Below are 283,093 nucleotides of genomic sequence, written 5' to 3'. Positions count from 1 at the left end.
TCAAGTCCAGCCACAACTTTGGAGGTTCACCTCACTTTCATCCTAAACTATCTCACAGAACTGTTGTTATAGCAAAGAAGGGTTGGCATGCCATTCTTTATCCTAGAGGAAAAACAAACTTATTAGATTTATATCTCATCTTTAAAAATAAAATCCAAGACAGCATGCATAGTACCACTTCCTCCTTACATTTTTCCACAACAATCACTGGATGAAGTGGGTAGGACTGAGAGAATGTGACTCACCCTCAGCTTTTAAGGGAAGATTAGAACTCATGGATCTAGAACCGCGAGTTTCTAGTCTTGTACTTCATCATTACACCAAACACCAAGAAAGCCAGCAAATGTATTTATGAAATTTATCTCTCTCTACTCTCCCTCAAAGCATTTGGTAACCTTTCCCCAAACCTGAAACCCATTTACCACATTCACATTCAAGTTCATAACCCATAAATGAGATGTTGGAAGACTATCAGGCAACCGATGTGTGCAGGGCAGCCCTTAGATATGAAGAGCTCACTGGATTCATTTTACCTTTTACCATTTCCAAGTTTGGAGAAGACCTAATAAAAATAAATTCCAGACATGGTAATTATCCAACATCGTCTGCATTGACTTCGGGCCCAGGAAGCAGCTGGCTGGAGCACAAACTGTGTTAATGACAAGATCAAAGCACTTGCCTGCACTTCCATGATATAAAAATTTGGGACAGCTCTTGTTTAACAGTCCAAGAGGCAGAAAGATATATGTTGGTGGCCATGAATGTGCCAGCCAGGTCATAAAATGGCACCCAGAAGTTTGACAGGCCGACGGGCCTCGTTTTCTTGCGCTATTGAACTCTGTATCAGATTTATGTCTTTTAGGAGCTCTCAGACACAAGGGGAGGTGGGGGAGGCTGTTTCGAATGTCTGTGAAATTCCAAACAATGATCAGAACCGACTACCTCTATTCAAAAAACTCCAGCTAGCTGGAAGTAGGGAAAGAGCAAGGCTGACCTCCCCATAGCAATGGATGAATGGAATCCCAGCACTTTACTACTTGCTGCAGAACAAACATGGAGGAATTCTATATAAACTTTGGCTAAGGAGAACACAGAGTATTTTTCTAATACTTCACGATCATAAAAGGATGGGGAGAAGAAACCCACACTAGAGCTGATACCTGCTGAAGGTAGTGGCGATGCCATGTTGAAGGATTACAGGATGACAATTTGCAAACATGGTGATCAGCTTTTCCCAACTGTGGTTTTTTCAGATGATTCTGGCTATAACCCATTCACAGGAAATTACCAAGCTATTAGTCTATCATGTTAGGAAAACACCAACTGTTTGTCCTTTCTTTTTCTTTCATGCCTAAAGTAGAATTTTGTGAGGTAGAGAGAAGCAGACTCCAGCAAATTTAGTTTATTGCGGCCCCATTTTTTTATGGTCTGCAAAGTGAAGAAACAGATGATAAAAAGAAGTGAGTCACCGTGGTGGCGCTGCTTCCAGTAGAGGCATGGATGTCAAATTCAAATTCAGCCACCACAACTCTTAGCCAACTTAATTTGGTTTTTGAAAGGGAGCTACGTTTGTACATCCTCATAAAACTGCAATAGCCTGTTTTATGAGGCTGTACATCTGGATTAAAAAAAACCATACAGCACCCTGCTCATTTTTTATTCAAGTTAGAAAAGGAAACATCTCATGTGAGGACGAGCAATTTATTTCTCGTTGCTTAATCCTCTGCAGTTTAAAATGTAATGGTTTCCCGGTGTAATCTGAACTAACCAAACTGGGAGTGAAAAAACAAGCTTGCTCTTCTCAACTCCTCTAAAATATGTGGGCTAAAAATCTTCATGTGATTACAAACTTGTATAAAGAAAACAGCAGTTCCATTCCTATTCAATATACTGTAAAAACACCTACAGTACATGTTAACATCAGATGAGCAGGACAACTACGCTTACAGTTTGGGTTTCAAAAGTACTATTTAGATCTCTTTCCTACTTTGCCCCAAATAAATACACATGCACCAAATATAAGCAAGGGCAGGTTTGAATTCATATCTCTAGCATCTTCACATAGGTGAACAACAAAGGTAACTGCAAACATGGGGATCAACTTAGGTATCTGTATATAAGACTGGAAGGTTTAATTTCCTGATGGATTGAAAACCCCCAAAATACACATGCCCATTTCACATTTCTAAACAGAGTAAGGCCAGTAGACATACAAATGTTAGTGGCATGGCTGGTGGACCTGTTCCTATTCTATTAGGACTGCAGAAAAAACAATTACTACCCACCTGCCTTCAATTGAGGTCCTGTATACTGCACGAGTCAAAAAGAGGGCTGTGAAAATATTTACAGACCCCTCACATCCCGGACATAAACTGTACACTCCTTCCCTCAAAACAATGCTATAGAGCACTGCACACCAGAACAACTAGACACAAGAACAGTTTTTTCCCGAAAGCCATCACTCTGCTAAACAAATAATTCCCTCAACACTGTTCAACTATTTACAAAGTATATACTACTATTACTGTTAATCTTCTCACCACTCCTTAACACCCATCCCCTCCCACTTGACTGTTTCCTAGTATGATTTGATTGTTGATTGTACCCTATGACTATCATTAAGTGTTGTACGTTATGATTCTTGATTCTTAACGAATGTACCTTTTCTTTATGTATACTGAGAGTATTTACACCAAGACAAATTCCATGTGTGTCCAATCACACTTGGCCAATAAAGTATTCTATTCTATCTATTCTATTCTATTCTTCCTGAATAGATGATGGAGCCACTATGAAAAATGCTGTAAGTAAATCCATTCCTTCCCTTTCAAATGTTTAAGCTAAATATGTTGTTCCTTATGCAGCCCAAACAACCAGCACCATTAGCTGACAAGAGGGAAACCTTGGCAGGCTTGGGGGCAAATCCCAAAACTGGAAAAATAGACCAATTGTTTTGGGAATATTGCCAAAAAGAAGTTCTCAAAAAAACATCAATCTGCATACAGTTATAGAATGATGGCAACTCTATGTGAAGCTTCAGTAATGGACTATAAACTACTATGCTGGTCGGGAGGGGGGGTGTCAAATAGATTTTTTAAAAATTTATTGTTGAGAGAGAATTGCAGGGCCAAGTCACCCCTCTGGCTTCTATGCTGAAAAAATGACTAAATCTTGGCTTTCCCTGCTCCTAGTTTCAACACCCAAATTCCTGCAGCACACTGGCTTTCAGAGAGAGAGAGAATTTTCCTTGAGTTGAACTTGACTTCTGTACATGTCCATATTATTATCTTTGCATCAAAACAGAAATGGTTTGACACTGCATTCTTCTACAAAGATTTTTTTTTCAACTTCCATGTCTAGCTTAAAGAACCGGCATTTCTTGAGATCTGTCAGGAAGGATGCAATATTTCCTATCCCAGAAGTCCATTTCTGTTTAGTTTTTTGAGATCAGCCAAGATTGGCTAGGTACTGACATCTAACTGAGCTGTCTAACATTAGTTTATTCAAATTCACACAATATTGCTTTAAATATGCACACCAGGATGAATTTTAACTGTGCAAACATCTACATATTGAGGATTGAGATTTTTTAAAAAATAAGCTTTACATGATTAAGCTCAACTATTATAAAATGTGTATAGTGTACATCTGCAATAATATAAATTGTTTACTTGTAGCTTTCTTAAAGATACACTTGTACAAAATGCTGAAAGTATTAGATGAGTTCTAATCTGTTCATATTTCAGAGAGGGTATGCCATGTAAAATATAGTATGCATAAAATAAGCAAAGCAAGGGACAAGAATGTCCCTAATAGTTAGCACTGTATGCATGCAATAAACAAAGCATTCTTAGAATCCTATGCAAAAAAACGATAAAATCTGTATAACTCTTTTAAGATTGAATCTTGGACAACAGAATTACTATTACATGAAACAGCCCCTATATGTAAGAAGCTGAAATTTCAAATGCTTAAATAAATAAAACTAAGGGATCATCTACATTGGTTCACTATTACTCACCTTTTACATATTTGCAGACATTTGACATTAAGATGTTACATATTTTCAATGCTAGTAGATAATAAACAGCCTGTATAAGACATATACCATACAAATGTAAGTACTCAAAATGCTTTATAGTTTCACTAAAATCTTTATTGTAGTATAGATGAGCACCCATTCTCCCATGTTGCAAATGGGGTTTATAAAAGTCAAGGCTGAAGGCTGCTTGCCTATGGACACTTAGCAAGTCTGTGGCTGATTTCTGTTAGGAACTTTCTAATTTATATTCTGTGGCTACATTCATTCATTGTGCTAATCCATAATATTATTTATTCACTTTGGAGCTGGAGTGTTATGTTTGCAAGGCATGTCTTTTGTCAATTGTGCTGTTATATGGTGATCTAAATCAAAGAAACTGGCACCCCAGTTCACTGCCATTCTCATCATGGCAAACATGGGTAGGCAAAAATCCCTCAATTGTTAAATGTGTTTTAAGTTAATTATTTGATTCAGCAGTGCAATTGAAGCAGGAGGCAGGAATAAATTGATTAGGCATTAGGATACCTCTGAATGATTGTGGCAGGGATCAGTAAATCACATAGCACTCCATAGCTCAGTTTTCTGTTCTACATGGAGATGAAGCAGTAAACATCAACTGGGCTAGCAGAGAGAAATAAAATACAAACTGATGACAATAGTCTACTACACTGTTAACAATGAAAATCCAATCTCCATTAAATAATCTAAAAATTAAAGACACTCCAAATTTGAGCTATACAAAGCTCAGAAGAGCTACTATACTAGAGACCGTTGCCAATTAAATGACATTTTGACCAAATGAAATGTCACCAAATGTTGATTTTCAAAAGAAAATGTATGTGTTAGGCTGCTGGGAAGTCCTTCAGTAGCAGCCAATTCCTATTCGGTTTTCCTTGCAGAAAGGGGGGAAAAACCTGTCCAGAAACATTTTTTTCAACAGTATCTATCCCATTCTAGCATTACATTTTCAGCAAGAAGCATTGTTGAACTAGGTTGATCCATTAATTTTGTTGAGAAATGAGCACTGACATTCTAATATTAGCCTTTGTTCTTTATTTTATCCATTCAGCCCTGGAGAACAATTTTCAAATCAATTTACCATTAAGTAGTGAAACACCACTGTGGCCCACAGTGTAATATACGATGTGGCAATAAATACATTAGACAGAAGTTTTACATCTTGTCCTTGTCTTTCCACACCTACAGGAAACAATGTATTTTAATGCAGATTTATAAGTTTTTCTTACAGGATCTCATAAAAGCTGCAGGTGTAACTTCTATTACTATGGTTTGCTCTTTCATGAGTCAACAGCATCTACTTAATGCAGATTCACAAACTGGATTTTCTATCCCAGATATTATTTTGACCTTCTCCATCTCCCTGTGGGATTTTTATTAGATTAACAACTTCTGATTTAAATATATTTATCCTCAAACTATATTTAAAAGTCTCAGCACACTTTAAAGACTATGAAGTAGTTATAGAAACCCTAAGCAGGGTAGAAAATGATAGCCAATAAAGACAAAGAGGAAATATCTGAAGTCATAAACTTTAAATCCATTTTAGAAAATAAAAAAAAGCTTTGGCTCTCTTAGACATATCCTGTGGGTACTAACCAAAGGACTGCATTCCATCCGAATTTAAACCCGAAGTTGCTTTCATAAGCAGAGCTTCTTAAGCAATTGCAAATAAAAAACAAATCCATCTCTATATTAATCAGTAGTCTTTCTAAACTGGTGTCTTTCCAGATGGATTGGAGGACAATGCCCATCACTCCTAAATGAGCACTGCTATCTAAAATCATGGCAGAGAAACATCTGGAAAGGAAGGACTTAAGGAAGTTATAAAACATGTATTTGTATACATGGGAGGAGAGGTGGTCTTAACTCTTTCCATGGCATTTACATCACTGTCTCTTCTATACTGACAAGATTTAGTATCACTCTGAAAAGTGTTCAGCCTGCTTTTTAAAAAAAAGACAGGGCAATTTAAAGTATGTCACATTCAAAGTTTGTCCATAGACTCTAATGCAACCTAAGTGTACTTAGCTTTAACTTAGCTTTAACAGATAGCAATTTAGATTTAAGTTTAAATACAAGTCTTCTGGGCAGAACTTTTGAACAACAGAAAACTCTGGTACTATCCAGCCCTATATGGCAAAAAGCAATCAATATAACACAAGCAAGGTTTGATGATTTCTCATGCAGCATTTCCAGTTCCCTGCTCCTAAATAATAGTGCTTTTCTACACTAAAAGATGCAATCCTACATTCATTTATCCATGAGTAAATTCTGTTTAACTCAAATAAGCTAAAACCAAGTGAGAGACATTATAATTAAACAAATTTTACATATCACACTATGTGGTGTGGTGGTTTATTGTATAGTTTATTAAATACAGCACAATTAGCTGGGTTAACATAAAATGCAAAGTAACAGACCAAATAAACCATGTTATAGCGTAACATATTATACTAAACAGAAAAAATGGCTCCGAAAGAAAATTATCAATACAAGCTAGCCAGCCATATTCATAAAGTATATGTTATTAACACAATTACAAGCTATGACATTGTTTTAGATAGTGAAATTTTGAATGCAGTTCCTTTTTAATTATTTTGTTGAATTTCTAAATTCTTGAGACAAATGAAACTGACTTACAATTATTCATCTGCTAATACAGTATTTAGATTAGCACCATAATGCATTTATGGGAAGCAAGACTTAAATGCAGTTGCAGTGAAGAGAATTGTCTGAATAAAAAAACCCTGATCTAATAAAAATTATTAGAATATTATTTTGTTATAAATGAAATATAACATTCATAAGATGCTTCATTTGGTATATTACAGACTTTCTCACATTTGAGTGCTTTTTGGTCTTTTTCTCCTTACGTTTAACTAATCTTTCATACAGACAAAAATAATGCAAAATGAGAAACATGCTGATATTAACTTAATTTGTACTCCTAGGCTTTATTACTTATATTTTTAACACAGAACAAGTGTGCTGAAGATCCAATTGGCACAAAGTCTTCTGTATAAAATGAATTTGACCTAGGTGCTTAGCTTGTCTGTTGAATTTTTCACACATATGCTCAAAGAGCCCATGGAAAATATAAAAATGCCACTTTGAAATTACCTATCACAATTTCCCATGAACACACATTTTACATGGGAATTATAATTCTGTGGTTCCAAAGACCCAAAAGGCTTCAATTTTGAGAAAAGATGTATGTGAAGGGCCATGAAAAGTAAACTTAATTCTGTAAGGGAGACATATTATTAAATCCGGATATGCTCTGTAAGCAAAAAGACAAATTATCAACTGAAAAAATAAATTATCAGGACCACAGAGGTATAAACTGTGCAAATTTCTCCTGAAAGTAAAGTTTTAAATGGGGGGGGGGACATGTCTGCACACAAATTCAATGTTATTTAATACAGACAAGTTGCAGATAAAACTGTATAAAGACAAAGAGAGTGAGGGGAGGCTCAGGAAAAAAAATCTTCCTTAATTATATTTCATCTGTTTTTAAATGGATCTAAACCACAGAATCACAGGATGAAAGAAAAGGATGAGGTTTTTAAAAAGTCAAAACATTCCTTTTTGAATACAATAGACTGCCCTGTGACTTAAAATATTATGGGGGTTTTTCCTACTATATATAGTCAAGCAAGACACTAAGGTTTCTGTGAGTAATTTTGAAATGACTACTGTTCATAACAGATCTTTTAAATAAATTGGTGGAGACTCAAATAATATGCTGCTTCTTGTGCCAATATAACAATGCCTATAACAATAGTTCATTTTGAACTATTGTAGTCCTATGAAAGTCAAGGTTGGGAAAAATATCACTACAAAAATTCCAGTACGCTTCCTATAACCTGCTGGTAGCTGAACTTCTTGCAAAGTACAATGGGCTTGACAGACGTTGGTCTTTTCCTTCAAAATATTTACTTTCTCAAACTGAGAGCACATGCTTAAGACCTCTAAATAATAAGATATCTAAGAAGAGTGCACACACGCACGCACACACACACACAAATTGGGCCTGCAGGAAGTCTAGTGAAAATTAATAGTGGTGACCATAGCTTGATTTAATCTACTTCTAGGCCTCGTAACTTTGTTCTTTGCTGGATCTGAAAATATTAGAGGCACCTGAAGAACCATTAACGGGTTTTGCCTTGCACAAAGCAAAGATCTACTATACCTTATAGAGACGAAACTTCCGATTTACCCCTTGCAAGTCAATCCTGTCCTTGTATCAACACAAGCCAGCAAAGCCTTGCCAGTTAGCCTTTTGCAAAGGTGGCTAATCCCAGCTGCTGACACTGCTCCTCCCGTGCCAGCATTAGCTTCACTGAGTTTGTCTTTGATTCAGAGCAGAGAAGGCTGTCAGCCTGACTGAGTAAGCCTCTGGAAACAGCAAGTGTTGGTCAGGTCACCCTGACACAAACATTCTTCTGTGACAGCACAACAGAGGAAGGATTCAGTTATCTCTGTTTGCAACGGAAACAAAATAAGGCCTGCGGCACAACTCAGTAATTTGGTCTCAAATAATTTTGGCGCAAGAGGGGGGTAGATAATAAAGAGCAATGTTCCCCCCACCCCCATAACCACACTTCCTTACCTCAGCTTAATTCTTATTAACACTGAAGTGTTGCACTGGGTCATCTTGTTCCTAGTCGGGTGCTTACCAGACTGTCAGTCTAAACCACAGTTAATATCAACCCCTCCCAGCTCCCTACACAGCCTTTTGGATGGAAGAAGGCTATGCTTTGCAAGCTACGGATTTTGCTAAAGGTCTCCCTTAGCTGGAAGTGTGCCTGTTTTAAACAACTCTTTTTGATGACACAGAAGGACCACAGGGGAGGCAAACCAAACAGAATGGAACAAAATGGAAGAGCCTGCTATTTGGTCCTTGAATGGCATCAGGGTTGCCAGATCGCAGTTTGGCTCTGTGGCCAAACTCAAGTCAAAATACGGCCAAATTATTTTTTGCGCATGCGCAAGGGAAGGAGAGCGCCAGAGGACGCGCTTGTCCTCCTTTTGCTCATGGTGACGCGCATGCGCGAGGGAAGGAGAGCGGCTGGGTTGCCATCTGGCCGATTTCACGGCCAAGCAACTTTCGTACGGCCAAATTTCCAGCCAAATAAATTTGGCCGGAGACATCATTTTTTCACGGCCAAGCAGATAGAAATACGGCCAGATTTCTCGAATTTGGCCGGAAAAACAGCCAGATGGCAACCCTGAATGGCATGTCTGGGGCTGTCCGCCAAAAAGCAAGCCTAGCCTTTTATGTTAATTAGTTAACATTATCATAGAATTGGGAGCCCTTAGGCCTTCAACGTCAATTTCCTGTTTAGCAGAGGAATCCATGTAAAGACTTCCCTGAGGAGAGCTATTCATCCCCTCCACAGAAAGTGACCGCACCACTTCCTTTGGGTGATGTTCCTATATATTTGTTTTATCTATCACGAAAAATTATAAAGCAGCGGAGATTTTGGAGAGCTCTGGCTGCTCCATGCAAAGACTGACTTCAGAGAATTCCCACCTATCCCTGTACAATTGAAGTTGAGATTTTGGGGCTGAAGAGGTCTTGAAATGCATCCACTGGAAGATTTAGAAATTTGAAGCATATGGTACTATAAAAATACTGAGGTAGCAGTTAGTCTATGGGTGAGGGGAGGGAGGATTAAGAAAACAACAACAAAAGGGGGGGCTGCTTGAAAGCTTTTTCTTACAGCTTTTCCCCTCCTTTTTATTTTTCTTAATCAGTATATTAAATCTCATCTTTTGAATTCTCACTTTCACCCTTGCTTTAGTGTAAATTTTATGTCACAGCAATTACAATATTAATATGGTATTTTTCAAAATCATAACAACACTTGGAAGTCAAAAAAAAAAAAAAAAGCAAGCAGATTAGACTAGAGCCTTTCTATCCATGACTGCTGAAAATGTACAGAACTGTTTTTCTCCCGTTTTGACTTGGAAATGCATGAACCTGAACAAAAATCCCTACAAAAATTATTATAAACAAAACCCTCAACTCTCGCTAAGGCTTCAGTCTACAAGTGGTCTTCCAATATTCAAGATGGCCTTTTCTCAAAGTTGTCCACCTCTGATGCTGGAAGAGACAGACTGGCTATAAAGATGAGCTTCCCTACCAGTGAATAGGTCACCAAAGCAAGAAAGAGAGAAAGTGTCAGTGTTGGAATATGGAATATGGAAGCCATATTTTACTTGGAAGCTTCCACACTGCCGCAGTCATAATTAAGACTAATTATATCCTATAACTATATATAGTTATAATTAAGATGTTGAAAAATCATTGGCCAATATATAAGGATTTAAGGCCCTATACAGCAAATTAAAAGCCTACCAGAACAGATTATACCCATACAGCTAGTCCTTGTTTAATGACCAATTCAAAGTTATAATGAACCTTCCCCCAAAGGTACTTACAACCTGGATTTAGAGTTTCAACACGCCCCCTCTCCCGTGATCATATGACCACATTTTGGTTATTCAGTAATCACCCTGTATTTCTGGCTGTTTGTATTTCTGTATTTCTGGCTGTTTCTCAGTCACATTATTGTGATTTATGACTTTTTTGTTGTTGTTGAAAACTGGTGTTTACTTCTGGCTTTCAACAAAAAAAGGCCCATTATGAACAATGGGTTTGCTTCATTACCACTACGTTTGCTTAACGTCTGTCACAAAAAAGAAATTATAAAAGCTAGTCAGTTGCAGGAGGACTCCCTTAACTATCAGCATGACTTAACAATTATAATTCCAGGTTCAATTACAGCTGTAAGTTGAGGATTACCTTTCTGGAATTCTGCTTGGTAGAAAAACAAGGCTGGTCAGCCCAGCCTGTCAAGTTCAATCCCCTTCCCCTTCCTGATCCAGGATCTATGGTTTGTATTAACAGGAAGGGCAAGAGAGAATTATAAGCATGGAAACACATATCCTGTCCAGTATAACCTCATGGGACATTGAGTGAAACAGAAGTGCCACTACTTGCTTATAGCTCTCTGCCAACCAACCACTCCATTTCAGTTAGGATAGCATCGCAGAGTAATTAAAGTACCGTATTTATCGGCGTATAACACGCACAGGCGTATAACACGCATCTTCATTTTAAGAGGGAAATTTCAGGAAAAAAAATTAAATTTCTAAATAAAAACTTTGAAGCAAAATAAGGGTAGCTCAGAACTTTTTTTTATTAATATTATTACCACTTATAAGGTAAATCAGTGGTCCCCAACCTTTTTGTACCAGGGACCGGTTTCAAGCAGAAAATTTTGCAAGGACCGGGGGAAGAGAAGAGAAGGAGGCTTCGCTCTCTCACTGCTCCACCATCCAAGGAAGAAACTGCTTCAAAGAAGCGGGGGCTTTTCCTGTCGCCGCAGCTATTCCAAGCGCCCGTTTCACCCCCACTCCCACCCGCGCGCGCTTCAATCCACAGTGTCCCATTCTGCCTGCCTGCCTGCCTGCCTTAGTTTCTGGCTGTTTGGGAGCAGCTTCGGCTGAGAATAATAACTATTCGCCTCTTTTACTCAGCCGAAGCTGTTCCGATTCAACCATTAACGAAGGCAGGCAGGCAGGCAGAACGAGCACTGCGGGCGGGCGGGCGGGCGAAACGGGGTGGGGGGGGGGAGAAACGGGCGCTTCAGGGAAGCTGCGGCGACAGGAAAAGCTCCCGCTTCTTTGAAGCAGTTTCTTCCTGTGCTGGTGGAGGAGCGAGAGAGCGACTGAGAGAGCTGACCCAGAGAGAAGGACAGGCTTCGGTTGCTTCCTCCCTCCCCTTCTTTCATTTGTGTCCTTGATCCCGATCCCAGCAGCATTCACCGAAGGTGAAGAAAGCCGCCATTTTTTAAAAAAAAATTCTTTGCGGCCCGGTAGAGAGTGCTCCACGGCCCGGTACCGGTCCGCGGCCCGGTGGTTGAGGACCCCTGAGGTAAATAATGCAAAATAATGCCCTCTGCTCGCACCGCCGGCCTCCGCTCGCACCGCCCGGCCTCCGCTCGCACCGCTCGCACCGCCCGGCCTCCGCTCGCACCGCCCGGCCTCCGCTGGCTTTAACATTATATCGGCGTATAACACGCATACATCATTTGCCCCCTATTTTCAGGGGGAAAAAGTGCGTGTTATACGCCGATAAATACGGTAACTTAAAATATCTATTAAAGCTTACTATAGAAATGCCTGGCCCTGCTGGCAACTGCAAAATCATGGAAAAAGACACCTGGAAGACAATAATGTAGGCTATGGCATACGTCTACAAAATCTAAATATTGTTTGTTTGTTAAATCCATTACTCAAACTTTCAGCAGAACATTGAATGCTAATTTTAAAAACGTATACAAGGTCACTTTGACCGAGGAACAAGAAAAAAAATTGCAATTATGGTAGCTGATCATGATGAATCATACTTAAACAAGCTCTTTCTTTTCCAATAGCATGCAATATAAATTAGGCAGATTATTTAATAAACGAAGAGGGCCTTTGCCAGGAAAACAGATCATGTCTTCCTGAGAAAACACATTGGATGCATCAGGCAAAGGTAAAGGCCTGGATTAAATTCAAACTTCTGGTGATTACAGGGACTCACCCAGGCTTTACAACAATGTGAAAGTGGTTCGCTATAGCCTTCTTCCAGAATGATTTCCCAATTTTCCCATTTAGCCTCTAACCCTAGTGGTCTCCCATCCATGTATGACCAGCTAGCCATGCTTAATTTCTGACCCTTGATAAAGTTGGGTGTTGAATGAAACTAATGGAAGTGCTGTAGATGAACTGATGCCCACACCATCACTATTAGGTGTCTAGATTGGAAAATCTAGTGGGAAAATGGAGGTCAAGAACAGAAATGGGACTTGTTCTCCCCTTCCACACCTACATTCGTTACAGAACTAATTACTTGGAAAAAAAGATCTCACTTTTAAACTGAGCAGTGTTATATACCAAAGTAAAGATGCTACTGTGAAAATCTAATGTGTAGGAATAAGACTAAGTTAGTGCTCACCACATTGTTGGACCGGTAATTTCTAGCTAGCAAAGTCAATTCCTTCTGCTTTTTTTCTACTCATCTCCTCTTTTTCTGCTTTGCTTTAGGATCTAAAACACACTCCATAGTGCTTGCCTCAAATCCAAGGGTTTTAAGACTGACAGAATTTTTCTGGTATCTGGCCTCCCCCCAGGTGTAAATTGTGTCACAGTTAATCTCAAGATAGGTCCAAATGGCTTTTGTTAATGAAAAAACTGCCCCCAAATAGCACTAAATACAGGTGGTCCTCGATGTATGACCGTATGAGCCCAAAGTTTTTGTTGCTAAGTGAGACATTTGTTAAGTGGGTTTTGCCCCATTTTATTACCTGCAGTTGTCAAGTTAGTAACATGGTGTTAAATGAATCTGGCTTTCCCATTGACTTTGCTTATCAGGTCACAAAAAGGGATTCCATGACCCTGGGACACTGCAACCGTCATAAATATGAGTCCGTTGCCAAGCATCCAAGTTTTCATCACATGACCACGGGGATGCTGCAGTGGTCATAAGTATAAAAACGGTCATAAGTCACTTTTTTCAGTGCTGTTGTAACTTCGAACTATCACTAAATCAATTGTTGTAAGTTGAGGTCTACCTTTAATGTAATTTGCAAGAAGTTCTGGATTCAGTCACAGATTTTTTAAAATTAAGAACTATCTGGAGAGATGGCTGCCAAAAAAAGGAGAGTAAAAGTAAGATCAAAACTAGAAAACCCTCAAAACTACTTTGAGGCTATCAGTATTCCAACTTGCCTTAGTACAGTATAAGATCATTTTTTAAATTTTATCAGAAGAAATGATCCTGAAAGCAATTTAGGTGCCTATATCCTTTGTCTCTTTCACCCTTTCCCTCTCTCTGGTTATTCCTTCCTTGAAAAAAAATCCTTTATTTGCTTTTCTGTTTTTGCTTCTGTGTAACATGAACTCCTTCACACATGGTAAAGTTCAGCCTAATTGATTTGTCTGCAAGACACTATCTTGAGGGGAAACAAGCCACAGAATATTGTGTTGACATTTTTCCTGTTTCTTTTTTCTTTTTGCCCATGTTTTACAGATTTTGTATATGTCATAAGCTCATCCTCATCCTTTGTAAACCTTACATACCAATAGTCTGAATAGAGATTTAGAATTTTTTTTAAAAAATGGAGTTTTTTGTGTTGTTGTGGTGAATAATAAGGCTGGAAACCAAAAGGCATTATCCTCTGTTAGATTTTATCTCTGTATTTTCCCCTTCAAACTGTCTGAGATATTTCGGCACCAGCAAAAGAAAATCCCGTAAGCAACTTAAAAATGAACATACCAATAATAAAAGAATTAACTTGATCTGTTCTTCCAAAATAGAATTTAGCAGTGACCTCTTTTTGGTTCAAGATAAAGCCTTCTCTATTTATTTATTTTTTGGGGGGTGGGGGGAAGAAAGATGGTTTTTAAAAAGTGCTGAATAAACACTGGAAAATTACCAGTGGAAAAACAGAATTATTTGAAAATTCGAGGAAACACACAGGACAATTACACAATTCGTCATCTGGAAACGTTAATAGGATTGCAGAATGAAAAGTGAGATTATTTCAATTCTACTTCTAACAGTAAAGCAGAGTAACAACATTAGTTGTTGCCAAGGGCATCTTTTATTTGTTAATCTTATTATTTTAAAATTAACCATGTATTTAAATATTTATAGATGGGATATAAGTATTTCAGTACAATCTGATGTTTCTAATAAATCCAAATAAATAAATCTATACCTCAATGTACACCAGGAACAGCAAAGATATGAAGATTTTAAAACGTACATAAAAGAAAATTAATTGAAACATAAACAAAAATTACATATTCCAAAAGTAAGCACAATTATCAAAAAATAATAGAGAGATACTGGACATAAAATTCTCTAAAAACTGTAAAGTTCATGATGGAATGTTCCTATCATCAATTTGATATACAGTACAGTTATACCATGTGCAAATTTAAATATTTATAGTAGTATGAAAGTCAGTACTCAGTTTGATCAAACTTTCATTAGCAATTTCTAAAACAATCAACACATGCAGCCCAGCCCTCTTTCCCCCTCAAAAATAAGACTCTTTCCTTTTATATAAAAAGCACACATTAAAAGAAACCAAATGTTCCCCTTTTTGTACAAATATAAGCTCTGCATTTGATGTAGGGTGCTCCCTAAAACTCTTGTGAAATTACTTTAACCTGCTTAATAAATAAAATTACTGTTCAAATTTCCAAGATAATTATTCAAGGATTAACTATGTCCAGTTGTTGTTTTTTCTTCCATTCAATCATGTCTGATTCTTAGAATTTATTTGGATAAATCCCTGCAATTATTTTTGCAATGTTTTTCAGAAGCGCTATGTCATTGCCTGCTTCCTAGGGCTAAGAGATAGTTACTAGACCACTGGCTTTATGGCTTTATATCTAAGGTGGGACTAGAAGTCACAGTCTCCTAGTTTCTAGCCTGATACCTTCAACACTACACTAAACTGGTTCTCCATTTCCAGCAGAAGTGTGATGGAATGAGAGGTGAATTCCCAGGACAGATGGGTACATTTTAAAGGAGCAAAAGGCAACTCAGTCCAAATGCGTGAGAGAAAGAGGGACACTCCCCCCCCAGAGTACAGTATACTGTATACCAGCAAAATATACTGTAGACCAGCGAAATATTGTGGACATAGTATATAATGTAATGACATAATACATAATGTATATTATACATTATATATTATGTATAATATATTTATATTGCAGCAAGGCATTCGACAAAGCAATATAATATATTTAGATTGCAGCAAGGCATTCGACAAAGTATACCACAACCTACTTCTTGGTAAGCTAGAAAAAAGTGAGATAGATAGCACCACCATCAGATGGACTCGCAACTGGCTGACAAACCATACTCAACGAGTAGTCCTTAATGGGTCTAAGTCTACATGGAGGGAAGTAAGCAGTGGGATGCCACAAGGTTCTGTATTAGGCCCAGTACTCTTCAATATCTTCATTAACAACTGAGATGATGGAATAGAAGGGGAACTTACCAAATTTGCAGATAATACTAAGCTGGCAGGAATAGCCAACACCCAAGATGATAGACTCAAGATCCAGATGGGTCTTGACAGACTGGGCAATATCTAACAAAATGAAATTCAGTGTAGAGAAAAGTAAAGTCCTACACTTAGGCAAGAAAAAACAAAAGTACACATATAGACTGGGTGAAACCAGGCTCAATAGCAGTAACTGTGAGAAGGATCTTGGAGTATTAGTGGACAACCAGCTAAATATGAGCCAACAGTGTGCAGCAGCAGCAAAAAAAGCTAATGCAATCCTAAGTTGCATTAACAGAGAGATACAATCAAGATCAAGGCAAGTACTAATACCACTCTATAAAGCCTTAGTAAAACCACACCTAGAGTACTGCATCCAGTTTTGTTCACCACATTATTAAAAAAGATGTTGAGACTCTAGAAAAAGTACAGAGAAGAGCAACCAGGATGATTAGGGGACTGGAGGCTAAAACATACAACGAACAGTTGCAGGAACTGGGCTTAGCTAGTCTGATGAAGAGAAAGACCAGGGGAGACATGATAGTGGTCTTCCAATATTTGAGGGGCTGCCACAGGGAGGAAGGGGTCAAGCTATTTTCTAAAGCGCCTGTAGGCCAGACAAGGAATAATGGATGGAAACTGAACAAGGAGAGATTTAACCTGGAAATAAGGAGAAACTTTCTGACAGTGAGAACAATCAACCAATGGAACAGCTTGCCCTCGGAAGTTGTGGGAGCGCCATCAGTTGAGACTTTCAAGGAGAGATTGGACTGCCATTTGTCAGAAATGATGTAGGGTCTCCCACTTGGGCAGGGGGGGTTGGACTAGATGACCTACAAGGTCCCTTCCAACTCTGATTATCTGTTATCTATATACTATTGTAGATGCAGATGATATCTTTACTCTGGCAAGATTTTGTGTAAAACAATAAAGAACTTAGCTTGAAAGAACTGCGATGTATCATTTTGGTTGGGAGTCTGACAATAAGTGGCTACAAGATAAACCTGACATGTACAAAATGTTCTGTATCCAACATTCTTTGTACAAAGTGCGAAATCTGAGTATCAACAAGATCATATGGTTGTTCTTCCTATAAGAATTGGAGAATCACATGGCTTGATCTCCCTAGAGTTAAGATCATCTCAGCCATGTTAGGAATGAATAACAGAATGAAGCAAAATAGTCTGACTTTGGAAGAATTCAAGGACATTTGGGAAAAACAAAGTTTTGAAAAAATGGATTTAAAAGAAGTGATAGACAAAGACAAGACTGACCCCAAGACCAATTTGAATATGGATTTAAAAGTGACAAACTACAAGAATGGTATTGAAAAAATGTTGCATTGGATTTCCAAAAGAAACCAACTGTTAATAATTACAAGGAGTATACAAATAACAGAGCAGAAAGTGATTTGGATAACTTTCTTATAGTGGATTTATAAAAGAGACATTTTAAATTTATGAAGGAGTTTCTGAGAAGAGAAAAAAGGAAAATAAAAAGAAATCAAGTTTTGGCACACTATTTAAAGATATTAAAGATCAAAATTCTTAAAAGTAAAGGGAAGGAACACAAAATTGGTTTATTTGATCAAGATTTATATGCATATGTATACGCATACGTATATCATGTATGTATGTATCTGGTAGCTCAATGAATTTTTCTGGATGAGGACTGAATGATGAGGCTTTAAAGATTTGTTTATAAAAAAAGATATGGGAAGAAGAGACATCTTGTGGGAAAGTGATAAATTACTTTATTTAAAAATGAAAGGAATACAAAGTTGATTTATTTGATTAAGGTTAAAATATATGTGTTGCTATTTCTGATAACTTTTAATGGACTTTGTTGAGTAGGACTGAATGACAAGGCTTTAACATTTCTTTATAGAGAAGACATGAGATATAAGGAGAAAAAATATTGTACTGTCAGAAAACAATGGTAAGTTATTGAAAGTGTTACACGTATCTTAATGAAAGAGGAAATAATTTCTTTATATATCTTTTTTTCTTTGTTCCTGTGTCACATTTTCTTTGTTACATTTTTACTTCTCTAAAATATTCTCTTTTTTTCTGCATTTTTTCTTTTTCCTACCATAGCTTGTGTTAGTTTTTTAATACTTGTATCTATAGATCTTAATAAAAATTAAGAAAATATTTTACAATTATGTGTATTTTAAACTAATTGAAATTTCTTCCAAATAAATGTAAGATAACAATGTAGGTAACTTTAATCAAGGCATGCATCAGCTTAGCAACTACAAATCAATTAATCTATTCATCTGTCTATTTTTCTTATTAAAAAAAAGCAAGCTAACTTTATAGCATGAAAAACTGTGTACCCATATATGCATCTAGTTACTGAAATGTGACTACTTCATACTTTTCTGCACTCGAGTGTATTTGCATTCCTAAGGTCTTTGTGGAATTATGGCTTCTAGATAAGAAATAACAGAGATGTAGATGGCTGTTGCAGACATTTACACCCAATGACTAATAAATTACACTCAAGATTAAACTAGCATATTAGATAATCAATATATGTGTTTTTACTAAATACAGTTAATTGGAAAGTAGCCTCAAACCATCAGGGATAAGGAAAATAACATTACCTCTCTCTGCCAGGATCCTATCAACATTCTTAAACCTTTGGCACCTCAAGCCTTTGGCACCATATCTGTTTTGTCTATTATAAGGGACATAGAAAAATATTTCTCCTTCCTCCTCCTCTCCCTTTTTCTTGTTGATATTTTATTTTTAAAAAATGCACAGGAACGTTTTGGGAGAAACAATTTTTAAATATAATGTTCACTGTAGTCTCAGCAGTTATATGAACTGCTATTTGTCTGCTTGTTTATTCTGATTATTGCTCCCTTACTGTGACATGAAAATGAGATTGTATTGTACCCTATGACTATCATTAAGTGTTGTACCTTATGATTCTTGACTCTAGAATGAATGTATCTTTTCTTTTATGTATACTGAGTGTATTTGCACCAAGACAAATTCCTTGTGTGTCCAACCACACTTGGCCAATAAAGAATTCTATTCTATTCTATGAGATCACAGCTAGCCAATGTCCATGGTATAATCATGCTTACAAAGACCATCTGATTATTGTGCCAAGACAATTGCATTGCTCCTGGTACTGCTGCCAGCAAGCATTACACTCTTGAGACTTTTGCACAAGCTAAGATGAATGATATATATAGTAGCATAACACAAATTCCATTCACAATATACTTGCTTTAAGGTTCACACTACAGGTAGTCCTCAACTTGCAACAGTTCGCTTAATTAATTGTTCGATGTTACAACGGCACTGAAAAAAGTGACTTATGACCATTTTTCACAGTTATGACTGTTGCAGCATCCTCATGGTCACGTGGATCAGCCCTTCCATTTTGCCCCCTTGATAAACTGAAAAACTCTTCTCTGTGACATTCCGATCAATTCTTCAACAACTTAATGCATCCAAGATTGCTGGAAACAAAAACCTGAAGTTTCCAATCCCAGCCATCTCAGCTTTACTGAAATTAGAGGACCAGTGGGGTTTTGAGGGTTTCATCTTCATTCTCCGGCAGCAACCCTGATGTAGCTAAGATCAATGGAGAGGGAAGGTGAAAGGATCTTGGGTCGGCATTCCTGTTTATCTGCTGTAGTTAAAATCTCAGTTGTGTTGAGACCAGTAGAAGAGGAAAGGTTGATTTACCCAAATATATTCAGGCCCCTATCTGGGTGCAGCCGGGGGCAGGAAGAAACATGACCATCCCTTATACAGAGAGTTCTCAACTTACGACCACAATTGAGCCAAACATTTCTGTTGCTAAATGTAACATTTAGTAAGTGGATTTTGGTCCATTTTATGACCTTTTTTGCCACGGTTCTGAAATGAATCATTGTAGTCGTTAACTCAGCAACATAGTTGTTAAGTGAATCTGGCTTCCCCATTGACTTTGCTTGTCTGAAGATTACCCCAGAATGCTGCAACCATCATAAATAAGAGTCAGTTGCCAAGCATCTGAATTTTGATGCGATGGATGTGATGGTCGTAAGTGTGAAAAATGGTCATAACTCCCTTTCTTCCGTGACGTAACTTTGGAACGGTCACTAAACGAACTATTGTAAGTTGAGGACTACCTGTATAGAAGAAGTGAGACATTCACCTAACTCTTCCTCGCCTTTTTTGAACCGCCCCTCTTAAAAGCACTGGTGATCTTTTTCAAATGACTCATTTTCATAGCACTGCCAATGTCACCCCCACAGCCCAGAGATCAGGTTGCTTTAAGTCGTTTTTAGCTGTTCCAAAGCAACATTTCCAACTCAATGTTTGCTATGGACATGATCTAGCATTCTTCAACAATGTGGTTGGTGATGCAAGGGTTTTGAAGAACCCAAAATGACTCACAGCTGGGTTGTCATGACATTGGGTCATGATGAGGGTTCTAAGTGTCCTGGTGGGCACGTACAATCGGCCCCGATGTCGTAGTAAACCCTCCTCCAGAGTCCATGGGGAGTCGGGTCCAATTTCCCCCATTCTCTGCTGCAACCAATCATCTACGCACTGCGCCTCTCGTACCCGAGCCCTCAAATCCACCAGTTCCTGGATAACAGCCAAAGATTCCAGTGGCAGCACCGTACATGAAGGAAGAGGTTCTTCAGGACACAGATATTCCGGTTTGTGGGACAGGGCACCTGCTTTTTTATTTTGACCACTAGTGATGTACGTGACCAAAAAATTGAACCTAGCAAAGAACAACGACCATCAGATCTGTTGTTGGTTCAATTTCCGAGCAGTGGTCAAGTGTTCCAGATTCCGATGATCCGTCCGAACTTCCACCTTGTGCCGAGCCCCCTCCAGGTGATGTCGCCAGATCTCAAACGCAGCCTTAATGGCCAGTAACTCTTTCTCCCAAATTGTATAATTACGCTTGGAAGTAGTAAGTTTCTGTGAATAATATGCACATGGAAAAAGAGGTGCACCATCCGCTGGGGCTTGTAACAACACCGCCCCAATGGCCATGTTGGATGCATCCGTCTCCACTACAAATGGACGATGGGGGTCGGGATGCCTCAAGATCGGTTCCGCAATGAAGGCTTTCTTGATGGCCTCAAAGGCCTGTTGCTGTGGACTGGAATGGAACCTTCTTGCGAAGGAGCTGGGTGATGGGATCCATCAGTTTAGCAAAACCCGGGATGAAGGACCTGTAATAATTAGCAAACCCCAAGAGACGTTGCACGTCTTTCACTCGACGAGGGGGTTCCCAACTACACAGAGCCTCCACCTTGCGCGGGTCCATAGCAATGCCTTCGGGAGAGATGATATGCCCCAAGAACTCTATGGAAGTCTGGAAAAAGAGACATTTCTCCAGTTTCGCATAGAGTTTATGCTCCCGAAGACGTTGTAATACCTGGCGGACTTGGCGAAGGTGGCTTTCCCTGGAATTAGAATAGATCAAAATGTCGTCCAGGTACACCACCATGAACCGATCAAGCATGTCCCTGAAAATATCATTCACGAAATGTTGAAAGACCGCGGGGGCATTGGTCAACCCAAAAGGCATTACAGTATATTCGAAGTGGCCGTATCTAGTACCAAATGTCATCTTCCACTCGTCTCCTTTGCGCATCCGCACCAGATTGTAAGCCCCTCGAAGATCGAGCTTGGTGAAAATAGTGGCCTCTCGTAATCGCTCCATCAGCTCAGGAATGAGCGGCAAAGGATAACTATTTTTCACCGTAATGGCGTTTAACCTGCGGTAGTCACAACATAAGCGCAAATCCCCTGTCTTCTTTTTCACAAAAAGGACAGGAGCAGAAAGAGGAGACGACGACAGTCTGATAAACCCCCGGGCCAAGTTCTTGTCCAGAAAATCTCAAAGAGCGGCCAATTCGGGCTCAGACATTGAATACAAATGACCTTTGGGTAGCAGAGCATTGGGCAGGAGGTCCACAGGACAGTCATAGGGTCGATGCGGGGGTAACCGATCCACCTCCTTCTCGCTAAAAACATCAGAGAAGTCAGATAATTCAGGACAGGAGCAGAAAGAGAAGACGACGACAGTCTGATAAACCCCCGGGCCAAGTTCTTGTCCAGAAAATCTCAAAGAGCGGCCAATTCGGGCTCAGACATTGAATACAAACGACCTTTGGGTAGCAGAGCATTGGGCAGGAGGTCCACAGGACAGTCATAGGGTCGATGCGGGGGTAACCGATCCACCTCCTTCTCGCTAAAAACATCAGAGAAGTCAGATAATTCAGGAGGTACGGAGACGGCGGGAGCAGCGATGTCCTGGCCAGCACAAGTGTGTCGTAGATGGTCCACACACTGGAGACTCGGGAACGAAATGGCGTTCTGTGCCCATGCCACCCAAGGATCGTGCAACCGTAGCCAAGCCATTCCGAGAACCAAAGGGAGATGGAGGTCCGAGGTGATATAAAAACTAATCGCCTCCTCATGGTCCCCAATGACCAGACATAATGGCTGAGTAGCAAAACGAATAGGCCCAGGCCTCAGTTCCCGCCCATCAAGGGTTTCCACCTTAATGGGAGGCTCCACAGCAACCAAGGGAATTTCATAATGTGTTGCAAAAGCCCGGTTCATGAAATTGGTAGTAGCCCCCGAGTCCACCAACGCCACCGCAGGAATTCCCTCCGACCGGGACTGTAAGAAAACCTGCGTGTCCAAAAGCAAATGTCGGGGAGGACCAGAGTTCACCTCCGCTACTTCGGGCGGTTGTGTGGTATGTGCCCGACCTAGGGTTTCCCCGAGGCCGGGCCTGCCCTGTTTCCTGATGGTACAGGATGAGATTTGGGCACTGGCTTTCGTGCCCCCCGTTGTTTACCAGGACAGGAACTGGCAAAATGTCCCGACCCCCCACAATACAGGCACAAGCCTCCCTGAAATCTCCATGTGCGTTCTTGTGCCGTCAACCAAGGGCGGACCGCACCCAACTCCATCAGTTCCTCAGTCCTGGTCACGGCACTATGGGATACCAGGGGCGCTGGTTGTACGGGAGGCTGCGGCCGTGAGTGGGAGGGCGGCTCCGGAACTGGGCGTCTAGTCTTGCGCCGTTGAAGCCGGGCGTCAATGCGCAAACATTCCACTACTAGCGCATCCAGGGTTAGAGCCGGCTCCACATGCACCAACTCATCTTGAATTTCTTCTGCCAAACCCTCCTGAAAAGCGTCCATGTGGGCTGCCTCATTCCAAGCAGAATCCATGCAGAGCAGACGAAACTCTGCAATAAACTCTTGCAAAGGGCATTTCCCCTGACGAATATCCTTTAAACGTCTGGCTACGGTTTGAGTTTTTATGGGGTCCTCATACATAGAACGTAAATGGTGCCAAAAGCCCTGATAGTCATTCAATAAAGGACTATTTTGCACCAGCAAAGGAGTGGCCCATCTTGCAGCCGAACCCGACAAGAGACTGATAACAAACAAATCTTCTGGCTGTAAAGACATAAACAGTTGACACTGCCCCATAAAAGCCGGGAACATTTCAGGCTGTCCAGAGAATTTATCCGGCACAGCTACCGGGCATTTCCTACGGGGAGGGGCAGAAGGATTAACAGGAGCTTGCATCAGCATAAGGTGATTAATCAGCTGGGTGACTTGTTTCTGCAATACCTGGTTATCCTGCAGAAGCTGGTTAATCTGTAGCTGTTGCTGCTCTAACTGTGTTTGGTCCATTTGGTTAGAAGATGGGATGAAGGTTCGGGTCAAAAATGTTCTGTCTCACCTGTAGCCACAAGGTGAGAGTCCAAATGTCCCAAAGGAATAAACACGAACAGACAATATCAGAAAACAACAGAGTTAACTTTCCTCTGTAGTCGTTGTTGGCAGCTTTCCCAGAAACTGTCTTCAAACCCAGATAAGGAGCCACACGATAAATCAGAACCGAAAGGCAAACAGAAGGCTTCTCCCAAACTGCGAACGTAATTAACGAAGTTTGACCCAAACAAGGATCTCTAGCTAACACGCCTCATTATATTCCTTGAAGGGGCGTGTCAGTCTCTCTAATTAGTCTCTGATTTGACGTTTCCTTTCAAATTGTGCTTGACGTCTCAGCCTACGTCTAGTCCTTGCATCAACCCAACATTCGTCCGTTTGATCATCACTCAAAGACTCTGGCACGTTCTGTGGATCAGCTGCTGACACCTGAGGCATAATTGATGTGGAAGGTTCTGGAGAGGAAGGTGATTCCGACACTTCCTCATCCTCCTGGCTCACGTCTGCATCTCCCATTAAAGCAGGTTCAAATTCCAATGCCAAACCCTCCTCATCGAACCTGTGTCTTCTGACACATCAGACTCAAAGCGCACAGCAGGCTCAAACCTCCCAGTCACTATATATATATATTGTGTGTGTGTGTGTGTGTGTGTGTGTGTGTGTGTGTGTGTGTGTGTTTTCTTAAGTTTTCACAGGTACTTACATGTATGGAATTCAGCTTTGCTCGGTATTTTCCCACGTCATTGTAGTTGTGCTTTCTAGCAACGTTTGCAGAATCTCATCTGCCATCATCAGGCTTCTGTATAGTGTTCATATGAACACTATCAAAGCCTGATGATGGCATCTGCCAAAGCACAACCAATGATGGGATACCAAGCAAAGCTGAATAATATATATATATGTATGTATGTATATATGTATGTATGTATGGCATTCAGCGAGTATTTTCCCCGTCATTGTAGTTGTGCTTTTAAAGTTGTAGCAATGTTTGGCAGAATCTCATCTGCCATCATCAGGCTTCTGTATAGTGTTCATCTGTGAGCCAGACTTTCACAGCCGTTTCTGTTTTAAATTTGGGGCTAGCCTAATGCTGTGCCAGAATGGTTTTTCTTCATCCTGATTGGTTGGTGCCAGAATTATCAGAGAATTATCAGAGAAGCCATAGAGATTCAAAAAGACCTGAAAGCATAAATAGAAGAGATGATTCCACCAGACTGTCAATTATCTAGAAGCCTGCACTCTCAAACAAAAAATCTCCACACCACAAGCCAGACACACACATATATATAAAGAGACAGACATCCTGATCTCTGGAACTAAAAATTATATTGTTCACTAAGCTTTTGTTACACTCTGCTAACATCGTCAAGAGTGTAAAAACTATCTTTAAGGAGATATGTGCCTTTATATAACATTAATCAATGGTCATTGTGTGCATGACAGCATTCTCTCTAGTTCCCTCCTCATCCCAATGGACTTCCATCTTAAAGTCCCCTTTGTTGTGTGTGTGTGTGTGTGTGTGTGTGCGCGCATGTGTATACATATACATACATACATACACACATATCTATTGTGTGTGTATGTGTATGTATGTGTGTATACATATATATATATATATTTTCTTAAGTTTTCACGGTACTTACATGTAGGGCATTCAGCTTTGTTCGGTATTTTCCCACGTCATTGTAGTTGTGCTTTTAGTGTTAGTAATAGCTGGCAGAATCCATCTGCCATCATCAGGCTTCTGCATAGTGTTCATATGAACACTATACAGAAGCCTGATGATGGCAGATGAGATTCTGCCACAAACGCTGCTACAACTTTAAAAGCACAACTACAATGACGTGGGAAAATACCCGAACAAAGCTGAATGCCATACATATATATGTATGTATGTACGTATGTATGTATGTATGTCAAGGTTGTTATAATAACACGTGAATCAGTAAGACACAAAAGCTTCACAAGGAACTTTGATCAATTTAAATCCAGATTTATGATTCTTGCCCCTATCTTTTTGTCATATATTTTCAGAATTACAATTTATCTTACTGACACTTGAATTCTCAACCTGAGAATTCAAGACCTGGGCTTTTGTTAATGAAGGAACAGTTACATCATCACTAAGGAGTAACTTGAAGAAAGCCTTCAAATTCCCCACAGCATTTATTTTAATGGAAACCTGTTGTGCCTGAGAAGCAAATTAGGAAAGAACAGTCTCTTGGATACAAGAAAACAGTGTGAGGAAAGAACAAAATTGAGTTATGGAGAGACAACATGTACAGCACAGTGTGTTGCCTTGTACACTGAAGCTTAGCACTTCATCCTGTCCATTAGAAAGAGTACGGACCACAGAGTTTCAGGTTGCAACACTAAAAAGAAGAAAATGCCGTTCTGAATGAGGGGAAACCCACAGAATGCTGAAAGAAAATCACCCCACAACCATGAGCATGAGCTGGCCATACCCCTGAGATAGGAAAGTTAAAACAAACAAAAGAAAAATTCAAAGTTAGAAGACCCAGTTTGGCCAGGTGGTTAGGGCATCAGTCTATAAACCAGGAGAATGTGAGTTCTAGTACAGCTTTGGGCACAAAAACTGGCTGGTTGACCTTGGGCCAGTCACTTTCTCTCAGGCCAACCCACCTCACAGGATTGTTGTTGTGGAGAAAATAAGAAGAGAGAAGGGTATTGGGTATATTCTTTGCTTTGAGTTATTTATACAAATAATAAAGACAGGATATAAACTAATAGCATAAAAATAAACAAACCGTTTTCTCTGTCTTCTTGTTTGATATCTCCTTGTGTTATCTGAGTTTTGATAGTCTTTCCCACCAGCGAATAAAGATCCAGTATAAAGGGAACAAATAATCTCCAGGACTCAGATGGGGTAATTATCTATCATTCTGAAATCTTCCAAAAATAACAAAAGATTCTTTTTCCCCACTGCAGAGTGTTTCCTAACTCAGAGAGATCAAGCTTTCCTCTGATCTTACAATGGCCCTCCCAGTGTTGGGACTGAAGCCCAGCACCCCACAGGCCGGAGGTAAATAGACACCCAGGGACTGATAGATGGTGTGGTCCAATTGGTTTAATATCAACATTTGGATCTGTGTAATATTTTTTTATAAGAATAAACTGGGGGAAGAGAAGAGCCACAACCAAGACAGTGATCAGATAAAAGAAATTTGAGTCGCAGACGAAAATGTAACTTGTGAAAGGTGCTTCAGACTTGACCCTCCTTAGTTCTCATAGAGAAAAGGGGGGAAGTGCATGAAGACTTGCAAAATATTCTCACTGAACTGTATAATAAATGTAGTATTGTCTTTTGTACATTTGTCTGTGGAGATTATCAGTCATCCAGGTCATGGTTATCCCAAAGGTGCTTTTTCAAGAGGCAACTGGGATTCCTGGTTTATCTTTGAAGGCATTTCACTTCTCATCCAAGAAGCTTCTTCAGCTCTGACTGGATGGTGGAGAATGGAACTTTTTATACGTTTGGTCTGTCTACCTTGAAGCGGGAGGCCATGATGGCTCATGTGGTGAGACGCTGGGCTTGCATACCACTGTTGGCAGCTTGGCAGTTCGATTCCTGTGAGCGAATAAACTGCGGAGGGACAAGAAAGGAGCCTCCGCCAAATGCCTACCAGCATTTAGGTGTCCTGTGAGTAAAGATAACACTGCCCGAAAAAAATCCTTCACAGAAGCAGGCAGCTACCTCAGTAATCCCTGGCTATACACTAAATAAATAAAATAAATACCTCAAAGGGCTAACAATATGACACAATATGATGCTGGCCTGACACTGCTAACCACGGTATCCTTTGTTTCTTCTTATTTTCAAACTGTTTTTCTAGTCATGGGAGCAGGCAATGAGTATGGATAATAAGTCCCTATTATTATTACTACTACTATTATTATTATTATTATTATTATTATTATTATTATTATTATTATTATTATTATTATTATTATTATTATTATTTATGTAAAACAATGTAAAATCTCAACTGCCAGTTCTTTAGCTAATGTTGGCCTTCATGCACATCCAAAATGTATGAGTAATAATGCCTTCCTAGACATTATTAATTAAAATATATATTGGTTTTCGTACCCACCCCTTCCAACTAAATGACTAATGCTTATTCTTGGGTAATACACATCCATCTAGAAAGAGGTGCTCATAAACCCATTTGTATTTTAAAAGTTTATCACTGTATCACTTATGGGAAGGATTAGGTTGACCTTAAATAATAAGAATATACCAAGGTAGCCAAGCAGGCAGACTGCAAAAAAGAAAACCATACACATCTTGGAAGAAGACAAGTGCTGGTCTTCATAATGACAGTGCATGCTTGTTCCAGCCAATCTGCCAGGAAAATGCCACATACCGTACACAACAAACTTTGGAGTCCTAGCTTACAGGATCTGGATTGTCTGAATACACTGAATATTTACGTGGCTGGTCACTTTCTGTTTTACAGTGCTATCCTATGAATAGCAGGTAATGCAACTTAGGAGTAGCAGGTTGTCTAATGTGGCTTTTAGAATAGCATAAAATTATTTATTGGCCAAGAGTGATTGGACACACAACAAGGAATTTGTCTCCGATGCATAAGCTCTCAGCATACATACAAACAACAAAGTGATAGGTCATAGATCATAACCATAAAATACAATTAACATAAATCATAAGATACATACAACACAGTGACAATCATAGGATACTAAATAAAAACATTCAACATAAATCATAAAATAGAAACAACAAAGTTATAATAATAAGGTGCTACAGGAATAGATAATAGAAAAGATGAGAAGGATAATAGTAATACAGCCCTACTGCCGTACGTGGTTTGACATCCCAGGGCAATAAGACAGTGTTGTGGAAATTAGTTGTTTAGCAGAGTAATGGGATGGGAGGGGAACTGTCTTTGTGTCTAGCTGTTTTGGTGTGCAATGGCAGAGGATTTCCAGGATAAACTTGTGGTCTTTATATATGAGCTGAAAGATGCTCGTGATGGGATACGAGATGTAGTCAGAGCCACCAAATCACCCTCTTGGGTCAATAAGGCTATTAAGCACAGAGAGAAGCAGACACTTAGTCCTACACTGGTGTACCAGTGCTGGAAGTAACATCTGACTGCTACTCAGTCATGGCTGAAGAAGCCAGATTAAGACCATTTCGGATGGGCAATGGGAGAGATGGCAGCTTGCCCCATACCTCAAGTAACAGGATATCATGCGACAATCATCCTTATATTTAAGGCTACCAGGTTTGGGTTGCAAAAACCATGACAAGCACCAGGCAGCAGTAAAAAAAGTTACACTTTTGTCAGTCTTCTTGGTGCCATCTAATAGACCTCTGTGTTTTGCAGTTCAGACAGGATCGTCCTGCTGTGAAGGAACACCTGTCCTGGGAGTAAGGGGGGAGGGGAGGAGGTCAGACTTCCAAATTGCAGCACGAATCTTGTGCCTTGTATGCATGACACATCACACAAAAAGGAAAAGGTTGTGCTTGCGTATGCCCTGACTCGTGGCTGTCCATTCAAGTAGAATTATTTAAAAGTATCAGACTAAATCTGAAAAGGAACTTAAATAGATAAGAAACGATTCTTAGTTCACCAGCTACTTGCCATTCAGGTGGAGCAGAAGAAATCTACCGTAAATAATTTGCAAATATAAATTTTCACCTTGTTGCAATTAGGATGTGGGTAGAATAGAATCATTATGGTGTAATGGTGAGGGTCTTGACCTAAAAACTTGGAGAACGTGAGTTCTAGTTCTGTTTTAGGCATGAAAGTCAGTTTGGGTGAGTCACTCTCTCTCAGCCCAATCCACCTCACAGGGTTGTTGTTGTTTGTGGGGAAAGTAGGAGGAAAAAGGAGTATTGTGTGTGTTTGCTGTCTTGAATTATTTGTAAACAAAGTCAAGGTGGCATAAAAGCCTAATAAATAAAGTAAATAAATGATATTGTCTATATATGTTTCTTTGCACACGGAGACTCCCTTGATTTTATGGTTTCACAAGGACGGAGACTATTTTATTGGGGAGGAGAAATGTTATTATTTGCTCCCTTATAAAAATTAAGAGGACAATATCACACTCCTAAGAAACTTTCTCAGTTTTCCCCAGGTTTTTCTTCCTCCTGAAACGAGACCAATTACATGGCAGGGGGCAAACGATGAGGATGAGATAACAGTGTTTAGCTGTTACTTTGATGTCCACAGGCACCATCCTCAGCAACTGACCAAGGAATACAAAAGAGGCTCTTGGGTTGCTGGAAATCCAGTCATTCTTCTCACCAGCTTTTGATACTCCAAAGAATCCTATACCCTGACCTCTGCTCTTAGACACAAAGATCTCATTTGAAGAACCATCAGCCATGTCAAAAATTCTTTCCAAATCTAGCTACCCAGCAAAGGATTTCTTTATTTTTCTCACACTGCTACTCTTTTTTAAGATACCATTTGATTTCAAAATGTTCTTTCTTTCTTTCCTTCCTTCCTTCTTTCTTTCTTTCCCTTCCCTCCCTTTGTCTCCCTCTTTCTCTCTCTCTCTCCTTCCTTCCTTTCTTTCTTTCCTTTCTTTCCATATGCAATCAACAACTGCATCTATTCCTTAGAGTTTTTAATCATGTGGGACTTCCTTCTTTATACATCAGTGGCACATAACACAATCAAACATTCTAGTATAAATGCATTGTGCAGAATGCACACATTTCTGGTCCATCTTTCTACTGCATAAGCACCACCCAACTTGGATTTTCTTGTTTCAATTTGGATACCAAACATTTCCCACAGGCAAGAATCAATCCTGAACTTTATTGAACTTATAATCAATAACACTTATTTAAATAATTGCCAAAGCAGTAGCAAGAGAACAGGCCGACTGGTTATGTGCCAGTTCATAAGAAGAGCTGGGAAGGATTCAGGCAAGGATTTTAATGCTTTCCTGGCTATGACAACTGACAACTCCTAGTTGTAAAAGTTGCAGCTGCAAAAGAACAAAGCTTTCTTTGGAGGAAAACTGAGGAAGGAGGAATGTTCCCAGGGGTCTCATTTAGAGCAGCCCAAGAAACAAAAGGAGAGGAAGATCAAATTAACCTTGACTTTGGGAATCAATGTGTTATAGAAAGACGAGGTAATCTTTTGATCTCTCTCCTTATCTGATGAACTCAGATGAGTTGCTACTGTTCAACATCATTCTATTTCATAAAGAGGTTGAAGAAAAAACAGATTGATCATGTATGTCAAGCTTCTTGTAGGAAGGAATAAGTATAAATGGCCTATCTTTTCAATATGTGTCAGTTGCCGAAACAACTGAGTCCCCTAGCAAAGATCATCCATGCTAGTAGTGAGATATTCAGATAACAGATAACAGATAATCAGAGTTGGAAGGGACTTTGTAGGTCATCTAGTCCAATCCCCTGCCCAAGCGGGAGACCCTACACCATTTCTGACAGATGGCAGTCCAATCTCTTCTTGAAAGTCTCAACTGATGGCGCTCCCACAACTTCCGAGGGCAAGCTGTGCCATTGGTTGATTGTTCTCCCTGTCAGAAAGTTTCTCCTTATTTCCAGGTTAAATCTCTCCTTGTTCAGTTTCCATCCATTATTCCTTGTCTGGCCTTCGGGTGCTTTAGAATTACATACCTACATACTGTATATAGATGACTATCACACTATGCTCTTTTAGGTAACGCAATTCAAAGCACAGAAAAGGAGTGGACTAAACGAATTGAAGACAAAACATGTGAAATAAGAAATTGAACTAAAATCAAGTTTTAGTTCCAAAACAGATTGGACAACCATTTAACCAGGACAGTATTAGGTCTCCTGCCTCGGGCTGTGAGATAGACTAGAAGACCATCAAGGTCCCTTTGATTCTATGTTCTTATTTTCTATCAACAGCATTCATGGTACCTCTCCATAACTTTCTATCCTTGCTGAGTCATCTTCCTTTTACCCCTCCTGTATATACAGCATATACATATACAGCATATACAGCATGTTAGTTCTCATCTTTTTTGAGGATCTCATTAACTCCATCCAGCTTCTCAAAACCAACTGTTTTTCTCAGTCTTCTGCTTCCTTTCAACACATTCATTCTGCCTTCATAAATTGGTTTTTCAGTTTGATTTTCATTTGTCTTCTCTATAATGACCATACAATATAGTGTGCAGTTAGTCCTCGGTTTACAACCACAGTTGAGCCCAAAATGTCTGTTGCTGAGCCAGACAGTTGTTTAGTGTGTTTGCCTCATTTTATGACTTTTCTTGCCCCAGTTGTTTAGTGAATCGCTACAGTTCTTAAGTTAGTAACCCAGTTGTAAAGTGGCTCTGGTTTCCCCATTGACTTTGCTTGTCAGAAGGTCACAAAATTTTACCACATGATCCCAGGACACTGCAAACGTCATAAATATAAACCAGTTGCTAAGCATCCGAATTTTGATCATGTGACTATGGGGATGCTGCAACGGTTGTAAGTGTGAAAAATGGTCATAAGTCATTTTTTTCAGTGCTGTTGTAACTTCGGTCACTAAACGAACTGTTGTAAGTTAAGGACTACCTGTATTTCTTTAGTACTGGTGAAAAAAAAATGGATTGAATCTTCATTTGTTCTTGATCCTGTCTCTTTTTGCTTCTTCCTGCAAACTCTATTTCCATTGCATTCAACTTACTTTTATGTGTCTCCTGACTTACCCAGTTCCTACTTCTGTTTAACAAAGTAGGCAGAAGCTCACTACATCGATAGCCATTTTAATTTCTTTTGACAAACATTTATCCCTTACAACAGACTACACACTACCTGCCACTTTTCTACTAGCAGTTACACATTTTTGATTCATTTTAAAGGTGAGGAGGGAATGGAGCGGATGTGCTCCAGCTCCTTTTACCACAGAAAATCCATTAAGGAGACAAAGAACAAATAGCTGCCCACTGTTCTCCTGATTCTAAGAATTATGGTCCTTTTATGTGGAAATATCCTGCGTTTGCTACTGAGCTCCTTATTTGCTTTTGATGCCTCCCTAGCTTCAACTCTATAATTCTGGAGTTTCGTCTTTACATTTCTGAATCCATTTAAAAATACAGGCATGCCCACAATTATTACTGACATGATAAAATCATGACAGTGTATCAGTCTCCTACAATACAATGACAATTTCATCAAATGCACTGCATGGTACGATTTGAAAATTATATCTGAAGATACCCAAAATTAGAGCTGGGTGAGAATAAACAGCTCCCTCCCACTTCTGTGCCTCACTGGTCTCACTTTATAAGCTTTATTTTTATAATTAGAAAATAAACATCTGGAGCTACGAAGAGGATGTTTAAAAAGTCTAAAACTCATGAAGTAATGGTAAAAGAAACACTTTGCCTGAGCTTCATTAGTCAGTGGATCTCTACCATTCAGTCATAAATTCAGGTTAAAATGCTGCTCCTGCTGTTTCTTCAAAATGATCTTGTTTTATTAAAAAAAAAAAAAAATCTCCGCTGTAATCTTCCATTAATCAATTTTGACACCATTGACCCAGCCAGTTAGAGCTTCCAATAAGTAAATCTAATAAAGAAGTATCACAGTTTCTTGGGGGGGGGGAATTATAGCTGAGCTCTTTTAAGTGCAGAGATCATGTTGTAATCCCTCAGGTAAAGCCCAGAGCATCATTTAATGCTGACTTTTCTTGGGATGACAGAGAGTAAGTGGCCTTCCATGGCCAGCTTGATCCTTCCTCGGCTTGGCTGAGGTAAAGGAGAAGGCAAGGTAGAGAAAGGCTAATAGATCCATGAGGTTTTAGGGTTGCAATGGCTACAGAGGTTGCTTTCAGATCAGCTTCCTTGAATGTCTACACTCTACAAAAAAAGATGGATTGGACTGCTAGGCATCTAATGAATCCATCTGAATTTGGAATCATATTTCATTTAATTGATATGTTCAATCGTATTTGACTTAAAAGAGATGTGAATGCTCAGCTAGACTGATTTGTTACTGATGATTTGTGACTCAGCATAACGTTCACTTGCTCATTTTAACTAGGTACACTAACCACAGTTAAGTTTTACACATGAGCCCAGCAAGGAGGCAAAGCATAGAAGCCAAGGGATAGAAAACTGAAGCTAACAATGTTTGAAGGGATACAGATTATAACCTGTTGGTTTACAGCTCATAAATGTGATGTGGAGAACAGGAGGCTCAGTTTATGAAACAAAAGTTCTCAAAGGGGTTAAAATAAAATCTCAATTCCTTTTAGTTCCTAAGGAAAAGCTCAAGGTCACGGCCTTGCAACATTTGTTGATTCATAGAGGACAAGAACTATCATGTTCATTAACAACTCCAAGAGCTGAAGTGCAGGTCTTTCTCATCCTTGAATCTGAACTCTTTTTCAGCAGGAAGAGTGAAAAGTTGAACCTATTCAATGCACGTGCATCACTTGGGCTCATTCCAAACAGAAAAGAAGACAAATTAGAAAATGATATTTATTTCTGTCACTAATGCACTACTAGATGATTAATTTCCTGAAGGCAATTGTCCATTCTAGCTGTACACACTTTCCCTGCAAGAATTAAGGCTATATTACATCACTAAATTGCTACTTCTTTTCTCACAGCGTCCCAGCTAGGACAATCCTTTGTCCCTTTGGTTTAGCTCCTCGGGCATTTTGAGTCACTGACACTGCTGCTTAGAAAGCATTTTAAAGTCTCACTTTTCAAAGATGTAAATTCTTGAAAAGTGTCTGCTTTAATCTACTGGAGCAAAAGCAACATAAAGAAGTTAAGGCATCTTGAAGACAAAACATATAAATAAAGCAACGACTTTGTTTCCACATCTTCTGCCTGCTATAATAACAGCACTCTCTTTACAAGTTTACAAGTTTCTTTATCTGAGGTTGTTTTTTTGGAGGATCTTGCAAAATGCCAAATATAAATGTAGTTCAAGACCACAATCCTAGATATAGCTACTGGGGAGTAAGCATCACTACAGTAGTTTTAACTGTGCTTAGAATTGTGATTTAGCATGTTTTGTTTTACAGTGATATGTGCTTTGACTGGAATTGCATATTATATTTGGATGCTTTTTATTTTACATTAGGAATTTGAAATTCCATAGTGGAGATCAAACATTAAGAAGCTCAAGACAGTAACTGAAAATTTATCAGTAAAATAGATATAGATATATATAGTTTGGATTCAAAAAACATATTTTCTATATAAATTAATGAGACTGCAGAAAAGCTACCCTTGGAACTAAAAGAAAGAAGACTGAAGACTAACAAAAAAGGAAAACTAAGGTTCACTATAAAGGTTATTGATAACCTTTCAAGCACCACTGAATTAAAGATTTTTCACAATTTTAAAGGTTTTTCGTGTTTTTGTTCCCCTCCTTTCATTCAAAGGGGATTATGTTGGGCAACATCCTAACAAAAGTAATAAATAAATGTATTTTTAAAAAACATCACAACTCAGATTAAGGGCACCATAATAAAACAATTGTTGTTGACTTTAAATCCCATATAATGTTCCTTGCTAATAGGGAGGATCCAGTTTCAGATGGGTCTGCCTAGAGCATATCAGTTTAACTGTTTATCAGTTAACCTTCTGGACAGCATATTTTAAGGCCAACAAGTTTTATTTACTAGTTATCTGGGCTCTGAACATTTCAAGAAGTTCTTAAATAGGCATCCTTGTTTCATGCTTCACATTTAATGGAAGTGAAATGAAATTAGCTCTGGAGGACGCTTTCTATGGTGACATCTTTAAAGGTAAACTTTTCCCCGTCAGTCACGTCTCACTGTGCTCACGTAGGTTTCTTAGCCAAGGGAGCCAGGATTGTCAGAAGATAATTTCTGTGGTCATTTGGCCAGCATGCTTATATACCAAAGGCACATGGAATGCTGTTATCTTCCCACTGAAGTGGTACCTATTAGTCTACTTTCATTTGCATTCTTTCGAGCTGCTAGGTGGGCATCTTTATTATGAAGCAAGGGAGATGTATAGATCTCTCTGAGTGCTTTTTACCATCAAGGGAAGAGTTTTCTATCCCCCAGAACTTTTAAGAACTGAAGTATGGCAAGCAAAATGGTGCTGCTACATGTTTTTATAACTTCAACTGTATTTATGATGATTTTGAATATATATTATTCTTATGTTTTTCCCCTACTGGATAGGCCCCTACATAAAAAGTCAAAGTCACATCACAAATTCTCACAGTCACTGGCATTTCAAAAATGGTATCCTACTATGTAAACGATGAGGGCAGAATCTTTTACATACATAGAAAAGACAGCCTATCATCCCTGCTCCTGCCTCTAAAGAAGGTTTTCAGTAAATTCCAAACAGAATTGCACAGGAAAAAGAACACAGCAAGAACAAATTGTGCCCATCTTCTTTCAAAGTACTAGTTGCATATTTAATCAAAGCCTGCTTGTAATAAGATTGCAGTTGAGATGAAAACAATTTTCAGGCCTAAATTCAAACAGCCAGTATGGTACAACCAACAGAGTATCAGAGTCAGGCTGAAGTGACCCAATTTTTTAATTTCAGTTTGCAATACCTCTTCACTGTAGCCACACCAACAGCTATTGGCTTAGCTTCTTCAGAGTCTTGCTATGAAGTTCATCTGGTATGTAGGAACTTTACATAGGATTGATGTCATAAATGTAATAAATCATAAGTGTACAGCATGGCTCTCTTATGCATATACTTGCACCAGAATTCAGGATTTGAATTTAGGATCTGCAATAATGAAATATTTATCAAAGCTTTCTTGGGAATAACGTTAGCCTTACAATAAAGCAGCAAGAAAGGTTATTTTTAATAGAGGGAGATGGATAGGTATCTCAGTGTTCAAATTAATAATACAAAGAAAAACCAAATGCAAATTAACTGGCACTCCTTCCCTCCTTTATTTTCACTCTATGTAAAATATTACACACACACACACACACACTTCCATGGAAAAACAATTTGAAGCAGGAAAATAAATTATCTTTGAGTTATCTGTACTTACAGAATTAAAATAAGCAAAATATGACGGAGGAGGACACATTAATGAAGGGAGGAAGTCAATATTTTATCTTGGTTTTATGACTTGTTCTTAAACAGAATGAATTCAAAACTTTCACTGGTTTCATAAAAATGAGACAATGATCTTAGCCCTGCCACAACTAATGTACAGGGGGGGGGAAACTTACAAGGAGAAGAAAAAAAGGAAATGAAAGGAAGAACGCCTCTATTTCTTTAAGGATGCTCACACATGACTGGAAAAGACTCATAATGAAATAAACCAATACAGACTCTGACACAAACTATATGCATGCATTAAATAACAGCAGCTGCTTTACAAGTTTTTCTCCTGCAAAAAGAAAAAAAAGAAAAAAGACAAGGTCTCAGGACCTAAAAGGTCCACAAAGCTTCTGAAACCCTAAACTCTAAAACCTTGCTTGTTGAACCACAATTGCCTTCGACTTGCTGAATTACGCTGGAAATTTGAAAATGCCTCCCCTACCCCATGGGAGTTTTCATCTTTTTCAAGGTTTGGTTTTTGTGTAACAACTCTCCTGAGCAACAGGATACGAATTCTGCTCACTTAAACAACAACTTTGTTCCAAAGGGAACAAAGACCATTTGAGCATGATTCATTCTGCTTGCAGACCCTACCTTCCCTGTTCACTCTACCCAAACCCCCTTAATGGTTGCTCAAGCTTTCCATCAAGTAATGTTCGAATAGTGAGAGCTGCCAAGGGCTGCCTGTAAATCGGTGTCCTTAAGAGTTTACACTTCAGTATAACAAAGTTAAGGGGAGCCAGCCAACTCCCTTACAGCCCCCACAGCCAAAGGGCTAATTCATTTTTCTTCTGGAAATGCCAAATCATTGGCTGGTGATGATACTTTCTGCTGGGAACTTATTGGAGATTGTAACGTATACTCCTTTTCTTTATTTATTTTCTCTCTCTAATCTAGAGTCCTTTCTTGCTGGTCCTGGACGGCTGGTGCCCATGCCTCAGTCCAGAGGATACTAACTACAGTTTCCACTGCTTCCTGGATAGTCTGATTTCTTTCTCCTTTGCGGCCCTAGCTTCTCCTTGGCTTCCTTGGGATTTGCAAAGGGGGGGTGGGGGGAATCGGAATTTTCCTAAGGGGAAGAGGAGGGAGAGAAATCTTACCTCGTTGCCCGAACAGATGACAATTAGTTAGGGAAGCATTCGCCTCCTTGTCCCTAAAAGCAGCGTGCTCTAAAGAAAAGGAGAAGGATGCTCACGCCTCCCTCCTCTCCGGCCCTCCTCCTCCTGCTCCTCCAACAACTCCCTCCCACCCATCCTCTGAAAGAAAGCGCAGGCTGACCTTCTGCTCTCAGTCACTACCATTGATCTCCTGCTTTCAAGCCCGCGCCACTTTGCAGGCTCTCGCGCCCTCCGCGCTACGACAGCATCCCGAGAAACCCTGACACGCGGAGACGCGCCCACACGCGCGCGCCTGCTCGACCCGTTCGCCTCTCACGCAACCGGTTGAACGCTTACCTCTGGGCGTTTGTTTGTTTGTTTGTTTATTTCCTCGCTTATCTCTCACGGCAAAACCCTCCTAGGAATTCCCACCCTCCCAGCCCCTCTCGGAAGGGCAAAAATGTCAGTCCGAGCCCCCTGGGCCATTAGGATCGAATTCCCACGAGACCTCCGGTGCCCGCTCCTGTGGGTTTAGCAACCGGCAGCGGCCTTTTCGGTCCGCTTCGAGTGGATCTCAAAAGCTCCCTTTCCCGAATGATTTCCCGCCAGTGGATTTCAGGGCTCGCGGATCTCCTCGGGCAAGAAAGAGGAGGGCTGACCGGTTGAAGAAGCGTAATGGAGATGAGAAGAAAACTTGGTTTTGTGGGGGGAGAATCATGGATTCTGAGCGAGCGGGGCAGGGTGAAACGTTTGGGGTGGGCTTGTCTTCCACCTTTCGTGATTATAATTTTCTTTGGGAATAATGCTAGATCTGATCCTTATTTTTGGACCATCTAAGTGTCATTATTCGCAATCAGCACTTTTTGTCAGCTTGGCCTTCTCAGTGGTTCTCCAGACTCCAGAAATAGGCTAGAATGGTGGTTCTCAACCTTTTCTTCACCAAGGGTCTCCTTTTTTTTTCTTTTTTCTTTTTTCTTTTGTGGCCACGAATCCTGGCCACGGACTGCCAAGATTTAACTCAAGATTTCAATCATAACATTTCTTCAAGCTTTTGCTTGAAGTGAGGACATCAGGTTGAGGGCTAGAAAAACACAATGCATTTTCCTGAAAGTTGATGGAAGAGCGGGAAGCCACAGAGGAATCAGAATCCAGTCTCTACATTTTGTCTTGCCATGGAAATATACTGTACTTTGCAACTCCTCAGCCTTAGGTGTAAATAAGTTGATTTCATATCCACTCAGGAAGCTCTATTACCCCATTCATTATTGCACAAGATTCTAACAACCTTCTGCTGTGATGGCACAAAGCCCCAGTATCACAGCAAGAAACATGGAGGTGGAAAGAGCCACTTTTTATGCCAGTTTTCCTAGAGCTAAGCAGCAAGAATTGTTTGTGAATAAACATGGATGTGAGTGCACTCTGCAGTATTTTTTAATAAACAAGAATATGAGTTCAAGAATGAAGTTATGGTATATTTCTTGTGATAATTGCGGACAAGATCAGCCTTGATTATTGTTCTTTTTTTAAAGTGCTGTATTGGCAGGTGTCAGCCCTTGGCAATGTTGGTAAGTTGAGTAGGAAGAGTTTTGGTTAGGAGTGCCTGGAAATTCCAGGGTGTTGGGAAGGGAGGAGGAACAATCTTGGAAAAGACAGTAGCAAACATCTCTAACACTGCTAAGAGAAAGAATCAACATATTGAGGGCATTTTGACCTTCTTTGAAATAATTTGCGGTGCAACGGAATCTAATCTTGCTCAGTCTCACAGTACTACAAAATGTGAAAAGCAGAGTTTGTTTTTGATTGCAAATGGGTGTAATAAATAAATAAGGTAGATGCCAAATGTCTTCAAGTTCTGGACCTTCAGGAGCTTAAATACAAGTCTTCCAAAATATACTGGTTTGTCAACCCTACTGAGGCAACTCTATGATTGTCATGGAAGCTGAAAGTCCCAAGTCCCTATACAATGCCTTCCGTGCCAATGTTAATATCTGCAATTCTCCAATAACAATGCAGAAAGCATTTCTGCCATTTCTAAAGACCTAGAATCCCTAAGATATCTGCAGAATCCTCACCTACTCAGGGATATGAATTCTTAATATACGAAGGTGATCTTCCCCAACTCTTTGATGAGACCTGGTTTGTTTTGAGTTGAACGCTGATATACAGAAGGCAAATTGTGCTAACTGTGCAATGCAAGAAGGAAGGGCTCTTAAACACCCTATGTATCTTCAGAGCAGCTAAACACATTGAAGAGTGAAAAAATAAAAGCTATCTCAATACATTGATCAGCATATGAGCACAATGTTTCCTTGGTTATTTATTTATTTAGTGTATGGTATATCATACATGGATTAGCGTTTATTAACATTTCCCCTAGATTAGTAAAACACAATAAAATATAAATGTTAAAAAGATCTGTGTTCAAATACAAATATCTTCCAGGCCAGTGATGGCTACCCTTTTCCACGTTGCGTGCCAAAAGTGCGCATGCGTGCCTGTACCCATGATACAAAGCGCACATGACTCCCCCCTGCCCCCTCCCCACATGCAACCCCTGTGTGCGTACTGCATGTGGCTCCCCCACATTGCAGGTGTCGCAACGTCCCTGCAATCACACGATTGCAATCCAGGCACTTGATGACTAGCTCACAGTTACTACATTGCAGCATCCCACAATAATATGATTGCCCTTTGCAGCAATATTGCAATATTGCGCCAATATTGGGCAAGAAAAGTCAAGGGGGATTGTAAATGGCAATTGCATCATATTGTGCTTAACAATGGCATTGGATTCACTTAATGATGGCAACCAAAAGGGCTGGAATTGCCATAGCTAAAGGGTGCAGTCATGTGACATTGCACTTTATGATTGTGTCATTTAGTGACAGAATATCTTCCAATTACTGTTGGTAATCAAAGACTACCTGTAAATCGGGTGGGATTCTACCAGTTCGCACCTATTCGCTAGAACCGGTTGTTAACATTCGAAGCAGTTCGGAGAACCGGTTGTTAGAAGAAATTACTGGCCTAATCCTGTAAGGAAGGCAGGAAGGAAACATTCTGGTGTTGCTTACAGAAACTGCCTCTCCATTAACCCTTATTACATTCTTGGCAGGACTAGACTTCCTGTCTCAGGCACCTCTCTGGAGTTTTTTCCCCCTCCTTTGCTGGTACTTTGCTTGTGTGGAGTGACCATTCAAAGTTACAATGGCACTGAAAAAAGTGACTTATGTCCATTTTTCACACTTACGGCTGTTGCAGCATCCCCCCAGTCATGAGAGGCCAGGTGAGGAGATGCGTGCCTCGATGTGAGTGATATTGAGTTGGCCACACCCAGCCAGTCACATGACCACCAAGCCATGTCCACCCAGTCACATGACCACAAGCCATGCCCACCAACTAAGCCACACCCACAGAACTGGTTGTTAAAAAAATTGAATCCCACCCCTGCTGTAAATGCCATAGAAAAGATAAAAACAATTGTGGAGGAGAAATAATTACAAGAGTCTGAGAGGAAAGCTTCTGGAATCTTCTGGAATCTTATTCAGATGAGAGGTCACAAGGAGACCAAAAGTAAAAAACAGAAGACACTGTGGATTTGAAAGCAAAGGCGCTTTGGAGTACATAGACACAAGTGAATGCCTCACCCGACTGAAACTCCTTAAACCAAGCCTGTCAGATTGATCTTGTTATTGCAAAGGGAAGCCAGATCCTCTCAGGAAAACATGCAGCTGCTTTAAAGTGTTTTTTGCCTTTTAGTTTAAAGCACTGCACAGTCCTATAAAAGACACTTGGCCTTCTAGCACTGACCACCACTGAGATTTCTGTCAGTCTGCTTCTTGTAGCACTTCTTTCATCAACTAGAGGGAAGCATCTAATCAATCTTGACTGATCTTGGAAAGCTAAAAATGGTCAAATGTGGTTAATTCTTGGATAGGAGACCACTAAGAAATGCCAAGAAGTTGAAAGCACATACCAGAAGTTAGCAGCAAGCCACTTCCATAAGATAATTACATGTATGTGCCATGAAGTCAATTCTGCTTTGTGATTTTCGTCCCCTCTTTTCCCTTCCTTAATAAACCCAATTCTTTTTTCTAAATTAACATTTTTATTGAGTTATAAAGTAATACAAAATACAAAGTACAAAGTAAATAGGAAAGCAATGGGAAGGGAAAGGGGAACGCAAGGTGAGGAAACATAAGGAAAAAAAGGGAAAAAAAGCATTAACTTCCGACTGTAAAATAAGGCTTTACCATCAAACTTTTTGCTTTTTCATAATAATATGAACAAGCCACTTCTATAATAAACCCGGTTCTTCTTTCTTACAACCTTCTATGTTCCCATATGTGCTTTTCCCCCTCTATTGTTCTTTTAGACAAAAATGCCTCTGACTATCTGGAATTCTCATGTGTTATTTTGTGGCATAGCATCTCTACCTTCAGGCATACCAATAGTCAGACTGTTTTCACTATTGTTGGAAAAAGTGAAATTATAAGAACATTGCTCAATGTGGCTTCCAACAATCCAGTAAGATACATCACTATTTTCCCCCACAGTGTGAAAATAAATGTTGAGTATAAAAAGTGCTCAATATACTGTATTACGAGCGGGAAAAGTTTATTTAGGAGGAATTTCTGGTTCATATTTTGTAATTCCAAAGGCTAAATGATGCTTTCAAATACCTGTAATTTTTTTCTTCCAGTGATAAAGTAGAGATTTCTGGGTGTACCATTATTCATATCTTAATAGCAAACAGATATTTATTTTTACTTGCTCTTTATTTTAAATAAATGTCTATTTTATTTATTGATGGTGAACCATCAATCCTGAAGCCATTTGTGGGCTTTCTAAATCATACTCAATTCTCATAAATAAAATATGTCATGGCTGGTAATAAATTAGAAGGTAAATTGTGCATCATTCATTAAAATATGCAATTGGAGAATATAGGGTATTGCTCATTCATTTTCAATGCCTATAAATAGCTCTTTTATCCTATTCTGGATGCTCAAATTGAATGAAAAAAAGGAAACCAGCAAATGTTGTTCTAATGAAACAAAACTCTGCAAAAGGCAAAGTTTATATAGTGAGCCTCTTCCCAGGGAGAAGTAGTGGGGGCAGTCTCTCCTACATTTCTTCAGTCTTCTCCTACATTTTAATTTTTAAGTTGCTTAAAATTTGTCCTCAGGAAATGTTCCCAGTTACCCCAGAGATAAACATACCACTAATTGGAGGGTCATTCCCCTCTAATTTTGTAGGTTTTCTGAAGTCCTGGTGTAAAACAAGCAATGGATAATCAGGAGGTGTCCCACCCCCCCACCCCAAACTTAGAAAACTGCACCAGACAATTGGGAAAAATGATGAGTTTCCAGCCCAAAAGAGCATCTTGCAAATGTCTGTAAACAGTCTAGCTCCAAATGCATCATTGTTATCCTTCACTGATGTGTAGTCAAAACAAGAGCCGCATTTGTATAAATATGAAACCAGAACTACCAAGAATCCTGATTTGTGAAGACCAGTAAACATAGTCAGACAGACTAATCATTCATAAGCCAATCATTCTCTTTGCCTGAACAAAGTGTTGACAAGGATGGGCAACCAGCAAATTTTGTTTACCTCTTTTTCATCTCTTTTTTATGATTTTGTTCAGACTGTGTTGCTGAAATACAGCAGCAAAACATCCGTATCAGTAATTGTGTGTGAGACAGAAAGACAGAGAGAGACAGAGACAGAGAGAGACTGACTGACTGACTTCTGGTCAAAAATAAAAATAACAGATATGTTACATTTTCCCCAGATTTAACACATCTATTTTTTTTCATCCATGGAATGCCACCTTGCTCTCAAACTGCCATGCTCAGATACCAGCTTATTTCAGTTAAAACTAATCAGATCAAATTCAATCTATATTAAAGTCATAAATCAGCATAAAAACTCACCGGAAATGTACAAGGCCAAAAACTTATATCTGAATCTGAATAATGGCTTGCTGCATCTCTTGCAACTGGATCTGATAATACTGAGCCTTGAGGTATTAAAGAAGACCAAAGCTAGGATCTTGATTCAGTCAGTGTATTAACCTGGTAAGGGGCTGAATAGCCCCTTTGGCAATGCTACCATATAGCATTGCCAAACAAGAACAATTAAGCAGAAGGCAACACACCCTTTCAGAATGCAAGCCAGAATGTGAAATTGGAATTGAATTTAGCAGCAGTTTTGGCATAACATTATGTGTGGATTCTTCCAGACAGTTGGACAAAGATAAATGGTAAATTTGTTGTGAATCATATTACTTACAAGTATTAATGTATATGCAAATTGATTTATATTTTGGACTGAAAAGTTATTTTGATATTTCCTCAACGTGGTTATAAAAGGGATTTTTAAAAACAGTATTTGTAATAGTTCATTTTTTTTCTGGGTTGTTATGGTCTACGAGAGACAAATAAAACACTCTCTCATGCCCAGAATGCTTCTAAGGAATTTTATCTACTTTTAGTGTGAGAAAAATGTTTCTGTTGGGGTCAATATGATACCTGAATAAGATTACAAATAGCATATCCCACCCTTGATTCGAATGCTATTTCTAAGTCATTCAGATGGTGTGGAAATGCTTAAATTATTGCAGCAAGTCAGTTGGGACCTACTGGGGAATAGGATCTATTGAGCTCAGTGAGACACTGATGTCAATTGACATGTTGAGATTGCAAGTGAACAGGTCTAGGATTCCCCTATAAGGAACTGAGATGTTGTTAGGAAATGTAATCACTGCCCTCTAGTGGGTAATGGAAATTAAAATTATGCCATTCCTAACAATTATGAAGTAGGTACAACCAGCAACTACCTACGTATTTAGGACAAACTGTCAGGTTGGAAATCAGATTTCAGCCTGTTACCAATTATTTCAGAATAGATACGTCATTCTTTTACTGCTAGCCTCAATTGAACATGGAAATGCAAGGTTTCTGAATATTCTAAGAAAGTGTAGTAGTATTGACCACATTCTAAAGGTGCTTCTGGCCATTTACTGAGCATTCTGTCAACATGCCAGTAGCCCCTCTTCATAACGGAAGCAGCCTAGCTGCTTCCGTTATGAAAAGCTGCTGTGCCAAGCTCAATTTTTTTTTATTCCTTCCTTACGTACCTTTGGCTCCTCATTGTCAAGGCCAGTAGTCTCTGCTTTAGCCACTATAAGTTGAAGTGTTTACCTTGCTACCGTGAAACTTGTGCAATTTCTTATGAAAGTCATGAACATGAGACCATTGAATTGATAAATTGAACGGGTACATTGAACAGGAATGGATTCTAGCATCGATTATATGTTTATTTTTATTCTTCATTTTTTTTTCATAAGTAACTATCTAATACTACTTCTTCATTTCCTCACAAACCTGTGAAGTGAGCTGAGCTGAAAGTGAGCAAATAGCCCAAAGACACCCAGCTGTTCTTTTCAATACCCATCTTAAAAGTTGTAAAAATGAATTCGCAGAAAAGATAACTTGTCCAATTGGAGATTTTGAGCATTCAAGGGTGTATCATTCAAAATTTTATTCTAACAGTTTCCCCTTTGATATTCTGCTGGTGGGTGTTGAATCAAAAGTCAAATCCAAGAAAAGAGAAGCAGTTGCAGGAAGTGGATGCGGAAGAGGAAGATGGATCCACGATTATAGCTTATTTATACTGCTATTTAAAAAGCCCGTCAATTGATTTTAGTGGTACAGGTTTTCTTTGGTATCATTTTTAACAAACTGTATTTAATAGTTTAGTGTCATTTTTAATAAACTGTATTAAATTTTTACTGCATAATGAATTTTGAAGATGTATAGAATTATGTCAACGCTCTTCAAATCCTTGAAAAGATGTCAGATGGAAAATCAAAACATGGTCCCACTAATTCCAGAGTGCCAGATCTAGAATAATGGCAAATTATGACTTATTAGGAAAACAAATGAACAAACATCTGATATACAAGAGCAGTGGAATCACAGTGGAATCATTTCCACACAGGTAATGCATTCTCCTTTACTAGATGTGTCGAGACCCAGAGTGTCTTTGGATTTCTGCACTAAGCAGGGGTTCGATTCAATAGCCTTTCTTGACTCTATAATTCTGTCACTCCAGACAGCCAAGATTTCAACAGCTGCATGGACATTCAACTTTAATGCTAATAAATAGTAAGATTGCGGCATGGATGTACTGTAAATACAAATGTTTTTACTTTAAAGTTTCATTCAATTACTGAAGATAAAAGGAGTCGATTCTTTTCATATTTACACATTTATTATTATTTGCTGTACAGATTCAGGAGTGCAACTCTGCCTTCCAAATATTCTTTAATGACCATTTAAACATGATGCATACAAGCTGGGTCCACGCAATTTCAATTTCTTCAGACTTCTTTTTTAAAACCTTAGTTCATCTACTCTAGTTTTCTTGTATAAAACATTTCCCCTTTTGCATTTTTATATTGTATTCCATGCTCAAAACAACCTTGGAGCAACTGTTGTGCAGCAATTGTAAATACATCTCTTCAGTTCCAAAGAGCTATCTTTTGAAAGAGCAGTAAAAGTAACCCAAATGCTATTATGCATTGAGCTGCAAAAGAAGCCACTTACATGAAATAAATTATGGCAGCTACTCTGTGGGCTTATGAACCTTGTATCAAAAGACAACCTAAGCCCCTTTTGTAAAACTTAAGCCTGGCTTGCTTAAGCAGTATTCCTCAGTGCATGTCTCTGCATTTGTGTTGTATTAACTGTCACTTTTCCAGCGTAAACAAACTCTGGATCTGATACAGAGGGCTAAAGGAAAGATGTTCATTTAATTCTTCTCTTTTATGTCATTGGGAATGCCTGAAACAGGAAGCAAATTCTCAGGTGAGAAACACCTGTTATCTCTGCATTGGTCCATAGTGATTTAAAACTTGGAAAATCCTTGAATCTGAAGCTTAAAAATCAAATCCTTCACTTTTTCTTCCACTCTTCATGTGATAGACTGCAAAAGTTAAAATTAAGGTACATATCATTTTAGAACAGAATAATAAATCAGAGAAGTATTTAACCACAGTAATGCAATAATCTCAATACATGCATACATACGGGATCTATCATGATACTTCTGCTTAGGTAAGTGAAGCTATGAAAGTACAAAGTCTCAACTTATGACTAGTCATTTAATGACTGTTCAGTTATGACAGACCCTCCAAAAGACATTTATGACCTAGCTCTGATTGACTGCCTTCCCTGCGGACTTGTGACCGCATTTTAGATACCCAGAAACTGGCCTGCATCTACCACTGTCATAAGTCAAGGACTATCTGTTCAAGAAGGCAAACTTTCCCACCATCCCTAAACAATGGACCTTGGGGAGACATATTGACAACCCAATGGTATCATATAAATCAGTGGTTATCAATCTTCTTTTCACCATGGACTCTCTTTAAATACCTTTTGTGTCCACAAACCATGGCCATGGACCACCAAGACTTAACTCAAGATTTAAATCATAACATTTCTTCAAGCCTTCGCAGACCCCGTGAGGATACTGCGCCCCACCCCAGAGGTCTGTGGACAACAGGTTGAGAACAGGTTGATGTAAATTATATAGTGTTATCTTATATAGGTTATATAGGTTATAAATAGCTAGTGCTAGAAAAGTTCACTCAACCTTTGTTTCCACCTTGGGTTTTTTTTATCCTGACACAATGCTATCAGACTGCAACATACAATTCTAACAATCTCAAGAAAAAAGTAAAATGCTCTGGTTATGAGTAGCTTATATAAACATTTTACTTGTTTGTAAGTCTCCCGTCAAATGTGAATACCATCTTAATCATTTAACTAAAAAAGTGGGTGGAGGTGGCCTTTGAATTGCACCTACTCTTATTTCTTGACATTAAGACTCCTTATCTTGAGCCTAGTTTTTTTCACACATCTCTACTGATCTCTTTTCAGTTCAGTACTTTTCTTCTTTCCTCTCTTTAATTATCAAATCTTTCTCCCCTATTCTATGTTAGGCATCTTCTACATTGTTTAATACAAGCCATCTTTTATTCTGCTTTCAAGTCCTTAATCTTTCTATCTCCCTGTATGATATTTACCTCCAGCAAATCAACCTATTTGCTTTCGCATGAAAGTTGATCTGTATTTTCAGAAGCTTTAATGTCTGGATTATCTAACGACACCTCACATAAGTAAACGTCAATGGGGCCTTTTGTACTTCTAACGTGTACTTCTATGCGGTCCTGAAAAATACCAATATGATTTAAAGATAAAAAAGCAAATTACAGTATGACAAATATTTTAATAGATGAAGGATGCATAGATTTCATTGTATTTCAAAACTATGCCAGAATATTCACAGGAAAAAGTTCTAATTCCCCAGAATGTAACAAGAATTTTCAAGTAAGCAGTTCAAGGTCCCAAATATCTTACGCTGTTGATTTATGTATCACTTTGAACTCTGAAACTAGCAATGGGTATGTATGCGTCTCCCAGTCTCTTCATAAACTTCTCATTAAGGGGTTTTGCTTAAGCTCAGTGGGACAAAATCATGTTCATTTCAAATCATTACAGTTTGACCCTAGTGAAACCAGCTCAAATACCTCTGAAACTTCAGAATGAGGTATTCTAGAGTGAGAAACCAAAAATGTGTGTAATTTCATTTCCATGTAGAAGAAACTACCAGCCTAAGCCGTACTTGAATTTTACACTGGTATGTTAATTAAGGGACGAGGTGGCTCAGTGGCTAAGACACTAAGCTTGTCTATCAGAAAGTTCGGCAGTTCGGTAGTTTGAATCCCTAGCATCACATAACAGAGTGAGCTCCCGTTACTTGTCCCAGCTTCTGTCAACCTAGCAATTCAAAAGCATGTAAAAATGCAAGTAGAAAAATAGGGACCACTTTGGTAGGAAGGTAACAGCGTTCTGTGCACCTTTAGTCATGCCCGCCACATGACCAGAGAGACATCTTCGGACAGTGCTGGCTCTTCAGCTTTGTAACGGAGATGAGCACCGCCCCCTAGAGCCGGAAACGACTAGCACGTATGGCGAGGGGAACCTTTATCTATGTTAATTTACAAGCGTATGTGACGAATTTCCTTCTGTGACATTTAAAATAAAAATGAAAACTTCACTGTTGGTCTTTGTAGGCAGATCTTTTGTGCAGCTATCCATCCAATCAAATACCAGTCATTTCAAATCAAGTCAAGAAGTACCTACTTCTTTAGGAGGGGGAACTTCCATCCTGGTTCCTTCTGGAGCCTTAATTGCAATAATAATCTGTTCCTGAAATGTCTGAATATTATGGATATCTTGATAGGTCACGTAAGCTAATGTATGCAACTGTTAAGAAATGTTAACAGCAGTAGTAGAAAGTATGGTTTACTTTTAATATACAAAGTATGATTATTAAAATATTATAATTACACAAAAACCTAATATTGTTCAATTCCAGCAACTCTGAATATTTGTCAATGTTAATGAAAAAGGATATTTTGCATTTTCTTTATTGTCTGTTAAGTCAAACAACTGATGAGCGCAATCTTTGATTAATTCATCCAATGCTTCTTCCATTGTTGTCAAATCACAGAGTTCATCTCTTAACTTCTGCTGCTCCGGTGTTTGTTTAGTAATATGTTTAATATCTGAACCCCTAAGATAATTTAAAAATATATAGAGAAGGTTTAAGGTTTAAGCTTAAAGATATGGGTAGCATTGCATCATTATATCAATACCAAAATCATATTTAATGAGAGCATAAAAAATATCGATATACTACTAAAACTCTTGTGTCTGCAACCTTGAACTTGGCAAAATGGTATATCAAAACTTTATCAACAAAGATACCTCAAATGGGCTAACTTATAGAATGCTAGGACTCTTTACTCCTGAGGAAATGAAATCTGGGAAAGCTGTGGCTGCTTTAGTGCTGCCGGGCAGCTGGGGGTCACATAATCCTCATTTTCAACATTCTGTGACACTCCCTTGGTCCCTTCCCCAACCAGCAGAATCTACATACGTGGCTTCTGGGAAAAGAAGTAGGAAAAGGAGGGAGGAACAATGAGGAATGAACCCCACACCTCCTTCCCGGCCCCGACTGTCCTCCCAATCACCTTTCCCAACCCATGCAGCAACTCTTGCACATCCCTGCAACCCCTCAGGCACCTTCTTGACCTATGGCTTCCCCTTGCGCACTTTCCCTGACTTGCACAGCACCTCTCATGCGCCCCCCATCATTCCCTATCCTCATCCCTGTGCATCCCCTCACTTCTCACCCACTTATCTGTCTGTTGGCCTTGGCCTTGAAACTTCCTGGTGGCTTCCCCACTTTCTCACTGCAAAATTCTCAAAAGTAAATGAGGAAGCAAGCAGAAATTCTAAGGAGAGAGGGAAGAAGGAAAGGAAGAAAACAATAGCAGGGAAGGAAAGAAGTGAGTGAGGAAAAGAAAGGAGGGGGGAGGGAAGTTTCCAGTGCTTCATGCCAACTTGAAACTTTTCACAAGGAAATCCAATGGAAAAACTAGCAAGAAGTTGGTAGTTATTCCTGCTCCACTGCTTTTTGCCTTCCCTTGGTCATTTTGCTGTTTAGGTAACAAAAATATATCTGAAACGATGACCCAACAGGGCACAGGTTGTCTAAACCTCTAAAATCAGGTATCACTTAGTCCCACACATTTCGTGGAACTAAGATACATACCAATAGTCTATTCCTCTGCACAGGGGTGGGATTCAAATGTTTTAACAACTGGTTCTGTGGGTGTAACTTAGTTGGTGGGTGTGGCTTGGTGGTCATGTGACTGGGTAGACGTGGCTTGGTGGTCATGTTATTGGCTGGGTGTGGCCAACTCAACATCACTCACATCGAGGCATGCATCTCCTCGCCTGGCCTCTCGTGACTGTGGGGAGGCTGCAACAGTCGTAAGTGTGAAAAACGGTCATGTCACTTTTTTCAATGGTCACTCCACACAAGCAAAGTACTAGCAAAGGACGGGGGAAAAAAACTCCAGAGAAGTTCCAGAGACAGGAAGTCTAGTCCTGTCAAGAATGTAATAAGGGTTAACGGAGAGGCAGTTTCTGTAAGCAACACCAGAATGTTTCCTTCCTGCCTTCCTTACAGGATTAGGCCAGTAATTTCTTCTAACAACCAGTTCTCCAAACTGCTTAGAATGTTAACAACCAGTTCTAGCGAATAGGTGCGAACTGGTAGAATCCCACCCCTGCCTCTGCAGACTTAAGTAGTGTAAACTCATTGACTTCCTTTTTTAGATCAGGTTGTGTAAGTTGTATACATACTGTAAGTTATGTATCTATTGTATTGTGTACATTTTTACACAATACAAAATCTTTACAAGTCTTACATTAATAATATTTACATATAAGAAGCTCTGCATCATTACTGGAGATTCTTTGCACTTGAGATTGTATTGCGGTAAGAGCTGAAGCAAGGAAGTTTCTCTGTCTCAATAGCTTGATACTCATTTTAGAGTTTTATGATGCTTAGAACATAGACCAAACTCAAATATTTACATGTGTAATTGTAGAAATCCTTAGGTCAATCCTGCATCCTTTTATCCATAGTAGAGGTAGTGAACAAGGCTATTAATTTAAAATAATGAATTTGTGTCCAAGAAGCCTTCTAAGTTGTATCACACTCTTTGATAATTAATAGTTTGAAATAATGTGTTTTTGCAACATCGTATTTAAATATCCAGGATCTCAAGTACAAAAGTTAGAGGGGAAAAGAGTCAACTTACACCCATTGGATATGATTCTTGGACCTTTTCTGAACAAGATGTATTCCATCCAACACATTTGTAATATCATATACTCTTCGTTTCCGTACTCCTAGCAAACGAGATACTTCATTCAAATCCAGGACTCCTTCTGGAGCAGCTTTGACAAGATCCATGAATCTTCTGGTCAGCTGAACCAGAGATCCATCATAACGGGGCTTTCTGCCTTTCATTGATTCTGCATAGGTTTAAATAAAAGTACAGATTAACCCATTGTAACAGGGTTATAACATGGAAAACTTCTCACATTTGTACCAAGGTTAGATTTGAGCTAATCACCCTAGCTAACAGGTACCAGTTCAATAATGAAACATATTTGCATTGCCTTTAAAAAGTTCATTCCTTAACAACAGGTGCTGTTTACTGACATTCCTGATCCAGTATTACCATAGTATGACATCATGACTTGTCATCCCTAAATGAGATGGCCAAATTCACCTGTTTTTGCCTCTGATACCCTATATTTACTGCTGATTGGACACCATGATGGACTTTTTGCATAAAAGAAAAAAATAAATGTATGATTTATGATTTTGATTATTAGATAGGGTAGAGTCATGAGATAACTTTAAAGAGATACATTTTATAATTGTACTTATAACTGCTATAAAGAAGATTGGAAACCACTTCTTTGTATCTTTTTTCTTTTCTATTTTTCCTTTCGCTTTTCTTTCTTGCTTGCAGTTTTAGCTTTCTTTGATTTTTTCCCCTTCCTTATTATAATTACTTTGCATTAGTTGTTACCTTTGTTTTTAAAACTTTATACATACATACGTCAGTACAAAATGTTAATGAGAAAATTAAAAAAATTAACTTTTGTAAAGGCTCCACCATTGTTTTATGGCTAGCAGAAACCAACTGTACTTCACCTTCATTTTCAATTTTTGTACTGGCCCATGGAGTGTTTAAGAGCAAAAAAGAATGATGCAGTGTGCAAATTCAGTCAACACTGCTGATCTTGTGATTGTCTGGCTGTATGAATAATCTTACAGTAAATGTGATATGTTTGGTAGATAAGAGAGATTTTAAAGAAAAACAGCACATTTTCCCTTGACATAATTCTATTAGCTCAAAATAGATTTTCCAACATCCCTTCAAAACACTATATTACTAAATATCTAATGTCCCCCAAAAAATTACCACTCCCATTCATGCATTTTGTTTCTACTTCCTAACTGAAGAACTTCCAGAAAGATATAATACAAGCAATACATTGTTGGTTTGTACACTGCCCAAAGTCATGTTCAGTAAGATGAGCAACCATATAAATGTATTATTTTTAAAAAAGGCATTGGTTTGCAGATCTCAGACTAACCTCAGCACAAAATGCTGACCTCTTCATGGCAACTCAGTAAAAATTGGATCTCATATCTCATATTGTTACAGATTTAAATGGAAATTAAAAACAAATCACCCATAATTCATTCGATTCATTAAATGGCTCCATAATAGCATTACAATAGTTACGATGGCACTGAAGAAAATTACTCAGCACCAGTCCTTGGACTTACAACTAATGCAGCATCTCTGCAGTCACAAAATTCAGGACTCTGGCAGACAGTACAGGTAGTCCTTGACTCCAAACCACAATTGAGCCTAAAACTTATGTGGCTAAGCGAAACATTTGTTCAGTTAGTTTTGCCCCTTTTACGACCTTTCTTGCCATAGTTGTTAAGTGAACCATTACAGTTGTTAAGTTAGTAAACAGAGTGGTTAAATGAATCTGGCTTTCCCATTGACTCTGCTTCGGAAGGTTGGCAAAAGGGGATCATCTGACTCCAATCAGTTGTCAAGTCCCAATTGGTGACCACCATCAAAATGCTGCAAGGGTTGTAAGTGTGAAACACAATTGTTAAGTCACTCTTTTCAGTGCCATTGTAACTTTGAACGGTCACTAAACGAACCGTTAAGTCAAAAACTACCTGTGCTGTAGCAACACGCCCAGCGTTTTTGGACCTCTAAGGAACTAAGCCTAATAACGCAAAGCGAAATTCCTCATGCGTTTTCCACCGGTTATCTTTCTGAGGCCGACCGCCAAGGGCGAGATCCCTATCCCACCCGGCCCGAGGAGGACTCCCAAGACTCGCAGCCTACGACGAACCTCGAAGCGAACTGGGGAACCCCCAGAAAACGCGAACGGGGTTCAGACGTCAGCCCGAGCCCGGGAACTCCCCCCGCCCGGTCCTAATCTCATTCTCAAGGCTCCTTTAAGAGAAGCCGAAGGAGCCGCCTTCCTCCAGCCCTTCCTCTTTACCCCCTTCTCCGATCCTCCCCACGGAGGGGGGACTCTATTCTTCAGCCCCGACACCACCGCCTGCTGGGCTCCCCCAACTCGCCGGCTTGGCAACCACCCAGCCCGGCCAAGCCGGTCCATCTCCGTCCGTCCTTTCTCCTATCCGCGCAAGGCGAGACAGAGGCCTTTGGAAACCCCACGGGCTGCTTTAGCCCACCCGTTGCCTCACTCACTGGCAGCAAATCCAAGGAAGGCGACGGGGGCCGCAGCGGCCGCTCCTACTCTCGGCCCGAGCTCCGGCCCAACGCCAGGGCGGCCATTTTGGCCCAGCCTCTCCTCGGCAGAGGCCGGGTAGACAAAAATACGCCCCTGGCCTTTCTCCGCCTCAGTTGGGAAGGTGGCGGGGGGGGGGGAGGAGGGAGAGACAGCAAAGCGCCGCCCGCTTCTCCTCCGCCTTCTCCGGGGAGCCGCCCCTGCTGCCGCTGCCGCTTTATAGCGCCTTCCTTTGCGGGATCCCGAGCGGGAGTTTTAACCCCGGACCGGAGCTTCCGTCTGTTCAGGGTAAAGCGGGAGGAGCTGAAGGCGCCTCTTCCGACCTTGGTCTTCGGTTCAGGAGGCGTCGAAGAGCCGCTCAGGGTGATCCGCGATGAGCGGGAGGGTCCGGCTCGGATCCGGGGACTCCCGCCTCACCTGTGGGACTCTCCAAGTTAGGGTTTTCAAGTTTTCTTCAGGGAGAACTGCTTATAGAATTGAATTGAATTGACTTCTTTATTGGCCAAGTGTGATTGGACACACAAGGAATTTGTCTTGGTGCAAATGCTCTGAGTGTACATAAAAGATACATTCGTCAAGGAGTCAAGAATCGTAAGGCACAACACTTAATAATAGTCATAGGGTACAATAAGCAATCAAATCATACTAGGAAACAGGATACAAGCGACAAAGTTACAGTCATACAGGGGGGAGGGGATGGGGATGGGTAATAAGGAGTGATGAGAAGGTTAGTAGTGCAGACTTTGTAAATAGTTGAACAGTGTTGAGGGAATTATTTGTTTAGCAGAGTGATGGCTTGGGGGGGGAACTGTCCTTGTGTCTATTGTTCTGGTGTGCAGTGCTCTATAGCATCGTTTTGAGGGAAGGAGTTGAAACAGTTTATGTCCGGGATGTGAGGGGTCTGTAAATATTTTCACAGCCCTCTTTTTGACTCCTGCAGTATACAGGTCCTCGACTGAAGGCAGGTTGGTAGTAATTGTTCTTTCTGCAGTCCTAATTATCCTCTGAAGTCTGTGTCTGTCTTCTTGGGTTGCAGAACCAAACCAGACAGTTATAGAGGTGCAGATGATAGACTCAATAATTCCTCTGTAGAACTGGATCAGCAGCTTCTTGGGCTCTCCTTATTATGTTTTAAAATTCATTTGTTTGTTTAGACTTTTTTTTAAAAAAGAAAGAAATACTTTAAATATGTACGTGCAAATTATTTTTTTTCCTCTTTGCTTCGCTTCCATGTCTTAACCGGTAATAAACGTGACAGCCTTTTTGACAACAAATTATGTTTTGAAATGAACTTATTTGTTATTGGGGACGCTGACGCACAGCTATGTGTTTTTTTTAACATTTGGATAAAGAACATGGACTTGGAATCAAAATATTTATGAATAAAGGAATGAATGTTTGTGGCTCAGGGTTGAAATGAGGGGACCTTGGTGCTCTCTCAAGCTTGGTTGTTTTCTTGCTAACGTTTCATTACCCTAACTAGGTAAGTGCTCACCTCCTTCCTTGCTGAGGAGAGTGAAGATATACTCTTTTTTTTTTTTTAATTATGTGGCTAGCACGACTGTATAGGATAAGCACATGGAGCCCTGTTACCTTCCCACCAAAGTGGGATTTACTATTGATTTACTCACGTTTTCATGTTATCAAACTGCTAGGTTGGCAGAAGCAGGGGCAAGTAATGGATGCTCAACCCATTGCAGGGCACTCAGCTCTTGAACCTTGTCAAAGATGTCACAGCTTAATCCCCCCCCCCCCCCCGCCAAAAAAATCCTTGGCTCCATTTGTTGAGAAAGGTATAGTTTTATTAGAGGTCAAGTGTAAAGCAGTAGTACAAAGTCAGAACTAAAAGTCGCTCCCTAAAATCACTTAAGTTCTATTCCCCCTCCCCCACCTGCCTCTCGCTGCCCATCAATCAAGTTCCTGCAAGATATTTGCATAACGGTCATTCTGAGCCCAGGTTGGTATGCGGTCCCTCTTTTTCCCAGCTGGGTGACCTTGGAGTGGGGTTTTTGAGGTGGCTACTTTTGTTTTCTCTTAAGCAACCCCTTCCCTTCATTCCCCCTCCTCACAGGTCATGGCAGACTGTCACTACATCATAGTGAGCATAAGGTGGCAGCTGACGAGCCTTTTATATTGTTGTTATTTTCTTTTCCAATTCAGTTAACAATAACTTTAAAAAAATAGTTCAGGCTATCGTAGGTCATCAACAATTCCCTAATTTGGTATGGGCTGAGTAGCATTTGTATGGTGAGGTCTCAACACAATATCAGATGCTGTCCCTCAAACTAGCTGATAGGACCCAGATTGTTGGGGGCAAAATGCTGACTCTGTAAACTGCTTAGAGAGGGCTGTAAAAGCACTGCGCAACGGTATATAAGTGCTATTAAAAAACACAAATCCAGATTATTACATAAACCCACCCTGTGTAATTAAGATTTGGTGTGTTGTGCGAATTAAATAATGGTATCATCATGACTCAGTTTATCATATGAATATAGCTTGTAATATGGACACCAAAATGTTTTCACTAAATACATATTTGATATAAAATGTATGTTATATATTTATAAATGTCCATTTTAAGTAGGGGGAATAGACTGTTGGGTCAATTGAAAGCCCCACTGGTAACAATGACCATATTTACGAAGTGCTGAACTATGTATTTGTCATGGTCTGTTGCACACATGCTGCAACCCCGCCCCAATGACTGCCAGTATCAGGAGGCAGCACCAGCCATGACCTGACATGGCAACATTTGAGTGTATCACGGAGGTCCCTAGTAAAACATTGCAGAAACTTGGGGTGAAGTTGAGAGACCAGCAGTGTCTCCCTCGATGGATCTGTAATAACAAAAGATAGCAGGCACCTGAGGATTATATTTGTTAGGCCTGAGAAATTTTGTGCATGCAACTGCACATGACAGACTTCTCTGATATTTTTTGAAAGAAAGCAGACTGATCTCCACTGGGCTACTGGTAGCAGTCCATACGGCTGCTTGACTTCAGGGATGTCATGCGGTTATGCATCATGACCCATGCCACAGTTATTCACTGATCCACAACATTGAAAGAGGACATGTATCGTCCCTTTTTGAGACTATCCTGTTTATACCTTGGCAGGGTTTATAAATGAGAGGAATTATTTTGTAGTGTTCTTTACCCCCCCCCCCCCCCCCCCCCCCCCCCCAACACCCCCCCCCCCCCCCCCCCCCCCCCCCCTCCTAAAGGAAACCCTTTTTTATAGGAGAACAGAGTTTCAAATTAATAGCATTTATTAGCCATAAGTGCATGGCTAACAAACATCCAATTAGAAAACAATACCCTAATCCAGGAACTGCCAAAAATAAAACTGCAGCTCCATCAACATTGGCAAAGTAAGCTGCTGTACATAAACAGGGAGTTAAACCCCATTCCCTTCTAGCAGTGGAGATGTTATTTAGTCGGTAAGGAACCGTCTGCAAGCAAAAAACCAACTTCAGAGAGCATCAATAACTTTGCAGCTCAACTTTGAGCTATGTACATTGTATATTGTCATTTACTGGCATCATGCCTAAGCATAACCAGACTTCATGTTCTGGAGCTACTCAAGGTAAACAACAAAAACAAGCAAAAACTGAAAAGAAACAAAAAAATGGGGTTCAGGCTTACAATATATTGTAATGAGTTCAAGAAAAGAATGTAGTGGAAAGGGAAAAGGAAAGCAAAATGTCATAACGTATGTGGTATTTCAAGTGACATTAAAAGTTATTTATTTAATTAACTTATTTAACAAATTTATACACCTGCCTATCTCACCCAAAGTGACACTAGACAGTGCACACTAGATTAAAAAAACCAAGGATATAAAAATAGCAAATACAGATAAAAGACCATAATAATAAATATACTAAAGAACTGGAAATCCCATAGTTGAAGGAAATAAAAATGTCCCCCTGCCTCAATAATGGGACCCCAGTGTCAAGCCCAAGCCCAAAAAGGACACAGTGAAATCCAATTAGTTCAAACTTTTATTTGCTATACCTAATGGATAGAATCCTGCCAAATTCGAGCTGTAATCTTCTAACTACTAGACAATCTAATCTACCCTGAGAGAGTCAAGTGAGTGATTACCCTACCCTGAACCTGTTTCATGTTCCCCCCACAGCTCTGGGCTGTACAAACTCTTGATCCGGGTCTCTTTCTGGGAGAACTGTGCTGCCCAAACTCTTCCCTCATTGTTCTTTCAAATGTGCATTCCATCATACTCTAGTCACCTAACCCATTCTTAAGGGCTTTTTCGAAAATCAAAAGGGATGGGGATGACCTAATTCTGGGAAGAATATTCTGTAAAGAGGGTGCCACAATTGAGAAGATGTGTCCTGAGATCCACCAAATGTAGATCTATAGCCATCTTGAAGTTCTTTCAAGAGAAATGGGCAAGTACTATATGGTGGAACAAAAGTTTACCTTTTTCTCTCTTTGTGTTTTTCCATAAAAATACATAAAAGGAGCGGATTGAAGAAATCAGATCCATGCAAGAAAAGGTGCCGGCAGAAAAAGATCTTGCCATAAGAGCTGTAAGTCATTCATTTCTTTTACAATGCTGTTTTGTACGCGTATTTATATTATATGACTGATGTTTGCTTCTTGTAATTTCTGTGTCTTAGTTGGAAGAGGAGAACAACTATTTAGCCAGTGAAATGTCTCACCTTATGAGGCAGAATAAAGAGCTGCAGAACAAAAAGAAAGACAATCCAGAAAGTGAGTATTATTTTAACTTAACATTTTAATAGTTTTCATTCTAAAAAGAAAAGTTATTTATTTCAACTCAACTTTGACTGTACAAGTTCTAGTTCTTTTGTTACTTTTTTGCCAGGAGATGCTGACAGAGATGAGGAAAGGGAGTATGAGGAACTAAGAAGAAAATACGAAAAGTACCAGAAAGTCATTAGCAGAGTGAAGACTGTAACTATCCTACATGATAGTAAGAAAGTAGAACAACCTTTGTAAGGGAGAGTTTATAATGCATTGAAAGTTAATTTTGATTGTATTTCATCAATTTCTTTTTACAGGAGGTCTCAAAAGAAAACGAGGGGGGGAAAAGAAATGGTAAGAGCTCGGGAGCAGACAATTGATGACGTCTGCTCCCAACTCGTATCTCTACCCATCCAGAGAAGACCAAGACAGTAACATTTGTCCTTCCCTTTCTTGGAGAGAAATAGACAACTTTCAACTGATGGCTTTCCACTTCGTTCTAAAATATTTGTTTAACACTTTTCAGTCTCTGCCAGAGAACAGTCAGAAGAGAAACCTGATTGCATACAAAAGGTAAATGATAAGAATTTTTCAGACATTACCTATTTTTATTCTGTAGAAAAGTTATCATGCAACATTTGGCAGTAAAAATAAAATCAATTTTGCAAAACAGTGTTTAATCTTTTGCAGTATCTAGTTGTCAATATTGCAGTAATCTTGGCACCAAGATTTTCATATGCCAAGTGTTTAATATTTGCTGCTATTAAAACAAGTGGACTAAAGTATGAGGCCCAATATTTCTTTGCCATTTTAAAATGGATTGATTTCAGCAGTCAAAATGAGAAGCCCTAATATTCTGCCTGCTCTGTTTTACTGAGAAACTGCACCAGCTTAAATTATTGTCTCTTTCAACTTAGCTAGTTTTCATTGGATCAAAATGTTGTTTGATATATAATTTAATGTGCTAGTTGCTGTTTTCATTGAAATGCTTACATTTTTTCAAAATAGGAAGACCTGGTTTCTTTTCAAATACAGTCCTCAAATACAGGATTGTACTAATGTGATTCTATTCTAACCTACTTTTTTGTCTATTTCAGTGAATTCAACGACATCTGTACTTCTTTTGGGGACTCCCTCTGCTTATGGCTTAATCCAACCAGGGACAGCCAGAACCGGCTGGATTGCTCTGGCTAAGCGATACAGTCAGGTGGCATCACTTTTTACGCCTCTTCACTTAATGACCACAGTGGCAATTGGTCCAAATTTGATACCACTTGAAGTTGTAACATGATGACTAACTTTAGTGTGAAAATTCTCCTTTACCACAAAATACGCTCCTGAAGAAGTTGCTTTTGGCAGAAGCTCTATACTACTTTCCATTGCTTTTCAAGTTGCATATCCATTCCTTAATCTAAGATTAATTAAGATGCAGGAATACGGCTCTGTGTCCCAAATTTTAATCAGCGACCCTTTAACCACGATGCATACAAAACACTGGTTGGTAGATGGGTGGCTACAGAAATTGAATGATTTCTTGAATGAATGAACTGGGCCCAAATAATTTTTTCAGACGTGTAAGTCATTTTGCATACTTGTAAAATTGGGGTGGGCATATGACCTGCTTAACAAATGCCCTGACTTACCTCTAGTTCTGGGGTCAGTTAAAGTCGTAAATGGAGGACTCCCTGTATTATAATAAATGTCAACATAATGCAAAGGTTTTATAGCCTTATTTCCTGCACTTGTTTTCTTGTCCAAAACATTTCCTCTCCATATGTTGAACACAAAGTAAAATAAATTTTAAAATAAAATAAATTATTTCATTCTTATTGAAGAAATATATTCAAACAGCTATCTTTTGAAAGAGCAGGAAAGGTAACCTAATGCTGAATTTACTTTTATGCAAAAGAGGCCACTTAACAGGCATGAAATGGTTTACAGCAACTACTACACAACTCATGAGCCCTACATAAGAAGACAAACCTACACCACTTTTATAAAATCTCATTTAAGCTTGACTTGAATACCGGTAGCGCTTTCTCTCTCTCCCTCCCTCCCTCCCTCTCGCTCTCCCTCTCTCTCTGTGTGTGTAACTGACACAAATATTTTCATTTATTCTTTACTTTTGTGTCACTGGAAATGCCTGAGAGAAGAAGCAAGTTCTCAGGACAAGAGTCCATGATTCCATTCTCTTTTCTCCTAAACCTAAGAGGAACGCCTGTTGACGTAGCTATTTGCATCATAGGAAATCCATAAAGCTGAAGATCAGAAATCAAATTCTTCACTTTTATGAGCCATTGTCATATGATTCACTGTAAAAGTTAAAATTAAACACATACAATATTAGAGTAGGAACATACATTGAGGAAGCATTTAGCCATAGTAATGCAATAATCTGCAATATATGCTAGTTCCATTCAGGTTAGCAGTGTTATAAAAGTACAGAACAGGGTAAGAGATTGTAAGAAAAAGGCAGGAGATTAAAAATAAATGAATAAATGGAAACTCTGCTTCTGGGATGATGATGATGATGATGATGATTTGACATCTACAACTCTCATCTGAACCTCACTAAGTAATTGATTCAGTGACCACCTGCAGATACTAAGGTAGTCCTTCCTCTGCCTTGTCACCCACCTAACCTGCACTCCCAATTCGTGTGCGGAGCCAGCCAGCTGAGCTATTTGGCAATCCTCTCTGCCTGCCTCACTGACAGCCAATGCCTGGTTGTTGCTGAAGCTCCTCTCCCTCTGGGCTCAATGCTTGGCCAGCCTCTCCCTCCAGCAGTGGCCTGGGGGAAGAAGAGCTCCAGGCCTTCCAGCATCGGTCTTTTGCTCAGGCCAGGGAAAGGAATAGGAGAGGCCGGAAGGAGCCACACTGGGTACTCTGTGATCAGGAAGAGGCTCTGCTTACAATCTCTGGTCCTGTCTGTTCCCACTTCCCTCTCTCTGAGTGGGGTTCTTCAAGGTTTCGGAGTGAAGAGTGGTTGCTTCTCCGCAGTTCAGACTCCACTGCTGGCAACTCTCAGGCACAGCCTTGGAGAAAAGGAACTTTGTCCTCAATCCAAGATGGGCAGGCAAGAATTGAAGGATGTGCAGGAATGGAAAAACAGAGGATCTCTATTCGCAGCAGAGGTTGAGCCAAAATTACAGAGGAAGGGCTGCCTTGTGAATAGCGTATCACACAGAATGCAAGCACCGAATATGAGAGTTGTTTAGAAAAAAAAGAGAAAGTCCCAACACAGGGGAACTTGTTCCATTAATAATAACAATTCAAATTAAATTATTATTATTATTATTATTATTATTATTATTATTATTATTATTATTATTATTATTATTATTATTATTATTATTATTATCATCATCATCATATGGTGTTGCTACAGTAGCCAGGAGACCACAATGCTACTGAGGAGGAGTAACTTGTCTTACCAAGGTACCAGCCCTGTTATAGGAAATGCTTGTGCGCTTCCCAAGATCCCTACAGGAGGGCAAGCTGGCTTCGCACCAGAGATGAGCAACTCTTTCTGCAGCATCACTCAAGGCCCCTTCCCTGAGCTGCCTCACAAAAAGGCACCGCAACCAGGAAAGTCATCCAGAAAATGGGTCATCCAGACTTTCCTCCTGTCAACATTTTTTTTATTGAATTGTAAAGTATTATGAAATACAAAACACAAAACAAATAGAAGAGCAGTGGGGGGGGGAGGGGAGAAGGAAAGGAGAAGTGAGCGAAGATAAGAAAAGAAAAAGAAGCATTGACTTCCGATACTGTATGTTACAGTAAAATAAGGCATTAACATGAAATCACAACTTTTTTGTTTTTTTTCATAGTAATAAGAACAAACAAATAAGAAAAGTAGGTGACTATCGCAAAAATCAATTATTTGGGTTAAGGGGAGAAAAAGTGTGTGTGTGTGTGTGTGTGTGGCTTCACCCTTGGACGAAAGCTGAATCTAATTTCTCTGCTTGACCTCTAGCTGCACCCCTGCCTGTTGCTAGCTCATTTGAGCTATGACCGACAGAACAGGGAAAGCAAGGATGGGGCATCACAGCGTGGGACCTTCTGTGTATAAGAGGGAAAAGCCGAGTGGGCTGTGATTCAGAGGTTGGTATTCAGCAGGTTCTGACCACTTCTGGAGAACCAGTAGCAGAAATTTTGAGTAGTTTGGAGAACCGGCAAATATCACCTCAGACTGCAGATTTTGCAGTATCCTTCCCCTGCCAGGCCCACCAAGCCACGCCCACAGAACCGGTAGGAAAAATAATTGAATCCCACCACTGCTGTGATTGAAGGATGGGAAGAAATATTTGTTGTTTTTTCTCTTTTCTGTAAAAGCCCAAAAGCAAAGTCTAATTCAGGAAGTGCCAGTATTTATTGCATAGGGGGCAGCAGGTCCTCTCAGATCCAGAAGGAGTCTGAAAACTATGGGCTGAAGGAGGTGCCAGTACTACCGCATAAGGCGGAGGTCCTCCTGAAAACCGTGGGCTGATAGTTCCCAAGAAAGGGGGTGCCAGTACTTCATCAGGGAACTGGAGTTCTCCTGGACACCTTTTTTTTTTTTTGGTCTGAAAACCGTGGGCTGAGCCAGGAGTTTAGCCATAGTGATGTACAAAGTCCTATTTTTGATAAGAACATTTTTCAGTCCTTGATTGGTCGTTTATCTTAGCTCAGTAATTGGTCAAGGCCAGATATTGCATACTGTGTTAATCAATTAGCGAGATTTAACACTGAGCCAACTGAAAGGCACCGGCAAGCTGCTAAACGTGTGTTAAAATATCTGAAACAAACAATGCATTATGCATTGTATTTGGAGCCTAAAGATGAGCTGAATTTGATTGCATATGCTGATGCAAGTTTTGCTACAGACATAAATACACAAAAATCTACATTGGGTACTGCTGTATTATTGGGAAAAGCATTGATTGGATGGAGATCTATTAGACAGAAACATCTAAGTTTGTCAACAATGGAGGCTGAATTCTCATGTTTGTCTTTACTATGTACAGATTTAGTTTTGTATAAACAATTACTAATTGACATGGGAATTAATGTAACAGATCCTATTGTTGTTTACGAAGACAACCAATCAGCAATACAGATGGCTTCACATATTGCTGTTAAAACAAGAACGAAACACACAGATTTAAGATATTTAAATGTGACACAATGTGTGCAAAGATGATCAAGCTGGAATACTGTATGTCAGAAAACAATATAGCAGATCATTTTACAAAGGCCCAAGGCTCTATAAAGCATAAGGCGTGCTGTGAAGATTATGGACTTAGAATGTAAGGTTGTATATATTGTCTTACCCAAAAGGGGAGAATGTTAGGAATATAAGTCACCTAACAGGTATTTGGGTTAGAAATATATAAACCAGGATAAACATTTCAAAACTGTATCTTTAAGAAAATGCAAAACTGTAATTAGGTGTGGTTACTCAAACGGCCATAAGATGGAGCCAGAAACCTGGGTTGTTTAGTCTTAGTCTGAGTCTCAGAAGAGAGTGTGAGTGTATCTCTGTTTCCTTCTGTTGGAAAGTATTGCCGTTGCTCCATTTTTCCTAATTGATTGATATTCCTGGATTTAATGTAAGTCTGATACTGAACTGTTTTTTGACACTGGACTTTGATATTTGGATTATCCCTGGATTGAAAAACTGACTGATTTACCTGTGAATGACTTTGGACTGTGTTTGGACTTTGCTTAAACCTTTCTGGAAGTAAAAACCTACATTTACTGCACAGTGTATCTGTGTTCTGTGTGTGTATTATTCAAACACTTCTCTCAAATACGTCTCCCTGTATGCGCTCATTCTCCTAACGGGAAATTACCTCAACACATACCATAAAAGCACTTAGATCTAGAATTAAGCCCAGCCAGATACCTTACTGGTATTGCTGGGTGGAATTAGCCAGTTCTAAAGACCTCATTAAGGAAAAGGAACAGACTAAGACAGAATACCCACTCATAGAAACAGCCTGGGGTGAGAATCATGCCCCCACCATTAAGTAAACTAGTCCCAGGAAGACAACTAGATATACATCAATGTATTACGACAGCTGGAACTGCTGGTACGAATGGATAGAACAAAGATTGATTAAACAATAAAGGGCAAAAGAAAACATGTTATAATTGTAGTAATATATATATATATATATATATATATATATATATATATATATATATATAGTTTTCTGAGGTTCTCAGGTATTTGTATGTGGATCTTTGGTTATTCGGTTTTCTCCCGTAAGATTCAAAGTATCTAGGCTAGATACTTTGCCCAGATACTTTGCCTAGATACTTTGAATCTTACGCGTTGCCTAGATACTTTGAATTTACGCGGAGAAAACCCGAATAACCAAAATATATATATATATATATATATATATATATATATATATATATATATATATATATATATATATATATATATATATATATATGATCTTTGGTTATTCGGGTTCTCTCCGCGTAAGATTCAAAGTATCTAGGCAACGCCGGCGAGGTCCCACTCGCCATCTTCAGGCTGGTGCTTTCGGCTTAGTGCCAGTGCAACCAAAGATCCACATACAAATACCCGAGAACCTCAGAAAACATATATATATATATATATATATATATATATATATATATATATATATATATATATATATATATATATATATATATATATATTGTGTGTGTGTGTGTGTGTGTATCTTTGGTTATTGGTTGCCGCGTAAGATTGAAGTATCTAGGCTCGATGAGTCTCATTCTCATTTCAGGCTTGTGTCTGCTCTGTGCTTCTCAGAGTCACTCTGAGAAGCACAGAGCCGAAGACACAAGCCTGAATATGATGAATGAGACTTCATCGAAACGTTGCTCTAGATACTTCCAATCTTACGCGGAGAAAACCCGAATAACCAAAGATCTACATACAAATACCCAGAGAACCTCAGAAAATATATATATATATATTCACACAAGGATTAATTGTATAGAGGGTATAAAATAAGGTTGAAAATAAGATCCCACAAACTGTCGAGGACGAAATGTTTTTTGATTGTTTTCTGAATTTTCTTTTCCACTTTTCCTTTTTTATTTTTTTTCTCTTTCACAGTTATGTATGTGTTGTTTGTCTGTTTTAATTGTAAAATTAATAAAGTTTATTTTAAAAAAAAGATATACATGTTACCACATGCACTATTTTCGGCTTTCGACCTTGTTATCTGGAAGCGAGGCACCCAACTATTTGGGTCAGACCCCCAAACTGTAATCCGGACCATAAGATCTATAGTAGACACTGGACAGCCATAATCCATCCTGGGGGGACATGACCCAATTATGACATGTCTTTTTAACAAAAGTCGAACTGTTAAACCTGTGTGAAAAAACAGAAATAGCCAGACGCCCTGTCGTTGTAGCACCGGGGCAAATAGCCCCAATACCATGTCTGGAGTCAATTGCACTCATATCTCAAAGACTAGACTAGACTAGAATACTTTATTGGCCAAGTGTGATTGGACACACAACGAATTTGTCTTGGTGTAAATACTCTCAGTATACATAAAGAAAAGACTACTTGGATTATTATGAGCCTCAACATCACACATAGTTTTTATAGCCTTATTTCCTGTACTTATTTTGTAGTAGTGCATTTCCTCTCCACGTATTGAACATGGAGTCCCTGATTCCATTCTCTTTTCTCTTAAACTTCAGACAAACACCTGTTGACGCAGCGATTCACATCTTGAAAAATCCACAAAGTTGAAGCTTAGAAATCAAGTTCTTCCCTTTTGTTAGCCCTCTTCAGATGATTGACTGTAGAAGTTAAATTAAGACACCTACCATTTTAGAGTAGGAACATATGCCGAAAAACATTTTTAGCCATAATAATGCAATAATTGGGAATGCATAGATGCCCATCCTGCTAGTTCCAATCAGGTGAGCAATATTATAAAAGCACAGAACAGGCTAGGAGATTGTAAGGAAATGCAGGAGATTAAAAATAAAGGAATAAAGTTTTTGCTGCTTTGATGATTTGATTTAGTCGTCGGTCCCCCCCCGCTCCAAACAGCCATTGGAGCGGCCACCAGGAGGCGCCAGGCCATTCCTTCCTCCTCCCCGTCGACAGCCCGAGTTGCTCTCCCAACTCGCCTGGCGTAGCCGAGCCAGCCCATCCTATCCGTGCCAGACGCCCCTTCCACCCCCACGAAGCATCTCCAAGCAAAAAGGTGAAAGGAGCCAAGCACAAGAAGATGCCTGTTTCCAGGGCAAAGCGGGAACCCCCGATGGCCTCTTCCAGCCTTGGTCTTTTGCTCTCAGGCTAGGCTGGGAAAGGAGCCGGGGAGGGGAGGGAGGGAGCCGCCCTGTAGTGCTCTGCGACCTGGAAGAGGGTCGGCTCAGTTCCGCTGGCGGCCCCCGCCTCCCTCGCCCAGCCTGCCGGACTCTCCGAGCGGGGTTTCCCAGGGTTTCTTCCTCGAGAGCAGCTGCTTTTCCACAGTTCAGGCTCGACTGCCGGCAACGCTAAGGCTCCGCTTCGGAGGAGAGGAACTCTGCCCTCCGTCCCAGATGGGGAGGCGAGAGTTGGAGGATGTGCAGAAAGGGAAAAACCCCCAGGGATCTCCATTCACAGTAGAGGTTGAGCCAATGTGGAGGCCGGAAGGGTTGCCTTACGTACAGCTTATGGCACAGCAATGCAGTGCTGAAGGGTGTGTGGGTGTGTCTGTCGTTGTTTAGAAAAAAAGATAAAGTTCCAACTCAGGGAAACACACCCTGTGTAATTAAGATTTCAGTGTGTTGTATGAATTAAATAATGGCATCATCATGATTTGGCTTATGGTACCAGTAGTACCATAAGTACCAGTAGTAGTACTTAAAAAAAAGGAAGGAGGAGAAAATTCCGAGAGGTATGAGAAGGAGAAGCATCTTTCCAATGAAAAGCTGTAGGTCCAGGAAAAATTCGAGTGGTCCTAGTGTTCATTAATAAGCTCATCTTCCCAAAACTCACATGAGCTTTGCATGGGATGCACTAACTGATTTCTGGTCAGCCCTGTATTTTGCATGAGTTCAGGGTAGGACAAAAAAAAGAATCCATATTTGACAGGAACCAGTGGCAGCTTCAAAGGTATTTAATTTACAAGGAAGTCCTTGCTAAAGAGCTCCTTCAAATACATCAATCCTGTTCACTTCAGAAAGGTGACTGAACAGCACCAACGCCAAATACATTGTAAAGGTGAACAACTCCCCTGAATATGAAAGAAAGATTAAATAGTTGTTTTCCTTTAAGGCAGTACTCACTTCATCCATCCTTTCTTCTGGGTAGAGATCAGTCCTACATTTTCCCCCCCTTTTTCTTCTTTTGTATTGGAAAAATAAGATGCTTGAGGGAAAGATCCATTGGCTTCCATGTGATTTTCCCATAGGATTTTGATGTACGTGGCAACGTATGTCATACCTCCAATTGCATTGTTTGGCTCTATTGAAGATTTAACTGTATCACTCCAGGTGGCAGACTTGTGCTATTTATTTATTTTTCTCAGACTTCTAAATGTTTCTGTTTTATGTACAAGATAATTCTTGGGGTGACACATTGTACAAAGCAGAAGTGTAGTTAAATCGAATCATAAATTCAGATCTAGAACAAATACTTGAATAAACACATTTATGTTGAATGGAGTAGAAAGTAATTCACTCCATCCCGAAAGGTAAGAATAACTATTTCCTTATATATCAATGTCCTATTATCCACAATTTTGCTATAATTGACGTGGCCTTGGTTTTGTATTCTTTTGAGCTCATCTCCTAACATATGCTCTTTGAGATTGTACTTTGATTCTTTTTCTTATAAAAGCAGACAGTTATAGCTGTGCAGGTCTTATAGACTAGCATCTCAATGTTTTTTATTTCTCCAAATATCATATGTGTCGGCTGGGAAACTGCTCAGTGGCCATAATTTTGGTTTTGTATTCCCCCAGAAATGACTGAACTACACGCATCTGCCTGTAATGCTTGTTCTTGGCATGGTGACATCAGGGTCACCCACCACAGGAAACTTGAAGTCTGGAGGCAGAATTGTTGAGAGGTTGGGAAGGCTGGGTTCTTTCCTGTCCCGCCTCCTCCTGTCTCTCCTAGAGGTGTTAATGTATATATTATACAGCATGTGGACACGTGCATCTGCATATGCTTTCTGGCTCTTAATCTCACAACATATAGACCATGGAGTCGAAAGGCCCTAGATCAGAAGTGTCCAACTTGATTTCATTGAGGACCACATCAGGGTTGTGTATGACCTCGGAGGCCGGGATGGGCCTGGCCAGGGTATGGCCAGGCCCATCCCGGGTCATCATTTGTCAGGGGCGCCTGTGATGACCTGAGTGCTCTGACAGTGAAAATGGGTTCCTGAGCTCCATTTTTGGCCACAACAGCCTCCTGCAGCTCTCTGCCAGTGAAAATGGAGGTTGGGTGGGCCACACGTGCCCCCCCAGGCCCCGTTTTCAGCTGCAACGGCCTCCTGCAGACCCTGCTAGCGAAAATGGAGCTCTGAGGGCTGCAGGAGGCCATCAAGGCTGAAAACAGGGCCTGGGAGGGCTGCACGCGGCCTTCCCGAGCTCCATTTTTGCCTTCAGAGGCACTGCGGGCCAGTCCTTTGCTGTTTCCAGGGCGGCCCTGTGGGCCATGTCTAAGCACCCTGTAGGCCGGATTCAGCTTCCGTGCCTTGAGTTTGACACCCCTGCCCTAGATGAATCAGGATGCAGTGCTCTAAGGTATATATAATGTTAGGAACCAGGCAAGTGATTTTCATGATCACGATATATGCAGTGTTCATACGTATGGATATTACTTCTTTCAGTGATAAAATTGAAGCAATCAAAATTGGAGGTTTGTTTCATTGCCACTTCCTCTCTATTACAATTAAAAATTACCCAGAATGAGGAATTACCACTGAATCTGCAAGTCCACAAAAACTGGTGTCTCACTAACTATAATTTTTAATATGAGATCAGTACATTAAAACACAGAGGAGTCACATCAATCCTTCTGAGCTTAATTTAAATTAAATCAAAATTCAATTTTCTTAGTCTTTGGCCCATCAAATAGCATGCATGCCCTTCATCTATTGCAGACTAGCATGCGATCTTTCTGTGATAGAATGGAGCTTCAAGGAAAGAATGGCATAAGTTTGTAGATGCACTGATTTTAGACCCAATACTCGTTCTTATCTGGGAATTAGTTGCCCACATGGGAACTCAGTGCAGACATATAGCGGCTGAGGTTCTTAATATGCAAATACAACTCCAGAGCATCTGATTTTGGAGACTGTTGAAATAGAAAGAATTCAATGTCTGAATCAGATTTGATTCATTTCAAATAGCTAAACAAAATTAGCATAAAGGGGTCCACGGAACTTCTGTTCCTGTTAAATCTATTTACATTGCTATCTGTAACCATTCTTTTCCATAACAGGGAAATTCTGCCCTATACGTGGCATGTTTCTTTCTGATATTTATAGCATGAGCATTCTATTAATATAACTGAATATATTTGTTTAAACCTCCAGGGAAGCATCTACCATCTGCTGAGAATAATGCAATAATTTTCCATTAAGCAAATACTTGATATTTTCTTACACTTAATTCCATGTTCGGGGCCCATGTGTGAGAAGGGAAAGTAGAATTTGCCAGGAATTGAAAGCCAGGAGGTATATTAGCAGAACATAAAAAGAATGGAAAACTCTGAACTATGACAGCCTATCTCTAACCTATCCTTTTTTCAAGTCTCCAATGGTGCACTCCTCGCCACTGTAATGAGCTTCCAACTTGCTTCCACCTTCCACCTCATCCTCTTCTTTCCTTCTAGTACAGGGATGCCAAACTCAATTTCATTGAGGGCTGCATCAGGACCGTGGTTGACCTTGGGGGAGGTGTGTCCGACTGGATAGGTGTGTCTGACTGGGTGGGTGTGGCCAGCTTGATGCCACTCCCCAAACTGCTGGCATGTTTCCTCTTTGCACTAGGTAGACCAGGCTGAAGCCACGCTAGCCTAATGTTTCCTCTTCATATTGGGTAGACCGGGCCAAAGTGACATGGGCCGGCCCCTTACACTTCCAGGACAGCTCCGCAGGCTGGATTCAACCACATTACGGGCTGGATCCGGTCTGCAGGCCTTACGTTTGACACCGTTGTTCTAGTATGTGGCTGGAGAGACCGAAAGGTTTGTATTTCTCTTTCTAGCATGCTCCTCTTACAATTCAGGGCTGCAGTGGGAAAGACACCTATGTGTGATGTTCTTAATTACAAACATTAATTATTTCTTTAAATAAGTTTGCTTAAAACATGTTTAGATTGCCATTATCCTAGGATTAGATTAGGCTAGACTTCATTATGGTCACAGTCAGAAAAAAAAGGAAATGATTAAGCAGTGCATAACCATTAACTATTAAGACACATAGTAGGTGGAGTTTACACACCTCATAACAAAACTCAGCAGCACTTACTTGTCTGTGTTGCTTAATAGATGATGTAAGGAAAATGAGTAAGAATACCCTGGGAATTTTAAGAAAAGGAGGAAAATCAATTGCAAAGGGATGTTTCTGTAGAACTGGCTGCATAACAAAACATGGGCTGTAGGTTTTCTTAAATAATAGAATCATAAAAGTTTGCTCCTGCCTCATAAAGGCACCATGGTTTGACCAGATTTTCTTGTACTTTCCTTCCAACATTGTGGTTAAAATGAACCAAGGATAAAGCTCTTCTGAATTCATGTTGCCATCTCATGGTAGAAATCTCACTGAACTAAGCAAAACTGTAAATAACTTAAGAACAGCTTGGAATGAACTGTGTATCTGTATTAAAATAAAAGATCTTCATTGCTGAGGCTGACTTCTATGCCCTTTGGGATACATAATCCTGAGGGGCATTTTGGGCTCTGGAAGCTTGTGAAACCGCCCGTAGGTATTTAAACGTTGAGACTTGTAAGGTGGTGAGCTGTTCTATTTGTCAGTTCGGTGATATGGGATGTTTGGAAAATATGAGGATCTTAAGACTTGGAATAATAGCATAGAACGGCATTGCAGTGAAGTAGAAGACCTTGCAAGGCTCTTTTACATATGTTCACTTCCCTTGGCAGTTAATCCACATTCAAAACAACAAAATAAAGCATCAATGCTAGCACGAAAGAAGAAAAGCTGTTGAAAACATTTAATGATTAAAGTAAAAAAGTGCAAAAAGATTCACGGTTAGCTGCTAACTTTGAACCTGTCTTGTTGAAGAGCTGGAAACAGAGAAAGGATTGTGCTATAATGAAATGTCTGCAAGAAAATCACCAAGCTCAGAGAGCACCAATGACTCCACAGCTATACACTATCCTACAAACATTAAATTAAGACTGACCAGGGTGACTGTGAAGGGAATTGCCCACTATGCAGGAAAATGCAAGAACTGACTCTTTTCATTTGCATTTCTAATTACAGTCTCTAAAGCAGGGATGGGCCAGTCTATTTCTAGGTCAGCTGTGAAGGAGTCAACCAACCCAGTTAAAAAGGACGAGGTGACTGCAGAAGCCAGTCTTCCTTGCCGCCAGCCCGTCTCGCAGAACAGGTGCCAAGCCCTAGAACTGGACAGAAAGGGGCAGTCCCAGAGTAGACCTTTCTGACCAACTGGAGCTAAGCCAGTTCTTGTTCCAAACTCTTTTGCCACAAGTCTTTTCCTCCCAGGGTCAAGGGATTGTCTGAACTGGAGGCCTTGACTGGGATAAGAGTGGAGTGGGAAACCTTGCAGGATAGAGCACCTGCATGTGGACAATGCAATATATGTGGTTGCATTTGTATTTGAATGGGAATCTCCAGGGAATACTAGGACTTTGGGCTGTGTTGTGGAGTTAAAAGACATCTAAAAGAAAACATTGGCCACTATCAACATGTGCTGTCACAAGAATTAATGGAAGCATGAATCCATGTAGCAATAGCATTTAGACTTATATACTACTTTACAGCCCTCTCTAAGCAGTTTACAGAGTCAGCATATTGTCCCCAACAATTTGGCTCCTCATTTTACCCACCTCAGAAGGATGGAAGGTGAGTCAACCTTGAGCCTGGTGAGATTTGAGCTGCCAAACTGCAGTCAGCCGGCAGTAAGCAGAAGTACCAGTACTGCACTCTAACCACTGTGCCACCGTCCTCTAGTCAGTAGGGTTTCTCTCCCTCCCTCCCTCTCTTTTAATTAGTGGCACTAAATTTGGGGAGCCGTATATATCTCTATCTGATTCTTTTGTGAATGGAATCTGATCAAGCACAAGAATAGATTAATTAAATTGCTACCCTTCTGGCAAATAAAACTCCACAGGAGCGCAGTTTACAATTTAACTTGCATGGTATGCCTGATAGACGTTCCAGCCAAATATTTATGCGCTTGTCTTTAATTTCCATGTTCTGTGAAGAATATATTACCACCTGACTTGCTCTGTGTCATATGGGACACCCTATAGATATAATTCCACAGCAGATAAACATTGAAAAAGCACATCTTGATGGAGAATATTAAAAAACAATGAAACAAGTACCCAAGCCTTCGAAGTTCAGCCACGTGCATCATATGTGCAGGAACAAAACTGTCCCCAGACCTGTATCTCTATTAGGAATGCCCTCCTGATTACCCTGAAGACTTTCACTCTTTCGTTTCTGCATTTTTTGCAGATGGGCCTTTCCTGATCCTATTAGGAAAATGGTATCAAATCAATCCATAACTTTAAAAAACCAAAAACCTCCTTCGAGAATCTGTAGAGATTCTCCGTCATCCAGGTCATGGTTATTTATTTATTTATTTATTATTTATTTATTTGATTTGCCAATTGTTTACAAGATAATAAGTATAAGCGTATACATAGTTGTGAATACATGAAATGGGTACATATAAGAAAAATAAAAGAATAAGAGAAACAATAGGACAGGGACGGTAGGCACGTTGGTGCGCTTTATGCATGCCCCCTACAGACCTCTTAGGAAGGGGGTGAGGTCAATAGTAGACAGTCTAAGGTTAAAGTTTTTGGGGTTTGGGGAAGAGACTACAGAGTCGGGTAGAGTATTCCAGACGTTGACCACTCTGTTGCTGAAGTCGTATTTCCTGCAATCAAGTTTGGTGCGGTTTACTTTGAGTTTGTATCTATTGTGTGCTCTTGTGTTGTTATGGTTGAAGCTGAAGTATTCATTGACAGGTAGGACATTGCAATGTATGATTTTATATACCATGCTTAAGTCAGACTGAAGACGGCGTAATTCAAGGTTTTCTAGTTCTAGAATTTCAAGTCTGGTGGCATAAGGTATTCTACAACGAGTAGAGGAGTGGAGAACTCTCCTTGTGAAATATTTCTGGACTTTCTCAATTGTGCTAATATCAGATACGTAATGAGGGTTCCAGACTGATGAACTGTATTCGAGTATTGGTCTAGCAATGTTTTGTATGCTCTGGTTAGTAGTGTGATATTACCAGAGAAAAAGCTACGTAGGATTAGGTTAACAACTCTTAATGCCTTTTTGGCTATGTAGTTGCAGTGGGCTCTAGCACTTAGATCATTAGAGATGAGTATTCCAAGGTCCTTTACAGAGCTTGGGTCATCAACAAGTTCTTGACTATTCAGCTTGTATTTTATTTTCTGATTTTTTTGCCAATATGTAAGACAGAGCATTTATTTGTTGAGATTTGAAGTTGCCATTTGTTTGACCATTCAGATACATAGTCGAGATCTTTTTGAAGGGTAGCAGTATTGTCTGTGGTATTGAACAGCTTTACATCATCAGCGCAAAAGAACGCAATTGCTCTTAATATGATCGCAGAGGTCATTTATGTAGAGTATGAAGAGTTGGTCCTAGAACACTGCCCTGGGGGACACCACTATTGACAGGTACTGGATTTGATAGGACGCTCCCGATTTTGTCCATTTGTTGTCTGTTTGACAGGAATGCTTCTATCCAGTTATTCAGTTGTCCAGAGATACCATAGGATTTTATTTTTAGGAGTAGTTTGTCGGTACCACTGAATCAAAGGCTTTACAGAAGTCTATGTAGATTGCGCCTATTGCTTTGCCCTGGTCGAGTTGTGTCGTCCATATGTTTTTGCAGTGTAAGAGTTGCAGATTACAGGATAGTTTTTCTGAAAAACTTTCTTTTTTCAGAAAGAACTTTTTTTTTTTTTTTTTTCTTTTTCTGAAAAACTTTCTTTTGGTTCTATACCAAAGGGGCTTTTTCAGGAGGCAACTGGTCTTGTTTTTCCTAGAAGACATTTTGCATCTCCTCCAAGAAGCTTCTTCAGCTGTGACAAGATAGTGGGGGAATGGAAGGATTTATATTCCTTGCAGACAGCTGGTCATTTGCATCCTTTTAGAGAGTTGTTTAAGCACTTGGAGGTTTATCTGTGTCCTCAGGGTCACCTTCCATTCCCCACTATCCTCTCAGAGCTGAAGAAGCCTCTTGGATGAGAAGCTAAACGTCTTCAAAGAAAAACGAAGTCCAGTCACCTCCTGAAAAAGCACCTTTGGGACTTCTTCAAGAATGGCAATAACAATAATAAAAAGCATAACATCTCAACTGTACATTAACTTTGGAGATGCCCTCAGAGGAGCAGCAGCAGCAGCAGACCATGTATTTAGGCCATAGGCACTTACAACCATTCATTTAACAACCATTCAAAGTTACAACAGCACGGGAAAAGGGGACTTGGGACCATTGTAGTGTTGCAGTGTCATGTGAACAAAATGTGGGCAGTTGGCAGGTACCGTATTGACAATGGTTGCAGTGTTACAAGGTCACATGATCTTCATTTGTGACCTTCCCAGGAGGCTTCCTGGTAAAATCAATGGGGGAAATTGGACTCACTTAATGAATGCCTAATTTATTTAATAACAGCAGCAGAAAGGTCATAAGATCAGGTGCTTACTTAATGATTGCATTGCTTAGTGATGGAAGTTCTAGTCCCAATTATGATCACAAGTTGAGGACTACCTGGATTTTTTTGCCTTGCCACTGCATTCTTTTCATAATGGCTCAAAACAGGCTCAATGTTCACTATCCCAAGTGAAAGAGGTGAGGAAACAATAAGGAGTTAGTTTACCAAGCCAAGATATTGTGTTGCTCGAGGGGACATTTGAAAGCAATTTTATTTATTTATATCCCATCTTTATTAAATATTTTAATTTAGAATGCTAGAGTGAGTCCCGTCTTCCTCTCACCCCCTTCCTCCAACTCTCAGAATTGCAAGTTTATGAATATTTTTCTGGGATTAAGTTCCACTCAATTCAGGGATACATCTGAGTATATCTAAATAAAATTGCTTCGTCCTCGCTCATTTTTGCTTCTAGGCTGATACAACTATTTTGCCACCTCAAGAAGTAAGAAAATCCTCAGATTTAAATAAAAACCATTTCTCCTTCTGTTTGGTGTCAGATACATCCATGTAGTTTTCATGGCAACGGTACAGAAATGGCTTGCCACTGTCTTCTGAAATGTCTTTTTTCTATTTTTATTGCTCAGTCAAGCAAATAACTTTGGTATGACATCCCTCCTCCAATTCTGCTTGGTGTTCAGTCTAGAAAAGATCAGCCAGGTGTTGCCATGTCTCTCCCCCCCAAAAAGGTGAAGATGGATAAGAAAAAAAAGATAGAAGGGAAAGTAAAGAAGACACATGGCGAGGGCAGGATGAAAAAAATGAGGAAGAACCAAAGAAATGTAGACAAATAACAAAGGAAAGAGGGAAATTGTAAATTGCCCAATGGAAAAAACAGGCAGAGCCAAAAATGGGAAGGAAAGAAAGGACAGAAAACAATGATGTCTGTGCTTTACCATACCTTTTACTCTCTGGTGAATCATTATCTGTCTCTTTCAAATGTCTATGAAAAAAATGTTAAAGTTGCATATACATAGCTTGGAAAAGATTAAGAGAAGACTTGACAGCTGTTTTCAAATATGCAGAAGGATATTAGCAGAAAAAGGAGTAGATTTCCAAAGGGCTGGATTATAGTAAATGCACTGAGACTGCAAAGCTGCTGGTTTTGGCAAATTTAGGAGAAACTTGCTAACGATAAAAATAGCATAAGCGTGGGATCCCAGAAGGTAATGAGTTTTCCTTTGGTGGAATTCTTGAGATAGGCTTGCATCTTTCATTGCAGAACTTGTATTGAGAGAATGTTAACTAGATGAATATAAATTCCTTTTGGTAGATAGGCAGGCAGGATGGCACATGATAAACTGATGATTTTGGCTCATGAAGAGTACTAGACAGTAAGTTTGACCTGTGTTCATGTTTTCATATTATGCTCATCAATACATATGCATACAAATCTACAGGGATCAGAGCTGATGTCTGAGACTGTTGTCTTTTGGGGGAAAAGGGGATCTCGTCTTGGGACAGGCCTTGTCTTGAATAAATTTGATCTAAGTTCAAGAATGAGTTTAATTCATACCAAGAACAAATGGGTAGATTTCTGCAGATCATTTTTTTAAAGGAACAAAAGCTGGCTATGTTGTTTATCTGGTCCCTTGGTTACACTGTTCCACACTCCCATGTTTGCTGCTCTCACAAAGCAGATACTCTGATTACAAAGTTTATAGTGTCCCGGGACTTCAAGCACTCCATCACAAATTGACTTTTCTCTATGTAAATATTGTGTGACATCATGCTTGCTCAATAGTTTAGGAAGGCAGATGAACTTACTTTTTATTTTTCTGTTATTGGAATTGACAACTGCCTAACAACTTGGCAAATGTTTGTCTCTCTGGTAATTTTTCTTTGCCAAATCATCAGTTTTAGAATTACTTTTTTCAGTTTTGAAAAAAGAGATCGCTATATTATTGTGAATATTGTAGGTTTCATATTCTATTTTGTTAGAAAATTCACCTATGAGGTAATACATACAACTCTGTTTTACACTATCATTATAAGTTATATCCAATTGCTCTTTTGGGGAGTAAACTTTAGAGTTGTTAGAAAGCTTTATAAAGAGCTATTCAACACTAGGAAATGTCAGGAAGAGACAAAGGCAGTTTGGTATTTCAAATTATGCCCCATAAATCTGGAAAGTAAATGTTCTTCAGAAATTATTTTGAAAGCCTAAAATGAGTTTTGAGACAGTATGGCTTGTACCTACACTGCCATTTATAATAGTTAGTGTACTCTCCTCTTCTAATTGGTTTCCCTTAGGTATTCAAAATGTCTTCTTTTAGCAGATTTGTCTCCAGAAATTAAAAGAAAAGAGAACAGTAAGTAACCACCTTCTTTGTGTGAGAATCTGGAGCAAGAGTGGGGATAGAAGAGCAATCCTTCATCTGCACCACGTTTGACCTTCCTGTTTAAAAAGTCTTGAAATTTTGAAGGAAAGGAAATGGATCAGAGAACACTGCAAGATTTGCCGCTTTAAAAAAAAAACCCTGCTTAAGAATTGCAGTCTTTGACAGTTATAAAGGCTCTGAACTCCCTTTAAGATGAGGAAAATATGCACATTGATAACAAGCTATAAATATATGAGATTTTAGATCCAGCCAACATTAGCATAGAGATAGAGAGTGGAGTTTGTAGAACATTTCTGGGCTTACCATCTCCCTGCACTGCCTAAAATGCAGTGCCATATAAGGTTTTTTTTAAATTGTTATGAGAAATTTAATTGCAGTGGCATGTAAGTTACAGAATCAACCATTCTTTTTTTTGTCTCAGATGTCCAGACATAAGCAGGACCTAGTAAAATGAATGTTCATCCCACTAAGATGAGGTAATATTGCTGTAAGTCACTATAAAACATGCATATCCATGGCAAGGAGGTATCTTCTCTGAGATGCCACAATAGCTTTGGGTAAAGCGATTCATGTTACCTTACAGCCACAGTTGAGTTTACAGTCAGAATTCAATAATGGATTACCTCCAAAACACACCAGTCCTCTAGCATGCTATAACATCTTTTCACATGCAACCACTGTGTCAGATGCAGCACTACAAGGCTTGGAAGCTCGTCCCCTTCTCCAAAAGAAATGCAGTGGGGACCAGCTTTGGAACTGCAAAATTCATTGATGGAAACTCCTTGTCTTGTTCTGCCTAACTTTTGGCATTTCCCCACTCCTATAGTCAACATGCCGTGGCATCTTGCTATCATCCTTCCACTTGATTGTTCTTCCAGCCCAACTCTAGCTCCCTGAAGAAATCAAACTGACAAAAAGAATGGGAGCAGTGGTGTAGTGATATGCGATTGTCATTTTGGGGTGCTTTTGGAGTGGTATGTGCTTGGAAGTGCTGGCCAGCTCAATAGGAAAATGAAGGGCAACAGGATGATATATTGATATAAAACTGAAAGTTTGAGAAGGAAAGCTGGTAGCTTGATAGAATGGCACCATTCAATAAGTGACTCCAATATCTTCAGGATTGGAGATATCCCCTTAGAAGAGGGCCAAGCATGACATAAGGCCTGCTATTTATTTATTATGCTGATTGTTTTGACCATGTGCCAGTAGGTCTCATGAGATTTGCTTGGTTTGACCTATTGTTTGGATACTTTCCATGCAATTTCTTTCCTGACTAAAGCAAGAACTGGGAGGTCCTCATTCAAGTTGGCCCAGTCTATAATAATAGAGAAGTATGAGATTAATTGGCCTAAGTAAATATAAGAGTGAAACTATTTTCCTACTGCACTTTCTTTTACCAGCTTGATAGCTTATAGTGCACGGGTGTCAAACTCGATCATATCGAGTGATGTATTGTGATTTTTGTGTTGCCAAGGTGGGCATGGCCTGCATGTGACGCATCCTGCCAGTGGGCAGCCAGTTTGACAGGCCTGGCTTATGGTGAAATCAATTCTATACTTTAGACAATAATTTTAATATTTAGGCCCGCTTATCCATTTAAAAGCACCATTTTAAAAGGCTGTCTGGGAAATTAGTACATGTAGTTCTTGCTTAATGCTGGTCTCATTTAATGGTAATTTGAAATCAGGATTTTTTTTTCCTCCAAAAATTTTGTACAATAAAACTAGCAATGAGATCATATCTCTCATTTGATTATTCCACATTCAATGCCTTCATGTTTTCTGTCACATTAATTTCAATAAATACAGGTTTCTGAAGAATTAAAACTTAATTTAGATTTCTCTTGGCTTCTGATATTCACATGTCTTTTTTCTCTTTCATATAAAAGGAAAGATGACATAGCTGGTACTTGAGGGGCAATGCTATTAATACTATATCAGTATTTTTCACATTTAGCAATTTTAAGATGTATGAAAATTTAACACTTCAACTATGAGAGTTTCCCAGCCAATATGCTACCTGGGGAATTCTGGAGTTGAACTTCACACAATTTGAACATGCCAGGTTTGAAAAATACCTGAGAAGCTAAGGTGAAACAGAAGTGACTTCCTTTCTCCAAGCCTCTCCCTTTGGTATCATCTGGCTTGAAAAAGGTTTGGGGGCATAAAGGGCACTCATTGGATCAGAACCTGCTTCTTGTTGTGAAGCTAATAGGTAATCTTTCATTAATCCAAAACACCCCAAGTGCCATTTTAATTTTGGAATGCCATTAATTCTAATTAGGGGAGTAGGTTTTTTTTTTTTTTAGGAGGGGGCAATAAAACATTCTGTGCATGCTCCCAACCACCCTTTGCTATGAGAAAGGAAGACGTTTTGAAATCCAAACCTAGTATATTATTACCTTCGTGGGGATGATGGACAGAGGCCAGGTTGCAATCAAAACAACAGGCATGAACTGTGAATGCTGTGCCACAAAAAGGACACTAAAAAAATAAAACAACAACCCACCACCAAACCAATCTCCACCCCAGCCAGAAGGCATAAAGGGGAATGAATATTTTTTTTGTGTAGACTAGAGAGATACTGTGGTCCTATTGATTTGGATATACAAGGCAGGTGGTTTCCGCTGCTTCTTCATAAGCGTTTATCTGCAATAACAAAGGTAATCAATATTGGCTTTCCCATCAGGATAGAAATCTGGTGGCGTCACTTCAGCTAAGGAGGGCTTCCCCTGGCGAAGCATTTCGCTTCATGGGGATGCCGCACATGCACCTCAGCTGTTGTCCTGATGAACCCAAGCCGGCTCCCCCCCCCCTTTCATGACAAAAGACAAAAAAAAAAAGCAAGCAAGCAAAAATCGGCTAGCTCATTCAAGAGATACCGCCGGGAGTTTTAAGCCCCCCCCCCTCTTTTTTTTTCAATCGCCGTTGAGAGCTTTTATATCAGGGCTCTCTAACCTTGGCAACTTTAAGCCTGGCGGACTTCAACTCCCAGAATTCCCCAGCCAGCAAACTGGCTGGGGAATTCTGGGAGTTGAAGTCCGCCAGGCTTGAAGTTGCCAAGGTTGGGGACCACTGCTTTATATGGTCTGCGTGCCATCCCGCAAAGCATCCCCGGTCGGCCCGCCCTTGGAAGTCTAATCGCTCCATCCCACGGTTGCTTATCGCGTTGTTTTCCCACCCCCGCTTTTGCTATCAGCCGATCGGGTGGCTGAGAGAGCGAGTAGGCACGCAGGGAGTCACCCGCTTATTTTGGATGGCCCGAGGGCGGCTTATATCTCGAGGAAGGCACGCACCCATCGACGTCCGCGCCGATCGTCGCGCGTGCCATTCCTGGAGCTCAGTCAACAAGCCTGAGTGGGGGAAGGCGCGAAGACGGGGGGGGAGTAAGGCGAATCGCACCCCGGCCGCCCCAATTTGCCAGCCTTTCCCGCCTGAGCTCAGGGTGGCTTATATAAACGAGCCCCGAGGAGACAGCTTCCCCCGGACTTGTCCCCTCTCTCTTTTCCCGCTGCTCCTCGCCCGCCTCTAGGTGGGGGGAATCCTTCTCCCAGCGAAGGCTTGTGGGTAACGAGGAGGAAGCCATCGCTGTAGTACCGTAGTAATCGTGTAGCAGCCGCCGCCGCCAAATAAGCTTGTAATTGCAAAGAAAGGTGGTGGGGGAGGAGGAGGAGGAGGAGGCAACAGCAGCTTCAATCCCTCATTCGGCCGACGAAGCGGCAACTGGCAGAGGTCAGCGCGGGGCAGCCCGCTCCCTTGAGAGAAACGCCTCCAGAGAGAGATATATACACACACATATACACAGAGAGAGAGAGACCCAGCGAGGCGGGCCCAGCCGCCCTCCCTCCCATCCCTCCAGCCACAGAGGAAGAGGAGGAGGGAGGAAGTCGGGCGCCGCCGCCGCTGCTGCTGCTTTCCCTCCCTTGTCTTCTCCCCGGCGGGTAGCGAGTAACCGACCTGGTGGTGCAAAATGGCCGAGGCAGCGTGGGGGGGCCGGTCGTAACTTGCCTTCCTTTCCCGCCTCGCCGCTGCAGAAGAAGAGCCCAAGGAGAAAACAGGAAGGCCGCGGCGGGGCTTCCCTTTCCCCTTCTCCTTCCAGGCGCCCACCTTCTCCCTTTCTGGGTTGTTCATGCCTGGGAAGCGGGCGGGTGGAGCAGCGGCAGCAGTGCCCGCCCCAATCGGGAGGCGAGGAGGTGGAGGAGGTCGTCCGCTTGCCCATCTCTGGCTGCTCCTCCGGAGAGAGGCCTGGCTGGGTGAGGCCGGGACTGAGCCCCGTTTTTCTCCGCCCGGCGGATCGTTTGCTTCCTTCTTCACCCCAAACTCGGCAGGCCCCGAAGTGGAGAGCAATCGGCGGGGCTGGAGACGGCAGAGAGTCTCCGCCCGCTCCTACCGCCTCCTCCTCCTCCTCCGTTTCCAATCAAGCGACGGTCTCCGGCTCTGCTTTGGCGCCCGACAACCCAGAGGGATAAAAAAGGCGGTGAGACACCCGCCGCGGACGTGAAAATGAACCACCAGCAGCCGCGACAGGCAACGAAAATGTCTGCCTCCCCGCCGCCGGTATCCGGGGAAGGGCATTTGGCGAGCCGGCAGAGGAAGTTGGAGTCCATGATCCGGGACCCCAGATCTCCGGTCAATGTGGAAAGTTTGTTGGTGAGTTCAGCTGATGGCGGCGGGATGTGTGTGTGTGTGTGTGTGTGTATGATTAGGGAAGGGTGCAGGGGAAAAAAAAAAGATCTGAGATTGAGGGCAAGCGAGGATGCGGGCAGAGCTGTATCTCCTTTGGGGTGTTTGAAAGCTACATTATACTGAGAAGAATCCACACACCCCGCGTTTCCCGTGGTTGGGGCAAAGGGGAGAGAATGGCTCGGGACTTGGGTGGGAAGGACCGGAGCCTGCTCCCACTTTTGCTTTGGAAGAAGCGCTGGGCGGGGAGAGGAAGATGTACTGTACACCAGTCCAGTTTCTCAATATGGAGAGTTTTTGAATACTTCTGACTGGAGGGCCGGAGAGACTTTTAACTGTTTCGCGGACGTTTGTGTCTAAAATACAATGCCCGTCCTGTGCTCTCCCTGCGCTCGGAAACGCTCCACGCTGAAGGAATTTTTATTTGAGAGCTTGGATTGAGTGGACGAGGCAACGATGAAGAACACTCTTTTGTTTTTCCCCTTTTTTCTTTTCTCACGGAAGTGTGTTGACATGATGATGAAAAGGGGAAGGGGTGGTCCTATTGAAGGATTCTGCCCCTCCCCATCCCCGAAATAAAGTCCCAGTGAGAGTATAGATAAGATTTCTGGAACAACAACGTTGTGTGTGGTGAAAAATAATGATTTGCACGGTGTGGAGGGGTGTCCCCTTGCCTCTTCCCAGAATGTTGTGATGTGGGAGTCGAAACCCAGCAGTCTTTTTAGGAGTTCTTACAATTTACTTTTGATGGGGGAAGTTTTTGTTCAATTATTTAGAAGTTGTCCATGTTTAAGCTGCTTGTATCTGGAGGTCCAGTCTTTGCCACTAACTTTTCAGTACAGCCTCTTGTTTTTCTTTTTCAGGGACGCTGTTTTCAACAGAAACTTGATTTCTGTTAATGGGAAACTAATATTGACTTGTTGCATGGTCTATGATGGCGCTTTAAAAAGTATGGTGATACTTCATGAAACAGTGTATCTTGGGAAGGTAGATTCAGTAGGAATGATTAACTTTACTAGCTGCACACACAAAAAATGAAGAGAAACTTTCATGACAGATGTTTGTTTACAAAGAACACTTCATTTCTGCTAGAAACCTTATTAAGAAATATCATTTGAAATTCTTCCAGTTCTGAATATGAAGTAGTAAGCTGTAGAGTCAGTATGCTATCTATATTTTGAGATAGCAGTGACCTCACACCAAGGTTGCAGAAAAATAATTCTGTTCCCCCCCCCCCCCCCCCCAAGTGTTTTATCCTGCAGGCATTTTTGGGAGGAGGGAGAAGCAGCTCAAGCCATCTGCAAAAATGACTCAGTCTATTTGGCCAAAATACAGGAACTGACTAAACAATATAGGTATCTCTGTGCTACAGCAGTATATGCTTACTACAGACTCTTCGGGATAGTATTTACCAATCTGGTTCTTTTCTGTAGTGTTAGTACTAAAAGATTTGGAATTCTCTGCCTCATTTTAAGAATAGTCCTACTGGATTAGGGTTTTTATTGATTTAGCATATTACATCTACAGAGGTCATGCAATCACTGATACAAATGTAGTTTAAATAAAATGTATGATATGTGGACAATACAATATGGGGATAAAAATATATGATAAAACCATAATAAAATAAGCATAATATGGGGCTATAGAATTGCAGCGGGATAGATGTTATAATTCAGTATCTAAGGATCTAACTGTTTCTGGTGTGGCTGTGATGAGATCATTCCAGGTGCATTGAAATTTCCCGAGGACATTCTTGAGCTATAGTTGGTTCCAGAGCATCACAGTCACACTGTGGGCTCTCAGTCATTCCCCACTTAAAGAGTTTTGTCTCAGTTCTGCCATGGCCTGTCAGTGGTCTCCTTATTTTTCAGGACAGCTGTATTCCTGGAAGTAGTTGGACTGTATGGTTTGTTTGGTTATGGTTATACTATGATTGTGGGTCAGGGTAAGACTGGGTAGTCCTGTATTTTCTTTTCCACAATGGCCACTCAGATGCCTTTGGAGTGCTTAGAAGCAGGAGAATGGAGACTTTTTTCCTCTCCTTGTTTTCTTGCATCTGGCATTTAGAGGCATATTTTCCCAACATAGAGTTGAAATTGGGTCTTTAAGATCTAAGGCTTGATTGATTTGTCCTGTATGAATTTATCCAACCTCCTCTTAAAATCATCTAAACTTACCGCCCTCACCCTGTCTTGGGGTACTGATTTACACAGGTTAATTATATGCTGTATAAAAAAAAACATTTTCTTGCCTGTTTTAATATCCTTTCATTCAGCTTTACTGGATAACACCTGGTCCTAGAATTTTAAGAGAGGAGAAAATTCTTCCGCTTTATGCATGCCAAATTTCACAGTACATACTTTGATTACTACTACCCCTGCTCAGTTGCTCTTTTTCCAAGCTAAACAGCTATAGATACTATGTGTTTATTTCAAAAGGAAGCTGTTATAAAACCCTCTATTCATTTTGTGTTTTTAAAAACTCAGTTACTTATTTTTTTCAAGGTAAGCAAGCAGAACCGCATACTAGATGCGGGTATAACATACATTTGTATAAAGATATTGCAGCGTTGGCAATTTTATTTTCAGTTGATTTGCTAATGATCCCTGGCATGGATTTTGCCTTTTTCACAGCTACCATGAAATGAGTCAACACTTCATTGAATTATCGTCTGTGACCTTAGCATCCTTTTCCTGGATAATTACAGACAGTTCAAACCACATAAGTGAATATATGGAGTTAAGAGTTTTAGACACTAGAATGCATCACATTAACTTAATTGAATTGAATTGCAATTTACTGTTCGGTTCACCATTCTGCCAGTTGAAAGAGCTCTTTCTGGAAAAATCACTTTTGGATTTTACTGCCTACCTGGAAATTTGACAGCTAATTTACTTTTATGTCAAGATTACTTGTGAATAATATGAAATTATAAAGCAAGTGTCTTCAAACTTGGCAAGTTTAAGACTTGTGGACTTGAACTCCCAGAATGCCTCCTCCAGTCATGTTAGCTCAGGAATTATGGGAGTTCAAGTCCACAAGTCTTAAAGCTGTCAAATTTGAAGACCCCTGTTATAAAGCATCATTAGAGACAAGGTACTTGAATGACTCCTTATTTTGCTTCATTGAAAAAAAATGCATTTATACTCATAATTTCTATTTTTAATCAATTATTTTGTATATTTACTTACAGGATATATTAGCAATTATATCTGCACAGTATATTCTTCCATAGATGTATTTTGTGTTTTGTTGATCATTTCTGTCTATTTGAATGAAACAGATCTTAAATGGACTGATCTATCTATAATTTCCCAAATCTCCCTTAGATCTTTTTAAAAGTTGTGTGTCATATTGGATACAATTTTGCATTAAGTCTAATTGAGAGGCAACTTGCATATTTTTGCCAGTATGTCAGCAATTTCACCTTTGAGTTTTTAAAAACTCCCAGATGGATGCGATCATGACCTGGTGATTTGTTATTGTGTCATCTCTCAAGATATTGTTGATTGTTACTCAGTTTTCTCAGTTGATACAAAGTTCTCTCTGAGAAAGTTAATACAAACTGACTTGGATATCATTCTATTATAGAACAGAGACATAGAATTCATTCAGTTTTTTGTTATCTTCATATCTTCCTTGAGCATTGTTTCTATTTAATTTTTCAATTCTGTTTCAATTTAGAATTTTATCATTTCTCTTTAATCTATTTTGGAGATATACTCCTCTAATAGCAATAGTGATGCTCGTCTTCCCTTATTATCATGTGTTTCCCCCCCCCCACAATTGGGTCTCTTTTTTCTTTATTATGGTTGGCTTTCCATTACTTGAAGGACATCATCTTGAATTACACAATTTCCCAGACAGTGAAGAGAACCATGCTGGCTTCTAGATTTGATTTACCCTTTCTTAGCCAGTTATCATCTTGGTTGGGAAATCTAATTAGGTAGATTGTAGGACTGTAACTTTGTTGCTTGTATCCGTACGATTTATATTGACTGTTTCCTAGTATGATTTGATTGTTGATTGTACCCTATAACTATCATTAAGTGTTGTATGTTATGATTCTTGATTCTTAACGAATGTATCTTTTCTTTATCTATACTGAGTGTATTTGCACCAAGACAAATTCCTTGTGTGTCCAATCACACTTGGCCAATAAAGTATTCTATTCTATTCTATTCTATTCTATTCTATTCTATTCTAGTCTAGTCTAGTCTAGTCTAGTCTAGTCTAGTCCTAGAAGACATCAGACTGGAGAATTTTGCTAGGGATAATTGTTAGAAATAGTTCAAAACATTTCAGTGCTTGTACCCAAAAGAAAATAACCCTGTTACCAGCACTATTACATTTTGCCCTTTGAAGGAAAGAGTATCTAGAATAAATACAGCAGATAACAAAAAAAAAATCAGGCAAATACTTAATTCTGATCTGATGTTTCTTTTCAGTTGTTCTGTAGTAAAAATTGTAGCTTTGAATGACCTCATTAACATAACAAGTCTTTTCTGTTTTTTAAAGCAGTTTGATTTTATTCAGGCCTCTGCATAAGTCTCTAAAAAGTTGTAGCTGCTTTAAGAGAAGCATTAATGAGTTGGATCTTTAAAGCAGAGGTATTGTTTTTGGACTGATTTGAGATTATAAAAAAAGCTTTTTTAATGATTAGCAGAAATGCCATGTTCGCACAAGTCTGAAGTACTTATTTTGAACCATTTTTGAACTGTGCACAATTGTGCTATAATTTATATTAGTACTGTACAATTGATTTAAAGTCATTTTACCAAGAAAAGCTGATAGTGTGTCAGATTTTTTTTTTGCTTTTGTGAAAAATATATTTTGTTTGCTGTTTACTACATGGTTTTATAGCAGATGGCATGATTGCACAACTCTTGTTTAAGAGAGGCACAGTTGTGGATAGATTAATTTTTTAGTGACTGAGTTCTTTTTCAGTTCTTATTCAGTTTTTCTGTAAACTTTAGTTAAGTGGAGTTATATAATACGCTGTTTCCCTCAAAATAAGCCCTACCATGTTTTGCTGCATGTGTCCAATATAAACCCTGCCCCCCAAAATAAGACCTATTTAAGTGCCGGTGTAGCCGCCCATCCACCTATTCCATCTGGTTGCTCGTGGTGCCACCGACACAAGGTCAGGCAAGGGGGGGCTGCCCCACCCACACACCAGCTTACCTCAGGGCCTCCAGGCCCTGGGGGCCCCAGGCCATCCACGCCCTGACAACTGCCTCACAGTGACAGCACCAGCAGCCATGTGTAGCAGGAGCCCATGTGGCAGCTGGCCCACTTCTTCCAGCACCGGAGCAGGAGACTGAGCGATGCACTAGTGCTGCAGCCATGAGGTGGGGGGAGCTGCCTCATGCACACGCACCGGCTTACCTCAGGGCCCCTTCAGCCAGGCCATCTATGCCCCAACAACTGCCTCACCTCGTGGCCACGGCACCAACACATCACTCAACCTCCTCTTCCAGTGACACGCCAGTGTCGGAAGAAGTGGGCCATCGCCATGAAGCAAGGGAGGTGTCGGGGTGTGGATGGCCTGGCTGTGGGGGCCCTAAGGTAAGCTGGTGCAGGGTGCATGGAGAGTCCCCATAGTCTATATAAAGTAAATTGATTAAGTATGGATATTTTGACTCAATTAAATGTATCTTTTTAATCAGACTCCAGAAAGTAAACAGCCTTCATTGTTGTTACTTGACAATTCAATGTGTGAAGGATTTGTAAAAGTTGATGGATTTCAAATTTCATTGAGATTAGCAGTTTTTACAACAAAGCAGGTAGTGATAACAGTCATGATTAATAAATAGCTTGGCATGTTTAATAATTGTAAATTATATACAATTTAGTTCTTGTTAACATTAAAACAGCAAATAGGATTTTGTTTAAAGAGAAACAGGGTTTTTCCTATATATGTATTTATCCACATTTGTTGAGGAATTAATGAGCTCTGTCTATATCAGTTTCCATAATGGGAGGAATTTTACCAGTGTCTCCATGTTTTAATAACAACTAGTTAATCAACTGGTTCAAATCAAAAGTTGAAAGAATATTTTCCTGCTGAACATCATTAGAGTGCTTGAAATAATAATATTCAGCATTTAGTTCTGCTTGTGCTTTCAAGAATGAATGTTAACTCAATGGAATAAATTAGTGGTAATTATTTTGTGAATTTTTAATGATTTAAGATTTAAAACTTCACAATCATTGGAGTGTTACAGGGACTGTACACTTTTTTCTTATATGTATGTGACTTGCCTTTTCCTTTATCATTATTGGTATTATGTATGGTTATTAGTCAGAGTGGTTATGCTCAAATCTAACACTTTAAAACTCTGTGGATTGTTCCAGCTTAGTGGTTGCCTTTATTCTGTCTTCTGTTAAAGTTAAAGCAAAGACACCTCTGGCAGAGCAGGATGGAATTATAATTCTATCAGCATCCGCAACTGTGCCTCTCTTAAACAATATTGTATTTGTCAAGGTGCTGATCTAACCAGTAGGCTTATATCTTGCCTTTTCTCCAGAAGTTTAAAGTAAAGCACTTAGGATTTCTTGTTCCACTTCTATCCCCACGACAACCACAACCTTGCACAACAGTGGGCCTGACAAATACTGATGGACCATAACATTTATACATAATACTTATTTCTACTCAGCATGTAAATGGGGATTTATGAGTTGCCTTATTCTGTGTATAACCTTACTATTTTTTTATTAGAACAGTGTTCTACTCAATGTGTTAAGCTACATTTGCATTATAAGCTAACTGTTTCATTTCAATGTGACCTACTCAGTCCAATTTTTTAGATTTACATGATATGTTGAGCCATAAACTCATCACACAGGCTGATTTGTTAGGCTAAAGTGTGTGTTGTGCAACCACAGCCATATTTAAAGATTTTGTTGTCAGTAACAGGATAGCAACAAAAGAGGGGGAGAAAATTCCTCCATTTGTTTTTTTAGAAGTGTTCATTTCATGCTTAGCCATGATGTGATAATCTTTATTTTGGGTTAGAATGATACACCAATACAGCCAATATGGTTTGGAAAGACTACTTTCATCCCTCTTTATTAATCTAGAATGAGGGATGGAATGCTACAACATTCACTCCTGGGTGAAATGTTTCTTTAACATTTTCATTAACGATATACATGAAAGTATAGAAATGTTGCTTTTCATATTTGCAAATAATGCAAAACTGGGGTGGCTAACGATTGAAAATGATTATGAGATGTTAAGGAAGCTGACTGTTTAAAAGTCAATAGAAATGTATAGGAAAAACTCACGTGCTAGTGTAGAATATGGGCTGGTTAAGATTGTGAAAATGATTTTGTAAGAATAGCCATTGAAAACTGAATATGAGTCAGAAGTTTGATATGGCTACTAAAATGTTAAATATCTTTTTAGAAGGCATTCTTTCTATGCCTTCTGTTCAGTATTTTTCTAACCTTTGTGGTGATACATAGATAGGAAAAAAATAAGACTTTACATTTTCTCAAATTAGGCATTAGTGCTGGACTGCTGTTGTCCTAATGCAAAATTGAAATTGTGGTCTTGATTTACTTCATGAAATAGCAATAGATTTAAAGTTGTTTCAGGATAAATATTTGTTTTAGTAAGGCTTGAAAAAAGGGTGTTTTCTTCCTGGATTTGAGTTAGTAAAGAGTGCATGAAATCTTTAGTCAAATATATTATGCAATGAACCTTCAGAATCCAGAAGTCTGATTTTCATAACATTAAGAGCAGTAGCTTTGCTTTGAAGTGCACAGTGATTAGTGTCACAGTGTCACAAGCAATAAAAGGACAAGAGCAGCCCTGCTTTCTATTAAAATTAGTGTTTGATTTGCATGAGTGGAACTACTCTAAGCTGAACACAGTAGAGTTACTATTTCGGCTTTGACTTCGAAAGCAAGCCTTTATTTAACATCTTGCCTGCCAGCCATAGTTGATAAGGAGTCTCCATGTGAACAGGTAAGCAAACTGAAGGCAAACACCTCATCTCTAATCAGATGTTCTGCTTGGTCAGTTGCTGGTTAGGAAATTTGAGAATCTGATCTGTTCATTCTTCACCCCGTTAGGTTTAAAAAAATATATATATCAGACAGCTAGTTACTTGTAACATAGTGTTGACTGCAATCCTATATTCAGTTAACCAAGAGAGGTTGAGGTGTTTCTAAGGAAAACTTAACTGAGAGCCACCTCTCAGTTAAGTTTTCCTTGAAACACCTCAACCTCTCTTATGCAATTATGGCAACTTCTAGTGTTTCTAAGGGGATATATAAAGATCTGTGTTTATGTAAAGTTCCATGTATATCCTGTTGAGAATTTTGGAAAGCTCCAAATTAACAAATCAGTGCAGATTTTAAAGAAACAGTGGCTTTCTACTATATTTTTAAAAAAATTCCTTGGAAATATGGATATATTTAAAGTCAATGTTTTATGTTTGAGATAATGAAAGGTAGCTTGCCTTGGGAATAAGAATCCCATCTTTTTCTCCATTAGGGCTTTGGATCACTGACAGAAGAGAAATAAACATATTAATCTTGGAACCTCAGACAAAGAACCTGCCAAGTGCACAAAGTATTAAGTAGTGATAGAATGTGATAGATTTCATATTCCCAGTACACTACAGTTACATGTATTAGTAATTCATAGTGTTTACAAATGTCAAAGGGAACAACAACTACAGTCTGATATTTGCTAAATCTTCACCAGAGGGCAAATCTGAATGAAAGCCCTATCTTTTAATCTTGTCCTATAGTCACCAATGCAAAAAAGCATGGACAATAAGATACAATTGCCTGATGTACTTATCACATTATTTCCTAATATGGCATTCAGTTTTGGCTTAGTTTATGATCTGAATTTAGTCACTGTACTTAGTAAATCATAGTTTATGCTGTATATAAAGTAGAGCTAATAGTGCCTTATTTATTATACAATGGTTAATGCTTTTAAAGCTATAGGGATTAGCTTTTAATTGTACTTGATGAATAGTGTTCCCATGATGATGAAGGTAAATTTTACTTCAAGCTGAGCCTGGTTCCTGATTGTTTCTTGAATTGTTCCATGTAGGTTTTTTGGCAACTTTATGGATATGCTTTGACATTGGCTTTCTTCAGGCTATGTTTTGATTTCTCAGTCTAACCTAGAGCCCTGGAATTTCCCGGTAGTCTTTCATCTAGGTATTAACCAGACTAAACATGCTTAGCATTTGAGAACAACCAAGATTAGCTTGGTATTACCACTTGCTGAGTTAATGGGAAAATCTCATTTTAATTGTGCTTGACTTCTGATGATTTCCATGTAGTTTTCTTACCACCAGTATGGGAAAGGTTTGGTAGTGCCACATTCTGGAATATTTTTCAGTTTTCTACCTTTGTCTGCAACTTTGGCATTCCTTGATATTCTCATCTCAGTACTAACCAGGTCTAAATGTGTTAAACTTTTAAGGCTACTGGAATATTGAGGGTCTGCTAAAGTGGATAAATCAGTAGTGTTAGTATGGTCATATTAGAATAAAAATATAACTTGTTCTGTAATTCAGAATCAAGATGTCCTCAGAAACCTGTTGCTTCTGTTTCCTCTTGTTAAAAGTTTTTAAAGACTTAGGCTGCAATGTGCTCACCTGCTGTGGTTAAGTCACTATCCATTAATAGAGGAACATAGCAATAGGAATTAGCTACATGCTATGTGCTCTGTTTCTAGGTGCGGAATGTCTCATTGTCTCATGAGAAAGAAGGGTTTATAGAATAAACAGAATAACAAGTTGGAAGGGACCTTGGAGGTCTTCTAATCCAACCCCCTGCTCAGGCAGAAAACCCTATACCATTTCATACAAATGGTTGTCCAATCTCTTGTTTAAAACCTCCAGTGTTGGGGCATTCACAACTTCTGGAGGCAAGCCGTTCCATTGATTGATTGTTCTCACTGTCAGGAAAGTTCTTAGTTCTAGGTTGCTTATCTTCTTGTTTAGTTTCTATCTATTGCTTCTTGTCCTGCCTTCTAGTGCTTTGGAAAATAGGTTGACCCTCTCTTCTTTGTGACAGCCCCTTAGATATTGGAACGCGGCTCCGATCTCCACTTATCACAGCCGGCCGATTTCTCTAGGGAGAGCTGTGAGGGAGGCTTGTTAGGCACTCCCCTTACTTACAGCTTCCCAGGAGCCCTAGGCAGTGTCGAATCCTCGGCACTGCAGGAGAGCGGATCCCTGCTCTCCCGGAGGCACAGCTCACCAGGTCCCCGGGAGCTGTGCAAGAAGAGAACTACTGCTGAACTAAAAAACACAGACTGCTTCCAGAGACAAAAGCTCAATTCGACAAGAAGGAGCTGAGTCGAAACTGGGGATCTGGTGAAGGGCTAGCTTTTTATATAGAGGCAGACTCAGCTCTATGACATCACAGGAAGGAGTCTAACCCATCCTGGACTCTTGGCGCAGCGTGGATGAGAAATATCCAATTCCTTCAACTGTTCTTTGTATGTTTTAATTTCCAGTCCCCATTCATCTTTGTTGCTCTTCTCTTCATTCTTTCTAGAATTTCAACATCTTTTTTACTGTACATTTTGATGACCAAAGCAGGATGCAATATTCCAAGTGTGGTCTTACCAAGGCATTATAAAGTAGTATTAACACTTCATGTGATTTTGATTCTATCCTTGTGTTAATGCAGCCTTGGACTGTGGTTTTTTTGGGGTGGGTGGTGGGGAGACAGCTACACCACACTGCTGGCTCATATTTAAGCGATTGTCCTCTAGGATTCCAAGACCCTCTCTTGCTTCCTACTATTCAGGCAGGTATCATTCTATATTTGCATTTGTGTTTTCTTGCCTAAATGTAGAATCTTGCTTTTCTTACCATTGGATTTCCTTTTGTTAAATAGGGCCCAGTGTTCAGGTCTGTCAAGATCCTTCTGTATTTTGAGCCTATCTTCTGGAGTGTTAGCTATTCCTGCCAGCTTGATGTTGTCTGCAAATTTGATGAGTTCCCCTTCTATCTCTTTGTCTAAATCATTGATGAAGATACTGAAGAGTACTGGGCCTAAGACAGAGCCTTGAGGTACCCCACTGCATACTTCCCTCCATGTAGATGCAATTCCATTGAAGACCACAGACAGTTACAAATCCATCCGGTGGTGATGCTGTCTAACCCACAGTTTTCTATCTTATCAACTACTAGGTTATGGTCTACTACTTTATCAAATGCCATACTGAAATAGCACTCCTCTGGTTCACTAATTTTGTTACTTTGTCAAATAATGTAGTAAGATTGAAATTATCTGTTTTTGACAAACGCATGTTGAACTTCTGGTTATGACGTTGTTTGCCTCTACATGTTTGCAGATTTGTTGATTATCTTTTCCAGAATCTTCCTAGGCATTGATGTCAGGTTGATAAGGTCTATATTTTCTGGATTCATTTTTTCCCCTTTTTTGAAGATGGGAACTACCTCAGCCCTTTTCCTGTTGTCTGGTGGTTCCCCAGTGCTCCTGGATCTTTGAAAGATATGGATCAATGGTTCTAAGATCATGTCTGCCAGTTCCTTCAGAATTTTGGGGTATAATCCACCTGGTTCTGATTATTCAAAATTGTCTAGAGCGGATAGGCATTCTTTTACCATTTTCATGCTTATTTTGACTTGAATTCCTAAATAAAATAAAGTGCCCTATTTTAGCTACCTGCCCCCACTGAGAGGAAAAGAGAAACTTAATGTTCTCATGGTGTATATCCTTCTCAAGGTGTTTAGCTTCATGTGTGGAGGGATTGAGATAGGGAAGAGTTGCCCTCATCCTCTATCTACCTGATCAGTCCATTTTGCCTGATGTTTGAAAATAAACAATAATGTTTATATTTGCTTCCTGGTCCAAAGCTACCCAAGGTTTTGGAGGTCAACTTCAGAAGTGTATCCAGAATGCTAGCATATTTTGTTTTATTTTCAAGGTAAAAGAATGAATTTTTAGTCCAACACTGGATTTCTCTCTCTGTTTTCCAGGTGATTTTTGTCAGATTCCCTTGACTACCAGATATATGAGTAACCTTGCTTTATATCAGCTGATTAAGCAAAGTGCTATTCACATTCCATAACATTCATAGGGCAGCATGGACAAGCAGTAGTGATGAGTGAAACAGTTGTTGGCTTAAGCCTCACAATGCTTTTGTCATTCTTTCCAACAAGACACACTGCCAGAACTAAAGAGCTAGGAGTTATTACCAGAGTGAGCCTGGGCTGAGGGTGCTGCATGGACATTCTTTATGAATTTCTGCTAAAAACAAAGTTGCTGTGTGAAGCCTGCATGTTGTGCAATTAGTTGTATGCAGAAAAGTGCTGTTTCCCCAAGTGTTTCACTTACTCCGTTCTATTCATGTATGAAACACAATTTATTTTGTATTCTCTAAGGGCACTTAAGGTTAAAAACAAACCTTACAGATGCAGCTGCTCTGGAAGTGAAATATCTAAAGGTAACAAAGTCTAAAATACCATATTGTAATAAGAGTAACCAAAATTGATCAATTGATTTCCCTCCTTCCCTCCCTCCCTTCCTTTTTTTCATTCCCCTCATCTTTATTGGTAGAATTAGGAAGTTTTACCACTTGAACATAATGAAGATATAATCAGATGAAAGTTGGAATTCAATTACTTTGCATTGCACCAGAAGATAATTATATTGCTGATCCAAGAATATGGTTTGTTAATGACCTGTCCTAATTGACCTGCCTTCTTCAATAAAATAGAACATAAAGCAAATAATCTATTTACTGAGTCATATGGAAACAAAAGCTTATTAATAACTATTCGCATGGTAATCCAACCCTCCTCTTTTTTAAAAAAATATATGACTAGTGAGAAAATCTATTTTAATTTGCTTTCTTTAGAATGTGCTATTAGTAACTTAATCAAAAGAATTAATTTGGTATTTATTTTTAAAGGTAATCTTTGTGTAAGTCCTGTTGGAATCAATCGCTGAAAGTCTATTTTAAAGCAAAAATCAACTAAGACAGTTTTAGCAGAGCGACTTACAGAGTGGTAGATGGCTGACATTTGATCCTTCCATAGTTTGTGCAATGGGCAAATGTAAAATATTCTCAGACTTCCTTTGTGGAATGACAGAAGTAATGACAATTAGTACTCCTATCAACTTCATGTTGACAGTGTTCTGGGAAAACTGGTGGATTGTTAGAAATATAAGTTCTGAGTTACATCCTCAGAAATATTAGTTTTAAAATGAACAATAGTCCACAGGAGCAATGTCATTAATTTTCTAAAATTAGGACAATTTGCAAGGGCTCTGTGACAATTCACCATGGCCAAGTCTCCACAGCCAACTTAACCCCAAGGCCAACTTGCCCCACAGGACAGCTCACCGCAGTCAACTCAGCACGAGACAGCTCGCTGTAGGACAAGAGTTGCAGTAATAGCAAAGAAATGTTGCAGTAGAATCATTAAAGAAAGGATGCAAAAGGAGGGACAGAATAAAATGTGAATGACAAAAATTAAAATATTTTTATTTATTTTAAATAATTAAATTGAAATTGCTAAATTGTCCTGTGGCAAGTTTCCCATTCCAACTTACAAGAGAGCCATAAAAAATGCAGATAGGAATCACCTTAATTCTGAGTTGTCCTTTCACTCATTAAGTTGCCATTCTGTATTCTATGGAAAAGAAGAGGTCTTGATACAAACGCTTCATTTATGGCTTTCTGAGATCAGTTTAAGATTAATATATGTCCCAATTGAAAACAAATATGACTTCATAGAGTAGGCACTGACACACCACAAAATTCCTCTTTTCTTCTTCTTTTCAAAGAAAGTTGATTTTCCTTGGAAATGTTCTATATTTTAGTTTGGCCACTTTGGTTGTGCCGGTTCTTGATTGAACCACCAAATCTATTATTTCAATTTGTTATTTGAAATATTTACTGTCCAGAGGGTAGGTTAATTGAGGCCTCAGCTTTCCTGTACATACAAGTGGACCTGGCTGTCCAGTGGTACTTTTTGTGTTCAATGTAGTGAGGTAAACCAGATGATTGTGAAATACATCTAGCAATGGTTTCCATGGTTGGCTGTTTTAAAAAATGGTATTATGATTGCAGAAATCATGTAGAAATTATCAGTGATTGATTCATGTGTTTGACTTTTCACTACCAAATATTTTTTTAATGTGCAGAAAACATCTTCTGTGACACAGCCCTTGAACTTTAAGTAAATAATTAATACTCCTTTTAACTTAAATACAGGGCATTGATTCCTTACCATGATATATTATGCTTATTTCATTCTGAGTTGGATAAGAAGAATATTGACTTTAAATTTATGTGTAAACTGTTGGACTACGTCCAGTTGTGATGTGAGAAAGCCTGAGAGAACCAGAAAGCCTTATTTGTTCATTCTGCTTCAGGATGTGACTTTTTTTAGTTTTCTCCCTTCTGCTTGTTCCTGAGTCTTATGGCAGGAAAACACAAAAATAAACCACTTGTAGTTTGCTTTCCTCTTGAAAACAACTCTCCCAGAACTTAAGTCAACCAAATACTGGTAGTTGATTACTGAAAGTTTACAGCAGTTCAAACAAAGGTGATATCAGTTTGGTGATTTTTAAAATATGCAATTAATTTAGCATGCGGTATTAAAGTACTTAAAAACATTTTAAAATTTAGATTTGAAGCTTAAGAAAGTAGATTTTCAGTTAAATGTATTTGTCCCATTTGCCCCCCCCCCCCCTTTCAACCATAATACCTGATAAACAGCCAAATTCCAAATCTTTGGCATATAATTCAACATTACTGTAACATATTTCACATTGAAAGGTTTTCCCATAATCTGTTTATATGCATTAATATACTAGTCCGGCATATACTAAATGATCCCATGACCACGTGATATGGCTCAATTTTTATATTTCCAGTTTTTTAAAAAAATCTGATGTCCATTCTTTCAAATACATTATTTGGAAGGTCTAACACTTTAAAATACATCTTCTAATCTAAAGGGCAATAAAATATGAAATTGTGATAATATTGGTACTCTCAAAATGAAACTATTAGCATTTAGTTGGGATAAAGAAACTGGAAGGGTAAAATTAAGATACAGTACTTAGGCTGTAGAATTGAAAAGTACTTTATTATTGATAATAATAACAAAAAAAAATCCAGTTTGGTGCAGTTTTGCTGAGTGGATACAACAGAAAGGCAAACCCTTGAAAAACATGACACATTTTATGTTATCTCTTTTCAATTTGAGCATGTCAAATAAATGCTGTAATACGTTGCAATAGACTTACCTGCAAACTGACTACATTGTATAGCACTTAAGGCTATTGACAATAGCTTCTGTGAATGGTTTCATCACGGGGGATTGGAATGCTAAAGTAGGAAGTCAAGAAGCTGTGAGAGTTTGACCATAGTGAAGGCTGAGGGCCAAAGAATTGATGCTTTTGAATTGTGGTGTTGAGAGTCCTTTGGACTTCAAGGAGATCAAATCAATCAGTCCTAAAAGAAACCAAGCCTGACTGTTCTTTGGAAGGACAGATACTGAAGCTCAAATACTTTGGCCACCCAATGAGAAGAGAGGACTCATTGGAAGACACTCTGGGGAAGATTGAAGGCAAAAGGAGAAGAGGACAGCAGAGGATGAGATGTTAGTTACTATTTTTTTTTTTTAAAACAAGTTTTATTAATTTTTAAAACACACAAATTATCATTATTCATTACATGTTTAAACCTTTTTCCCTTGTAAATTTAACAAGTCAGATAAATTATGATTCTGTTTTAAACCATTTCCATATAATATACCAAAACCTCTTATTCAATTTCTCTTTACTTCTCTTTACTCTTATTCAATATCATTATTATTATTTCATCTGTTTCTTTCTGACTTAGTTACCATTATTCTCATTCTATATTTCTACAAGTTTTTACCAATTCTCCCCAAAAAGACATATACACACAACACAAAACATAAAAAAAAATATCTTTTTGGAAAGTAACTTGGACCCAGGTGTCTCTCTCTTCATGGACTTCAATTATATTCATGCTCATCTTACATATCATTACTTATTTTATTTACCATTCTAAGCCTTCTATATTAACTTCTCCACATATTTCACACTTCTTAATTCTACCTTAATTAATCATCTTAGTTTAAATCATTATATTTGTATCTTTTGTCCATTTTTATCATCCCTTTGTCTCATCCCTTATAAAAAAAGAAAATCAGTTTCTCCTGAAATCATTGATCAGAGTATGATGCCTTTCTATCTCCCCCTAAGTTAATCAAATTAATCTTTAAAATAATATCTAATACCCAATCAGATTTTGCTTGGTACATTCTATCTAACTAATACATCCAACACAATTAAGTGCATAATTAGAGAATAAATCCAAATATTAAAAAGAAATACTATAATAAAAATTTCATAATAACATCAATACCATAATTTTATTAAACTCTTTAATTAAAACAATATTCTAAACCCCTCCTATTATTAAGTTTTAAAACCAATCATTTTTAAACATTTTAACATTTTAATCTCTTATCAACTCTTAAACCATTGCAATACTACCATCTCATCTTATGTACCTTGCAAAATCTTTTTACTTTATCCATTATCCATAAAAATTCCTTTTTCCATTTAATTTCAAAACGTTGTAGCTTTTCTCCACCTTTTCCCTTTCTTTCTTTTCCCAACAAAACTTTCTACCCCCTTTTTCTAGCCTCTGCCTTACCGGCTTCCCTTCTCTGTCGTATTTCTTTTCCCCTTTGTTTACAATCATCATATTGGTTTTGCACTTTATTTTTCCCTTTCTTAAATGTTTTTTTAGATCTTAAGTCCTTAAATCCTTTAGTTTTCTTCTTTTCTCTTTTCTTTTCTTTCTCTCTTCTTTTTTTCTGGATCAAATTCTGAGATTCATTAAAGATGGCTCCTTCCTTTCTTTCTTGTTCCTCTGCTGTCTTCATCTGTTGTAATTTTTGTTGATAATTAGTAGCGCCATTTCTAAGAAAAGGAAAGCTTCTTCCACACCATTTCTTAGTTCCTCAACAGAAAGAGCCATTATAAATCTTTTCTTTTCTTTTCTCCTTCTTTCTTCTTACAACAACCAGAATATTCAAAAGAAAATAAAAAGATAAAACAGTCCCAAAGTTATCAATCAGTCCAAACCAAGGCAGAGTTCTCACTTTCTCCTTCTGGGGTGATATCAATCAAAGAGAAAGAAAGTCCAAATCTGTTTAAAGTCTAGTTACAATATATTCTAGTCTTCAAATCCTTAAGGCATCTGCTCCAACAAATCTTAGCATACAAATATTTTCTTTTTAATCCTCTCTTCCCACTCATCGCTTAAAACCAATTTCCACCTAAAAAATAGGTTTCTTAATATCCAGTTATTTATTCCGTGGGAAAAGAGGAAAGCTATCCTTTCAGCACCTTCAAGCAGCGCTTTTTCCTCTTCTGGCAGGTATTATTCAGAAAGTCATACTTTTCAGGAATTTTATTAAATATGTCTTAGAGTCCTAGGAGCCAAGAAAAACTTTCTCCTCTCAATCACTTTCTCCACTTCCTCCTGCACATTCTTACCCGGCTGCCAGCTTCTTTGTGGCGGCCATTACGGACCGCCGCTGCACGTCCTGGGAAAAGGGGTTCTGCCGGCCAGGAGGGGGTCTGCAGCACCCCCAAACCCTTCTCCGGATCCCCCACCGCTGCCCTGCGCGCCTGCCCCGGCGGGTGCGCCAGGCGGCAGGGTCGCGCGCAATCCTGCCGCTCGGCCCAAACCGGAGCCCCGAGATGTGTTACGTATTGAAGCAATGAACGTTTTGGGCAAGCTTCGGGAGACAGTGGAGGGCGGAGGGGCTGGCATGCTGTAGTCCTTGAGGTTGCGAAGAGTTGAACACATCTTAGCAACTGAACAACAAAACTGTGACTGTCTATGGAGATTCTCAGTCATCCAGGTCATGGTTGTCCCAAAGGTGCTTCCCCCGCCCCCCAAGAGGCAACCGAACTTTCTTGGTTTTTCTTTGAAGACATTTCGCTTCTCATCCAAGAAGTTTCTTCATCTCTGACTGAATGGGGTGGGGAATGGAAGGATTCATACTCCTTGCAGACAGCTGGTCATTTGTATTCTTTTAGTGATCATTGAGGCCCACCTGGAGGCCCACCCACTATGTGTCATCAAGGTCACCTGAGTGGTACAAATGGGTGTGGAGCCGTAGCGAGTTGGCCATGGTGAGTTGGTTGTGGTGAGTTGGTTGTAGCTAGTTGTCCCATTCTGTTTTTATCTTATCCCTCTCAGCACAAAAAAGGGTGACTCTGGCTTTGTGGTGACTTTTTTCAACTATCCTTCCTTTTGGAGCTCTTTAAAAAGATGCAGCTTATGGCTACAAAAAGATTGCTAAATCCAGTGATTGTGTGTCAAAAAAGGTGGTGTAGTACTTTAGGCAGCAGATTAGAAACGGAGAGACCATGACTTCTAATCCTACCTTAGGTGAAAAGCCATCTGGATGAGTTTGGGCCTATCTTCTCTCCCAGCCCGAGGAAGCAAGGGGCAAACGCTGCAGAAAACGGTTGCCAAGAAAACTTTAGGAAGTAGCTCAGCAGTTTCCCGAAGTCAACGCTGACTGGAAGGCACTATGTAGCTTTCAGTGTGCATGTGCATCTATGTGTGTAATCAAAAAAATGTTCTGTAAGCACAATTTCATAAGCTATATCCTTGTGACAAATGAAAACAACGAGGCTTACTTTTGAGAAAAGTTGTTAGAATTAGGTTTGGTTTTTGGAGGCTTGCTGTGATATAAATAGTTCATCTTTCCAGCCACAAATATTTCTGTTTAAGAAGAAAGGAGTCATTTGCTCTAAAAATGATCAGCTTGTGTTTAAAAGTATTGGAATGACAAACTTCCTTTCTGGAATTGCGACTATGAGTTAACTTTGGTATCTAATGCAAAAATATTTTCCATTACATCTGTTAATGAAGGCTAAGAACTTCATCTGTGTTGTTTCCCACTATATAGAATGGAGGGGAAGGGCTGCTGGGGGTGGGCATAGGAATGTCTACGATTTTATGAGTTTGAAAAACATGGGTTATTTAATGGTATTTTAGCTCTTTGTTTAAGGCAGATTCCATTCCTGAAAGTTTTTAGGTATTTAAAACTTTAGACAGAAGGAAATTGAATCAAGATATTTTTAAAGCGTTCTGTTAGGGATCAGATTACAGATAAAAGCTACATTTTATCCCAAGAATAGGCTATGCAGACTTCAGAACAAGTTCTTCTTTTGGATTGCTGTTCTAATTGCTTGAAAAATTTGGAAAATGTGTTAGTAAATGCCTAAGTAAAATCCTAAAGCTCTTTTTGATATCACCATCAAACAGTATTTGAATTTTTGTTACCTTCCAGAACATTTAAAGCAGGAATCCACATTTAATTATCAATAATCATTCTATTTCTATTATCACCATCCAAGTAGGTAATAAATTACTTAGTTCTCCAGCATGCCTTTGGGATAATCCACACATATGGGTTGAATCTGCCTTTCTGCCCAGAGACTGAGTCATCAATCTTTGCCACACCTCTTCCTGTCAGGGCAGGAAGCCCCTTAGTCCCAGCCATGACACAGTCTTGGCCCTATAGAGACGTGGCAAAGGTTTGCTCCAACAATTTCAGCAGTGGATTCTCCCAAGGTTTGCAAAAACTCCTCAAAGTATCCAAATCATTGTAAACAGGCAGCAATTGGAACTTCTGTCTGCTCCATTTTTCGCAGCCCCTGAACTACCAATTGAAGACCTAACAGCCTAGGCAGTCAAGGGGAGCCCCAAAATGATCCTCACCCCCGGCGGGCGCTGAAGCTGTGATTGCCCGAGGCGTCGTGGAGCTCCCAGGCTTAACCGGGTAGCTCACGTTTTCAAGGAGCTGGTGCATCGAGAGCCCAAGATGGGTTGTGACATCATAGCTGAGTCTGTACTAAGATATAAAAGCCAGCCCCGGGAGAGACCCCAGCTTTTGACTCAGCTCCTTTCAGTCAGTAGCTGTGTCTCAGCGTTCTGTTAGTGAGTTGGTCGTGCAAACTGATAAGAGCTCAAGCCAGCTGATCGTGTAGCTGGTTGCTGTGCTGAGTCAAGGGCTCTGTAGAGCCTAAGGAGCGATTCTTCAATCTTGGAGCCTGTTTTCCTGTAGTCAGCGGCCAGTTGTAGCTAGTTGTCCCATTCTGTTTTTATCTTATCCCTCTCAGCACAAAAAAGGGTGACTCTGGCTTTGTGGTGACTTTTTTCAACTATCCTTCCTTTTGGAGCTCTTTAAAAAGATGCAGCTTATGGCTACAAAAAGATTGCTAAATCCAGTGATTGTGTGTCAAAAAAGGTGGTGTAGTACTTTAGGCAGCAGATTAGAAACGGAGAGACCATGACTTCTAATCCTACCTTAGGTGAAAAGCCATCTGGATGAGTTTGGGCCTATCTTCTCTCCCAGCCCGAGGAAGCAAGGGGCAAACGCTGCAGAAAACGGTTGCCAAGAAAACTTTAGGAAGTAGCTCAGCAGTTTCCCGAAGTCAACGCTGACTGGAAGGCACTATGTAGCTTTCAGTGTGCATGTGCATCTATGTGTGTAATCAAAAAAATGTTCTGTAAGCACAATTTCATAAGCTATATCCTTGTGACAAATGAAAACAACGAGGCTTACTTTTGAGAAAAGTTGTTAGAATTAGGTTTGGTTTTTGGAGGCTTGCTGTGATATAAATAGTTCATCTTTCCAGCCACAAATATTTCTGTTTAAGAAGAAAGGAGTCATTTGCTCTAAAAATGATCAGCTTGTGTTTAAAAGTATTGGAATGACAAACTTCCTTTCTGGAATTGCGACTATGAGTTAACTTTGGTATCTAATGCAAAAAATATTTTCCATTACATCTGTTAATGAAGGCTAAGAACTTCATCTGTGTTGTTTCCCACTATATAGAATGGAGGGGAAGGGCTGCTGGGGGTGGGCATAGGAATGTCTACGATTTTATGAGTTTGAAAAACATGGGTTATTTAATGGTATTTTAGCTCTTTGTTTAAGGCAGATTCCATTCCTGAAAGTTTTTAGGTATTTAAAACTTTAGACAGAAGGAAATTGAATCAAGATATTTTTAAAGCGTTCTGTTAGGGATCAGATTACAGATAAAAGCTACATTTTATCCCAAGAATAGGCTATGCAGACTTCAGAACAAGTTCTTCTTTTGGATTGCTGTTCTAATTGCTTGAAAAATTTGGAAAATGTGTTAGTAAATGCCTAAGTAAAATCCTAAAGCTCTTTTGATATCACCATCAAACAGTATTTGAATTTTTGTTACCTTCCAGAACATTTAAAGCAGGAATCCACATTTAATTATCAATAATCATTCTATTTCTATTATCACCATCCAAGTAGGTAATAAATTACTTAGTTCTCCAGCATGCCTTTGGGATAATCCACACATATGGGTTGAATCTGCCTTTCTGCCCAGAGACTGAGTCATCAATCTTTGCCACACCTCTTCCTGTCAGGGCAGGAAGCCCCTTAGTCCCAGCCATGACACAGTCTTGGCCCTATAGAGACGTGGCAAAGGTTTGCTCCAACAATTTCAGCAGTGGATTCTCCCAAAGGTTTGCAAAAACTCCCTCAAAGTATCCAAATCATTGTAAACAGGCAGCAATTGGAACTTCTGTCTGCTCCATTTTTCGCAGCCCCCCTGAACTACCAATTGAAGACCTAACAGCCTAGGCAGTCAAGGGGGAGCCCCAAAATGATCCCTCACCCCCGAGCGGGGCGCTGAAGCTGTGATTGCCCCGAGAGCGTCGTGGAGCTCCCAGGCTTAACCGGGTAGCTCCAGAGCAGCCGCTTTCGTTTTCAAGGTCTCCAGCTGATTCTCCTCCATGCTGCATCGAGAGCCCAGGATGGGTTGACTCCTTCCTATGACATCATAGCTGAGTCTGTACTAAGATATAAAAGCCAGCCCCCGGGAGAGACCCCAGCTTTTGACTCAGCTCCTTTCAGTCAGTAGCTGTGTCTCTGAAAGCGTTCTGTTAGATAGCAATACCTGCAGTTTGGAGGGATCGTAAACACGATCGGCAAACTGATAAGAGCTCAAGCCAGCTGATCGTGTAGCTGGTTGCTGTGTTTTTCCCTTGCTGACTTCGCTCGGGGCTCTGTAGAGCCTAAGGAGCGATTCTTCAATCTTGGAGCCTGTTTTCCTGTAGTCAGCGGCCATCTTGAATTCAAGCCTTCCACCACGAGGTGAGTGGCCATTTTGTAACCCCGGGGGCCATTTATACCCTAAGGGGCTTAATAGAAAAATTTCTAAACAGCTTCTTTCCAACGCAAGTGCCTTTATTTTACAAATGGAGCAAGATAAGGCTCTGGCAGAACTTCCCCCCCCCAGTGGAACAGTCTCTTAAGCCCAATAGGAGAAAAAGACGTAGGCAACGCACCCAATCAGTCCAGAGGGAGGTGGCTGCTAAAATCAAAGCTAAGGCTCTAGCCCCTAAGAAGGCAACTCAGGCTGAATTGAGGGCAGAGAAGCGCAGACACGCAGCTCTAGAGAGGCAGTTCAACAGAACTATTCAACAGAAGGGAGTGCAACTACAGCATGTTTCAGGTGATACTCGTGGGCCCCAACCAAGCCCTCCCAGGGGAGGAGAAGTTATCTATGAGCTTTTCCATCCTCCATCCTGGTCTCCTGAGGCTCTTGCTGTACAGTCAGATCCTCAGGATTTAAGCAGATCTGGGCCTTATTTCCAACAGGCTTCTGTGCCCTATGCTCCTCTCCCTCCCTCCAGGTCTTGAACCTCTCCTCAATCTAGGCTTGAAGCCACCTTCACTCCCACAGCAGCGGGCCTTCGGCTTCTACCTTTGAGCATAGACCAAGGGATATCCAAGATGTAGTCTCATCAGCCATTAGGCAGGGATTGGCTGAAGGCTTCAAGCAAATTCTTCAACCTCTAGAAAGGGTTCAGGCCCTTCTCCCTTCTCAATCTACAAGTTCCTTGCCTCATCATCCTTATTTACACAGGCCTCAGGACCTCAGGGTCCATTCTTCTCTACAAGAATGGGAGGAGGTTGATGAGGAAGGAGGGCCTTCACCATCTGAACACAGTTACTCCTCTCATTCAGAGTGTGAAGAGGGTGAGATTTTTGACCAAAATCTTTCAGAGGAAGAAGATTCTCGCCCAGAGCAGACATCCTCTGCATTGGTCTTCAAACCTACTCTTCAGACCATTACTCAGCAAGGCCTTGGTCACTGCCAAGCTGTCGCCAGAGGAAGTGGCTCCCGAGCCACAAGGAAATCCTTCTAGCCAAGGGGATTCACTCTTCTCCAAGCCTATAGTGCATGCAGAGGTTTTGCCTTCTCCCATTTTGTTCCTGGATATGGTCAAGGAACAGTGCGCTTCTCCTTCGGCAGGTCCTCGCCCATCTTCTCTAGATAAGCGTTTCTACAATGTCAGCGCAGCTCTGGACAATGCCCTGGCAGTGCCTTCTGTTGACATTCCGGTTCTGGCCTCGTTCTCATCTTCTGGCACTCCCACGGAGCCAGAAGATATCCTGAAACCGGATGATAAACGTTCCGAACAGACCTTCAAGCGCAATCACCAGGCTGCTGCTTGGGCTGTTCGGGCTTCAACAGTAGCATCCTTCTTCACCAGGGCATCCATATGGTGGCTGCGCCAACTTCAGAATAGATTGCCTGCTTCTGACTTTCGGTCTTACCAAGACCTTAATAAGATCATTGCAGCGGCGGAATTCACTGCGGATGCCACTCTCAATTCCGCCAAATTTGCATCCAAGGCCATGGCATCTTCTGTAGCAGCAAGAAGACTTTTATGGCTCCGAAATTGGCAGGTGGAGTCATGCCGAAAATGGAAGCTGGCTTCAGTTCCTTTCACAGGCAATAAGCTTTTTGGTGATGCTCTGGAACCTTATCTCATCGAAACCAGAGATAAACGTAAAATTCTCTCTTCCTCTGGGAAGAAAGCCGACTATTGCCCTGCTCCTTATCGCCCTCCTGCCTTCCAAGCGGAGACCTCATCTCGCTTCCCCCGCTCTCACAGGCCATACTCCCAACGCCAAGACCAACGGGTGGAAACATCTGGCAGGCAACAACCTTCTACTGGTAAATGGCCCTTTTTGGGGGGGTAGGGGTCGTTCCTTCCATCGCTCTAAGTAATCCCTCATTCTCCCCACCCATCGGAGGTCGCCTAGCCTTCTTTGCCTCCAAATGGGAGGAGTCAACGATGGACGCCTGGGTGCTCAGCACTATTAGGTCAGGGTTACAATTGGACTTCCTAACCCCACCCTACCCCAAAATTTTTGATCTGTCCTGTGTCTCGGGACATTTCCAGGCAAGCCCTCATGAATCAGGCCATTCAGCACCTTCTTGAAATCAGGGCTATTCAACCTGTTCCCCCATCTCAACGTGGGCTTTACTCTCGCCTTTTCATTGTTCCCAAAGCCTCAGGGGGGTGGCGAGCCATCCTTGATCTAAAATTTCTCAACCAATTTGTAAAATACAGGCAATTTAAAATGCAGACTCTGCATTCTATTTTAGAGAGCGTTCGGGAGGGAGACCTCCTCTCTTCCATTGATTTAACTGAGGCTTACGTCCACATCCCAATTTGGCCTCATCATTGCCAGTTTCTCCGTTTCTTTTATCAGAATACCCATTACCAGTATTGAGCACTTCCCTTCGGCCTCTCATCGGCTCCAAGGGTCTTCACAAAGGTTCTGGCAGCATTGGTGGCATCTCTGCGTTCTATTCCAGTGAGGATCCAATGCTACTTGGACGACATTTTGATTCTTTCCTCTTCCATCCTTGTGGCCCATCGGGATCTGCAAATTACCCTGTCATGTCTCCAGAGCCATGGATTTTCTATCAACACCAAAAAGAGCCAGCTCTCTCCTATAACCAAATTGCAACACTTGGGAGCAGTCATCGATACCATGTCGTGCCAGGTTTTCCTGTCCCCAGCTCGTGGAAAGAGCCTTGCAGAGATCATCAGCCAGATCCAGCAACATCAAATTGTCCCCCTGTTGCTGCTGTCCAAACTTCTGGGGAAGATGGTTTCCTGTATTGGCATCGTCACATGGGCTCGGCTCCACTCCCGAGCCCTCCAATGGTGCCTGCTTCCCTACCAACGAGCAGGAACCAGCCACTCATCCATCAAGGTCCCACTCCCTCCACAGATCCGGAGATCTCTCAATTGGTGTCATTCCCCATCTATCTGGAGGGGACTCCTGTTCAGGGACCCAGACAGGCTAGTGATAACCACCAATGCCAGCCTCCTGGGTTGGGGTTCCCATATGCAGGGCCAGATAGCTCAGGGCGTTTGGTCCAGATCGGAACAGATCCTTCCCATAAATTGGCTAAATCTCAGAGCCATTTTTCTGGCTCTCAAGCATTTCAGGAAATCAGTGACCGGCTCTCATGTTCTAGTCCTTACGGACAACATGGCTGCAAAGGCTCATGTCAACCAGCAAGGGGGGACGAGGTCCAAAGCCCTCATGAGAGAGACTCTACGGCTGGGGTTATGGGCAGAGAAACACCTGTTATCGATCTCGGTGGACCACATCTCTGGGGTCGACAACTCCCAGGCCGACTGGCTTAGCAGGAGCCTAGTCGACCAGGCAGAATGGTCCATTCCTCCGTCTCTATTCAGGGATCTTTCCCTCAGATTCGGAACACCGGAGGTGGATCTTTTCTCCACTCCTCAAAACGCCCAAGTCACCAGATTCTTCACCAGGTTTCCTTGCCAGGGAGCGGAGGGGACCAATGCTGTTCTGTGCAGATGGCCCAAGGGTCTCCTCTATGCCTTTCCCCCGCTTCCCATCATTCCGGCAGTAATTCAGAAGATGTTGGAGGAACGTGCGGAGCTCCTCCTCCTGGCATCCTATTGGCCAAGGAGGCCCTGGTTTGTGGACCTGGTCAACCTATCGGTGGCTTCTCCTTGGAGGATCCCTGCCCATCTAATGTCCCTTCACCAGGGGGCTCTGCTCCACCCAGAGCCCCAGTGGTTCAAGCTGACCATGTGGCACTTGAGCGGCAGCGGCTAGAGGAGGCTGATCTTCCAGAAAGGGTCATCCTCACTATCCTGGCTTCTCGCAAACCTTCTACAAGGCGCATCTATGATGCCACCTGGAAGCCTTTTTCCCAATGGTGCCTCAGGGAGGGTCTTTCTCCTGCTTCAGCCCCAGTTGGCAGAAGTTCTTAGCTTCCTTCAGCATGGGCTGGAGAAAGGTTTGGCCCCCAACACCTTACGCAGGCAGGTTGCGGCCCTCTCCTCAGTCCTTTCATGGGGTTCGCTTCCTTCCTTATCCCATCACACTTCAGTCAGGAGGTTTTTGAAAGGGGCTTCCAACCTGCATCCTTGGTGGTTCACAGGTATCCTTCCTGGGACCTTTATTTGGTCCTTAATGCCCTTACAAAGCCCCCCTTTGAACCCCTTAGAACAGTGTCTCTCCGTTTCCTGACTCTGAAGGTAGTGTTCCTTGTTGCCATCACTTCTGCCAGGAGGGTTTCCGAGCTTGCTGCTCTTTCTATCAGACAGGACCTTTGTTCCTTTCACGATGATAGGGTTGTTCTTCGTCTGGACCCCTCATTTATTCCGAAGGTTAACACCTGGTTTCACAGGTCCCAGGACATTGTTTTGCCTGACTTCTGTCCTCTCCTGCACCATGACTTAGAGTGGCAGTGGCACATGCTAGACGTAAGAAGGGCTCTTAGAATATACATTAAGCACACTTCCTCCTTCAGGAAGTCGGAAGCCATGTTTGTTTCCTTTTTCCCTTCTCACTTGGGGCACAAGGCCTCTTCTCCTACTATTAGCAGGTGGGTCAGGTTTTGCATTGAGCAGGCCTACAAAGCTGCAGCCCTTCCGCCCATTTTGTGGCAGGCAGTGGCCATTTTGGCCACATGGCGAGTTGTGTAGGCTATCCAGGAGACTGGTAGGGCCGCCACTACCACAGCCCAGGGAAGGCTTCCAGCTCTTGGAGCAGCAGCATTGGTGGATTGGGAGAGCTCTCCTCCCTGCAATCTGGGCATTAGCAGCATGGCTGACCAAGGTAAGCGATCCTAGCAGAGTCCCAGGAAGGCCAGATCTGCAAGTAAGGAGGCTGCTAACAAGATAAAGGCAAGGGCTCTTTATTCTAGAAAGCCCACAAGAGCAGAAGAAAGGAGGCAAAGAGCATTGGAAAAGCTGTTCTCCAGAGCTCAGAAGCAAGCAGACCAGGAGAGGTATACCCCCTCCCCCCAGGTAGGGTCTGTTAGCCCCCTCCCCCAGCAGCCTTTAGCACAGGAGTTGCCTGCAGTTACGCCTTCCCTCCTCTTCCCCTCATACTAGGGGTGATAAGGAAAGTACTTCTAGAACAGGCAGAAATCATCCTCATCGCTGCCCACTGGCCCAGACGATTGTGGTATGTGGATCTAGTGAGCCTATCAGTGTCCTGCCCTTGGAGGATCCCTCAGGGTAGGATACCTCTCAGCCAGGGGGTCTTGGAACACCTGGAGTCTCAATGGCTCCAACTGACCACCTGGCACGAGGCCTTCTACAAACAGAATATATGACTCTACCTGGAAAGCGTTCCATCAATGGTGCACCAAGAAGGACACAGACCCGACTGTGGCCTCGGTGCCACAGATCCTGGACTTTCTACAAGCAGGACTCGACAAAGGGTTCTCTCCTAGTATGCTACACAGGCAGGTAGCAGCTCTATCCACCATGTTGCACTATGGGAAGAAGAATTCCTTGGCTCATCATCCGGTCGTCCGCTCCTTCTTCAAAGGAGCTATCAATCTTAAACCTCCAACAGTCCACAGATATCCTTCTTGGAACCTGTCTACAGCACTACAAGCCCTTACTCAGGACCTGTTTGAACCTCTTCAATCTGTAAGCCTGCGGTTCTTAATGCTCAAGGTCGCCTTCTTAATGGCCATCACATCAGCCCGGCGCATATCAGAATTGGCAGCTCTTTTTATCAGGGAAGACCTCTGTACATTCCACGACAACAGGGTTGTCCTGCGCCTCGACCCCTCCTTCATCCCAAAGGTAAATTCTCGTTTCCACAGGGCTCAGGAAATCGTTCTTCCTGACTTTTGCCCTGCTCATTCACACGACAGAGAGCGCAGATGGCACAAATTGGATGTTCGGAGGGCTCTTCGCAGGTACATCAAACATACATCAATGTATCGTAAAACCGAGGCCCTGTTCGTCTCGTTTCAGCCATCTTCAATGGGCACTAAAGTCTCTTCTTCAACTATAGGCCGCTGGATCAGGGCTTGTATAGCCAAGGCCTACGAGACCCAGGCTGTTCCAACACCCAGACGGGTAACAGCTCACTCGACCAGAAGCACAGCTCCCAGAGCTGCCTGGGCAACCCAGGCCTCACTTGAGGACATCTGCAGAGTGGCTACATGGTCCTCCCCGTCTTCATTCGTTAAAGCACTACAGACTGGACACATACGCCTCAACTGAGGCAGCCTTCGGAAGAAGAGTGCTGCAGCGAGTGCATATAAACAGGAGTGCACAGGACCAGACTTCTTCCCGCCCATAGGGACTGCAAGCTTGGTATGTCCCATATGTGTGGATTGTTCCAAAGGCAGGCTGGAGAATAGGCATTGGCTTACCTGAACACAGTTTCTCAGCATGCCTTGGGATAATCCACTCCCACCCTGGCAAACGTCTGGTCCATTGTCCAGGTGGGAGGCAGAGCCAACGCCACAGGAAGAACATCAAATGGCCGCACCTTTGTCGTGACTGGAGCTTGGGGGCTTCCTGCCCTGACAGGAAGAGGTATGGCAAAGATTGATGACTCAGTCTCTGGGCAGAAAGGCAGATTCAACCCGTATGTGTGGCATGCTGAGAAACTGCATTCAGGTAAGCCAACGGCTAATCTGTTCTATTATGTAGCAGATGATATTTTATACAATCTGTTTCTTTATGATTATACTTTATTTTTGCCTTCTTATAATATTTTATATTATGTTTTAAGTTTTACATATAGTATATACAGACGGGTGAGGTGTGAATACATCAAAGTAATATTACAATATTTGTTGTGCAAATAAACACAAACAAATGAAACAATAGCTGCCATGTAGTCTCTTCCCACAGAAGATCTTCAGTTGAGAAATACTTTCAGAGGTTAGTTGCATGAAAGTCAAGGGACTTCTTCTAGACACACACACGCACGCACTCACACATACACACATCCATTTTAAACAAACTGACTATATTTTGAAAAAAAATCCATATATTCAGTGCCAAGTCTTCATGTGAAATCCTGCATATATTGAACTTGAAATGCAAATCCAGAGACATTTAAACAGTTTTTTTAAAAAAAAATAAGAATGCTGCATTAGAATCTCTTCTGTGTCTTGCTGTTTAAGTTATCCCTAAGCAAACAGAGGTTTGTATCTCAGGATTTTCCTATGAGGTAGAGAGCACTTCTGTTTACACAGTCATCTTTGTGACTGCATGCCACCTGCAGATCAGGAGCAGATTGCCTCTGAATAGGAGAAGAAGGCATTGTATGCTGTTGGTGGGCTTCCTAAAAACAAAATAGAGTCCTCTACGGTGCCTTTGATCTAATCCAGCAGGACTTCTCTTAAATTTTGTAGTTTGCAGTGTTTTTGCCTCTTGCAAAAAAAACCATTTCCAATACCCAATAACTCTTGAGTGGGGTTTTTTGTGGGGTATAGTAGGAGGCTGTAGTGAAGAGGTGAGCACAAGAAAACTAATTGAATGGGTATTCTCTTCTTAGGATCCAAGTAATTGGAAATGTGTGAAGAAATACTGTAACATTAGTTGTGTGAATCCTGCAATTTTAAAGCTTTGGTCATTGTATTTCAGCCTTTAAAAGCATATTGGGTAACTATTGGGGTAGGGGGCAGGAATGCGCCTTGCCAAGTCTTCTCCCTACAGAAGTTTCCTATGCCAGTAGATCAAGTTTTATGGTGCTGAGGTAATGGGTCTTTAACAGGACTAGGCAACAGAGCTGTACTTGCTTAGAACTTGGATAGGAGACCACTAGGAAATCCCACAATTGTAGACTGAACTAAATAGCAGAAAAGACATCACAAATACATGGGCATATTGATGAAGTTACCAAGAATCAAGCACAACTCACAGATGACTTTCCTTTTTCAGCCTATTCAGTAATTCAAATCATCTGGTATGAGTTTATCAAAATTAATAAATCATGACTTCAGTTTACTGATTTATGTAAACTTGGATCCTTTTACAGTTTTTTAATAATGACTTTTTGTTCTTAGTTAATAAAAAGCCTCATTTAAAAAAATAAGAAAGCCAGTGAAACTATAAAAGCAGTAATGCAATCATAGGTAGCACACACAAATTCTAATCATAAAATGTTTGTAGTAGGAATAGTTGTAAAATAAAAATAATTTATTCTTTTCTTTGTTAGTGAATAATTTTGTTCTGAAGGTACAAGGGGAGCTGCAGATTTTGTTAGGGTCTTCATATATAAATGGATGGATGGATGGATAGATAAATATGCATCATAGGCAGCCATTAGCTTCCATCTCTCTGAACAATAGTCTATTCTTTCCTCAGAAGAAAGAAAACTAGATCACTTAGTAGGACTGTGCATGGCTTCAAATTCAGGCTCCTAAGGGTGCTTTGGAAAGGCTGGGAGCATAAGCAAATTGCTGGATTGTAGCAACATAACACAGTGTGTTCTCTGCAGTGGTGCAGAGGACTGAGGGCAAAAGAGCTTCTTCTGAAGGCATGAAACTCCCAAGTCTCCTCTAAAGGGATTTAGATAGACAGCAGAAAAGTTTTCAGTGCATAAGCTCACAAACAACTTGTATGAATCAAAACAAGTTACTTAAAATCAGCAAAGCAACCCCCATGGTAAATCGATAAATACAGTTATCTTACACACTTTGAGGACTTGGAGATAGGTGAAACAGATGTTTTTGAAACAAAATGTTCTTGGTTTTGGGTGATAAAAATCAAATTCTTGCATCATGAGTCTGTAATTGATATAGATATGTGCTTTCAAAGAAGGATTCAGGTTATAGGTTCAGGTTATGAGTCAGTTTAATTACTTCTAGAAATCCTATTTAAGGATCAGGAGAAGGGTTTCTACTAAGGTTATATGATCTAAAATAGTTGATTACAAATGTACTTTGGATTAAGTATATGCTGCCAAAATAAGATGTGACTTTTGATATGCTGCAGAATACTTGATATGCTGCAGAATACTTGTGCTTATATTTTTAGCAAATGATGAGTATGCTAATTTTATATATAGTACTAAAGTCAGCTTTAAATCTGCAAGGATTCCTTCCTGACTGGCAGTTGCTAAAACCTTCTTTCCCAGTTCAGGATGGTTGAGTGTATATGAAACTGGTATTTCCACAGGCTTTAAATGAACTGCTATAAGGTTCTGATTTATAATTCTAAACAATTCTTTCTTAGTTTTCCACTTTTGTTAAATGTAATAGGACAGGGAAAGATGGTAGGAAATAGGTATGTAAGAAATATTAGGGGGGATTTTATTTTATTTTCTAAGAACTGCTACTGCCAGATCAAATCGTAAAGCAATAGTAAATATAGGTAGTCTTCAACTTACAACAGTTCATTTAGTGATCATTCAAAGTTACAATGGCAGTGGAAAAAGTGATTTATGACCATTTTTCACACTTACAACCATTGCAGCATCTCCATGGTCACATAATCAAACTTTGGATGCTTGGCAACTGGTTCATGTTTATGACGATTGCAGTGTCCTGGGGTCATGTGATACTTTCTGCAACCTTCTAATAAACAAAGTTTTGGAATTTTTTGTTGGAATGTATTTCCATGCAGCAACAACAGTAGTATTCATCCAGTAGATGGCAGTGTTTATAGATTTGGATCTATGAAATATACCAGGGGTGTCAGACTCCCGTCGTCACAGCACGTGATGTATCGCAACTTTCCCCCATTTTGCTAAACTGGGTGTGGGCGTGGACAACACATGACACATCTGGCTGGTGGGCCACGAGTTTGGCAGACCTGGTATATACTCTATGCTCTTTTATTCTAAGTGGCGTTAACTGTTTCCTGTTACAGTTATAAGAATTTACAATTAAAGCACATGGTGACTGTACTCTTCGTTTGCTCTGTGGTGTTATATATAAATTTCTAACCCAAAGTCATTGGGAAAGCCAGAGTCACTTAACAACTGTGTTACTAGCTTAACAACTGCAGTGATAACTGCATCATAAAATGGGCCAAAATTCACTAAACAAATGTCTCACATAGCAAGATAAATTTTGTTGTGGTTGTAAGCCGAGGACTACCTGTATACTTGGCAAAGTTTGCCCTCTCTATTAAGGGTAAAGAATGTGGTGGAGTCCAGATCAAGGGGTGGGGAATCCAAATCTTTTGGCCACCTGTAGCCTCTAGGTCAGGGGTGTCAAACTCGATTTCATTGAGGGCCGCATCAGCATTATGTTTGACCTTGAGTGTGGGGTGGTTGCGGCCAAGGTGGGCATGACCAGTTTGATGTCACTCATCGAAGCTCAGTTTTCAGCCGCGACAGCCTTCTGCAGCCCTCTGCCAGAGAAAATGGAGCTCGGCCTCCCCAACCTCCGTTTTCACTGGCTGAGGGCTGCATGAAGCCGTTGCAGCTGAAAGTGGAGCCCGGGCTCTCCACGTGCGGTCCTCCTGAGCTCTGTTTTTGCTGGCAGAGGCACAGCGGGCCGGTCCTTCGCTGTTTCCATGGTGGCCCTACGGGCCTTTGAGTTTGACATCCCTGCTCTAGGTCCATTATTTGTCAGATTGTGACACCACCTATCCCTTTGATAAGCACTTGAATGTTTATAACACTGATGATCAAGGCTATTTGTGAATTTCTGTGAAATGAGAAAATAGTGATTTTTGGAAAGATTTGAAATAATCCAGGATCCTGATTTGTTTCAAATAGTATCCATAATTTCTTTTATCACCAGCACTGTAATTAGAATTGACTCATGCAAAGGGAGAAGCTATCCAAAATATGGCATTACTTTGACCATTGGAAGCATAGTCCAGTGAAGCATAGTGAAATAAAACCGAAAACTTACACATTGGCATATTTATGTTGTGTTTCTGTGTGTGTAGTTTGCAAGCGAGCTGATCATTTGTGCATATCTATATGCGTAACATGTTCTCTATTTACTGCTTGTTATCCATATTTTTATACTGAAGCTTAAGCACTGAAAAGTGCTTGTTTTCTAGCTAGCTCTGAGAAATCAGGAACAAAATATATGCAATCTTGCTAATATATGAACAAACCAATCAAATATATTCTTCCTTTTCAAATGTTGGATATAACCAAAGTGTAACATTGACCCTATATACACTTTTATGTTTAAAAATTACAGTCATGAAAGGCCACAAAGTTATGAAACAGCATTTCTTCTAAACTGAAATAAACACTGGGTACAAATCAATGAGCTGAAATTCTGTTCTTCCCTGATGTCCTCCTGCTATTATGGAAATGGGAATATGCTTCAATTGATTTTAAAAACCTTGATGCCAGATTTAAAACTTAAGTACAACTAATGGTGTTTCCAGAACAAAAAAAGGAACATGGGTTAATTTCATTGTTTTCTGAGACAGCATTTATAACAGGGAGCAGAGATGGACTATAAATCACACGCCATCTTCCTAAGGCCTCTAAAGCAGGGGTGTCCAACCTTGGCAACTTTAAGACTTGTGGACTTCAACTCCCAGAATTCCTCAGCCAGCTTTGCTGGCTGAGGAATTCTGGGAGTTGAAGTCCACAAGTCTTAAAGTTGCCAAGGTTGGACACCCCTGCTCTAAAGCCTTCGCATTTCTTGTTGAATTTTGGAGACATCACTGAAAATGTTCCCATAGGTTGGGCAGGGAGGACCTGTCCTTGGCCAGACTTGTCCTGTGCAGCCAAAGGTCAAGAAAAGTATTTTGGAGGCAAGTGCGAACAGCCCCTGTTTGATAAGTTGCAGCTGTAAGGAGGAGAAGCCTTTTCACATTTGGAAAGGAAAAGTTTTTCCTTCTTGCTGATGGCTGCTGCTTCTTCCTTTATGCTCCGTCCATCTGCACTTTCTCACCATTGCCACTGATTGTTCTACCCAGCACATACTTTTCCATCTGCTGTCCCACATAACTCCCTTGTCACACTTATCTCTTCGTTAGTTGTTTATCCTCACTTAGGGTCAGGGGAGATGAGGGTCTTGCCTGCTTTGCTATCTCTCACTTCATTTATTTTTTTTAAGTTCCAGGCTTTGTGGCAGATTTGAAACAGATACGAAGATTTTTCCCTCTTTTTTTCCTGAAAGGAAGAGAGAAGCTCCATGATGGCCTCATGCACAGTCTACATGAGAAGAGAGGGTGTCTGAACCTAATGAGAGAGAGAGAGAGAGAGAGAGAGAGAGAGAGAGAGAGAGAGGGAGGGAGAGGGAGAGAGAGAGAGAGAGAGAGAGAGAGAGAGCTCTTTGGAATTTGGGTTCATTGACTGCCAGGATATGCTTTTTGCCTTGTAATCTAGATTCCTACTGAGTCTCCTGTCAGAATCATAGAAGACTCAGTATGGGTTCTTGCAGATTGGAACCCCACATCATGCCTATAACTTCAGTTGTTGCCCTCTTGATTTTCCATTACAGGAATCCAGAGATACATCAGCAGATTATTGTTGGCGTCATTTTCCAGTTCTGTTTAGGAAAAGAGCAAGATAGTATGTTTGTATAGGACACATTGTGGATTGCTCTTGCTTGCATATTTCTTAATGTATTTAGAATTTTCCCGGATATATGCTGTTTAGAATAGAAGCTTGGAAAAAAGAACAAGAGATGCCATGGACTGCACGTTTTACAACTTTCAGTGCCATAACAGTCAGAACTAACAAATAAGACTTTTAAAGAAATCTGTGATAGATTTTGTATATATCCCTATACGGAGAATTCTGAATCTTGGCACGGTAATCAGACAATTAATTATAGCATGTTATACCTTTGATATGAACATAACTATGTTTTAGGCATAAGTTATTTCCCATATTTACTGAAGAAAAGTGAATACAGATCTGCAAGACCAACCTTACTGAGTAAGATGTGGTTTGTTGAGAAATGTTGTAAACAGGAGAAAAATATTTCATCTTTCAAAATATAATTCTCCATAAAGTTCTTCTCAATCTATGTTGTTAAGTGCAAGATCTCAAACTTCAGGTAATTAGGGTAATTCTTTTGGAATTATTTCTCTTTTTATTTTACAATAAACCGTTTCAAGTTTTAAAAACATTCAGATTATCTGTAAATAGTTGCTTCTTGGAACAAATTACATTAGCTAATTAAGTCTTTGTGGCTCCTGCAGCATAGACAGAAAATATGTCATATGCTTCTTGACTGTGAAAAGAAGAAAGACAGCAGATGGACTGTGGGATGTGAGAAATGAAGACACTTTTAAAATCTCAAAAGAGTTATTTCTACTTATATATATAGTTACATTAAAATTATCACTAGTATTTTTTATAGAGTTAATAAGTTTGTTATCCAGTAGTTCTCAAAGCACATAAAACATTATTCTTTGGTTTGAAGCTTAATTTCAGTGTACAGGGGATAACGAAACGTAGGACCAAAACAAATCCATGCACGTAGTGTCTGAATATATTTGCACACATTTGCTTCCCTGTGCCACTTTTTTTTTTTAAAAAAACAAGTTTTATTAATTTTTAAAACACACAAATTATCATTATTCATTACATGTTTAAACCTTTTTCCATTGTAAATTTAACAAGTCAGGTAAATTATGATTCTGTTTTAAACCATTTCCATATAATATACCAAAACCTCTTATTCAATTTCTCTTTACTTCTCTTTACTCTTATTCAATATCATTATTATTATTTCATCTGATTCTTTCTGACTTAGTTACCATTATTCTCATTCTATATTTCTACAAGTTTTTACCAATTCTCCCCCCCAAAAAAACATATACACACAACACACAAAACATAAAAAAAAATCTTTTTGGAAAGTAACTTGGACCCAGGTGTCTCTCTCTTCATGGACTTCAATTATATTCATGCTCATCTTACATATCATTACTTATTTTATTTACCATTCTAAGCCTTCTATATTAACTTCTCCACATATTTCACACTTCTTAATTCTACCTTAATTAATCATCTTAGTTTAAATCATTATATTTGTATCTTTTGTCCATTTTTTTATCATCCCTTTGTCTCATCCCTTATGAAAAAAAAAGAAAATCAGTTTCTCCTGAAATCATTAATCAGAGTATGATGCCTTTCTATCTCCCCCCTAAGTTAATCAAATTAATCTTTAAAATAATATCTAATACCCAATCAGATTTTGCTTGGTACATTCTATCTAACTAATACATCCAACACAATTAAGTGCATAATTAGACAATAAATCCAAATATTAAAAAAAATACTATAATAAAAATTTTATAATAACATCAATACCATAATTTTATTAAACTCTTTAATTAAAACAATATTCTAAACCTCTCCTATTATTAAGTTTTAAAGCCAATCATTTTTAAACATTTTAACATTTTAATCTCTTATCAACTCTTAAACCATTGCAATACTACCATCTCATCTTATGTACCTTGCAAAATTTTTTTTTTAAAAAAATTATACTTTATCCATTATCCATAAAAATTCCTTTTTTCCATTTAATTTCAAAACATTGTAGCTTTTCTCCACCTTTTCACTTTCTTTCTTCTCCCAACAAACCTTTCTACCCCCCTTCTTCTAGCCTCTGCCTTACCGGCTTCCCTTCTCTGTCGTATTTCTTTTCCCCTTTGTTTACAATCATCATATTGGTTTTGCACTTTATTTTTCCCTTTCTTAAATGTTTTTTAGATCTTAAGTCCTTAAGTCCTTTAGTTTTCTTCTTTTCTCTTCTTTTCTTTTCTTTCTCTCTTCCTTTTTTCTGGATCAAATTCTGAGATTCATTAAAGATGGCTCCTTCCTTTCTTTCTTGTTCCTCTGCTGTCTTCATCTGTTGTAATTTTTGTTGATAATTAGTAAGCGCCATTTCTAAGAAAAGGAAAGCTTCTTCCACACCATCTTTACCATTTTTTTTTGCTTGTTCATATTCTTTTCTTAGTTCCTCAACAGAAAGAGCCATTATAAATCTTTTCTTTTCTTTTCTCCTTCTTTCTTCTTACAACAACCAGAATATTCAAAAGAAAATAAAAAAGATAAAACAGTCCCAAAGTTATCAATCAGTCCAAACCAAGGCAGAGTTCTCACTTTCTCCTTCTGGGGTAATATCAATCAAAAAGAAAGAAAGTCCAAATCTGTTTAAAATCTTATTACAATATATTCTAGTCTTCAAATCCTTAAGGCATCTGCTCCAACAAAATCTTAGCATACAAATATTTTCTTTTTAATCCTCTCTTCCCACTCATCGCTTAAAACCAATTTCCACCTAAAAAAATAGGTTTCTTAATATCCAGTTATTTATTCCGTAGGAAAAGAGGGAAAGCTATCCTTTCAGCACCTTCAAGCAGCCGCTTTTTTCCTCTTCTGGCAGGTATTATTCAGAAAGTCATACTTTTCAGGAATTTTATTAAATATGTCTTAGAGTCCTAGGAGCCAAGAAAAACTTTCTCCTCTCAATCACTTTCTCCACTTCCTCCTGCGCATTCTTACCCGGCTGCCAGCTTCTTTGTGGCGGCCATTACGGACCGCCGCTGCACCGTCCTGGGAAAAGGGGGTTCTGCCGGCCAGGGAGGGGGTCTGCAACACCCCCAATCCCTTCTCCGGATCCCCCCTACCTTCAGCTGCCCCTGCAGGGCAGCCTAGCTCCGTATCCCGTGTGGGTCGGAGCCCCAAAAACGGCTAGCGCGGCAGGGATCGCGCAGCTTCGCAAATCCCTGCCGCTCGCGAAGCCGACAAACCGGAAGTTTCCTCTTCCCTGTGCCACTTTTTGAAAACTTGATAGCAAGAAGAATCTCAGAAGAAAAAAATGGATACATTTGTTAAAACGTTTTCTGTTCTTGGCAATTAGTTACAGAAAGAAAATTATAAAGAATGATTGACTTCTTACTGCCTTGAAGATAACAATGTCCTGATTAGCAATTTGAGAACCAACATATTTCTGAACAATTTCCATCAGCCCTACCCAGCACAAGTTATTGGTGAAGAGATTTATGGAACTCATGGTTGAACATAGGTTGATTTATTTCAGTTGCCTATAGGAATAGAAGTATGTTGAAATTCTACTTTTATGTAATTCTGCAATAGGTGGGAGTTTTGCCAGCCAATTATGGATTACATTCTTGCAAAATTGTTTGGTTTATTCATTTCTGAGGTGAGATTGACCCCCATCCCTGCTTTCCTTCTGGAAAGCCCTTAACATGCATTTTTTCTATCAATTCTGGGAATCCCATGAGAAGCCAACAACGTGCTGGTGTGATAATTGTTTTCTCACTAATTGGGTTTTTTAATGTTTCATCTCTTTATTTATTTATATTTGAGTATTTTAGAGTTTTTAATATTTGTATATATAGTTCCTCTCACCCCATCCCCAGATTCACAGATAGGTAGCTAAATAAATATATATCCAACATTAAATGTTAAATACATTAATGATTTTTAGTGACAGTTTAAGCTAACATTTTTTAATGTGAAATATTCTCCAGTTTTAGGCTGCATCTTCCAAAAAGTTCATACCCTAATTTAATATTTTTTATATATTACAAGTATGGAAGTTGAAACAGATATGCGTCATACTAGGGTGTGTGCTTGGGTCAGTGTATATGTCTCTCTATCTCAGTATAACATAAGGTTAATTAGGCTACAAATCAAAATTATAGATGGCCCTGAATCTACTAAGATGGCAAATAACTCTTACCATTTTTAAAAAAATCTGAATTGAAATGCCTGAGTCTTTCCACCATAAACTTTCAGTTAATTTATTACTGATTTAGCCATTTCCAACATTTACATTGAGCTGGAGAGAAGGATGGTTGCAGATTTTTGTTCCTAGTGAAAATTTCCAATGACCCGGGGATTATTCAGGGAACACTTAATATTTAGGGTAGGCCTGCCCTTGGGGCTGTTAAATTGCAGCAAATATTTTTGCACTGTGGCTAAACCTAGTAAGGTTTCTCTCCCAAACATGGGATTCCAGCAGCATACTGTAAATAAACAGAACAGTCCAGTTCAGATACTGAGGGGACAAAAAAAAAAGATACCTTGGCTGAGAGGTCTAAGGACATTCTTGTGCATATAATTGTGCTGACCCTGTGGATGTGTTTTGTTAGATAAAGCTATTTTTAGTTTTGGCAAACTTCAAACTACTGCAAAAAGGGATAAGAGGAAGTCAACAGTGAAATCACTTTAATAACATATTTTCTATGTGAAGTGTTTTCTATCTATGAGGCCTAGACAATATGTCATTTCCTGGATTAGTTATCTTCAGTATTGATGGCCTGTTGTGGTGTATACTCTCCCCCCCCACCCCCTTCATTCATCAGGGGTTCAGAACTGTAGTACAGAAGGAGCCATAATCCTAAAATTGTTGCTTTCTAAATTTTGGCAGTAATTTTAAATACTTCATAACATGCCTACCAGTGGTGGGATTCAAAAAAAATTACTGCTGGTTCTGTGGGCATGGTGTGGCTTGGTGGGCATAGTTTGGTGGGCGTGGCAGGGGAAGGATACTGCAAAATCTCCATTCCCACCCCATTCCAGGGGGGAGGTTATTGCAAAATCCCATTCTCTTTCCACCCCACTAACCTGCTCTCCAGCTCATTTTCCTGTGCAGGGCAACAAAAGAAGACCCAGCTGATCAGCTGGGACTCAGGAGGCAGTGAATAGATGGGGGCGGCGCCAGTCAGAGGTGGTATTTGCCGGTTCTCCGAACGACTCAAAATTTCCGCAACCAGTTCTCCAGAAGTGGTCAGAACCTGTTGAATACCATCTCTGATGCCTACACAACAGTTTGCAGGTTGAATGTGGCCTGCCAAACACTGTTTTGTGGTTCACCAGCATTTTTTGAAAACTCAACAATCGATTGTCACCAAATATCACTGCTACTAGAAAAGATCTGCTGCCACCACCTAGTTTTCATAGCTGCTTCTCCCCAAAGGCATCTCTAGTGCTTCCAGGTCTTGCCAAAACTGGTAGCTCCATCATTGTTGCCACACTGTTGCTGAATGGCTAATGGGCATGCCAGCTATTTCTTTATGGTCCTTGATTATTTTTAATGGGAGTGTGTGGCCCCTTTCCCTACTATGAGTTGTGCAGGCCCATTTTATATGTAACATGGGACTAAGTGTCATGTAAACATTTGAAAAAGATGTATATGATTATGGTTTCGAGTCTTCTTCCTTTTTTACTGCTTGGGTATTGACGGAATATTGCACTCTTAGAGATACTTAAGCAACAAATATATAGCTTGATCAAATATATAGCTTGATGGGGCGTTGGTTCTTACCTGATACGCCTCTTCTCGTCGAGCTGCGAAGAGCATCCAGAGTGGGAGGTGCTTCAGTCTCTGCTCTCACAGGCTGAGCTTGAATTGAGGAATGCTCCTCCTCCTCCACGTGACACCTCCGTAGTGTTCCCCAGTTTTGCGAAGACGAGAAGAAAAAAACATGTTCTCATCCTAACTAACTAACGGATCATTGGCTGAAACAAGATTCCCCACCAGACGGAGAAATTAGGGTGGGGCTGGATGCTCTTCGCAGCTCGACAAGAAGAGGCGTATCAGGTAAGAACCAACGCCCCTTCTCCATAGAGCTGCTCAGAGCATCCAGAGTGGGACATACCAAAGCTTGGCTTGTCCTATGGGAGGGACTCCGTCTGGTTCGGAAACCCCTCCAGGTCCCTGAAGACCCGCTGTAGGACTCATCTGCCAAACGAGGCCTCCGCTGAGGCAAACATGTCGATCTTGTAATGCCTAATGAAGGGTGACGGGGATGCCCAAGTGGCAGCCCAGCATATGTCAGTGATTGGGGCCTAGGTGGCCCAAGCTGCCGAAGTAGCCGCACTCCTAGTGGAATGAGCTGAATGAGCAGAGCTTGTGACAAGTAGGATCTAGTGATAGTTGCTCTGATCCAGCGGCCGATAGTTGATGGAGATACTTTGTGACCCAGTGTCTTGGGCTGAAAGGAAAGGAAGAGGGATTCAGACCGCCTAAAGGGTTGGGTGCGCTTGATGTAAATGCGCAGGGCACGTCTCACATCAAGGGTATGCCAAAGTGTTTCCCTATCCCGCGAGGGTCTGGGGCAAAAATTGGGGAGAATGAGTTCCTGTGAAAAGCTGAGTTGACCTTGGGCAAAAAGGTACGGTGGGGCCGGAGAACCACCCGATCGGCGTGAAAAACGCAGAGGTCCTTTCTAACTGATAAGGCTGCGATTTCCGATATCCGACAGGCAGATGTGATGACTACCAGGAACACAACTTTGAATGTTAAAAACTGGAGGGTGGACTCCTTTAGAGGCTCAAAGGGGTGTTTAGTGAGTGAAACAAGGACCTTATTAAGGTCCCAGGTAGGGTACCGGTGAACAGTTGGAGGGCACAAATTAGTGGCTCCTCCAAGGAATGCCCTAATGCGAGGGTGGTGGGAAAGGGAGCCAATGTTGTCGCAGGAGATAACAGTTGTTAAAGCTGCGACCTGTCGTCTCAAGGTGTTAGGGGAAAGCCCTTTATTCAGTCCCTCTTGGAGGAAATCCAAAATTTGAGCGATAGAGGGCGATAGAGGGTTGACTTGGGATTTATGACACCATTTACAGAAACTATTCCAGGTGGCATTGTAGATTCGGGTGGTTGAGGGCCATCTGGTGGCCAAGATGGTGTCAGTAACCTGGTTAGAGAACTGCTCATTCCTTAAACGGTTCCGCTCAAACTCCAGACGGCTAACTGGAGCCATTGAGGATCCGGGTGCAGAAGGGGCCCCTGAGAGAGAGAAATCCTGTCCGGAGGGATCCTCCATGGGGGGCAACTGATAGATTGCAGAGGTCCGCAAACCACGGACGCCTGGGCCAGTAGGAGGCCACCAGAAGCAGTTCCGCCTTCTCGTGGATCAATTTCTGGATGACTCTGGGAACTAGTGCTAGTGGGGGGAACGCGTACAGGAGCCCTGTGGGCCAGGGACAACGTAGCGCTTTGTGACTCTCCGCCCTGTGTGAGGGGTACCTCGAGAAGAATCTCGGGAGCTGTGCGTTGAGTGGGGATGCGAAAAGGTCCACTACCGGTTGACCGAAAATTGTGGACGCCTCCCTGAACAGCGACGGGTAAAGGCGCCATTCTGACTGGTCCACCGTGGCCCTGCTCAACCAGTCTGCTTGGGTGTTTGAAACTCCTGAGATATGCTCTGCTTTGAGGGAGAGGAGATTGGACTCCGCCCAACGACAGAGGTGCTCGGCCTCTCTCATCAACCTTATGGACTGTGTGCCCCCTTGTCTGTTGATGTGTGCCTTGGCTGTGATGTTGTCCGTGAGGATAAGGACATGACATCCGCGTACCTGAGGGAGGAAGCTGCATAGGGCCAGGTGTACGGCGTGAAGTTCCAACCAGTTTATACTGCATACTTGTTCTGTCTCCGACCATCTGCCCTGTGCTGTGAGCGAGTGGACGTGAGCGCCCCATCCGGATAGGCTGGCGTCTGGTGAGGGTGAGCCTCTGGGGCTCCTTGAAGTAATGACCTTTGTTGATGGCAGGGTTGGTCCACCAGAGGAGGGACGTGAGGACCTTTGGAGGTACCCTGACCATGGATTTTGAATTGCTTCTGCCGGATCTTTGAAATGGAAGCAGGAACCACTGTAGGGATCTGGTGTGTAAACGGGCCCAGGGAACAATGGAAATGCATGAAACCATCTTACCTAATAACTTAGACAAGTCTAATAGAGTTATCTTTTTTGACCGCCTGATCTGTTTTACAGATTTCTGGATACTAAGGAGTCTTTCCGAGGATAGAAAGACCCTTCCTTTAACCGTATCAATTACGGACCCCAAGTGGGTTATTCGGGTAGATGGTGACAGTTGGCTCTTTTGCCAGTTTATAAGGAACCCATGGTCTTGGAGGGCAGAGAGAGTGACTCTGGTGTCCCTCTCTGCTTGACGTCTGGAGGGGGAGAGGATGAGGATGTCGTCCAGATAACAGTGGAGGCGTATGGGAAGGTTCCTAAGGTGAGCCGCCAGCGCCGCGAGGACCTTGGTAAAGGTCCTAGGGGCCGAGGCCAACCCAAAGGGGAGGGCCACATATTGGAAGTGGTGATTATTGTAGCAAAACCTGAGGAATTTGTAATGGGAGGGCCGGATTGCGATGTGTAAATACGCTTCTGAAAGGTCTATAGAGGAGAGCCAGGCCCTTTGCCTGGTGCCCAAGAGAATAAACTGTAAGGTGTGCATCTTAAACTTGCGATGGATCAGGTAACGATTAAGTCGTTTTAGGTCTAATATTGCCCTCCATCCACCTGAATGTTTGGGAACCACGAAGAGGTGGGAGTAGAAACCCCGCCCTCATTGAGAGGGTGGGACGGGTTGGATAGCCTGTATATCGAGAAGATGCTAAATAGTGGAATCCATCAGTTCACGCTTGGTGGGGTCTTTCGAAATGGGGGATGCCATGAAAGAGTCGGAGGGGGCGGACTGAAATTCAAGGGCGAGACCGAATCTGATGGTGTCTCTAACCCAGGCATCAGAGGTAGTGGAATCCCATTGGTCGGCGAAATGTCTGAGACGTCCGCTAATGGGAGGGGAGGTACGGGATCTGTTTTGGGCATCGGAAGGGTCTCCCACCTGATCCCCTAAAAGGTCTTTTGTAACTGCCGCCCCTTCTACTCCTGTCGCCCGAGTCAGCTCGATCCTGGGGTTGAGGTGGCCGAAAGGAGGGGGGTCTCTGGTACCTGGGCGAGAAGGAAGACTGGTAGAAAGGTTGAAAGGACCCTCTCCGAAAAAGCTGAGGGGCTCTGGGTTCTGATCTTCGAAAAAGAGAGGGGAGAAATTTTTTCTTGGTTCGGCTCTTGACCAACAGGGGTTCTAGAGCTGGGCCGAATAATTTGTCTCCCTTAATGGGAGCAGTGGCCAATTTGACTTTGTTTTTGACGTCTGCCTGCCAATGTTTGAGCCAGAGCAGGCGACGGGCTGTGATGTGCGAAGTTATAGCCCTAGTGGAAAACTTAACTGAATAATAGGTGGTGTCGGCCGAGAATTCTGCTGCGGCCGACAGCTTAGCGATGTCCTGATGTGCCCTTACGTTGGACGCTGGGACATGCTGTTTTAATTGGCGAAGCCACCGGATCAAAGACCTGGTGAAAAAGGAAGCGGCCGTGGCCAATCTAAGGGCCCAAGTGTCAGATTGGTGAGCCCGGCGCAAGGCCAGTTCAGCCCGCTTGTCTTCCGGCTTCAGGGCCTCCAGAGCGTCACTTGGGGTGGAGGAGGATGCTAAGCCAACAATGGGCTCATCAACCTCGGGGGTATTTAGCAGGCTGGAGAAGTCTGGGTCGAGGTTGAAAAATCTCTTATCCTGGCTGGATGGGGCGGGAGGGGCCCCTGTGGAAGCCAGCTGTTTTGATACCAGGTCAGAAAAAATAGGCGGAGTTGGAATGACTTCAGCCTCCACAACGGGCTGTTTGAAAATGGAATCATCTGGACCTTCCGCTGAGGAAGGGGGGTCAGAGGGAGACTGTGTGTACAGGCCAGAGATGTTTTTGGCTTTAAAGAGTAGTGATTTATACAGGTGTGGCTTAAACAAACCCACAAAGGTGGGTTGGTCGGGGGTGAGGCCCTCATCCTCGGACATCTCCCCCTCCATTGGCTCCGCCTCCGATAGGGGTTCACTGTAATGTGTTGACCCCAACTTGTATTCTTCCTCCTCCCTGAATTGATCCAGACCCCCTTCCTCCTCCTCCTGCTCCCTTTCTGGAAGAGGGCTGTCCCTCTGCAAGAGTACCTGACCGTGGGGAGGATCCGATCTGGGCAGGGATCTGACCGATAAAGACTCATGTTCAGGGGCCATCGGGAAGAAGCCGGGTCTGGACATCTGCTGGAGACCTTCCGCAATCCCTTGGCGGATAGCCGACTCCATCCATGATCTCACGTGCTCTGGAACCTTGACTATGGGAGGTTCCTCTTGGCGCAGGCCAGCGGCTGTGGGAGTAAAGGTAGCTTCGGGTGCCCATCTGGCCGTTGTTCCAGGAGCCTGATGACCCTGGGGTGAGCTGCGCCTGGATAGGGAAGAATAGTCTGGAGGAGGGGGGGGTTGAGTAGAGGTGGAAGGAGTGGAGGGTGGGAGGACTGGAGGCACCGAGCGTGACTCCCTGGTTCGCCTGTCGATTTCCTTCTCCAATGCCTTATGGCGCCTTAAGGCGTCCCTCTGAGAGGCCTTGGAAGTTTCCTTAGCCTGTCTGTGCAAATGGTGAGATTTAGATTTGGCCTTCAAAGAAGGTGCTCTAGAAGAATTGTCCTCTGCCATTTTAAGAAGTGATAAGAATATACAAGGGTACTAAAGGCGGTTGGCTCGCCTAGGGTTCGACCTGAGCCGGATATATGCTTGGCTCTTGGTCCAAGAAAAGGGAATAACAACTTTTGGCTATTAGCAACTAGAAAAAAATTATAAAAAGGAATATAATTGATCAATTGTCCAATTGACCGAATGAACGCCTGAGGCCTAAGAGGAAAAAAGGAGAAAGGCCTCCAGCAGCTGTCCTCCCAGGCGGAACTGGAAGGGGGGGTGCTGCTATTCCTTCGCCAGCTGAGTCTGGCTGCGGGGAAGCCAACAATTATACAGAAAACAAGGGAACAAGAGCCACAGGAGTTGAATTGTGGAGAAAAAAATGCTCTACGCAGGCTGATAAGGCCTGTTTTGGTGAGCTGAGGTGGCCCGCAGCAGTAATTCAGGGAAACACAAAAAACCAAAATGGCGCCCGACCACGAGGCAGCGCCCCAAATGGCGGACGCCTACTGAGCGAGGGTGACGGGGCCTCTCAGCGGCGGAATTATGCTCCTCCGGCAGGCTCAGAATGCCGAGAGGGGCAGCAAGGGAGAGATCGTCTCTCCCTTAAAGGTCGCCGTTCGTGGGGGGGACAGCGGCGCTTTAAAAAGCGCAAAAAGTCAAGCCGCTAACAAAGGGTGGCGTGGAAAGCGGCAGGGAGAGGTTTGGATCAAGGATGGGGGGAGTTTAGAGCGAGAGCGCTGCTAAACCGCCCGCTTTTTCCCCCTTAAGGGGCGAAGAAAAACGCTCCCCTGGTATTGATGAAGACAACCAATTGCGCAGAGGCTATAGGAAAAAGGAATCAAACCTGATAACAGAGAATAAGAGGAGATCCTGAATCGGCCAAGGAGCTTGCTCTGAAACAGCCTGTCTCTCACGAGGCTGAGCATAAACTGGGGAACGCTACGGAGGTGTCACGTGGAGGAGGAGGAGCGTTCCTCAATTCAAGCTCAGCCTGTGAGAGCAGAGACTGAAGCACCTCCCACTCTGGATGCTCTGAGCAGCTCTATGGAGAACAAATCTTTTCCAGTAGGGACTTAGGTTTAAATTTAACTTGTTGGTCATACATTGTCTGCTGAAAAAAGTAGCAGTAAACAACAAGCAAATTTTGTTTAATTTTTATTGTTTAGATATCTACATAAAGTAACAGGCAGTCCTCATTTAGCAGTTGCCTCATTGAACTAACTCATTTTGCAGTTACAACAGTGATGAAAAAGTAACTTTTCAACCATTCCTTAAAAGATGCATCATTTTTCAAAACAGGTATAGTTTTAAACAAAAACCTTATTCTGAATAATATATTCATTTTTATCACATAAAATTCTTCCAGGTACCCATTTGAATAGGATTTAAGCAGAAGGAATGAGCACTTCTTTCTTTTAAGGAGGCTGTACAATAATATCTAAGTATGATTGTATGGCCCAGAGAAAGATAGGAAATCAAACCTGGAAATAAAATGGGGGGGGGAAGTCTTATTGGAGCTTTTTTAAGTACTTGAAGGGTCGCTTTGCAAAGTGTGTTGGTGAGTGTACAGTGTCCCTTTTTTTTTTGAGGCAGACAGTTCAGGTTGCTAGGGAGTTCATTTGTATATGCATGTTCCTATAAGGCTGCTTCATTTTGTCCTGGCAGAAAGCACTGCCTGTGCATCTAAATATATGTGTGAGCAACCTGGGAAAGCCTTTGAGGTAGCCACACTACTTTTAGAAAAGGATGTGTCTGTTTCAGGGAGGAGCAATAGGCAATTTCAGTCAATTTGTTCAAAGGCACTTTGCAGAGTGTCTTTTGAACAATATGAACCACCCAGAAGCTTTGTGATTAACATGCAAAGAAGTGGGCTGTAATCTTGACTGCAATTATAAAATGGCATACGTTGTATGATATACAGTTTTAAGTGGAACAGTTTCCTGCTTCTTGCTAATGATGGAGTTACCTTAGCATCATTTTGAATGTTTCATCATTCATCCCATTATTATTTTAAAAGCTTTTAAATACTTAACATCCCCTGAAAAGCAAAACAAAACCCCAAACTCCATCCCATACCAAATACAAAAAACCAGCCAAATGATAGATCACAGTTGGAAACAGAAACAGTGTTGTCTTTGTCAGGCTATGACGAAGGTTATTCCATAGGGTGTTTCCTATGGAAAAGCCGTAGTTGTTGCTGCCCATCAAGCTTCCGACATCTGAGGAATTTGGAACAGGGCCTTAAATGATGAATAGATCATATGATGATAGACACAGAGGAGAAAATGATCTGCAAGATGCCTCAGTCCATTTATAACTTTGAAGACATCATGTATTGTGTTCTGGGAACAAAATACTGCCGAGATCACTCATATAAGGGTTATTTTTTTCATTGTTTTGACCACAACATAGTTCTCTATTTATAGTGGGATATATCTGATTTTTTTGGCTTTCCCAAAATTTAACTATTTAAATCTAATTTTAATTTTGATTTCAAGAAGCAATGGATGGACACTAATGAAAGAGAAAAGCAACCTAGATTTCAGGAGAAATTTCCTGACAGCTAGACCAATTAATCAGTGGAATGACTTGCCTCCAGAAGTCGTGGATGCTCCAACACTGGAAGTTTTTAAGAAGGGATTGGACAACCATTTGTCTGAAATGGTATAGGGTTTCCTGCCCAAGCAATGGGTTGGACTAGAAGGCCCCATCCAACTCTGTTGTTCTGTTCTGTTCTGTTCAATTTAAATAGTGATTTATGCACTGGTGAAGAAGCTTCTATAATAATAATTTCTAAATGCATTCTTGTTTATTATAACCTGAATACATACTTCGTGTGTGGTGCTTCAAGAGAAGGAGAAAGTTCAGTTTTGAAAAATATATAACATATAAAGCAATTTGTTAGATTTTTTTTTCCCCCAAGTTCATCTAACAAAAAATGGAATGATGATTTTAGTAATAAGAAAACAGGTCACAGTTATAAAATCAGCTCCACTTTAATTAATTGTTATGGATGGTTTGGAAAATATTTTTTTGCCATGATATGTTAGAACAACCACTGCTATTTTTAAATGGTATTAATATTGTTTTGTTTCGGTAGTTTTCTTATCTTTACAAAAAAACAAGGGCATGCATTTTCAATTTTCTCAGTTTTAAACTTTTTAAATTAAAGATATGTAATTTCAGTCAAGACAGTACAAAAAAAGTAAAACATTGTGTGGCTGGCCAGTTCAATCTTCATCATTTTTTTCATAGCTGAAAAGCAAAGACAGGCCTTCCTGTTTTATATCCATTCCCAAGTTCATGGTATGAATTTAGTTACTGCAAATAAGAAATACTCTTTTTATTGGCCAATTATTTAAATAAAAAAGAAATTCCTTTTAAATGGTTAATCCCAGAAGGGATGTTAATAACTTGGAAAGAGAGAAAAATCAAAATAGATTCTATAGAACAGGCCCAAGACTTTCATGATCAGCTAATAGGCACGGATAACCAATACACCAAGGAGGAAACTAAAAAGGAAACCACAGGATGATCGTAATCGCCATAGAAACCAAAAAGAAGGACTTCCTCAAAAATTTAGGGAACGACAAACCACAACCAGGGAGAGAAGAACCAATCTCACAACAACAGCAAGAAGAAAACCGAATCATCACTAGACAAAAACTAAACAGACCTAGATAAATGGAGATGGAAAGAAACCTCTCCATTAATATAAATGGTTTAAATTCAACATCTAAAAGGAAAAGGATATTAACTAAATTAATTAGACAAAAACGCCGACATAATATGCCTACAAGAAACACACATTAGGAAAAAGGATGAAAGATATTTAATTTGCCCGAAACTTGGAAAACTTTTACAGCACCAGCAGACAAACATAAAAAGAAAGGAATTGCAATATTTGTGAAAGATGATGTAAAAGCAGAACTAATCTGGTCGGATCCGGAAGGAAGAACTCTGGTTATACAAATTTGGATTAATCATATCACATTTTTATTGGTAGCAATCTACGCGCCAAATGAAGAACAAGGGAATTTTTTAAAGATCTTCATCAGAGAATAATAGGTTTCGAAAAAGGAATATCTGCATGATAGGCGACTTCAACTCCATTGCTGATCATCAAAAAAGACCATAGTAATGTGAATAAGAACAAGAAAGGGAAAAGAGAATTTTCTATGCCCTGTAAGGACATGATGAAAGAATTAAACTTAATAGACTTATGGAGAAAACTAAACCCAGAAGAGAAACAGTTCACATATTATTCAAATCCACACAAAATCTGGACCAGAATAGATATGGCCTGGATGGATGGGGAATTGGCCAATGAAATAAAAGAAATTAAAATCCTACCAAATGAATGGGCCGACCACAACCCAATACAACTCATTTGGAGAGATAGGAGAAAAACAAAGAAAAGATGGACACTAAATACTCAGTTAATAAACGAAGAAGAGTACATTAAGAAGCTGAAAGAGGAATTAAATTATTTTCTAAAAGAAAATAATAATGAAGCAACCACGAAACAAAATATTTGGGATACAATGAAGGCAATTATAAGAGGAACAACAATCTCCTATAATGCCATGAGAAATAAAAGAATACATGCCCAACAAAATAAATTCCAACAACAAATTAAAGAATTAGAAATACAACTTCAAAAATCCCCTAAAAACCAGAGAACACAAAATCAGTTAATAACAATTAAACATAAATTGAACTTACTTGAACAAGATAAAATAGAAATTAACTTGAAAAGGTCCAAACAAAATTATTTTGAGCATGCAAATAAACCAGGAAGATGGCTATCCCATAAACTTAAAAAAGTGAAAGAAAAAGAGATTGATACACCAACTAATGGATGAGAAAGATGTCTTACAACATGAGATAGAGAAGAAAAAAGATATCATTTACAACTATTTTCAAAGATTATATAAAAAGGAGGAAGTTAATGAAGATAAAATAAGAACTTATTTAGAGGAGACGAATGACAAGGTAATTGGAGAGGAATGGATAGAGTTATTGAATAAAGATATTACATGGTCTGAATTGAAGTCAGCAATGGAGAATCAAAGTAATAACAAATCTCCAGGACCAGATGGGATTCGGCAGAACTATATAAAGCAATATTGGAACTAGTAGGACCACTGATGCTGGAAGTGTTTAATGAGGTACTTCTGGCAGCCAAGATGCCGGACTCGTGGAGGGGGGCGCTGATTTCGCTAATCCGAAGGAGGATGCAGACCATAGATACATCAACAACTATAGACCGATTTCACTTTTAAATGCCGATTATAAATTGTTTACTTCTATCATAGCTAATAGAGTAAAACAAGCTTTAAATCCACATATACACGAAGATCAAAATGGATTTCTTCCGTCCCGACAAATAAAGAACAATTTAAGAACCGTTATCGATGTCCTAGAATATTATGAAGCCCACCGGAGAAACAATCCGCACTCATGTTTTTAGATGCTGAGAAAGCATTTGATAACTTAAATTGGCACTTTTTAATTCAAAAAATTTACAATATGAGTCTTGGCACCAAATTTGAAAACATTATAACAACTATTTACAACACACAACAGGCTAATATACTAATCAATGGCGAACAAACAGATCCAATAAATATAGAAAAAGGTGTCAGACAGGGCTGCCCTCTCTCTCACCTCTTCTTCTCATTTTTGCCCTAGAATCACTCTTAACACGGGTTAGACAAAATTCTGAAATTAGAGGAGTGAGGGTCAAATCCAGAAGAATATAAACTACAAGCGTTTGCTGACGATATGGTTTTCTTTTGGAGGAACCCATGGAAAAAGGTTATAATCTAATAAAAGAATTAGAACAATTTGGCACAGTGGCAGGATTAAAAATTAATAGAAAAAAGACGAAATTAATGACCAAAAATTTAACAGAAAACCAGAAGGAAGAATTAGAAACAATGATGGGGATACAGGTAACAAAAAGGTCAAATATTTAGGAATATGGTTAACACCACAAGGTAAATCACTCAAAGAGAACAATTATGATAAACTACTTCAACAAACAAAAGATTTAGAATCCTGGAATAAGTTGCAGCTTTCCTTATTGGGCAGGATTGCCTCGATTAAAATGAATATATTACCAAAATTTCTTTATTTATTCCAGACAATCCCAATTAAGTTGCCAAAAATTTTTTTTGAAGAATTAAATAAGATCACACTTAAATTTATTTGGCAGGGAAAAACCCAGGATCAATGTAAAGGCCTTACAAGATGCGAAAAGTAGAGGGGTCTAGCCCTTCCAAATTGGGAATTATATTATTCGGCAGCTATCTTATTATGGATAAAAGACTGGGTGAACTTACTTAACAAAAGAATTTTAGCATTAGAAGGGCATGACCTCCAGAGAGGGTGGCATGCCTTCTTATGGGAAGTGGGGAAACCCAAGCAGTCTTACTTTCATAGACACCTCATTAGGGACTCATTATTAATTAATTGGAAAAAATATGCAAAAACACTATCTAAAAATTCCGATCTGGCTATCAACAATGGAGGCAATGGTACATCCCAATAATTTGGACATAACAAAATGATTAAATATAAAGATTTATTAGATCCGCATAAGGAAAATTAAAAACTCGACAAGAACTACAGGAACAGGGATTTAAAATTGATCAGTGGTTATATATACAAATCCATAGCAGATACAAACAAGATATAAAAGACTTTGGAATTTATAACAAACTGCAGTATTTAGATAAAATTTTACTAGAATCAAACAAAAAGAACATATCCAAATTCTATAAATACTTACTGAAGTAGAATTAGAACAAGAGATAGTCAAAGGGAACATGATAGCCTGGAGCAGGAATGTCGGAAGAAGTATTACATTATCAGAATGGGAAAAGATTTGGAACAGAAATATTAAGATTACAAAATCGGCAGCATATAAAGAAAATACATACAAAATGTTTTATAGATGGCACTTGCCCCTTCGAGGTTGGCGAAAATGAACCCAAAACACGAGTCCAAAATGCTGGAAATGTAAAAGCATAGAAGGAACCTACTTTCATATGTGGTGGTCTTGCAAAGAAACCCAGAAATATTGGCAAAAATCAGAAAATGGTTGGAGGAGATAACCAAAGAACAAATCGAATACAAACCAGAGTTCTTCCTACTAGGATCTCTGATAAACATTTACCCAAAAAGATGAAATATGTAACAATTCATATCCTAACTGCAGCCAGATTAGCGTTTGCCCAGTGTTGGAAATCACCCTTATGCACCCACAGAACAAATGGTCATCCAGAAAATATGTGATTGTGCAGAAATGGATAAATTAACTATAGCACTTAAAAACAAAGAGGCTTCAACATTTTACGATAATTGGAACTCTTGGTATAATTGGTTAGTCCAGAGATAAACTGCTTAATGGACAATGGGTAATTTAAGCATAGATATCGATAAGATGTGTGTATTCAAATTAAGGTAGGAGAATTGGATCTTGCAGACTGTCAAAAAAGGATATTGTCTGTTTTTAAACGCATCTTTTTTTTTTTTTTTTTTTCTTTCTCTTCCTTTGTTTCTTTCTTTCTTTTACATCTCCTCTTCTCTTTTCTTTCCAGTTTGTAAGACCGAGTGTTCTTTTTGTTTTTTTCCTTTTGTGTATGTAATGTCGATATGTTTTTAATTGTAAATTTAATAAAATTTATTTAAAAAAAAAAAATACTCTTTTTATTACCATGGTATTGCTGTTAAAGGTTGGGCGTGATTTCTACTGTAGTTTTCTTTAAAGGTTTCTATTTTTCCCCATGGCTCTGTAATTTGAAGAACGTTTCTGAAAACGGCAATTGGTACAAAACACAACAGCCTGATTCCTGGCAGGCATAACCTGCCAAGAGCACATTACACCTGTATTTCAGTGCCCTACATTAGTCACCACTTGGTTTCTGGATATAATTCACCATGATGGTTTTTACTTATAAAGGCATATCTGGCTTGACACCTGGATGCTTACAAGACCTGCTTCTCCTACCAGGTCACCCTGTTCATTATGCTCATCCCAGAAGGTTGATTGTTGTACTTCTACAAACTGAGAAGAATTAAAACCACAAGGTGGCTGATTTTCCATTACTGCCCCAATCCTGTGGAATAGTTTCCTCTTAAAATTAAAGTTTAACTGTTAACTTTGTTCCATTTATAATGCTAATGTCCTACACTTTTATTATGACGTACTTACAGGTAGTCCTCAACTTGCCACCATTTGTTTAGTAACTGAAGTGACAACCGGTTTTCACTTAACCACCGTTGTAGCCATCCCTCTGGTCATGTTATCAGGATTGTATAACAACAGCTGCAAAATATTACAAAAATGAATGAAAGATACATTACATGACCATTTCAATTGTATGCTGTTAGAATGTGGACTTCCTTGTTGTTTTTTTCCTAATGATATTAATCAAATGTAAAGGCTCACAAAATGGACACTATAAATACAAGAGCAATACAAAGCAGCAAATTAGAATGATGCATACACTTTGGAAATGTCCATGACTTTAAATATTCTATTTCTACAATTATTTGTTTGTGAGCAATTGTGTTCTATAATTGTGAGAGACTGTCTTGAGCATTCTTTTGTTACCTGTTAAGAGAATAGCCTCACCAGTTTTCACAGGAGCTCAGTGGCTGAGGAAGTTCCTTCTGAAGGGAAAATCCAATTGCTGACATTTCTGTCATTTTATCCTATTCTCTTTCAACATATTTTATTAACGAAATTCTGAATATCTTGCTCTCTGTGGAGGTGGAGTGTCTAAAAACTTGAAATTTTCTTTCATGTTATGGCTCACTTGTGGGGAAAAATACAAGCAGTAGAAGAATGAATGCACAGTCTTGTAGGGGAGAGACTTATAATGTTCCCAAGTATTCATTAAGTGTTTGGTTATGAGTGCAAATTTATATTAAAATTAATTGATAATATTTAAAATGTTTTTTTAGTTTTTAGTTTTTACTTTGAAAGACTAATATGGGTACTCTCCTGTTTTTGGAAAGTCTTACAAAATTTGCAAACTTCTGCACAGAGTTTAGAATGATTGACTTGGGTGATACTTAATTCCCTTTTTTGTGTGTGATATCAGAGTAGTTAATGTATTTACCTGAGATTAGAGGAATATTTGTTACGGTTCATGATGAAGATGACAAATGGCATAACTAAAAATACTTCAATTGATTTATATTGCTTTTATTACTCTTTTCCACCCCTACCTTAATCATATGCAAATCTGTTAGATACTTTGGAGGAAAAAAATGTGGACTTTGTAATGAACAGCATGATTTCACATCCAGGTTTAAAAGAACTAGGATCAACTTCCTGTTGTCTGAGTAGAGAAACAGCACGTTACACTGGTGGCTAGTGATAGTGGTACTGTCAAAAAGGATCTTTATATTCTTTTTGGGAACGGAAGTCCAGAATGTAATGAAGAAAGATGTTCCCCTACAAAAATGAGTTCTTGATGGGTGTTCGGGTGCCAGCACAGTTTGAATGATCCAGACATCATGGAGTGGCTTTTCAGATATATATATATTTATTAGTGATGCAAATGTTGGAGTTATTGGGGAGGCTTATAAAATGTACAGATGAACAAACCTTGAAAAGTGGCTGATAGTTTAGGTGAAAGTGAGAAGATTCAAAACAATGTAGGCTTTGGTTCTGAAATAAATGGGATGGAATTTGAAATTTTACAATAATACAAAAATTAAAATACATAGTACCAAGAGAAAATATCATACATTATAATCAATAATTTAAAAAAACAAACCAGGTTCCTACATATATCAGGGACCAGCCCCAGATAAAGAGTCAGGTCTTTAAATACTTACAAAAACCCAGCAGGGTCAGGGCCAACCTGATCTACAGCGGGAATATGTTTTCTTAATTACAAACCTGTATTTACCTTAGAGTAAATCCCATCGAATGTTATAGGAATTACTTCTTAGTAAACATCACAATATATCAGATGGTATCTATTTGGCAGTAATATGATATTCATCAGCAGATTTAATTCCCAATTCCCATCCAGTGCTCTTCAAAATCTGTGCCAGAATACATCAGAGGTAGCATGAAAAGGTGCAGCAGTGGAGATGAAAAGAAAGAAATGTTGTGCAAGCAGAATTCACCAATTCTGCTTTTCAATAGCCTAAAGCAGTGGTTCCCAAACCTTTTAAGTCCACCACCCCCTTGGTGCTACAAACTCATCCTCCGTGCCCCCCACCCAAGGGTGGGATTCAAATTTCTGTGGGCGTGGCCTAATTTGAGGGTGTGGCTTGCTGGTCACGTGAATGGGAGGGTGTGGCTTGCTGGTCATGTGACTGGGTGGGCATGGCCAGGTGACTGGCAATCCAAATACAAGTGGTCCTCACTTAATGGCCGGTTGTTTAGCAAGCGTTCTAATTTATGACTGGGGTGAGCCTGCAGGGCCGGCGCCTCGAACGCCCCCTGCCGCTTCTTAGCGCCCCCAGGGGGGCCCGGCAGAGGTGCGCTAAGAGGCAGCAGGGGGGCATTGGAGGCGCCAGCCAGCCCTGCAGGTTCACCCATTGACTAGCACCGCTCCGGAGCCGTTGCCTCCAATGCGGAAGCGGTGGCACGTTACGTGCTACCATGGCCGTGTTCGATGTGCCGCCCCCTGCTGCCTCTTAGCACCCCTCTGCTGGCCCCCTTGGGGACACTAAGAGGCGGCAGGGGGCCATTCGAGGCGCCAGCCCTGCAGGTTCACCCATTGACTGTAGCACCGCTCCAGAGCCGGTGCCTCAATGAGTGAAACTGCAGGGCCGGCTGGCACCTCGAACGCCCCCCTGCCACCTCTTAGTGCCCCTCTGCCAGCCCCCTTGGGGACGCTAAGAGGTGGCAGGGGGCAGCACGTCAAACACGATCGCGGCGGCACATAACGTGCCGCCACTTCCGCATTGGAGGCGCCGGCTCCGGAGCGGTGCTACAGTCAAAGAGTGAACCTGCAAGGCCAGCGCCTCAAATGCCCCCTGCCGCCTGTTAGCGCCCCCTGCCGGCCCCCTTGCCTCTTAGCACCCCCCCAAGGCATCCCTCCCAGGGAGCAGTACCACCCACTTTTGGAATCACTAGCCTAAAGTATGTATAATATGAACTATAGTAAGTGAAATATAGAATATGCAACCATGTAAAATATAAGATAAATTCCATTCTGAAAGATTTGTTCATAAAATATGGATAAACATCATATGCAAATGGGAAGCTTGTGTATTTGGCATCTCATGATTCTATATATGTTCAAATATTTATGGAGTAAGGAAAGATGAAATTTCTAAAATAATCTTCCTTTGTTTTTTTCCCTTTCCTCCCTTTTTTCTTTTTTTCTAGGATGGTTTAAAGTCCTTAGTCCTTGATCTGGATTATCCAGCACTGAGGAAGAACAAAAACATAGATAATTTCCTTAACAGATGTAAGTTTTTCTTATGTATAATATCCCTATGTAGATGAAGAATATTTTTATATATATTATATAACATTTTTATTTGCTATATCTGCATAAGCTTACCCCTAATTTCTAAAAGAGATTTGTTATAACGATATTATGATAATGGACTCTGCCAATAGTAATTTAATATCATCATATTCTGGAACCCTCAAACTATACATTTAATTCTCGACAAAATGGGAGAACCAGTTGGTGTCGTGGTTAAAGGTATTACACCAGAAATCAGAAGACTGTGGGTTGCCTCAGGCACAAAACCAGCTGGGTGACTTTGTGCCATCACACAACTCAGCTCTGAAAAACAGGCAATGACAAACCACTTATGAAATATTATCTTGCCAAGAAAGCTGCATGGACTTGTCCAAGCAGTTGCCAGGAGTCAAGACTAGCTTGAAGTGGGTGATGGTGGTGGAGAGAATCCAAAATAGTATGATTTGATTTCAAGGGTCAATGATAAAAAAAGTTAAAATATAATATTTTAATGTACTTTTAACATTTCTTATAATTAAATTTCATAGTTAAAGTATTCCTGATTATGGTGGGTAAACTTAACAACTAACGCTGTTTTACATGGTTTTATTCAGTTTTGCTATTTATGTATACATGTAATCCTTGACTTATAGCCATTCATTTAATGACCATTCAGAGTTGCAACAGCACAGAAAACAGTAACATGACCCAATTTTCACATTTCTGATTATTGCAGGATTCCCACAGTCATATAATCAAACTATGGGTGCTTGGCAACTGGCATGTATTTACAATAGTTGCAGCATCCTGGGTTTTGGGATTATCATTTGCAACTTTCTTAGGGGGTTTTTGACAAGCAAAGTCAATGACGGAAGCCAGATTTGCTTAACAACCACATGATTCACTTAACAGCTTCACAATTCACTTAACAATCCTGTCAAAAATGGTGGCAGAATGGGACATGTTTCATTTAATAACTTCTTGCTTACAAAATAAATTTTTGGGTCAATTATGGTCATAAGTTGAGGGCCACCTGTATTTATTGATTTAAGGCCTGCTTTTTCTTATTTTGCAAAGATAATATTTTGCACTGTACTTTTTAAAAGGAACTGTTTTCTTTATGCATTGCGCTGAAAATACAGCCTGACTTTGCAGATTAAATGGTCTATGCCAATTGTAATTACTAGTCTTAAATTTCTGTATTGTTAGTGGCTTAATGTGTATTATCTTTTGTGGATATTATTTTAATAGCACAAATATTTTTCTTTAAACTTTTTCAGATGAAAAAATTGTACAAAAAATGCGTGATCTTCAAATGAAAGTAGAAGATTATGATGTTGTTAAAGTGATTGGAAGAGGTGCATTTGGTGAAGTACAGCTGGTAAGAACTTAATATCAACATAAAACAATTGGGTTTCCATTAATTCTCTTAAGAATAATGTTTTTCTTTATGGCCATACTGCTTCATATTTACTTGCTTCAGGCTCCTTGGGTTAGTGGTTAATCTCAGAATAATTTAAATAAGGTTATGAATAAATAAAATAAATAAGCAAATATAAATAACATGCATTGGAGCAAAAGTGCATATTTAATTTACACTGATAAGTATGAACTAATTATGGATTACCAGTGGGTTAATAGAAAGTTTGTGAAGATTACAGAATAGTGAAGGGCCATTTTTTAAAAAGAAAAAAATATTTCTAGATAATAAAAGAAAGTATGACTTTATGTTGTACATTGACATGGAATCCGTTACAAAAATTAAAGATTGACAACAACCTTGCTATATTGGATGAATTGTGGGATGATGAGGGAATTATTGGGCTGTTGCTATGATGATTGCATATTATCTTCAGTAATGGAAGCATTAGTTTATTGATTCCAGTTATAAGAGAGTATTGGTGTGTTTGTGCCTTTCTGTTTTGTTTTGCGGTTCCTCTTGGCATTTTGTTGGCCATTATGGAAAAACACCGTAGGACAACAGAGGTCTCTGGTCAAATTCAGCAAGGCTGATTTATATTTTTATGTAGAAGATTGGCAAATCAGTATATTATTATTAGACGACAGATTTTTGAGATATGAATACTACACAATTATTGACAGAATTCTTCAGAATGAAACACATGCTTTAATCATGGGTCTGAAAGATGCATATGTATTGAAGCTGTTTTGGGGCTTTAATTTAATTGGTCCATAGGAAAGAGCCAAATTCTGACTATTAACATTAGAAGTGTTTCTTTTCTAAAGATGGTGCTAACACAGTTTTTGGTGCTTGGGAATTACAAATGTTTATATGCAATATGGACAAGTGTGAAACATTTCAATGATTCTATAATAAATGGCTTGAAGAATGGGTTTTTTTCTAGAATGTCTTTGTCTGTTTCTCATCTTTTCTCCTTAAGGAGGGATGGAAGGAATTGCCACAAAAACAATTTTTGTTTCTGTACCAATTGGATGTTAGATCTGTCCTCAACTTCTTGATGATGGTACCAGCACTGATTGTCCCATCATGGACATTTATTTTGTTTTGTAATAACTGCTTTTTTAAAAGAAAGAGGGTGTGTATTTGGCTGACTATCCTGTAAAAGTGTATTCCCTTTGGCTGATGATTTAATTATACTTTCTTTCTAAGAGTTCTACCCTTCAGGTTTCATTAAGTGTTCATTTTCATTAAGTGTTGTACCTTATGATTCTTGACAAATGTATCTTTTCTTTCATGTATACCGAGAGTATTTGCACCAAGACAAGTTCCTTGTGTGTCCAATCACACTTGGCCAATAAAGGTTTCTGGTCTTTCAAATTCTATGTCTTGGAGGCTGTTGCTTTTCAGTATTCAGATAAGCTTAGAGGATTGTTCTTTGGTATTTATTATTGGTTCTCCATATCCAACTTTCTATATTATTTAAATCCTGCTATTTTTTTAATCAGGTTCGCCATAAAACAACGCAGAAAGTATATGCCATGAAGCTGCTTAGTAAATTTGAGATGTTAAAAAGGTCAGATTCAGCTTTCTTCTGGGAAGAGAGAGATATAATGGCCTTTGCCAATAGTCCATGGGTAGTTCAGGTATGGATATTTCATGTGTACAAAGTTTGGTGGTAATTTAAGGGAAATGTAAATAAATGGGGAAAATATAAATAAGTGAAATAGCAATTTTGATGTTTTGATACCTGATGGCTTTAGAATTTGGTATAAATGTATAGTAAACTGCTCATATAATTCATTGATTTAAAATATACACATTTCTGTGCACTATTAGTTTTTTGAAAGACAGTCCTTCTATTAGTTTACCAAAGTCCTAGGATTTAGGAATCTCCTACCCATTCGAAAATCATACCAAGGTGATTTATGGTAGCCCATGAAGTAAAGTGACATTTTTAACTTAAAAAAGCAGAAAATAAGGCTTGGAACTAGCAGAAATTTTAACATTTTTGCTAATAACAACAATCTTGTATTACAACATAACACTGAAAGCTATAATTATAATACGGATTCTTATCTAATAATTCTCTAAATGGCTGTCACTTTCCATCCTACCCAGTGATAGGTGTAGCTATTGCTTCACATAGGGGGAAAAACTTATTGATAATGCTATACTTTATTTTCCGCTGAAAAGTTTAATGGCACATAATGTTCTGACCTAGGCTTCACAAAATCATGACTCCTTGTCCTGACAAAACCCCTTTTTATTAGGCTAATGTGAATTCCTACCATTCGCATTCAGCAAAGTCCTGGCAAAGAAGTCTTTCAAGGGTGAATTACAACCATAGACCTTATCAGGCTTGGAGAGTTGCCAGGCCGATAGCTTCCAAGCCCAACTCTGTACAAGAAAATACTTGGCAAGGAATCTTTGAGAGTCACAAACAAAACTTCACACTAATTATACGAACTGATTGTCTCCTGCAAACACCACTCCCCTTTTGCTCCTCTTTATTCCCTATGGGAGGGGTCATTCACCGTCCACCTGTGCCTTTACTCCTGAGCCAACCCTTGTTCCTTAACTGTTCCCTTCCCCTGGCAGCTCTCCACATGCGCATATTGGGAACAGGCTCCAGCTGTTCTTCTGCACCACTCATCTCTGACTCTGAAGGCAACTGATAACTGTCGGATGGCCCTAGCCTCATCTCTGCCTCTGATGCAGAGCACTCATCAGAGCCTTCCCCAGACTCCAGGACTGGCCCACGTTCCTCCCCAACCTTCTTAATGTCTGAGTTTGCTGCCAGCTCTGCTGGCAGGCCACAAAACACAAAACCTTTATTTCATTGATGGTAAACTAAATTATTCTGGAACTCATAAAATCTTACAACAGCGAGCATACCTTATTAAAATTGTTCTTTGAGGTTTAAGGGGAAAATCTTAAAATCTAGTATTTTGCTGAGTGTTTAACACGTTGGCAGTCTTTAGAACTGTTCTTTCTTTTGGAAACAGCTTTTTAGTGCCTTTCAAGATGACCGATACCTATACATGGTAATGGAATACATGCCAGGTGGTGATCTTGTCAACCTCATGAGCAATTATGATGTGCCTGAGAAGTGGGCCAAATTTTACACAGCTGAAGTGGTCCTTGCTCTCGATGCAATTCATTCCATGGGTTTGATACACAGAGATGTGAAACCTGATAATATGCTTTTGGATAAATACGGACATCTGAAGCTAGCAGATTTTGGTACTTGTATGAAAATGGATGACGTAAGTATCTGGGTCATCGTGTCTGTTTCAAAACCGGTGTGTATAATCCAAAGAAGCTTATTGTTATTTGGGCAGCATATGAATATTAGTGAAATGAATTTAATTATACCATGGTTAATATTGCGGTGGCTGAGATACTTACTGTGAAGATTTGTGATTCAGTGCTTGCTTTTGTAATAAAATTAACCTGGTTTCTTGAACCAAGCTACTGTCTGTCAGCTGTTGCCTTCTATCTGTACTATGTAACATTAAAATTCTCTATGTTAAAATTATACTTTTCTGGTGCTTGAGTGTGTCTCTATCATATTAAGTATTTTTGGTATTGGTTTAAGGCAGGGGTAGGGGAAACTGGCTCTTTTATCACTTATGGACTTCAATTCCCAGAATTCCTGAGTGAGCCATAAAAGGTTCCCCATCCCTGGCCTACTGGTTTTTCAGAATATGTCCTACATTTGTATATTAAACAGTCCCATTCAAGTCAAAAATTGATTTCCCCCACACCTGAAAAACCAGTAGGCCAGGGATGGGGAACCTTTTATGACTCACTCAGAAATTCTGGGAGTTGAAGTCCATAAGTGATAAAAGAGCCAAGTTTCCCTAGCCCTGGTTTAAGGTACTTGCTCAGCAATTCATTTGCTTGCTTGCTTGTTTTGTTTGTAACATTGAGGTTGAACTGCTGGCTTGGGATATCATTCTGTACTACAAATTGATTCAATCTCACACCTACTCTCAAGAGAGATAGGAAAATGTAAAGTGTATTATAACGTTATCATCTATTTTGAAAACTAAAAGAGAACTAAAGTTGATGGACAGATGTATGAAGTTGAAAAGTTGGGTCATAGTTCTGTGGTTCAAGTTTATAAAACCTGAAAGTCAGTTTGGTCTAGTGGTGAACGCTAGAAGCCAGCAGATGGTGAGTTATAGTTCTGCTTTAGGCATGAAAAACCAGCTGGATGAATTTGGGCCAATCACTCTCTCAGGGCTTCTTTGTTTTTGTGGGGAGAATAGGGGGAGGAAGAAGTATTGGGCATGTTCCTTGCCTTAAGTTATTTATAAAAACAATAAAGATAAGATTACAAAATCTAAAAAAGTAAAAGTAATACAGATGTAACCTTAATCTGTTTAAGGAAGGCAAATAACATATTGCTGTGCTCTAGTATACCATGCTGTGAAGTTCTAACTTTGTTATGCTGTCAGTACTGGTTGTAAAGAAAGGTTTATCAAACTGCTTTCTTTCTTACTAGTTTTCAGAATAGCCTAGAGAATAATGACATTGAAGATAGACAGTGTTTCTGTGACGATCCGGTGATCGCACACAGCATTACTTCTCGCTTAGGTTTCTTTCAGAATGGTTTGATCTGTTATATGAAAATCTATAGTGTTCAGGCTTCCCTTATTTTGAGAAGGAACCTGTCAAGCAAGAGGTTTTTACAGTATAATGAGATGGAAACAGGGGGAGGGGAAGAACACCTGAAAACATTGTATGTAGCCCTTGAAACCATGGTTTATGTTCCTGCCCGAACAAGTTTCTGTTTAAGATTGCCAACACATTGAAATACAGTTGAAATGTTTAATCCTAGTGATTGATCAATTATATTTAGGGCCAGTGTGGTATGGTAGTTAATATGTTGGTCTAGAGTGATGCGGATTGCAATGTCAAAATTTGGAGGTAACTGAAGGCAGACATTCTCTCCCATTCAAATTTACCTCAGTGAAGGGAGGATGAATTATTTGACAGCTGGTGAAATAGAAACGTTGCTTATACCCCACACTCCATATATGTAGAAAATTATATTCATATTACATGTATATTTCTATTCATAGGGGGGGGGGAACCACAGGTGGATAGCTTGATGGCATTTGGATGAGTTGTAGACTCTTGCCCTTCTAAATGGTTTGAGGCAGCAGCAGCCTCTTCTTTTTTTTTTTCTTCTATTCTGACCCATCTTTTCTTCTTGCCCACTTTCCTTAGTTGTATTAAAGCAATTTGTCAGACAGTGACTTGTAAATGTATTCCAGCAAGAACACAAATCAGGATGAGCTTTAGAGAAGCTGCAAGGATGACAAAGCTAAGATGACATTCAGTGTGGAGCTGAAGTGGAAATTCTATGTCTCTTTATATTCTGTTCAGTATTATTAGTTCCACATTTGGGAACCTTTAACATGAGAGCCTCATCAGTTAATTTAGAACTACCATATTTGAACTGCAAAAATCTAGGAACAGTAGTAGCTGTCACAAAAAAAATACAAACGACTCTAGTGGCCACCAAATTTTTGTAGTGCCAATGAATTAGAATAGTATTTTGATTCAACCATTATGAATATACCTTTTCTTTTTCTTTTAAAATATTTATTTACTCTCCATTACCAAGTCATAGAATTTAAAATATACAGCACTCTGTTTATCTGAGAATCCCAATAAAGATAAAATTGCATAGAAGGGTCCAAATGATTCCTATAAGCTAAAGCTACAAATAATTGCTGCTGCTTTCAAAACACCTGGGTATTGGTTGTTTAGTAAGAATATCTCAATCTCCTCATCATAAATGGAGTTTATCAAACTAAAGAATGGGTGTATTAACTCTAAAGTAGTTTGTGTACAGTGGGCACTTTAAAAGGATTGATACACAAATCATTTCTATGTGCTCATGCCCAGTTATATTTTACAGGCAGCAATAACTTAAGGGGAACAGTTATTACTGCTCATGATGATTAAACATTCCCCTCTACACACACACACTTCTCACTAGAACAAACTCTCACCTGTAAACATGAAAAATTCTTTTTTTTTACTATGCCAGAACGCCAAATTCCTCAGCTCATTGAACTCTTCATGAAATTTCTGGTTGTTCATCTACCCTTATATGAAAATAATGTAATAAATACCAAAAGTGCTTTTTTTCAAGAGGCACTAGACTGGACTTTTTGGTTTTTCTCTGAAGATGTTTGGGGCAACCATGATCTGGATGACTGAGAGTCTCCATAGGCACTGTAGTGAATAGCACTATAATAATAACAGAGATCATTCAAAGCTTCCTGATAGTTGAAAAGCAGTTAACAGTAGCTAAAAATGATTAGAAAAGGAGGTATGCAAACTTTGTGGCCTTTCAAAGGCATTGACCACAGTTTGAGCAAGATGGCTAGTCTCCCAGAGTTCTAAATTTAACTAAACTAGGCAGTTGCCTTGGGATGAGCAGTTGTCTGAAGTACTTGTGAGTGATCTCAATCTTCTTTCCTTACCTGGAGAGGAATTACTGAAGAGCTGGCCTCTTTGCTAGCTCTTCATTCTTCTGTGGTTATTCACTCTGCTTTTCAGAACTCTCTTCAATCCGTGATTTCTTCCTCTGGTATGGATATGATCTTTTTATCAAGGTTCTTACATGTATATGTGGAAGAACAACAGGTTGAGAAAGGATATTGAGAAATATACTTAGACTTGATTTCAGTATTTTAAAAATCTCTTTCATAAATGCTTGTTGATTAATAAAAAGCAGTATCTATCATGTATTTCTCACTCAGAAGCAGCCCTTAGCATCCCCTAGTGGCTTTTCGGTTTACTTTAAAATTAACCAAATAGTTTTGGAATAAAAAATTCTTTTCTATGGTAGACTAGAATATGTAAGTTTTGATTTGTAGATATCATTGTTCTAAAATAAAGACATTATTTGCCTACTATATTTATTGGAGTAATCAGTGAACTTTATACAGTGGACGGATTTTTCTTTTTCCTATTATAAATTATTAAACTATTTAATCATGCCATTTTTGGCAAAAAGTTGAAAAGACATAAACTTGGAAAGGCTTAACAGATCTAAAAATATGAACATCTCCCCCTCCAAATCAGCAGAAATCCCATCCTTTGAGCTTTGTGTATATCTAAGGTTGCCAGAAATATGTCTGTGAAAACATTTCCTGTCCTGTGAGAGAATGTATTAAATTTTAATTTCTATACTACTAAAACTCTCACATTTCTTTGTGCATAACTTTTAAGTTGGGAGTTATTGTGCATTGTACTTATACATCAGCCCCTGATGTTTGACTGCACTATACATTTCAACATGGACTGCGTTCAAGGTAAATACATCTCTGAATATTTCCATGAATTTTTTTGAAGTACTTTTCAAGTAGATTAAAAGCTCTGCCAATGTTGAAGGCAGTGGGGAATCTGGGAAGGAAAGATCTCCGAAACAATGACTCAGTGAGTACTGGGTTGTTTAATCTCCAATAAATGCTTCAAACATTTTATATATTGAATAGTTCTTTACCACTGACCTTGTTAAGAGGAAGATGTGATTCCACAGATCAGAGAGCAGTATGCATCCATTAAAATTTAGGAGGAAAATGTTCTTGAATAAATTTTGAAATGAACTAAGTACAGTACGTTAAATCTTCATGACTGGTTTCTGGTTTATTTTAAAAAACTGCTAAAGCAGGTTGAAACTAACAGATAAAGGATACTTATACAATGGATAGTTAATTTGTTAGTAATTAGAGAAGATCCTCTTTCTGCAAGCTTATTTTAAACTTTCATGCATCTTAAATTATGGTTAACCATTTAATAGAAATATAAGCAGTCCCTTGCCTATAGCAGAATACATTATACCATTTATTTTGTCCCTGTTATATAGGCGGTGCCTGCAACAGTTCTTTATTTTCTAGGTGAAAAGTAAAATATAGATACAGAATTGACTCTTGTTTAGATTTGGACTTCATTCTGAAAAGCTAGCAATGCTTAAAAATATATTTTAGAAGTTGGCATCCTACCCGTAAATAAATAAATTTGTCCCACTTAAAGAAGTACACGTTCTTGTCAACTGAGCCTTTCTCTGTCTGACCCATAACTTCGTAACAATTCTTTTGTTGTATCCTTTTCATGCCCAACTGTTACAGCTTCATATTTTCCTAAAATAGTTTTGCAGAGCCCTAAATACATACATGGTTGCTATGATAAGTTTTGATTATAATCATAATAATAATTCTTTCCAAGTTTTTCACTAGACTCTTCTAAACAGTGTGGTAAAATAATGCAGAATCTCACTTCTCCTTCCAGATAAGCCTCCCTATATCTAATTTAATAGTGGCTGCTAAGGTGATGCTAAATGTGTGCAAATACAGATAGTCCTTGACTTGTGATCACAGTTGAGAATGGGATTTTGATCGTAAGTCATTACGGTCATTACATGAGGCGCCTACATGACTGCTTTACTCAACAACCATAATCCAAGCTCTTCCCATTGCACGCACGTCTCAAGGGTTGGGGGAGTCCTTGACAAGTCCTTTGCCCACTGGCACATGGAAACCTGCCATGGGCTGGGAGGCAACAGCGAACTAGCCCCACCAATGCTTGGATCCTCTCTCCACCCCACCACACCTGGATCCATTTACCTTTTCATTGCCTCACTCCATCCTGCATGCAGGCCCAATTCTGCGATGGTTCAGAAAGCTCCTTCTCTAAATCTCTTGCGCGATTTGGAGGGGGTCTTTCAAATCATCATGAGAATGATGATATTTGCTAACGTTTTCTCCTCTGGAGAGGAGAAATGCTAGGGAAACTGACATTCTGAAAGGTTTTGAGTATCAGTGTATCAGTGTTGAGGCTCCCAGAGCCTTTTTAGCATTTTCTCCTCTAGAGAGGTGAAGGAAACTAATGAAAGAGGTGGATCCCAGAGGAGAAAATTCCACAGACTCTGAATCTTGGCGCTCTGCAGCGCTGAGGCTCAGAGCCTTTTGCGCTTTTGCCTTCAGAATTCATATCTTTTGTTAGCGTACTTCTGCTCTCTGGAGGAGAAAATACCAAAGGCTCTGAGTCTTAGCTTTCTGAAAGACTGAGAAGCAGAGCCTTTAGTGTTTTTTTCTCCAGAGGATGCTAGTGAAAGAGGTGGGCTTCTGTTTTCAACCTTTCCTGTCGGCTTCTCCAGAAGCCAACGGAGAAGATTGCAAATAGCCGACCACATGATTGCAAGAACTTGGCAACGGGTCATAACTTTGAACAGGTTGCAAGCACCTAAATTGCATCATGCGACCAGGGGGAGGATGGCCAACATTTTATGATGCCCAGACCTGCTTTTATGAGTCTGTGGGCTCCATTTGAATCTCTCTGGCACCATTGTCCTGCCTTGGAACATCTCCAGATTTCTGCTACCGAAATATGGTAGCAAGGTCAGTGGCCAGTTATGTGGTTGCAAAATAAGTATGCTTTTAACCACACAAGGAATTTGTCTCACAATTTTGCACTTTAACCTTTACAGATAAAAAAAATAAATGATATAGCTATAACACATGATTTTTGAAATCTTGGGATCCTTTTTAAAGGAAAATGTATCCCTACTCAGCGAGGAAAAATGTCATGGCTGCTTTAATAAATTTGTTTATAAAATATTTAGTTATGTATTATTGTATGTATTATAACCACAGTGCGGCTTCTGAAATAAGGTTTATAGTTGACTTAAGTATGCTAAAATTAACATCATTTTAAAGTGGCATTTAATTACTAGCAGCCACAAAAGCATCTTATCTTTAAACTTTTTGGATATGAAGAAAGGGAGGCTTCTGGCTACATGAAGTCATTCCATTGAGCTTAAATTATTTGAATAACTTCTTTCACTAATGTTAAGGTAATCAGATTTTCCAATCTGTTAATAAATTATGATTTATTTAAAGTGGTGCTTAGAACTTTATGAACCTTTTTGAATTTTCCATAGTTCTGCATAAATGTACCTTAGAATGTGGTCTGCTCTCCAAACAAACTAGATACAAGCAGTCCATGTCATGACCACAAGGGAGACCCAAATTTCCATTGCTAAGCAAGACAGCTGTTAAGGGAGTTTTGCCCCATTTCACAACCTTTCTGGTCACAGTTGTTAAGTGAATCGCTGCAGTTTTAAGTTCATAGCAAGGTTGTTAAGTGAATCTGGCTTGCCCATTGACTTTGCTTGTCAGAAGGTCACAAAAAGTGATTATAGACCTTGGGACACTGGAACCATCATATATAGGAATCAGTTGCCAAGCATCGGAATTTTGATCACATGATTGTGGGGGTGCCGCAGTGGTTGTAAGTGTGAAAAAATGGTCATAAGTCACTTCTTTTCAATGCTGTTGTAGCTTTGGTCACTGAACAAAGTAAGTCGAAGGCTACTTATAAAGAGAACCCAATTAAACAAATAAGCAAAAAATGTGTTTATTAATTTATTAAGGAAAGTGATGCAAAGCTTTGTGAACCTCTAAGATTATCACTTCATTTGAAGGGGAAATTAGAGTCAGGTGTTTCAGCCAGGATTATAATCAGGTATGAGTATGGGAAGTCCTCCCTTATTTAAAGAACAGAGTTCTCAATCTTTAGCTTCTGTTTCATTTGTGCAGAGCACTTCGCGTTTTAGATTAGATTGATGCAGAACCATTGAACATTTGAAACTGTAAACTATGAACAAATGTATTCCAATGTCATCATCTTGTGTGCTGGAGAGTAGACTGGAGCTTTTGAGCAATTATTTATTGTGAAATATATGTGGCTGCCCATCTCATATATAGGTGATTCTAGATGCCCAACAGTTAAAACAGGATAAAAACTAAGAAATAATAAAAAATATACATAATGTAAAAAGTAGCAACCAAGAAATTCATAGTGTTCCATAATCAGTATAGATAATCCTTGAGTTATGATCAACCTGAAAAGTGGGACTTATATCCCATATTTGAAGATCCAGTAGTCAGGCCTCCTCTGCAGTTACATGACTGAATTTCAGGTATTGGCAACATGGCCACATTTACACAAAACTTACACCTGTAGCGAATCTTCGTTCGCTTAACAACCGTCACAAAATTGGGTGGGTCACATGATTGACCCATTTTACTACTCTTATGATATACAACCATAATGGCCAGGCTTCATTATGGTTGTAGATCAAGGATTAGCTATATAACCTACAAATGGATGCACCCAAAAGTATTAGAGATCCAGACTTAATGCCTTAAGGCAAGGTATTAATGCCTTGCATAAGCCAATAGGATTGGAACAATTCTGATCTTGAAGAGTTATATTCCAAAGAGTGGGAGCCATGGCAGAAAAGGCCCTCTTCTGGACACAGATGGCGCGCTTTCACAGGTCATGCCTCTCCTGCTGTTGTATATACCAGATGACTAGATACCCTGAGGAGAGATGCTCCTATAAGTAACTTGGCGCCAGGCATTGAAGAGTGAGCATTAGCACTTTGAATTGTACCCAGAAGCATAACAGGAACAATGCAGTTCATAAAGCAGAAGCTTGACATATGCTAAATGGCCGGCAACCATAACTGCCCATGCCACCACATTTTGCATCATCAGAAGCTTCCAAATATTCTTCAAGGACACCTGCAGGTTTTAGTAGCATGGTTTGCACAGTTCTGAGTTATGAATTAATGTGGTTTTTAATTCTTCTAGCATGGAAGCAATGAACAAATCTCATTTATGTAATTCTTGTGTCTTAATAATGCCCAAAGCAAGCATTGCACATTATCTGTCACTATCAGTCCTTAAAATATATGTTTCAGGGTGGATCACTACCACTAACTGGTTACTTTTTTAGTGTTAAATATAACAGATAACGTGGAGGCAAGTAAAATAAGAATTGAACCTGGAACTTCTGCTTCACAGCTTTTATTGCACTACAATTTACTACTAGTAAGACACTTGAATAGATAAGCTATCAGAAAAATATGCTTTCTTTATAGGTTTATATGAGCTATAATCCATAACTGGAATGCTTAAAGCCACTAAGTTACTCTAATAGAGGTGTGACTATATATTGTTTTCTGTTATTTTAGGAGCAGCTCCAAAATTCTCTTGAAATTTATTGCAAGCCAGTTGATTCTGTGAGCCATTAACTGGACATAGCATACATTCTCAGCTTTTGTTTACTTTGTCTGACTTCGTTTAACTTTAAGCTTAACTCCTTCACTTCAGTGAACAAGATTTTTTTTATACTTAGGCCCTAGGCTTCATGTAAAAGAAGCACAAGGCATATTGGTAAAAAATAGTATGGTTAAAATGGAAAAGAAAAAATGAAAAAAAAAAGTACGTAGTGTTAACTATCATATCTAAGTGTTGTTTAATTGTCATTGTTTATGTGGTTGAATAGACTGGCATGGTGCGTTGTGATACAGCTGTTGGAACACCAGATTATATATCACCTGAAGTATTAAAATCACAAGGTGGTGATGGATACTATGGACAGGAATGTGATTGGTGGTCTGTTGGAGTTTTTCTGTTTGAAATGCTTGTTGGTAAGTAGTGGGTTCCTTCCTTCCTTTCCTTGTGTGTATATGGATTTTTGTCTTGATAATACTTAATATGTTCTAATGATGTAATTGCTGCAAATATATAACACAGCTTTGTGCTCTCTATGAGTTGTGTGTGCTCACATGCTTTTGCTGCTGCTGATAGTGGTCCCTAAGTGACTCTGGTTTTTAGTATTGCTTTTTAGATTCTTATAAAATGAACTTCCCTAAATATCACGGAAAATTGGCACTTCTATCTGGCATGAACACATGCTGAACATTGTAACTTTAATTATTTCTTAGTTAAAGAAAAGCAGTTTTATTTTTTGGACTTTACTGAGTTTACCCAAATCCAAAAGGAAAGAAAACAAAAATAGGCTTCTCACCACTTTTAAAAGCTCTTTCCAATTATATATGAAGTTTTATAAAGACTGGTTTATGCATATAAAAACCTTTTTAAAATAATTGAAAGGAGAAATTAGAGCTTTTTAAGTCAGATATTTGATGCTTTAGATTAAAAATAGAGACAAAAACAATAGAGACAAAAAGGCTGGTTATAAAGTCACATGAAATAATTACTCAGCTTAAAAATTCCAATAAACAACTTCATAGAAATGGCAAATGTTTTGAAAACAAAGATCTTCAGGATGAGATTATCTGACTGCAGAGTTTATATAGCAATTACAGACACACACACGCATACACAGGGAGAGAGAAAAACTTTATTTCTCTGCTTATTACTAAACATATTTGCAGTCTATGACTGCTTTGATGGAAAATTGTATATCTGAGGTTTTGATCTCTTCAGCCATTGCATAATTTTGAAATTGAAGCTACTTATCAGGATTTCTATTTCACTTGGTTCAAAAACCTAGTCCTAAAATGGAAGGGTCCCCCCGACCCAATATTCTACATTTGTCATGGCAAGTGGGCCCCTTTGAATTAGAAGGAAACCACATACTTTCTCAAGAGGAAGAAAATTACTAGGAGTGGTTGGTCAAAAATTTGGAATTTGATTAACAAGTGCTTAAACTTTATAATGGAGCAAGAAATAAATGTTTCAGAAAGTTGCTTTAAATACTAGTGATGGAGCTGCTTTAATAATTAATTTAAAAATCATTATGGTTCTAGGGATTTTTCAGGTATAGTATTTATTTATGAAATTTATATAGATGTTTTGGGCATCATTTTATTAGGTCATGTTATTAAATAAACTCTTTTTCAATTAAAATACAGTTCATTACAATCTAATTTTTCTAAACATTTCAAACTTGTATGTTGAATAAGGAAAGAGAAGGACAGACAAAATACAAAAGGAGGAATCCTAAATAGTGGTAAATATTTTTAATTAGTTTAAACATTTCAGAAAATACTTCTATTTTAAGGATGTTTCTAGAATATCTATGAACTAATTGATTGACACTACATATCACAACTTTTCAATCCTTTGCAAGAAGAATATACCTTTTTAAAATTTCACATTAGAATTATTCTAAACTAGTTTGTTTTCTAGTATTCTAGTTCTAGATAAATGTATTAATATATGTAATATAAGTTTGATAGCAATGTCAGACTTTGCCCAAGTAAAATTAACAGTTATTATAGGAAATATTGCCCCCTTTTTATTGATGGTATTTAAGTATTTCTTTATTATCTTTACAAAAGAGGCTGTGATTTATAAAAGGTACAACAAAAATTTAAAGTGTTTTTAATAAGTAGACATTCTATATCCTGGATGGCATATTTTGATGCATATTACATTATAGCTCATGCTTTATAGAAAATCAAAAGATTAAAATGGGGGGGAAAGTTTTAAAATACGTATAGGGTTTAGAAATGGTATAGGAAGTTAGATTAGAAGGAGGTTAGACTAATCACCCAGGTCCCTTTCAACTCTGCTATTCTGTATGAAAGATTTTACTAAGATATATAAAGCATCTATGAGTGATAAACAGGAATTTTATCACAGCAGAATATTCACTAAACAGATATTGACAATGAGATAAAAGTGTGAATTACTGGTTCAAACCATTGCAGCAATATTTTTCTTATTTGGGATGTCCAGTTTAAGAATATAGTGATTCTGACTCGGTAAATCAGCAGTCTATTTAAATTCTTGATTGTATAATATTGATACATTAATAATTTTTATATATCATAGCTGTTGTCAAGATTATACATGACTTAGTTGACCCTTTATCTTACTAAGAAATATTTTATACCATTAAATTGATGTTAATAAGGACTTACTGGCCCAGATGGTTATCTGATTCGTTGGTGTTACATATTGATTATACCAACACCATTCAGATTTTAGAATGGCAGATGCATTATATATGATACTACCTTTAATTATATGTCATTGTTTTTAGAAAAGACTACCAAGTATCTAGTAATATGAGGCTATGAATTGTAATTCCAAAGTATATATTCAGAAAAATTGAAATTAGCAGTGATTTTTTTGGATGTGGAAATGCCTTTGATATGTTAGAAAATTTTGAAACAATTGTTGTTTAATTTAGGAATTTTTATAGATACTCGTAGATAAATTGCACAATAAACCTCTCCCCCTAGGCATTTTTGAGATAGAAGATTCATGACAACAAATTGTCCATTCTCAGTAGCAAATTCTCTTCTCTATGATGTAATATGTTTTCTTTAAATATTTGTATAAAAGTTAGTGATACGGTAATTAAATGCATAAGCCAATGTAAGGAATGTTGTATACAGTTAGGCTCATTGTTTTGAAGCACTAGGAAATACAATTTATGCATGCTAGAAACAACTGTCATGTGAGTTTCAGCAAAAGGTAAATCTTGGTTGGGGTTAAGGCCATACAGTTTTCATGAAGCTAATACTTGCAGTTTTCTTCCTCTATCTCCTCTTGAACAATTGAAATAAAGTAGTCAAAAACCATTTCTGCTGTGAAACTAAGCAGGATTGCTTGTTATGCCCAGACTCAGGGGTACAACTTGGAACCTAAATGATATATTGCATGAAGAGGAGCAGTTTCTCTTGGTTGAATGGAATGCTTCTTGTCTCTTTCTCTTTTTTCCAATGCCTCTACAAGATCTGCTTTTCCAAAGGACATTAAGGGAATTTGAGGTATTTTGGGTGGCGGGGGGGAGGAAAACTATCATTTTGATATGTTACCAACAAAAAAATTAATTTCAGCTTGCAGTTTTGAACAAACCAGCATTGTAAACCATAATTTGACTCTGGATTTGTTGAAACGGGAGCTGTATAAATTATGAGCTTTCCAGAGATTTTTCTACTTAATTTTTAGAAGAGAAGGGAAAGAAAAACCTTTAACGTCACTTATTCTTGCAGAGGTAGAGACGGAAGAAGATTATAGAGGTCCAGTTCAAATCTAAAGAGGACCAGGAAGCTTATGTTTTGAATCTTTAAGCATTGGATGCTCAATTTACCATCTTAAATGCTATGTCAATCTTTAAGATTCAACCACAACAATAATGTCTGTACATTTTGAACTTTTAGGAGATACTCCGTTTTATGCTGATTCATTGGTAGGAACATACAGTAAAATAATGGATCACAAGAACTCATTGCATTTCCCAGAAGATGTAGAAATTTCAAGGCAGGCAAAGGATATTATCTGTGCTTTTTTAACAGACAGGTTTGTAAACATTTTTTCCTTACTGGGGTGGATTTGTTATTGGAAACTATTCTGTCCAAGCAGGCATTTAGGATATCTCACTGATATAATCTGTGAATACAATTTTGAGACTCCATTTGTAGACAAAACCCAACTTAAATTTGTCATTATTTTAGGCAGTACTTTCAACTTGGCTTAATTTTGAGAAATTCCATGAAATCAAACCCTCATGGTTATCAGATTTTCCTAGGAATTATATCGAATAGCAATAGCACTTAGACTTATATACCACTTCATAGAGCTTTACAGTCCTCTCTAAGTGGTTTACAGAGTCAGCCTATTGTCCCCAACAATCTGGGTCCTCATTTTACTGACCTCGGAAGGATGGAAGCATGAGTCAATCTTGAGCCTGGTAAGAATCGAACTGCCGGCAGAATTAGCCTGCAATGCTGCATTCTAACCACTGTGCCACCACAGTTCATAATAGCAATAAGGTTTACCAGCTTATAAATATCTCGCTGAATTTGGAGAGAGTGAAAAAGAACTCCCACCAGCCATAAAGTTTCACCGGAGTAATGTACATCTTACTTGTTTGTGCTAGAGGCTGTCTCCTATTTGTCCTGCCACCCAGTTTGCATTTATGAGTGTCAGGGAAAATGCAAACGCAAGTTTAAATATTGGTAATGTAAGCAAAATTGATTTCCTTCAACTTCTGTCCTAACTATTATTAACATTCAAGATCAGTTAAATGATCTTGATTTTCTTGATTCTCTTGGTGGCTATATGAACAGATGGAAATGACACTGTGTGCACAATTATTAGGCAAGTGACCATTTTGACCATATCATTTGTATGTATATTTTCCACCTCCAAACTGTATTAACTTAAATGCTTAGTGGATATAAGCATATTGGGTGAGGTTAATTTGTGTCATGAGGGAGGGTGTGGCCTAAGGAGATCAACACCCTATACCAAGATGTACATAATCATTAGGCAGTTTCTTTCCCTCAGGCAAAATGAGCCAAAAAAGAGATTTAACTCACTCTGAAAAGTCAAAAATTGTAAAAAGTCTTTCAGAGGGATGCAGCACTCTTGAAATTACTAAAATATTGGGGTGTGATCACAGAACCATTAAATATTTTGTTGCAAATAGTCAACAGGGTTGCAAGAAATGTGTTGAGAAATAAAGATGCACATTAACAACCAAGGATTTAAGAAGAATCAAACGTGAAGCTACCAGGAACCCATTATCCTCCAGTATTGTCATATTCCAGAACTGCAACCTACCCGGAGTGCCCAGAAATACAAAGACAAGGCCAAGGTAAGAAAGGCTGAAACCCAACCACCACTGAACAAGACACAGAAGTTGATACAGCAAGACTGGGCCAAGAAATATCTGAAGACAGATTTTTCAAAGACTGATAACATGAGATTGACTCTTGATGGACCAGATGGATGGGCCCTTTTCTGGATCAGTAACAGGCACAGAGCTCCACTTCGACTCAGAAGCCAGCAAGATGAGGTGTGGTACTGGTATGGGCTGGTATTATTAAATATGAGCTAGTTGGACCTTTTTGGGTTGAAGATGGACTCAAAATCAACTCCCAAACCTACTGCCGGTTTTTAGAAGACACTTTCTTCAAGCAGTGGTACAGGAAAAAGTCTGCATCTTTCATGAAGACCATGATTTTTATGCAGGACAATGGTCCATCGCATGCATCAAAGTACTCCACTACGTAGCCAGCTAGTAAAGACAAGATGAAAGAATAATGACATGGCCCCTTTCCTCACCTGACCTAAACCCTAGTGAGAAGTTGTGGGCCATTCTTAAACAGGAGATTAACAGTGAAGGAAAACAGCACACCTCTCTGAACAGGAACACTGTGGTTGTTGCTGCACAAAAAGCTGATTGTCAACAGATCAAGAAACTGACAGACTCCATGAATTTATGAGTGTTACTGAAAAGAAGGGTGCCTAAATTGGTCACTGATTTTTTGCTTTGAAATGTCAGAAATATTTATTTGTACATTTTGAGTTGTTTGTTTATTATTCTCACTTTAACAGATACAAATAAATGAGTAAGATGGGCAAATTTTCATTTTTCATTTAGTTGCATAATAATTCTGCACACTCATGGGTGCCCAATAATGGTGCACACATGGATATTCTCCTAAGAAAGCCAACACCTCACTTTTACTTTCTTAAATATTCAGGTTTGAGGTTTATTAACATTTTGGATTGACTAAGAGCACTGTAGTTGTTCAATAATAAAATTATTCCTCCAAAATACAACTTGCCTAATAATTGTGCACAAAGTGTACACATATTGCTTTAGGCCAATTATTGTGCTTAAACCTGCAATTTAAGACCTTCATTTTGTATAACTTTCTGTTCCATGTGAGGGTAAGGAGTAAAGAAATACATGAAGAAATAAAATACTTTGAAGTTTTAAAGAGGACAACTCTGAGTTTATATTCTTTTCTACTATGATGTAGGCCTGTTTGTGTATGTTTATATATTTGTGTGTATGTGTATATATATATGTATGTCACCAAGGTAATAATTATTAGTTATATGACAAATTTTGATTCACAAGTATTTCCTGAGGTGAACTTAGGAACACAAAAATGTTATGTTAAAAATAGATGAGTTTGCTGCTTATATAATGTGTCCATTATACATTGTTGGGGAAAATATGAATATGGGTATGGGTGAGTTTAAAGGATGTGATCTTTGAATACTTATTTCAGTAAAGTTTGAATAACTTTCTGTGTTAGGAAGCCAGATCTTCTGTCATTTATGTTGAAATATTTGCACTGTGGTTTGGCAAACTTGTAGGGTGGTGTTTTTTTTTTTTTTTTAAAAAGAGCTTTTTTCCAGCATTCCTTTTCTACTGAGTGCAGTTGGAATCATGTCTTACTCCACACGTGGCAGATCGAGAATTCCAGTTATTTCACCCAGTATATGTGAGAGCATTGAGAAACTTAGTAGCAAATACACGGGGAAGATTCAGGTTGCAATATTAATGTTAATGAAAAGTTAAAAATTATAGTTTATCTTACACATTTAGGCAACCCTGGCATTGAAATAAAAACTTTGAATAGGTTTCCTCAGAATAGAAAATTGTAGATCTTATAATAAAATTTGACTTTAATTGCCATGTTTAGGGATGTGCGGCTAGGGAGAAGTGGAGTTGAAGAAATTAAATCTCATCTATTCTTTAAGAATGATCAATGGGACTGGAATAACATTCGAGACAGTAAGTATCTTTAAAAAAAATTTAAATGCATTTTTCTTTTTTGTGCATGAGTGTGTCTAAGCTAGTTTAATGTGGATTTAAAATGTAAGCTATTTACTGTGTAAAAACTTGGGTTTTTTTAAGGTTACACTTTCCTGCAAATGTGAAAGCTTTACAGTTGCTTACATTTTATTACAACTAAATGCCAAAGTAAAGTTTCTAGATTGGAAGTTGGTGAAATGCTCCTAAAATCAACGTCAGTGTTTCGTTGGTTTTTTTGCATATTTCTTGCAGTAAATATTTCATTTAGTGCAAATCTCATTTCCAACAGTCTTATGCACTTGAAAGGGCAGGCTTTTCCATTACATTCGGAGGCCTTGCCTTTACAAGGTAGGAAAAGATCCATAAACACTGTCATGTTTTCTATGCTTACAGAAGAATTGGATTGGGGAAGGGATTAGTGATGGGGTGGGTGATTATAAAATGCTTAGCTGATTATAAAGTGCTTAAAGGTGGAGACCCTGGAATGTACTAACTCAAATAAAAAAACTAGGTGATTTCAAATGTTTTTGTAAACCATCTTAATATCCATGTGATTCAGGGCGAGAGAGAATCTACAATGCAGACATTTGGTTCTTTATGAAGTTTTTCATTTTCATAGTCTATTGTGTTGGGTCTCATTCTTAAAGCAATGAATGTCTATGGAGATTCTCAATCATCCATGTCATGGTTGAGCTAAAGTTGCTTTTCCTAAAGATAACTTTCTTGAAAAGAAATCTAGTTGCCTTTTGGAAAAGCACCTTTGGGACAAAAAGCCACTAGAAAAGCACCTTTGGGATAAAAGTAAAGAAAGTCCAGCTGCATTTTGGAAAAACACCTTTGGGACAAAGCAGCTGACTTTCAACTTGAAAGCTTTTTGAAAGGGGCAGATTATGGGAGCCTAAATGAAACTTAAATTTCTTACGTATTTTATCTTAGACACAATTCTGCCGTGTCAGCTTTGTTTAGTCAAACATATATTCTTAATACCTAACATTGATTAATTTGTTTAATAGGGGTTCTGAAACAATTTAAATTTTGTCCCAGATTGGGAATAAGCAACCTTGCTGTTTGATTGTTCTGAAGCAAAATAGTGTTAATTACACATTGAATTAAAATAATTCTCTTATTTTGAAACTATAGAATACATTGAGAGGCATTGTGGCCTACCACAATGGATTAAACATCATGGAGGCTTTGAGAGAATAGGAGACAATTACTATTTAGATGAAGTTCCTTATAGAGTAACAACTGAGATCCTGGTGCTGACATGTGATACAAAATTAAACCTTAATAACAAAAGAAAAATGTTGTTTTAATATAAGAACATTGAATGTTGTTCTAATACAGGTATCTACTCTTTTTTTTTCCAGCTGCTGCACCTGTTGTACCCGAACTGAGTAGTGATATAGATAGCAGTAATTTTGATGATATTGAAGATGACAAAGGAGAGGGTGAAACCTTTCCAGTCCCAAAAGCATTTGTTGGAAACCAACTGTCTTTCATTGGATTTACTTACTTTAGAGAGAACCTGTATGTAGCATACGTGTAAAAATATGCATACCAATTAACCTGGCTTTTCAGCGGTGATTTTACTTGTGTATGTGTGTTATGCATGCACGTATGTATGTATGTATGTATGTATGTGTATGTGTGTGTGTGTGTGTGCCATTGGATTATGTTTTTGTAGTTGCCAAAATGTTTATTACTGCATTTTCAGGTGAAGGACAGGGAAAAATAAAATACACACACAATAGAGGCATTGCTCTTATAGTCAGTTATGCTGAACTGCATTTCGTATACGAATATATCTGCTTGCATGGACTTTTTTTTGAAGCTTTCTTTTTAAAATGGATTTAAGAATCTCTTAGGATCCTCCCCCATTAACCAAAAAGCTCCAGGGTCTGTTAATAAGAGCTAATGCTAAATAAATGCCTTCATTCTAAGCACAGTCTAGTGGGATTAGGACTAGAGAGAATTGATTAAAATGAGTTGATTGGCACAGTGGCCAGAGTTTTTGAAAACTTCTGTTTTGAACAGGTTGCTAAGTGACTTTCCTGAGCTCGGTAAGAAAGTTGAACCCTGTCAGAACAATGGGACAAAGAAAAATGAACTTAGGAAAAATGAGGTAAGTACTCATATTTTATTGTGCTAAACATTCATATGTATGGAAACTGTGTACATTGGTAGTTAATTAATTGCACAAATCTAGAACTGCTTGTGAATTATCCACTTTTATAAAAAGGTGTTCTGGTCATTATATGATTTAAGCTTTAGATAAGTAGATTTTTAAGGATAATATAAATCAAGCAATATAGATTATTGGGGGAAAATGGAAAAGTATCCTGTTTTTAAGCATGTATCTGATTTTTATTTTTTACAGGATGGTGAAGAGGTAAGCACATTCTGAAGATTTTTTATCAATATGTATTGCTATATGATACACACACATATAATTTTCTCTTTCTCTCTTTCCATGAAATATCAAAATACCATTTTATAACATCGGATTTGTGTCCGTGTGCATTTTTTAAAAGCAAATTTGGGTTGGTTTTAATTTAGGAAATATGGAAGAGGCTTCACATTTATTATTGTAAACTTTGCTGTTAAAAATAAATTTAAAATACACAGTGTAACACCACAGTGAAATTTAAGAACAATGATGATGTGACAAATCTGTAAGATTTTGACTGAAGTATTAATTCATATTTATTATCATGTGTTTCAGCAAGTTCAGTATATTTTGTATATTATCATAAAAACAATTTACTTTCATTTTGGCAAATAACTAGCAATGAAATGATCAGTATGAATCAGGAATTCCCAGATTTTTAACACCACAAGCCCTTTTTATATTTTGGAGACATCTTGCCTCTAGGTGAATAATGTTATATCTGTCCTTCATTTTGCCTACGTAAATGTACATATTGATCTCTAACTCCATCTTTCCATCACCTTGTCCAGCACTGATGTTTATGTTACTCACCCACCGACTTTATGCATTTCCATCACCTCATCAACTTGTCCCTGGGTTATTAGACCTTCATTTGAAAATTACTGCATTGCTTTCTACAATGATACCTTTTATAAAAATTCCACATATTCACTAACAACACCACTCCCAAATTCTTCATACCATCCCAGTTTAGGAACTTCTGGTGTATGCTATATAAATAAGGGTATTTTTGCATGCTAACTTTCTAAATTCTGTCACTTACAAATGCCTAAAAATCAGGGGATTTTTTTCTGTCAGCTTATACAATTTCAGGAAAAAATAAACAAATTAGAAGATCAGCTCCGTAATGAAATACAAACCAAAGATGACCTCGAGCAAAAATACAGGTATAACTTTATTTTCTTTATAAAAATTAGAAACTCTTAAAATACAATTTTAGTTTCTTAAAATATATAGATATAGACTAAACACATTCCTTAAAATACATGTAATATAAATGAAGAATCTTTCTTATATTAAAAGCTGTAATATCAAAAAGCAGTTATATTTGTTACACTTTATATACAGTGGTGTTTAAAAGTTTGTGAATACTTTTGAATTTTTAATATCTCTGCATACATATGTTTGTTTGCCTATCCAATTTACGTGGCTGCCCATCTTAACAAGGGACTCTGTGACAAAGAGAATTAAAATAGAATAAAAACAATAACAAACAATATAAAATTGAAAATAGAGGCAGTTGAAAAACAACCATTCACTAACACAATCAAGAAGTAGGTTCCTGTGCACAGTTGGGGGCCTGTCTAAGGCATGAAGGGTTTAAAGGTGATAACCAGCACCTTAAATTGCACCCAGAAGCACACAGGCAACCAATGGTGATCATGGAGTAGTGGTATTACATGTGCCAAGTAACTGGAGTCCATGCTGCTGTCAACTCATAAAACATTTTTATGGTCGTTTACAGTTACCAACGGAAAGGGGTTTGAAAGAGCAGGAAAAGGGTTTGAAAGAGCAGTACGGCAGCTGGTTTAATTTAATTGGTGTAATTGCCAGAATCCTGAGAGCTGCTGCATTCTGCCCCAGTGAAATCTTCTGACTGCTCTTCAACCTTGCTTGAACATAGAATATAGTATAAGGCTAAGTCAAAGCTTGTAGCACCACATCCAGGTCCCCACAGCCTCTAGAAATTGGGGCAGGGTATCCATGACATCACTCAAGTAGCCAGGAGGATAAATATAAAGCTGAGTATCATAAGCATTTTAGTGATAACATCCCCCCAAAACATTGGATGACGTCACCCAGTGGCCTCATGTAGATGTTAGGCGGGGATAAAATACTCAGCGCTATTGCACTCCACAAAGTGGGGCTATGGGCTGGATTCTCTCATCCATCAATACTGATTGGAACCAATCCTGGAGGAAAGAGGAGAACTAGGCAATACTTTGGTGCCGATCTTTAATTCTAAATCTGGTCTCATCAGATACCATGATAAATGGAATAGAAAGCCACTGAGAAGACAAAAAGAGCAACATGACATAAAAATCCAAACTAAAATGCGATCTGTTTTCCACGCAAGTTCTAAAACTAGATGAAGAGAACAGTTGAGTTAAAAACATTGTATTGTTTATGTATTCTTTGACGAAAATGAACCAAAGAAACATATTCGTGCGTGGCAAATATATATTTTGCTTTCAGTAACTGATGTGCCTCTCTTGGGCAGAAATAACGACAACTAAATGTTTCTGATAGCTGTTGATTGTTCATGTGCATTGGCTTGGAGAAAAATTAACCTATTCCTTCTTATAGAACAGCTTTAACTCAGGGAAGTTGGTGAACTTTAGTATATGAACTGCTCACTTCAAGTCCTTCCACAACATTTCTGAAGGATTAAGGGGAGGGTTTTGATTTGGCCTTTCCAAAACATTAACTTTCTTCTGATTTAGCTTTCTCATAGATTCAGTTCATAGGTATCATGACATTTTCTTGTAGAATTTGCAGGTATAAGTCAAAATTCATCATCTTGTCAATAATAACAAGTTGGCCTGGTATAGAGGCTGCAAAGCAGGCCAAAGCCACAATGCTACCAGGTTTCACAGATGACGCAAAGTTTTTTGCACTAGAATGCAGGGTTTGCTTTTTGCTAAACATGATGTTTTCATTCAAGAAAAAAAAGTTATGTTTTAAATTTCTCCCTTTACTTTCTTCCAGTAACTTTTTGGCTTTATCCATGTGGTCTTTCACAAACTACAGAGGGGGTAGCAAGATTCTTTTTGGAGAGTATTGGCTTTTTCTTTGCCACTCTGCCATGCAAACCTTGTTATTTAGTATTCTGGAGATGGTCTTACAATGACATTTGCCAGTGAAAAAGAGGCCTTTAGTTCCTTAGATTTACCCTGGGGTTCTTTGAGGCCATCTGGAGTATTCCATGCCTTGATCTTGGTGTGAAATTGGTTGGCTGACCACTACTTCAGAGGGTAATAATGGTGTTTAATTGCCTCTATTTGTATATAGTCTACCTGACAGTGGACTGGTGGAGTCCTAAGTCTTTACAAATAATTTTGTCACTGTTTCCGGCCTGGTGAATATCAAAACTGCTTTTCAGAAGCCCTCAGAAATCTCTTTTGTTCTAGTCATAAAACCCTTTTACATCCCTGAATTGTAAAGATCAGGCTGGATAGTGAATGCCTAGAATTCTGTTCTTTAAATAAGGCAGGACAGCCTACACTCACACCTGATTATTGATTGAAACACCTGGCTCCTAAATTTCTCCCTCAAATAAACTCTTAATCCTAGAAGTTCACATATTTTCCCCACACATAAATATACTGTTTTTGCATCCTTTTCCTCACTTAATAAAAGAACAAGCATAATGTTTTAGATTCATTTGTTTAATTTGAGTTCTCTTTATCTAGTTTTAGGACTTTTGTGGAGAACATATCACACTTTAGGTCACATTTATGTAGAAATGCTAAAAATCAGTGTTCACAAGTTTTAAGCGCTAGTGTGTATTGGTATGTGGTGATTTTTTTGAGTTGGAGGGTAGAAAGTTTCACACAGGGCAAAGCTGGGCAATGTCCTGCTTGCTGGGAGACAGGATATAAAATGGGGTGGGGGAGATGTTGAGGGGTTACAATGAGTAAGGATATGACATTTGCTTGGATCTTGGGCTTTATTTTTGGGAGGTAGGATTTTTTGTGAAGAGCTTCACTCTGTAAAGCCTATTTTTGCACGTACACAAAATGATAGGAAAATATACTGAAGTGATCAAAGAGGGTTCTGAGGCCTGAAGATTTTCAGGCTGTGATGACACATTGGTTAAGAGCTGTGGTGGTGCAGTGGTTAGAATGCAGTACTGCAGGCTACTTCTGACTGCCGGCTGACTGCAGTTTGGCAGTTCAAATCTCACTGGTTCAAGGTGACTCAGCCTTACATCCTTCTGAGGTTGGTAAAATGAGGACCCATATTGTTGGGGGCAGTAGGCTGACTCTGTAAACCACTTGTGAAGTGGTACATAAATCTAAGTGCTATTACTGTTGCTATTGCAGAAAATGTCTAAAAATTGGACATAATCCTGTATTAAATAAGGTTGAATAGGGGTTTGTTCAATTAGCAGATCCTACTATATCTAGCCTAAATCTCCAAAATTTAACAAACAAGATAGAAGTATTCAGTATGGATGTAATTTATATGAGTTGGTTCCTGGACTGATAGAGATTCAAGAGATAATTATTTAAAGAGCCACCTGCAAACTAGCCAATTATTGTTAAAGAGACAAGTTAGAATCAGTTAGAATCATACAATATGGGTATATATTGGTTATAATTATAAAATATTGTAGTTCACTTTTCAGTTCTTGTAAGAATTGTTGGAAATCTGATTTCATTCTATCCTTCTCAATAAACCTTGCTAAAAAGAATTGTGTAGGAATCATATTTGGTTGACCACTTATAAATGGTTTAATTTTTGCTGTACAGAAGATTTTATCTTAAAGAATATCTTTTTTCCATCTATAATTCTGTACCTCTCTCACACTTACATTAATTATTCTTCAGAGCTATCAACAGTCGCCTAGAGAAAATAATGAAGGAATTGGATGAGGAGGTAAATGAATAATTTACTTTGTATTTTGAATATACATTAAATACCTTGTTTTGAATTTTTGAATTTTATCTTTTTAATTTGAGACACTGAGTGTATTCTGAAAAAAAATTAATGAATTTGTGGACAAGAGATGCCTAATAGATTATGAAAATAAAATAAACTATTTTGCATATAACCAGCATTTGAACTTACATACATGAAAATTTTGAGAGGGATGTTTACTTAGTTTCAAAATTAGTGCAGGATCTCTTTTGAGGGGAAAAATCAGTTCAATTCTTTTGTGGCACTTTAATGCATCTTCTTGGCTATAAATTCTTACTTAGAAACCCCTAAAGTCACACAATTTATTGACTGTTACACTATCTTTATTTGGACTTTAATAAAGTGTAGACATAGTACTGTTTTGTGAATGTATAGCAGATTATTTTTAACTCTTTTCTTTCAAAAAAATAAAAAGGTTTAAAAGCATAAATAACAATCAGGTGAGGCAATAAGCTACCTGATCCCACAGGAAATGTATCTGGGAAGGGAAGGGCAATCTCCTCTGGAACTTAGGCGGATCGAATTCAGCCCTGATTATCTATGTGTTTTATTTACATTTCTACTTTGGCATGTTTTCTTTACATTTGAGGCAGTGCCACTGCTTCAGTGAAAAAGCATACAATAGATGTTCCTCAGTCCCAGCTATCAAAAAAAAAGGTTATTTATTTTAAAGGCACAAAAGATGTATGTTACTTACCTGTTGTTTCTTTTGGTAGGAAGTCAAGCAAAAGCCAATATTTTGTGTGATATTTAGCTTCTGGACACTTACTTACGAATGAGAACTAGGCAAAGGTCCTCTTTGCAATGTATCATGGGGCAGTTCAATCTCTCAGCTGCGTGGCAATACTTAGCTGGCCTGAGCTGGGCTCAGAAGCTAAGCAGGGTTGGCCCTGGCTAGTGCTTGGATGGGATTCTCCATGGCAAGGGAGTCGAAAAACATAGCAAAATAAGGCAGTGGCAGATATTTTCTGCATTCTTGCCATTCTTGTTTCATGGACCTGCCTATGAGGCCTCCAGCAGGCAAGGTCAGTTTAAAGGAGGTGTTTTTTATCCTGCCAAATAGCTCTTTTGGTATTAGTGATGTAGTCAATCCTGCAAATCAGGTGCACTAAATTGATTATTCTCTGTCTTTTATACCTTGGGCACCCATCAATCATTGTGTCGATTAACCTAGGTCCCACTAGAGTAGGATTTTTTGTTACTAGTGCTAGAGACAGCTTGTGCAAGTAAACCTCCATCATCTGCAATTTTTTAAAATACAGTACAAGGTCCCTATAACATGCTCTAATATGTTGTGGATTGCTTGGTTTTGGCTCAGTATGTTTCCTGAGTCTGGCCTCTGTAGTCTCTATATTGTGGATTATATTTTCATATACTGTGCAAACCAGACAAATGTGAGAAAGTTGCGGTCTTTCCTGATAACCTTTTCTAGAAATCAGTCCTCTGCGTCCTCTAACAATGAGGCTGATTCATTATATTAACAGAGAGAATTGTTAAGGGAACTGACAATTACTTAGCAATCACTCATTGAGCAACTATTCAAATTTACGACAGCACTGGACAAGTGGGACTTATAACCAGTCCTTGTACTTACAATGGCCCAACGCTCCCACTCACGCGATCACCATTTACAATTTTCATTACTGGCTTCCAACAAGTCAGTGGAGAAACTGGCTGGAGGTTGCAAATGGTGACCATGTAATGTGCTTAACAACATTGCAGGATTCACTTAATGACAGCAACCAAAAGTGCTGGAACTGCTGTTGCTAAGCCATGCTGTTACATGACCATGTCACTTAGTGACAGAAATTCTGATTCCAATTACGGTTGTTCAGTGAGGACTCCCTCTGTTGCTTGTGTAGATAGAAATCCATTTTACTTACTTTTATGCTTTCAAACCCTAATGCTCTGACACATGGAACTGTCTGACTGCTCCGCAGTTTGGAAGCAATTTGGCAAGATCCCATCTGCTGAGCACTCTTATTGTATATTTGCTGCAGTCAAATGAGAAATGTTTTTGATTTTTGCATTAAGAAAATTTATTGGACTCCTTACTGTAATTTTAGAAAAATGTCCCCATCATATGTTTCTCTTCCTCCATGATTTTCCTAGACATCTTCAAGGAAACATCTAGAATCTTCTTTCAGACAGCTGGAAAGGGAAAAGGCTCTTCTACAGCATAAGAATGCAGAATACCAGCGGAAGGCGGAACACGAAGCAGATAGAAAACGCAATCTAGAAAACGATGGTATGTTCACCAGGAACAATAAAGAAAAACTACATTATTTGTGGCATCAGAGGGAAGAGCATTGATGAATCCCATTTTGCCTTTGCTGCTTGGAATAACTTGTGACATACTGTTACAAAACCCGTATGTTCGAATTAGTGCTTTTTTTCTTTCTTTCAGTGAACAGTTTGAAGGATCAACTTGAGGATATGAAAAAGAGGAATCAAAACTCCCAAATATCAAATGAAAAAATTACTCAGCTACAAAGACAGGCAAGTTACCATTCTGTTTTCAATTAAGACTCCTAATGATACTTAAGACTTTTAATTTCTGAATAACTTCATAATTAAAAATTATGTTATGCTTTGCTACAATAAATGGATGGTAGTGTCTGTTAAAGAAAGCTTACTTTTTTTAGTTTGTATGTAATGCTGTGGTGTATTTTTGTGTCTCGAATAGCTGGATGAAGCCAATGCCTTGCTGCGCACGGAGTCTGATACAGCAGCCAGGTTGAGAAAGAACCAAACAGAAAGTACAAAGCAAATTCAGCAGCTAGAAGCTAACAACAGAGACCTGCAGGATAAAAACTGTGCCTTAGAGAATACAAAGCTCCGACTGGAGAAGGAATTTCTGAATCTGCAGTCAGCTCTAGAATCTGAAAGAAGAGATCGGACTCATGGGTCAGAAATTATCCACGATCTACAGGGTATGAAAACCAGTCTCTTAGAAAGTGATTTTCATATCGTAGGGACAGTTTACTGTGATTATTCATTTCAATATGTAATTTAAATATGTAATTTATCAACATGTCAACATTCACAGGAATCAGCTGATCATTCTCATTTTCCTTCTGCCTTCAGAACGTATCATCAGTGATTTGCTTTTGTGATCAAAGCGTGTCAAGGATTACACGTTAATTGATATGTAGATAATACTCTTTGCTGAAATCTTTTAAATATTCCTAGGTCGAGTGCTTAATTTGGAAGAAGAAGTAAAAAATGGGAAGAATATATTAGCTAAAGTGGAGGCAGAGAAAAGACAATTACAGGACAAATTGACGGATCTGGAAAAGGTAAACTTAAAAAAAGGAATTATATTGTTCAGTTGAGCTAATAAAACAAGGTTCTATTCATAGCATTTCAAATAGAATTCTGCAGCACTCCAGATTTGAAGGGGAAAATGTGATTCGGAGTCAGCAGCTCCTCTAATCAAACTATACCAGTCTAAAAAAGATGCAGCTTCTGTAAAGAGTTATTGACAGATGCTACACGAATGCCCAGTTTTTGAGTCCTAACCACACAGAGTGAACTGAGTGGTGGTTTTCAATGAATATTGGGTTCATAACATCTTTGCTTTGAACTTGGAACAAAATAAAAGCCAAAATGAAATGCAGTGCAAGGAGTGCAGAAAGTAGCAGAATTCGCCAGAAATCTCAAAGCAACAGTTTTCTGTCTTGGCATTTTAAAATAAAGTTCGAGAACAGCAACAGGCTTGAAGCATAAGTCCAAGCACATAATGCATTTGGGTCCCATTAACCAACCCTAGATAGTCTGAGCATTTACGAAATCTCAATAGCAATAACATTGTGTGCTTGTAAAATATACTAAAGCGTGCACACATATTTGCAGTTTCCAACTGCAAAGTAAGATTAGCACAATACACATGCCAATATGAAGTCTTAACTGCAATCTACCACAGAATCTCTCTATTTTTTTTCGCAATAATTAAAAAAAAACAGTAACTTAAGAAGCAGAATGGTATACATATAGCTGTAAACAGTCATGTTGTATTTGGCCATGTGGTTACCTTCCCTGTCAACATTTTATTTTCACATCAGCATGTCTTTATTTGCTAGAAAAACTTAAGAAACTTGAAATATCCAATTTTTATACTGTGGTTTAAATAAAATCTTCAGAATACTTTTGACAGTTATTGTGAGGGCAAAACATTTTGCACATCCATGTTAATGAACTATACCTTGATTGTAAATTTTAAAGAGAAGCTAGGAGGGATTTATTGGAACTAGATTAAGCAGAGATGTGTGGGTGGGGGGAGTATGCAGGGCTTACACAACTTTCATTTAACCAGTTTGTGCAACTAGAAAATACCAGCACCAGACAGAATGGTATCCTCATCCTGATTCTTCTATCATCTCATATTAGGTTTTTCATCATAGTTTTTTAATATCAGCTTCCTTGCATAATAATTGAAGTAGCAGACTGAATACTTAGGTCAACGCCTACATTTTTTCTGTCTACAACCAGTAGGGTTCATATTAATTATGAGATATTTTGATTTATGCCTAACAGGAGAAGAGCAACATGGAAATAGATATGACTTACAAACTTAAAGTCATACAACAAAACTTGGAGCAGGAAGAGGTTGAACATAAAGCAACAAAAGCCCGACTAGCAGACAAGAACAAAATATATAAATCGATTGAAGAAGCTAAGTCTGAAGCTATGAAAGGTATGCATTTAACCTCATGTGTTCATAACTTCATTTAGCATATTTATATTCAGCCTCCTATTCAAAAACATGAATGTGATTCCACAGAAAAAATGATTCTTTGATTAAGGTTATACAGTCAGTTCAGGAACAGAAGGAAGAATGAGAAAGACCTACATGAATAAATCAATATATTTCATTATTATAACCCAGAAACTAATCTTAATTTAAAACTTTGTTTTGATTGATTGATCGATTGAGCTATGTGCTATCAAGTCAGAGTCAACTATTAGTGACAATGTAATTTTTCTCCATGATAATCTAGTCTCTAATCTAGTCTCTAATCTAGTCCTTTAAGTCAACTCTAGGCTAACTTGGTTTGTTTTCTTGTCTGTCCAAGGTGTTCTGTGGAGTCTTTTTCAACACCAGAGTTCAAAAAATCTATATTTTTCCCATCTTGCTTCTTCAAAGTCCAACTTTCACTTACATGGAGTGTCAGAAAGAATACTATTGTTTGCACTATTATAATCTCTATAGAAAGCATTTGAATATCTTTTCCAGGGCCTTCATGGCTGCTTTGCCAAGTGCTAATCTGTGGCATATTCCTTGACTGATGGATCCTTTATGGTTATTATCAGTCCAAAAAGACAAGCTATCCAGCACATCAGTATCTTCACTGTCAGTCCTGGTTCCTTTACCTGCTGTGATTAGCTTGGTCTTTTTTATATTTTATTTTAGTCCCATTTTTGTACTAGGCTCTTTGACTTTTATTACTAGAACTTGCAGCTCCTTTGCGTTTCAGCCATGGAGCAAGTTATTGATGATGCTTTCTCTGGTTTTAAAACCACTCTTGGCTATTTCCAAACCAGCTATTTCCTTTAATATATATTCAGCGCATAGGTTGAATAAATAAAGTAGAGTATACAATTTTGTCTCATTCATTTTCCATCCTGAAGTCAATCTGTCTTCCTGTGTTCTCCCTGCACTGTGGCTTCCTGACCTCTGTATAGGATTGGTATGAGGATAGTGAAAGGCTTTGGGATTCCTACTCTAAGCACATTTTATGGGATGACATGATCAACATAATAAAAGGCCTTCTAACAGAGCTCCTTTGTTCACACTCTTGCTCTTTCGTGGAGCACTTTTTTCAGAAGTTTCTCTTAAGCCCTCTTAAAAATGTCCTAGGGTGTGTTTGCTTAGTTTCAGACATATGTCTGCATCTACACTGGGGATTGGAATGGAGAGTTCTAGGCAAAATATGACTCACCTGACTGGAGCTTCATTTCTACAAACATTAAACCAGGCAGTAGAACTGATTCTTGAATGGTTACACAGAGAATTCTGCTGCTAACCATTTCATAAATTGTATACTACTGCTCTAAATTTTTATGAAAACCTTAACATTATGTAACAAAGATAATATATGAAATCTCTTGATTAAGTAATGCATATATATTAACGTGTTTGCACAAAATGATTATGGGCTTTCTTGATCAAGGCGTGCTCATTATATATGTGTATATCCTATCTATTAAACAGTCAATCATATTTTAAAGCAATATTGAGAATACATGAAACAGTGAACAAAATGTTTTTAGAGGAAAAAGAGGAAAGCTTACTATGCATTGGCAGGCTGGGAGACCTCCATAAAATACTAAAATAATTGTTCATTTCAAGCTTTTTGACCAAAATGGACAGTTCACAGAACTTTTTATCTGATTCAGTAGACTATTAATACGCAGATCCTTACTTAAGTTCTATAATTTTCCTCTCAGATATTCCATCCTTGGTTGTGTGCCTGGATACTTTAGCTTAGATTTCAAATTCTACAAAAATATGTATATATTTTAAACAAAGGATTGTTTGTTTAAAATTGTTTACTATATGCAAATATGAATTTCCAAATAAAAAAATAGCTGGGTTTTTTTTCCCTTTCACAGAAATGGAAAAGAAACTTTCAGAAGAAAGAACTACCAAGCAAAAAGTAGAAAACTGTTTACTGGAGGTTGAAAAGCAGTGTTCTATGTTGGACTGTGATCTGAAGCAATCCCAGCAGAAAATAAATGAGCTCCTTAAGCAAAAAGATAAACTAAGTGAAGATGTAAGTATAAACTTTTAAAAAATATGTTTTAATATTCGCTGTACTACATCTACTTACAGCTTTTCCTGTCTTTTGCTATATTTATGATAAATAATTCTCTGTTTTTGTTCCACTTTTATAATTTATGTTTACTTAACTTTTTATCAAAACCAAGTGTGGACTAGAATGAATCCAAAGAGTTCTATAGGTAATTTTGAGCACGTACAGTTAGTCTTCAGCATACAACCACAATTGAGCCCAAAATTTCTGTTGCTAAGTGAGACAATTGTTAAGTGAGTTTTACCCCATTTTACAATCTTTTTTTTAACCACAGTTGCTAAGTGAATCACTGTAGTTGTTAAACAAATTAGTGATACGGTTGTTAAGGGAATCTGGCTTCCCCATTGACTTTGCTTGTCAGAAGATTGCAAAAGGGGATCCCATGACCCTGGAATGCTGCAACTGTCATAAGTTTGAGTCAGTTTACCAAGTGCCTGAATTTTGATAACATGACACAACAGTTGTAAGTGCAAAAAACGGTCATAAGTCTGTGCTGTTGTAACTTTGACTGGTCACTAAATGAATGGTTGTAAGTTGAGGACCACCTGTACTATGTTTCTTTGTCAAATGCTAGTAGCATATCATGCTCCATGGTGCCCCTTTTGATGATCACAGTACTTGAGCATGGGGTCAGAGGATGCAGCATCAGGAAAGGTTAAAAATCAGGGATATGTATTCTAGGGTATAAGCTAAAGGTATATTGTATTCCTGCATGGAATATTTTGGGGTCTTATTTCCCCGTTCTATAAGTAATTAGAAATGTGAAATTTTTAAATGAAAAACAAAAGCTATTTGTACTTCAGGAATGTTAATCAAAATGTTTGGCTACGCATTAAAAATTGCCACCTTCATTCCCTATAGTGCTAAAATTCTTCATTGAATATTAATGTGGTGTTTCGAATACACATTTTCATTTACTTGTTTCAAAATTCTCCAATTCAAGGAAGAGTGTTTAATACTGATTATACTAGCTTCAAACCATGCATGATAGGAGCCATGGTGGCGCAGTGGTTAGAATGCAGTACTGCAGGCTACTTCTGCTGCCTGCCGGCTGCCTGCAATGTGGCAGTTTGAATCTCACCAGGCTCAAGGTTGACTCATCCTTCTATCCTTTCGAGGTCGGTAAAATGAGGACCCAGATTATTGGGGGCAATAGGCTGACTCTAAACTGCTTAGAGAGGGCTGTGAAATGGTATATAAGTCTAAGTGCCATTGCTATGATAAAAATGACTTAAACTTAATGTTGGGTATATGTCCCACTGGACATTGACGTGGACATTGAAGTTCTGAGTAAATATCTACAAAACTGGGCTGTAAGACTAGTTCTGAAAGGACACATTTATAGGACTCTTGAAGTTTGACTAGAGAATGGGACTGGCTTTCAATTAGGAATGGACTATAAATTTTGTAATACAATCTTTCATTATCTATAAACCTTTTCTTTACAGTTTCTGTTTAGAGACAATTTATCCTACTCTGCAGCTGGAACATCAATAAAAATCAATAAAATAGGAAAAAAATCCTTGACTGAAACTACTCTTTATATAGGATCATTAAGTTATAGTTCAAAGCAGCTGGTATGCGAAAGGAAGGATTGTCCAGTTATTTAAAAAATTGACATCATGTAATTAAATTACACAAGCATAAAATACGTTATTTTCCATGCATGTGGTCGTAAAACTCTGTCTTACAAAGTATCAATCTGTTTTGCAGGTGGAAAACCTGACACTAAAAATTGAACAAGAAACGCAAAAGCGCTGCCTCATCCAAAATGATTTCAAAATGCAAACCCAGCAGTTGAATGCACTGAAGATGTCAGAGAAGCAGCTAAAACAAGAGAGTAACCATCTTATTGAAATTAAACTAAGCCTAGAAAAGCAAAATAATGAGCTACGCAAGTAAGTCCCTTCAGCAATAAATGTTCTATTCCATTACAGTGGATTGAGACTCAGAACTGAGCTGTGGAATGCTAAATTGTGGTGTATCGAAACATAGGATTTCAATCATTCTTCAGCAGTGTTGATACTATTATTACTGATTCTTAAATTCATATGCCATCCATCTCCCCTATCAGGCAAATGGGTGGCTTCATATTGGGTGCAGGCAAATGGGTGCAGATCATAAAAAAATAAATATAAAAGCAATTAAAATGTTAAAAATATGTAAATTTAAAATGATTCAGAAAGTAGGCCCAAGAGATGGCCGGCACGGGGATGAAGTCTTCTTATCCCATCACCAAACCGGTAGTGGAACAGGTAGGATCCGACTGCTGGGCCCCCTCAGGGCCCAAAGCCAATTGGCAAAGCCAAGTTTTAACAAGGGTGAGAGCAGTTGTTACCTCTGAGGATAGGGTGTTTCACAGGGTCATAGGGATATTCTAAGGATATACTGGGGGAGTTCTTGACTTTTACTTCAGTTCACATCCATAAGTAAAAAAAACAACTCAATGTCAATAATGCATTTTCCCCCCTGATATTTTGCTTTTGCTTCCTAGTTTGCATGTACCTGTATCATAAATGGCTATGGAAAAATTACACTTTAAAACCTCATCAACATAGGCAGTTCTGTGGCTGCGCATCTGCTTAGGGAATAAAGAGGATCTGGGTTTGTTCCCCAACAGCCTTGTAGGCCAGATAAAGTCAGAGGTGGATCATTAGGACGGCAAAGGACATTTCTGGACAAAATCCATCCCTTGAGGTCATTTGTTTCCCCCTGTAGGAACAGGTTGAAGGTGTGTGTCTCCTTGTCTGTCTGTGCTTGGGGAACATCCATCCAAGTATAACAAAGCAGGAGAACGGTGTCCTTTTTATTAACCCCACATCATAAAGAGCACTTTTCTTCATGCTGCAACAGACAGAAAATCACTTAGCTTTGATCCTGTCCAGGAAAAACTAAAAAGTTACTGTGCTTGGTTGTCAGATAGGATTTGTTATGTTTCCCTCTTTTTCTTTCAGCCCAATAAGGATTAGGTAGGAGGTGAAGTGGAGACTCAAGATCTATTCAGCCAAAAGGGCAAGAGAGTACATGAAAAGAACAAGAAACAGTCTGGGGCCAAATATTAATAATCCTCGACTTATGATTGGCCACTTAGCAACCTGTTCAAACTTTGAAGTTATGACAGATCTCCCCAGTGCTAGTTATGATTTGGTTTCAACCATTCTCCCCCGCCCACCCCTTCAGTCACATGGTTGCATTTTTGGTGCTTGGCAAGAGGCCTATGTTAGACTGTTTACAGTTCCCATGATTGCAATTTATGATGTTCTTTGCCAGAAAAACACCCACTGGCTAAAATGGGTTTCCTCAACAATCACAGTATTCGCTTAGCAACCATGGCATTTGCTTAATGACTGCCACTATAGAGGTCATAAAATTGGGTGAAGTCATGCCAGAATGATTTACGGTCACAATTCCAGACTCAATTCTGGTTATAAAGCAAGGACTACCTTTAGTCAGTCCTGGGTGAAAAGGAAAACCTTTCCAGGGCTTGCTTCTGTTTTCCCCCACCCCCCCTTGTGGATAATGATGAAGCATCAACATAATAGGCCCTGTCTGCCCTTCCTGCTAAAGGAAACAACATTCAGTTAGTCCAAATAAATCAGAAAGTCCAGAATGTACAAAAATATGCAAAAGATTAAAGCAGGGGGTTTTTTTTGTACTCACTTTGTGTCTTAAAGAAGGAATTTGTGCATTTGGGTCAGACAATCCTGCAACCACAGATCTTGACCGATATCGTATAGCAAAGAATCTGAAAGAACATGACTAATACTCTCTTCCCCTCCACAAGCATCCAACAGTCTCATTGTCTTCCTTTGAATTCTAATTCCTCATTTAATGAAGTTTGACCTGGCAAAACTTTGGAAAAGATTAACTTTTTTTTACGCGGCCTTGGCAATCAAGAAGGAGGGAACTAATAGTCCATTCCAGCAACATTTGTCATAGAAGTAGTATTATTTTAAAATTGCATTTATCTAATTCTCTGTCAGAGAGCGTCAAGATGCAGACGGACAGATGAAAGAAATTCAAGACCAACTTGAAGCGGAACAATATTTTTCGGTATGTAGAATATTAACATACTCAGTATTGTGTTTTTAAGTGTTAAGCCTTATGTATCTTTTGGGTGTATCACACAGTTGTAAATATTCTGGGATTTGTTGACTTATTAGTCACTGTGCATTACATTTTTCTAAAATTTTGACCTAGTAGCATATTACATACTGTTTTTCATAAGTGTATAAAGCACCATTATCAGCATGGACGTATTGTGGTGTCCCTCAAGTTACTTCCAAGATTCACTTCCTATTCAGTTTGTTTCTTTGGCAATAATAAAACATTGCCTTTTTATCAGCCTGATAAAAATCTCTCCACATATTAGTTAGGTCCAACCCTGAATATCTTTTAAAAATCAAAGTTAGCTCAGTGGTACGACTTGTTATAATATAATCGATGACATGAAAGTTGTAACAATCCTATTATTACCATCTCAGCCCAAATCCATACACTGAAGGATAAAGGTCTCTTCAGTTGAAGGACTTTCCCCACTCCTAGTCTGGATCATTAATCATTACATCATACTTGTTGACACTTTCCTAATATATTTTATTTTAAATATATGTATAGTCATGCTGGCCACAGTTGATTACTGATCAACTGTCTATGGACAACATTGACTCCCTTGGCTAAGAAATGGAGTTGAGCACCGCCCCCTAGAGTTGGAAATGTGCATAAGGGAAACCTTTATAATAACAAATATTAATATATGGATTAATTACTTAATGTAAAATAGAGTATTTGATAGCTTTGACTATTTATAATGTTGACAACTGGTAATTAATCTGGTCATTGTGGGTAATATTGACAAAATCTTGTTTTACATATATTTTAGCCTAGCAAAAATGTTATGAAGATTCCTTACCTTAAATTAAAATGGGCAGTTTTAGTAGCACAACTCTTTTCCATTTATCTGGTTGCACCAAAGCTATAATATGTATATTGCTGTTCTTTTGTAAAACATTTCAGACACTGTATAAAACACAAGTTCGGGAACTTAAAGAAGAATGTGAAGAAAAGGCCAAACTTTGTAAAGAAATACAGCAAAAGATACAAGAGTTACAAGAAGAGAGGTGAGACGATGATAGGTTGAATAATAGTCACCAGTAACAAAACTCCGAAGTAGCATCTTCGCCCGTAACACTAATTTATTATGATACTAATTTTAATGTATACTAATTTATTACAGGGATTCATTGGCAGCGCAACTGGAGATCACATTAACAAAGGCTGACTCTGAACAGTTGGCTCGCTCTATTGCTGAGGAACAGTATTCTGATCTGGAAAAAGAGAAGATCATGAAAGAACTGGAGATCAAAGAAATGATGGCAAGGCACAAACAGGAGCTTGGTGAAAAAGATGCCACGATAGGATCAGTAAGTGACTCACTCGACACAGCAAAGTGATTCGAGAAGACTCGAATTGTAGGCTTGTCAGTCAATAAAACATGAAACATTCCTGTTTTTTTAAAAAACAATTGCATGAGAAATTGCAACTGACAACAGTACTGAAAACCTCCAGGAAGCAAACTTATTTAGAGACTGTCCCATAAACATACCAAGTATAATGGTATGCTGCAGTCACTGATGCTTTGGCTCTGAATTTGGCTTAGAAGTATTATGGCATCAGAAATGTTCCATGCCATAAATTTAATTTCTTTGTCCAAGAGTTTACAGTAGGACCTTTTATAGATTTCAGTACTTGTGTTACATGATCATCAGAACGTATAATAATGTTCTGAGAGCACAGTATATTTTTAAGTAGCTTAGAGGGATTCTAGTTTAAACATTTTTTTTTCTAGCATAGATGTGCTGATGGTTTCTGATGCAAGTGACTTTCCTTTCTAAATTCAAGCTGTGCTAAGTTTTTTTAGCCCTATTACTTAGTTTTACCTTTAAACTCTACTATTGTTTGGTACATTTCCCTTACAAGCCTGTTTTTAAGCTTCTATTTTTGTCTGCTTCCCACACTGCTGCCATGAACTCCTTTGCTGGGAGCTTCTGCCTCCTCCCCCATCCTCACTTGGAATTTCAACTCCTACTTAAATGCTTGGTTGGCTTATTTCTATTCTATGAGACTTACGCTTCTTATAATTTCTGTATCTTAGTTGGAAGAAGCAAATAGAACTTTGACTAGTGATGTGGCAAACCTTGCAAATGAAAAGGAAGAGCTGAATAACAAACTGAAGGAAATTCAAGAAAGTGAGTATTTAAACTTAAAAATAAAAGCAATTGATTTCATGTTAGCTTCACAAGTGCTACCTATTTTGTTATCTGTTGACAGGGCTTGCCCATCTGAATGAAGAAGAAAATGATCTTGGATTGCTAAGGACTCAGTTTGAAAAACAGCTGGCTTATGAGAGAACAATGAAAACACAGGTAACATATAAATGAGAAAGTGACCACAGTTATCACTGCGATATTATACATAAGGAAGGAGAGAAGGGAATGTATTTAATTCTAATCACATAAAAAAGCTGCCCATTTATTCTTCTCTTACACTCAGGCTGTGAATAAGTTAGCAGAAGTTATGAATCGAAAAAATCCCATCCAACGAGGAGCTGACACAGATGTCCGAAGAAAAGAAAAGGAGAACAGGAAACTGCATATGGAGTTGAAAACCGAACGGGAAAAATTAACTCAGATGATGATTAAATATCAGAAAGAAATCAATGAAATGCAAGCTGTAAGTATCTTATATGATAATAAAAAATTCTCACATAGTTGTTGAAAAATCTAAACTATGAAACTTTCAGGTATTAACCAATTTATCCGACTTAGTTATTCTTTAGCTTAATTATTCTTGAAAAGTACTCTTGAAAATCATTAGAGAACGTCTCGCAATCTAATATCCTTCCAGTGGTGGTTACTGGTGGTTACGAGGCAGGGGTTGATGACAATTTAAAACACCTGAGGAGGCTTTATCTCACCTTTTTCTAGTCTCCCATTTTCACTATATCACCCAGCTATACTGAAATAGGGGCTATTTAATTGTCTTTATTTTCTTCAGTTCCCATGATAGTTCGCTTTTAGTGGTTTGAGTTAAGAGATTGCTGTCAGAACCATCTCTGTAAGCAAGACTTTTATCGTGCATTAAAAATTAATTCTGATTGTGCTTCATGAATCTCCTTTTACAGCAAATAGCAGAAGAGAGCCAGATACGAATCGAACTACAAATGGCTCTGGACAGCAAAGATAGCGACATAGAACAGCTTCGGTGTCAACTCCAAACAATACATATTGGCTTAGACAACAGCAGTATATGTGGCCCTGGTGAAGTAGAAACGGATGATGGTTTCCCTGGTAAGATTTGTCCTTCTCTTATTTGGAAGAAAAGGAGACATATTACAATTAATGACTCTATTTGGGGAAGTTACAATTGGGAATGTCTTCATCCTTCTGTCATTAAATTTTAACCCTTTTTCCTCAGGCTACCTTTGAATAAGTCAAAAGTAGGTTATAGTTCTTATGCGAATCCAGATCTGTTGCATTATTCGATTTCAAAATAAGCAGTTGTGAGGTTTTTCTTTAAATCTATTTTTCATTAATCCTTTTTGCATTTCCCCCCCTCCTCTTTCTGTTGGGTGCTCAGTTCGTATCACTCAGTCCCACACTTCAGAATCTCTGTCTCTTACCTATCAACGCTCTTCCACCTCTGTCAGTATTGCTACTAAACCTTCCAGCTCTTGTGTGTTTCTCAATTCTGATTCTGACTCTGAGGAAGAACCAGTGTCTTCTGCACAACCCCCTTCAGAACCTGACGATCCAGGTGACCTTCCAGAAAATGTGTAGTGACGAAACGTGGTTGCCTATTTTCCCTTACTAACACTGAGGACAGTAGATACCAAGGAGGATTGTACTGCATGAGAAAGGAGTAGCAACTAATTTTAATCTTAGATTTTGTGGATGTTGCATTCATGTAGGTGCATGAGATATGCATGTCTTCCCTTTATCTGCAGATCCTCTATGCATATGATTTACTGAAAAAAGTTAGGACTACTAGCTTTTTAATAATTTACTTTATATTGCTATTTAATTAATATAAAAAACAAAAAAGGAAAGCATTAAAACAATAGTGGCATTGATACATACATTGTCAAAAAAGGGAAAAAAACTGAAAAGTGCTGTGATGAAAAGTGAAAAATACAACAAAAACATAATAAACATTATAACAGTAAACAATTATAATTCTATACTTGTCTAATATAAATGTTATTCAAACACATACATATTTCTAATAAATTTTTAACCGACTATATTTTGTATAAATGAGGCCCTTATTGCAAGCTTTAATTATTCCACTGAAACGTTAGGATCTGACCATTTGGAAAGGGGAAATTTCAATTAGAAGTGCAGATTAAATTAGTCCATCTAATTGTAGCTTTGTATTTTTCAAACTGTCACACTTCCTGTAATATTTCACTCTCTCCAAAAGCCCAAAGTCTTAAGTTGAAACTTTATTATGAAAATCTTTTCAATACAGTCATTTAAAAGCCAAATAATGAGTAAATTTAGACTTAGATTGTGGTGATGGAAATTTTTTCAGATTATGTACTGTGGCAAGGGTGTTCAGATTTTGAACAACAAAAAATCCCTCCCAAACTAGAATCATGTATCTCTCCCCAGAAATTGCTCTGTATCTTTAAGAAACAGAAGGACATGGTAAGAGGATATTCTCCAGTCCAAGATTATTTTTGTGACAAAAATGTGAAAAATAAATAAATTGCATCTAAGTACATATTTATCCAAATCATCTTCATTTATGCTTTTGTTCCCCAACCCCTCAACCTTCCCTCCCCCCAATTTTATTAAATGTCAAAAAAGTATAAAATGCAAAAAATTAAAGAAAAAATAATTAGAAAGAGAGAGGGGGTAGGAAAAAAAGCAAAATTGGAGAGTACAAAGAACAAAAAGCCATAAAAAAGTAATTTCTACCTTTCATCAATACAGATAAAAATCTAAATAATAATAATAATAATAATAATAATAATAATAATAATATATTATTATTATTATTATTATTATTATTATTATTATTATTATTATTATTATTATAATGTATTAAATCAACAATTCTTTGAACTAGAATAAACCATAACAGACAAGTCTAATCACCAAAATCCAAAATTAAAATTTCATTTCTTTCAGTTTCAAAAAAAAAACTTCCAAGAGTGGCTCCCAAGTAGAAAGGGAGTTAAGTAAAATATTTTCTTTAATCAAAGCAGTCAGTTTCACAATCTCCAACAATCCCATTAATTTCACCATTCATTCTACCATTCTGGGCATATTTGAGTCCTTGATTTTGTCAGCAAGATCCTCCAAAAACACAACATTAAAACAGCATTCTGCACAAACAAAAAAATATTCACCATCCTAAGAAACCCTAAAGACAAAATCGAGTTAGAAAACCAAGGAGTATACGAAATCCCTTGCACCGCCTGCCCCACCACATACATTGGACAAACTAACAGAAGAATAAGTGCACGCGTTGAAGAACATAAGAACTCAATCAAAAAAGAAGAACCGACCTCTTCCCTGGTCCAACACCTCAAAGCCACAGGACATGAGATTGACTTTAAAAATACCAGAACTATCCCCAAAACCGAACACTTCAACAACAGAATAATCAGAGAAGCCATAGAGATAGAAAAACGCCCACATAGCATGAATAAAAGAGATGACACCTCCCGCTTACCAGCCATTTGGAAACCCGCCCTCATGAACAGACGAGTACCTAACATGATGAATGACACCAGACCCACACCCACCAGGGCCACACAAGATGCCACCACCACACTTCCACGTAAAAAGCAGACTCACACCCACACAGAAGATGAGACACGACCACAGACCAGAAGCCGCACTGCAGCTGCATCACTACCCACTTCAAACCCCTCTGAGCCATACATGAAGCGAACTGACCCCCACCATGAAGATGCAGCACGACCACAAACTCGAAGCCAAACAGCAAGATCACAGCTCACCAGCTCAAATCCCCAAGTAACTAAGACCAACCTGAGCACAACCAAGCCCCCACCTGAACAGAACACACCTCCAGCCAATCAGAACATGGCCAGCCCCCAACCAATCAGAACATAGCCAAATCCCCAACCAATGAGAACACACCCCCACCCAATCGGAGCACGCAGCCAAGCCCCCACCCAGTCAAGTCACACCCCCACTGGCAGTTAGAAGGAAGAAGCAGCTGAAAGCTCACATCACTCTGAGAAGCACAGAGCCGAAGAAGCAAGCCTGAAGATGATGAATGAGACTTCATCGAAACGTTGCCTAGATACTTTGAATCTTACGCGGAGAAAACCCGAATAACCAAAGATCCACATACAAATACCCGAGAACCTCAGAAAACAAATTATATATATATATATATATATATATATATATATATATATATATATATATATATATATATATATATAAACAATAACAAAGATCCACATACAAATACCTGAGAACCTCAGAAAACAAATATATATATATATATATATATATATATATATATATATATATATATATATATATATATATATATATATATATATATATATATATATATATATATATATATATATATATATATATATATGGAAAACCAAGGCATATATGAAGTCCTCTGTGCATCATGCCCTGCCACATACATTGGACAGACCAATAGAAGAATAAGTACCCTCCTGGATGAACACAAAAATGCAGTAAAAAAGCTGGAACACACTTCCTCACTAGTCCAACACATGAAAGCCACAGGTCATAGCATCGACTTCAGTGGCACCGAAACCCTAGCCACTATAGAAAACACCAGGTACAGAATTATCAGAGAAGCCATAGAGATTGAAAAAAGACCTGAAAGCATGAATAGAAGAGATAATTCCACCAGACTGTCAATTATTTGGAAGCCTGCACTCACAAACAAAAAAATCTCCACACCACAAGCCAGGCAAACACCTGGGCACAAACAGATCCCCCCTCCAGCTCAAACACACCCCAACCAGGCACCCAGATGAAACCTAGCTTCCTAATAAATGATAGCCGTCCATTTACTCGGAGCCAAGCTGCACTAAAAACCTCCAATACAGGAACACAATGTTGCCAGCCAATCAAGACAAAAAAAGCCACAAAACAGACAGAAGATATCAGAAACACCAATCAAGCAGAACACAGCAAACTCCAAGACCAATAAACACAGACCAAGACTCCCAACCAATCAGGATGAAGAAAAAACCATTCTGGCACAGCAGTAGGCTAGCCCCAAATTTAAAACAGAAACGGCTGTGAAAGTCTGACTCACAGACGAACACAATACAGAAGCCTGATGATGGCAGATGAGATTCTGCCGAAACGTTGCTACAACTTTAAAAGCACAACTATAATGACGTGGAAAATACCTGAACAAAGCTGAATACCATACATACATACATACATACAGATCAGATATTTACTTTAATTCAGTAAATATCTGAATTAATATTTTCTTAGTTTTTTTTACATATTAACCAAAGTTGATAAAAAGTACCTTCACATTGATTGTATTTCCAACATCTGTTTGACACTTCCTTATACATCTTTTATGGTACACCATCTTATAAAAATTTTCTTTCAAGTTATAATTCTATGCAAATTTCAGTCCTTTACTCCACATATTCTCCAGCTGATCAAGTGTTATATTATTACCAAAGTTTCTTGCCCATTTGATCATAAGTTTTTAATATATTCATCCTCTATATTCATTTGCAAGATTAATTTATGCATCTTAGCAATCACGTGTCATTAGTACATAATTGTGCAAAACATGTCTAATTTAAAACCAGCTTTTTTATTGATAAAAATCAAAATTCCTATTACTCAGTTTAAATAGTAATATCTCTCCAGATAACAATACATTTTAAATTCCAACTATATTTCCAGTGCTGCACTTTGAGAAAGATCTATAAAAGCAACAATTCCCTAAAGAAGACACGCATGCTTATTTGATTTTAATGTGCTTCATCCTAAATAATAATATTAAACAAAAATTGGTGTAACTGGTTTTGAAAGAAAGCACACAACATTCTGTATGTTAAATATGATGCTTCTCACAATCCTGAAACCTAATTTCACAGTTCCAAAGAGGAAAGTGTTTTGATTTTCTGTATTGAACTAATAATCAGGTGGCCCTATTTGAACTCCCAAGCTGAGGTCAGCCAGATGATGCACTGAGAACTCTTGCAGGATATCCTCCAATATAAAATCTCTGCTGTATTTAATTTTTTTGTAAAAATGAGTGGAAGGCAGCAATAATAATGCTTTGTGTATTTCTGTTCTGGGACGTAATATATTTACTAATAAGAATGTGACATAGGTACATGATGTGGCATAACTGTAAAAGAACGTCGCTTGTTTTGCTTGTACATTTCAGCTGTTTTATTGCTTGTAAGTTTATAGGTTAATACAATGTGTAATAAATGCCATTTTTCTTAATGAGACATAACATTAAAGCAATGGTATATCTGTATAATACTGTTTTAAAATATTAATTTAATCCTTTTCAGAGTCACGACTTGAAGGATGGCTATCATTGCCTGCTAGAAACAACACAAAGAAATTTGGTTGGGTAAAAAAGGTAAATAATACAATTTTTAGGATATTACTTTGACATGATATGTGCCACTAGGTGCTACTCAAAAACGAATCAAACCATTGTTGCTGCAATTGTGCTGCTTTTAAGAAATTATGGGCCTGGCTATGTATTACAGTCAAAAGACCAATTCACTAATAGCATAAGAAGCTATTAGTGAAGAAGCTATTATCTCATAGTTGTTGTGCTATGAGATAAGCATACACAAGTCACAGAGAGTTGGTTTTTATTTTTGTTTGTTGGCTTTTTTTTACTTGGGTAAATTTTCAATGGGGAATACTAGGTGTAGGATCTTAGAAAATTTTTCAAAAGTTGTGCAGCAGAAAAGAGCACACAACAGCCCTCCATCCAGATGTTTAGTTTTAGGTTGTCCTAACTTAGAGATCAGTGGTAAGATAATATGTTGATCATTGCCCAAAACTTATGCAAATATCAAGTTAACCTATCCTCTCATTTTTTAATTTCATTTTTACATTTGTACATTGTTGTATTTTATTTTATTTTTGTACTGGTTTTGTTTCATGCTATATTTTTTCTATGGAAGCTGCTGATAGTTGTTTTTATTGCAATGGCATAGAAATATGATTAATACATAACTAAAAACTATGATTATTTTGTTTGACGTTTAAGATAAAATATGTTTTGTAGGAAGAGAGGCTATTCTCTTATATTTTGACTAGCCAGACTGGACGTTATGTTAAATTGCCTTATTAAAATAACATTTTACATACTTTCATTCTGTCAAAAAGTTGTCATACAAAATTTGATTATATAAGTAAAATCAATTTGCAACTTATACTTTGTATTGTTTAACAGTATATAATAGTAAGCAGCAAGAAGATACTATTCTATCATAATGAACAAGATAAGGAACAGTCCAATCCATACATGGTACTGGACATAGAGTAAGTATTGTGATGTTTTTGTTTCATTCTGCACATAGTCAATATTTTTGTGATTCTGGAATCCTGTTAACAAAGTCAATATGGTGAGTTAGTTAAAATAAACTAGATCCCTTTGATGAATTTGTAAATATTCTATAATGTACCAACCTGTGAAAAGCAGAGCAACTTTAGAAAATTTGATATTTATGTAATTAAAATACAGTGCTTTTAGGGTTTTATAATTTTAAATGGCCATAAATTTAATAAATTTAATGGTTATTCCATTAATCAAATTTAGATCATTAGTCCAAAATGGATGCATGGGGGAGAATCCATTCTACAGACTGATACATTGTAAGTGGATGGAACCTTGAAAAAGCTTTAAAAATCAAAGTTTGGATTAAGAGCACAGTTAAAATCTTATTTAAAGTCTAAGATGAGATCTATGAAGTAAATGGGAAAACTTCTAGAAATGTTGCTACATTACAAGTTCATGTTTAAGTGATTTATGGTTAATTAATTTGCATTTTTGTTTCATATCTGCATTTCTGCTACTACAGCAAACTCTTCCATGTTCGACCTGTCACACAAACGGATGTGTACAGAGCAGATTCTAAAGATATTCCCAGGATTTTTCAGGTATCCTTATTTAAAAACATTTAACCAAATATAATGTAGGCAAAGATGAGGTGCCATGTTTATTGGACAAATGTGAAATAAACACACTGAGAGGCAATTGTTCTATAGGAGACAATATTACATATACATATACATATACATATACTTCCAGATGTTTTTGTGAGGCATCATATCTTGTGAGGCACCATATTTTTTCTTCAGCAGAAATAAGTTATTTTATAGTCACTTTATAATAATTATATAATCTTATGCATGCTGTCAATTTAGGTTGAGAAAATCACTGTTTTCCCATGTTAAGAATAGAAGAAAAATCTTGCTAAGAATTACTGTAGGGAGGAAGAATATTTAAGAAGCATTTGAAACCTTTCCATAATTAATCTTTTGTCATTAGAAAAATGTTTTCTCTGTCAATATTACTGACTTTTTCCCCAATTCCAGATCCTCTACGATAATGAAGGAGAAAGTAAAAAAGAACAAGAGTTTCCTGTAGAGACATCAGGGGAAAAATCAAATTATATTTGCCACAAGGGACATGAGTTTATACCTACCCTGTATCATTTTCCAACCAACTGTGAAGCTTGCATGAAGCCTTTGTGGAACATGTTCAAACCTCCTCCTGCTCTTGAATGTCGCCGTTGTCATATCAAATGCCATAAAGATCACATGGATAAAAAAGAAGAAATAATAGCACCTTGCAAAGGTAAGCTTGAGGGTTCCTTAGCGTTCTCTGAGCCTGGTTGTTTTCTTGCAGATGTTTCATTACCCAAACTAGGTAACACCATCAATGATGATCAACTTTGAGCTACACATATTCTCCTTTAAAGGTAAGTTTAAAATAAATAAAATCCAAGTTGATTGCAAATTGATCCTTAGAAAACTTCATAGTCCATAGTTAAATTAAAAAAAAAAAGAATAACCAAAAATGGTCCAGAAGAATATGTAGGTTTTCAAATTCTGTAGCCATCTACCACAGAGATGCGTTAGAGCCAAGGATGTCCTTTAATTAGGCTGTATCATTCAGGCGAGAAATAAAGAGATTTTAAACAAAGTGCCCTCTCTCGTGGCATCAGAGAATGCAATAGAATTTAGATGGCTTATCTTGACTATACTTGGCTGAATTGTTTAAAGGCTAATGCTATGAAAAATCTTGCTAAAATTCTGCCTCAATTTCAGCTGGAAAGTTGCACATCAGCCCTTTCAACTTGACTAGTCTTGATTGGACAAAAATGCTGTTTAATGTGTAATTTAATGTGATTTTTAAAAAATTAAATGCATTTATTTCTTAAAATAAGACATGGTTTCTCTTCAAATACAGTTTTGTACTACTACGATTCGGTTCTGAACTACTTGTTTTTAATATATTTCAGTGAATTATGATATTTCAACTGCAAAGAATCTATTACTGTTAGCTAATTCTACAGAGGAACAGCAAAAGTGGGTGAACCGCCTAGGAAAAAAAATTCCCAAAAAGCCTCCAGCACCAGATCCTTTTGCACGATCTTCACCCAGAACTTCCATGAAGATCCAGCCCAGCCAGTCTCTCAGGCGGCCAAGCAAACAGCTTCCACCAAATAAAAAAGAAAGCTTTCCCCCAAGGTAAAAAGTTACACGTACAAAATTGTGATAACTTTTAAAAACACTGTCCTGGGCACTTGAGGGAGTCATGTTAAGTATTTCTTTTGTGAGATGTATCCACCTGTGAAAGTCTTCTACTACCCTTATTTCAGGATATGTAGTTACTCTCTTATGGCTGAATCCTACAGATCTGTGGATTGGGATCTTAGGAACCATGGATCCTTTGCTTCTCTTATCCAGTGTCTGAGGGAACGAAAAGTTATTGATTTATTCAGTTCTCCTTTAGAGTAAAATTATTTGATTTAGAAAGTGAAACTTAAATCTTAGAAAATTATGTGGAGTATAATACATTCCAGGCCTGCATTTTTATTTTATATATTTAATTAGCATATGGCATATCATACATGAACTAGCCATTTATATTCACCTAGCATTTATACTAAAATAGGACCTAGGATTTTCTACATGACATCTTCTTTTACCTTTGTGACAGAAGTGGGAATTTTGTGACAGTCAAGAAGTCATATGTTAAAATGTATCCGTAGCAATGGAATGCTAGGTTAACAATAACACTAGGAAGGTTGACACAAGCATCGATTTTATTAGCAAAAACTAGGTTGCTTATTTGGAGCCTGTGGTATATAGATAAATAGAGCTGCACAGTCCGTGTGCAATATCTAAACTTCCTGGGAGTGCAAATATAGCACCTGCCTGCAACAAGTAGAAACAGCTGCATCTTCTCTAAGATCATGCCGCAGGTGCCCTACTGCCAGACTGATTTACAGTTTTCTTTGACTTCCTTATTCCTGTTGGATGGGCCATCTCTTCCTCCTCAGTTTTTCAATTCAGGGTAACCATATAGAATAAATCATCAATGAAATTTCACCCATCTTATAAAGGCATAAATAAGCACCTGTAGATTTGAACCCAATAGGAAATATTAGCCCATTTTCGCTTGTTAAACATATGATATGTTTTAGGTTCCACTACTTCACCACAGTTTTATTTTATTTTTTAGTACTGAGCCTGCTCTGCGAATAATTCTTCACTGAATTGTGTTTTTTCTATACTATATTCTTTTATTAATATATCAAGAGTAAGTAATAGGGAATTATGACTGAAGTACAGATGCATGTTAAGTTAGAACTAACTGTAAGAATTTGGCTTCAAAGCATAAATGACAATATTTTGAAATATACAATATTTGTATAATAATTAGCTCAATAATTTATATAAAATACTAAGCAGTTTAAAATGTATACATTTGCATTACCCAACTGCTACTGATATTACCTATAATGGCCCATGCTTCATTAAGGAGCCGTAATCTAAAACCAAAATATTGTCATTTAACAACAAATCAGTTTTGAGTATGTTTAATGGCGTGAAAAGCATTTTGTGTGCATTTCATGCTTTGCCCTGATTTTTTTCTAATTGTTGCATATAAATTATTTTGATGTCAGGAAAAGACTATAAAAATAATGGAGTAAGTGTTCTAGTTTAATCCAGAGAAAGCAATACTTTTAAATCCCTTTGAAATTATGAAATGGTTTTAAGTGTAACAATTCTGTTCTTAAATATGAACCTTTAGTTTTACTATTAATGCTAAGATCAGTATTCTCCAAGTAGTCAAAAGGTTTCAGGCAGGAAGTAGAGATATCTGTAAAATCAACCCAGGAACAGAAAGTTCCAGAGAAATCTGGAAAGTCCCATTTCTTCCTGGGTCATGTTGAACCTTCTCCTGGACCATGTCATTCTATATTCAGTGACTGAAACAGTTATTTGACAGCAACTTAAATGGTTGCACCTAACATTCTGCCGCAGAGGGCACACTCTCCACAGTTTATCCCAGTTTATCCTAACTTATCTCCTATCTTGTTCTCAAGGTAACTGGTAGGCTTTTCCATTTGCAATAGCACCCCAGTGTGTGTGGAAGTGTGTGTATGCATAATTATGGAATACTCTGTGTGTAGCTTTACACAACTGATACATGGTATGCATAATATAAATGATATCAACTGCAACTTAAATATTAAAGTTTTTGGGGAATATACGTTTCTTATTAAGGAAATATGCTTTAAGTTTAGCTTGTTCCTTCATAGATTAATATAATAAACAGCAAAGTAACTGATTTTAAAAAAAGGTGGAAGAACGGTTGATTTTATAACAGGTATAATGGAATGTTCTTTCATTTTGACTGCTAAATGCATTTTAGTTTATAGTTGCAGTAATGGAACTTACAAAGGCAGCTGATATATTTTGACAGCACCGCTCTATTGATTTAGCAACATTTTAAAGTATTCTGATTCATAAACAAATAGTATTGGTTAACTAATCAGCATCTGAAAAAACAAAAGTCACAGATATCCTTACAAAAGATAGAAAGGGCAGGATTTAGTTTTGAAGAGGGTGACATATCTGTTGGAGATTTCATTGATAGATTTACACAGTCAGATCATCACAAATGCCCTTGATCCTTGAATCAGTTCTTCTGATTTACCAAGGGGCACCTTGATTCGTCTTTGTTGAACTTTCCATTGAAATCTCATGAAAGGTTCTTCGGTCTTATTCAGCTTTAAAGCAGGCAGAATGGACATTCATTTTGTTCTGCTTCTCTCAAATGACCCATATGAATTGAGATGCCAACACACGATGCCACAATGGAGACTAGGGACAGAGATGATTTATACCCAACTGAGCTGTGCTGCAGAAAGAACCACTGTGAGGAATTCTGTATGAACAGAGTAGAATTTGAAGGACACACAGGAGTAACTGAATTTTAGATTCATTTACTTAGAGCTAAACAATTTAGCACTCCATCTGAGACATGCAGATACGCAAGCCCAACACCACATTCACATAGTTGCTTTAATCACACAAAGTGTTTGTGTGATTCTACACAAACACTTTGTTTCTACATCTTGGTTTTTTTTTGTATGTTGACACATAAAATTGCAGCAAGTATACATTTGTAGAGTAAGGTAATTCAGTATGAAGTACTTAAACTTACTTGCATACGCTAACTTGTATATATTTCGCAATAGAGATAATAGAGCATGTTGTTAAATCATATTTTTCTGTCAAACTTTTGTCTTTAAGTGGTAGTATCTGTCTAAAGTTTTATGGCTAGGAAGTTATATTCCAAGGAAACTGATGCTTTTTTCTCATTTCTTCCTCCTTGGAAAAATTCTGAAGCACTAGCAAAATGCTTTCAGAAATAAGATGAGGTGACTTTGTAAGATTTGTGAGTGCCAATTCTTCATCATTCCAGTTTGTAAGCACTGACAATAAGTGAAAACCCTGGGTCATTTGTGCTGGGAAACATCCATGCATTCCATACATTATGAGACACACTTTGACATCCAGGAGTTAATTTTAAGAATGCACATAAGACTTGTGCATATGATTTATATTTTAACCAGTGTCAGAAATGGTAATACATGCACAAGAAAAGCAATGAATGTTTCAGTAGTTTTGATATTCAGAATTGTTCTTAACGTGGCTCATAATAAAACCTCATTTTCCAGATTGATTGATATGGCATGTAGAGACTGGGATTGGTCATTTGATGATATTGATTTTGATGTTGATTTTAATATTGATGATGCTGAGGACGATCTTGATGATAGCGATGATGATAACAATGTGTTTATTCTAAAGAGGTAAATGGATGAATACCTGTAGGATAATGCATTGGTTTTATTACAGCATGTGTTTTCAATTTTTCCCAAGAGAGCTATATGTGCTGGCTTAAAATCTAATAATAATAATAACAACAGTAATTTGATCCGTGCATGATTTTTATTGCCTTGAAACTATAATTTCAAAATCCCTTATATATTTACAAGTGCTTCTTATAGTAGACTTTTCATGTATGGCTGCCTTTGTGCAAATCCACGTTTGAACATTCAAATTTATTCTTATGTCACATGCTGCTGCAAGCTCATATTTAGGTGACAAGGTAAAAACTTGATTTTCCGTGCTTTGGTGTACCTTGGTCATACTAAAGTGTGGTATAACTTGCTTTGCAAATATATTACGCTAGATAATCAGCATAGGAACGATAGAACTTCTTGTCTCCATCCCCCAACAAATTATTTAAAGATAGGCTGGATTTCCTAATTTCCAAATCACCTTCAAGGGGAATATAATCTTTCCTTTGAATCATTTTTGATTGGGAGAAGGATAGTCTGCTATATAAACATTTAAAATAAATAAGTGAAACATAAACTAGATTCTACTCATCCAACTATCACCCAAAATCAAAAACATTTTTTTCCACTACCACCCTAGAAATTTTCAGACTTTCTGTGCCGCACTTGGGCTGCTTTTGTGACCAAGAGTATCTATGATGGAGAGTCCTAAATTTTGCCCCCTTTTGCCTCATTCTCATCTCTGATCCTGCAACAGCTTTGTGATTCCGTTCCCTCCGGCAGCAAAGTGGGACAGTCAGTTTGAAAGGAGACTGACAGGATGCTGTGTATCTGAAGGAAAGAAATTAACTGCTCCTTAAGATCAGTGCACGGACAAAGAGAAATCTTTTTGCTTTGCTAATGTGAACCAGACTGGCTGAGAGACCCGGCGTTTCCTCGTTGCCTACCTCTATTTCCTTAGAGCCCGTAGACCAGGGCTGTCCAACCTTGGCCCCTTGAAGCCTGGCGGACTTCAACTCAGACTTCAACCAGAATTGGGTGTTGAAGTCCGCCAGGCTTCAAGGGGCCAAGGTTGGACAGCCCTGCCGTAGACTATGAATTTGAATTTACTATATTTAAACTGACTGAGGTCTCTTCTTTTCTTTTCTTTTTTTCAGCTAACTGCCTTCTGGGAATGCAGTTTTCAAGGTGATCTTCATCCCTCTGAAATAAGACTGAAACATCGTACCTTGAGTTATGACTGCTGTTGGCACCAGGCAGCCCAAGAGTCTTGGGAAGCAGAAGGAGGCGCAGGAAAGGAGTGGGGGGGGGGATGTGCTGCAGGGGGGGGGAGGCCCAGTGCAGGAGTCAGTTGAGTAGGGGGGTGGGGGTGGACTGCACGTGATTAGAGGAAGGCCGTGAAAAGAGGTACAGGCTGCATGCAATCACAGGGAGGCCAAGGAAAGGTGCCCCCTGCACCCATTTTCTAAGGCCTCCCTGAGCTTGTACATGTGCACACACACACATACACAGACTTCCTGTGCCCTGTTTCCATGGCCTCCTTCCCTGTGATTGCATATGACTTGCACCCTCAATTCCCTGGCCTTCTGAACTTGCACCACACAGAGCACCCCTTCCCCAACTCACACGTGGCCTACTCCGGGTTACCTAGGGCTTTCCCACTACAGCACCCCTGCGCTCCTTACCTGGGACTCCCACTGCTTCCCACTTAATGACCTGAAGACTTCGTTTTGGGCTATCTACTGCTAGGGACAACCAGGACTTTGGTGATTGTGGTCGCCAAGCAATCATGTGGCATTGTGCTTTACCACATCTCACACACACACCCCCTCCCAATTGCAGTCGTAACTCGATGACTACTTACATTGCAAAGATTCTCCTGTATCACCAAATATGAAGAAATCCCTTTTACCACTGCTACTGCGCTGCCCCGCACCCTCCCCCGTGCCTCCAGCACTGCCTGGCATCCCCTTCCTTCTGGAGGTCAAAGCAAGGAAGAGACTTCCATCGGTTGGAATGCCCTCTGTGCAAGCTGTGGGCCTTGGCCTTCTCTGATCACCGTGCCCTGCAAGCTTCTGCCCTCAAGGCCTGGAATGGTAAGGAAAGGAAACCTCAAGAGCGCCCAGGAGGAAGACATCAAGTGTGCTTTGGACAGCGGCCTTGCCTGCCAAGGTCAGTATATTCCATCTGGCCAAACAGGAGCAGCGGCCAGGTCTTTTGTTTCCAATTACGCTTAATAAAAATCAGAGCTTTGGTTTTATTATCTGCTCTCTTTTGTTGCTATATTGTGCCTGAGCTACTGTGATGTTTGCTGTCTGTTCTTCACATGTCCTGTTCCCCACCCCTCCTCTCCCCTCGTTCACCTGTCCCTTGTGCCGGCTTCTCTCAAAAGAAAAAAGATATAAATCTGGCTTCCGCGAAAAATCTAGAAGTCCTGGCTTACTCTTTCCTCCAGTGTGTCTCCGTTACCATCTTTGTACGTGAAAACCAGCTTCTTCGGGTGAACGAAACTCCTAGTCTGCAGCCAAAACAACAAAATGACTCCAGAGCAAGAACACCTCACTCGCAGACCTCTTAAAATAAAAATATATTTAAACATTGGGGGGGGGGGGGAGATTCTCTTGAAGCCCTTTCCACAAAGACTCGACAGGGATCAAAATGACGAGGAGTCATGAAGAATATCTATCCTTGTCCAGCCTCTGGAGAGAAACGCTACCAGCAACTTTGCCAAAAGAAAGCAAACGAGTGGCAGGTTCATATCAGATTGATGAAGACTGCATCTTAAAAAGTGACCATTATACTGTGTGTTGTATGTATTTTGGTGTTTAAATAAATACATTGTATTGTAATGCTGCAAAAGTGGTTTTTAAATTTTTTTCCCCATTTTATTTTTATACATTTATTCATATTCCATTAATACAGTTTGCAACTATGCACTTGTATAAAGCCATAATGTTGACATTTATATCATTCATACTTGTTTATTCAGCATGTCTGCACTCAGCAGTTAAATATAATGAAAAGTCCCAGGTATGTACTTATTACCTAACAAGCAGTCCCAAGTCTTGTTTTATCAGTTGTGAATGCCTTAAATTAAGTTTGTTCCCTTAAAGTTTATGCTCATTGCTGATATTTAAGAGATGAAAGAATGCAGAGGTTTACCAGCTCTTAAATGCAATTTTGCTTTGTTGCAGAATAATAGTGCACTATGTTTACATGTTTATATCAATGTCAGTCTATATGAATGTGTACCTAATAGGTTTGGGAGGGGAGGGGAGGGGAGGGGGGGAATCAGCTAAACATGGCTTCCAGAAACAATGAACTGGTAGTATTAGAACTAATATATAACTTTCATGCATAGGTATTTTGAAATCAGTTCTTTGTTCAATTCTCAGTATTAGTCACAAACTTTGTATTCTTACTAAGTGCTATGATTTTCACTTTTTTTGCATACTATCCTAGCTGTGTGTTTTATTCCTGGAAAAAAATATAACTATTTTTACATTTTCATCGCACAATGTTTGAGGAATTTTACAATAACTGAAAAATACTGTAGATGTATTTTAAGCCTTTCGGTCCTATTCTCTAAGCACATAGCTTTAGCAACAGGAAAGTAATCTCAGTTTCATGTGTTTGAGAACTTGTGGAAGGAAAAGGCGCCACGGAGGCACTTAATCTATTTTTTTTATGTTGTACAGAATATAATTTGTAAACTCATTCATGCCATGTCCATAATTTATCCCACAAATGCATGTTTTATATAGAACTACAGAATGCTATGTTAAACACAATGAGAGTTAAAAAAGAAATATTGGAAACTCTACTTTGGGAATTTTTTTAAAAAAAATGTATGCACAGGTGTTGTATGATAATAACAATGGAATGTAGAATCTATTATTTGAAGAAAGGGACTGATACATTTCACTAGATTTTGTTTTTGTTTCAGTAACAGAAATTGGGTATTTAAAATGAGGGGACCATGAACTATTTGGTATCCACCCTCATAAAAATTGGAATTGGTGTAGAATTCACCAAGCAGGACTCCTACATATTTCCCATTTGTTTGTGCATTTGTATGCAGTTATGTCTGAGCTGATCACATGCTGAGATCAGCTCATTCAAGCCTCACTTGTTAAAGAGTTCACCTCAGTAGGTCATGAAACAAAAAAAATCAATTCATTTGGACCTATAACATGGGTGTTTCCACTGACACAGACTGAAAATCATGTACCTATAAATTGGTCTAATAATGCATATCCTAGCTTGCACATTTAAATACACTTCTATTTTGGTTAATTTTTACAACTTCATGACATGGTGAAAGAATATTGTCTTGTGTGCTTGCTCTGAACAGTGAGTGTACAATAAAATATTTTAGGAAATGCATATTTTGCATACAAAACTTACTGTTTAAAAAATGTAAACAATAAACCTTGTTTCAATTCACTAACGGCATACATATTTTATATTATAAATTGTTATTTGTGGGATGATCTGAATTGGAAGAAATATATTTTTTTTAAATAAACTATTTGAGTAAGATACTAATATTAGCAAGTTGATTTTTTTTAAAAAAATAATAATGTGAATAACAACACTGTACTTGAAACCGGCATCGTATAGATTCAGTTGACTCTTACATGGTCATGTGAAAATATATATTTAAAAAGTAATATTATTTAGTGACTTTCAGGCTTTTAAACACAGATCAGAACTTTGCTTTTAGAATTAGTTTAAGCTTATCACTCTCTTTATGAAGGGAATTCTACATGAATTTTTGCTGTCAGAAAAGTGTCCCATCAATTCCAAACTAAGAAAAAATGTAAGACTATTTTGCTCATGTTCACACCTGTCTTAAATCTTAAATGTTCATATTATTATTAAACTTAAAGGCCATCCAACTTTTGAGGACTCTGCAGATCATAACAACCAAAGAACTTACAATAAAATTGATTTAAAAAAAAATAAAGATACAGGATCATTCCCTGCTGTCTGCACAAATTGCTTCTGAAACTGACTGTGTTGCACTCTTGCACAGACATTTTTAAACTTTACTTTGCTCTACCAGACACAATGATATAATTCATCCATAGACATGAACTATTCAAACCACCTTGGCAAGGTTCACCATATCAGTTAATGTGAAACTATAATCTTAAATATTATTTCTTCACTTAAAGCTTCGTCCAGAACCAATTGTTTTGGTTCAGAACACCATGTTTTGCCAATCTGACCTAAGTCCCAAAGGTACTTTTTCGGGGGGCAACTGGACTTTCTGATTTTTATTAGAAGATATTTTGCTTCTCATCCATGAAGCTTCTTCAGCTCTGTAGTGGGGAATGGAAGGATTTATATTCCTTGCAGACAGCTGGTCATTTGCATCCTTTTAGAAGGTTGTTAAAGCACTTGGAGGTTTATCTGTGTCCTCAGGGCCACCTGAATAGTAGTGCTGGTTCCTGTAGTCTGCATTTTTTTTCCTCTTTGAAGACGTTTTGAGTGTTTCTTTTTCTTTGAAGGCGGTTCATACGTCTTCAAAGAAAAAGAGAAAAAAATGCAGACTACAGGAACCAGGTGACCCTGAGGACACAGATAAACCACCAAGTGCTCCAACACTCCTCTAAAACGGGCGTCAAACTCATGTCACAGCAACAAAGTGGCGTATCACAACTTTTCCCCCCTTTGCTAAATCGGGCGTGGGCATGGCCAGCCCATATCTGGGCTGCGGGCGGTGAGTTTGACAGCCCTGCTCTAAAAGGATGCAAATGACCAGCTGTCTGCAAGGAACATACCTGTCAGAGCTGAAGTAGCTTCTTGAGATGAGAAGAAAACTTCTTCAAAGAAAAAAACATGAAAGTCCAGTTGCCTCCTGAAAAAGCATCTTTGGGACAACCATGGCCTGGATGACTGAGAATCTCTACAGAATCTGATCTAAGATTCCATTAGGAGATCTAAGCACTAGCATATAATTACTAAATTCAGTATGACCCAGTGTTCTATCTTGAGATAGATGGATGAAATTCTACAGTGAGAGATGATGTATATTTTAAGATTATTTTTTTTTCTTGGTAAGGTAGAGTCAGCTGTAGAGACCTAATTTAGTAATTGCCTCATTCAGTGTCTATTTAAAGTTACGATGGTGTTGAAAAAAAGAACTATGATCAATGCCTTCATTTATGACATTTATAGCATGTCATAGTCACATGATCGCCATTAGTGTACAGTCTATGTCTGACTTATTTTTATTTTTTCTCTTTGCAGAAATGAGGAAAGGGATTACAAGATAGTAAGGAGGAATATTTGATCTAATTAATCTACCATTTTTTCAGAATTCCTAAATTACATTTTGAGTAATTGCAAGTACTTTTAATGAACCTCTTCTGCCTTCTCCAGTCATTTTTCTAATAGTTATTTTAAAGCAAAAACAAAAAAGGCCTAAGTAAGCAGAGTTTTAAAAAACAGCCACTTTTCTCCTTCATCCACTTTCATTTCATGTAAAAATAGAAAAAATAAGAATTCTGTCCTCTTAGACATTTAAAAAATGTTTGAAGCTACATTTTTTTTTCGCCAATAGTCTTGAATCTTTCATCTCTCTTATTGATGATCTCAAAAGGAGGTATAATTCACTGCAAGGAATCTTTGCTGCATCTATAATTATTGCTTCTTAAAAAGTTAAGAGTGGAGAAAGCAAAACTGTAAATGTCCATTATCAGCTCTGTTTCGGTTGGGAGCAGAGATGAAAATCCGGAATATCTAGTTGCAATCACCCCCCCCCCCCCTGTTTAATCAGAATGAACTTCTGTCCAGAATATATGTTTAATTCCACAATCTTCCTTTAATCCAGGGAGATATAAAGATATTGCCAAACTATGGAAAGCCACAGAGTAAGTCAGGTTGACATTATCCACCAGAAGCAACTCTCCAAGAAAAAAAATGGATGATTTTGAGAAATGAATAAGATTTGTAAAATTCTTATATAAGAAATAAAAGATTTGTAATATTAAGACAAGAAATGGGAAAAGACATTGAAAAATTATCTGACAGTGTAAAACAAAATCAGAGTGGAATTTCTAGAGAGTACACCTGAGGTCCAAGGTAGAGAGCTGGAAAGAAAATTGGATGATTTAGATTTATAGGAATTGAGAAAGTCATCTGCTTGAGATATAGAATGATTTTTGGAAGTTCCAGATGAAAATGTTAGACAGAGGTCCACTTACTCTCTTGTAATCCCTTGCTTTCTGCAAGGGGGAAGGAAATTATTATTTCTCCCTCCAAAGCAGAGATTACAGGAGTGAGCAGACACAATGGAGAATACACTGAACTGTTTGTATAATGCGCTCCCAGATCCTGGCTCCCAGACCTCTTCTGGACTGTGGGCCTCACTACATTTAAAAAAAAATATATATTCCCTACTCTCTTTAATCCCTTTCTTTCCAAATACAAACGGCTAATTATCGCAGTACTGGGCTGAACATTCCAAAGGGTAGAGTAGGTGGGGAATGGGAAGCAATCAGTCATGTGATTCCTCACTGAGTGACAGCTTCACTTCATGACAAAGCTGCTGGTCCCAATTGTGATCACTAAACAATGACTGTCTTCTTGTTTTAATCTGACCAATCCGATGACATGTTTAATAGGATTTTATTCAGCTGTAGGATTGATTATTTTAGGTCATAAAAATTTAGAGAAGTGTTGCCTGTTGGACCCTAGGTTTTGTCATTACCTCCCTATGATAGTATTAAAGTGGCAACAACAAAATAAGTGACAAAGAGTCTATCCTAAATTTGAGGGGGGGAAATCAGTTCTGCATTTGAATACAAAGTCACCAGAAAATAACAGTTTGCCTTATAAATAGCACTCTGGCGCCTTCTCTTTATGGTCTTGCTCAATAGTACTCAGGCATCCTGACCAGGCTTCTTCAAGAAATGAATGCTTTTACAGAATGACATACAGTACAGTGGATTCAGAAAGCATTCAGCCTGTTTGCAGTTTGTGAAAAAGCACCTGAAGGACTATGAGGAACAAGACTCTCTGGATTGATGAAACCAAGATGAAAGAGCTTGGCCTCAATTCTAAACATTTGTCTGGAGGAAACCAGGCACTGCTCATCCCCCAATATCATTTCAACAGTGAAGCCTGGTGGTGGCATCGTGCTGTGGGCTTGTTTTTCAGCAGCAGGGACTGGTAGATTGGTCAGGGTTGAAGGAAAGCTGAATGGAACAAAGTACAGGGATTATCATATGCTCAATGAAAACCTGTTCCACAGCGCTGAGGACCGCAGACTGGGTTGAAGGTTCACTTTCCAACATGACAATCCTTAAGCACCCAGACAAAGACGACACAGGAGTGGCTTAGGGACAACTGTGAATATCCTAGAGCAGAGTCCCCCAACCTTTCCAGGCTGACGGCTTGGATAGAGGGGAGGGAAAGGAATGATTTTTGTGGGAGGAGCAGGTGCTTGTGTAAGCATCCATTGCTTGTGAGGCTGAGTGCCCATAATGCTTGCATGAGGCCCCAAGCGCCCCCGATGCTCACAAGTGGGATGGCAAGCGCCTGTACCACTTGCATAAGTGGGGCCCCAAGCGCCTGCAATGCTCACTCAAGTTGGGCTGTGAACCCCTGCGATGCTCACATGTGGATATGCATGCGAACACACACACACACACCAGTCAGCCACTCATGCAAACAGACCACGGACTGGTAGCGGACTGCAGCCCACAGGTTAGGGACTCCTGTCCTAGAGTGGCCCAGCCAGAGTCCCAACTTGAATCCTATTTAACATCTCTCTGAAGGACCTAAAATGGCGTCCACTGATGGGCACCATCCAAGCTGAGCTTCTGAGGATTTGCAAGGAAGAATGGCAGAAAATCCCCCAATCCAGGTATGCCAAGCTTGTCGCCTCATACTCCAAAATACTCGAGGCTATAATTGCTGCCAAAGTACTTCAACAAAGTTTTAAGTGAAGGGCCTGAATACTTATGCCAATGTGATATTTCAGTTTTTTTCTTTTTTAATAAATGTACAGATATTTCTAACATTGTTGTCACTTTGTCATTTGTAAAATCAGGCTGCAGCAGAACAAAATTGACAAAAGGGGGTCTGAATACTTTCTGAATGTACTGTATACATCAGGGGTGGGCAAACTTTTTGGCTCGGGGGCCGCATTGACTTTTAAAATTTGACAGACGGGTCGGGTCAGCACAAGATTTTTTGGGAATCGCCCCCTTCCCCCCTCTTCTCCTCCTTCCCCTCCCCTCGGAGGCCCCCTGAGTCAGGAGTTGCTACCGCCAGCGCGGCTCCGCGCGGCTCCAGTCCAGCGTTGCCTCGGGAAGGGAAAGGCAAAAAGAGCCGCGGCGGTGCTTTGCAACGGAGCAGCGGCACCGGAGGCTCAGGCCTTTGCAAATTTTTTTTCCCTACCCCTCGATTGCTCCGCACTGTTTTGCAGCTTTGGGGGCCACGCGGCACAGGGCAATATGCCACACCCAGCGATTTTTTTTCAGGGGCGGGCCAGATTGGACAGACCAATGGCAGCGATTTTTTTCAGGGCGGGCCGCATTGGACAGACCAACGGGCCGGATGTGGCCCGCGGGCCGTAGTTTGCCCACCCCTGGTCTAGTGACTAGTCGGTTAAGGCACCAGGAGAAGCAAGGAGACTCTGAAGTTTATTCCCACTTTAGGCACAGAGGCAACTGAGTTACCTTGGACCAGTCACTCCCTCTCAGTCCTAGCAAGGATGCAATGGCAAACCTCTTCCACAAAACTTTGTCCAATTAACCACAGGGACTAGTCCACATAGTCGCTAGTTGCTAGGAGTCCACACTGACTCAAAGGTGCATGAACAAATATCCCAACAGATGCTAGCTTACATGGTATTGTAATTTGAAATGTTTAATATTTACGTCATCTCAGATGGAATGCACGTAGATGTTTTTCTTTTTTAATCCTTACAAAAATCCTGACCAACCAGGCTAAACAAAATGTAGCTTGCCTCACCCCCATAATAAAATCTCTTGCATCTCTGATTTGACAAAAATCCTTCATCAGGACAAGCTGAACTCATAAGTACTTAATTTCTCTGCTGATAATTTCCCACAACAGAGCAGGTCATTTTTTTTTTATTCCCATGCACAATTATTCAAAAGAGTTAAAAGAAATTTTGAAAATGTAATTAAGCTACTGCACTTAACATTAAACAAAAACACTTTATTTCCTTAATTGTTTAATTGAAGAAAGCTGCATACTTAGTTCGAATAATAGATAAAGTGCTTTACTATTTTTTTTTAAATGCCGCTGTTCTTTACTGCTGAAATAACTTTCAGAATTAAGCACTAATGATACATTTATACTTCTTGAAACCTAGTGGGACACTAAACCAAGTTCAAAGAATTGCTGAAATATTGATGTTCTTCAAGTTTCATGTATTTCTTTATATTTGGAATCAAAGTATAACAGTTAACAGCTACTCAAAATAGTAGCGATACAAATTTGGTTCAAAAAAATATAGACTGGACTGACACATAAACCCAGAGTATCAAGTTTAACCTATTTAAAGTGCAGGAGCACTTTAAAAGGATATTTTTTTCTGTAGCTGAAGCTGTTTTGAAATACTCTTAACTAAATAAAATACACAGGTCTTTTTAAGATGAAGATTTAGAGGGCCATTTAGCACGAGGAAATCAAGAAAGATTTCCTCATAGGCTAATTTATTTTTTTTTCCACTTTAATGAAAAGCAAAACAAAGCACAGATAACAGTTTCCAGAAACGCAGTTCTGAAAAGCCAGCAATTCAGTAAATATAAAACATTACTTTTCTGTTGGCTTGAACTGTTGTTGGTCCTACTGAGCTGTGTGTACACACTAGAAGGGTGGGATTGTCCATGGAAATATAACCAACAAATAAAAACCAACCAGTTTGAGAAGTCTGTTATGCAATCTGCTCATATAAAATGAAACACTTTGTTCATCTAGCCAATTATTTTTACAAACAGTAAGCATAAAGATCACAATGCATCTGAGGCGTTGGCACTGAATGTCAAGTACATGTTCGGTATGTAAACATCAGTTCTCATTTAATGGAATGTCTCATTTTAGTCCAAGTTGTTCAAAAAAGGAGGAGGATCTGCATCTTAGTCTTGCTTCTTAGCCTTCCGGTATTCCAATACAGTAGTGATGACCCAAATATTAAGAACCATCATGACTACAAAACGGATCAGAACTAGGAAGAGGAAGGAAGAGTACTCATTAGCAATTGCATACCTTAAAATGAAACAAGCAAGATAAAATCAATTTTAAACTTAGGAAATAGCTTCCATAGGAATCAAACTAATAGCACAATACCTATGCTAGTAGAAGAGAAACCCCTGAACTTTTCCCCTCATACAAAGCATCACATTGCCGTTGTCCCCCAACTACTTCCAAACTCCAAATTTGTAGCTTCTAGGGTTCCTTTGAAAGAAGGGACATTTTGGGGTGGATTATAGAATAAATTGAATTCTTTCCTTGTGCCTCTGAAGCTCCACAAATGAAAGAACTTTCAGTCCTACTTAACTTTGGGTTTCAAAGGCACAAGAGCAGTTGCAAACGGAAAACAAGCCCTTCGGTAAGGCGATGCCTGTTCCCAGAAATAAGTTTCTGCACACCAAACCTTATAAATGGAGTGGGAATGTGAATTTGACTTGGAGAATGAGAAGAGCAACATCCAACCATTACAAAGAAAGATATTTGAGTCCTGGGAAAGTAGAAAGTATAAGAAATTCAAAACAAGACTGCGATTGGGTTAGGTACAAGTAGAAGTAGAGCGAATTTCTGATAGGCTTTCAAGATTCTGTTACACTACCTTCACATTCCAGGATTCCTAGTGATTCCCATTTTATGGCCCTGATTCACTTCAAAGGACAGATTGGGAACCAACCACATCTCTCAATTATTATGTAATTAGGAACATAAGGACATTGTGACAGCTGCTTACCCCACCACTCTTTGACTAGAATAGACAAGAGGAATCCTCATGCCTTACGTGGATTCTTGTGTCACTTATACAGAATCCCTCACAATCACAGTATTTAAAGTCAGCTCTCATAAAGCTATATCATCATCTCAGCACATACAGGTAAAGAAATTCTTTCTGCCTTGATGAGACAGTTGCAAAATTACTTTTTTGTTGTTTTCAAAATAGAAGGGATTAATAATAAACTTAAAAGCCTGTCCTCCCAGAAAATATACAATATTTGTGTGCATTTGAACGCACGTAATTAAATCTGCACAGGGAAGGCAAAGCTTTGGAGGATGAGATGCCTATGAAGGACATAGGCTGGGGCTGAGTCTTCCTTCATTCCCTGAAGGAACCTCCCAGGTTTTACAGAACACTGTGCAAACCCAGCAGGGTCCTCCATTGATTTTCCAATGAATGAAGGGCAGCAGGTGACTGAACGATGGAGGGGAATGCGTGTGTTTCCCCCATACCCCTCACTGCCTGTTTCAATTGCTCAAACATGACCAAGATTTGCAGTCAAGGATTCCTTGCTTTAAACCTTCCTTTGATTTGTGACTTGTGAATGAGAATGTTTGTTTATTCTGTCTGACACTGAGAGCAATCAACCAGTGGAACAGAAGTTGCCTTCAGAAGTTGTGGGAGCTTCATCACTGGAGGCTCTCAAGAAGAGACTGGAGTGCCATTTGTCAGAGCTTGGGCAGGGGGTTGGACTAGATGACCTACAAGGTCCCTTCCAACTCTGTTAATTTGTAAATTTGTACGTAGCCTTTTCTTCTAATGAGAGCTCTTCCCTAGTTATTCTTCTCTTGTCTTCCATAGCCAGTAAGGACATATAGGTACTATTGGCACCCAGAGGCAATGCCTCAGCAAATTTGCCTTCTTGTAGAAGCATCCTGCAAAGAAGGCCAGGTCAGGAGACAGAACCTGCACGGACTACAAGTAGTCCACAAAGCGATGAGACCGATGACAATCTTGGCAGCCCCCATTGCTGTCCTTAAAAGAGAGGTTCACAGGTCCACATACATTTCCTGCTGGCTCCCAGCAACCAGAGTGTGAAAATCAGTTGCAAACGCTGGTCAGCTGGCAAGGAGGCTGGAAGGCAGGTAAGTGCTAACAGGTGGGGAAGGGCACGTGAGAGGTCAGCACAGCATGCTGCAAGCACATCAAGAATTGGAATGGCTGCTGCCAAGTGGGGTGTGGGGCTGGTGTGCCGTACTGTGAGTCCAGCAAGGGTCGAGGTAACTATTGCCGGGTGGGAGTGACTTTCAACCTTCCCTGCTGGCTTCTCCATTGACTTTGCTTGTGGGACGTTAGCAGGGAAGGTCGCGAATGACAATCCTGTGACTCCGAGATGCTACAATTGTTGTTAGAGTGAGCCAACTGCCAAGTGCCCAGGTTGAGATCAGGTGACTGTGGGGGTGCTGGGAGGGCTGAAACTACCTCTCCTTCAGCACCACTGAACAAGTGGTTTTTAACCTTGGACTACCTGTCCTGATATTTTGTTATAGAGCATAACAGAATTTGAAAAAACTCTTGTCCCATAGAAGATCAAAGCAGGGTTATTTTGAGTCTTTTTCTTAGGCACCCACTTAGCTGAGATACTGTTGACTACTAATAGTTCTTGCATCCAATGTTATCTCTACCTTCCTCTATACTTGGCAGTTTTTCTGTAGAATATGTTTAAAATCCCTGCTAAAAGAGTCACAATAATAATGTAACATTACCTGTAGAATCCTTTGTAGTCATTAATGTTGTAAATATTCTTGCTTTAATTGGGAGAAAGAGAGAGAGAATGAAAGTTAGCAGATTTTAAATAAATGAGTTTCCCGTTTTACCGATAACTCACTTCCATTCTCTTTCAATCCTGGCAAATAAGATATGCAGAACCATTATCATGCTTGGTAGAGAAATCTTGTCACGCATCAGCCTGAAATCTTCCAATTTTGTTTTCTTTTGATATGCACTCACATGTTTCTCCCAAAAGATTATCTTTTAACAAAGAACAGTATCTTTCAGGAACTTGTTTTCATTTTCTCAGCAATTTTTGTAGGACTTAAAATCTTATTTCAACAAACTGCATTTAACAGCAGCTCATAAAAGTCTTCCAATAATGTTAAATTTCATACTATTTAGTGTAGTGGTTAATGCATCAATCTACACACAGAATATCAGGAGTTTTAGTCCTACTTGAGGCACAAAGCCAACTGGGTGACGTTGGGCCAGCCACTTTCTTTCAGACCTAGGAGAGGCGATGGCAAACCACTTCTGAAAAAAAAACTTCAGGTAGTCTCTTGAAAATTAGACACCGAAGGGGTAAAAAAAAAAAACATATACTGAGAAATTCCACAAACATGTTGGTAGAATAGCTATCTCTTACCTGCGCAGGTGTATATGGCTAATCCCCAAGTTGCGGCACTCACTTGTCCAGAATCTCTAGTCTGCCAAAGACACCGGAGCTGAGCAAGTTTACTGGCTGCACTGACCACTGTGCTCAAGTTCTGCAGAGAGGGAAGAAAAGGAATGCGACTGTTAAAGCAGAGATCACGTTGAAAAGCGGGAAGTGTCCATTGCTCGATTCTTTTTGGGTGAGCAGAAAGTGAAACACTGATGCTGCCTATTCAAAAAAGATTTAATGTCCCAGGACCCAAAGGGCAGATTCAGCTTCAGATCCAACAAATCTGCTGGCGGCTACTGAAGATGACATTTAATGCTTGGATCTGCACTAATGCATTAAATAATTCCTTTGCAAGTTAGGTTAAGTCATATTGAGATTTGTTTGACTTTAGACTAGTGTACAATCCACTGCCATAGCTTAGTTAAAAAATCATGGTTCAACAAATATGTGTTATTGTAGATCCTGTTTAATTGGAGGCTCTTCCAAGGTGACATACATAATACAGCTCACAAGACAATTAAAAAACAGCTAATGTCAGTAGTTCAAAAACAGAACCCCACAGCAAACTGCAGCTCCTTTCTAGGAACTTGCCTCTGATGGCAGAACCAGTAAATACTGTAGAAATGGAAAACAACCGATTCTCACCTAATACCTAGAGACACATTGTAGACCTAACTTTAAAATAAAAGGGGGCTGATAGGAAGTCAGGATATATGGACTTGTGATACCAGGGAGTCCTAACTAAGGGCTAGACCAGGGGTCGCCAACCTTTTGGACCCCAGGGACCATCAAATTCATAATTTTAAATCCCGCGGACCAGAGACCGGAACCCCCCCCCTCAAAAGTCTGCAGGAAAATTCCCCATCCCATCTTCCTTCCGATTGATCATTCTTTATTTGGGATCGCAGGATACCGTCTCCAGCTCCATTCTCGGGGGGGAGGGGGAGAGAGAGAGAGACTTTTGGCTTCATGCAAGGAAAGCAGCAGAAGTCTTTCTTTCTCTCTCCCAAACTCCGCCAAATATGAGTCTTTGTGAGACTTGTCATGCCAGGGCAGCCTCTTGGAACAGGATGCCTTGCAGGGTCCCAAAGACTCATTTCTGGCGGAGTTTGGAGGAGAGAAAGTCTTTTGCTGCTTTACTTGTGTGCAGCCAAAAGCAGAAGAAGAAAAATGTGGAAAGAAGCAGCCCAGTGGCCAGGCACGTGGGGCAAGTTCCGCCTCTCCACCCTTTCCCCCCCTCTCCTCACGTGTTGTTTGCAATGCAAGTGATGCAAGCCTTGTGTTCCCACGGGCCATATGGGTGGCACAGCCTTGTGTTCCTGCACAGCCTGGATTAATTGCTTTGGGGGTGCCATTTCTCTGCAGACCACCAAATTTTTCTCACGGACCACCAGTGCTCCCCGGCCCACTGGTTGGCAAACACTGGGCTAGACTACATTGGCGTAGGCCACCATTTAGTCAGCCAGGAACTTTGCCAAGATTAATGAGCTGATGCAGGCTAGTGCTTTAGCGCCCCAGGGACAGAGAACTTGAGGCCCTGGGACTACACTGGGCATGCCAATCACCATTAGAGCTACAACTGACAAAAACTGGTGGCAACTTTAGATACATAATAAAAAAATAAAAAAATCTTGACATGGTTTTATTTTTTAAAAGAATTCCCCTCTCAATTCAGGGGAAAAAAATTCCTGTCCTCACCATTTTGCATTACTCATCCCCTTGGCTCATGCTCACTCCCGAGGTCAGGCGATCATTTCACATTAACATATTTCTTTCTTTCTAACAGCTACAAACTAGACAAACTTGAATTTTCTGATACAATTTCTATCCTAACTTATTCATTTTATGGTTTCCAAATGTCCATGTTTTTAGACTACTTTGACCTGCCTGGCTTTACAACAAAGCAAGCAGATATTAAAGTGTTTCAAGGTTGCCCAGTGTACCCACAGAACTTTAAACTTTAATCAAACTTTAATGAAACACTCTAACCTTTAATGAAATACCAAAATGACTGAAGGAAACAATTAGACCCTCTCCTTATTTTGGCCTCTTGAGCTTGAAGTAGCAAGCTAATTGTAAGCCCAGCATATACTGGGTCCTAAACCAGCCACCTGATGTCACTTGCTCTCCTCTTTGCCTTCCTGCAGAAATCCGTAAAGAGCAACATCTTTCCAATCAACACAAAATGTAGAGGAACTCAATTTCAAGAGCTGTGCCACATCACTAAGTGATGATACATCTTAATTCAAGCCAAGGAAAAGAGAAGACAAACAATGAGCTTCTGATTTTTCATTTCCATGAAGTTCCTGTCCCACACATTTTGTGGTGGTTTCCCATTTGCATACTGCAACATCTAGAATGACTAATTATATAAGTGCGTTCTTTCAACTCCTTACCATACTCAAGTCCAATATCCATTCTTGCAGAGTTACAGCATACCATCCTGCCACAAATCTAATATTTCAGGTGAAGATACATATTATTATTACATAATGAAAGTGAAAAGGATATTTGGTAGATCAGTGGCATAATCTGATTTTAACTGATGCAGTCACTTTATTGTGCTCTTCTCCTTTCTTTATCTGCAATCCTTTTGATATACCACTGGTTTCTATCATCTTTAATCTTCACATCCACATACATTATTCATCAGATGACTGAACTAATCAGTCTAGAATTATTAATTAACAAATTGCTTTTACTTGTGCATGTTCAGTCAAACTGCATGCCCTCAGGATCCCCAAGAAAGCTCTCTGTAGGTTAGCAGACCCAAGTATGTATTACAAATGAGGATTGTGAAGCAGTTAAGAAAGAGATTAGGAAATGGTTTCAGAGTACACAAATGAAACATCTGTGTTTGCCTCAGCTGCATCTTTCCCCAGAATCCCAAGCGCAGTGGTCAGAATGCAGCATTGCAGGCTGACTCTGCCCACTGTCAGGAGTTTGATCCTGACAGGCTCAAGGTTGATTCAACCTTCCATCCTTCCGAAGTTGGTAAAATGAGGAGCCAGATTATTGGGGGCAATATGCTGACTCTGCAAACTGCTTAGAGGGAGCTGTATATAAGTGCTATTTCTATGAAGTGGTATATAAGTACTACAGTGGAACCTTGGGTCGCAACCGTAATCCATTCCAGGACTATGGTCGCAACCCAACTGGTCGTTAACAACTGCGCATGTGTGGATGGAGTGCGCATGCATGGAAGGGGAAATAGCCTCGGCAAGGAAATATGCCGCGGCTGGGTTTTTTCGCCACCCAATTTTTAAACTGTGACCCGATTCAAAAATTGGGTGGATTTTTTGGTCAGAACTAGATTTGGTCGCAAACAGGAGCGTTTGCGACCTGAGGTTCCATTGTATTTCTATTATGCAGCTCTGCATCCTGCTCCTGGGAAATGATGTAGCTGCTTTAAAGAGTTGCAGACAAATCCTACACTCATGCCCCTACTTGTTGTGAAAGACCTGAATCCAAAACACTACAGCCCCATTGCACACATTTTGCAGAGATGGACCTATGCTGGTCACGGAATGAATAAGCTTGAAATTCTCAGCTTTCATTTCACACTCCAGATCCAGATCCAGAAAGTTCTAACTTTCAGACCACTTGAATAGCCATTTCCAACTAGGAAACAAACTATTGTGCAATGGTTCTTGTGATACTTGGGAAATGTCTTTATGATCTCATACATCCTAACTGCAAAATGAAAAAAAAAAAAGAAGTTTCATTTTGGAATCCAATGAATACAAATTTCCTATAAAGGCATGACCCCAAGTAAGTTATGAAAAATATCACATATATGTTCACCTATACAAGCTGAGCTTCCAAAGCCTTCTTTAGAAGTTTTGGACTCCGAAATCTACCAGTCCCAGCCTGAATATCCAACAGTTAACAAGGATAACAGATTTTGTAGCCCAGCAACATGGCAGAGCCACTTCTTCAATCCCTGAATTAAAAGCAGGCCCACTCTGCTACACTTGAAAATTTCTCACAAAGCCCTTCTACTCCACTAAAAAAACTTCAATTGCCAACGAAGCACATTAATTCCACTAGAAAATGTTTGGGTGAAATCCTGAACGTGTGAACATCTAATAAGACACATGGAGGAAGGCTTAATTCTAAATATGGGATGGAAGAACAATGGCCGGAAATGTGATATAAATGGAAAAGAACAAATCCATAAGTGAAGGATACATGACTGTGTAAGGCAAAGCATGCTTCATTTTGCCATTGAAATGCAGAACAAGCAGGCAAAGAATAATATCTGAAAGAAAACAAAACAAAGTTCATTACTACATGATTGAGAAAAATAAAAGAATGGTGGAATAATAAATGAGGAACAAATCCTACCTTGCACAATCATGAGGGGATACTCTATATATGTTAGCTGAGGATAATGGTAGTAACTCATATATCTCAGGCAAACAAGGAAACTGGAAAAGAAAACATAACTTCAATCAACGGGGCCAATTCAGACATAACCAGCCCAGTCATCTGAGAGCAAGCTTTATTATTCTTTCTCTTCTTCCATGGGCCTAACTTCACACCAAATAACTTCTCAATTTTTAAACAATTTATCGCAATATTCAGACCAAACCAATTGAGTTAAAAGGCATCTCCAAACCAAGGCACCAAGCCAGAATGTGATCTTCCCAGGGTAGCCAAAGAAGTATTGTATTGTATTGTATTGTATTGTATTGTATTGTATTGTATTGTATTGTATTGTATTGTATTGTATTGTATTGTATTGTATTGCATTGCATTGCATTGCATTGCATTGCATTGCATTGCATTGCATTTATTCAATTTATATACCACCTTACCTCACTCTGAACAGTGACTCTGAGTTACTTGCAATTAAAATCATAAATATTAAAAGCATTCAACATTCAAAACAAGGCAGGAGATAGAAAAGGAAGCAGTCAAATAAAAGCCAGGGACACAGCATTTATAGCACCTGGAATCTTAACCTGATTTGCTGCTAAAATTGAATTAGAAGGTTAATTCTGCCAATTGTGATTTTTACCAACTGTGATATTATGACCACATGATAACAGGAAACAACAGGAGCCAAGAAAGGGAAGAAAGCTGGATTTCACATGTTTGGTCTAGTGCCATGTTTGGAACGAAGCTGTACTTTTAATACAAAACACTTGGAGAAAAATTCAAACCTCTGCAGGTTTATACATGGGATTAGTTCATAAATAGCAAGAAGGCCTGGTTTCCTGTTAAAAACTGTAGTAAACTTTGTGCTGATATTTTTTTTCTCTTTCCTGGACTGGGATTAGCAGTAAGTTCAAATGCGCTTAAAAATATATGCAGCTTTGGGATACAGTATTTTTTGATCTTGTGAAAACAGTCTCAGCGCCTTTCCCCACTTGCATGTAAGTAAGTAAGTACAGGCTGCCCTAGGAATACAGCTTTTAAAAGGGAACACTTGTGTCAACTCAGCAAATATTGAAAATAAAGCATAAACATGTTCTTTTTTGCAGCACTGGTCTCTCAAGAGAGCTCTCCTGCTCATTTTAATGCTAGTAAATACAGAATACATCTCTGTTCTAGAAGCTTTTCAAAGCCAAATACTGGAATCATCATCTGTCTGGACCCCATTCTATGTTAAGTCTAGTAGAAGCTCTTCCTCAAACTTCACTGTTTTGATATGATCTAGAATTCTGGATGTTCAATTCCCACAAAACATGCCAGAGGAGTAGAGTCCCAAAAGAAAGCTGTCCCATATAAAGGAAGAAAAGCTATTTTGTGCCAATCTTGGTTTCAATACCACATAACAGAGGTATGCAGAACTTGGATCTGAAGCAGGAGAAAGTATCTTGTGAAGCACGCTTGCCTTGCCTAAAGAAGCTGCACAATACCTGACATGGATTCGGTAAAATACCTGTTTGAGTTCACCTTACAGAATCATCACCTTTTATCAAAATGCATGCTTTCATGAACTGCAGAGTTCCTATGTGAGACCAGAAGTGGCTCTTTCTACGAGTGAGAACACGACTGCTCAGACTGGACCAGGGGTGGGTTTCTACCGGTTCTGTCCACCTCTGTAGAAATGGTAGCTCTGAAGAGCAGCAGACATAGAACCGGTTCTATGTCTGCTGATGTTTTTGCCCACCCGCCTACCTGGGCTCTTACCTGACCTTTATTTCCTGCTTTTTCAACTTCAGCTGCCATGGGAGGCACAGCTGCAGTTAAAAAAGCAGGAAAAAAAGTGCTTTTTCAAAGGCTGCTTCTCTGCATACAGCATGCTGAGGATGATTACAGGCACGCGCAGCGTGCAGGGAAGCACATCGTAAATTACCGAACCTCATAAATCACCGAACTGGTAGTTAACCCTGTTGGATCCCACCCCTGGACTGGACCTAAAAAATCTTGTCTGCTTTGCATCTCAATATACGTATCTCAACCACATAACTTTCCTGCATTTATGGCCATATGTAGTATCCTGCGATCATGTGACCAATTTTTATGGGTTTTTTTTTGCTGAAAACCAATGTTCACTTCTTGTTTTTGGCAAAAATGCCCACAACAAACGGTGAGGTTGCTTAACAGTTGGTGTAATAAAAGGTAATAAAATCAGGTCGGTCATGTGATGAGGCCCTTCACAACATAGGTCCATAATGGGCAGACTTCATTATGGTCGTATGTTGAGGACTACCTATATGTAAGTTTTTCTACTGCAGATATCAATGCTAAGTAATGGAAGCCAAGAGTAGAGACGTCATAGAGCACTAAGGACACGGCAAAAGTGTCATCTGCACACAAAAAGTAGTAGCTCCACATTTTCCAACCCAGAATCTTCAGGATGTACAGAATTTTCAACTAACAAGGTCAATGATAAGGCTGAGAATGATGGGAGAAGTATCTGGCAGGCACAGGCGAGGGAAACTAAGCTAATTTGCCAACCATTTGGAGATTAAAAAAGGAGGACAGTGGCTGAGTCGGCAAAGGAAGAGATCAGAGTTTGACTAGGTTGTTTAATGACGAGACTTTTCTTGTTCAAATCAGAATATCAAAATCTCTCCCCAAACTAAATGGCATAACAAAAAAGTTAAAAGCTTCTCTGACTTTCTGTGACAGCGGTCAGCTCAATTTGGCTTTCTTTCCTTTTGGAGAGGCTTAAATGCCGGTCCCGCAGAGTCACTGACTCACAAGCTTGTAATGATATTGTTATAAAAATTACAAAGAACAAAGAAGACAGAATAAAACTCATTTTTTAATGAAAAGAACAGGATATCTCACCACAACTATCTGCCTCAAGAACGCACTTTGCTTTTTTGTAGATAGGTATTGATAAAGGGTAACAAGACGGTTAAGAATTACAAAACTCTCACTTATCAGCCCAATAAAATGTCATTCTTCATTCCATGAGGGAAGCTTCAGCACAACTATTCATGAAGTGCAACAACCAAGTAAGATATTACTATTTAAAGCAGGGGTCCCCAAACTTGACAACGTTAAGACTTGTGGACTTCAACTCCCGGAATCCCCCAGCCAGCTATGCTATCCACAAGTCTTAAAGTTGCCAAGTTTGGAGACCTCTGATTTAAAGCTTGATTCCCCATGCTTTGTCTTCTTACTGTGGGTTTCAGAGCATGCAGCTGAGAGAATAGCAGAGCTAGATGAGATCTTGGAGATCTTCTAGTCCAACCCTACCTATACCATCCCAGACTAATGGTTGTCCTGGTAAACAGTCTGAAAAACCACCTTACTCAGCCCAGAGAAAGGGAGAAAGAAGATGGCACAGCTGAAGAACACCGGATTAGAAAAAGTTGCAGAAGTCCACTCCTAAAGAAAAGTAAAAGGTTTCCTAAAAACTTCAATGTGGGGACTCACAGTGGTTTGGCCTGGAACCTCAAGTATCTGAGATAGGAAAACGTTACTTGGCATGGTAAGGGAAATGCAGCCATGAGATGTTCCATGGCACTAATATTACCTTTTATTGCATTTACAGATAGTCCTCGGCTTACAACAGTTCCTTTAGTGACCGTTCAAAGTTTCAACAGCACTGAAAAAGTTAACTTATGACCATTTTTCACACTTACGACCATTGCAGTATCTCCGTCATCAGGTCAAAATTCAGATGCTTGGCAACCGATTCATATTTAAGGCAGTTGCAGTGTCCCAGGGTCATATGATCACCTTGTGCAGCCTTCTTACAGTCAACGGAGAAGCAACTCACTTAACCGTGTTACTCACCTAACACCTGCAGTGACTCGTTTAACAACTGTGGTGAAGTTGTAAAATGGGGCATAATCCACTCAACAAATGTTTTACTTAGCCACAGAAATGTTGGGCTGAACTGCGGTCATAAATCAAGGACTGCCAGTATTTTATGAACTGGTAAAGGGCTTGGGATTGAATCTGAAGTCCAGTTTTAGGCTCACTCTAGATCGGGGTCGCCCACCTTTTGGACCTGAGGGACCACCCAACTCATAATTTTAAATCCAGCAGACCACTAATATGAATTTTGACTGACGGTGGCTTGCTGACGGTGGTGGGAAAGTCGGTCCCATATTCTAGAGCTGCAGTAGTCACAGGACTGGCCCTTTGGTCATCCCGGATCAGCTGCTCCTCCACCCAGGGGCACCGGCCTGCCATGGACTGGAGGAGCTGCTCCAGGATGACCAAAGGGCCAGTCCTTTGACTACTGCAGCTCTGGAATATGGGACCAACTTTCTCCTCAACGTCAGCAAGCCACCCCGGGGCCAATTTCCCTCCCCCACCGTTGGTCTTATCTTTCAGTTCTAGCTTGCATGGCTCTATTCAAGATAAGATTTGCGTTGGGCTGAAGGGTGGGAGCCAGAGGGTGGGCAGGCCATGTGGGCGGCGCAGCCTTGTGTTCCCACGCAGCCTGGATTAATTGCTTTGGGGGGGAGTGCTTTTGGGGGGGACGGACATTTATCTGTGGACTACCAAAATTTTCTTGCGGACCACCAGCGGTCCTGGGCCCACCGTTGGTGACCACTGCTCTATATGTGCTTCCTTTTCAGGGAGGCAACTGAGAGCTGAACAGTCTTGGTTGCTGCGGCTGCAACTTTTTGTTCCTTGGCTTTCTTTTTTTTTTTTTTTTCTTCCAACCGAAGGATTATTTTGCCAGCATCTCCTCCCCTTTAGAGGCCTACAACCCACTCGTTTAAGGAGGAAGCCAAAAACTCGAGAAAGCCCAGAGGAAAAAAGGGAAGGGCAGTTGTGGCTTGAAGTGACGCCCGGAAAAGAGGCCCAATTCCTGTGGGAAGAGGAAAATCAGAGGCAAAGCGGCCAGATGAGGCTCCCGGGGAGTCCCAGAAAACCCCTCGGGTCCCAGGCCCTCCTTTTCCAAAACAAAACCGCGGCCAGAAGTCGCCAACCTCTCTCCAACACCCTCCCCCCGTGGTTATATATCCGCACCCGAAGCTGACTCGGGCTGGGAGTTGTATAGGGTTTCCTATAGTGGTGTAGGGTTCCTTGCCTAAGCGGGGGGGTTGGACTAGAAGACCTCCAAGGTCCCTTCCCACTCTGTGATTCCGTTCTCCTTTGGTTCAGAAGAGCCCCTTTCTTTGGCGTCGCCGCCCAGCAACAAACAGCCGCCGCAGCAGCCTCCAAACGGGTTAGGGACTCGCAGGGGAAGAAGAGCCGACCCGGAGGTCTCAACTCCTCCGTGGACACCGGGAAAAGAAGCCCAAAGACCGGGCAGGCGGGAGAAGAAGAGCGCGGAGGTTGCTGCTGCCGCCGCCGCCGGGCAACTTGGCGGAGAAGTCCTTCCTTACCCGCCGAGCTCCAGCAATAAACTTTCCAGGCTGACTCCTCGGGCGGACCTGGCGGCCACCAAGGCGGCTCCCTGGGGCAACTTGAGCACCAGGCACGCCGCGATGGTGCTCCAGTTCGCCGCCTCCAGCAAGAGCGACCCCGGCTCCATCGCGCCCCGCTCCTTCCTGCCAGGGAGCGCCCAGCTTCAGCTCCAGCCCGCCGAGGACGCGGCCCCGCCCACCGGAGTCTCGAACGCGCGAGGGCGGGGCGAGGGTTAAAAAGGTGGGAGGGGAAAGAAGGGAGTGGGGGGGAGAGAGAAATAGGTAGGCTTGGTTGTCATGGTTACGACGGAGTTGAGCCCCGGTGCGCCGATTTGCCAGCCTCGCTCAATTAAAACTCTGATTTAGGGAAATGATTCTGTCCTTCCTCCGTCTCACCCCTTCTTATTCTTATTTGCTCAAGGCAGAGGCAGCTGTACTTTGCATATGCCCAGAGGCATTTTTTTTAAACTCTTCACACCACGTGCCAGGACAGGTTCTGGTCTGAGTGCCAACTCCAAATTGTGCCTTTCTTTCATTGGAGAGGATGGAGAACTATTTTTTTTAAAAAAAAACCAAATATTCCAATTTCCTGGCATCCTCAGCTTAATTTAAACCTATCTGCAGCCCTCAGCGTTTTCCTGAAGAGAGCAGCTTCGATTCCTGAAACCACCATCTGAGCATAGAAGCCTTTTTTTACTATTTCTGGTGTGCTTATCGAGCATGCCTGCCATCCTGTGTCCTGCAGTATAACTTAGAATAAGAATGAGCTGGAAGGGACTTTGGAGGTCTTCTAGTCCAGCCCTCTGGTCAAGCAGGAGACCCTACACCATTTCAGACAACTGCTGTCCAGTCCCTTCTTTAAAACCTCCAGTGATGTAACACCCACAACTTCTGAAGGTGAATTGTTCCACTGGTTAATTGTCCTCACTGTTTGGCAGTTCCTCCTTAATTCCAGGATGCTTCTGTCCGTCATTAGTTTCCATCCATTGTTTCTTGTCCTGCCTTCTGGTATTTTGGAAAATAAATTGACACCCTCCTCTTTGTGGCAGCCTCTCAAATACAGGAATACTGCTGTCATGTCCCTTCTAGTCATTTTCTCTAGACTAATCAATCCCAAATCTTTCATATGCTTTAGTCTCCAGACCTTCAATCTTCTTAGTTGCTCTTCTTTGCACTTTTTCCAAAGTCTCAACATCTGTTTTGTAATGTGACCAAAACTGGATGCAGTATTCCAGGTGTGGTCTTACTAAGGCTTTATAACTGGTACTAACACTTCAAGTGATTTGATTCTATGCTTCTGTTCATACAACCAAGGATTGTATTGGCTTTTTTGGTTGCCACCGCACACTGCTGACTCATGTTTAAGTGATTGTCCGCTAAGACTCCAAGGTTCCTCTGACAGTTACTGTTAGGAATGTAAGTCACCTAACAGCTATTTGGGTTGGAAATATATAAACCAGGATAAACATTTTAAAACTGTATCTTTAAGAAAATGCAAAACTGTAATTAGGTGTGGTTTCTCAAACGGCCATAAGATGGAGCCAGAAACCTGGGTTGTCTTAGTCTTAGTCTCAGAAGAGAGTGTGTCTCAGTGATTCTTTCTAATTGACTGCTATTCCTGGATTTGATGTAAGTCTGTTACTGAACTGTTTTTGATACTGGACTTTGATATTCGGATTATCCCTGGACTGAAAACTGACTGATTTAACCTGTGAATGACTTTGGACTGCTTATCTTGAACTTTGCTTAAACCTTTATTGAAAGTAAAAAACCTACATTTTCTGTACAGTGTATCTGTGTGCTGTGTGTGTGTTATTCAACACTTCTCTCAATACGTCTCCCTGTATGCGCTCATTCTCCTAACGGGGAATTACCTCAACAGTTACTGTTTTTGAGCTAAGTCTCACCTAATCTGTACCTTGTACCAGAGGTGGTATTCTGCAGGTTCTGGAGTTCTGGAGAACTGGTAGCAGAAATTTTGAGTAGTTCGGAGAACCAGCAAATACCACCTCTGACTGGAGATTTTACAGTATCCTTCCCTTGCCATGCCCACCAAGCCACGCCCATAGAACCGGTAGTAAAAAAAATGTGAATCCCACCACTGCCTTGTACCTTAGGTTTTTTCCTGCCTAGGTGTAAAACTTTTCTCCATATTAAATTTCATTTTGTTGGATAGGGCCACAGGTAGGCTGCTGGCATCTTCTGGTTTAATGCGTTTAGGTATTTTATAATTTTGATATGCTATATTTTGCTAATTGCTATTAATGAATTTGTATTGTTTTTCTATTTCTAATGTGTTAAATAACTTTGTAACAACCTAGGAAATTTTAATTAGTAGTAATTTTAATAACAGTAGCAGCCTTTTAAAAATTATTTTAAGAATAGTGTGTATAAGATTATTATCAGTGTAAATTACTCAGTTCATCCTCCCAGAAGTTCAAGGGTCCCCAGTTGGGATTATTTTATTACATCCTCTGAAATGCTTGGAGACTCTTGAGAGATAGTGGCTTGCTTAAAGTAACCCAAATTTGCTATAATACACCATACATCACAATCTATGATACTGACATCCTGGATATTGTAAGGGAAGAAGTTTGTCAGTGGCTGCAAAAACCAGGAGTCCAGTAGCGTCTTTTCCAATTACTGTAACAAATTTTGTTAAAAGACACAGGCTTAGGTGAAATGCTTCATTAGATTGTTAGTTAGAACAGAACAGAGCGCTTTTATTTGGCTAAATATGATTAGGCACACAAGGGATTTATTTCCACTTGGGAAGTTCTCGAGGTACATGCAAAACAACAGAGTAATAATAATAATGATTAACAATAGTAATAATAATCATGATAATACCAATAAGAGGGGGTAGTAAAGAAGATAAGAAGGATATTAATAAAAGTCAGACAACATGGAAAAAATGGGTAAAAAAAAGATGTTATCAAACTCCCGGGTTTTCTGGAATCTTAGATAAATCCAGGTTTTATAAGTCCAGGGCACTTCAAATGTCAAAGATCTTGAGTAAAATATATGCCTTTCCAGATTGCCAAACAAACATAAATACCCATCCCGGTTAGATAGACATTACAAAGCTAGATAGATTCCTGATCTTGATCGGCATATATGAACTAAAAAAGAAAAGAAATCAGACTAGAAGAAAGCCAAGTTATTAAGCACAGGACAATTTTAGTTCATGCCAGTTGCCTAGTTTTCTAACAAATATAAACGTTCTTCATGCACGAGTTAAATATGATGGGAAAAAGATCATTCTGCTTACCCCAAAGATTCCTGAATTATTCTGAAAGCTACCTCAATCCTTGATGGCAAATATTCAGAAGCATTTAATGATGCTGATTATGAGGTTTTATTTTTTATTTATTGCAATAGTTCTGGCATTTATATAGAAATGTACAGTATAAGACTGCTCGACTCACATAAATATGACCCTAGATAGCATATATCAATATAATTAAAAAATCAAATATAATTAAACTGCAACAATAATGGACAACTAGGAAACCACATTTCTAACACATCCTAGCTCTAATACCTAAAAGAAGAAGTCATTTACTCTAATACCTAAAAGAAGAAGTCATTTTAATGCTTTTCTAAAAGCTATCAAGGACAGAACCAACCCATATATTGAGCGAAGGTCATTCCAGACATCAGGTGCTGCAGCAGCAAAGCATGCATGCCTCCTAGGACCCCCTCAGGTTGTACTGTTTCAAGGAAGGGACATAAAGCATACCTATCCTAATAGAGCATGGCAGGTAGAAATAATTGGAAGAAGGGTAATGCTGCAGATAATCTGGTCATGTAAGGCTTTGTAGATGATAATCAACACCCTGAATTACACCTGGAAGATTCCTAGGAACAAGTGCAATTTATAAAATAGTAGTATTGCCTCTGTGTGTGTGTGTGTTTGTGTGTGTGAATAGGTGGGTGGTTGAAATGAGGTATGCTCATCAATTCACACAGCACTGCATTCCAATGTCTTCAAGAGCAGCTCCATCTAAAAGCAGGGCTGGGCTGCTGGGGGTTTGCAGGGGTTCGGGATATCCTCTAGCTAAGATTCTGCACAGCTTGGAGAACCCCCAAATCCCACTCCTGGCTGGCTCCGCCCATCCCGCCCTGCCCCTCACAGGAGTCCCCGTGTGGCCCATTTTGGATGCAGGTAAGTGCAGGGCGCAGGAAGGGTGACAAAAGGCCTCCCGGAAGTTTGGGAAGGCTGGAAACAGGCCCATTTCTGGCTTCCAGAGAGCCTCCGGAGCCCAGGGGGGCTGTTTTCATCCTCCCAGAGAGTTGAAGAAAGGCTCCAGAGCCCGGGGAGGGCAAAAATGCCCCCCCACTGTGGTTCAGGAGGCCAACTAGGCCACGCCCAGCATGGCCATGCCCACCCAGCAACCGGGCAGAGAACCCGTTGCTAAAATTTTTGAAGCCCGCCCCTGTATAAAATGCATAGCAATAACCCAATCAAAATCTGACTAAGGCAAGAATGACTGCAAGTTGGACTTGCCAATTCAGGGACAGGTGCAACAAGCACAGCCACAGCATTAAGCAGCCCAGTCAGAGACGCTGCTTTGAACTAGGGCGTCTGGTTTAGTGCAGCAATTCGAATTGACCCCTAACACTCAACCTCACAAGTAGGGTTTCACATCTGGCTATCTGCAGGGCAATGCCTCTGACACTCTCCAGGGTGCCCTGGATGACTCCTCCCTTCCACCCTGCCCCTAATCCATACACAAAACCGAAATTGACACATTTGATGCCACGCCAAGTCTTTGCAATGTATAACAGGTCAGCCCTGTCATCTTCAATAAAACCTCAGGCTTAATTTTGATGGAAGAAATACAGTTTTCCTAAAGAATGGGGGTGAAAAAAGTGGACCTCCACACAGCCTCATACAGCTTATGCTTTCAAGAATGCAGTGCAGCACCACTATTTTCTAAACGTGAAAATCATAGAGATTAGTGTTTACATGTGACTATTCTCAAGGAAAATATTAGCAAACTTTGCTATCAACTTTCACTTGCTAAATATCATTGCTGACCAGTCTGCAGAAGAATTAAGTCTGGAAGGGTAAATGCACAAAAGTTTTTGACATTAATCCTATTTTAAAAAAGTATAGATAAGCATTTTTTTAACAGCAAGATTTCTATTTAGTTCTAGGAAGGCTGGAGTTCTTGCTCGGTTTTGGTTTTTCTTTTTCCATAATTGAGGAAATAGTCCATTTTTATCAGTGTTTTACCAAGATCAGTGTTCATTCTGCTGCCAATAACGTGGTTGGTGGTATTGGGAATTTTGTCTGAAAATATTGATATATATTCAGGGAGTTGGGCAGATACTTTTTTCTTACCCTGAAAAATATAATTCAGTTATTTATGTGAATAAAAGTTTAATAAGAAATGCTTCTATTGCCATTTTGCACATAATCAATTCATTGGGAATTAGGAAAGATTTCAAGAATAAACACAATAACATTACAAGTATTCTACTGAAACAGACCAAAGTTCTGATAACTGCAGGATTTGGCTATCATAACAAAAACACACAGATAGTTCTGGCTTTCATACATTTGTTACAATCATTCTGGAAATTACCTTCCTTTAATGGTTTTTGTGTCTGCCTGTATTTTATGATAATGACCTGAAGTCAATTTTATCTTGTATTCTGTGGCTGAAAGCAAACTGCTAATCCGGTTAATTAAAAAACTTTGCAATACAAGATAATCACTGCAATAAAAATAATACAATAATGTACATGCTTTTTAAAGGACATTTAGCAATGTTTTAAAACACAGTTCACTCAACTCTAATACAATATTTTTTATTTAGTCATCTGTATAACATCATCCTAAAACATTTAAATTTTCATAGTCCAAAATACTTTTGAACTATTATTAATGCATGGTTATTTATTCCTGTCTTAAAGCACAGGTCATTTGGTCAGAATCAGAATGACTGGCTGAGAAACATTGAATTCACATCTGAGGGTGTGTAGATGCTAGTTTTTAGAGATGAGAGACAGAGGAAAAAAAGAAACCCTGCTTTGCTTCTACCCTGAGTAATAATGGGCAGCTTTCAGATCTTGTGACAATTTCAGAAATAAGAGTGGGGAAAAGGAAGTCTTGTCTTGCCCATGGATAGAAGCACAGACAATCTCTTAACCCAACAGAAAATCTAATGAGATATTGATCCGAGATGTAAAGTGTTCCCATAAAACTAGGCTTAATGTGTAGAAACCAAAAAGGATGACAAGAAATCATTGGCAGTGACTAGAGGATATATCCTTGATTTCAAAGCTGAACCATTCTAACTTTGTAGAACTGTTTTAAGATTTCAAGAGCCTCTCCCAGTGTAGGTTTCCTGTGTGATCAGAACAACCCAATTCCAAAACACCTTCCAGTTATCCCCAACATCTTGCTGAGATCATCCTGTTCTCTCCACCCCTACCAATTTCTTTCTAAGCTACAAATGGCCTGATTTTCTTTAGAAAAATGCCATGTTTGCAGCATCATTCAAACATCAGGAACATTACCATAATTAATAGCCCCTTTTCCTCTCTTTGAAGCCAAAGTTGGTGATTTCATTCCCTCAGTCTCCAGGGAAATATTTTCCTTGCCTCTCCAACTTTCTTCAGCTTTGTAAATCCTCCGGTTTTGTTTCCACTTTTCCTGGTGTAAATTGACTGAGATATTAACTGGAGTGTGTGTGCTTTTCCCTTCCATCTCCAGAGCTAATAAATTATCTTGTTTATTCTTGTTCAGAAAAAGTAAGGGCTTTTCAGTCTGGGTTTTTTTCTAATCCCAGAGATGATTAAAAAAAAGTGAAGATGATGATCAAAGCCCATTAAAAATATGTCATGGCAACCTTAAGAGGGGCGGAGCTTCCTTGTCCTGGTAATGGCTACCATCTTGAGCTCTTTTTTTTTTTTTTAACTCTCTTGAGAATGCCCCTGCCCAAATCCTAGGCAGGCTTAAATGAAAAAGGAGAAGGGGCTGCAGAAGGACAATAAAGTTGATCATTGATCAATTGGCATCCCTCCTCATTTTTCCCTACCTTTAGAAGATAATGAATTGTAGTGATAGAGCCATTGAAAATAGAAACAGTGGAAACTTTTTTTTATTCACTGAAGACTACGTTTGAAGGAGAACTTGAGATATCTCATGAACAGTATTTGGGGAGATTTTCTTTACATCTTTCCCAATACAGAGAAGGGCAAGGGAACCCTCCACATTTTGTGCAGAGCCTTCACCGGATAAGAGCATAAGCTGCTTTTGTGAGTCAAGCTATTCCAGCTTGATTTTATCTGCTCCAGGATAAAAGCAAGCCATTGTCTAACATGATATATGAACCCACCAAGTGTAAAGCATCATCACCTGTTCATCCTTGACCATTTTGAACTATGACTATGTTAATTCAGGATGAATATATGATATGAAAATATGGGGGGGGGATCTGTTTCGAACATGTCAGTATATTTTTAACATGCATGTTTGGATTTTAACTTACCAGGGAATCGTAGTCCTTTAGGAAACTCCAGTTCTGATACCTTCAATGTAAAAAGATAATATCTTTCATGATTGTGAGTATAATTGTACCAAACAAACAAAAATTTAAGTGAATATCTGAAGGCCTAAAAGAAATGCACAGTGTTAGAGCTACCTGTCTCAGGCGTGTCAAATGTTTCAACTTTCAATTTCCAAAACTTAGGGTTGCTCAGAAGTTGTGACATGCCTTGGGGATTGTAAAGATATTTTGGTTACTTTAATATAATTTAGATGTGCTTGGTAAGTAACTACATAAATATCATAACTGTTTAACATTTTGTTTCATTGTATAACTAATGCCACCCCCCCTCCCATTTTCTATTAAGATAACAAATAATAACAGATAATCAGAGTTGGAAGGGACCTTATGGATCATCTAGTCCAAACCCTCGCCCAAGCAGAATACTCTACACCATTTCTGACAGATGGGAGACCAATCTCTCCTTGAAAGTCTCAACTGATGGCGCTCCCACAACTTCCGAGGGCAAGCTGTTCCATTGGTTAATTGTTCTCACTGTCAGAAAGTTTCTCCTTATTTCCAGGTTAAATCTCTCCTTGTTCAGTTTCCATCCATTATTCCTTGTCTGGCCTACAGGTGCTTTAGAAAATAGCTTGACCCCTTCCTCTCCGTGGCAGCCCCTCAAATATTGAAAGACTGCTATCATGTCTCCCCTATCTCTTCTCTTTCTATCTCTTCTCTTTCTATCTCTTCTCTTTCTATCTCTTCTCTTTTTATCTATCATTTTTTAAAACTTTTTTTTTCTTTTTCTAAATTTACATGGCTTTTATTCTATAAAAGTCACAGGCAGGTCCAGCATTACTCAGGTCAGCGCATGCGCAATCAAACTTGAACAGTCATATCAAAGCTTTTAAGACAGACACACTCCCGAGTTACTCACCAGTATTTGGTTGCCTTCCTCTCAGCCTCCACAGCCTCTCTCCAGATCTTGTCTTGTTGGACCTGGTCCCTCTTGAGAGCTTCATGCTCTTCCCAGCGGATTTTGCTTGAGGCCTTCCCTGAGGTAACAAGTGGGCTTCTTCCAGCCCTGCTGCTCAATGAAAGCGAAGAATATGAGGCTAGATTTCCAGCAGAGCTGGTTGCTGGTAACAGATACCCCATTGATGGGGTGCTTCTGGCTCCGTTTGTTTGGCTTCCCATGGTATAAACTGTGTTTATAATACTTCAAATCGGATCATCCCAGGAAAAAAAAAAGTGCGGGAGAGTGTTAGCCAGAAGGCAGTACGCTCACCAATTCAGCAAGTTCTCAGGCAATGTTTTGACATACATGTTAAATAAGCAAGGGAAATGCATGATTAATTCTGAAGTTTCCTGAGCGGTTTCAGATCATACTTGTGAGAGGACTCAGCAATCTATTTTTGGACAGTTCACATTGACAGGGACTTGAAAGAAGTTTCAGTGAATTAAAAAAAAAACCTCAGGGGCTATGAAATAGTGACTGGCTATCTGTATATATATATATATGTTCTGGAAATAAAAGTAATATTTCTTTGTTGTTTCCAAGATCCACACTGCATCATAAAGCTTTCTGATCACATAATAACAATGACTGGTAAAGGGATTTTACCCTTTTCTAAAAAGATTTCTCTCCCCCCCCCCCCCTTGAATTGCTGAGCTTTTCCTGCAGAGCTGAAAGAAAAGACACAGGGAGCCTGGATTAGTACTGTGTGTGTTTACTGTCTCCATTGGAAACCAGACTCCTTGCTATGAATATTCATCATGGACAGAAGGTGTGTGCTCCATAAAGACAACTGCTGGAGCTAAATTTTTAAGTTGCTATGAATCATCTCCTCCTCCTCCTTCTCCTTCTCCTTCTCCTTCTCCTCCTCCTCCCTCCCTCCCTCCCTCCTCCTCCTCCTCCTCCTCCTCCTCCTCCTCCTCCTCCTCCTCCATGTTTTGGCAATTTCAAGCTGCATGGACTTCAACTCCTAGTATTGAATTAAAGTTTCCAAGATTGAAAAAACACTACCCCATAGATGCAAGGAAATCCATATTTCAGTCTTAGATAACAGATATTTAGAATTATTTAAATTTCCCCAAAACACATTGTCCAATTTGAGTGACACGGTGGCCTAGTGGTGAAGACTCTCACCTCCCACTCAGAAGGTTGAGTATTTAATCCTAGATAGTGACAAGATGTTTCTCTCCTAGGGTGTAAAGAAAAAAATATTTGCCGTGAACTCCACGTGGCATCAGAAAGGGCATCCGGCCAGTGGTAGAAAGGCCACCGAAAGCTCACAGCGCCGCCACTTTTTGAGAAACCCGGTGAGCCTTTACCACATCCAAAAGAGGCCCCAGCAACCAGCCCCGAAGAGTGTTAAGCCCCCCCGAAGGCATTACAGGATTGTAAAAAGGAAGTTTTTTTATTTCTCCAAAATACACTGTCCAATTGTTTCCTGGAGTTTGGAGGAAGTGGGTGTCTGAAACATGGAGACTAGGACAGATAAAGCAGCTGCATTTGCCAGAGCACAGCCTCACAAAATCTTTTCCAACATGTAGGCATTGAGAGACGTTTTCATATAGAACTTGAAAATTGTTTCTGAAGGGAAAAATCACGTGAGATTTTTCCAAAAGCCTCTTTTACAACACTCATGTAGATAAAACTTTCTTCTTATTGTAAACAGCCCCAAATTGCAAAACAGATCTTGGCCAAAAGAGGGTGGTGTAGGACAAAGCATTCCATGCTGACTTCTGAATGAATTTCTCAGTGTCTTTTACAAAAAGGTCTCTACTGTATAATGCTAACTTTACATTCATACAAAATGTTGGCAAAATTATTTAAAGCTATTTCACACTATAACCCAATGATGATGGTTTTGAGTCTGGTCTGGAAGCTACAACTAAGTACTGAATTCTCTGTTTTTATGCTACTCCAGGGGAGTGGTGGTGGGAGCTAAAATGCCCACATGTTATACCAGTGTTAACAGATCTCTTACTAGCAAATAACATAACTGTCGGCATAAGTAAATCCTTCACTAATTCAGGATCGACATATGTGAAATAACATCTTGGATTATATCTGTTTCTTAGGCACTTTCACTTTTCAGAGGAGACCCTGTTCTTCATGCCATGGGTTGCTTTGTGGCAATGACAAGGGGGGACTTTCCACATGAAGACACCTAGAATAGCCTTCCTGCAGGCTAGTAAGCCCCGTGCCCATGTTGATGTGGTTTTGTCAGACTTGCGGGATAAACCAGACGGGAATCATCATCAGATGAAGTAATTCTAATTCATTGTAAAACTACATTGACAGAATCTTGCAAGTCTCAAAGTACAATCCCCCCCCCCCCCAAATCTCCTTTACAGTCTGAGAAACTAGGAAAGGTCACTTCTGAGATTCTTGCTCATCCCATTGTGCAGTTGTGTATCATGCTGTAACTTATCTGACTGGTCCCTTGGCACTGTCTCTTCACCCAATTTCCCAGTGTCTTTCCCATATAACATTACAGAGCTGCAAGCAGGGGTGGGATTCTACCGGTTTGGACTGGTTCTATAAACTGGTTGTTATGATTTTGCACAGTTCGGAGAACCGGCAAATCGTGCCCCTGGCTGGCTTCATCCCTCTCCGCCTGCCCCTCCCTCCCCGCCCAGTAAGTCCTTATAGCGCATGCGCCACATCGCTCGCAGGCTCAACATCACTGACTGCATTGTCCCCCACCCAGTCACTCCTAAAGGTATTTTTCCCCCTCCTGATCAGCTGTTCCAATGATCAGCTGTGCCGGGATCCCCCTCGCTTTCTTACTGCTTCACCCAGGAGGATTCCCTGAGGCCCAGGAGGCAAAAAGGGGCCCACAGAGGGGTACGGGGGTACTGCATGCCCCTCTGCACTCTGTTTTTTGCCTTCTTGGGCCCTAAGGAAGCCTTCCGGGAACAAAAATGCCACCCCCAGGCTTCTCTGAGTCCCACGAGGCAAAAAAAGGGGTGTGCTGCAAAAAAAAAAAGGAAGAAGCCACACCTACCCATTCACATGGTCATGCCCAGCTAGCCACACCCACCTAGCCATGCCCACAGAACCGGTTGTTAAAAATTTGAATCCCACCCCTGGTTACAAGCCTTTTGCAACACCACCATTCTGTGTTGATTTTCTCCAGTCTCACTCTTGTTTCTGAACACTTAACAAGTTAACACTTCATCGAGTACCATACGATATAGCAATCACAATAAAAACCACAATGGAGCCAAGGTTAAACAATGGAGCTGAGGTTCTCAAAGAAATAGACATTATACAACCCTACAGCAGAATTCCCCTTAATATCTTATCCCAGCACCAGAGGGAATAAATCAGTTTTTCAAATTTTTCAGAACATTAACTTTTGATACATTGACTATCTTTTAATACGCTGCTTTTACCTTGTTTATTTTAAAAGGTTTTTAGAATTTGTAAATTGCTTTGGGATGCTCTGTAACTACGGGTAGTCCTTGACTTACAACAGATTGTTTAAAACGTACAAGGGCACTGAAAAAGTGATTTATGACCGTTTTTCACACTTATGACCATTGTAGTATCCCCACATTTCTGACCGTTGCAGTCACATGATCAAAATTCAGAAGTTTGGCAACTGACTCATATTTATAGTGTCTGGGGTGGTGGTGGTCATGTGGTCACCTTTTGCAACCTTCTGACAAGCAAACTCAATGGGGAAGCCAGATTCAATTAACAACCAGCTTACTAACTTATCAGTTGCAGAGATCCACATAACCATTGTGGTATGAAAGGTTGTAAAATGGGGCAAAACTCACTTAACAACAGAAATTTTGGATTCAATGGCAAGGTTGTAAGTCGAGGATTACCTGTATCAATGTTAATATAGAACAACTGTTGATAAATAGATAAATGTCCAAATTTATTGCCTCTATGTTTTATTTAATGCTACTTTACTAAATAAAAAATGGAGATTGACTTCTATATTGTTTTATCCATTATATCTACAGGTAGTCCTCAACTTACAACAGTTCATTTAGTGACCGTCCAAAGTTACATTATCATTGATTTACAACTGTTTTTTCATACAACCATTACAACTTCCCCGTGGTCACGTGATCAATATTCAGATGCTTGGCAATTGACTCGCATTAATGACAATTGTAGTATCCCAGGATCACCTTTTGCAACCTTCTGACAAGCAAACTCCATGGGGAAACCAGATTCACTTAACAACCGTGTTTCTAATTTAACAAGTGCAGTGATTCACCTAACATCAGAGGCAAAATTCTCTTAACAAATGTCTCCCTTAGCAATAAAAAATTTGGGCTCAGTTGTGGTCATAAGTCAAGGACTACCTGTATTTATCTGACATCTTTAAGAATGATCCTATTAAGTCCCTTCCAAATTGAAATAAAGACACCTCCCTAGCAAAGCTATTAACTTTTTCCAACAGAGCATGACCTTGAAAGACTACAATTCCCATCAGCCAGTTTGGTTTTAATGATTAAGGCACCAGGCTGGAAAGCCAGGGCCTGTGAGTTCAAGTCCTACCTTAGTCATAAAAGCCAGCTGGGTGACTTTGGGCCAGTTACTACTCTCTCTCTCACCTGAACTGACTTCACAGTTGTGGGAAAAATAGTTGAAGAAAAGCGTGTTCACCATTTTGAGTTATTTGTAAAAATAATAAAGGTGGGAAATGAACGAACAAACTAATATCCAACCATCATAGATTTAGCTACTATGTCAAGTACAATGGGGGCCTTACATATCTAACAGGAACTAGTTTGTGGAAGGCCTAAATTACAATGTAGAATTCATTTTAAAAGAGCTTGAATTCAGCATTATATTATATCACTTTGTAAGTATACTGCATGCATGTGCAGTCAAATCCTTCATGGAAATATGTAGTTTTTGTGCCTCTTCATAGGAGTGGGATCCTGTTTCTGATATCCCATGGACATGTCTTACCTTTCTATTTTTCTTGAACATCATTGTTCTTCAGAATGTCCATCACATAGGAGTCGTGGCATGCCCACATACTATGGCATCGAGCTACTGAGTCAGAGAATCTCCATATCCTGCCTGGTAATTTCTAAGAATAGCTGACTATAAAATATCCTATAAATTCCATTTCTAAAGTTCAGAGTTATCTGAACAACCATGTATTTAATAATCCTTTTAGGTTGCCTTTCAGAATACAAACCCAAATAATAAGCAGTGCAATAATTAGTTTCAAACTGAACAGAATCCAGAGTTAATAGCAGAAGCCTATCATATAAAGATTCTAAAAAACAGCAGTTATTATACCACCACAAAAATCTGACAAATTCATTCTTAGAGCTTTCCTACTGGCCTGCATTGTTCTTTATTTTTGACAGTTTTTCTACTGCAAGCATCAAGCCAAGTTGCGGTTCTGAGATTGCACAGTCTGGGCCTATGACTGCCGAATTCCAGGCTTCAATTTGTAATCAAATACACCTGAGAAATTTAGGTACACCTGAAGAGGTTTGCCACTCTGCCTTATATCCTGTGAGAACATCTTGTAGGGCATTTTGAGCAAAATTCTTGTTGGGCATTTTGAGCAAATATCAAAAAATCTCAATACCAATAGTCACTAAATAAAGTATGGAAACCAATTGTTGAACATACCTCCTCGAGTGAATTTGGGGATCCAAATCCTTCGGCTTGGAAAAAGAACTTGGAAAAGTCAGATGGAAGGAAAGTTACTTTGCTCCAAGGAGTCAGGGAACAGTGTGTTTCCCCAGACACGCTATTCGCCAAGAATATCAATTGCTGGTTGGCAGAAGAGTATACCATGGTAACCTCAGCTTCTGTTTACAGTTCAAATACACTTCCATTGGTTGACGGGATCTATGGGAGCTTTTCAGGAAGGCTTCTAATTGCTTCAGCAACTGCAAATCCCTGGAGATGGGGACAATGCAATATTTCTTAATAAGCCACTTCTATTGTCACCAAACAAACAAAAAGAACATGTTGCAATCAGCAATTACTACATAGGTCATTAGTATATGGCAGTTATTTAATTTCCCCCGCCCCCACATGAAGGAAAGGGCTGCTTTGTATGTGTGATTAAATTTGGGGGAAGGATTTTCAAAGGCAGATTAGGGTTCTCACATCCATGCCATAAAACTAATCCCATTCCCTACATTGGGGCTATCTTGGGGAAGGATGAGAGGGAAGCAGAGCATTCCACACAATGAGAGCTTAACTAGGTAGGTAAGAACTCAACTTTTAACCCAAGAGAAACTAAGAGTAAAGAGCCCTCACCCTGGTCTATGGCATGAAACATTCAGTTATTTCCTTTTGGATTCTAAAAACATGGGATAACTCAAAGTAGTATCGTTCCACTGAGATTTCAAAAATGATTCCCCCCCCCCATTTTCTGGGATGTATTTATTTGTTTATTCGACTGCTCTAGCCACCCACCTCAATCAACGACTCTGGGCGACTTACAATTCAAACTATTCAAAACTAAATTCAAAACTACAACTCAACACTGTGAAATCTCATTTCATTATATTGTTAATATCCTCCCAGATTGTATGTAAGTAACAAAATACATAAGCATTGTAATTTTTGTCATTGTACGTTGCCTTGAAGGCATTCTAAAAATACAAATGATGGCTATTGTCTGTATTGGGAGTGCGATGTTTGGGGGTTTTTGAGTCTGTCTTCTACATGCTTTTACCAGTCTTGTAATAATTACAAGAATAAAGTGAAGATTAATCTTTATATTCAAGGAAGACAGAAAAACAATGAACGGATAGAGAGTGTGTATCCTTTCCTTTCCTCTCTTGTCTTTTGCTTGTTTATTTTCCAGGCTTCTTTCCCAAATAGGCAGATGATTAAATAAAGAGGCAAAAAAGGAAGAAGTTCTCTCTCTCTCTATATATATATATACATGATGACAGTGAAGATTCCTTTATGGAATTAGAAATAAAAATTATTTGTAAAAAAAAAAGATGTGGCCAGAGTTATTTGCTAATCTCACAGTTGTTTGGTGAAGTACAATAAAGTTGACTATTGATATATGCTTGAAGAAAGCATCTCAGCAAAGTTTGTCAGCCTTTGGACAATAATATTTTTTTGGAGAATTTGGTGCTCTCTGATTGTTTGCAAATGCTTCATTACCCAACTAACTGATGTTATCTAGTTGGGCAATGACCAAGCTCAGAGAGCATCAAATTCAACCTTGAGCTATTCTCTTCTACTGGAAGAATGTTTATTCTACACTGAAAGAAATGAAATACTGTATCTCAAAGGGAGACATTCAGGAATAATATCAGGGGTGGGATTCAAATTTTTAACAACCGGTTCTGTGAGCCTGGCTTAGGTGGTGGGCGTGGCTTGATGGTCATGTTATTGGCTGGGCATGGCCAACTCAATATCACTCACATCGAGGCACGCATCTCCTTGCCTGGCCTCTCGTGACTGGGGATGCTGCAACAGTCGTAAGTGTGAAAAATGGTCATAAGTCATTTTTTTCAGTGCCATTGTAACTTTGAATGGTCACTCCACACAAGCAAAGTACCAGCAAAGGAGGGGAAAAAAACTCCAGAGAAGTTCCTGAGACAGGAAGTCTAGTCCTGCCAAGAATGTAATAAGGGTTAACGGAGAGGCAGTTTCTGTAAGCAACACCAGAATGTTTCCTTCCTGCCTTCCTTACAGGATTAGGCCAGTAATTTCTTCTAACAACTGGTTCTCCAAACTGCTTAGAATGTTAACAACCAGTTCTAGAGAATAGGTGCGAACTGGTAGAATCCCACCCCTGAATAACATCTAGAATAGGTAACAAAAGCAACAGCCAAAAGGAAAAAAAACAGCCCCAGGATTCTTTAGCACTTTCATTCAATAATTATCCCTAAGAAGGGTTTAAGAATTGGAGCTGAGTCCATACTAAGTAATCCATACTTCCCCAAATGTCAGATGATTTCAGTGTAAGCAAAATTATGGAATTCCTCCCTTCCCAATTTTGAAATTGCTGAATTCAAGGCCAAGAGTGTTCTTTCTCTGCCTTTCAAGCAAATGATAGCTTAAAAGCTATCATGCTTTAAGCTAAAATGATAGTTTAAAATTGTGTCAAGATCTTCACTGAGCCATCTGCTGCTCTGTATTGCATGCAGAGAGATTTGACATCAGTTGTAGCAACTGGGTAAGGATGACTGGAGTCGCAAAACAGACATTGTGAGAGCACACGATAGAAAGAAAGGCTGGTCTTTAATAACAAAACTAAAACTTAAATGTTTGGAGAAAAGTCAATGGAGAAGATCTTGATGCTTAGAAAACATTTCCCCAGCTACACAAAAGGCACTATAGACTTCGTAAGAAAATTGAACTCCAGTCTCCCTAATAACTCAATTGTATCCAATATGGATATTGCGACCCTGTATAAAGGAACCATCAAGAATATGATTGCTGATCCCTACAGAGCACATCTTGCAACCAGACTGCATGTCTCACCCATAAATATTTCACTTTTGGCAATGACAAATGCCTACAAATCACTGGTATACCCATGGATATATCATACCTCCATAATATGTCAACATCTTTAGGTCTGCTACCTTGATGTTTGCTATACACAATGGAGATATAAACATCACTTTTTACAGGTAACCTACCAATTGTCACGTACAGTATACCTGCATATGATTCTAGATTCCATCCAGAACACTCTACCAAATCTATCGTCTACAAGCTAGGTTCTATGCTACAACTACATTTATTTTGACCTGTTAGGCAGAAATGCTCAAGTACTAGAATTAAACTGGATATTTAGGAGACTGAACTACTCACTCCATGAGATCAATAGACAAATTAGTAGAGGCAGAATGATTCCAGAAAAGACCTATTCAAAGGCAGAACACAGAATACCACTGGTTATCTGCAGCACCTGCCCAAACTGGTCAAATGCGTTTCATACTGGACAATGACATTGCTCTTTTGTTGTGCTCTCTCTCTCTCTCTCTCTCTCTCTCTCTCTCTCTCTCTCTCTCTCTCTCTCTCTCTCTCTGTCACACACACACACACACACACACAGAGTTTAGTGGGTTAATATTCCCATCACCAAACTGTCCCAATTAAGTCCAGCCACAAGCAGACCAATACTAGTCCACAGAGCAATGGCCAAAGAGTCCACAAGGCACTTGAAAGTTTCCCAATCAAAACCTACCTGGTAAAATTAAATTCACAATACAAGAGGAGTCACGAGACAAGAAAAGTTCAAAGTTCACAAGACATGATCCAATTCAAGGCATGGTGTCAGTCCACAGCAAGGCAAGAATCACAACAACCACACAGGTAGTCAGGCTGGTTGTCTCCCATAACAAAATGAACTGAAGAGATTGGTGGATGTTTTGGACTGTGAGTGGCCCATATGGGGGAAAAGGGAGAATCAACTATGCTTGCTTTTGTGCAGGAATCCCAGAGCTGGTTTCGCTTCTCCTGTGCCAACTATTGAGTAAAAGTTTTATACTCTTGGTAAAATAATGTCCCAGGAGTTTCTGGACAGTTAACATTAAACCAGTTCTGTGTTTCCCATGCAAAAGCAAGTGTAGTTAATTCCCCCTTTGGTGTCATGGTAAAACTACACAATGGAGACATAGACATCACTTTTTACAGGTAACCTACCAATTGCCATGCATAACTATGTGCTTCCAGATTCTACATAGGATCAATGGGAAAAACTTTGCATGAAGAATGAATGGGCACGAATTTGACATCAGGGCTCAAAACAAGGGCAAAGTTATATCAGAATATTTCAGCTTCCTAGAACATACTACTGAAGATCTCAAAGTGACCGTTTTGGAAAAATGAGACTTTAACAAAATGATTAAGCGGAAGACGGCTGAATTTGTATTCATCAAAGTGTTTCAGATTATCTCAACATGTCTCAACAAACATAATGAGTTTTTAATACATTACAGTTGTTAATTGGGTCTGCCTCACATATAACCTGCAGCTCATGAAAATTAGGCCTTTTAATAAAATTTGCTAGTTGGAAAAGCTGCTACAAGACTTCTGGTTTTTTGGCATACATAAAACGACTATTTTGTAATACAAACCTAGCATTTACTAAAGCTATAGCAAATCAACAAAAGATGAATGCCTTTCTTACAGGAACATTTTTATCTCTAATAAGGATTCTGATAACAAAAAATGACCTGAACAAGAAGTACTTTTTAAGGAGAAATAACTCTTATAAAATACATTCCCGGTAGAGCACAGTATCTGACAAAACCAAATCTACGTCCTTATTTAAAGAGTAACTGTATTATGAGTGAATTACAATTCACAACTACTACTGAAATTCATTTTTTTTTTTTACAAATATAGCTGGTTTCAGAATAAAAGATTTTGATCCATAATAGATGTACTGATGAATTAGATGCCCATTTGACTTACAGTAGGATGGGGGATTTATTTCTCTTGTTCATGTGCATAACCAGTGACAATGTTGTGATGGTGACTGATTTCCTGGCATTTTGTATCATTATGGTTTATTGTCTAGTAAATAAAGCAAAGCATGCCTACTGCTGCAAAGGCAAAATACCCATGTTTATGCAATTTGTAAAAACACAATTCAGAAAAAGGAAGCATCCAAACATCTTAATTATACACTCTGGACCATAACTTTTCTTTAAATAGGATACAGTTGCATGCAAAAGATCTCAGATTCAGTTCATGTTCGGATAGGACTGAAAAATCTTCTACCCTGAAAGATACAACTAATCAAGAGAAGATAATATTGAGCTAGCTGTACTTATGGTCATATTCAGTGGAAGGTTGCACATTCTTGTTCATATCCCCCCCACACTCTATCTGTAATCCATTCAAGTTAGTTTTCATCAGATTATCCCACAGGAACCAGCATATTATCTTAGTAGTCAAGGATTGTGCTGTCCCACTCCCTCACATATACACCTCATACCAGTGGTTTAGTGGGTTTATTAATATTGCCAGCAATTTCCCTTAGCAAAAACCCAGAACTGTCCCAATTATGTCCAAACCAATGCTAGTCTGGACCAAAGGCAGACCAATGCTTGTCTACAGAGCAGTGGCCAATGAGTCCACAAGGCATTTGAAAATTTTCCAAACAAGATAAACCAACCAGGCAAACTTAAATCCACAGTACAAGATGGTTCATGAGGCAAGATATGTTCAAAGTTCACAAGGCATGATCCAAGTCAAGGCACGGTGCCAATCCAAAGCAAGTTGGCAGTCACAACCAGGAAACACTACTAGGCAAGGAACATGTTGTTCCCAGCATTGCCTCCATTTGTCTGCTGTGCTAAATAGCCAGCTTCTGGTGCAGCCCATAAAGAGAGGCAAGATGGCCTCCTCATGAGTTATCAGGATGACCTTAGCTGCTCCTGCCTTTTCTCTGCTCTTTGTGTTCTTGGATCAGGTGCAGAATGCAGTTCATCCTCATCACTGACTGGCTGCAGCTGTGTGCTTTTCCCACCGAAGACTCGGAGCTGTCCTGCTACAGCTGTGCTTCAGCTAAATACCTCTCTATTTGGCTGCTTGGAGCCATTGACCAACTCCCCTCCAGCTGTGTCTGGAACTGGGGAAGCATCTGGGGGAGTCATCACAAGGATGAGAAGAGTCTTGCCATCCAACCCAACAGTGGTTATTTATTACTGGTGAGACATACAAAAGAACATTCTGCAAGTCAGTCCAAAAATCCAACCAGGAGAAGTCTTAGTCAAGATTCTAGACAGCAAAAACTAGAAAGTGACGATCAGGTTATCTTCTGATACAATGTAAAGTGATACTGGTGAGTTTAGATTAAAGTTCTAAGCAGGTAAGCATGACTAATTTTGGTTCAGATCTTACACAAAGGTTTGGTTCCTCTGGTACAGAAATCTCAGTGAGATTGCCTAGATCAGGGTGTCAAACTGGTGGCCTGCGGGCCAGATGTGACACACACAGGCCATGCCCAGCTCTGTGAAGGGAAAAAACATTGTGATACATCATGTGACATGGCGAGTTTGACTCCTATGGCCTAATTATCATCTTCATTGAAAGAGGGAGATGTTACAAAATGAATATAAATGGTTAATATGCCAAAAGATTAGGGAATCTTTGATTGATATTTACACTATGCCACAAAGCATGCTAAATAATATTACAATAGCAACACTGGTAATATTCACTGTTTTTTTTCCCTAAGCCATGGATTGTTGAACCATGATTGTTGAATAAATGAAAGTTGACTAGTTCATATATTAACATAAGCCTGAAATTCTGGTTTATAGCTAATGGTTGGCTTAATAGATTTGATAAGCCACAAATTTGTCTTATCCTGCATTATACTGATGCATGACCAAACTATCAGAACAAAAGTATAGGTGTCTGAAACAAGCTGTGATATCAGAACGACGGGGCATTGTGATATCATCAAGCCAATATCACAATTATGTGATTTGTGTCAATCATGTCATGACAACTGACAGAAGTCTGTAAGTTGCACTGAATGCTATATTATGCAACTTGTTCGCTATCAAGATCTGTATGTTGTTATTCCCACTTTCCAGCTGCCCACGTTAAGAAAATCAAATGGTGTGGAACACTTATGTGTTCTGCTGTAAATTCTTGGAAGAAGGATAAAAGTTAAAATCAATGGCCTATTTTATTCTCATAAAATCCCTGTGTGGAATATGAAGCTGAAAGAGCGAGTAGCTGGCTGGCAATCATTCACTAAACTGCTCAGGCCTGAGATGGGATTTATTTGGCTGGAAATGAGATTGTTAAATGTTTTGTTAATTTTTTTCCTGTTTTTCTCTCTCCCTGAAAAGCACTTTGGAAATATTTATAAACAGTTAAAAGATTTAATTTAAGTACCATAATGTGACTTATGAAATGGTTTTGCCATGTTATGCTTTTGATTTCCGAACCTGGGATTTTAATTTTTCCTTTCCGAAAGCAGCTGATGCACATCACTTAAAGCTTTTTGGCTCAGATTTATTTTCACTGTGTCTGGCTGGTGGGGACTATAGTGCTTTTCAACCCAAGCTCTTGAAAACTTATAGTTTTTGCCTTCTTGAGTTAAGACTGCGGAGTAAATGACATTTCTTAGCCCTGTCAATAGTAGGGCAAAAGACAACTGATTATTGAGCTTCCAGCAGTTCAAATATTTACAAAATGTCTCCTTTCACAGTCATTCTTTCTGGCAAAAAAGGTGATATGTGATTCTCAGCAAATGTAGATCAAGGAGATAATAAACCCAGGGAACTCCCACCAATTAAAGATTCACTAAGATTGTTCTAGGCATGTTGCCTTGATTAAAACTGATGATCACACTGAGTTTAACGAATCAGTTGGAATTTTAATTGTTAATGTATATTGCACTACAAAAAGAGATGCTTTGTATTCTATTAATTGCATTTCTGTTAGTGAATCACTTGTACATGGATTTCAGTTCATTTCTCCCAAAGAGATAGTGGTAGTGATGATGGGTAAATTGGTTACTTTTGCTTTTCCAGCACTGCAGTACAGTGAATACAGTCATTGTGCTATGATTTATCATAAACAAAGTTCTGTAGAATTAGAGCTTGGGCACAAAGTTGGGCCAGGCAAATTTGCAAAATTAAGAACTGAAGCTCTCATTTCATCAGTGTCTCACCAGCTCTTCACAACGAAAAAGCAGAACTGGAAGACCAAGAAGCTGCAAACAATTACAAATGAGAGAGATGTTACTTTTTAAGATGATCACAAAATTGTGGGTTGTTCTACTATAGTTCATGATCTTACTTATGTAATTGTAAGTATGTATGGCCTGATCTGAAAGTTGTTTTTTTTAAAGAACAATTTCACCCATAAAATAGAGGGTCTGTGGATTATGATTAGACTTCCCTCAGTGGTGGGATTCAATTATTTTTACTACCAGTTCTGTGGACGTGGCTTGGTGAGCATGGCAGGGGAAGGATACTGTAGAATCTCCATTCAGAGGTGGTATTTGCCGGTTCTTCAAACTACTCAAAATTTCCGCTACCGGTTCTCCAGAACTGGTCAGAACCTGCTGAATACCACCTCTGACTTCCTCTTTCATTCATTCAGTGGTGTTGATTCAGACTAGGTGCAACCATGCTTAATAAATAAATTCAGAAATTGAAGTAGGACTATACAAAATTTGTATGTTGTCCACCTTCATTCTTAATTCTTTTTTTAATATATAAAAGTTTTTAATTTTTTTAATTTTACACATCTCTACACGTGAGCAACATGATTCCGGATTATAACACTAGTACATAGTCATACTTTCATTTCCATTAATCTTATATAATATCATCTCATATCATTATCCATTTCACTCATCTTTAAATAAATTTGCATTTCATATTTCAGTTCAATATCCATATCTTTTCATCCACACGTAGGTTTTCAATCAGTGGTGGGATTCAAATTTTTTTACTACCAGTTCTGTGGGCGTGGCTTGGTGGGCATGGCAGGGGAAGGATACTGTAAAATCCCCATTCCTTCCCCACTCCTGGAGGAAGGATACTACAAAGTCCCCATTCCCTCCCCACCTCACTACCCTGCTTTCTAGCTCTGTTCTCCTGTCCAGGGCAACAAAAGAAGACCCAGCCAATCAGCTGGGACTCAATGGGAGGCAGAGAATAGATGGAGGTGGGGCCAGTCAGAGGTGGGATTTGCCAGTTCTCTGAACTACTCAAAATTTCTGCTACTGGTTCTCCAGAACTGGTCAGAACCTGCTGAATACCACCTCTGTTTTCAATTCTTTATCCCCTATTATTTCCATTTTCAACTTAGCACCTATTTTATTTTACATTACACATCATTATTATCCTTAATTTTCTCTAAACTTATATATAATAAACAATCTAAAAAGAGTAAAAGTAAAATAAAGTCAATATATTTAGGATCCACGTGGTATTTTTCATTCCCCTAATCATAATAAAATACTCTCATTGTACACTTCTAATATCCATTAAATAATCAACTGTATATTTTAAAATGTATATATTTTAAAGTATCCCCCAATAAATTGCTAAACTAACTTCTTAATATGTCTCATTTTATCTTCACTTTACTTATAATCATTAATAATCATATTTTTTCTTTCTTTCCACTTTACCAAAGTTTATCTATATATTTTAATTCATTTCCATTCCCGTTTTTAATCCTCCAAAGAAAGAGTTCATAACAACATAATTCATATACAATTCATATTCATATATAGTTATACAATCTTAAAATATTTTCCAGCAAGTTTTAGACTAAATACCAATATACATTCCCATGTGGTATCCCCCTTATAGAATCCCTAACCCTTATCTCTAAATTTTTCAGCTTTATTATTTCTTTTAATTTTAGCCAGTTTTCCCTTTTCTAAGTTTCCCTGGTCTTTCTTATTTTTTCCTTCTGGTATTATTTTTATTCCCCTCTGCCTGTCAGCCATGTTTTCCCCCACCCTTTCCAGTTCTCTTTTTTGGGTTTCTTCTTATATAATTCCTTCCTCTTCTTCTTAGTCTTGGGAGCCTTATCTCTTTTATTTATTGTTTCTGTTGTCAGTGTCTCTATTTTAAATCCTTTTATATCCTTTGGCAATGGTCCTTGTTCTCCCTATTCATCTGGGCTGTTTCCTTCTTCTTTCTCTGAGCTTTCTTTGTTCTTCTGCAAGCTGCAATGCCATTACTTTACTAATCATTGTGTCCAGCAATTTCATTCTTTCTTTTAATATACCTCTCACAGTTTGCAGCTCCAACTTAAATTCTTTGATTATTTCTTTCATTTCTTTATTAAAGATCAAATTTTTCTATTATAGTCCTTGCCAAAAGTTTCCTTTCTCTCACTTTCTCTTTCTTCTGTTTTCTTGTCACAGTCAACAGTCCCAAAATATTTTATTCCTTTATATTTTACTGTAGTCCCCTCTTTAAAAAAAACTTCTGGGATTTTTGTTGTATTAATAATCTTTTATTCAATTTCTTCTCTCTTTCAAATATTTATGCAACCAGTAATTTTCCATAAAAGCATAATAGAGGAAAATCTTTAACCATTAGGTGATGCTCTATATCACTTTCTTTCCAAAGTTTTTTTTAAATTCTCTTTTCCGTAGTATTAATGTTAATTTTTATCCATTCCAAATGTCCAGCATTTTATGCAATGCCTAATTAATGTTCAATTCTGTATATTAGTTCAAATTTAATCTCTGATTTCATGTAATTCTTTTATTTCAGGTTTTTCCTTTACCTTATATTTTCCTGTTATTCTCTGTTCGCAGCTACGATTCTTCCAAGCGAGGACTCTTTCTTTCCACTTTTCAGGGTTTTTAAAAAAAAATATTCAAAGTCTTTTATCCAGTTACATGCCGCTCACCACTTCAACTCTCCAGCACAAACTTAGGTCCTGGCAGCTTCCCGTCTTCAGGGCAGCCATTAAACTGCCACTTCTCCCTGTCTTCCAGGAGAGTATACTAAGCCAGGGAGGGGAGATGCAACTCCCCTCAACCCAAATGGTGGTCTCCCCCTCTTCCCCCACCCTTCCGAGATGGGTCTGATGGTTCAGTCCCATAGGGACCCCTCCAACAGGGTAAGCACGGATCGAAGCTGCGCATGATCGCGGTCTCCATGCATCCTCAGCAGAAGTGCCACCGGAAGTCCACCTTCATTCTTAATTCAAATAGATTAAAAATTAAACTGTTTACAATTGTGTACAGTTCCATCCTGGGAAGGCTCTGTAGACCTCTCTCAACAGACAATCCCAGTTTATTCTAAAACAATCCTGTGGAGTAGATTAAGATGAACCTAGGTCTCCCTGAGCCTAATCTTACACTTTAACTGTGATAGTGTACCACATGGGTCCTTTCCTCCTGTTTATATCAAGAAATCTATGGTACAATCCGGGTCAATGGTCTGATTTCACAGAAGAAAAGCTGAACAAGCTGTATAGTCCCATTCTACAAATTCTCAATCTTGGCAACTTTCAAATACATGGACTTCAACTCCCAGAATTCCCCAGCCAACTATGCTAGCTGGGGAATTCTGGGAATTGAAGTCCACACATCTGAAAGTTGCCAGGGTTGAGAAACTCTGCTATAAAGGAATGCCAATGGCTTGAGATGAGAAATTATTTTGAAATATGAAATTATTTTGAAATTGGCTAAGAAAAATGATCTCAAAGAGGAAAACACACACAAACAAACTCAATAACCTGAACCACAGGCAACAGGGCATTTTTTTTTGTTCCTCTTTTCATTTCTCTTTTGTAAGGAATGTATTTCACCGTTAACCTTCCATCACCAACAGGGCATGAGGACATATGCAAATCACTGTGAACTGCACAGAGAAATTAAACACTGTTATATGTGCTTGAGCTACTTTAAACTTAAATTCAAATGTTAAGTGATGATTAAGTGTCAGGACATGATCAGAACGCTATTAATGAGCTTTGCGGGTATGATGATGAAGTGGCCTTCTATAATTATCCTAATATAATTAACAATACACTAGCTGTTTCAAAGCATTCTAAGCAAGCTGGGATGCAGTTCATTCTAAAATTAGTCATATAAGATGATTGTAGGCAGTGAGTAATCTGAACTTGGTCTTCACCTGGCAAGAATGATTCCAGCACCAAAATGAATTATAGTAGAAAGGAATTATTTAATCTGTTTCCCATAGCAGCAAATTCTCCTTGCACTATTATTTGTCACCCTGCCCAATGTTTGTGACTAATGGGCTGCCAAGTTATGTACAACTGATGACAGGAACATGGGACCTAAACATCTATTTTTAGATTGTTGCATTTTCTTAGTATAAGGAAAATTGGCATGCCAATCATGCTACATTTCTATAGGTTTCAACTTTGTGAGTTCTCATGCTTTCTCTTCGGCTCTTAGAGAAGTTTCCCTAATTTAAGATATGATAAAAGATCATGCTGAAATTATCTATTTTGGTGTAAAAAATATTTTGATAGGTTATGTACTCTTTATTTACAGATTTTCGTCAGTAATAATTGCTACATGGAAAGTGAACATTTTTAGGGAAGTTATAATAGCATTGAAAGGGGAGAGGTGAAAATTAATGGAGCATGAAAAATAAAGTAATATTCATGGCTAATGAATAAAAGAATTCAGGACTTCTGGTTTGCAGGGCTTCGGCGACAGGCAGGAATCTGCGATCGTGTGCGGTTTCTGCCTGGGCTCGCCGCTGGAGCGCCCCGAGCCCATAGAGGTGGTGCAGATGGGGGAGATCCCAGCAGGGTTGAGGAAAGCCGCATCTCTCCTCCTCAGCTGGCTAAACTCCCTTTCCCGAAGGCGATAAGAGCGGCGGCCAGGAATGGCCGCCACAAAGAAGCACTCAGCCAGAAAAGAAAGTGCAGGAAGAAGTTAAGAAGTGAAAGTTTTGGCTGACTGGGACAAGAAGCAATAAACTAAGGCATCCTGGAATTTAAATTTTATAAAAGATACATCACTCCCAAAAGAAGATCGGAAGCAGCGAACGAAAGTGAAAAGGGAAAGTTTTTTTTTTTTTCACTCTCCTTCCTTACGTTGACAGTGAAGAGACCTGAATGAGAAATCGGAAAAACCCGCTTTGGCACTAATAGGTAATTAAACTGAAAATACAATTTAATGCCAAGGGGACAATAAAGATTTCTGAACATTTTAAAAAAAAATTGCTTTGCTATAAGTGGGAAGGGAGAGGAAAAGAATAAGATCAAGATTTGGAAGGAGGAGTCTGCCTGGAATTCAAAAGAATCTAAAGTTAAATCTTAATAAGACTTTTAAAAGGTACATTTTGACTGGAACTTTGCAACTAAATGGTAACCCCAGGAAGAGAAAGTGAAAAAAGGAGAAAGTGTTAAAAGAAACAGTTTGTGTGTATTTGGATTGCTTGGTGACTTTGGGACTTTTGGAAATTATATTTGAATGACTAAAAACAATTGGGTGGTTGTTTAAAATTTTTTTTTTTTACAATGGCATTACTTCTGGATGAACTGAAAATGGAATTTAATAAAAAATATAAAGAAGAGGCACAAGAAGGGAAGGGCTCTCTAGGCTCTGTCTTTCAATTTTTAGAAATGGCGATCTGTACCTACGAGAAACTACAAGAAATGACTGTGCAACAAGAAGATTGGGACAAAGAAGAAGCCATCTTTAATGAACAAGTAACTCTATTTGGGGAAGAAAGGGGAAAAGGGGAAAAGAGAATGGAGAATTTAAGATCTAAAAAAACAGCCAAAAAAGGGAAAAATAATGTGAAAAGTGGATATAATGTTAGAAAGCAACAGAAAAGGGGAATACAGAAGAGGGAAATGGAGGTGGAGAGACAAGGGGGTAAAAAGGGGAAGAAAAGGAAGAAGGAAGGGAAGAGAAGTTACAAAGGTTTGGAGCAAGATGTAAAGAAACAGGACTTATTCAGAGATAATGGGTGAAAATTTAACTTAAAAAGGGACTGTAAAGGTACATAAGATTGTATTGTTATATTTGTATTAGAAATAATGTTAGAAAATTGGAAACAACATACGATTAAAAAGTGGGATAAAATAGTCAGTGTAATTCAGTGAAACTTTTGTGAATAAAATAAATGAAATGAAATAAATGAGAGAATTGAACTAGGAAGGAATGGGAACATTTTAACTACTCAATGTTTTATAAAATATAAGTGAAGTGGGGGGGGGAAGTAACTATGGAAAGTTTATAAGTGTTCCCATAGAAGTATGATATCTATTTGAAAAGTAATGTGTAAAATGTTTAAGATTTAAATGAATATTAATATTAATGATAGAATTGAATTGGTATGGATTGTTGTTTTAACTATATTATATATTCATAATTTTTTCATTTTTTCAAATACAGTGTGTAGTTTTAGAATGTACCAAGCAGAATCCGAACGGAAGTTATGTATTATATTAAGTGTTATAATTTTAGGGGAAAGACATAAAGGCGTCATACTCCAATCAGTGATTACAGGAGAAATTTTGTTTAATGAGAAAAAATAATAGAATTCAGAAGAAAATCTGGTCTGGCAGTAGTGGAATACGACTATCCTAATTAACTTTTGAAAAAAGAAAGCAGGAAATATTTTAATGTAGTTTAATGCACTTACACAGAACTTCATTATGGCGCATCCACAGAACTGGAATGGCATTGAAGCTGAGTCTTCAGATTCAATGCCATTCCAGTTCTGTGGTTTATTTAATCAAATGCAATTAAAATGATGGAAATCTTGTCATTGTCATTGTTCTCACTGACATGTGCTTTCAGAGGAATTGTTTCTGTAAGCTAGCTTGACAGGAACATAAGCAAAGTGCTTTAAGAAGATAGCTAAGTGCCTTATTCTAATCACAGACACTTGGAGAACGTGGCTTGATAATGCTGTTTACCTCATGGCTACCATATTCAGTAAAATTACATTGTGAGATTCTCCTGTTGGGGTCCTTAACCCTTTGAAACATTATATAGCAAGCTGTGCTCTGTGATGTTTAAGGCAGTCAACAAATTTAAAAGGTGGTTGTAGACAGCTTCAGAACTTGAGAGGATACATTCTTGGACACAGATCCTCCAGGATCATAGTTGGAACTCTGGAAGTAACATCCCCAAAGAACAGAGTGCTGACCACAATTGCCCTCATCTGGACCCGAGTTAGCTCATGAAGTTGCAAACTTCAGAGGCAGTTGTAAAAATGCTCAACCGAACCTCAAAACTGCTATTGCCAAATTTCATTGAGACACTTTTCAAACATACATTTTTCTTCTTGGTAGGTAGGCCTGAACTGAGAGGAATATGTTAATTCTTCAAGCTGTCAGGCATTGTGTTGGCACTCTACCTCACAGTATCTTTCTCCACTATTTCTTTAAAGTTAATGGTCTGGCAGCAGCCAGTTCAAGTAGGATACATGTTGCTGTAATAGAAACTTTATTTCATGACCAAAATAAAACACAATACAGTGGAAATCTGCAGACTGGTTTACTTGATCAGTCAGCCCAACCTCTTCTTAAATGTAGGAAGACAATTCAGCAAATTATGCTACTCTGCCCTTTAGCTGCTTCATTAGGTATGTGATCCATCCCCTAGCTACCTCATTAAATGCACATAAATCACTTGGATTATATTTATAGGCAGTCATGATAGTCCGACCATGTGTACAGATTTTTTGGATGCTGCATTTGATTTTGATTACTAAATCAAGTCTTGTTGTATTAAATCAACAGCAAGAAGTTCTCAAGCAAACTTCTCAATTCACCTGAAACAAGCAGGTTCCAGCTGCATTTGGCTACCTACTGAGATGAGCTTAAAAGTTTCAGAGGAATTGAGAAGTTTGCTTGAGAACTTCTTGCTATTGATTTAATACAACAAAATTTGATTTAGTAATCAAAAGAAACTATAAAGTTTTATTCAAAAGGGTGGGGAACCTAAATTTCAGTCTCTACTCTTTCTGGCTTTTACTATACTGGGGTAAATGGCTTTTGGGGGGAAAAAAACACCAAAACAGAAACACAAACTTGAGAGATGGTTTGATATATGGTTAAGGCACTGGACTAGAAACCAGGAGATTGTGAGTCCCAATTCTGCCTTAGATGTGAAGCCAGCTGAGTCACTCTCTCAGCCCTAGGAAGCAGGCAAAGCAAGCCACTTCCAAAAAAACCCTCCTTTCTCTGAAGGTTTACTATGAGAAAGAGAGAAAGAGAGAGACAGAAGGGGAGGGGGAGAGAACAAACTAGATATAATATAGATAGATGATAGACAGACAGACAATGTAGAAATATATAGATATACTGTAAAAGGGAAGGTGGGGACGAGCGGTCTGCCACCTCCAAGTGGTGTCCCTGGATGCGTGAAGCCGTTAAACGCTGACCGTAACTGAGAGCAGACCCTCCGACGACAGGCCCACGCGACAGGCCGGCTGGAGTACTCAAATGCCGCATCAACATGGTGGAAATGTCCACTACTGAACACACGCCCAATGCTACCGCGTTCGGGAACCGGCGGGCGCAGGAGACCATTGGCCTGCGTCAAAAATCAACGAAATGGTCCACGCGGAAAGCACGGCGCACTTGCACCATGTGAGAAAGCTATGACGCCGCGCGTCCGGGTCTGAGCGCGCACGGAGACTACCCGATCCGTGTGAAAAATCGCAAGCGGGAACAGAGGATTGCCAGACGCTCAAGGTGGCCACCTGGAGCGTGGATTCGCTGACTGGACGCTCGACCGAGATCGTCAGGGCCATGCGGGACAGGAAGCTGGACATCTGCTGCCTCCAGGAAACTCGCTGGAAGGGCAACAAGGCTACGACTATAGACGGCTATAAGATCATATACACCAGCTGTAAGGAAAACCGCGGCGGTGTAGCTGTGGTTGTCAGTCCCAGCTGGCAAAGCTCCGTTGCAGAAGTTAGCGCCTCACAGAGCGACTGATGATAATCGTCGTAGCAACCGAGAGGCAGCGCCTACACATCTTGCCCGCCTACGCCCCTCAGACCGGATGTCACGAGGAGGAGAAGGATACCTTCTGGGAACTGCTCGACACCCAACTCAGGCAGATCCCATATGAAGACGACATCATCATCTCTGGCGACCTGAATGGTCATGTAGGGCGGGACAAAAACGGACACCAGTGCCACGGTGGGCACGGCACAGGTGATATGAATGAGAATGGCCAGAGGATCCTGGACTTTGCCGACTCCCATGATATGACCATCACGAACACCTGCTTCATTAGGCAAGAACCCCAACTCCTCACCTACCACCTAGCAGAAATGGGAACCACCACACACAGATCGACTACATCATCGATCGACGAAGAGCCGCTAAAACGTGCTCAACGCCAAGGTGTACCCGATGCAGATCGAGCAGTCAGCACAGGCCGCTGATGGCGAAGATCAGGATCAGCAAGCCCAAGACCAAGATTGACAAAAAGAATGCAGACCAGCCACGAATCAAGTGGTGGAACCAGAAGAAGATGGCGAGACCCCTCATCAAACCGGAGCAGTTCCTGCAGATGGTCGACGGGCCACAGGAAGCGTGGTCCATGCTGAAGAGCACTGTTCACACTGCCAGCTGCCAACAGCTTGGTTGTACCAAGCCAGGACGGAGACACATCGAGCGAGATACATGGCTCTGGACACCGGAAGTACAAGATGTCGTGCACCTGAAGAAACGGCTCTACAAGGCCTTTCTTCAGGACAAGACCAGCGAGAAGCTCTGCGAGTACAAGGCGGCCAAAAAGGCAGCCAAGAAAGCAGTAGCGACAGCCAGAAGCTCCCACTACGACGACATCTACGAGAAGCTGAACACGCGAGAAGGCGAGAATGAGATCTACCGCCTAGCCAAAAGCAGACACAGGAATACCCTGGACATTGACCAGTTTCATGGGATCAACGACGAAAGGGGAAATTTGATCGTCAACCCCAGAGACGCTGCCGAGAGGTGGCGGCAATACTTCGAGAAGATCTCCACCGAGAGTTCCCACACCCACGAACCCCGCGAGGTGACCCCGTCGAAGGCCCAGTCTCAGGCATTCACGCCAGCGAGGTCACCGACGCCATCAAGGCCATGAAAACGGTAAGGCAACAGGACCAGGCGACATCCCTGCCGACTTCTGGAAAAAGGCACTACCGGGCTCGGCATTGTGGCTGTGCGAGCTGTTCAACAACATCATCTCCACGGGAATAGTGCCACACGACTGGTACCGCAGCACCACTGTTCCGATCTGGAAGGGAAAGGGCAGCCCAGCGGACTGCTCCAACTACAGACCGGTCAGGTTACTGTCACACACTATGAAGATCTTGAACGCGTCCTCGATAAGCGCATTCGGGACATCGTCGACATCAGCGTCAACCAGGCTGGATTCATCAAGAACTGCGGCACCACCGATGCCATCTTCGGTGTGCGGATGCTGATGGAGGCTCACAGAGAGAAGAAAATCCCGCTCCACACCGCCTTCTTGGACTTGGAAAAGGCCTTCGACCAAGTCCCGCACGATCTCATCTGGTACGCACTGCGAGATCACAGCATGCCCGAGCTACTCGTACAATGGGTCCAACTCCTATACAGATGTCACAAAAGCCGTGTAAGCGGCAGCTGGGATATCAGAGGAGTTCAATATCACCGTCGGCGTACACCAGGGCTCTGCTCTCTCACCACTGCTGTTCATTCTGGTGATGGACACAATTACACACGACCTGCACACGCCCGCCCCATGGACGCTGCTCTACGCCGATGATGTGTTCCTGGCCAACCTGCGCAAGGCTGAACTCGAGCACCTAGTCCAACAGTGGCACGACCGCCTCGAGCAGTTTGGGCTCGGTTGAACCTAAAGAAGTCCGAATACCTGACCACTGACAAGCGAACGACAGGCTCCATCCACGTGAACGGGCAGGAGCTACGCGCGCCTCCACCTTCAAGTACCTGGGAACTACTCTTGGGGAAGAAGGCCTACTACAAACTGAGGTGGCAGCCAGGATCAATGCAGCGTGGGGCAAATGGAAGTCCGTCACGGGCGTCCTCTGTGACAAGAAGATGCCGATGCGCCTGAAGGCGAAAATCTATAACTCTGTGGTGTGCCCGTGGCCATATACGGCGCAGAGTGCTGGCTGACGACCAAAGAAGTCGAAAGCAGACTCCAGACAATGGAGATGCGAATGCTCCGATGGTCGGTAGGCCTCACCCTACTCGATCGCGTCAGGAATGAAGAAGTGCGCAGACGGTTCAACGTCGTGCCCATCCCCACGGTCATGAGGCAGTCCCGGCCACGATGGTTCGGCCATGTGAGTCGCGCCAAGGAAGAATCCATCATCAAATCTGCAATGAAGGTGATTGTCGGAGGAGCGAGACCGCGTGGTAGACCTAAGCAACGCTGGATGGACACGATCAAGGCCGATCTACAGATCGCGAAGGCAGACCCGACATACGTGGCAGACAGAGAGGCGTGGAAGCAGTACTCAAGGACATTAGCGGACCTCGCCAGAGCGCGAGACAAACGCTGAAGAAAAAGAAGAAAAAGAAGACTGTAAAAGGGAAGGTATATAGAATACAAACCTCTATATTTTTGCATATAATACTATACTATACTTTGTGCACAATTCTGTCCAAAAAAACCTGAATTAAATAAAGAATGGCTTGTAGTAATGTACGAGAACAGCAAGAAGACAGTTGTTTCCCATATGTTGTTTTAGGAAATACATTTCATAGCCTACTGATTCCATGTCAAACTCTTTCTTGTACAATGGATTTTCTCCAGAGCAGATAAACAAGTCAAAATAGTCAACAACATCAAGAAGAGTCACAGTAACTCTACTGAGTGAATTAGCTTGCCAACAAAAGCCTTTGTTGGCAAAGAGACATTTCTAAATAATAATTAACTATGTGCCTTAAAGAATGTATTTACATGAGGATTTTGGCAGAGGGCAAACTCACAATATTTCCAAATTTCTCATTTGTTTTGTTTTGTCCAGCCACTTTGTTTATCTGCTTCCCATCTGGAACTCTTTTACGATAAAAAAAAATGGGTCGAAATGGATCTGCTGTAAATGTCAATCATCCTTTCAACCCAGTAACAACTTGGTGTTTCTGACACAACTGCAAAATAATAATAATAATAATAATAATAATAATAATAATAATAATAATGCAGAGCCGTAATGTTTGAGCAGAAGAAATAATTGTCTAGTTCAGGGTTTCCCAAAGTGGTCAGTACTGACCCCCAAGAGTCGACGGGGTATTCATTATTGTTTATTATTATTATTATTTATACACAAAAAACAACAGTGTACACAGCAAACAAGATAACCATGCTGGGTTTCATATCACAAATCACTAGTTGAACACTTCCCAAGTGTTTAGGACTGCGTGATGTATCAGTGGATTATGTGAGCAGATCCCAGTAAGGTGACCTTCTGCAGCTGGCCAATGGTGATCTTGTCAGTGCCAACTGTTTTTAAGTGCTTGCCTAGGTCTTTCGGCACAGCACCCAGTGTGCCGAGTACCACTGGAACCACCTGCACTGGTTTATGCCAGAGTCTCTGCAGTTCGATTTTCAAGTCTTTATATCTGGTGATTTTTTTCAAGTTTTTCCTTGTCGATTCTGCTGTCACCAGATATGGCAATGTCGACGATCCACACTTTTTTCTTCTCCACAATTGTGATATCTGGGGTATTGTGTTACAAACTTTGTCAGTCTGTATTCGGAAGTTCCACAGTAGTTTTGCATGCTCATTTTCAACCACTTTTTCAGGCTTATGATCCCTCCAGAAAAAGTGGAATCATAAGACTGAAAAAGTGGTCAAAAATGAGCATGCAAAACTACTGTGGAACTTCCAAATACAGACTTGTTTTTTATATTATTATTATTATTATTATTATTATTATTATTATTATTATTATTATTATTATTATTATTATTATTATTATTATTATTATCTCTTTTATTCACTAAACATGAAACTCAGTCAACTGAACATTGAAAAAAGTATCACAAATATCATTGACAGGCTCTGATGGTTGATAAGGGGTGTTGCCAGCATCCTAGGTATCAACCAAGTATTTTCTTAAGATGTATGATGTTCCAAATATTGTAGTTTTTTGCATTTCCACTGCTGTTATTGTAGGAAGCTGCAATTTCTTGATGTATTTTATAAAATTCTTGGACATGGTAACAAGTGCCCTGATGACTATGGGTATCATCATCATCATCATTGATACTTATAACATTATTTTCATGTAATAAATGTTTGGGGATTGATGAATAATTTGAAACTTCATGAAGTAGTCAATGGGCTGAAGATTTTGATGTCCTTCCCAAAGAAACATTCCTTAAAGCCAGGATCCAGGTCTGCATAAAAAAGGAAGGGAAGGGAAGGGAAGAAGGAAAGGAAAGGAATGGAGAGGAAAGGAAAGGAAAGGAGAGGAGAGGAAAGGAGGAAAGGAAAGAAGGAAAGGAAAGGAAGGGAAAGGAGGAAAAGAAAGGAAAGGAAAGGAAAGGAAAGGAAAGGAAAGGAAAGGAAAGGAAAGGAAAGAAAAGAAAGAAGAAGAGAGGAGAGGAAGAGGAGAGGAAGGAGAGGAAAGGAAAGAAGGAAAGGAAAGGAAGGAAAGGAGGAAAAGAAAGGAAAGGAAAGAAATAAAAGAAAGAAGAGGAGAGGAAAGGAAAGGAGGAAAGGAAAGAAGGAAAGGAGGAAAGGAAAGGAAGGGAAAGGAAAGGAAAGGAAAGGAAAAGAAAGGAAAGGAAAGAAAGAAAGAAAAGAAGAGGAGAGGAAAGGAAAGGAAGGAAAAGAAGGGAAAGGTGGAAAGGAAAGGAAAGAAAGAAAAGAAAGAAGAGGAGAGCATGCATGCATGTGCCAAATGCACACTTTGCACAGGCACAGAGGCATTTGTGCAGGCGCAGAGGTGTTCTAACTCTCCTCCTGCAAGCCTGCATGATCCCGGTCGCTTTAGCAGCTGCTGCGTGGCACTATTCTCTGCCGCGCAAAGCATCTGTGCTTCAAATTCAGCAGATAAAAGTGAGTATGGCAGCCCGGGTGGGCCCAACAGCAGAGCAGCTGAGAGAACCAGTTTGGTCTCGGCTGCTCATCGCTCCTACCAGCTCGCCAGAACCGGGCTGAACCAGGCGAATACCACCACTGCTACCCGTATTAGTATTCCAGGCATGATTCTGAAAAGTAGCAGAGCCTTGATGGCACAGTGGTTAAAGTGCTGTACTGCAGGCCACTTCTGCTGGCTAACAGCTGCCTGCAATTGGCAGTTCAAATCCCACCAGGCTCAGAATTCACTCAGCCTTCCATCTTTCCCAGGAGGTAAAATGAGGACCCAGATTGTTGGGGGCAATAGGCTGACTCTGTAAACCACTTAGAGAGGACTGGAAAGCACTATAAAGCAGTATATAAGTCTAAGTGCTATTGCTATTGCAAACTACTACTAATCAGACCACAGAGCTTGTACACTGAATATGCATCTAAGGGAAATTTTGCACCCCAAAAGTACAATCACTTTACAATTCAGAATGGCTGGGCCTGAGTTTGGGGAATATTGCATTGAACCTCCAGGTGTAGAAAAAAGAAACATTTTAATGGAGTTCAGCATTTTTCATACTGACTTCTATTTTGGATGCACTCTTAAATTGCCACTGTCAATCTGCTCCCCCCCACCCCAGACTGTCACAATGGTTTGATGGCAAGTTGCCATTTAAGAGTGTACTTAAAAAAGAATTTCCTCGAGAACACGTGTTTTTGAAAAGCTTTTTTCTCTCCCGGGGGCACTGAGAGATTTCCCCCTACTTCTCCTTTCTTTGCAATGCATTGCCAGCCCATTACAGGAGATTTTCTGAATATGCCTTTGAAGGCTGTCCAGAAATTGCAGCTGGCCCAGAACGTGGCAGTGTGGAAGGGCTGCCTCTTGGAAGGACTGGCACTGTTACCCCAGTGCTGAGACCAGTTCAGAATGATCGCTGTAGATATCTACAGAAACATTTTATTTTGTACAGTCTGCTATTTTATACAGTCTGCTATTTGCTCTCAGGTTGTTATTGGGGACCACTTTGCTGGTCCCTAGAGCTTTTTCATATGATAGAACAAGCTTATCAAAGCCTTTTAGAGTGCTGACCTGTTTTGTGTAGTGTGATTTTTAGTGTGGGTGTGGGTGGGTGTATTTCTATTATCTTCTGATCTGTATAGACCAGGGGTGTCAAACTCAAGGCCCAGGGGCTGAATCCAGCCCATGGGATACTTAAGATCTGGCCTGCGGGCCACCTTGGAAAAAACAAAGGACCGGCTCACAGTGCTTCTGCCAGAGAAAATGTGCTCCCAAGCTCCATTTTCAACTGCCACGGCTTCCTGCAACCCTCTGCCAGTGAAAACAGAGTTCGTGTAGCCCTCCCGAGCTCCATTTTTCCTGGCAGGGGCACCACAGGCTGGTCCTTCACTGTTTCCAGGGTGGCACCACAGGCCAGATCTAAGCAGGTTGTGTCATTCATTGTATGCCATTCCTGCATCTTATACTCCCTCTCCCTCCCTCCCCCTGTCTCTCTCTATCTCTTTGTCTCTCTCTGTCTCTCTCTCTCTCACACACACACACACATCCACACACTCTGTGTATCCCCAAAGATGTTCAAGAGGTGTAGCATACACATTTAGAGATGATGACAGTGATGATGATAATGATAACAATTATAATACACTAAATGACCCATGAAATTTAGAATCAAATCCAAACAAAAAAACAAAGCAGAATCCATTGTACCATGGAGCTTTTCTCAGATCCTCTCCAACTGTATACCTGGAAGCTGAGAACACTTTGAAATGAAATTGAACGTATTGCAGTCTATAGAAAGTGAAGTCACTGAAGAATGGCTGCAGTTAAATTGTTGTATATTCTGTATTTATTGGTCCTCCACTACTTGTCTCCTTAGATGGTATTGTACAATAAATGATTTATATGGTTCTACGCTTTGCGGAGCCAAACTGGCCGTGTTTGAGAAATCTCTGCTTATTTTGTCAAGTGAGATCCCAGCAACGGCATATGACAGCAAGCTACACTGGTTATAACAACAGTTACATGTTAACAATTGTACAACATCATCAGAACGCAAATGCTAACATTATGTAGTTAGATTTTCACACATTGGATGCAACTGTACAAGTTGCAGCATTTGTATGATGACATCATTGCAAGTGTCATCATTCTCCCCCCCCCCCCCATGCATGCTCTTGTTTCCCACATATCCACCCCCAGAGCAGAAATGGGGCCTTCGGAAAGTGTTACCAAACACTCAAGACAAAGCGGGTGCAGTTTCCATAAGATCCTTATTGTGTATAAAAATGACTCCGAGATTTCTGCTTAAATCTTGATCAGAGAAATACTGCCACATTCCGGGCTTTTAAAGTAGAAAAGTGGGATTAAAACTGTTTTAAATTAAGTAAAGCAAGAGCTGGTGCACTTCATGGAAATATAAATCCAGAAATATATCTACAAAATATATCCACAAATTTAAATTTCAAATATAAATAGTTTCAGGTGGAGGCAAGAATGATCTCACTAGCTAGGCAGTATGATTTCTCATAAACTTTACTTTTGCTTTTTTGTTTTCTATTTTCTTCAAGAGTTTTTCAGAAAAATACAATATTTTAATGCATTTTATAAATGGATTCATTGCAGTTCTAAAAATTGTAAGTGCTTTCTTTGGATAAGAGCTATAAACAGATGCCAATGACTCAAATCTGTAGTAAGAGGGTTGTTAATGAATTGATGGAAGAATAAATACTGTGATTTGTTCAAGGTGAAGCCATCTTTCTGCAAAGAAAAAAATTAGAATTATCTTCTCCCTGCCCCTTCTAAAATAATTCCGATGTAAATGACCGCTGTTTCATCTTTGCAGTTTTTTAGATATATTGAATCCGTTAAAATGTCTAGAATTTAGCCAGGAGTTGGAAGTTGAATGGATTTTTGTCACTAAAGCAGATTCTCCTTCAGGGACCCATGGCAAACAAAGCAGGACAAGTCATTTTCAGATGTCTAATATTTCTCTCAGTGTGACCTCCAGGCCCAAACATATTATTGTCCTTTTAAGATAAGAGAATCCATTCATCTGCAGTGGGCAGAGAATCACCCACTAGGCATGTCAGCTGTGGAAGAGACGCACAGCCTAATCCAATTTGTTGGTGAAGGATGGAAGGAGTGAATCTTATCGTGCCCATGCAAATGCTGGGCTATAATTGGCATTGCCAGCTGCCCTTTAAAACACCGTGTTTTTAGATAGGAAAGGAAGTGACTATTCAAACTGAGCCCTTCAGTGCTGCATGCATCTATTTTCCTGATGCCTTATTAAAACAAGTTTGAAACATTCACAAATGTGACCCTTCAGCTCCCAACACAGCCAATGAAAAGGTAAGATTATGTCATTCAGTAGACAGATCTAAGAATAGCTGCGGAGCATTTAATTAGATAAAGCATCCAGCCATTAATGTAGCTAAATAACTTTCTTATTTGCAGGAATATATATTTTTATATATGTATGTATATGTGTGTTTGTGTGTGTGTGTGTGAGAGAGAGAAAGAGAGAGAGAGAGAGAGAGAAAATGTTGGATGAAAAGGTCCTCACTTTAAAATAGAAAAATGGGAACAAAAGTATGACATGATGATATTAGGCTCCCATAGTACCAGTGTGTCAGACCTATATGTGCAGAGTTCAAGCTAACTACTTTATTTTTATGTTCTGCCTATAATACAGGAATCTCCCTAGCCTGGCAGCCTCCTCTTGGGAACAGTTAGATAAGGCACCAAGGAACCTGGGTGGGGGTCAGTCATGGGCCTTTTTGCAATCACGCAGTGACTCCAGGCTAGCTCCGTGCTTGATCCCTCCTCCCTGCCACGCTGGGTACTTCCCAACACAGTGAGAGGACTCTGTTTGTCCACAATGAATTAGAAGCAGATTTGAAACAGAGGTTTCACTTAACAGTTTATTTATTCATTTCATGTCCAGATCAAACCTTAAACTGCCACCTTTTTAGGTCAAAGGTCAGAACATTTTCAGAAAGATTGTGAAAGCATATTCTGAGGATTTGGAACAGGACATTCCATGGTCGGAACAGAAAGAGTCAACCTCAACACTTTTGTACTTCTTTAGATTCTTTTTCTGAAATGTCAGTTTCCAAGAGAATAATTGACTTGAAATAGAAGCTCTTTATCCAGGAAACAACAAGGTATTTGGAAGTTTGGCACAAACTTGGCACGTCTCTGTTCACAATATCAGGGAATTAATCTTGTGCTGAAACTGGCTCTGCACATTCCTCTAATCACCTTCTTAATTTTGAAATGGTATTATGTGAATTCTTGTTCTATCTTTGCTCAGAAATAAGTCCTGTTCTTTCAATATGGCTTTATATGTAGCATATGCTGCAATATCAGTCTTATTCCAAAGCAAATAAACAATTGGTAGTTTTTATTCATTTAAACGGCTTCCAAATCTTCTCCCAATGTCTTTAAAAACAAGTGGGAAAACCAACTGGAGACAGACTGGAAAACTGAACAATTTGAAAATGAATCCAGTCAAGATACAATTGTCTATTGGAATGATATTTAATGAATAATTTTTATTAAAAGAAAATTCTATAAAGATTTTAAATGAATTTTTTTTTTACAAAGTAGTTGTAATTCCCTCCTTAATTAGACAAATTGGTTTAGCTACTTATGCCAGCTCAGCCATCTTCATCATCATCCATTTCTCCATTGTGCCATATTAGATCATTGTTCATATATAGTATAGAACTTAAACAGTTCGTTTAGTGACCATTTGAAGTTACAATGCCACTGAAAAAAAATGACGTATGACCATTTTTCACTTTTACAACCATTGCAGCCTCTCCATGGTCACATGATCAAAACTCAGGCGCTTGACAATTGACTCATTTTTAAGATGGCCGCGGTGTCTTGAGGTCATGTGATAACCTTTTGCCATATTCTGACCAAGCAAAGTCAATGGGGAAGCCAGATCCACTTAACAACCCGTGAAACAAACTAAACAACTACTGTGATTCAATTAACAACTTTTGCAAGAAAGGTCCTAAAATGGGGCAAAAAAAATTACTTAACAACTGACTCACTTAGCAACAGAAATTTTGGGCTCAATTGTGGTCGTAATTCAAAGACTACCTGTATTGAGGCTAATACTGGTTCAATTCCAGCTCTTATGCCAAGATTGGCAAAGAGGATCTTGAAGCTTCCTCAAAAAACAAATCATTATTGTCCCTAATGGAAAAATGGTTATACATAAAATCAATTAATTTACTCAGTTAATTAGAGCCATTGAGTTAGAGTTCATTCCTCTTTGAAATTTGGGGAGTATTAACTTTCTGCTTCACTTTTCACAATGTATCCTATCTCTTAAATATATGTTCTCAAATTCTCTCTGTAAATTGGGACGCAGCATCTTTTAAAGCTGGCCTCCTATTTTTATCCTAAAACAACTAGGGATGATCCGTTTATTTCCAGTCTATCTCCCTTTGATATGTTTTCAACTGTAAGTTTATTCTGTTCCATTTGCAAATTTAATCTGAAGTCTGCAGAAGAAGTGTTATTTAACTATGCATTCTTAAATGCGTCTTCTCATGAAAGACTTATTTGCAAATGTTTCTCTCAAGACACATACTGGTACATGTATTTTATGCTGAATTTATTCCTTTCTTTGATAGAATAATTCATTCCATTCATTTATTTGTTTCCTTCAGGAGCTCCAGATGCCATACACGGGGCTCCCTCCTTCAGCCTTTCCCACAATAAACCTGTGGAGTAATCTGGATTGAGAAGCAGCGGCCATCCCAAAGTCACCAGTGTTTTTTTTTTTTTCAAAACTGAGGATAGGTTTGAATCAGCCCCTAGCTAATCCAAACCCTGAACCATTATATATGATTAGCTTTGTTACATGCCGACAGCTAAACCTGTATGTAACTCATTACATAATATATGCAATGGATTTTAATAAAGATTATGGCTGAACCATGGCATGCAAATGGGATAAGGGCACTTTGGTCTACACATTCATCCATAAAGGAATGGCTCAAATAAATTGATTACAGAATTTTCAAAGGCCGAGTAACCTGAAAACAGGACAGTGCTTAAGGCACTTTGCTTCAAGTGACAAAGAATATAATTTCATCACAAAACTGATCCCGCTTTTAGCATTGACAATCAAGCGGCAACTTGGGGCAATAGGCTACCCTACAGGAGATGGGAAACACTGCCTCATCTTCTTTAATGACGCCTCAGTTCAATTCCCTACAATGGAGGAATGGCTGCAAAAGTTGATGAAGCTAGCAGAGATGGCCAAATGGACTGCTTTGATCAAAGAAAAAAAGTATGTTTGTTCCTGTAGTTGGAAACCACTCCTGGACTTTGTGCTTGAGGTGGGAAAAAAATTGAAACATTGAGTTTGGGTTTTACAGATTAGATAGAGTTGTTGTTATAGAAATGGCTAATTTATACTATTATGTAATAGTAAAAAACTGAGGTTTGGTGTTATTATTTTATTCTACTGCACCAGAGGGAGTTGGAAGTCCACAGCTTTTTTTTTCTTTTTTCCCTTCTTTTCTACCCTTCCTCCTTACCTCGTTCTCTCCTTTATTTTTTCTACTATTTGCCTTTGTATTTTTGTATTTTATACCATAAACTGATAAGAAAAATGATCACCAAATCATGCCTCAATTCAGTAGCCATTTCACTTTGCTTAGGGATAAGGGCCAGCCCTATTTCGAGCACTTTCAGATCTGTAATCTCACTCTAATTTCATCTGTTTGCTTATCGTGTTAGTCATCTGTAGTCAGGATGTATTGATGCATCCCAGGACGTCCTTCATTGCAGCATCAAGATTATCTCAGTGTAGTTACACTGGAAGATATATTTGACAGACAACTAGTATTGTTTTCAGGGATATAGTCCTTGACTTACGACCACAATTGAGCCCAAAACATCTGTTGCTAAGTGAAACAGTTGTTAAGTGATTTTTTTGCCCCATTTCTTGCCACAGTTGTTAAGTGAATCACTGGGGTGTTTAGTAACACAGATGTTAAGTGAATCTGGCTTCCCCAATCACTTTACTTGTCATAAGGTCCCCAAAAGTGATCACATGATCCCAGGACACTGCAACCATCATAAATATGAACCAGTTGCCAAGCACCCACATTTTGATCACAGGACCATGGGGATGCTGAAATGGTGTTAAGTGTGAAAAATGGTCATAGGTCACTTTTTTTCAGTGAACGGTTGCTAAATAAACTGATTATAAATTGAGGACTAGCTGTATTCGATTACCTTGGGGTAAGGTGGGCAGTCAATAAATAAAAAATATTGCATTTGCAGTGAAATATACAATATTTTTGTAATATAGGAAATTGCAACTCCTGGATGTAGAGGCAAAAATCTAAGCCACCTGGGTTTAACTCTTACTTGGGGCTCAAATTCAAAAGCAATTTGCAACCATTCCCAGCAAATCCCAACTTTATAACCTTTGTATATTGTAGAAAGTTTGCACCCACCCCTCTCCTAGAAGAATGAAATATTTTGGGAAATATTAAAAAAGGCAGAATATTATATTTCCCTAAAGGAGAAACATGCTCTTGGAGAGCAGCCCCCACCTTTCTTAATAGCCCCAGCAGGACTGGGCCATTCTATCTACAAGACAAAAGACCTTCAGCCTTAGGGTGATGGGATTAGCCCTCACTCAAGATCCAAAGCAGGACAAAGCCATTAAGACACAATAGGAATTGCCCACAGAACTCAAGCCTCTTCATTACATCATCACCCTCCAAGTTTCAACCAAACCTGGGAGCTCAGACAAAATTAGCTATGACTCCTACAACAGCCAATAGAATACATTTCTTGCACAGGAACAGAAAGTTCAAGTGCAAAGCCCAAGAGTGAGGGTATAAATGCCTCCCTCTCTCAACTCCATGTGTTCAGCTGCCCCAGGACCATGTGCTTGGAGGTTCTGCTCCATTAAACCATCTTTCCAAACAGCCTCCATGTTTCCAGTGTCTTTCTGATGGAAACTGTTGTGTCGCGGGAAAGATCGACTCGAGACCAGTTAGACTTCAGCTCTTTTTATTAGTCTCTCTGAAAACTGAACTGCTGCGGAGCCGCGGCAGCTTCTTTTATAGTGGCTGCTCGCGGCTCACAGCCAATGACAGCTCCTTGAATTTCCCACCATCAGACGGACCAATCAAAAGGCAGTATTTCAAGTGTTCAAATATATAACAGAAACCTCTAGCTTTCATTTGAAAATTCAGGTGTTCCCTTTCATTGTGAAACCACATAAAGCACTGCTTTTTCGAATTCTGAGTGTACAAGCAGGTTGTCACATAAATACCAAAAGTAGCAGAAGAAATTTCTGCACTCCCCCCCAAAAAGAAAGAAAAGAGCATGTATTGCTAATAAGCTGGTCATTTAAGGAAGAAAAATGATCATTCTAACTTCAAATAACAATAAATTCAAAGAATTGTACTCAGGAATCACAGATAAAACTATTTTAGTGAAATTATTTTGTGGATGAGAGTGAAGGAGCAGCCATGATCCTTTTGTTTGCCCTACAAAAATATTAAGTGAGAAACCTGCCTAAAATATTACACAGATCTTTAAAATGCACCAAAATAATAATATTAAGAAAATAGAAAAAAAGCTAGATTGTATTAGCACTATAAACAGAAGAACTAAACAATGAAGAATAGAAGATGAATGTATTGAATTTTGTGGTATTAAGAATAATAAACTTATATGTTACTAGCAACTTAACAGATATGATCTGGCAAAACACACACACACACACACACACACACACACACACAGAGAGAGAGAGAGAGAGAGAGAGAGAGATAGTTGAGAAAGATTTTCTTCCTAAGTGTGTTTCTTTGTTTGCAGATAAGATTATTAACTTTGGATATAAATAGCTGAGACATTCTTAACTGCACTTCCATCTTTTTTATTAATGCACTTTTGCAAAGGATTTACAGAGATCTGGATTCAAAGGGCAAAAAGTGATTCATAGTGTGGGTGGGCAGTTTTCATCATCACGTTAAAGTGTTCCCAACAGGTGCTATGTGCACACTCAAATGTGCTTCAAATCACAGTTTGCCTTTTGAATCCAGATCACTGCAGGGCCCTATTTATTATTTAAAACTGGAATAACAGTGAGAAGTTATGAACAAGTTGCGTTTTGTCACCTTGAAGAGCTGTTAGAAGCAATTAAAAAGATTAGAAAATTCTTACCTTTCTTGCAGTGTGTGGGGACATTCTTCTTGGATTTCAAAAACATCTCGTTTGTGTATCTCTTCACAAAGATTTGTTTCTTCAGTGAAATGCTTTCCATTTAATAATTCTTTCCATAACTCCACAGCATGGATAGTTAAATGTAAAGGCAATCTCATGTTGTAGAAAATGTATCTGTGCCTTATTGATTAACACATAATCATGGATTAGCTGAGTCTCAGTCTGGCTTAACTATTAAGAATCATTAATTTGAGGTCCAGAGGTGGTATTCAGCAGGTTCTGACCAGTTCTGGAGAACCAGTAGTGGAAATTTTGAGTAGTTCGGAGAACCGGCAAATACCACCTCTGACTGGAGATTTTACAGTCTCCTTCCCCTGCCACACCCACCAAGCCACGCCCACAGAACCCGTAGTAAAAAAAAAAAATTGAATCCCACCATTGGTGAGGGCATTAGTGGCCTCCAAATCGCTTATAAGTTGGTAGAGTTGTCCCCAAAATGGCTCAGCCTGGCAGATCAGAATCAGACACGAGCGACTTTCTCAAAACTTTTATTGAAGTGCTTCAGCAAAAGGGTCCCGGCCACTAAAGGAACCGAGCCCCCAAACAGCAGCAAAGCCTGATCATTTATGCAATTGGATGCCAGGAACAAGGAAGGAAAATTGCATAAAACTCAGTCCATTCTTACTGTCGTGTCCGTCGCAGGGAAGGAGACTCGGGAGCCAGTGACTTAGTTCAGCTCTTTATTAAGTGCCGAGATCGGCTCGGGTTACAGAAGAAAAGCGGCGGCTTTTATTCTCTGGCTGCGGTGGCCGCGGCCAATGGCACCGCTTTGAATCTCCCGCGATTAGTTTCCACCAATCGCGGGGGATTCGCGGCGGGCCAATCAGTGCGGCTCGCTCAGCCAATCAGGTTGCCGTGCGTTCTGACCAATCACAACGCGGCGCTTGCAAGTATGTTAATGGATCGTACAGAACACTTACTACCTTTTATGGAGTTATCCCTTGCTTAAGTCTACATGTCCCTTTGCCCCTAGAGCTTGCTCAAGCCTACGTGTCCTTCTGCCTCTAGTTGCACTTTCTGCAATTGATCCATATTTAGTCATTCTACCTCTGTCGCCAAGCTTTGTGACTTCCTATTCAATTTGGGGTACGTGTCATCCCATTTCCTCATTTCAAACTAACCCATGATACCATGACATTTCTCAAGGTTATTCCTCCTTCTCAGAATGGGGGTATCCTGTTTCTTGGTGGGCGATCCATCATTTGTGCTGGGCTAAGAAGGTCCACGGGCACAATCACTGGTGCTACAGTGAAATCATTTCTATTTCTGCTTGATTTCACAATATACAGAAATGTACAATACAAAATTTACATCTGTATGCATATATTTTTTAATACAAAAAAAGCGTATTCTTGGAGTAATATCTTTTCTTTTCTGGCAATACAAAAATGACTATCTTAATCCTCCACAAATAAGGAAAAGTATGAATCAAAAGCAGGGGTTGGATAACTTTTGAAAGTCCTACCTAGATGGCTCTAAAGCAGGGGTGTCCAACCTTGGCAACTTTAAGACTTGTGGACTTCAACTCCCAGAATTCCTCAGCCAGCAAAGCTGGGAGTTGAAGCCCACAAGTCTTAAAGTTGCCAAGGTTGGACACCCCTGCTCTAAAGGCTCTGTCAGAACAGATGGAGCACTTTTCAGTCCCCCTTTTAATGGTGATAGTTAGTTAAGAGCATAAATGGCAATACTTTCTTCTTTTGAAGGCATCCACCCTTATTTTTTTTAATAAAAATAAAAATAACATGTGGAAAATTACACCACTGGCAATGCCCATTTTACCACGTGCTTGATGGTGGAGTCTTTGGGTGTTGAGAGATATTTCTGACTGCGATACTAGCCAGAGGCTGTTGACATCTGCACCTGATACATGTGGCCAGTGGTAGGATTCAAAATTTGTTACTACTGGTTTTGTGGGTGTGGCTTGGTGGGGATGGCAGCGGAAGGATACTGTAAAATCCCCATTCCCTCCCCACTCCTGGGAGAAGGTTACTTCAAAATCTCCATCCCCTCCCCACCCCACTGACCTGCTTTCCAGCTCTATTCTCCTGTGCAGGGCAACAAAAGAAGACCCAGATGATCAGCTGGGACTCGGGAGGCAGAGAATAGATGTGGGAGGGGCCAGTCAGAGGTGAGATTTGCTTGTTCTCTGAACTACTCAAATTTTCTGCTACCGGTTCTCCAGAACTGGTCAGAACCTGCTGAATACCACCTTTGCATATAGCTCTCAACTTACAACTGTAATTGAGCCCAAAATAAGGTCATAAATCTTGCCAGTTGTTAAACAGATCACCATGTGACCAAGCCAGATTTTTACTGCTTGTTTTGTGGCAGTCTTTAAGCGAACACTCCAGTTGTCAAGTGAATCCATTGTCTGCAATGGGTGGGTTTTACCACAAAAAAAAGTCGTAAATCACAGCCATGTGACTGCAGGATGCTGCAAACAACCATAAGTGCAGGCTAGTTGCTGAGTGCCCAAAATGCGTTCACATGACTTCAAAGGGGTGCAAGCATCGTTAGTTCAAATCTGGGTCATACCTTGATTTGGGGAAGTCTATCATAACAGTCACTAAATGATCAGGTTGAGGACTACCTGTATTATATACGCGGATTGCAGCAAAACATTCATAAGTACATTTTGAGCTTGAAGCCTGGTATCTATGTACACTTCTATGCAGAGTCCTTGCAACAATGTAAAAGTTCCCCATAACAACAACCCTGTGAGGTGGGTTGGGCTGACAGAGGGACTGGTCCAAGTCACCCAGCTGGCTTTCATGCCTAAGGCAGGTCTAGAACTCACTGTCTCCTATATTCTCCTTATATATTTACAGTAAAGTTAAAAATAAGGATTGATGAAAGACTGCCTAGGTAGTAGTAATACCATTTTAGAAAAAGGAAAGGCTGCCTCTTGCCATTTTAAACAAATGAGCACATCACATAGCAAAAGCTACATGAAAAAGACACCTATTTGATGCGAAGGAAGACCTGGGAAAGGTAAGATACCCATTCTATATAGACATCCTGGTGAACTCTAGCTAAGGAAACATCTGTATAGGAAGGCTTGCTTAGGAGGAAGATGTTCACGTTGATAAAGTAGACACTGTTGTAATCTGACACATTCCATCGTATTGGTGATGATTAGCTAAATCTTAAAGTGAAAACCTACCAGAAGAGAGAAAGGGGACCAGTCCATTACAGCTGCCACCCAACGTTGAATTGAAAAAAAAAATATTTTTTGACCCCACTATTTCTGATGTGTTTTATTGGATTCCGTTTGGCCACGAATCTTGGGAAAAGAAGGTGTTCTGATCCTTCCAATATGGAGCCCTCTTACCACTACAAATATTCTCTGCCAACTTAACTGAAGCTTAACGGTGGTTATCAGCTGAATGAGCTCTATTTTATCCAGACATTGGTGATAGTTTTTCTTTGAATTAAAGCTGTCAGTTTCTGTCTGTTTCACCTGACAAAGCTGCAGTGCCTGTTATGGAATTTCTGGTTCAAACAAATCCAACTTGCAAATACAGAAAGGTAAAAAAGTCCAGGTGTCACTCATTTTGCCTCTCCTATCAGAATGCTACCGTGAGGTCCTTTTCTATGTTATGTAGAATGACTGATGCAGCTGCCTGTACAAAGCAATGTAATGCAATGTAATGCTCTTTATTGGCCAACTGTGATTGGACACACAAGGAATTTATCTGTCCAATCACACTTGAGATTTGCTCCAAAGCTGAGATTCAAATTACATTCAACCATTTTAAGAGTAATTCAGGATGATTTAAAAAAAAAGTTGGAAAATTATTTTCTTCCAGGTATGAATGGTGAACATTGTTGGACAGCGGGAATGTACAATATATGGAAATATAGAAAGGGAGCAAGGCAGGTTTTCAGTTTTATATATTCATATTTTTATCCCCTTACTTCTGTTACCCATGGCCAAGTTCTGGGAATTATGTAAGTTATAATTCACAATGTTCAGAAAGGAAAATCTAACTATGAAATTGCATTGCTTCTTCCCTGAGATGATAAAATAATATTCTCTCATTGCAAAAAGTCAAAAATAGGTAGACTTGATGCCAAAAAATGAGATATATTTAGAATAAAACCAGTTTGGCCTAGTGGTGAAAGTGAGAAACTGTGAGTTCAACTCCCACCTTAGTCATGAGAGCCAGGTGGGTGATCTTAGGCCAGTCACTCTCTCTCAGCCCAACTCACTTCACAGGTTGTTGTGGGAAAAATAAGAGGAAGAAGGTGTGTTGGATATGTACACCACCTTGAGTTAGCTGTAAAGGTGGGATATAAATAAATACCCTGCAGATCTATAGTGCTCAACAGAATTTTTGAGAGGGGTATGATAAAAATATCATTCCTTTATTTAGCTCCCTATTATTTATGATTTTAAAAAAGCTTTGCAGGTGTTTTTGTAAGCACTAAAACCCTGTTTTAGGGTGCATATGCTAGATTAGCGTTTTCATTTCCTTGAAGCAAAGTTATTTGCAGCTATTTGTTTGCCGTTCTAGGTGGAATAATTAATAATAGGACTAATGGAACTATTCAAACTAAGTATTATGTATTGCTGGCATTTCTCAAAGGCTATTAAATATTTGACCTTTATCTATTTTTATTTCGTAATTCCATTTCCGCACTCATTTATCTTTAATAATGCAACATTACCATTTCAATCATTTTTCTTCTGAATTCTTGTCTCCTGAAAGAGAAGAAAAGGGAGAAGAATATGCATTAAAACAAACAGCTTGAGGTTAGCTTGAATACTGTTTCAAATTACCCATCAACCTTTCAGATTAAACTGCAAATTAATAAACCAGAAATAACCGCTTTAGAGGTTGTACCAAATAATAAGAGAAACATAAAGAACACATTCCTTCTTAGGTTTTAAAGGCATCAAGCAAATACAAATGGCTTATTTCATCTGTGGCTTTGTACACCCACAAAGCAGAAAAAACAAAATAAAATAATAACAGTGGAAGGAAAAACAACAAAGCATGCCTGAAAGAACTCAGAAAATTCATATTGCTATGTAGCCTTGCTCTCCCAGTACCACTACTAGGTATTTAGCAGATAAGCAGCAGGCTTCTGACAGTTCTAAATTACATCTAACTGCACAGTGACACTGCACAGTGTTGAACCAAATATGACCTCTAGGAACACCTGCAGAGGCAACCTGTGGTTTCATCATTTGAGTTTAAAAGTAAATAAAAGAGTGGCATACTCCTCAGTTATCTTTCTGAGAGATTTGTCTGTCTCTTCTTTTCTGAACATTAGAAATGCATCAGAGGTGGTATTCAGCAGGTTCTGACCAGTTCTGGAGAACCGGTAGCGGAAACTGTGAGTAGTTCGGAGAACCGGCAAATACCACCTCTGACTGGCCCTGCCCCCATCTATTCTCTGCCTCCCGAATCCCAGCTGATTGGCTGGGTCTTCTTTTGTTGCCCTGCACAGGAGAACGGAGCTGGAAAGCAGGTTAGTGGGGTGGGGAGGGAATGGGATTTTGCAGTAACCTTCCCCCAGGAGTGGGGAGGGAATGGAGATTTTGCAGTATCCTTCCCCTGCCATGCCACCAAGCCACGCCCACCAAGCCATGCCCACAGAACTGGTAGTAAATTTTTTTTGAATCCCACCATTGAAATGCATGTAACTTCAGCATTATAAAATAATGGAGAATTTTATTTTGTTTTATCTTAGATATAGCTTCCCAGAGGTTTTCTAAGGATAGGAACCTTCACATTGTTTCATTCAGATTTAACAGTGGACCACAGTAAAATACATGGGAAAATTCCATTGACAATAAAAATCAATCTAGGGTAGGGTTAGGTCTATTTCGAGTCAAGGTGCAAAACTAATCCTTGGAATATTTTCCTAGAAGTATTCTAAGGATGGGAAACTACACATTGTTTCATTCAGGTTTAACAGTGGACCAGAGTAAAATTCCTGGGAAAATCCCATTGACAAGGAAAATAAATATAAGGTTAGGGTTAGGACTAGGTCTACTTGGAATCATAGCCCAAAACTAATGCTGGGGATAGTTTCCTAGTTGTTTTCCAAGGATAGGAAACTTCACATCATTGCATTAGGATTTAACATTGGACCACAGTAAAATACATGGGAAAATCCCATTGACCACAAAAATAGATATAGGGTTAGGGTTAGTTCTACTTGGAGTCACAACCCAAAATTAATCCTAGATATAGTTTCCTAGAGGTTTTCTAAGGATAGGAAATCTCACATCATTTCATTTGGAGTTAGTAGTGGGCCACAGTAAAATACATGGGAAAATCCCATTGACCACAAAAAATAAATATAGGGTTAGGGTTAGGGTTAGGTCTGAAAAAAGCATGTTTGGGACATCTTCTGATCTTGCACTGTTTCTTTGAATTTTTCCATGCTCTCGTTGGTATCAGCTTTGATGGTGTCCAGCCATAATGTTCTTTGGTGGCCTGGTTTCCTTTTACCACTAACTCTTCCTAGCATAATTGCTTTCTCCCGTGTGATATGGCCAAAATAAGTGAGACACAGTTTTTTGGGGGGGGGGGTTTCTCCCGCCCAGTGACATGTCTGGTGTTATGTGCTCCAGTACTTGCTTGTTAGTCATCTTTCTTGTCTAAGGAATATCCAGCACCACAGCTCAAATAAGTTAATTTTCTTCCTGTCTTGTTTATGTAAGGTCATACTTTCATAACCATAAGTAGCTACGATGAACACAATAAAGCAGGCTAACCTACACTTGGTTGCCAGGCTGATGTCCTTGCTTTTCCCTATCCGGCTCATATTCATCATTGCTGTGTGACCCAGTGCAATCCAATATTTTATTTCTGGGCTGCATTCACTGCTTTGAGTCATCTGTGTACCTAGGAAAATGAATTTTCTGATGCATTCTATCTCTTCACTATCAATTTCTGTTCTGATGTTTCTATTCCATGAGGTGGTCATGAGCCTGACCTTTTTGATGTTCAGAAAGAAACCAAAGTTCTCACTTTTTTCTTTGATTTTCTTGATCAGATGTTCCAGGCCTTCTTTGGTTTCTTAGAGGAGAGTTATATCATCAGCATATACAGTAGGAGATTGTTGATGTTTTCCCCTCCTCTGAACTGATCCATCGATGACCGCATAGGATTTTATTGAGGGCTGCATCAGGGTTGTGTTTGACCTCAGGGGGCCAGGGTGGGTGTTGGGGGCAAGTTGGGGGCACTTGTAGTGGCCCGAGAGCTTTCCCAGCGATAATGGGCTCCTGAGCTCATATATGTCTCTGTACATCACAGACATTTGCTTATGTCACTGACTGTCTCAGCAACTGGGATTCATGTTGTCCTCTGGTTGGGCACCCTATCTAACATGTTTGAGACAGTAGTGGGATTAAAAAAATTTTTTTACTACCAGTTCTGTGGGTGTGGCTTGGTGGGCATGGCAGGGGAAGGATACTGCAAAATCTCCATTCCCTCCCCAGTCCTGGGAGAAAGTTACTGCAAAATCCCATAGCCTCCCCACCCCACTAACCTGCTTTCCAGCTCTGTTCTCCTGTTCAGGGCAGCAAAAGATGACCCAGCAGATCAGCTGGGACTTGGGAGGCAGAGGGGGGGCAGTCAGAGGTGGTATTTGCCGGTTCTCCAAACTACTCAAAATTTCTACTACCGATTCTCCAGAACTGGTGAGAACCTGCTGAATACCACCTCTGGTTTGAGAGCCTTTCTATTGAATTTTCTTGTTGAGTTTTTTTTTGTGGAGGAGGTTTCCAGGTTTTTCTCCAATCCTGTAACTCACTTTTCGACAATTGCTCAGTGATAGTGACTGCCATGGTCCTTGTTAACTCGGGTGATGACTGAGCCAGTATGAGATTCCTTTTCTGTTTTCTCATCATGGTTCTTGATATTTTTTATTTTAAAAATCCCTGGGTTTCCTTGGCAATTGTCAAATTCTTGGTACTAGAGAGAACTAGAAATTGGTGGTGGTTTGAAGGCTTTGCTCTAGACTTAAACTGTGACAAATAACAGGTGAGTAGGGCAAGGCTCAGTCTACGTTGCTCATTGTGTATTTTTAATGCAGCTTGTTTTGTTTTATTGCATCTGTAAATCTGTATCTGTAAATTCTATCTTTAAATTTTCCTTCTTTAAAGCTTTATTTATATTCAAACTGGGTCAAATTACTCTTGAGAAGAGAATTCTATCTTTGGTAGGTATCAACATATTTATATCTAAGCTATAGCTGTAATAAAAAGAGAAAGAATATTGGTTGGTTTGGATGTGATAAGAAATTGTGGTTTTGCAAAGTCCAGTTTTTGAAGGTCATAGTTTATCAAGCTGATAACACTGTATTGAGTCAGACCTGGATATGATATAATTTTATTTCACATATACCTGTTTTTTCAAGGTAGTTGCATGAAAATTGGCCAGGGGTGATACAGCATTGCAGGCTAATTCTGCCAACTGCCAGCAGTTCGATCCTAACCGGCTCAAGGTTGATCCAGTCTTCCATGCTTCTGAGTTCGGTAAAATGAGGACCCAGATTATTAGGGCAATATACTGCATCTGTAAACTGCTTAGAGAGGGCTGCAAAGCACTATGAAGTGGTATATAAGTCTAAGTGCTATTGCTATTTGCTTCCAGTGAGTAGCAATGCTGTTTGTACCCATTTCTGGCATACTCACAGTTCTCTTTTGTTAGAATAATAATGAAAACTCAAGAACTAAAAGAATTGGAGAGCCATTCTTCTCATTTGTGTCTTTTTCAGAGATCCTTGCAGAAGGATTCACCTGAGATGGCTAACCAAAGCAGCAGGCAAGGCAGAGCTGTTCACGTTAAGGAAAACGGAAGATGGGACAAGCTGGCCCCTATCTGTGATCCCTTTCAGCTTGCTATCAAAAGTGACTGACACACCCCATTTAATGCTCAGGTGGCCCTGGAAAAGATTTATTATATTTAGTAAGTTCACAGAAACTTCAAAGCAATGAGTGTTTAATCAACAAAATGGGACCATTTATAGCAGGGGTGTCAAACTCAAGGCTGGGAGCTGGATCCAGCCTTTGGGGTTCTTAGATCTAGCCTGTGGGACCACCCTGGAAACAGTGAAGGACTGACCCACGGTGCTTCTGTCAGTGAAAATGGCACTCGGGAGAACTGTGTGCGGCCCTCCTGAGCTCTGTTTTCACTGGCAGAGTGTTGCAGGAGGCCATTGCAGCCAAAAAGCCAGGCCAGATCCATGATAAAACATTTAAGAAGAATTACTTTGGGTTGAGTTTCTATTTTTGTGAATAAACTGGCTTGAAGTTATGCCTTGCACATAAAATGACAATGTCAGAGCACTGATTGATCTGCACCCAAAATGAAGGAAAAAAGATGTCAGCTCTTACTTCCTTTCTGACCAGAGTAGATAAATTAGTAGAATCACTTCAAAGTCTAAGATGCTTAACTTTCTGCTCATTAATTGAAGGCATTTTGTAACCAACATAAATTCAATTTCCATTCATTTTTTTAAAAAATTATAAAGTGCATTTATGCTCTGGTATTGTCTGATAAGTAGAATTTAAGCACGATAAAGGCAGAAACAGTGAAGATAAAACAGCTCATTAACATTTCCCTCATCTAAAGGAAAAAGCAAATTAACATGTGAGGACCGTTACCACATGAGGCATATCTTAAAATCACAATGTGCTTCATCTCTGATAAATATGCTTTTTTTTCAGTTTGTGGGAGCATCTCAACCTTACAACTTTTAAGAGAGGAAGATTTACACTTTGAATTCCATCAGGAAATAAATTGCAAACCTGCAATAAAAGGAATCCCTGCAGGTTTTACTCTGCTAGTCATAGCTGCTCAACTCCATTTCTGTAAGCCATTGACCCAGCACTGTCTGAAGACATTTCCGCATCATGTGGCTAGCATGACATCACACCGCAGCTCAAAGAGTGTGGTGAAACACAGAACGGTGTTACCTTCCCACCAAAGTGGTACATATTTATCTACTTTCATTTACATGCTCTCGAACTGCTGGGTTGGCAGGAGCTGAGGCAAGTGATGGGACTTGAACCACTGGTGTATAGACCTTCTCCCGTGTCTTTTAAGCCACTGAGCCACTGTGCCTCTAGCAGTAGCTATTTTAAAATGGTGAGTAACAATCACTGGCTTGTTAACATACCACTGGGATTTCTATGCAGTTTTCAGAAGCCTCCCCACATACAATGCATGTCTTTAATCTAGGCCAGGGGTCGGCAACCTTAAACACTAAAAGAGCCACAAAAGTCCTAACTGGAAGCCCCCCATTCAATTCTGGAGCCGACTGGAAGTCTGGTTCCCCACCATAGAGTCTCCTCCTAGTATGGCGTCCTTTTTCCTCTACTAGTCCTAAACAAAAGTCCTATCAATTGTGGAGCCGACCGGCGGCAGGGAGCCGCAGTAGAGGGATGAAAGAGCCACTTGCGGCTCCAGAGCCGCAGGTTGCCGATCCCTGATCTAGGCAGCCTATTGCAAAATATCTCTGTGCAGAAAGCATCGGGCTTGGTGTTGCAGTTATGAAATTTGCCCTCTGCTCCCTATGGACCAACAGTGCTGGTGTGACCTTGTAGCACACTAAAGTTGAACAACCTTGTTTGGCTGTTCCGATTACAGATAGTCCTTGACTAAAGACCATAACTGGGACCAGAAGGCAAAGCAGTTATTAAGTGGATCAGGCCAATTTTACAACCTCTTTGCCCTGGTTGTTGGACAAAGCACCACAGCTGTTAAGTGAATCATGTGGTCATTAAGCAAATGCAGTGGGAAGCCAGCTGCAAAGTTTGCAAATGGTGATCACATGGGATGCGGTAATTATAGCAAATGCAGTTGCTGAATTATGATCATGTGATTTAGGGGACACTGTGGCAGTCGCACACATGATGACCAGGTTGTGCATCACTTTTTTCTTTGAAATTTCAAAAGGGTTGTTAAATGAATGGTCATAAATTGAGGACTACATGTATTATACAGCAGCCTCACCCCTACTAGGATAGCAACGGATTGCTTACCTGCCCTGTGATACTCCATGGTTCCATATACCATCCTACTCTGCTCCTCAAGGAGTAGTTGTCAACTCATAAAACATTTTGTTTACACGTTTTATAGTTGACAACAGAAAGAAGTGGGGGGGATTTCAAAGAGCAGGCAGCAGTGTGGAATCGAAAGTACATTCCATTTATATTTTCTTCAAACACTGATTAGATGAATGAAGCTTCTGCCACAAAGAGGGTGATTCATGACTCTTGGCTATGGATGTTTATTGTTGGATGATACACCCAGAGGGGTGGGGGGTGGGGGGTGGGGGGGAAGCAGGATCAAGGATGACAGTGAATTATGTATCTCAGAGTTGGCTACGCCCAGGTAAATGCCGGACATAGAATATTACCTTCAAATAAATCTGTTTTAGTTTTGGGAATGTGGCTCGAGGCTCATGATTTAATTGGAGTAACTGCTGGAATCCTGACAGTAGTGGTGTTTCAAGCACAGCTTGCAGATGGTCAGTGCTAACTAGCTATATCAATCAATTATGCAAAACTGGGTAGAAAACTAATCTTCCTGTGGTTTAAAAAAAAAAAACCTATCTACCCATAATACAAAACAGGCACCTTTGGGGGCTTATGAGAATGTACAGAACATAGAAGTTGGAATAATAAGGGTGGAGGGGATCTCTGCCCATGGCAGGAAGTCCTATATTCTCTGAGCTGCTATGCACCTGAAATTGGAAGTTACACTCATGTGTAGATTTTTCTTTTCTCTCATCCAGGTCTCAATGCATGTGAAGTGCACCAATTCCTTCTGTGAACTGTGAATGCATGAATGTGGCAGGATGGCACTGGTAGAAACCAGAAGGAACGAGTGAATGGGGGAGTTCTTTGATGTACCATACATAAATTACCATTTATTCCCTTTACAAATCACTTCACTTCTTCAAGGATTTTATTTAACTCTGGACACTATGTATTATAGAAGAGTAGGTGCAGCAAAACAAAAACAGCTTAGTTTTGTGCTTGGTACAAGCTCATGTGTGTTTGTTTTAACTGAGGCACTTAAGACCAATAGCAGTCAGTGGTGATAAATGATCCATACCCCTGAAAACATTCATCTAATCAAGGTGATTGTCAGAGAAAATATTTGCAACTCTGTGAGCACAAGAACAAACAAGATGATTCAGAATAATTTATGTCATCGCTTAACATCAAAATCTTATCATTTTAAGAAAGTCTGCATTATAAGCCTAGCTGTCAAATAATCATATAACATGCATGCTACAATATCTTGGCTGTTTTTTTCTTCTTCTCCCTAGGCGAAAAGCAAGGCTGGTTTGTTTTTAAAAATGCATTTAATAGCGATTAATGTTATGTCGGTGGATCGGTCCCAAGGAGAGACGCGAGACCAGTGACTTTCAAGCTCTTTTTATTAGGTGGTAGATCGGCTTGCTTGCATCGGATCGGCGGCGGCTTATATAGAACTTGTACCCGGCGCCACGGCCAATGACAGCCGTTCGAATCTCCCGCGATCGGCTAGGCCAATCGTGGTTGATCCGTAACGGCCAATCAGTGCCGTGCACTCAGCCAATCCGAATGCTGTGAGTCCCCGCCAATCAGAATGCAGGGTTACAAGAATGCAAATACAGAACAATTAAGATACCAGAGTAGAAACCAGGAGATTGTGAGTTCTAGTTCCACCTTAGATATGAAAGCTGGCTGGATGACTTTGGGCCAGTTACTCTCTCAATTCCTGTGGCAACCAATGGATCAAACATTCAATTGGCGTGGATGGGGGGATACAAGCCTTGAACTTAAGTGAGAACACTTGGGAGAAATGTTTTTTTTTAAATAGTATGTCTTTTCAAAGGAAAAGAACTGGCCTACCCTCTCAAGGTGACTTTACTTGTTTTCTGAGGTGGGAGGAAAAAATAGAATAGGGCTGGTTCATAAAGCTCATTTTTTCAGGCTGTTTTCTTTCTTCTTTTTTTTTTTTTAAGCAAATTTTATTAATTTCAAAGACAAACAAATCATCATCGACCATTACATATTTGAACCTTTTTCCATTATAAATTTTACAAGTCAGATAAAACCTTATTTTATACAATACAATTCTATTTTAAGCCATTTCCATATGAGCATAAAAATACCTCTTATGCAATTTCTCTTTACTTTCTTTACTCTTATTCAATTTCACTATTATTATTTCATCTATTTCTTTCTGACTTGATTACCATTATTCTCATTCTGTATTTCTACCAGGTTTTATTAATACTCTCAAAAACATAAACACACAACAAACAAACATATAAAAATCTTTTAGGAAAGTAACTTGGCCCCAGGTACCTCTCTTTATATGGGCTTCAATTATATTCATGCTCATCTTACATATCATTACCTATTTTGTTTACCATTCTATATATTCTATATAAACTTCTCCACACATTTCACTCTTCATAATTCTATCTTATTTAATCCATCTTAATTTAAATCATTATATTTGTATCTTTTGCCCATTCTTTATTATCCCTCTATCTCATTCCTTATAATAGAAAAAAAGAATTTCTCCTGAAATCACTAATCAGAGTATGATGCCTTTCTATCCTCCCCTAAATTAATTAGATTAACATTTAAAATAACACCTAATACCCAATCTGATTCTGCTTGGTACATTCTATCTACTAATTTTTTTCTTTTAATAACAATAAAAACAGAGTAATAAATCCAAAATGATTAAATACATAGTTAAATAATAAATCTAAATATTAAATCTTATAACATTCCCATTGCCTTTCCCTTTAATATTTTATTACATTTTAAAATCAATCATTGTTAAACATTTCAACATTTTAATTTCTTATTAACTCTTAAGCCATTCTAATTTTCTATTTCTAATACAGATGTTACAATACCATCTTATGTACCTTGCAAAATCTTTTTAAGAAAATTGTACTTTACCCTTTGTCCCTAAAAAAATTCTCTTTTCCCATCTAATTTCAAAACTTTGTGGCTTTTCTCCGCCTTTCCCCTTTCTTTCTTCCCCACCAAATCTTCCTACCCCCCTTCTTCTAGCCTCTGCCTTGCTGGCATCCCTTCTCTGTTGTGTTCCCTTTTTCTTTTGTTTACTATCATTATATTTATTTTGCATCTTATTTTTCTCTTTCTTAAATGTTTTTTTAGATCTTAAGTCCTTCATTTTCCTCGCTTTCTTCCTTCCTTCTTTCTTAGTTAAATTTTGGAATTCATTAAAGATGGCGTCTTCATCTTCTTCTTCTTGTTGTTCTTCTGCCTCCATCTGTTGTATTATTTGTTGATAGTTAACCAGCGCCATTTCTAAAAATAGGAAGGTTTTTTCCATACCATCTTTACCGGCTGCTTTTGTTTGCTCATATTCTTCCCTCAGTTCCTCAAAAGAAAAAGCCATTATTGATCTTTTCTTTTCTTTTCTTTTTCCCTCTTTCTTCTTACACCAACCAAGATATTTCAAAAAAAGTAAAACAATCCCAAAATCCACAATCCTCAATCAATCCAAGCCAAGACAAAATTCTCCTTTCTCTTCCAGGGGTAGTATCAGACAAAAGAAAAAGAAAGTCCAAATCTGTATTTTGAAGCCTTATTGGAGTTATATTTCTGTCTTCAAATCCTTAAGGCATCTCCTCCAACAAAATCAAACCAGATAAATATATTTTTGTCCTCTCCCTTCCGACTTATCCCATAAAGCTAGTTTTACCTGAAAAAAACAGGTTTCTCAATATCCACTTATTAATTCCGTCGGGAAGGAGAGTAAACTTTCCTTTCAGCACCACCAAACTGCCGCTTTTTCCTCTTCTAGAAGGTATCATTCAGAAAGTCATAATTTTCAGGAATTTTGTTAAATATGTCTTAGAGTCCTGAGAACCAAGAAAAACTTTCTCTTTTCAAAAACTTTCTCCACTTCCTCCTGCGCATTCTTACCCGGCTGCCAGCTTCTTTGTGGCGGCCATTGTGGGACCGCTGCACGTCTTGGGAAAAGGGGTTCTGTCGGCCGGGAGGGGTCTGCAACACCCCAAACCCTCTCCGGATCCCCTATCTTCAGCTGCCCCTGCAGGGCAGCCTAGCTCCGACCCGTCCGGATCGGAGCACCAAAGCGGCTAGCGCAGCAGGATCGCGCAGCTTCGCGAATCCCTGCCGCCGCAGCCGACAAACTGGAAGACTCCAGGCTGTTTTCTTCATAATATGCTTGTATATCTAATTTCTAATTACCAGAATCCCTTGATGCGGATTATAATTATTTGAAACAGTCACAACATTCACATTCCTCTTAGACAGATGAAATTTGGAAAGACAGAAAAGCCTGAACTTTTGAGAAAAATAGCAATAGCAGCTGTGGAATTTGCATCCCTGCAGTCTCTTTGGAAAATGAAAAATTATACTAAGGAAAGGGATTCACAGTTCAGCATCCTCTGAATATGTTGGACTATACTTTCCATAGTTCCCTGTTAGATCATCAATTGTCCATGCTAGTTGGATGCCCAGGTAGAAGACTGTAGCTCTTCTTTCTCCAGAAAAAAAAGGAGCCAAACTCATGGATTTGAAATTATGGTTTGTTGTAGTGTTTGTTTTCCTTTACTGATTTAGGGATCCTTGATCCTCTTCTGGAACAACCACCTTTGGGTGATAATGCCAACCATGTTGTAGAGCTGGGAAAGGCAATTTGCTTGAGGAGCACCACAAGTAAGAGACAGTTGAAGGTGGAGATGTGTGCCTCAATAGCATGGTAAATAAGGATGGACTTCAAAAATGTGCTCTCAGGTAGATCAGAGGAGACAGAGAAATTTAGAAATAATGGAATCATTTTGTTGGAAAAGATTTAGAAGTCATCATTCTCCTGCCCAATACAGGTCCATTAGAACAGGGGTGTCAAACTGGCGGCCTGTGAGTCAGATCCATCAAATGCAGGCCCCACACATCCTGGTTCCACAAAGGCAAAAACCATCACGATACATCACGATACGTCACGTGACGGGATCGAGTTTGACACCCATGCATTGACAGACCAACCATCCAGTTTCTGAAAATCTGTATGATGTAAATGAAAATTTACTTCATTGTGTGTCAAGTGGTCCCATTGGCTGGCAACGTCTCAGGTGGTTCTACTTGATTTCTAGCCTGAACTTGCCTCCTTGTAGGTTTACTTTGGCCGCAATCCTGCCCTCTGGGACAACAAAGAATAAACTCACTCCCTGTTCTGTGGCAACTCTTCAGATACTGAAGACTGCTATCATACCTCCCCTCATCTTTTCCATAGACTAAACAATATCCCAAATTCTTAAAAGGTTCCTCAGAAAACTTGGTTTTCACAACCTTTACCACCTTGGTAGCCCTTCCCTGAACTTGCTCAAATTTATCACTGTCCTTTTTGAACAACAGCACACAGAATGGGATAGAGTGCTCTAGATGGGATTTGACCATTTATTTAAAAGAAGTAGCGTCATGATGGGCTTCAGATGATTTAGATGTGTGTTACAACAACCAGTTGCAAGGGACTGTGGAAACTGTCGTCTAGAAAATTGAAGGGGCATTTTGCCTTATGCATTTAAAACAGGTTTCCTTGGAGACAGAAACCTGAGCAAAATTGAGTGGCAGTCAGCTGCTGATAAAACTGCCACAGAACTTCACCATTGTTCCTGGGAGAAAAAAATACCAGGAGGAAAAGGTACCACACTGTGGCCCCTGGCAATTGTTGACATTTCAAAAGTTGAGTGGGTGTTACAAATCATGCAGATAACATTTAGAATACGATTAACATGGAAATAATTTGGGAACGATTACCATTTTAAAGCAGAAAGTGAATTGGGCCGCAAGACGATAAAGGAGAAACATTGCCAGCAAGGCCCAAACTTAATTTTAATTTTAAATCTGTAGTGCTGACATTTGTTTTGCCTCTGGATGGATGCAGCTGTGATTTTCATTTTTCTGTCAAGTCGTCCGCCAGTCAGAAAGAGCAGCTTTTTTTTTTTGTCCCTGGAAGGACAGAAAAGAAAGATATAATATTCTCAAAATTTGAATGAGGGAGAAAGAACTATATTCATTATAATTTTAAATTAAAATGGGATCCTGGACATTGACAAATATTCAGGAATGAACCTGTGTGTTAACATTTTCATTTGATGCTCTCTGTTAGCATGCTGCTGAAATGCCATTTCTCCTCTTCATTTCATAAAGGCAGTTTGCATTGGCCAGTGGGGAAAAGAGCATCTAGACCAGGGGTGACAAAGTCAATTTCATTGAGGGCTGCATCAGGGTTGTGTTTGACCTCGCGGAGGTGGGGCATGATCAGTTTAACATCACTCGTATCAGAGTGGTGGCCAAGTGCTGGCAGGACTTCCCTCAGACCTTCCCCTCCTCTCATTGTAATTTTCCTTCCTTCCTTCCTTCCTTCCTTCCTTCCTTCCTTCCTTCCTTCCTTCCTTCCTTCCTTCCTTCCTTCCTTCCTTCCTTCCTTCCTTCCTTCCTTCTTATTCCTTCCTTGCTCTCTTCCCATCTTTCCTTTTTTTTTCTTTTTCTTTCCTCTTTCCCTTTCTCCTTACCTGTCCCTTCTTAGATGCTCAAATGCAAAAAAAGGGAAACATTTCTCCTTTTGTTTTGTTTTTAGTTTGTTTTGGGTTTCTATCACTTGATGAAGAGGAATTCCTGGCACATCACGGAAGGCCCTGAAAAAGACTCTACATTTCTTGCAGAAAGCAAGCTGTAACCTAATAGACCAAGCTTATATTAATCATATTGTTCACAAATTGTAGTCCATGTGTGGGATGGATATGAGATTGGCCAAGCATTTGTCTGAAATGGTATAGGGTCTCCTATTTAAGTAGGGTGTTAGATTAGAAGACTTCCAAGGTCCTTTCCAATTCTGTTATTCTGTTAAATTAAGCATATCCTAAATTAGTGGCTTCCAATATATTGAAACTGCAACTCACGCAGCTATGCTTCCTGTAAGTTTATTTATACATATCATATTTAGAAACTGCCCATCTTCACAAACCACCTTGGGCACTGTAGAAATACATATAAAAACATAAAACATTATAATAAAAACAGTTGAAAATAAGAATGAAGTAATTACAATTAAAAAGATGGGGAATGGGCTTTGGGGTGCTAACTGTTGAGGTAATTCTCCGTTAGGAGAATGAGTGCGCACAGGGAGACGTCATGAGAGTGGTGAAGAATAACACACAACCAGTACATAGATACACTGTATAGTAAAATGTAGGTTTTACTTCCAGTAAACGGTTAAGCAAAGTCCAACAAACAGTCCAAGTTATACACAGTTATTGCAGTCAGTTTTCAGTCCAGGGATAATCCAATAACAAAGTCCAGTATCATAAAGAGTTCAGTAATAGACTCACATCAATCCAAGAATAAAGACAATCAGCAACAGTCAATAGGGAAATGCAGGAACGGCAACACTCAGGACTAAACAACCCAGGTTTCTGGCTCCATCTTATGGCCAACTGAGGAACCACACCCAATTACAATTTTAGCATTCCCTTAAAGAGACAGTATTATATGTCTATCCTGGTTTATATATTTCCAACCCAACTGTTAGGTGACTTACATTCCAAACACTAACTAGCCCCATGGCTGCGTCCTCTTCTGTGGGCCCCAAGCAAGTTGGGAGAGCCAGATCTTCAAGCGCTTCCAAAAGGCCAGGAGAGTGGGCACCTGCCTTGCCCCTGGGGTGGGGTGGGGGGTGGAGAATGTTCCGTAGGACGGGAGCAATGTCAGAGAAAGCTCTCTTCCTGGATCCCACTAGTCAAATTTATTTGACTGATGGGATCCACAGCATACCTTCCCTAACTAACCAGGTGGGATGGGCCAATATAATGAGGTAAACATGACTCCACAGTAAGTAGCAGCCCACCTGAGAGTATCAAGTAGGAAAGAGTTGCTCAATCAAGTAACAAACTGGTAAAAAAAACCAGTTGGTAATAAAAAGCACCAATTAAGATGAATCTGCCCAGCCTAAATTAATATCCGTACTTTATATTGATTTTACTACTAGTAACTGATGTCTAGATAACGAACTAGAATAGCAACAGCAAAAAAACCAAACCAAACCAAACCAAAAATGTGATTGGTCGCAATAAAATGGTGGGGCAAGGTGAGGTATACCCCAGGTGGTTGAATGACTTTGGTCTAATCAACTTCTTTCAGTCCAACTCATCGCACAATTCTCTGAGGAAAAACTGAGGAGATCCCAAATGAGGCCTACCTTGGCAAAATAGAAATGTCATGATAAAGTATATGGTGTTTCCCGACAGGGCTGCTATATCCAGTAAATTGTACTGAACATCTCGTGGTTATGTAAATATTTCTAGAGCTCAATGTGCTGGCAAGGGCGTTTTATGATGTTTTAATATTTTAAATGATCAAGCACAATTGTTTTGCCTGGCTGCCTACAAATAGCGGCATTAAGGATATAGCTTTGGAATATATACGGTCTGCTTCTCACACTGAGAGAAGCGGAGTCCTTTCAGAGGAGAGAGAAAATTACTTTTTGATTTATAAAGTCTATGAAATAGGATGTCATACCACTGTGACAATTATGGGCTATTCCAGTATGACCTTTTCACCTACTGGACATTAAATGATTACCAG

At 39.4% G+C, this 283,093-nt stretch overlaps 4 protein-coding genes and 2 long non-coding RNA genes across 15 annotated transcripts; 2 read left to right on the top strand and 4 right to left on the bottom strand.

Moving 5' to 3' along the window:
• Positions 1-46,295: 46,295 nt before the first annotated feature.
• E2F6 (E2F transcription factor 6) lies at positions 46,296-54,396 on the bottom strand. Of its 3 annotated transcripts, none has more exons than XM_026674307.2 (6): positions 54,293-54,396; positions 51,788-52,004; positions 49,528-49,686; positions 49,254-49,368; positions 48,134-48,277; positions 46,296-47,028 (listed from the first exon to the last, which is right to left on the bottom strand). In XM_026674307.2, exons 2-5 carry the CDS (start codon positions 51,997-51,999, stop codon positions 48,149-48,151), a joined length of 615 nt encoding a protein of 204 aa, XP_026530092.2. In that variant the 5' UTR covers positions 52,000-52,004; positions 54,293-54,396; the 3' UTR covers positions 46,296-47,028; positions 48,134-48,148. The 3 variants fall into 3 exon arrangements, with proteins under 3 accessions (XP_026530092.2, XP_087802799.1, XP_087802806.1); XM_087946673.1 differs by lacking the exon at positions 54,293-54,396 and adding an exon at positions 53,928-54,046; XM_087946680.1 differs by lacking the exon at positions 48,134-48,277.
• Positions 54,397-54,443: 47 nt separating this feature from the next.
• LOC148133008 (uncharacterized) lies at positions 54,444-60,873 on the top strand. The gene is made up of 5 exons (XR_015745864.1): positions 54,444-54,620; positions 58,819-58,887; positions 58,978-59,071; positions 59,187-59,275; positions 59,383-60,873. It is a non-coding gene; the product is annotated as an uncharacterized LOC148133008 (long non-coding RNA).
• Positions 60,874-76,058: 15,185 nt separating this feature from the next.
• LOC148133007 (uncharacterized) lies at positions 76,059-82,963 on the bottom strand. The gene is made up of 2 exons (XR_015745860.1): positions 82,283-82,963; positions 76,059-79,233 (listed from the first exon to the last, which is right to left on the bottom strand). It is a non-coding gene; the product is annotated as an uncharacterized LOC148133007 (long non-coding RNA).
• ROCK2 (Rho associated coiled-coil containing protein kinase 2) lies at positions 81,703-198,586 on the top strand. 6 transcript variants are annotated; one of them, XM_026674309.2, is made up of 35 exons: positions 81,703-82,975; positions 139,782-139,863; positions 141,147-141,247; positions 142,795-142,932; positions 144,295-144,555; positions 153,671-153,815; positions 157,308-157,446; positions 160,593-160,684; positions 162,076-162,235; positions 162,743-162,830; positions 163,086-163,097; positions 163,956-164,044; positions 167,711-167,759; positions 169,914-170,049; positions 170,209-170,300; positions 170,488-170,734; positions 170,994-171,100; positions 172,338-172,497; positions 174,417-174,577; positions 176,330-176,514; positions 178,600-178,669; positions 179,633-179,736; positions 179,853-180,039; positions 180,771-180,864; positions 180,947-181,041; positions 181,169-181,348; positions 181,800-181,965; positions 182,255-182,431; positions 187,206-187,276; positions 188,108-188,196; positions 188,736-188,814; positions 189,253-189,514; positions 190,182-190,410; positions 193,917-194,051; positions 195,200-196,891. In XM_026674309.2, exons 1-35 carry the CDS (start codon positions 82,829-82,831, stop codon positions 195,201-195,203), a joined length of 4,533 nt encoding a protein of 1,510 aa, XP_026530094.1. In that variant the 5' UTR covers positions 81,703-82,828; the 3' UTR covers positions 195,204-196,891. The 6 variants fall into 6 exon arrangements, with proteins under 6 accessions (XP_026530094.1, XP_087802768.1, XP_087802757.1 ...); XM_087946642.1 differs by lacking the exon at positions 182,255-182,431 and having other exon boundaries at positions 195,200-198,586; XM_087946631.1 differs by lacking the exon at positions 193,917-194,051 and having other exon boundaries at positions 195,200-198,586.
• A 5,636-nt stretch (positions 198,587-204,222) lies between these two features.
• SLC66A3 (solute carrier family 66 member 3) lies at positions 204,223-218,379 on the bottom strand. The gene is made up of 7 exons (XM_026674310.2): positions 218,182-218,379; positions 212,774-212,856; positions 212,618-212,687; positions 210,823-210,880; positions 208,409-208,529; positions 207,756-207,797; positions 204,223-205,254 (listed from the first exon to the last, which is right to left on the bottom strand). The coding sequence occupies exons 1-7, from the start codon at positions 218,328-218,330 to the stop codon at positions 205,166-205,168; spliced, it is 612 nt and encodes a 203-aa protein (XP_026530095.1). The 5' UTR covers positions 218,331-218,379; the 3' UTR covers positions 204,223-205,165.
• A 2,509-nt stretch (positions 218,380-220,888) lies between these two features.
• On the bottom strand, positions 220,889-238,097 carry CIMIP5 (ciliary microtubule inner protein 5). 3 transcript variants are annotated; one of them, XM_026674282.2, is made up of 5 exons: positions 237,821-238,097; positions 232,339-232,611; positions 226,645-226,926; positions 225,708-225,747; positions 220,889-223,553 (listed from the first exon to the last, which is right to left on the bottom strand). In XM_026674282.2, exons 3-5 carry the CDS (start codon positions 226,902-226,904, stop codon positions 223,362-223,364), a joined length of 492 nt encoding a protein of 163 aa, XP_026530067.1. In that variant the 5' UTR covers positions 226,905-226,926; positions 232,339-232,611; positions 237,821-238,097; the 3' UTR covers positions 220,889-223,361. The 3 variants fall into 3 exon arrangements, with proteins under 3 accessions (XP_026530067.1, XP_087802714.1, XP_026530068.1); XM_087946588.1 differs by lacking the exon at positions 237,821-238,097 and adding an exon at positions 237,115-237,760; XM_026674283.2 differs by lacking the exon at positions 237,821-238,097 and having other exon boundaries at positions 226,645-227,393; positions 232,339-232,468.
• Positions 238,098-283,093: the final 44,996 nt, after the last annotated feature.

The sequence above is a fragment of the Notechis scutatus genome, chromosome 1 (genome assembly GCF_049901735.1).
Source record: "Notechis scutatus isolate UNSWTSFEM ecotype Mainland chromosome 1, rNotScu1.2, whole genome shotgun sequence".
Taxonomy (NCBI): Eukaryota; Metazoa; Chordata; class Lepidosauria; order Squamata; family Elapidae; genus Notechis; species Notechis scutatus.
This window is presented reverse-complemented; position numbering and strand designations above follow the sequence as displayed.

Bases quoted from the DNA above. Each gene is read 5' to 3' on its own strand.
- ROCK2 (XM_026674309.2), top strand. From the start codon at position 82,829: ATGAACCACCAGCAGCCGCGACAGGCAACGAAAATGTCTGCCTCCCCG. The intron at 144,556-153,670 runs GTAAGTATCTGG...GTGGTTGAATAG, and splicing joins CTTGTATGAAAATGGATGAC to ACTGGCATGGTGCGTTGTGA. The intron at 179,737-179,852 runs GTGAGACGATGA...AATTTATTACAG, and splicing joins CAAGAGTTACAAGAAGAGAG to GGATTCATTGGCAGCGCAAC.
- SLC66A3 (XM_026674310.2), bottom strand. From the start codon at position 218,330: ATGGAGCCGGGGTCGCTCTTGCTGGAGGCGGCGAACTGGAGCACCATC. The intron at 212,688-212,773 runs GTAGGATTTGTT...GTTTTCTTTCAG, and splicing joins TCCCCTCATGATTGTGCAAG to ATATTATTCTTTGCCTGCTT. The intron at 210,881-212,617 runs GTATCCTTCACT...CTGAAATATTAG, and splicing joins GCTTTGCCTTACACAGTCAT to ATTTGTGGCAGGATGGTATG.
- CIMIP5 (XM_026674282.2), bottom strand. From the start codon at position 226,904: ATGGGAAGCCAAACAAACGGAGCCAGAAGCACCCCATCAATGGGGTAT. The intron at 225,748-226,644 runs GTGAGTAACTCG...TTTACATTGAAG, and splicing joins AGGAAGGCAACCAAATACTG to GTATCAGAACTGGAGTTTCC. The intron at 223,554-225,707 runs GTAAGTTAAAAT...TATATTTTTCAG, and splicing joins TAAAGGACTACGATTCCCTG to GGTAAGAAAAAAGTATCTGC.
- E2F6 (XM_026674307.2), bottom strand. From the start codon at position 51,999: ATGAAAGGCAGAAAGCCCCGTTATGATGGATCTCTGGTTCAGCTGACC. The intron at 49,369-49,527 runs ATATCCTTTTTC...ACAGTTGCATAC, and splicing joins GACAATAAAGAAAATGCAAA to ATTAGCTTACGTGACCTATC. The intron at 48,278-49,253 runs GTAGGTACTTCT...GGTATTTTTCAG, and splicing joins AAGTTCCCCCTCCTAAAGAA to GACCGCATAGAAGTACACGT.